The sequence below is a fragment of the Pempheris klunzingeri genome, chromosome 6 (genome assembly GCF_042242105.1).
Source record: "Pempheris klunzingeri isolate RE-2024b chromosome 6, fPemKlu1.hap1, whole genome shotgun sequence".
Classification (NCBI taxonomy): domain Eukaryota; kingdom Metazoa; phylum Chordata; class Actinopteri; order Acropomatiformes; family Pempheridae; genus Pempheris; species Pempheris klunzingeri.
The window spans coordinates 15,197,355-15,473,220 of record NC_092017.1 but is presented as its reverse complement, the minus strand read 5'-3'; the positions used below and the strand labels follow the sequence as shown (position 1 = coordinate 15,473,220).

The following is a 275,866-nucleotide window of genomic DNA, read 5'->3' as shown; positions in this document are numbered from 1 at the left end:
TTGTTTTCTGTTTTTGTGCCTTCTTATTGGGTGCATCAGCTGCTTATATCTGGTATGCTTGGAAGCTGATGGTTTGGGCACTTGGCAGGCTTTGACATTCACACTGTAATCAGCTGTCAGGGGTTTACAGATTTCAAGTCAATCCAAGCAGCAACTTAACACCCTGCAAACGTCAGTTCAGTCTCCCTTCTGTTGCAGAAATGATTCATTTTCTCTTCTGCCATAATGAACCCAAAGCAAAATGAATAAACAGCTTCCCGTGTTGCATAGTTCTTGATGAAATTATGTAAAGAGGCTTCTCCTGCTGTTGCAGAGACCTTCTGTTTGTGTGCATATACAGTATGTGGGTATATGAGGCTGACTGAATCATAAATACTTAGATTGTATTCCGAATAAATCAAGCTGTACGAAAGAAAACGTGAAAATGTTTTTTGTTTTGAGTCTGTGGTTTTACTTAGCATGTTCATGTAAATTCAGTGGGTGTTATCTGTTGTGCCAAGATATGGAATGGTGTGTCCTTCAATAAACCAGTGAAAAAAATGTGAGGAGCGAGCCTCCTGTTGCTTTCAACATTCCTGTGTTGCCGTAACTAAAGCCATCTGTTTTGTAACATGACTCCCTCCTCACCACAGAAAACAGATAGTGAGGGTGGAGTTAACGTATAGACAGTCAGTTATACTCCAAACATGGTGTTTTTGTATAACTGTAAAGATACTGGGGGATATATAGAATAAAAAATAGTAACCACAGGCCACGCAACTGAACAGCTTGATTTATATGTGAAGCATTTAGAGAACAAGGAGAGAGACTTTGAAATTGTTGTTATATATGTTATCTTGGACAAATTATTTGGCTTAAACCATATTTTATTAATGTCAAATGCTCTCTAATGGTTAGTTATATGGTTTAAGAGGATTATCATTCTGCCCTGCAGCCAAGAGTTCAGTCAACTTCATCACATACAAACAAGGTTTTTTTAATCCATCCACTTTTTTTTCCACTGTGGTAAGATATTCCTTCTGACCCCTGCAGATTTCCTCTCTCACAGTGTGTGTGTGTGTGTGTGTGTGTGTGTGTGTGTGTGTGCGCGCCTACTGTTGTGTTAGCTCAGCGTACTGGAAAGGCCTAATCACCCGTTGTCATAGCAATGAACTTGGGTGCTGTTCACCAATTCATCCTCTTTTGTTTGCTGTTTGTTTTGAAGTCCAATCACTTCTCGTGGAATTTGTGGCATCCGCTGTCATTTTGTGAAGGTTTAAAAGCTCTGAAAGCTTTTTTGACAAGCAGTCGAACATTCTCTATTGTTTCGCCCTCCAAAAACAACGTTAAATTATATTAACAGTCCTATGTGTATTTATCAATACTATTGGTTACAAATGTAAGCTTCACTGATAATCCTGTTCCAGTGCTCATGTAAAAACATTTGTATAAAAACCCACAGAGGAAAGAGGAATTAAAACTGTTTGCACATTTTTGTTTCATAATGGAGGTTTGTGAAATTACAAGGGGGTTTTGCAAAAGTAAGAGTCATCTCACATGTTATTTTGTTTCCTGACCCTGTGTAATCTGACTAATGACACTTCCTGTTTTGAAGGCTACTAGCCACTTTCCCAGTGCCTATCATTCATGATTCATTTTGGGAATCCACATTTGTTCCTCATTCCCATCTAAGGAGGTAGTGAAATCCAGATAAGGGAGGTGTTCACAGAAGCAGTTCTCTCAAATGCCACTGGTGACCTGGCACAGACATTGGTTTATTAATGCAAATATTCAGCTGATCACAGGAGAGGGAAAGCAGAAAGCACACTGCAGTGCTGGTTCAGGCTACATAACAGTAAGATATTATTGATTGAAAATTAAAAAACATGGCCAAATCACTAAGCTCCAGGCTCCCTTTACTAAATACTAAATGTGCATGTAGGGAGAAGTAAAGATTAACTGGATAAGTGGATTTTGATATGTGACTGTGTGGCTCATAAACAATCTCCATTATGGTATTGATACCCTAAGTATTCGTTCATTCATTACTTCAATACAACATGTGGTGTTGATCAGATGCAGTCAAAAAACAGATGTAGAAAAATAGCTTCGTAATTACTGTTGGGAGAGGCCCGAATAGCATTATCATGACATAACCTGGTTTCAGTTTTATACACCTCAGCTGCAGGAAATCAAATCTTCTACAGACAAACAAGCGTTTCTTATCACCCAACATGGTCAAAAAAGAAGCCATTTGCAAATAATGTGATTTATTCAGAAATGTATTGACTGATAACTCACAAGTTACAACAGACCATGTTTTTAAGCTGACATCTCTTCATGCAGTTTTAAAGTTACCACTAGAGGGAAACAAAGCACATTATGATTACATTGTTTTTACAGTACACTCTACTGTACGTAGGTTTTGCCGTCATCACGGAAAAGCAGATAAATGCAATAGTGAAAAGTTACTATTAAACATTAGTTTGTATAACATTTAGCATGCAACTTTAAGACAAGGAAATATCAAACACAGAAGTTTTATTTCATATGTTCATTTCAAAACTTTAATTTAGGACTGCAACTAACAATCATTTTCATTACTGATTAATCTGCCAGAAATCTTCCTGATTAACTGATTAATCATTTAGTATACCAAAAAGTAGTGAAAAACACCCATTACAACCTCCCGGAGCTCAACGTGTCGTCTTCAGATTGCTTGATTTGTCTGAGCAACTGATTTGATGACTGATCTGATTTGACTGATCTGATTTACTGTCACATACGATGAAGAAATCAGCAAATCTTTACATTTGAGAAGCTCGTGCCAGCAAACGTCTAGCAATTTTAACTAAACTAACTAAACTACTAAATTAACTGAAATGATTCATCAACTCTCAAAATAGTTGCCGATTAATATTCGTTCGATTGACAACTTGACTTATCATTGCAGATTCACATAAATTATATAAAACTATGATCAATTACTTACACTAGAATATCTCTTTTTTGAAGCTTACTGTATTACATACTGTACTGTATTATATAATATAAAATACTGTATTATCTTATTTTTTCTACCCTAATTTTTTACTTTAGTAAAATACTGCAGTTTTAATTTAAATCCCATATTCCATAAGTCTGACTGTACTAAAGTAACACTTAACAATACATCCCCAGACAGGACAGCTCATCTTGGTCTCTTGTGCGCCAGGCCTGGTAGCATGTTTTGTTACCCTGCAGTATGTGCACACTCAGCCTTAAGCTCATACATGGCCTTGTTAAGGCGGTATATGACATACATGGTAGCAAGAATGAAGAACAAGGCTATGGTCACGAGAAGGATGTGACAAAACATGAGAAGCCCCGCCAAGACCGTATCTGAACGCAGAAACCACACATAGACCCAGCCATTATGAAGGTTGTGGTGCACAAACTCGGGCCCTTGTTCCACCACCAATGTGTCATAGAAAGGAGATGAAATGTAAGAGGACAAGGGAACATAAGCAGTGAGAGGAAAATCCTTGTTAGGCAGGATGTTGGGACTTTCAGAAGAGGATGATTGGATCGTCATATGTAAGGTACATGGTTTTGTAGTCGGAGTGGTTGTTGGGATGGTGACTTGTTGGGTAGCTCCTTGTGTGGTGGTTGATGTTGTTATGGGCGGTGTCGTTGAGGCAACAACTGTTGTTTGTCCACTTGATGAAATGGCGTGGGATAGTTTTGTTGGCTCATTTAAGTCATTCTGTGTAGAATAATAACTTGTGACTGTTGTAGCATTGCAAAAGTTGAACTCCTCATCACGCAGAGAGCCGACAGTGCGGAGCAGCTGGTACATTGGGCTATGACATTGCACACCATTTTTGTCAAGAATCACTCGCTCATTATGTCTTATCCATTTTGCTATGCCTCTGATACTACAGGTGCAGTCCCAAGGGTTGCCACTCAGAGTAAGAGCCCTCAAAACTGTATTTGACAAGAAAGTATCTTCTGGGAGAGTCTTGAGGTGGTTATTCTTCAAATCAATTGCCAAAAGCTGTCCAAGGCCCTGAAAGATGTTTTTCGGTAGGCTCTGCAGCTTATTGTCATTAAGAACCAGCCTTCTTAGTGTGGTTAGATGGGAGAACAGCTGAGGTTGTAGATGATGAAGGTTGTTGAATTTCAACGAGAGGTTTTGAAGGTTGGGAAGGCAGCAGAAGAGGTCTGAAGGCAACTCAGAAAGCCTGTCATTAAAATTAAAGTTAAGAGCCAGGAGTCCAGATATGTTGACGAACAAATTTGCGGGAGCGGTGGTGAGTTTAGTGGCATAAAGAAAAAGATCTTTTATGTAAGGCATGTGGCCCATTAGCTGGTCTGGGAGAGATAACAGCGGGTTGTTGAAAATGGTAAGCTTGCTTAGTTTTGGCATATTGTAGAAGCTCTTTTCTGGAATCGCCTCTAATTGATTGGAGGACATGCCGAGGATCTCCAGGTTCCTCAGTGGCCAGAACACCTGAGGTGGAAGGCTGGTAATCTGGTTGTACTGTAGTTTTAGCTGCTCAAGGTTGATAAGTCCTTCAAAGATACCAGCTTCTAGAAACTCTAGCTCATTGTTATTGATCATGAGCAGACGAAGTTCAGTCAAGCGGTGGAAGATGGTCGGTGGAAGCTTCTTGATAGAGTTCCTGCCAAGGTTCAGAACGTGGAGGTTGGTCAGTCCATGGAAAACACCTGAAGCAGGACTATTAAATTTGTTCCGGCTCAGGTCCAGTTCCTGCAACCCAACAAGGCCTTCAAACATATCCTGAGTTATAGTCTCCAGCTGATTTCCATCTAACTGCAGCTGCTCCAGAGCAGTCAGTGGGGTGAAAACCTCAGCCGGAAGGGTAGAGAGATTATTGAACGACAGCTTGACAGACTTGAGCTGCGGAGCAACGTGGAAGGCCCTGGGATGGATGGTGTGTAGATGGCTGAAAGTCAGACTGAAACGCAACAGAGAGCTCTTGTTTGCCAAGCTCTGCTCATTCATGGCTTCCACGTTTATTTTGTTAAGAAACAGCTTGGATGTGTTGAGTGGCAGCTGCTTTGGTATAACTGTGATGTTGTAGCCAACACACTTGACAGTACCCATGAAATCACACAGGCAGCTGCTGGGGCAGACCTCAGTGTCAGTTGGGTGCGGCAGTGTGAAGAGGATGAGCATCGCCCATAAGGTGCCTGCACAGTTAAAATAAAGACACATTTTAACACATGAGATTAAAACTAAAATTAAATCCTATGTCACATAATATCATCCCAAATGGCAGTGTATAGTAATAATCTTTGAGTGTTTATCCAAAGGGCCAACATTTTTCTTAGCTCAAATAGAAAAAAAGCCAAGTTTAAATGCAAATCTAAAATTCTTGACATAGTTCTCAAAGAAAGAAAAAATAATAAAAAAGACATTTTAAATGCATTTTTGTTCTCCTAATAACAGTACAAAGACCAAACCAGTAATCGAGTAAAAACTAAAACAAGTTGAATATTCTACCAACCTCTGACGAGAGAATCCATTATGGTTTGTTTGACTTTATGACCATGCTGCTGTGCTCTGCGCTCTGGTCTCTCTCTCTCTCTGTCTTGAAGAGCTAAGCACCCTGTCTGTCAAGTTACTCTGCCCTCGGCTCCACAGGAATGCCCACCCAAAAGTTATCCGTCACGTTACACATCTTTCATGCTGCCCAACCATTGACCTCGACCCCATGTTTCACCAAAATATGATGATATTTAACTTATGCAATTACTTGTTTCATTAGGCTTCTTTCAACAGACCCATACCCATTTCTGGACATCTTAAGGCTGGAAATTCTACACAGTTGGATCCATTGTAATTATCATTGTAGGATTATAATGTAGGACAGCAACCTTTCTCTATTAATTGATTAGTTATGCGGTTTATAAATTGTCAGAAACTCGCTAAAAATGTCGGTCAGTGTTCTCCAAAGTCCCAGATCTTCAAATGTATCTTGAAAAGGATTCAAAGTGTTTATTGTCATGTGCACAGTAAGGAAACATGTTTCCATGTGAAATTCTTACATTGCTATCCACAATAAATGGCCAATAATTTAAGTTTAAATAATAGAATATAAACTGTGCAAAAAATGAATAGTGCAACATTAGCTGTCTATGCAATAGACAGCAATAAGCAATAGCGCGAAGATATTCAGTTTACTGTCATAGAGGAGTAAAGAAACTTGAAAATATTCACATTTGAGAAGCTGTAACTAGAGAATTTTGACTTTTTGTTTCCTAAGATATTAAATATTACTCAAACCAGTTAATCAGTTCAATTCAATTCAATTCAATTTTATTTGTATAGCCCAATATCACAACAGAGTGTCTCATAGTGCTTTACAAAGTTCACTGAAATAAACAAGTGTAAGCGAACAAACAATCTAATAAAGAGTCCAGCAGTCGATGAGGCCAATGGATCAGTCCGGTGGATCAGTCCGAGGCATCACCTGCCCTTTATGACCCTCCTTCTTCGGGAAGGAAAAACTCAAAAAACCCAGTGGGAAAAGAGAAACCTCCGGGAGCACCACAATGAAGGAGAGATCCAGCTCCCAAGGACGGACAGGCTGTAGCCTTGGACAGACGCACATCCATTGGCTGGTGGAGAACCACATCAGCGGGGCCAGGACCAGGATCCACAGGAACCAGGGAACCACATCAGCAGAACCAGGACCAGGATCCATAGGAACCAGGGAACCACATCAGCAGAACCAGGACCAGGATCCACAGGAACCAGAGAACCCCATCAGCGGGACCGGGTCCAGGACCCACAGGAACCAGAGAACCACATCAGCAGGGCCAGGACCAGGATCCACAGGATCCACAGGAACCTGAGAGATGAGAAAGCACAGAAACGCTCCGGGGAAGATAACAAGTTAGAGGCAGACATTTGGCTGACATGAGACATAACGATGGAGAGGAAGAGGAGGAGAGAGAATAGAGGAGCTCAGTGCACCATAGGAGTCCCCCGGCAGTCTGAGCCTATAGCAGCATAACTCGGGGCTGGCCTGAGCCAGCCCTTAAATATATGCTTTGTCAAAAAGGAAGGTTTTTAGTCTACTCTTAAATGTAGAGAGGGTGTCTGCCCCCCGAACCCAAACTGGAAGGAGATTCCACAGGAGAGGAGCCTGATAGCTGAAGGCTCTGCCTCCTGAACTACTTTGGGAGACTTTGGGAACCACCAGTAGACCTGCATTCTGGGAGCGCAGTGCTCTAGTGGGGTAGTACGGTACTATAAGCTCTTTAAGATATGATGGGGCCTGACCCTTAAGAGCCTTGTAGGTGAGGAGAAGGATTTTAAACTCTATTCTAGATTTTACTGGAAGCCAATGAAGAGAAGCCAGTACAGGAGAAATGTGGTCTCTTCTTTTAGTTCTTATCAGAACACGAGCAGCAGCGTTCTGGACCAACTGGAGAGTCTTTAACGACTTATTGGGGCAGCCTGATAATAAAGAGTTACAATAGTCCAACCTAGAAGTGACAAATGCATGGACCAATTTTTCTGCATCATCAGTGGATATGATGGGCCTGATTTTGGCAATATTACGTAGATGGAAAAAGGCAGTTCTAGAAATCTGTTTAATGTGGGAGTTAAAGGACAAATCCTGATCAAATAAAACTCCCAGATTCCTCACAGTGGAGCTGGAGGCCAGAGTAATGCCGTCCAGAGCAGTTAAGGTAGTGGAAAAGCTGTCTCTGAGGTGTCTGGGGCCGAGCAAAATAACTTCAGTTTTATCTGAATTTAGCAGCAGAAAGTTGCTGCTCATCCAGGACTTTATGTCCTTAAGGCAGATTTGAAGTTTAATCAACTGATTGGGTTCATCTGGCTTTATTGGTAAATATAATTGTGTATCATCTGCGTAACAGTGGAAATGAATGGAGTGCTTCCTGATAATATTACCAAGAGGAAGCATATATAAGATAAAGAGTATTGGTCCAAGCACTGAGCCTTGTGGAACTCCATGTCTAACCTTAGTGTGGACAGAGGATTCGTTATTAATATGTACAAACTGAAATCGATCTAATAAATAGGACTTAAACCAGCTTAATGCAGTTCCTTTTATACCAATGAACTGTTCCAGCCTCTGTAACAGGATGTGATGGTCGATGGTGTCGAAAGCAGCACTCAGGTCTAACAAGACCAGGACAGAGAGGAGTCCTCTGTCTGATGCCATAAGGAGGTCGTTTGTAACCTTCACCAGTGCTGTCTCTGTGCTGTGGTTCGCTCTAAAACCTGACTGAAAATCCTCAAATAGACTATTAGAGTTTAGAAAATTACACAGCTGATTAGCTACAACTTTCTCCAGGATCTTGGAGAGAAAGGGAAGGTTGGATATAGGTCTATAGTTAGCTAACACATCTGAATCAAGAGTAGGCTTTTCAGGAGAGGTTTAATTACTGCTACTTTAAAGGACTGCGGTACATAGCCTGTTAGTAAAGACTGATTTGTCATATCCAGTAAGGACGTGTTAATTAGGGGCAGGACCTCTTTAAGGAGTCCAGTAGGAATGGGGTCTAGGAGACATGTTGACGATCTAGATGAGGAGATTATTGAGGTCAATTCAGCAAGATCAATTGGAGAAAAACAGTCCAAGTACACATCAGGTCTAACAGCTGTTTCTATGGTTCCTAGGTTTGAGGTTGGACCAGACCCTGTTGAGGGCAGGAGGTGCTGAATTTTGTCCCTAATAGTTAGAATTTTATCATTAAAGAAGCTCATGAAGTCGTTACTGCTGAGCTCTAAGGGAACACAAGGATCAATAGAGTTCTGGCTCCTTGTCAGCCTAGCTATTGTGCTAAAAAGGAATCTAGGGTTGCTTTTATTTTCTTCTATTAATGAGGAGTAGTAGGCGGCTCTGGCATTACAGAGGGCCTTTCTATAGGTTTTAAGACTATCTTACCAGATTAAACGGGATTCTTCCACTTTGGTGGCCCGCCATGTCCTTTCTAGCCTTCGTGAGTGTTGCTTAAGCTCACGTGTCTGGGAGTTATACCAGGGAGCTTGTCTCTTTTCTTTAATTCTCTTCTTTTTTAGAGGGGCAATAGAGTCTAGTGTCATTCGCAGTGAACCTGCAGCACTATCGACCAGATAATCAATTTGGGAGGGGCTAAGATTAGCATAGGGGTCATCCACAGCACAGGGACACACAGGTTGAAATACTGAAGGAATCACCTCCTTAAATTTGGCAACAGCACTATCAGATAAGGATCTAGTGAGGACCTCTCTGTCATATAGAGCATAGTCCTGTAGCAAGAAATCAAATGTTATCAGGTAATGGTCTGATAAAATAGAGTTATGTGGAAAGACTGTTAACTGTTCAATTTCAACACCATAAGCCAAAACAAGGTCAAGAGTGTGGTTAAAACAGTGAGTTGGTTCATTTACACTCTGGGAGAAGCCAATTGAGTCCAGTAGTGAGACAAAAGCAGTGCTAAGACTATCATTATCATTATCCACATGAATATTAAAATCACCTACTATAATCACTTTGTCCACACTGAGGACTAAATCTGATAAGAACTCTGAAAACTCAGTTAAGAATTCAGAGTACGGACCAGGAGGGCGGTACACTGTGACAACCAACACTGGTTTTAGAGTTTTCCAGGTTGGGTGCGAAAAACTAAGAGTAAGACTTTCAAAGGAGTTATAATTGAGTTTGGGTCTAGGTTGGACTATTAAACTAGAGTTAAAGATTGCTGCAACTCCACCTCCACGTCCAGAATCTCTGGGAATATGAGTATTAGTATGACTGGGAGGAGTGGCCTCATTAAGGCTAACATACTCCTCAGGACGTAGCCAGGTTTCAGTCAGACACAATAAATCAATATGATGATCAGATATCAGATCATTTACTAAAACAGCTTTGGATGGCAGAGATCTGATGTTTAAAAGTCCACATTTCACTCTCCTGTCCTGTTTCATTGTGCCAGTGGTATTAACTCTGATTAAGTGTTGATGTTGAACTCCTCTCCTGTTGGACTTAATAGATCTAAATGGTCTGAGTGGTCGGGGGACAGACACAGTCTCTATGGGATGTTGGGTGGGTGACTGTACTAATGGAGGAGCAGAGAAGTGTGTAAGACTGCAGCTCTGCCTCCTGGTCTCGACTCTGGATTGTCAGGTTTTAGGAATTATAAACTTCGCCATATTTCTAGATAAGAGCGCAGCTCCGTCCAAAGTGGGATGGATGCCGTCTCTTCTAATGAGACCAGGTTTTCCCCAGAAAGACTGCCAATTGTCTATGAAGCCCACATTGTTAGCTGGGCACCACCTCGACAGCCAGCGGTTAAATGATGACATGCGGCTGTACATGTCATCACTGGTCAGGTTGGGCAGGGGACCAGAGAAAACTACGGAGTCCGACATTGTTTTGGCAAAGTTGCACACCGACTCCACATTAATTTTAGTGACCTCCGATTGGCGTAATCGGGTGTCATTAACGCCGACATGAATTACAATCTTGTTAAATCTACGTTTAGCCTTCGCCAGCAGTTTTAAATTTGACTCTATGTCGCCCGCTCTGGCCCCCGGGATGCACTTCACTATGTTCGCTGGTGCCGCTAGCTTCACGTTCCTGACTAGTTGGTATACATAGTTTACAACTAATAGGTTAATCGTTGCAGCTCTATTATAAGCCCCGTTTTCATATATTTTTTGTGTTTTTACTTGCTCTCACAACACCGTTGAATCTTTGAATTGGCTTTCACATGGTTTCTTTCCTTATGTGCTAATTTTTTTTTTTTCATGTCTGGCTATGCTGGAAGTTGCAAAGCCTTTTGTATGTGATGTTTGGTTATATAAAAACTGATCTCTACTTGTCATGACGCTGCATGTTTTGTTATTGTATGAGTGACACAGAGAATGCTGGTTCATTTCCTGAGGATTTATCTTGACAGGGTGGTCTGACCCCACTCTGCCCGACTTCCAGGTTGAGGACTGAACTGAAACAGATAACACACATTTCCGTTTTAGTCATAAAGAGTGTTATGTTTCTGATGCTTGTGGTTTGAGTTGGATAAGCTAGCACTTCTTCAGTGTGTCACCTCTGAACATGTAACGTGTGTGTCAGACAAACAGAAAGAAAATGCTCTGCCAGTGTTTATGATTCACTGACGTCTCACTGGTGTTGCAGTTAAGCTGAGTACCAGGCAGTGGTGGTGCACTGCTTAGTTACTCCTAGATCCCAGCAGGTTTTGTTTGTGTAAAATCCTACGGTGAATTTTGACGTTGAGTTTAGTTTACACTCCCTTGAATTTACGGGCAAAATAATCATATATCATCATGTGCAAACAGAAACTGAATAGTTAACCTGGGACTAATACTGACAGAATAAATTGTAATTGATCACTGATTTGTTTTATAAGGTTGTGTTTGTCTTAGTTTCTGAAAAATAGTAAGTAATACCCATTTTGGTGAATTTTACAAGTAAATCATTTTTCATTGCAGCTATGTTTTTTAACATCTTGCTGGCTGTAATCATGCAACATAACAGGAGATACAATAAAATTGCTATGCGTGATGAATTACATTGTATGATTGAAAAATACAATTTTATGTGTGCCCATATGTCCTGAACCACCTCAGAACAGACTTTTGTACTTAACAGTTGGTTCTTCTGTTCTTTCTTTTCAATATTTAACATTTAACATGATAAAAATATTCTGCCTACTTACACAGAAGAATGTGTTATTACCACCACAGTGTAAATACTTACGAAGGGTTAAACCATCATACCCATTTTTGTGTACACGTACATGTTGTGTGCATGGGGCTATTTTTTCCTGCAGGTGCATTAATAATCTCTGAAATCATCACTGTGAAGGACTCACTGGGTCAAAACAAAAGTCAGCTCTTTCTTTGATGCTGCTGTGAAAGCAGCTCAGCGCCACATTCAGTCTGGTTTCCCTGAAACGTCCTGTGTTCATCCTGCTCTATGTGATTCACATCTTTTCACAACAGCTCTCCCATTATTTAGACTAAGCCCGTGACTCGGACTCGTCTCCTTCCTCCAAAATATCGACTCAAATGACCTTCACTGCAAAGCCATCACTGCAGATGTGCAGCATGTGCCACACTCCTCCACTTAGATTCACATTTCCACTGTTAGATATGATAGGTATGAGGGTTTATTGGTATGTTGTTCAGCAATATTGTCCTTTTCAGACCCCTAAAAAGAGTCCTTTCACTGACTTAGTCATCTTTAAATATTTTCTCTTAAGATAAAAAAAAAAACAAACAAAATAAAACAAAAAGCATAGATTCACGTTATAATTTTATTTATTCTGTAAAATGAACAACAGTGCATTTCTAACAGCAGCGACATGCAATGTTTGTTGGCAGTGGTAGAAAAAATGTTATGCCCAACTTTGCCACAAGAGAGCGACATAAACACAAGTAGTGGGCAACTAAAAATCCCTGCTTAAATAATAATATGTCTTTGCAGTCAAGTACATTTTGTCATATCTGACCCTCAAGTATTTCCAGTAAGTAGCTGATTATTTACAGATTAAAGATGTACAGCCCGAGTCCTTAGATCTCTCATCTCTGTTTGTGGAAATGAAACGTTTATTGATGACTTTGACCATGGCACAACTCTATATTACTAAGATAAATACAGTGTGATTATATTACTGGTGTTTAGAGTCTTAAGGCTATGTTGGGCTTTGCAGCAAGATTTCACAGTGCTCCTCCTCCTCTTGCATCCGTGTCAGACACAGTACTTCCAGAAGCAAGCTGCAGATGAAAGGAGAGAGAAAGACATCTTAAATGGAGAATATTTTTACTGTAGAAGTTAAGATTAATTAAAAGTAATCAGTTTGTATGATAAATATTAATCCAGATGAAACTGAGTTTAACTCACGTTCGCCCCTCTTCCTAGTTATGGATTTGCCTTCTGCCAAATTGGCTGTGATCTCCCTCTCCAGCTCCAGGTCGTCCCTGAGAGCCCGCAGCTACAAGCAGAGATCAGACTGATTGAACACACCGAGCCGTCAGCTCAGTATCAATGCACCATCCATTCAGGAGGTAATGGCACAGCATTTCTTCGTAGAATTGAGTCACTTTTTTTTTTTTTTTTTACTTTTTATTTATTTATTTTTTTTGCAATAAACAGCAGCAAAAGCAACAACAACAACAAAAACACAAACAGGTGAGGGCTGGGAAAAAATTAATTACAGTAAGCCAGGGCAAGAGGGTACAGGTACAAAATTTCACATGGACGACCAAAGATATGATTGCTAAGAGTCTATATGGTTACAGCAGTCCCATTTTTCCCAGTATTTATCCCCCTTCTCCTTCTGGAGTCGAAGTGAGAATGTCATCTTTTCCATTGAGCGGATGGAGTTGATTATATTAATAAGAAGGGCAGTGGAGGAGGGTAACGAGTCACATTTTTTTGAGAAATTGAATTCTTTTTTTTTTTTTTTTTTGCAAAGTTGCTCCAAGGTGAATCTGTAAATACCCTTACCTCTTCTAATTCAGCTAGTTTATTGGCCAGCTCAATACCTGCAGAAAGGAAAACCAGTTCAATCAGCAAAGCAAAAATGCATTTGAGTTAATTATATTAGTTTCAGCATTTTATTATCTCTCACCCAGAGGATCATCCTTTTCAACAGGAACTAAGCTCTTGTGTAGTAACAGTGCTAGAATCTTGCTCTGGGGGTCTGTGTCTTCTTTTGGATTAAAAACATGATTTCCTGCATGCGCAAAGCAAATAAAAATCCAACTTTAAGCACCATAAATATCACTAATCAGAAACAGAAAGTGAAGTCACATCCATCCTGTTTTATCTCCCGTTCAACCTGTTGCATTTTGGCAAAATTGACACATTGAAACAGCATTTGCACCAATTTAAGGGGTGCAGCCATTGCATGCAGCATTTTCATTGTATATAGATGTAAAACAATACGATATTTGCACACTTACCAGAGTTAAATATGCTCCTTCCCTCCACATTTAACACTCCCTGCAGCAGTAACAAGCCCAGGAGTCCTAAGCAGTAATTCACAACTGTAACCCTATCCATATTACTTGTTGTATGGTCCCCAACTAGTGCCGCACTATGAGCCCTTCTTCAAGCGAAGCAAGCAATCCACTGCCTTGGGTCCATCCCGTCAATATATTTATCCTTTCAGGGGCCAGGAGGAGGGGCCAGTCAGCCCCTTGCGTACTAAATCAATAGCTAGTCATTGTGGATTTCGTCAATAGGCCACCTTTCCACAGGGACCATAGAGCATCTGAGTGAAATACGGTGATCTGACGTTGTAGGCGAGGCCCGTAACCCTACATCACTCTGACATGGGCAAATCAAACAGAGAGAGGAAGTTATCAATCAGCCTGTTGGTTACAAGAGACCAGAATCAGATATTCCTGGCACTTGCAAGTCTTTTTCTTTTACATTAATTGGTTCTTTAAATAGCTACATGGGAGTTTGTTGGTCCGGGGAGGGTGGGGGTAAATTGACTCAGTGTCTAAGTGCATCATAGCTGGAGAAGAGCCCCTCAATCTTGGCTTCGGGACTGATTTGGAGCTGAAGGAACATCCATCACTGCGGCTAAGCCAGCTACCCAACACCTCCTAAGTCACTGTAGTCTGTTTTGTGCATCAAGGTAATCACATTGCATACCTCTGCCAGAGGAGCAGCCATTGTGCTTGTGCAGTTTTAGGGAAATGAGCTGGCTGGCACTGAGTGACTTTGGCTGGGGGGGGTCTCATAAAACCCCCTGGCTGCTGTGCACCCCTTCAGATCTGACGTAGCAGCCCGTTGATGTGTGGTCTCTTCACATCCAAGAACCTTTCATGAATCAAGCACTTCACTCATTCAGCTTTTGAATACATGGCAGCTCAAAGACTTAAACTAGCAACATGGAACAACTTGAAATTGCCAGGAGTGTGTCTATCGGAGAAGGTATTTTCTTATTGTTTATATCAAGTACACGTCAGCTGCATGCACCAAGGCCTCACTTTTTCTCTAAATGATGCAGCAATGTAGTTTAAGGCTGTTGCAAACTATTGAACCAGTTCTGGGTTTCTAGTGATGTAAGAAACACCTGTGATGTGTGAGCCAAAGCCATGCAATCATCCATCGTATTTCAGTCCACTGCACCACTAATGAAAGAGGTCAGGACCATGCTGACCTCATAATATGCCAGTAAAGGTCGACAGGAAAACTAATTTAGTATGGGCACAGTCCATGAGCGTCTGCTAATGGTTTTACAAATGGGCTGCTAATACCAGCCCAATATAATCGATTTGCTGCATTCAGTGAAGGAAATATAAGAAACAGGTGTGACGCAGGGGTGTGCTAGACACCTGCAGGTTGACATGCTGAACACTGGAGGGCGCAGTCACACTAACACAACTAAACCAGCTGCTGACAGACCACATGACACGTGTGTGTGTGTGCGCGCACTCAGAAAGCTCGTATCACCACACAGTCAATTATACACGTGTGTCCCCTTCATTTAAACAAATGTGCCAGTCAGGCTGCTTTTAAATTTAATTCCGTATATCGTCCGCACGCATCGCATCAGGTCATCAATGATCATCTGGACCAGTGATTTGGCTCATGGAGGTGCGCTCCCTGTCGCTTCGTGTTGACTTGTGTGTGCAGCTGCATGTCTTGTCTGCATGTCTTCAGTCCCTGAACCTTGCAGAGGGAGCTGCGTCAAGTTAACCGGATGGAGCTACAAAAATACCGGAAGTTTGATAATTCAGTCTTCAAAATTAAATCGAAAGTTGAGCGCGTGACTGTCGGTAGGCTTTTATGTATTTATGTATTCATTATGAGTATCCTTGGATTTCAAGGTTCTGTAATACATTTTTTTGCTGCTCTTGTATGGCCTGTGGGTTATTATTGTTTACTTGTTATTTTTTATGTTGGAAATTGTCAGCACACAATAAGTGCGTTGTTTCTGTTTTGTTTTTCACTATTGGCTTTAACAAACAGCAGCATTTGGACATTTTTGTAATCTAGTTGAAAAAATACTCCAAACTCAAGATGCACTTATTAGGTTTTGATTATATCTCACAGCTTTCTTTACCAAACTTCCTCCATATTTATCTCTGTGCACCGTCTCAGTGTTTTGAACTTTCAGGGCTCAGTTGGAAAAATATGATACTATGTACAGTTCACACAATTTTTAATGTCCCGATGAAGCAGATTAGCTGAGTTTTCATGTGTCAAAAAGAAATAATCATACCTAATAATAGCAGCTGCATGTAACAAACCCTTAACGTAGAGACAGGAGAAAGGCTGTGTCGGTCAACAACAGCTTCACATTTACCATATTAGGCCTTTGTGTATTTGTTAAGATTTTTAGATTTAAAAAAAATACAGTAAAAATTCCTTAACTTTCATTGTCGTTAATCTGCTCATGACTGTTTAATGTTAAAAGAGCAATGTTTAAAGCACGTAGTGGTTTTTGAAATCCTTGGGGGCTTTTACGTTCAAAACTCCAGGTCTTTTATTTTGACATGTGTAAGCGGAAGTAGCGTGTGTTGAGTGGGTCTGACTTGGCGGGCTGGCTGCAGGGAGGGTCAGGGAGGGAGGGACGGCAGCTACAGCGGAGGAGCCGCCAGGCAATCACACCAGCGACGTACTGAGGGAGGGTGTCCACCGAAACTAATCAAAAGGGCCGTCCAGCACCTGAAACATCAATCGGCTTTATGAGTAAAGGCGATCAATCAGCCGGCGGTTAACCTTCGGAAGAAACGCGGAAGTGTAACTCAACGTCAACGTTTTTTTTCTTTTATTTATTATCGGTGACAACATGGCTGAATGTAACGTTAGCATCGACAAGGATAAACTACCTGGAGTGAAAGAGGGTAACGTCCATAACATATTTGCCGGCTAAATGTAAAGGATGCTAGCAGTTTAGCATCACACCTATCCAGCTAGCTAGGTGATGCTAGCGAGGCTAATGTTAGCCGAGTGAACGCAGGTGTATGTTTATGGTTGTTGTTGGGATTGTTAGCACAGGTAGCTAGTCGATGCTAGCACGGTAGACCTAAGGCTGGGGTCAGGTAGCCTGCTCTGATAAGACTCCTTAGCCTGAGGACAGGCGTCGTGCCAGCTTTTTTTTTCTTTTCTTTTTTTTTTAACCCAGTCCAAATCTTTTTCCATTCAAGGTTAGAAGGCGAGACATTATTTTAGCAGGGAGAGAAGAGGTTGGCACATTGTGTCCACCCTTTGTGTTTCTGACGGTGTTTGGATTTTGCCGAACTGGTTTGTGGGCAAGTGGACATACTGTATGCTCATAATGGATGTACACAATCTGGCACGATCAGTTACAGCAAATACAGTGATTCAGGGGAGTTGTAGCATTAGTACTGGTCACATGGGGGTGTTTGTTTACCTCTTGTAAGGTATGTTACTCAGCCATCTGTGTTTGTCATGAAAGCAGCATGGATAGTGGACTGAAAGTGTCTGCTGGCTTCTCCCTGTTGAATTTCATATCCAACATATCTGGTTACACTTTGCATATGGCTGTAAAATCACTCATCACTGCTTTGAAACATACCCAGCAAGAAATCCCCAACCACCTCCCCCCTCCACATAACTTTTATACTCGCCCCAAAGTTTGTCTACTTTTTTCACCGATGCGACAGAGGAAAGCAGGTGGAGAGTGAGGCTTTTACACTGAAGCAGGTTTTGGATGGGATGCTGTGCTGGTCAGTGTGAAGCAGCTGCTCGGCAGGATGCTTGTTATTCTGGTCAGAGAGAGAAGGAACGTGCAATCCTGGTACTCAGCTAGTCCGCAGAGGGAAAGGCTGAGAAAGCTGCTGGAGAAGATTCAATTTCATCCCTCATGTGTTAGGAAAATAGTAAACACTGTGAGCTGCACTGTACTGTAACTCACAGAAGAGCTGGGCTTGTATTTTGCCATTTCCCTTTGCGAATGAAGCTCATAGACTTTGCTTTTGTGGTCTTCGTGCATCGTAATCCGTCTGTCACTTGTTCGGCATTGTCGTGAAAACTACACCCAGATAAATAGTGTGTTTTGTTAACTTTTACAAGCTTGTCACACAAACCCAAGATGGTTACAGTGGCTAAAGCGACTAGTGTACAGAGCCATACCAGACAAAGTAAATCTCAGGTTTCCTGGCTAAGAAGATTAAGCATATGGTTGAAAAAATGGTCAGTGTTAATCAAATCCCATACTGCTCTGAGGCTGTGGGGGGGCTTTGAGGAGGTCTCGCCCTCTTCTTTACAGCATCTGTTTAAACCCAGCCATTCACCCAGTCAACCCCCGCCCCCATCAAATGCAATCACACTATCTGGACCACTCACTACTGTTTTGTCCGAGTCCCAGGAGTTTTTGTGCTTATCAATCACTTGTTTTCTCAGAGCTATCTCTACTGCATGCTAACACACAGTCAAAGAGTGTCGCTGGCTATTAATATTTCATATGGATTCCGTCAGGTTTGTGAGAGCAGGTGATCTAGGCTCTGGGAGGAGGAGGAGAACTTTAGATACATGATTAGTGCCAAAGAAGGGATTGATACGATGTATGATATATGATATTCATGAAACAAGAGCAGATGAAATAAGTAGTCAAAGTGTGTGTAGTGGCTTCTTTTGAGTTTAAATCATGGTTTGATTTTATGCTTCTATGGTTGATGTGAAAGTTTTGCAGCTGAAAAAAAGTTTCCTACTGCGGTATCGGTATATATCCCAAACAGAGGATAGTGAAATCTGTGTTGACTGAACTGTAAAAGCAGATGCTGTACGGCTCATACATCACATGCTTTAAGGGCCACATCCATAATAAGCTGAGGCTGTGAGAAAGGTCTTAACTGTCCCCTTAGCTTCTTCTGTTTCCTGCACAGGAAACTGTCAGCATTTGAAGACTGCTGGATCCTGAATACTCTCATTTCAGAACAGTTCAGAGGGATGTGTGGTGATTTCAACCGGGTTTTTATGAGGAAAACTCCCGTCCCACAACAGTTTACACAATTATTTTCAGAATGAATGTTCACAGCATTTTGGCAGAATCTGTGATATTGAAACTTGCCATGGAAAGTCTGCTGGAGTTTTGATTTGTTCTTGTGTTAAGATGGAAAACGAACAGTAAAATATAGATTTTTGTAAACTTTTGCAGACTAAAAATTTTTATCATACTCTATATACATAAAACAGAGATCATGATTTAAGACGTGCGGTTTTAGTCCTTAAGCTTTGAGATGAGAAGAGAACAGGCCAAAGTTGTGGTCAAAGACTCAACTACAGTGAATGTGACTGCTTATTTAAAAGATTCAGATCTTGTGCTGTCATTTTAGTTTAGAGCTCTGATGAGATTATTCAACTCATTCTTTGTAGATAATTCAACATATTCTAACTGCATCGATATTTAGGATATATAATCATATTAAAATACATTTAACTATGTTTATTTCTTCCTGTGCCTTGCTGATGATACAACAAACTGTTTCTCCTAGGGGGAGAGTTTTACTAACGTACTGTACCTGCATGCTTGTCACATTTTGTGAGCCAGATCTAGGATTTAAACTGACAGCTTGTCAGTAATAAACATACCTCTCACTTCTTAAGGCCCTTTGCACGGCTCAATAACTTTGAGGAAAAAGCTCAGTTTTTATTTAGGCTTTTACTGCGTGAGGGCGAATCATGGTTCCTCTTACACTGTTTCACTTCAGTCTGTTCAAACAGAAAATAACCAAACCACAAGCCACTTGTCAGATGGCAAAAATATAGATGTAAAAACATTAAATGTCACATGTTGAAATTGTCATTTGTACTTTGAGTGTTACGTGTTGATGATTTAATTTGCCTCAGTATCGTCCAGTAGTCGAATGAGGCAGATCCATACATCACACAGCATGAGCACACAGCATGTCGCTGTTTTTCATTCATTTTTTAACCATACTTGTCAGCTCATCATATAAAGAGCCACTAAACATAGAGCAAATGGACATGTTTAATCTCAAAGTTCCATTGCTGACACATTAGATCCTCTGCTTGTTTGTTCTGGTGAACGCAGTAAACTTGGCTTCCTGTCCTTGATTGTGGGTTTGTTTTTAAATAAGTTTTCTATTGAAACGTGTGTCAGTAGATGGGCCGGATGTTAAACATCTGAAACCGTGAATGTCAGATTCAGATAAGATCTCACCAGCCACAAGTCTGACTTGGACCAGCTGCGTGACTTATAGTTTGACTATACAGTAGCTGAAACAGATTTCGAACTTTGCTTTTTAACATGAGGCTGACTCTGTGTTCTTTTTCAATTTGAATCTCTTTCTATTTTTTTCCAGTGTGCCGAGACTTTGCTGTGCTGGAGGACCACTGCCTGGCCTACAACCTCCAGGAACAAGAAAGTAAGGAACTACAAGCCATGCTTCTATGTTTTTTGATTTGTTCCTCCCAGCCCACGTGCTTTTACCTTGTGTGACATATTTCTTTTTTTATCAAACAAGGGACGCCCACTTTCCTGCGTTTCTGCTTTTCAGCTTCAGTCAGAGAAAAGCTTGGCTGCCTTTTTGAAGGGTCTGTTCTTTATTACGTTCATACAGACAGGCCCAGACAGTCTGTTCCAACACTTAAGTCATTTATTGTTGTAATGTTTTCTGCATCCGTTACATCACTGAGACTCTTTTTGTCAAGCTGCCCGGCTACATTCATACAGTAGGTCACCCATTGCTTACTTTGCAAAAGAGCAGACTATGAAGGATGTTTTTTACGCTTTGCTTTTCTAGAGTAGAAAAGCAAATGCAGTCTACTATGTTTCTCTTTTCCCATCTGGAAAATTTGAAGTCCAACAGGGTAAACTGCAGCGTCAGTGGCTGCAGCCTGATTAAGCCAACATAAACCCTGCTTCAGCCACGCAGTTCACTGTGTGAATGGTGCAGGATGCCACGACAGTACTGTATCAGGGCAGGGCAGTGGCACACTTTAGTGGACTGGTGCATGTGATTGAGTGGTTCACATTAATTTGCGTATGCTGCAGCACAGAGAAGCCCTGATTCTGGATCTAAAGTTAGCCGACGCGTCAGCTTTGCAAGGGTTTTTATAGGGAGCACACTGTGAGATACTACTGCCTATAAATGAACACTTTGTGTGAGCATTTTTTTTTAGCTGTGTATTTATCCCTGCATGCCTCAGTAGATTAGCTGGTGCTTTTATGTGAGCTCATATGTGTGTAATTAGCTGGCATCTTTTTCATATTTCTTCAGCCGCACATTCAGATGAATTTTTGAAATCTCATGATGATGATGATTACAACCTTTTTAAAGCTCCTTTAGCTTTAGTGTTTCTGCTTGAAATCCTCGCAGGAACTGCTGCCCCTCTCGATAGGATAAGTCATCTCCTGCTGACTTAGTTTGAAAGGACATTTTCTGCCAAGAGGAGCTGACGAACACAGACCCAGACATAACAAGGCCTTCCTTTCATAAGACACAAACAAATATGTGCAGGTGGCCACCACATCTCCTTATATCACTCACTCAATCATAAAGGAATTGCCCCAACCAACAGAAAGGCGGCCCTGCTTTAGATTTTACAGGAAATAAGTTACCGTTTAAATTTCTTTGAGCTTTTGTTTTGAATGGATGTACACATTTAGAGAGTAGACAGTGAACAAGCACATTGGAACAACAACAAACATTGGACAATAGTTTATTTTTCTGTTTCCCTGAATATGCCACTTTATATCACCATAAAAGGGTGAATTATGCAACACGCTCTGCAAGACAGAAGGTCAGATGTCACCCAGCCATACCCTAAATGGAGAATAGGCTCTGTTTTAGCTGTAATTAATTTAGTTTTGGCTGCCCTGTCCTTGTGTTGTCATTAACCCCTTAAAAGCTTTAGTGATCCATAACCAGGGCTCGTCCCCCTTTGTTCCTTTTGTTGCCACGCTAATGAATCAGGTTTGGGCTTGGAAAATGTTTGTTTTACCCTTTGACCCCGCAGGTCACTCAGGACAATGCTGGCTTACGAAGCCCAATAGTCTTCTAAATATGCACTGTCCCTTTTTTGGATTTTGTCAACAGATGGTCGTGCTAAAAGGGGCTTTTTAGCACGCTGGCTTTTAAGTTAAAGTGAAGTTACAGCAGCTGGCTTTTATTTCCATTCAAAATGTTGAGCCTGCAGAACACCGAAGCATCCACATGTCGCATGGAAAAAATTTCTTTATGGATTTGTCAGCACTCAGCGTCTTTGCTACTGGAATGTGTTTTCTCTGTTTCAGTGTGCAGCTCCTCACTGATGTGCCTGAGGCTCAGCTAGTCCAGCTTTCTCACTTTAACTTCCCCTTTTCTGAATGACCTGAGACCTCTCCATGGTTCATTTTGTTGAATGAACAAATGTCGCAAATGTCCGATCATCCTTTTTTTTTTATTTTTTATTTTTTTATTTGGCTGCCTTGAAAGATGAATCAATGGAACATGTGGCAGAGAATAAATGATAGCCTTGTCCTGAGCTGTGACATCACTTTTGCCTTCAAATATTTTTTGTAAGGTGTTATAAACTTGAACAATTGATCAGCGTCATCCAGAAAAATCAATGTCAACCCTTTGACTTTTTATCAAGTTGCCACAGCTGTGACTCACAGTTTCCTCTTTCAATCCCACCAGTCAGAAAACAGAAACTTTATGGAGCCTCTCACCAGTAAATTGCCAAATGTAATTTGGTCCTTTTCACATGAAAGCTGGCAACAGATCGATAGCCAGGTGAAACAGCGCTGAGTGATTGAGTGATGCTCTCCATGCTTACCAAGTGCTCGGTGTGCGTCAGCAAGCAGGATTTATCATCTGTTATGGCCCACAACATGGCATCACACAACCTTGGAATGGCACCTCTGCTGCAAACATTCATTTCTCAGTGACTAAGAGCACGTTCTGTTTATCACCAGAGACTGAGGCGTCTGTGTCCTCGACTTTAATATTGTTCTCTGCAGACCATCTAAACAATACTACTGCTCCTCAGAGAGGAAACCATCAAGAAACTGTGGATTTGTAAATAAACTGCCCAGTGCCCTGCTCTCCGTCATTCATTTAATTCCTCCTCACTAGCACGGTCCAGCCAGCTAACCTACTCTGGTTTGAGTGTACACAGTTTTAAGAGCAGCGCTTACGTGTTTGTGTCTACAGTTGAGAGCCACTTGGCGTCCAACGTCAATAAGAGCCGCTTGGTACAGAAGGACCTGCTGGTGGCCAAGAAGCTGCAGGAGGAGGAGGATCAGAGGGCCAAGGTCCAAGTCCAGAAAAAGCACAGTGACCTGTGGGTGTCTCACACACAAACACACACTCACACTTTCGCCATTTCTACATGTGTATATCAAAGCAAAATTCCAATGGGACAGATGGATAATGTAAGCATACACACAAGTCATCAGGCCTAGAGAAGGTGACCGTATTAATTGACTGCACTTATTTAATACGATACATTTCATGATTAAGAATTGACTTTTTATAGAATCATCATGGTGCATGAGTAACCATTATTTTAAGTGCAGAATCATAAATCTAATGTGTGTCTGAATCAAACGTAAATCTGAATTATAACAGATTAAAAAAGAGCTTGTAACTATAATGTTTTATATAAAGCACCCTGGGTAACTTGTTGGCATTATAGCATGTTAAATTAATCTGTTTCAGATTAGTGTAATGACTCCCAGATCTTATACAGTACCTCCTGTCAGATTTATGCTTCACCAGCGAAGTGACTCCCACCATACATGACTCCAATTGGTTTATCGTGCAGTGTAGTGTTTACCCGTATTGTCATAAATTAGACGGTCATGCCTTGTATTCATTTTGAGAAAAAAACATTCAAATGTTCTTTGACTCAGGTTATGCTAGAGAGCAATGGTTGTTAGTTAGGTCAATAATATCTTTTGTTCTACACTCATTTAGTGATAAAGAACAACTACCATTGTGTGGACAGGACTTGCACCCGTGAAGACTTTGCTGGATCACAGAATATAAATTTGTCAAGCTTTACTGAGAGAGTAGATTATCAAGCCTGTCTTCAGTTTGATAAATGTCATCTTCACTACCAGCAACTGCTACCGGCATCATGAACATGTAGGAAAAGAACACAAGCGCCCATAGTTCTTGTGGACATGTGGTATCTCCTCTGATATATAATTACATTTCTTAAGGGGTTTGGGTCAGCTCCAGCTGCACGTCTGAAACTTTGAAGCTTCCCCACAAAATGGACACTAACATGTTCAGTTGCCTCTACTTCAGTGCGGACAAGGAGCTGCAAAAGAAAGCCCCCCCCCCCTCTCCGCTCCTCAACTTTTAATAAAATAAAAATTGCTGACAAACAGCTCAGCGAGATCACTGCTTGAAACACACACAGATTTAGCAAGCTCCAGTCGCCCCAGAGATTACATCCCCAGGGAGAGGCCAGATGCTCCACCATCGATGCAGGCAGGGCAGTGCCTCTTGTCATGCTGGGAGCCCACACTGTCATCCACACTGCACTTGCCAATGCCACTTCATATACACCCACTCTCAGTCATCTGACTGAACACACACACACAAGGGAATGCAGCATCACTTGTTTCTTAGTACACACCGATGAAGGTGCCACAGTCTGTTCAATTTTTCTTCCTGAATTGTCGGCTGCTCAGGTCAAACATAGGTGCAGACACAGTAGTTAAGCTCTTACAGTTTAAGTAAAGCAAGACACTAATGTACTACGTGTCTACACAGACAAACAGAAAAATTATCTTTGCATACCGGCCCTCCAGGCAGATGGTGTTGTTGTCAGAACCACATCACTTAAAGATGTGAGCGAGCCAAAGTGAGATCAACATCGCAACAGGCGATGATATTCCTGCTCCTGCCTGAAGCACACACAATACGTTAAATATTAACTTCACTGCTGATCATGTAGCGCGTTCACTGCTCTGTGTTTAACACAGTGATTTCAATTGTGAAGCTGTTGGTTAATGATCACAAAATCTGAGAGTGAATTTCAACTTCATGGCAAGTTAGGATAGAACCCGTCCAGGAGACAAAAGTATTAAGAAGAGGAATGCCAACAGAAGCATAATACAGAACAAAGGGACTTTCACTCTACAAAATATGCATGTATAGAAAACATAAGAGGAAGATGGTAAATATAAACCTGCTAAAATCGTATCATCCACAGTCCTACTTGTATGGTTATGAACATTCTTAGTTGCGATTGTTTCACAAAACTGACAGTTGTATGGAGTATGTTGTATGTTAATGGTTTGATGTTCTCCAAACCCCTCCCCATATACACATGAACTTTCGGGGACCTCAGTGAGCGCCAAGACATTGAGATTGCCCAGGAGATTCAGGATCAACTGGTCCGACAGGCAGAACAACAGCGACAGCAGGAAGAGAAGGATGCAGTAAGAAACTCACACACGCAGACATTTCTGCTCATTAAAGCACAATGTTCATTCCATTCACTTGTCAATGACTTGACTAGTATTGATTTACTGTAATGTGGGAGTCATTGCACTTGAGTCATCACCTTGTTTGTGCCTCCGTATTGTAATAATGGAATGACGGCCACAGGGACCTGACCTGTATTTGTTTTTAGTTCCAATTACAATGTTTATGCACATGAGGAGCAAAGATCTATTCTGATGGTACTGCGTCAGGATGTTTTTGTTTTTTTATGGTATTGTTGGGGACAGTTTGATGGATCAGTGTCTGAGTTTTCCCTCCTCAGTGAGATTGGGATTGAAAAGACTCCATCACGTGCTGTCACGCTTTCTATTTTGACAATTCTGGGCATGCTCCAACTTCTCTTAAATTGTCAAACTTTTAAAATATCTCTGATTCCACTGATTATTTCTTGCTGATAACTTGGTCATGGGTCTCCTTGCTCCACATGTCTATGAACAAAAATGCATTACGTGGCCTGAGTAGAGCACAAAAGGAGTTACTTGTTTGAAACATCAGGGAATTATTCATCTCACTACTGCAATCTGATACGTTTGAAACTACACTGACTGGCAGAAAAAAAACTACATCTCAAAACAAAGTGACATATTTGTTACAGATCCGTCCAAACGAGGACTTTTTCATATTCTTGTGGGACAAAATGTTTACTGTGGCCTTGTTTGTTTGTTTGCTTGCTTGTTTGTAGGCTATAGCTCGCAAGCTGCAGGAGAAGGAGATGAAAGAGGAGAAGAGGAGACAGAAGCAGCTGGAAGCAAACTTTGAGGAGGAATACTTTCAGGATCACGGAGGTGGGGAGAGCACCACTTAATATATGTGTGTGTGAGTGTGTAAGAAATGAGAAAAGATATGCGTTCGCTCCTGTGGACTGTGGATTTTTTTGCTCTGGATGTGTGAGTGTTTGGTTTTGATGCTGCCCACAGCTGAAGATCTTTTGCTGAAACACAAAAGATTTTTAGAATGTATATAAAAGCTCATAATTAACCTTGAATGGAGGTTTACATAGTCATTCAGAGAAAACGTCATTTTACTCCCATTCAAGAGCAAACAGCAGTGTAAATGGGTTCAGCGGTGCTCCAGTTTTAAGATGCTTCAGTGAGCTTTGATGTCAAATTTAGCATAAGACGTTAAATACATCTCCCCTTAGCAGTTAATGAATGCATTAAGAAAAATATTTAACTGATATCACATGCACACCTAAAACATATGTCTCTACAAATCTTTATTTGCTTTTACAACACTATCTGTCACGTAGTGGAATCGGTTTCTAATCTTTTCATGCACACATCCCCCTGCTGATTCACCCCACTGAAGGTCTGTTCATTTTCTACTGAAACAAACACTGAATCATTTGAATCTTCCTGTTTCACTTCTTTGTAAAGTATTGCCCTGCGTTAAGAAACCTGTGCGGGAAATTCACCTCCTGATTAGGGTCGATACCACATCCTGTGCCATCTCCTTGTTGAGAAATGAGGATTCAACGCAGATGCTTTATAGTGAACGGTTATCAGACTGCCTGCGTGAGAAATGTTGCTGCTGAAATGTTTCAGCTTTATGGCCGTAGTGTGGCCTGCTCAGGATGCAGTTATAGTTCTTGAGCCATAGGTGCTTGAGGAAAGTATATTTCACACTCCCTCCTGACTCCTAAAAGCTCAGCTCTTTCCCAGCTGCTTTCTCAGCCTGCTGTGTTGTATTTGAGTTTTGTCTTCTACTGAAGCTGACATTTAGCATACACCACCACATTCATGTCATTCCTAGATAGAGGTTTTTTTTTAAATTAGCATCATAACACAAAAACACACTTTCACTTTGTTTTTTCTGTTTCCAGCACCTCTGCAGGATAGATAAATTCCAACTACACCATAATATGTTCCTTCACTATCAGGGCCCTTTTTGTGTTGACCCTTACGGTTATTGTTGTCTGCTTACAAGAGGACGTTTAGGTTATTCCACTCCTTGAAGTTAAACATAAATGGGAGGTAAAACTGGATAGAGGGCCACAGTTGTGACCAGAGAGTAGCTGCTATAGAGAATACAGTGTCTGAGTCTACACTTTGTTGACATTAGCAGGACTCAGCAAGTGTCACCAGCTGACAGCCTACCTGTCCTGTTATGTCTGCATGGAGCACCAGCTGTTCAGGTGCATTGCCTCTCTCTAAAGCTGTCACACATGGCAGGTGGTCGGGACGAAGTTACAGTGCGTCTTTGCTGACTGTGCCATTTTTCTCTGCTGTCTTTTTAACAGTAGAATATTTGTGCCACTGCCAGGTTCACTATGTTTGCAGCGTTGCCTTGCAAGTTGCATAACCACTCACTTGTAATGTCCCTGCTGAGCGTGTGTGTGTACACAACTGGCATTGTGAATGTACACACAGTAGAACAAAGATTCGGCTCCTTTTGTTTACTCTGCATGTGATGCTGTAAGGAAATTGCATCACAGTGAGTAACCAGATACATTTTATGCAGGTTACAGAGGTGACGGTGCAGAAAGGTGTTTAGTTTTGACACACTGAGCAATTTCACCATTTTGTGCCTGTACATGGATATTCTTCCCACCAGAGCGCTGCCTTTAAAATCTCCATTGCACTAATTTTTATATCCTCCTAGACACATTCACACTTCTGTGAAATCATGTTGCTTTTCATCAGGCCATGTAATTGGCTGCTCCTCACAGGAAATGAGGGCTGTGGCTGTGTTTGTCTTAATCCAGTGGATTACAGTCGCACACAAACCAGCGTGGGGGCGCAACCTGACTGTGTCTTACGGGTGCGTGATGGTGGGGGGGAAAAATTGTAGGAAGAGAGAAAGATGGGAAAGTTAAACCAGCTCAGTCACTCTGAACAGGTACAAGTCAGACCGTCTTTGTGCCTGCCTCCATTTTCAGACATTTGAGCGTCAACAAACGTCTGAGACGTTAAGCAGCCAGTTGGATAACTTGAATTCCTTTGAGCTGACTCTCAGTGCACAGAGTACTGGCCTCTGCTGTGTGCTTCCTCAATGTGCCTTTCCACTCATTTGTTTTCATTCAAACTTTTGTCAGTCACAGGCCAACTCCCAGCAGAATGGTTTTCTTAGAGATAAACATGTTGTTCTCACATTCAGTTTCAAGTCAGCCATGCTCTGGTTATATAAAACTGTATCTGCTCTGTTGGACAGAAAGTCAAAACGTAATATGTGGCACACATCATGTCCGCAGAGCAGACATTGATGCAGACATATGATGTGACATAGTGGGGAAAAATGAAGTGTTTGGAGTTTTTCCATTCTTTACGATTATTCTGTGTTGCTATTACCATCTTTATTTAAGCACCATGCACTTGTTGCCACTGTTCTAACGTCTTCTTTTTATTTTTCCACATCAGTAACCACATCTGTGGACATTTTGGGTGCAGCTAATACCTACAGTCTTTGTACTCGGTCTTTTCACATCACTCTCCTCACAGGTGCTGTCTAACGCGTTGCTTACTAACCACCTTAGCTTATATAATTCCTGTCTGTTATTTTTCACGTTTCCATGTTCTCATCAACAATTGTCGTCGTCGTCCTCATCACCATCACCATCATCATCATCATTCTCTCCACGCTGGCCTCCTCCCACCCTCGCTCCTTCATCTCTGCTCTGTTCAGCTGCGAGAAGACCCCTTGACTTGGACAAACGCACCCGTTACAAATCAACTTCCCCAGGCCGATATGATGCTCCAGTGAGCTCATATCATGATAACTCCCCAGATTATAGTTCGACAGAGCCCAAAAGGAGCAGATACCCAAAACAAGACCCAGCAGCACCCCACAGCCGCTCCAAATACCCTGAGCACTACCTAGTGGGAGAAGGAGGGCGCAGCAGGCATGCAGATCCCTACCCAGAGCACTTGTTGCCCTCCAGAGGCAAGCATGGGGACAGGTACCCAGATTATGAGCCCACAGAGACTGGCAGAGCCAGGGGTCCAGGGGGGGGAGACACAGAGAGAGTGGTGAGGAGGAAGGAGAGACCAGCCAGACCACCTCCACCACAGAGTCCCATAGAGAGAGACAAGGCCTGGGACAGAGAAAGGGACAGGCAACGTGACCGAGACAGGGGCAGAGACCTGGAATGGGAGAGACGTATGGGAAAAGACCAGAGGAGAGACAGGGAGCAGGACCTCAGGGGGCAGAGAGCAGGAGGAAAATACAGGGAAAGATCCAGAGACAGAGGACAGAGTGGGGATCGACACAGAGACACAGACAGGCAGAGGCAGAAAGACAAAAACAGACAACAAGCGAGAACCAGGAGTAGGGAGAGAGGACTTGAAGAGGAGCCAGGCTGCAGCAGGGACTGGCCAGGGGGGGGCAGGGCCAATTTGGAGGAGGAAGGGGATGATGAGAGGGAGAGGAGGGCCAGGGGTCGGCAGCGTGTCCACTCCGGCCCCGAAGACATGCTTCCTGAGCTCAGGAGCGACGAAGGGAGAGGGGACACGAGGGAGTTCTTGGACCCCCAGCAGGGGGAGGGTCCTGGCGGTGAATGCAGTCATACTCACCCCAGCGGAGAGACAGGTACCACCCTGAGCCCCCCTCTGGGCTCTGCGGGGGTGTTTGTGTGGTGTGCTGGAATTTCTTTTTTGCTGTGCCGATCTCAGGTGGTGGGTTAACATTGCAATCACTAATGAAGACACTCATTTTTTTCTGCTCTAATGAGGATGATGACAAGTCCATAGTCATTTCTGAGATGATGTGATTCAGAGTTTGATGGTTTGATGGCTTGAGATGGATTTCTGTTGTGCTGTGGGGTGTGCTCATTCTTGCATTGTCTGCTGGGTTGCTGCACTGAGTAAGGAAACAATTTCACTGTGCTGAGAGCGATATGTGTGCTGTGATTTTTGTAGCAGAACTTCATCACTTGATGAGCTAAAATATGGCATTTACAAGGGGCTTCAGGGCTGGTGGTTGTTTTCCCAAAGCTGTTAAAGGCATTAAACAAAACATTGATGAACACTAGCGGAGATGCTCTGCAGCCCTTTTAGGTGCTTTATAGCTTTAATCCAACTACGATTGTATCTATTGAAGTGCTGAAAAAAAATCTGTCGATTACTCGATCAATTTAAAAAATTATTTCAATCATTTTAATCATTTATTTTGTCATTTATCAAGAAAACACAAAAACAAGCAATGTGTAGAGATAGCTCTGGGCTCTGGAACAATGATTTGTAACAATCAAAGTCTTTAAGACTAAACAATTTAAAAAAATTCTAAAAAAGAAATCAACCAATAATTGATGATGAATAATTGTTAGTTGCAGTCCCAATAATATAATATATTATCATATTAGTTAATATAATGTGCTGACATCTGCAGGTCGTATTGTGCACCGTGGGAGTGGAGCAGTAGTAGCAGAAACTGATTACGAACTGAGCGAGGCCACCAAGGGGCTGACTAAGCTTGACCTCCGTGAGCAGGAGCTGAAGGACTTGGAGGTGGCCAAGAGACTGCAAGATGAGGAAATCAAAGTGAGTAGAGAAACTTTTTCATTTGTTAATTTGTGCAAGGTATATACATTTTATAAAAGTTTTTCTGTACAAGTTTATAAGCAAACAACTGAAAAAGACTACAACCAGGGCAATATGTTCTAGATATTTTATAGTACATACGTTTAACAACTCTTTCCCCATTCTGATGAGAGATCCCAAAAATGTCCACCTGTGCATGTTAAATGTGCCGACATAAACACCTGGTCAAATATTCTGTTCGACCAACCTCAAGCACTTAAACTTGTTATTCCTGAAGGCAACAAAGAGTAAGGGCTGAACATTAACACTCAGCTTCTGGATATTGCATGAATGTTTAGTTAAGTCGGAGGGGCACAGTATTGAGTTTATAATAAATTCTGTACCAAAAGTCTAAAAGTAAGTTTATAATAAGTCTGATATCAAAATAATAGGCTCAGTGTAGGTTAGTCAGGGTTGTTCTTTTTTTCTGTAGCTTTCTATAGGAAGAGTTTTCGGGTGTTGGAACATCAAAGGTTTTATGTTAACAAAAATTATGTAAAAGGCAAAATGTGTACTTTTTGGTTTAGATTATTCAAATTATGTGCAAACTCTACTTTTCATTTCTTGTGCATCACAAAGCAGGAGTGAACACTGTAGCACAGGAATACCATAATGTGGTGAAGAGAAGCTATTTAAGTCTGTGCTGTAAATGACTTGTAGCCTAAATGGAAAAGAAAAAAAAATACTTAAAGGCCTCAATCTCGGTCACCTCCTATGTTATATAATGTTGGAACAATGTGTTCCACTCTGTGGAAAAACATGACTTTTTGATTGTTTTCTGGTTTCAGGCAAGCAAGATGCATGTGCGTGCAGCCCAAGTGGCGCAGGATGAGGTGAGTGGACATAAAGTCTGGAAACTTTTCTGATGCTGTCTGTCCTCTTTTTATGTCCTTTCATTTCCTGAACTCAGCCAATTACATCAGTGTTATCGTCATATAACCCGAGTATATGAAGCCACGTCTAAATCAGATTCATTATGGCCCAAAATGATGTAAGAGTATTACTATATGCTACATTATAGTTATTCGGCTGTGAACAGGGTGTTTTTACCATACAGATCTCATATGGATTATGGCAATTAAAATACAGTGAACTGGATACAGCACGTGCGTAGTGACATCAAACACAATAGATGAGTCACATTGAGTGACGTAGGATATGGAGGATCTTCTGCTGTTGTGTTCATCATCCAGTTCATGTGGACGTGTCTGATGTCTCGCCCTGTCAGGAAATCGCCCGACTGATAATGGAGCGAGAGAAAAAGGAGTATAGGAAGAATCGAGAAAGGGAGAATGAGAGAGAGCGGGAGAAAGAGAAGGAAAGAGAGAGGGAGAGGTTGGCCATGGAGAGGATGGCAATGGAAAGGAGGCGGCAAGAGGGAGACTACAGGGTAATTTTCCATAACCACATTCGTTTTGAAACGTGTGCTTTGGGGTGAAATGTTTTTGCTGCCTGTGACTGTATTTCATATGAAAATGTATTTCCACTGTGGTAGAAACATAAGTTTTGTTGGTTTCCAGCCAAATCCAGATGAAGTTGTGCGGCCCAGAACACGAGATGAGTACGAATACCAGAGGCAGAGGAACCACAACAAGCCTGCCAGGTACAAGACTCCTCACTTCTAAAATGTTTCCAGTCTGTCGTGAAGTAGAAGCTCAATCATTTCATTAATTTTCTCTGTTTTTCCTCTCTCTCTCTCTATCTCAGGCCTCCGCAGCCTCGTGCACCCGACTATGAGAATGTGAACTCTGGCTACGGCTACTCGGAGCACCCTGTTCCCCCTCGTGCTCCCACCAGACCTGAGGCTGCTTACAAAGGTACAAAGCCCACGTCAGAGTGACTGTTTACTCAGTCCTAACATACCGTCTCATTAGATTAAGATATAGTTGTGTTTAAATCCACTCTGGTGTTTTTTTTTTTTTCATTAACTGTCCATGGAATTAATCAGTGCACTGATAAATACATTAATTAATTCAAAAGGGGGGGACCAAACCACTAGTGTGCCCTGGGAAGTGATATATTTTATGGAAGCATAAACAGTCCTTGTTTGACATAACCAGTAGTTATTATAATCAGCAGAAATTAATTCCAGATCTCGAAGTGGAGAAAACAAGCTGTGAAAGTGCAGTGCAAAAACACCACAATCCAACGTTAATTTGCAGTGTGACGTATGAAGCTGCTGATGGATCTGTCTGTCTCTCCCATCTTTTCCAGGTGCCTATTACAAGCGGTGACTCAGGCTCTCTGCCATGTCCAGACATGCTGTCAGTCCTCCTTCGTCCTGTTTTTTATTTATCTTTTTGTTTTCAACCATTCACACTGTTGACCAAAAGCCTTGGGACAATCTAGTGAGTTGGCCATGGGATGTTTTTTTTTTTTTTTTTAATACCCTCCAAAGTTTGCCCAGAGTTGAGGAAGTGGGTCAGTGAGTGCTGGAACCACTCTCATCGTTTGCTTTTTTTTAAGTTGTAAATTGTGATTTAATATTATTTCTTTTAACTGACTCGACATCAAGACATGCCAAAATATCAGCCTTGCGACATAAACTCCCCTGATTCTTCGCTGTTGGAACCGGCTCCTCGCCTGCTGTGGTCATCATGTGCTGATGTTCGTCCCATCTGTGGACCATGCCGTCACAAGGGCTCAAGGCCTCTGCTGGATATAACCATGCAATCTCATATGTCCTCATGGCTCTTCATGGGACGTGCCTGTCTGGTCCAACATGGCTGCTACAGTGTCTTAGATACCAACATGGCAGCTGCTTTGTACACCCATGCTGCAGTTCTGTCGTCTTGTCATGCTGTGCAACGAAGCCACGCAGGCCCCATCCATGTGCCACACAGCGTATGACTCTGGAGGGGGATACTTTTCTCTTGCTGTATTCAAACAAAACAAAAAACAAACCTTTATCAAGATGCTGGTAGTTTTGGCTTTGACATGTTTACCACCTTGTTCCAGTGCAGAGGAGGTGGAGCTTTGTGATGATCCATGGACATTTGATAGACCGTGTCTCTTTTTTTTTTTTGGGCTTGTGAGGGGCTCTTTTTAACCCCATCACCCTTAAACTGAAAGTGGATGGATGATATTCTGCGTATGACTCACTGTTTCTATGTGCATGCTTACTGAAAGTGTACAACTGTGTACATGCATTTCAGCTCTATATCAAATTATCCGACTTCCTCTTTATCGTCAAAAAGGGCTAAAGCCACAAAAAGCCAATAATCCTTTGTGAATGAACAAAATACATGATAGCTCATATACTGCTGTACAATATATCACCTTTCTGCACCGTCATATCAGCCTGACATTTATAAACCAAAACTGGCCCATAAAAGAACCAGTACCAAAATGAAATGCATGTACATCGCTTGTCTGTGTCGAACCTAAAATTCATGCTTGTGCTCACGGCACAGACATTGTGTGATTGAATATTTGTTCTTGTTTTATTTCAGTGTAAATATCTGATTTTTTTTTTTTCCCTTTGCACTTGTGCTACCAAATCATGTTCCCCATTGTGGAAAATACAATATTCTCTCCTTAGTCCATTTGTCTTGTGTTCCACTAGTTATCTTCAGAGAGGGAGCCTTACATTTTATTTTTATACAATATTTTGTTGGTCTTTCCTTAGATTGTTCCCTTATTTTCCACCCCCTAAGCTTTCCTGTCGTCACTTCCAGTCCTCTTCTCTTTGTCTCAAACTCAAAGGCAGACATCACTTCCTGTCTGCAGAAAAGGCAAACATTCTCACAATTGAAGTGCATCTGGTTGGAGGGAAGTCAGTCACAGGATCGGCTGGAAATGTTGACATAAAATATATATGACCGCTCAAAGGGACCTATTTTAGAGTTTGTTCTGCTTCAGGATCTATTATTTTCTGTTCATATTGAATAAGGATGATAAGGAAAATGAACATATTCAGGCTATTGAGTTTACTGAAATGTGTGTGATGGCCACAAAGTGATTCAGACATTTGGTGCTGCTTCTAGGTTCTCATGTTGTACTAAATGTTGCTGAAGTTATGAATCGGCTTCCAAAATGATTCCCTCTCTGTTTGGAGAAAATTTGCAGTTCTCTTTACAACTTGTGTGAGATGTTTATATTGCTAAGGACAAACATGCAGATGTCGATGAATTATAATATGTGCTAATTGCTGTTGATAGAATGAGACTTGTGCCATATGTTTGTAATTTTTTCAGGGACTTAAAAATGGGGAAAGCTTAAATTTGTGGTGGTCGTAGCAGAGCCACCACACCCACTAAGGTGGGACTCTTAATTTATTCTTTGGTGAGAGCACCACCTTGTGGACATGTTGACAATTGAAAAAAAGAAAATGTACAAAGTTGATCTGATCAGGATGCGTCTGTATTTGTGGATGTTGTGCATCAGACATAACTTTGGACTGCTGTCTACATCAAACATTGTGTGTGATGTTTTTAATTTTCTTTAATCCAGGGCTTGTATGCAATCTACCAATCATGAATCAACACATAGGTGTTGGCACTTGCTGTAACAGAATTTTTTTTTTTTTTTTAAGTAAAATGAAATTATTTGCTTTTATCTTCTAGCATCTCAAAATATAATAAACTGTATCAGCATTTCATCTGTTTCTGAATGTGACTCAATATTACAGCTCACAGTTAGGCCACTGAAACACATGACACTGATAGGTGCTTTTGAGTGCAACCAGTAAAACAGAGATTCAGGCCACAAATAACCTTTTAAAAATATATGAACGTTTCTTTTAGTCATTTATTAAACACACCAATCACTTTAATTCCCAGAAAGTCAACTAACTACGAAGACAACACATCTCCTCGTCTACCTGCTGTACAGGTTTTACGCTTCCCAAGGAGTGAAACTGCCCACAGCAACCAAGAAAAGACATTTTGTGTTATCTTCAGCTCCACGCTCTCCCTCCAGCCACTGACCTGCTGAGACCTTTTGCCCCAAGAAACTTCACAACAAAAGACATTAACACTTTATATTGTGGCAGTATTTGCTGACACCCCGTTTCATGTTATATCATGTGCCGCTCACCGGTTAGTGTTGATGCAGCTAATGCTTGATACAATATTCACACAAGTTAACTGCACCTCTGCAATACCAAATGAAAGGCAACACAGAAACCTGTTTAAACTATGTGTAGACCTGCAGCTGTTTGCACATACAAATATTAACAAGCTAAAAGATAATTAAGACAACTGGTCCATACACAGTAATAACTACTGTTTAAACATTTATGTCTTATGTTTATTTTTGTGGGAACAAATACACAACCACTGAAATCATAAGCTGATTTACAACATTTGTCGCTAGATGAAAAAAAAAGAAAGTACAAATCCTGTCATCTAGCACTAATTCCTCTTTTCTAAAACTCAGTCATGTGCTCAGTGTGTTTATTGTACAATAATTTCCTTGTGTGAAGTGAGGGCTGTCAATGGCAGGTTGTCTTTTATGGTTTGCATTTTTAATAAATTATGCCACTCAAGGAAAGTACAGAGTTACACCCATCATCTGAGAACGGCTGAGTGGAGCTGGTTCACCAACATACCTGACATACTGATGCTTCGTCTGCATGTGGTAACACCACTGCCATGCCCTCAGTGGGATATGTCACAACCAAACTACTGGAAGCTGCACCTTCATAACCAGTGGCTGCTGCTGCTGCTGAGGGATTTAAAAGTTTTAAAATCAGGCAGGATTCCTGTTTCACTCCTAGTGGCTGGGGATTTTAAAATCATCTCCCAAAGTGCAGCAGTGTCTCAGGCTGTCAAGACATTTTTATAGAGATGGAGTTCAATTTTGAAGCTCAGCTTGAAAACTGCAGTCAGTCTCTTGAGAAAAAGAGGGAAAAAAACCATCCAAAACTCAGCTGTGCTACCTCTGTTTGGTCTTAGATGCACATTACACACACGACCAGAAACAATGACTGAAATTTTTGAGCACACAAATTCCCAGGCAAAGTTTCCAGCTGAGTGGGTAACAGAAAAGCTGTAAAAAATAATCCTGTGAAGAGAAATAAGAGTTGTTGTTTAGGCTTATACATATAAACGTGTCATTTGTACATGTTTGATCATGCTCTACCGACACACTCTGTATCACACCATAATCCCAAAATAATATTTATTCATGTTCAGGCTCTGACTCATTTGATATGTTTTCTTAGTTTATTAATCAGACTCATCACTGTGTGCCACTCTATCATTCAACAGACAGTCAGCTGCAACAGGTGTTAGCTCTGAAAACTGAACAGGGCATGGCGGCCTGCATCATAACTAGCTGCTTCTTAACAGTGCTGCATAACTGCACAGACAAAACAGAATAATCAGCTTTTACAGGTAATTGAACTCACCTGTCCTGGTCGGTGTCATCCAATCATCGTCCAGGTCGCCTGAGAGTGAGGAACGAGCTGCTGTGTGAGTGAGGGAAATGAACAGAGGACTGAATGTTTTTTCGTGTCTCACCTGGCAGGTAAGAAACTGAGTGCAGCTGTCTATCAACTGAAGCACGCCGTGTTGAGACACGAAGACACACCCACTTATTAGAGAGAGAGAGAGAGAGAGAGAAGGTTTCTGTCTGTCCAGGTCTTCATCAAAATGCAAATCCCAATGAGAGAGCAAATGAAAATGTGTGCTCCTGCGTCACTCTTTGATATGACTTTGTAAAGGACAAAGTGCCAGTCCTCTTTAATTTGATGTGTTTTCTGTCTTGGCCCGATGAAGCCTGGGGCGCATCTACAGGAAAAACCGGTAGAGGTGGTCAGGGAACTATTTTGGCAGACTTTAAACTGATCCAACCCTCAACAGAGGAGAGACAAGCTCAGTCTTCTTATATGAGGGAATCATTACAGCCAGGTGGCAGATTAAAATGGGAAACTGAAAAGCACAAAATATACCATCTGATGTGTTGTTTCTTATGTCAGAGTTAAGCCTACAAGTTATTTAAGCAGCACATTTCTAGTTTTGCTTTTTAATCTGAGCACTTCATATACTCATACTGTCTCTATATCAGGCATTAACCTCACACTGACAGGGTTGCATCAGCAGAGTTGCCACACCTTCAGCCACACTATGTTTTCAGAAATCAGCAACAACTGCTTATAACCTATAATGGAAAACTAAGTAAACTAAGATCTACCACCCTGCCTTTACAAAATAGAGCTCATAGACAGAGTCTGCACAGAATACATGTAATACACTTGGTATTAGCTAGCCCTATACTAATAAACTAATGAGACACATGACTCGTATTTTGCTAATTTTTGTGATGTAATGCATCATGATCATCTTGTTTATTCAGTTTTTTATTCACCTTGGCCCAAAACGTCCTATATAAACCTAATCAGGTTCAAACGGACACTCTCTCAGCCCCCCAGGAGTGTCTGTCATATTTTAAAGGTTGAAATGGAGCGGTAGAAGGTGACGGCTCCTGTATGCTGGCATGTGGACAACAGCAAACATTCCCATCGTGAGGTGTAAAAATTAAGCAGGCCGTTTGGCCCGAGGCGCTCAGTGCTGTGCCTGATGCAGGAATGACATCGGACTGGTTTGTAGCACCACTTAGGCCTATCTGTGCAGGGAGTCACCCTTGTTGGCATGCCAAGGCAATCCTCAGGTGCTTTGTTTAAGCTTGCACAAAAGGAAAGACTACTACTGAATTTATTTTAGGATATTGATCTACTGGTACAGTTGCAGTTAAAAGCAAGTGACCATAAATATATGAAATTTGTAACCATTTGTAGCAACGTGTTGATGATTTTGTACTGACTTTTTTTTTACAAGATGAAGCACTAATGTAAGAATGTTACATTGGCCCTTAATTACAGCGTTTCATTTTAATCACAGTAAAGGTGTTGCTGTTTGCTTGGCTGTCAGTCGTCTACCGTCAGTGGTGGAAGAAGCACTCAGATACTTTACTTACGCAAAAGTAACAATATCACAATAAAAAGTCTTACATAAACTATAGCAGCAAAATGTGCTTTAAGTATCAAAAGTAAAAGTACTCATTATGTGAAATAGCTCCTTGTGACACTCACACTGTAATGTTATTAATTAATTAATTAACACCTTTCCCACTGTGACAAGTTAAAATGTCTGCTGTTGGGATGCGGTGGCCTGGAAATGTTTCTGAATGACCTTAAAATAGGCAGTAGAGTACTGGCAGAGCAGCGTTTATGTATTCTACAGGTCTGAAATGACTCTCATTTGTAAGGTTTTGGAAAATGGCATTGGTGCGTACTGAGGACAGCAGCCCCAAACCCTCTTGTGTTTTTCATAATTTCTGAGTAGCTCAGAGATGTGGAGAGAACATGCTGTAAACATGGCTTTCTTGACCCTAAAGGACCCTAAATTTTGTAGAAATACCACTGAGTCTCTTGTATGCAGCTTCCATCCACTAAGGGCAGCAGTGAGGGCAATTCTGCTCCATTTGGGGAGTAGAAGAAGAAAACTGGCTTCAACTTCCCTCTCTGTCAGAATTAATTCTAAATTTTGGTGCTTTCCATTCTTTCTTTCTGCCTTACATTTTGCTGAGAAGATTGTCTCATGGTACGACTTCCAGTTACAAATTTTATGATTGCCTGCCCCGAGTGGCTGAAATCCCCACCGGCAAGCATCAAAAACAAAATAAAAATGTATAAAATGCTAATGACTCACCGACAGAGAAGACTTCAACTAATGACGATGATTAGTCACTGATAGACATTAAATCTCTGGCTAAATTAACAAGGACACAGATATTGCACACAGTAAATATAAATCAAAATTACTTACAGAATGTGAAAAGCTCACTATCACACTTGCCTTCTTGTATTTGGACCCTCCTCACAGCAGACAGTGTCATTTTGCAGGAAAAGCGCGGGCTGAATGTATGAGTAGAAGAAAACCTTTGGCACTGAAACACTTCCTGGATTGTAGCCAACATCATCATCATTACTGGTCACACCTGTGTTTGACTTGTCAAACCGTCCTGAGGTGAGAAAGGCTTCCTGGCCGCCAATCCTCAGTCCTCCCAGAAGCCACCACTGAGTGATGTGGCACTATCACACGTGTGACAGTGAGAATGAGATAATGCGGCTACAGCATTAATAAAAGCACAAGATATAAATTAGATAACAGAACTAAGATTGACAGCTGAAGCCTTTCTGACAGCATTTGTTCGAGTCACTTGGGTCTGAGTGCATTTTGTGCAGGTGACTGGGATCAAAACTGTAATTGAGTCCTACAGAGACTCAGTAATCAGCATCAGTGAAGTTTAACAGGCGTCTCTGCAGAGGTTGTGGTGGTTGTCTTGCTCAGAGGAGCCACTAGATGTCCTCACATACTTTCCAGTGTAAGATGCATCTTCACCAGCGCTTTGCTAGTTGTGAAACTGTGTGAGGGCTTTGTTTACTGCATGTAGTAGGTCACTATTTGAGGAGTTTGTTGACTTACTCATTATGATGTAGCGTTAGTAGGTGTTGGCTGCGGTCCCCTGTGAGGAATCATGTTTATTTTTGTGCAGCCCAACCTGTTGTCAAGTTGTTTAGACATTATAGAAAATCACATGACTTTAACCTACTTTCGATTCCAAACTTCTCTACTCAGCAACTTAACTAGATAAATATTTGGGTGTAATTAACTCTGGTGGCACAATGTTATTCCCAGAACAGAGATTAGACTCCCCGATATTGGCTTCCTCTTTCTGTATGATGATGGAGAGCATTAGGCAGCATTTGCAGGAAGTCATGCTTGACAACTGGCTACAGAAATCTTGGGAGGTCAGCCAATGAGAATCCATTTCCCCTGTGGAAGTAAAAATCCCTATGATGATAAACTATATTTACTGTAAATTAGCCAGGCGGTGATGTGTAGTTTTCCAAGGAATTAAACCTGTCTAGCATAGTATTTCAGTAAACTGGCATTGACTTCACTGTAACTCCCACTAACTCTTGATGTTATATAATTCATTGTAGCCTATCCATATCTTAGCCAGAGTCATTCTCTTGGCATTTATGTGTTCACTAAATTATCCACAAGCACATCACTTGTATCTGAAAGTAGTAAACTGACGTGTAGTGAGTGATGCTCCATTTCCCAGAGGGTCAGCTTAACAAGAGGGATCTCTGAATTGGAGAGTGTCTGTGTTAAGTGTGTGTTTCGTTTGTGATCTTTACTTCCTTGCAAGGCTGAGACACCTCACTGTGTGGGTGACATAATAGACAGCTGGTTTGGTCACTCACTGTCACACACATTACAGAAAATCATCCCTCAATAGATATCGAAATGTTTCACAACTCAGTGCATAAAAAAAACCCTCCTAACACATTTTCCAGCTTAACAATCCTGCTGCCATTTTATCCAAAGTATTTCTAGTAGCCAAACATAGCACTAAAATGTGAAACAAGGCACTGACCAAAAAGCTTTAATGGAAAACAATTAAGAGTTTACAACTGATCTCTAAGGACTTTGGTTTCCTGAGAAAAACAACCTGCGCTTTACCACATTTTCACTTTCATATTTCATGTCCACATTTACACCCAGACGTTTATTTGTCGGAGGAAATAATCTCAGTCTGCAAATTTTTGATAAAGACTGGAAAAACGGCCTTTTTCTCTGATCGGAAGGTCAATTCAGGGAATGTATGTTTTTGTCATTCTCCCTCAGTGACCTAGAGTCAATTTAAGTGTTATAATGTGTTTGTAATGTCATTTTAGCCCTGTGTACTGGCCAGAGTTTGTCCTCTATCCATCTGTGGGGTCAAGCGTAGGTCAAATGAATTTCTCTGCATAACAACACTGAAAGCCTACAGCTAGCAGCTCTGTCAGGCGGTGCTTCAGCCCAGCTGTGCTTTGAGCTAAGTGCTAACATCAGCATGCCAACACACAATCACAATAACTATAGCTGAAAAGTTACAACAATTCATCATGAGGGGGAAATTAACTTCTGGTCCAAATTACATGGCAATCCATCCGGTAGATGTCAAGATATTTTACAAAAGCCAAACATATCAGCCTCATGCTGATGCTAGAGGAAAAACAGAGGATCGTCATTCTCTGGAAACCATAAATGTCTGTACCAAATTTCATGGCAATCCATCCCATACTTATATATCTAACATAGTTTTCAATCTGGAGCAAAGTGGTGGACAGAGATTTTCATCCCTACAAATTCATTTGTCTTTTTCCCAACTTTACATCAGTTAATATGGATTTGTTGTGTTCACAGTAACCAGTTTTTGGACGTGCAGAGGTAAGAATTTGTTGAGAGTTCATTGGTTTTAGATTTGTATCAAACTACTAACATGTTTCCTGATAAGTGGTTAAACAACACCTGCAGTTTCTAAAGTAATCTCTTTACAATACCTGGCGTTTAACTGTTTCATTGAACTCTTACAATCAGATTTGCTATTAAAATTGATTGTGACACTTAAAAGTATCTGAAGTATATAAAAAAGTATCTGAGGTGTACGCCTGTGTATGTCGGTGTCACATTTATTTGCCAATGTCTCTGACTTTATATGACTGTCTGCAGGGAGTGGGTGTATCCGCCTCAGAATCATAGTCATCCCGACCAATTTTCCAACCATTATCTGAGCGGTTACACACAGTGTCCCTCCCCTATTTTGAATGACTCCATAAAAAGGGTCAATTTTAATGTTACAAATATCCATATCCACTCTCTGTGACCTCTTCCCCTTATGAAGACACATGATTTCTGTTGTGACCATGATGGGAAACAGCTTTTTTTGGCAGCTAAAAGGGAAGTGTGAGGACCTAGTTTAATTTTGGCTGCAAATTGCAAAACATATAATGCCAGTGACACAATGGTTAAAGATGATTCACAGCTGCGTCCGCCATGATGATCCAAACTATTGTATTTTTATATTAGCATCAAATAGATTTTGATTTAGTTTGCAGTTGTTTGGGTGACGTCCGTGTCTGTCTATATCGCAGAGCCAAAGTATTCAGAATTTCTTTGACTTATCTGGTGAGACCTGAATTGTTTTCACAAAGTCTGTTATCAGCTGGCCCTGTTTACCAGGATTTCTCACTCCAGCTATGAAGGAGGAAGGGTTTGTGGCAAACATCTGTCTGTAAAAATGACCTGCAACATCAACACATCGACATGCAGTATTAAACACATTCAGCCAAAGATATTAGCTGGCATAAATTAGATGAAATGATTAAAAATGGTATGTACACAAGCACACATTCAGAATAAAAAATGAAGAAGATGCATTGGCCTTCAACATATTTACTCCCTACTGTAAAGTTATGATTCATTAACTTCACTTCACACCTTTACTTGAAAGGTTTCCGAACTTTTTTGTAAACTGTCACGGCTTTTAAATCAGATTTATTTGTCTTTTTAAGATTCATGAATAGAACTGATACACACAGCACCCATCAGCACCTGTTACACATGTCGATCAGCATACACACAGATCATGTTACTGCCATTATTAAACGATTCTCATGAAAGGGTGGTCATCAGTCACTAGGGGAGGTAACTGCTGTCACTGCTGAAACAATGTAGATTTACAAAAACTGTTAATGTGGGAGGGCTGATTGCCGGGAGGAGAGATGACATTTGTTTTCCTCAGGTTCACTCTGGGACTGAACGCCCTGTAAGAGGAAGTCTGTTTCTACACCAACAGAGGCCACGTGGTTTTATAACTGTGCAGTTTTTCATCAATTCACTTGATGGATGGTTTTTGCTGCACAAGAACCAGAAGGATTAGAAAGTCTCAGGGATATTAGCGCACTTTTCCTGATATTGTCATCAGCCATCTGGTTCTCTGTGCAGCCTCCGAACATACAACAGGAATTCCTCAGACGTAAAGTTTGACCCGGGCAGACCTTCAAAGTCATATTAAACAATGGGACAGAAAAACTAAATGCTTGTAGGGGAGGGATACAAAAAGACTTGCTTTAGGCAAATTCAGAGGGGAGCTGTGACTTTAATTGCCGCATGATGTTTTGATGGAGGCTTATTTCAGGAAAGGGTGGACACTGATCCAATCTAACAGGCAAATGCAGAGTGTTTACAAACTGGCATCCCCTTCACCAAATATGGTCAAATAATTTGCTAATTGTCTGGGTAAAATGAAGACCGATCGTTCACATAAACACAGGCTTGCTGCTGTTAATTGTTGAGGGAAGGAATGACAATTGAGCACATGAACCTTTGCTTGTTTGGGTGAAAGACCACTTTTACTAATGTTTTTGTCATTTTGTCCCTTCTGGTTTTTGCTGTTGTTGCTACTGACATGTACATTAAACTCAAATAGACACTTGCTACATCAAGCTCTGTCTTGCGGTGGGTGATTTCACAGAACATACTGCACAAAAGCAGGCTTAAATTTAGCATTATTTAGTGGATGTGACAGATGCTGATAATGTGGCAGATCACCAATGATGTGGTACTATTTTTGGGGAACTGTGAAGGCCCCTGGTGCTCCACTGGACCAACAGATAACCCACTTAGGTCCCAGTTTGGATGCCTGCCATGGAAAAAGGGAGCCAGTGGACACCTTTTTCTTTCAATGCCAGTCCATTACTTACCATGAGCAGCAACAAGTGCATGTTGTTTGAGTTATTGCACTCCTGTGGTATTCGCTTGTGGTATTTGTAATGTTACTTTCTTATTTGAGGCTGTATTAAAAAAAAAAAGTTGAAAGACTGTTGTAGTAAAAGTTATGAGGATTAACATTATGTTACACTGCACATATTGCTGATAGACTGCAATAATACAGAAGGTTTCTGTATCCAAAAGATGGAAGAAAGTCAAAGTGGCTTATGGAAGTGGAAGTGGAAGCTCATAGTCTTATTTAATGTATATGTAATTAAAATCATTTGTGATTTCTGATTTGGATGGATTTTAATCTTAATTATATTGATTGTACACATATGTGTTCATCAATATATTGCTGATTTTTGCTCAGAATTGGTATTACAATACAAACACAACACTGTTGTATATCTGTCGTATGGATGCCATCAAATCCATACAAAAATAAATACTTGAAATACTTGAAATAGTAAAATACTTAGAGGAGAGCAGCGCAATACAGGCTGATAATTTTTCATTCTGACCCATCAGGGGTTGTTTCAGTTTTAATTTTAGACTGGTTTGTTTATACCACACTTTATTAATGGCTCTGATAAGATTCCTTAAGAAAGTCTCTTTCTCTCCATCAGCCGCTGCAGGTGGGGTAGAGACCTCTCGTGCGTCACGCGCCTTTAAATAGAGGTTGCAGTGGAGCGCGCGTATAACGGTCTGAGGAGCAGGACGAGGCATTTTAAAGGAAGATCACTTTCCTCTGATCTTCCTCTGGTCACTTTCCAGCCCAGCTCTCGGACTTTTCTCCTTGTAATCCACTGAGCTCTTGTTGCCTGGACAGGATGGCCAGCTCAGGGCTGCAGCTCCTCGGGTTCTTCCTCTCTCTGGTGGGTCTCGCCGCCACCGTCACCGCCACCGTCATGGTTGAATGGAAGAAGCAGTCCCAGGGCAAGTCTCACCGCATCTATGAGGGCTTGTGGATGAGCTGCAGCGGCAACGAGAGGACAACCTGCGAGATTCACGAGTCCCTCCTGAAGCTGCCGAGTAGGTTTTTATCGCATCTGCATCTCCTCTAGAAAACCAGGCGCTGCTTGCTGAGATACCTTCCACTGACAATAAGTTACTATAATTAGCCAGAAGTGCCTTTGTTGGATAAACTCTTTGGCTTGACCTCATCTGACTTTATGGCATCAGTCTGATGTTCTTAAAGGAAATGTATAGGCTCATATGGGGATTTGATTTTTTTATTCATGCTATTCATTTAAGTGCTGTCAATATTCTCCTATTTTAGAATTGTATTTTTATTTCAGCTTTATTTATTTGTTCATTTTGTTATTTTGCGTTGTCAGAGGTTAAATCTACAGGTTGAACCAGAAAATGACAATTCTCAAACGTTCAGAGACTCAGAGACTGTAATATGTAATCATTTATAGAGAGGGAGAAACAAGCAGAGGTAATGTCCAACAATCACAATCATTGTATCATTGAGAAGCTGCACATGCATGTTTGTACCAACGTTTCCACCTCTGCTCCTCCAGCTGAGGTCCAGGCCACCAGAGCTGTGATGCTGCTCAGCATCTTCCTCTCCGCTGTGGCTCTGCTGGTCTCCACAGTGGGAATGAAGTGCACCCGCTTCATGGACAACAAGCCTGCGAGCAAGGCCACAATAGCCATGATCGGAGGAATCATGTTCATGGTTGCAGGTGTGTTCAGTGGCAGCAGAACCTGACAGGCTTTCACAGGAAGTCAGGCCTGGATAAAATACAATATGCTAAAAATGTTCCCACTCATCATCTCTGGATTGATTTATTTAACGAGGAGGGCAGCATCATATTTAAAACACCTTTTTCAGTCCTGGGCAATATACTTAACAATAACAATGAGTTACAGGCAAATAACATAAGAAAGGGAACACTAAAATACACCAGATGATTTAATGTGATTATAAAATCATGAAGATTTAATCCTAAAAACAGCATAAATTGCATTTTAAAACAACGTGAGAGCTATTTGACAGCAAACAGATAACTAAGAGCAATGATAGCCAGAAGAGAGAGCAGCCAGCTTCCACAGCGATATGAGCAGAAGTATCGCCCACTCATCAATGTTAGTAGAGGGATAAAAGCTCCTCTATCTGGTTCATCTAAAGATGTTACTGAAATCTTTTCATAATTAAATCTCATGGAAAGTAATCTTCGGAAAATGTAGTGGATCATGTTGAGCTGTGGTAGTCATGAAGGCTCCTCATTATTTATTTAACCTCTGTTTATCCTCCATCTGCACTCTCTGCTGAATTATAGTTTTAGAGTTTCAATTAGTTTTTATTTTCATTCCATCTTTAATTTTTTATTTCTTTTTCCAGAATAGTTTCACTTAGTTTCCAGACTGGGTTTGCTTGTTTTAGTTTAGTTTAGATTAATTTCAGTATTAATTTTAGTTTTTTATTATTATCATCATTATAACATGGGGGTATTTTTCAGGGACCAGATTTAAGAAGTTCAGGTATTAGTATTACAAAACAAACACAGCGCTTTGTGAAGGCGGCTGACTCAGTCATGTGGACATGATCCTAATCTTGTCTCAGTAAACAGGTGCATCAACGCTTCCTCAGGCTAGTTATGTTGACAAATTTGACCAAACTGACAAAGACTTAAGGCATTTCCTGTATATTTTTACATTATTTTAGTTTAGTTTTTAAATTTACACAATATTGTTTCAGTTAATTTTCCTTTTCTCTAAAGCCTAGTTTTTATTTTTATTTCAGTTAACTAAAATATTTTTTCCTAACTTTAGGAACTATAATAACCTTGATGCAGTCATTTTTCACCATTAAAATCCCTAAAAGATCAAGCAAAGAGCACAAAAACATTAGTTAAAATTAGTAGATGTAATATCTTAATAATATAAGAGAATTTAAATGAGAGCACTCTTGTGATGATGTTTTTTCTTTGTTCAGGTTTATTGACCCTCATCATAACCTCCTGGTATGTCAAAGTGATTGTTCAGGCCTTCAATGTATCTCATCGCCTGCAAAGGTACACGCTCACACACACACACACACACACACAAACACACACACGTATACACGTACACACGTACATATGTGCTCTGATTCTGTACATGCATGCTTGTCTCTAACTGTATGTTTTTCTCTGCAGCTATGACTTTGGTAAGGCTGTGTTTGTCAGCTGGGCTGGTGGCCTCCTCACTATGGCTGGCGGTGCTTTCCTGAGCTGTCGGAGATGTTCGCGGTCCGAGTCAACCCAGTCCATAAGCTCCAACCACCTCCTCTCCACCACCAACCACCAGTCCAACTACGTCTAGTGGAGGAGAGCAGAGGAGCGGCCCTGACACAGTCAGTCCAGCGGTGAATTCATAAACTGGTGCAGGTCGTGTCTCTACAACAAGGAAATGTTTTGCTGCAGGATTATAAATACCATCTTCTGAACATCAAGCCAGTAACCAGGACCAGGATTACACCCAAAACCAGGATGTGTGGAAAGACACTGAATCACATTTTTAGATTGTTTGCTGTTTTCATCTGTTTTGTTCATTATTTTGTTTGTTACTTTGGTGCCATCAGTCAATTGGCAACTTGTTTTCCACTCAGAGATACACAATTTCTTGAAGTTTCTCTTCACAACTAGCAATGAAGATCGCTTCAATAGTTTCAATAATTTACAATGTCGACATAAATCACAAAATAAATAAATAAATCAACACTCTGTACCAAGACTTCTGTAATTTATGGCATATGGCAATTTACCTATTATTATAGATTTATTTGTGTTTGTCAATTACATGACTAAAGTTTTATATTTTCTTGTTGTATTTTCATGTAATTTGGTTGGTTTTTATTACTACGTGACAGATTTTGTGGCAGTTTGAAAGATAATAGTATGTACATTTTGAAAATAAAAATATATTGTTTTCTTCACTCTGGTTTACGTTGTTTTATTACATACAGAATTAAGCTTAGTGTTTTTTGTGTAACTCAACAAATCCCTTATATAATCATATCATAGTGATACAATCATACCATGTTTGTTTTATAAGAATCTGAATCTGGATTAGTTTATATTCTATGTGATTTATCATTGCTATCTGGTGATATGTTCAACAAATCTTATCAGTGTTGTTATATTACTTTCAGCCATATCAGTTTAGTCAGTTCCTATTTTAAATATTATGTTTCATTCACTTAAGCCTCATTTGCTTTTGATGCTTCCTGAATCTTTGGGCTTCATTCCACCGACGGTTTTGATAAATAATATATCAATAATATTAATGTGTTCTCTGTTATTTTCTACACATGACACTGGAGTCATGTTTTGCTCAAAATTCTTTGCATTTAAGTTACTCCTTAGACTCGAATTTTGACTCCACCACTGTGGAGTCTGTGGTGGAATAAATACATAGTAAAAGTAGTAAAACCACAGTTTAGAAATACTCCATTACAAGTAAAAGTCCTGCATTTAATCAAGTAAAAGAGCATTAGTTTTAGCATCAAAATATATTTAAAGTACTAAAAGTAGTACTAAAGTAGTAAATGCAGGACAGCCCATTTCATAATAATGCTAGATATTATATTAATGGATTATCATCACTGATGCGTTCATGTGCATGTCACAATCTGCCTCTCGGTCCCTCCTCTCCAGCCTCATTTCCACTTTCTCCGCCAGTCCACCAGATGCCCTCAGACTGCTACAGTGAACTTGATTGATTGGAAGGGGAGTAAGAATTTCTGTACAAACCAGGTTGAGTCGGTGTTATCTCTGCCATAGAAAAACAAGAGCATTACACCACATAAGGGAGGGAAAATACTGCTGAAAAATACTAAGTGTATTAAAACCAAACATTTAAGAGAAGTAACACCAGTCCCCAGTAAAATTAATAACTGATACCTTTGACGCTTTCAGGATACAAAAGACTACACAAGAGGAAAAAAGCTCAGTGACTAACACAGCATAAACAGATGACTATAAGCATAAATTAATTACAAATTTTGACACTCATCAGTGGTTTTTGGACCCCAGAACATTGTGACAAAATGACCTCGTTCTTCAGCTAGAGAGACAAGTAGTAGCAGAGCCTGTGCTGTCATCCTCGCCAGCGGATGTAAACTAATGTAGGAACATCTCATGGGACTGACACAGTTGCTGCCCAGTGCAACCACAAAGTTAAACACTAAGTGTTCACATGTGGATAATTCTGGCCCGTCAAGTACAAAATCAATCAAGTCTGGGTAATAATGAAACCTTCTGGACTGAAATAACAGCAGACTGAATAAACATGTGGGGGATCTATATCTTTATCCCGTACTCCTACATGAGCAGACAAATTCACAGGAACATCTGTGACACAATCCAGTACAACAGATCTACAATAAATACCGGGGTGAGCCATTGTGGTTTGCTACCAAAGTGCATTCATAAATGAGAACATTTAGACCCTTTTCCAGGTACAAATTCAGTCTTTCCAGGTGGAGAACACATTTATCCTCACAGTAAAGAGCTTAACACATCTGCAGATGTGAGACTTGAGTTTATTTTTAAAAGGTGGTTTTTAGTTGGTTGTCTATTCAGGATTCCAGTAAAGTGTCATTTAATTGTGTCCCTGCAAGTTTATGTTGTTTATATACAAATAAAAATACTTCATTTTCTGCCCTCTAGTGGTCTATTTCAAATGTAGATGATTTCACATTTAGGTTTTATGAGAAAGCTTGACAATTGATTGATTGATAATTAAAACAATCCCAAAAATCAAATTTCAGTTAGGATAATAAAGGTTTGATGTCAGACTAAACCTGAAGATTAAAACACCTATTTCCACACATTTGTCTGCACTTTCAGCTAAAACAGAAGTTTAAGTACAGAAGTTTAAGTGTGAGGCACTGTTTATTTATCTGAGATTCACACCAGTCTGCAGTCGTCCTGAATAAAGAGAGCTGAGAGAGTTTAAAAGTCCCATATTCTGCTCATTTTAAAATTCAGACTTGTATTTGGAGGTCTTACTTGAACAGATTTACATGGTCTAAAAAAAACACATAATTTTTCTCTTAGCAGACGTGGCTGCTGCAGCTGTTTTCAGCCTCTGTCTGAACAGAACAATCATCTTCTCTCTTGTCTAAACATCTTTGTGTTACTGAAAACTGGTGTTAGTGAGAAAAAACAACAAGATGGATTCAGCAGGTTTTCAGTGGACGGAGACAGTCGGCCTGCTGGAGGAGGAGGAGGAGGAGGTCACATGATCAACAGATCCCCTTATGACATCATAAGAGGAGCCAACTCCTAATGGTGTGGTGTGGTCCGGAGAAAAAGAGAGAGGATGGTTATTCCTCATAGTTTGGTGGTCTGTAGGCACAAGGGGACACATATCTATTTGTAATTAATTAAATAATCAATTAAAAGACATTAAAAAGTGAATTTTGCAAAATATGGGATCTTTAAAACAGCCCAGTAATTAAACTGCTTACAACTGTAAAAGCCAGCAGAGGGAGACAGACTCCTTCAGGTGGATCAAAGTCTGACAGAGTCACACTGAGCCCTCAAACCAAAGAAACTACTAGAGGACAAGACAGCAGGCATTTGTGCATGCATATCTCACCATAACTGATTGCTGGGGAACAGACAGGAATTTGTAAATATTAGAATCATCTAATATCGATTCGACATCTGTATGTATTTAGATTTATGTAACAGAGACAGTGGACGGTAATCAACAAGACGGAAAGATATTATAAACATCCTAAACGAAAAATAAGGTTAATATTGAATTAAGTCATTGATTTTATATATAGGTCTATAGTTATAGACACGTTTTTTTTTTAAGTGAACTGTCAGTTTTGTTATTGGTGCCATTTGCTTAATTTCTTTTCAGGCATGTTTGAGAACTAACCCACACTTTTTATCTTTTCAGGGTTTCTTCAGCTCTGGACATTCAACATTTGTCTCGTGGAGCCACAGCAGTTGTTTATAAGGCAAACCTCAAGGCAAAGGTTAAACTTCCAGTGTTAGGTACAGTGAAATGAAATGAGGAGGTTCTTGTTGTGTCTCTGGTGGTGACCTAGGGGACTACCTGAAGGAGCCCCAGCAGCCTGTAAGGAGCGCGAGCTGTGATTGTGCTCTGCCCATTCATCTCCAAGAGGGGAGGAGTTAGCGGAGCCAGAGGGGGGTCAAAACAAAATGTGTGTCCCCGACTAAAGCAACATGATTTCCGCCCTGGTCCGGTGCCGTCCTGAGTCTCTCTGAGAGGAGCATTTAAATGGACTCTGAAGCGAGTCTGAGCGGATATCTGTGTGACTGACAGTCTGCTCTCCGCCTGCAGCTCCTCACCGTCTGAACCGAAGCAGAGGATGGATGGAAACTTTTCACCGGCTGCTCTCTTGTCAGTAGTCCTGCTAACCTCCGTGTTTTCCTCCTCCACAGCCTTTCTGCAGCCTTACGACCTTTTATATGACAATGCGGTGCTGGCATTTTACAACAACGACTACACCAATGTGGTGCGCTACATGGAGGGCGCGCTCAGCAGCCACAGGGAGGTCCAGCGCACCAGAGTCCGGTGCCGGCTGAGGTGCCAGGACCAGCATCCGTTTGATGGAACCTTCTCCGACCTGCGCTTCTTCGACGTGGTGCTCCGCAGAGCAGCGTGTATGAACACATGCATCGAGGAGACACTTGGCTCGCAGTCTGTGCACAAAGTCAGCGAGGATGTTGTGCAGGACTTCAACAGGAGGATCCCCTACAACTATCTTCAACTGGCTTATCAGAAGGTAGGGGGGAGGGGATCTGCATGTGAAGCAGGGTAAACGGGCTCTTCAGTGAGCTCTGCTGCTCCTCCATTCAGTGTGACCTGCAGGCTTCACCAGCTGCTGCTGCTGCTGCTGCTGCTGCCCGGCAACGTGATGCAGAGTGATGAGAGGAGAGGTCAGAGGACCTCAGAGCTGCTGCACAGCACACATGCACACTTGGCTGGACAGGCCTGTAGAAAACCACCACTGCTGCTGGTGCTGCTGCTGCTGCTGGGGATTCAGCGGTGTTTCCACTTAAGTAGTGCAAGTAGTGTACTCATGCACCACCATCTCACTCCTGAGCATTAAAACCACAATCATGGGACATAGATGTAGTGTTTGATAAAAAATCATGTTGATAGACACCCGAAAAAAAATCTGCAACAATCATTGTGTGAAGATTTCCAACTCCACTGCAGAAATAGAGCTGAATCGATGTTGGTTTTTGTCCCCGTTCTTTATATTACAGGGTTTTAAACAGCAGATTTGAACCAGAATATACTTTTTGCAACAACATGATGTAAATCTAAACAATACATTCTATTAATAGAGTTGAGAGTAATAGTTGTAAACTTAACTAGAATTATGTTGTCTATTATTGTTGTATATTATAATTCATAAAAACATATATAGAACAAAAATATCTAAAAATGTGAGAAAATGATGTGTAAAACAAACATCAAATTGCAGATAAAACATTAATGCACTACACATTGTTAATAACAAGCCAATACAGGCCCATAATATTGGTCTGCTGATAAAATCATTTAGACTAAATAATACCTGAAGCTGTATAACTTTAAAAGTTAATATTATGGAGCCTAAAAGTATTCGGTCCTGACAGCAGCAATATGCAGCAGTGCGAGTTAACATGCACACGTCACAGACTACTATGTTGTTGATACTTGCAGATGGATCACGGCGCAGCAGCCCAGTCGCAGCAGGTTGACTCTACAGATGCACTGTGCACTTGCTTCACTTCTTTGTTTACAACCGCGTTTTGTTTTTAATGGCTCCCCTGCGTGCAGTGTTGTTTCTGAAAAACTGTTTGTGGGTTTTTCTCTTTTGGCGGCTCCAGCTTTTTCTTTCTCTTCCCTGTTTCATCCCACATCCACAGTGGTAACAGAATACTTGTAAGAGGAGAGCGCATAACTCAAGGTCTCCTTAAAAGTGCAGTCAGATAATAGATTCACTGCGCTATTGCGACACTTTGTTATCTTTGTTTTCACTCTATATTCATTCAAATTTCTATAACCGCGTTTCCCATGAGGCCCATGTTTTTGGCTGGGACGATGTTGAGCGCTGGGCGTGGGAACAATCCAAGAGACGGATAAAACAGGAGGGCTGGGAACAAAGTTCTCATTCAGATTCTGTGACTCTGTTTGTCCCCCAGAAGTTAATAAGTTTGATGTGCCACAAACACATGAACAACAACCATTTGATGGATATTTTAATCAAAGCTCCGTATTTAAAAAAAGAATTGGACAACCCCCCTTGTCATGCATTGATCAGCAGTAATACTGCTGTAGGGTTTTGCTTGTATGTTTTGTGAGGAAGAACTGTAACAGGAACATGTCTCTCAACCTCCTTTTATGCTGACTGTTTTTGTTGACTTCCGACAGATAAAAAGAGTAGAACTTGAGCTTTCCAAACTCTTCTTTCGACATGCAGGCACACAATACGATATGTGACTGCAACAATGATACATTGAGTCCTGTAGGGTCTGTCAACGTCACTACTCTTCAGGGGCGGATACTAAGTGCGACTATCATACAGCAGTGACTTCATGTTAGTATCTACAAAGAATTAGATTTGTGGTTGACTCTTCTTTTGACTTTTTACCTTCTCATAAATAATAAGAGAGTGACATTTCAGCCCAGTTGGAGCTCAGTTGGGAAGTTGACACCATCTCCTCACATGAACCTGACTGCAGTCCAGTCTCAGATGCCGGAGTGATGACACACAGCTTCCACTGCTCAGAAGTGGTGGGAAGTTAATCGGCCCTGTCACTGTCGGCGGGCAAATGGTTTCTCCATTTTATTTTTCTGAATCAGCAGAGAGAGACCAAGAGCTGATGTGATACTCTCATAAAAGTGCACACTCCTGTCTAGACACGAGCATAGACACAGCCTTATGCTCAGATCCTCGCCCAGCTGTAAAAATATGACTAATCTTTTATGAAAATGGTTATGATATCTCTGACATCTGTTGGGAGACAAAAGTGGAACATTATGTTTTTTTTTTTCACTCACAACAGAGCAGAAACTGGAGCTCTCATGAATGTTTTAGCAGATCTTTATTTCAGCCTCCTGTGTCTCCTAGTGTGTTGACGTCTTTATGAAGCGAGTACATGGCAGCACATCAAGGCTGAGAGCACTGATGTTGATCTTAGCACAGGTAAGGAGAGGCAGAGCTGGAGCGCTCCTATTGGCCGGCCCGATCAGAGCACATCAGACCAGTCAGTGTGTACATATGCACATTAGTAGCTGAGTCTTCTGTGTGTGTGTGTGTGTGTGTGTGTGTGCGTGCAGGGACCCTCACATGTGTGCTAGTATGGGGGTACGTGGTGGTGTTTGTGAAAATAAATAACATTCCTTCAGTATTTAACATTCCAGCATCACACACCCTCCTCCTGACAGCCTCTGGCATAAAGGCCTGTTAGAAGAGGCTCCACAGTTGCCAACTGTTCTCCTCACTCAGGCTGCTGCGTATGTCCCCAGCTCGCCCATCGCTTAGCCTGGCAAATATTTTATTTTCCTGTTGTGGTCTGTTTGCTTTTCTAAAAAAAGAGAGACACGGCAGCTTTTGCAGGTATTAAAGGGAGACCTCTGTAGCTGCCACTGGGGTGGACACTGATGGCCTCCAGTGCCACTGGCCACAGGTCTCGCTACAGTCGCGATCAAAGGCACCGAACTGCCCTCAGGGACAAGAAGAGATTGTATCTCCATCTAATCTGATCTCACAGGGCTGCTATTCCAAGAGGTGATTGTCAAAGTAGGGGCTCATTATTCTTGGTTTTATTTTCCCAAACAGCCTGTGAATTTATCAGTTTTTATTTTTATATGGAAAAAGTGAGTGAAAATCAGATAAAAAAAATCATGTTATAATCAGGTAGACATTTGGTATTAAGATACTGCACTGTAACATTTATTCTTTATTTTTTTTTATCTAGATGAATTTTCCCCATTTGTTTCATTACACACTACTGCTGCAAGCATTTCTATTGCAAGAGGACTTTTAAAGTACATGGAGACATAAAATTGTAGTGTTTACTGTCAGTTCTACAGTTCTACTATCACATCCGCCAAGGAATCCTCAATCTCATGACCAGCTAGAGGGTCAGCCACTATAAACCCCTGTCGGCATTCAAACTTTATTTCAAACCCCCTGGGATGGCAGTTACTAGTAATTTAGAGGGTTAAGAGGGCGATGCTCCGATATGATCCTGTTGGCGTCCCCATCTTAGCCCACAGCTTAGCTGAGGCCAGACAAGACATTTGGAGCCATCAATGTGAATTTAGCAACAGTGTTAAGAAACAAGCTTTCAAACAAGCTCTGTGTGGAAAAATGTGGAGATTTGAAGCAGCTGCAACATGTAAGCTGGCTGGTTTGACACACACAACTCATTTTTTCATGTTACATCAACACAATAGTGCAGTGGGCAGCTTTGTCATGAGTTAATTAAGTTCATTTGTCTTTGGAATTGGGACACATAACTCAATATTCATCCCATTGTAATTTTTTTGGAGAACTTTCCGGTGTCCCAGCGCGACGTTAAGAGGTGACAGTAGGTCAGAACAGTCTCTGAAGCCCACTGATGTTGTGAACCTCCTCTGGAATTTTTGTCTTTAAAGTCCGACGCACTCATGAGTCCACTATGAGCATGATGATTTGATTACGACACAGCAGGCAGGTTGTGCATGGCTCAAGTACAGTCCCCCCCTCGCCTTAGATGGCCACAAAGCTAAGTGAAACCTGCTGCTTGGGTTGTGGTTAGAGGGTAGGTGTGTGTATGTGTGAAGGGTCACAATGTTTGCAATGCTTTGGTGCATTCTTGCTGTGAATTGTTTTATCTTCCCCTTTTCAGCTTATTGGGAGACATTGACAGAATTAAGCTGCAGCATGGGGAGGTATGTCTGTTTCCAGCTCCCACATCAGCTTGATCCCAACAAGGAATGTTGGACTTAGGGAACATTTGTGTGGAAAACAGATTTTGTGCAGTCAGAGCTCATAGTAGTGTTTGTGCTAGATGTGAATCGCAGATGATGTTATTGTCATCTGCAGCTGATAATAAGAGGATCGAAGGGGCTTAGACGGAGGGAGAGTAAGCTCTGTCTTGGACTGGTTAAAGCAGGCAGTAATGCTGCCATTTGCTTAGAGGCAGTTGTTTGCCGCCAAGTCAGATTTATCTGTTTGATGTATCCGCAAGGTCGTTTTTTGGTTATCCTGTTTGGAAAGTGACTGGGAGCCTGGGAGTGGGATGATAAGTAGTGCAGGAGTAGATTACAGTAGAAACTTAGAAACCTCTAATACACTCTTCACTCTGGTTGCACACATGCTTTAATTAATGAAGGAAATGAAGACTGTGACTCATTGAAAAGGTCCATTTAGCTATACTGTAAAGGAATACTTTAATATTTTGGGGCCTGGAGTTTCCACTAGTTGACCTCATGGTGATGACACTTCACCTTGCCAAGTAATGGTCCAGAGCATAGCTCTTTCAACATATTGACATACTGTTTTCCCCTGTTTAAAGTCTGTGTGCTAAACTAAGCTAACTGGCTGCTATAGATAGCTTCAGATTTTTTGTATTGAACAGATGTGAAGATCTAACGCTCAGCAAGAGAGCAATAAGAGTATTTCCTAGATTATCAATTTATTCCTTTACTGTAGGGTTTGCCTTTAAAAACTTTCTACAAAACAAAGCTAATATCTTACCAGAGGTAGCCACTTGAAACACTGCTACAATTACAAATACTGGAATTAAAGGTCCTTTCTGATTTAAAGTAAAATATAAAGACAACAATTATTTAGATAAGATTCACATATTTTAAAGTTTTTTTGTCATTAAAATTTACAAGGAAATGATCACCCTGTGTTTCAAAGCCTTTAACGATGTTGACAATGGAAAAAGGTGATGGGTAAAGAGGTATGACACTGGATACTGTCTTCAATAAATGTAAATAATCACCTTAGTAATGATCACCTTCTCCTTTGCACACGCCTGCAGTGCCAACATGCTGCCCTCCTGGCTCCTCTAACCTAGCGTGCAGTGCTGTGCTTTGCCCAGACGGCCAGACATTGTGGCACTTTGCTGTGCCAAAGGCCTTCTGCATGACTAGATCTGAGTGGATAACGGACCACAGGAATGTGGGGGCATGCTGTGGCGTAACACACCAATATTGCTCTTGCCCTGATTAACAATTAAATGGCTGCAGGAGAGGAGGCAGGTAATGGATCACCACAGACAGCACTGCAGTGGTTTGTGGGATGAGGCCGCGGCAGGTTGTCAGAGTCAGACTTGGCCCGGAGGTCACTCTGTCAAGCGCTGGCATCCATGATTGTGTAGTTTAGGCCAAACAAAACAGCTGCCCAGCTAGAAGCAGAATCTGACGGCAATCAGGATGATTCAATTTCCAAACAGTCACTCTTGATTAATTGAGATATTTATCACTTTGACTGCATTCTGACCACAGTGTACTCTCAATTTATGGAAGATCACAATATCCCTTGTGACGAAGGGGAGGATTTGGACCAAGATTCACTGTCGGGATCCAACCAGCTGGAGAACAGCATTTAGATATACGTATTCATGTGGATGTCTGCATTTCAGTAACAGAGAGGTTGGCAGCATACACAGTTATTGCTACTGCAGATTCAATGTGTGCATGTGTGTGCTTGTATGTGCGCCCGTAAATTCTGGTTGTGTGTGTGTATTATTCTTTGTGTTTGGTGATTATCAGTCTGGCCAAAGTCTCCCGGGTGTCTGAGTGGAGAAATCAGGGCAAGGATGGAAAAACTAAGACTTTGCCAGGCATCTGTTCAGCTTCACTTGTGACTTAAACTATGTGTTGGCTGCTGCGGGGGTGCAAGCACACAATCCATTTCTATCTGTCGTGTTGTCTTCTACTCAGCAGAAAGAATCATCAAGTTACGAAGAAGCTGAAAATGTTTATTTCACGGTCAAATGTGACACCCACACAGTACACACAAACTGAGTAGAGATCTGTTTGCATGAATTGTCCCCTTCACTGATGAATGTTCTGACTTTCTGAGAAAAATACTTTGGACACTTTTACCATCTTTAGATAAACAGTTTGCTGCACAGATTACATCAGAGAGAAGGAGCCTTTTGTGGATTAATGGGTGATCCTAAAGAGAAAGAGCATACATTGATCTTTGTTGTTTACTCAGTCATACACCCATGGGTGTGTCATGCACCGTAAACATAGCTGTGAAAATAAGGCAGATGGAAAGGGCCAATGTACACTCACTAGCGATGGTAATTTTTCTTTTTCATAAAAAAAGTTTGCTCACATGCAGCCAGTAGCCACTTCATGATCTATTCAGTGTTCTGTGACTAAACATATATTTGGCATTGACAGAGCTGTTGGCGCAGGTTTAAGTCAGCCTTTTATTCCACACAAAGAGTAAAATGGTCCTCAGGTTTTCTGAGGTATCCTGTATCCACCTCACAGCTCGTCCTGCACAATCATGAGCTATAAATTGTGCGAACGTCTCAAGTTGCTTCTGTCCTCGCCAGATCATTTCTCTCTGGGGAGAGCTGTGGGCTTTGGAGAGAAAACCACAAAGAGGGTAGAGGGTACAGGAAGTCAAATCTATTGAGGAAAACACTGGAAAATGCAGTCATTTTCTAAGTCTGTAGTTTCGTTTTGAGGTAATGTGTGGAGGTTTTTATTCTCTTGTCTTTCAGCAACTTAAATATAGACACAGTTCAGTTTGCTAAACATTTAATCTGTGGTGCCCAGTCATGTATTAAAAAAAAGACATTTAAGTCTTTGTGAAGCTTTGTGATATCTGGTGTCATGTGGCTGCTGCGTTGTGGTCGCAGTAGCATTGAGACTCTTCAGAGCCACAGCAGGGTCACATGTCTTCTGTGCCCCTTTTTCCACTGGCTCGATGAAGCACACATTTGCCAAGGCATGGCATGATGTGATCATATGCGTTTCCTCTGCGCCCTCACAGCAGGGCTAACTGATACTGTGCTGATATAACGGGTCAGGACCAAACAGCAACAGCAGTATCTCAGGATGAAGTGCGTTTCTCATGTTCATGTTATTTAGCACCAAGAATGTAGTACAAATGTTAACGTTACTGAATGAATTACATGCAATTTAAAAAGCGGCAGCGCAGAACCTTTGGTGCTTGCATATGGTATGGTTTGCTGAGTTTCATTTATTTATTAGTTTATGATCAGTTTTGTTTTTATCTGGAGTGTCACAAACTTTTCTTTGATGTTTTGTAGGTTTTTCCTCCTCCTCCTACTTTCTGTTAGCTGCAGATGAAAATTTGCCTTTTGGCTAAATCCACTACATATACATTATATTGATATTAATTCATGTGTGTTGCTCCTGATAAATACATGGATAAAGTAAACTACAGCAAAGAAAGTCACATTTATACGACAAAGCAAGATTGTCAAATTGAAATCGTTTGTCCTGCACCAAATCCTCCAGTATTCCTCAGACGTGACAATCTTTCATAATTTGAGCGTAGTTTGTTTGCTTTTTTGACCCCCTCAGCTGTTTCCTGTAAAATTCCAGTAACGGTGTTGATTGTTTATCCAGGCCCACTCCGCTGTCATCAGCCTGCAGGGCGATGGTCCCACGGTGACTCTGCAGTAAACGTGTGCTCATGTGGCACTGTTTGTGTTTGTGCTGTTACTGTATGTGTGTGAGGAACTAAGATGCATAGCTGGATATCAGAATATGTCTCACATCATCATCTTGTGACCAAAGGTTTCCAGACCTTTGCTGTCAGAGCCCTCAGACTAAGGAGCACTCTTTGCACTTATTGAGATCAGACAGGCTACGCCGTTGTCTCTTCTTAAAACTCTCTTTTACAGGCATTTAGAAATTCTTAAATACAAGCTACAGGGTTTTATCATATCATCTTTTAACTTAATGTTGTCTCCCAATGTTTTTTGATCCCTATGTTGCTTTTATGTTTTTCATTTTTATCGGCTGTTCTTTGTTTGTACTGTTTTTATTTGGGCTGTTTTATTTGTTTGGGTGAAGCACTATGTAACCCTTTTCAAATGAAGTTTATTATCACGATCAAAATGCCACAAAGGTCCAGCTCGAGATGTACTTCAGCTGCGTTCGGCCTGTTTTATATTATACATTTTTCTGTGCAGATGTCTTTATTTCACACCATGAAAAGAAAACATTACAGCTCTCTGAGTCCACCCTACACTACACATCACCAAGTTAAGTTTGACAGCTGGCATAGAGAAGGGGACTATTTCCAATGTGCACACCCCCCTCCTCCTCCCTCTGACTTACAACTGCCAAACAATAATTCATCTTAGCAGTGCATAACGCCAGGATTTCCAACTATTATCCCCCGCCGCCCTGTGACCTGCTTATCTTGGTCGTTAGATCTCAGCGTCTCCTCTCCCTAAGAGATTTTCCCCCGCAGGGAAACAGGTACTATTACACCTATTTAGAGGACAGGAGAAAGTAGTTTTCATGATCCCATGCTGACCTGACCCCTGGCCGACACTGACCTTGCAGTGTCTCCACATCTGGTTCAGATCTCTGGGAAATGCAGTTAATAAGAAAGCTAAACAGCGTTAGGCACAAGGAGCCACAAACAAGCCCGTCTACTTTATCAAAGTAGTGTGAAAGGAATACTTACGTCATCTCTAACCAGTCAGAGGTCCTTCTCAGTGGCTCAGGTAATGAGACAATGATGTCATGGCTATTGGCACGCTGCTGGTTGGAATTTTTAGGGAGAGCTGTCTATCTAGAGCTGTCTAGTATGAATTACTTATCTAAACACAGTGGCCTTTATTTCACAGAGCTGCTTTATAGCCTCAATCTGTTTCATGATTGTTGTTTACACAATTGTCCATGCTGCTCAAATTGAACTGAGACAATTATTTAGAGAAGAAAAATTCATCAGTTATAATAAATAAATCCCCCAAATCTCCTAAGAAAACTGAGAGCGTTTTTGGACTCCAAACATATATGGATGGGTCATACCTCATGGCTTCCAGAGATGGTGATTAAACAGGATAAAACAGAGTGTGTGTATGTGTTGATTTTCCCTCATCAGCATCCTGAGCCAAATGTCCTTAAAGAACCTTAGCTCTAAATCCAGGACTTTCCCCGAGCAGCAGGAGTATATCAACTGTCAGAAGTTAAAGTGAGGTTAGTTCTACATCATCTTCCGCTGACTCCTACAGCATGCCGTTAACTGACTTGACTGACTTTTTGCACTATTAATCAGCTCAGACAGAAGAAGTCACTCAGGACTTGACAGTGCTCTGGCTTGGAAATTAAAAGTTCATAACAAATTAATTATGTATCTAATAGAGTTATTATGCTCAAAGCAGAGCTGCACCAAATTAATATCCTGACAAATCAGTAATTGTGATTATTCTAGCAATCGATTGAATTGCCAGTTAAACTTGCTATAACTTGGCCACTTTGTGGAAACAAGCTCTGACATGCTGTCACCTTTTAGGTTGATGTGGTGAACTTGAACTAGTGAACAGTTACTAATTTACATGCATTGCAGTAACAGTCAGAGCCACATTATCATTTATTTGATCAGTGTTTCTGTTAGCATGGAGCATGCAAGTCCAATATTCACTCTTCTTTTAGCTCTGTTTTTGATCTTCATCTACTCCCAAGGGAAATATCTGTCTTTTTAGCTGCTAAAAGCTTCACTATTCACCAGCTAATAACTATCTTTGTCTGTTTGCTGGTAAGTACTGAGCAGGTAGTGTACAGTGGGTTTTTAGAGGCTTTTTTAGCTGAAAACAGCTGCCTGTCGTCGCTGAAAACAATGCTGTGAGAGTGAACCAAAACCGATAATTTGCAGGCTGTAAAACCAAAATAATGACTTTAAAGTCGCTATGTAGCTAAAGGTAGTATTACCTGCTAATACTCAGTAGGGTTGTTGCTACAAGATGCCCCTTTCACATCCAAAAAGTCATGTGATCTTTTGGAAGAAGTTGTAACTTCCATCCTGTCTGGTGATGGGGAAAAAAACTATTTCAGAACAGCTATTATTTAGCCAGGTTCAGAAAGCACAAAAATGCTCTCTGAATTTGTCTTGTCGGCTACATAATCTTTTACAAGACTTACACCCTCCTCTAGGGGCTAAACATTGCTGCACTGCAGCTCGGTCCACACCCAAATCAGAGATGCAAGATTTTTGATCAGGTTTGTTTGTTTTTTTACCTCCGAACATATATAAACTCTCTCTCTTTTTGTCCACTTGAGTTTTCAAAAATCAGATATAACTGTGAGTTTACTCAGTCTGTAAGTATTTCTTGAAGTGTCCTAAGGTGCATCGGTAATTCAGGATGATTTGCTCATAAAGACCTAAGACTATGCGAGACCTGGTTAAATCACTGAAGTCTGCTGTCAGCTAACGCCACACGTCCAAGTTGCAGTTTATTTTACAATAGTCTTTTGCAGTTGGCTCCTGCTTGAGGCTTGTGTTTATGTCCAGCTCTGTTTGCCAATTCAGTAATGAGTCATTAAAGTGGAGATTTAAAAGTTAGAGTTCATGTAAAGCATTCAAAGGACTCTGGTGTCACCGAGTGGGAGAGCCCCCGCAAAGAATGTAAACTTTTTGGCTCCAGTCGTGATTTTGAGAGTAAACAACCTCAGCGCTGCCACTTCAAGACGATGTATTACCTCGTGACCACATGCACTTAATAAAAGGGGAAGGCATAACTCTCCTTGAATGTCTACATGCAGAAGAAATCATTTAACTTGTGGAGACAGAAGAATACAGCAAAATAAACCTTTCGTCCTGCTGTAATCATAAACATTATGGCACAGCCAAGGCCAGAGACCCGTTCAGTTCTTGAGAAAAGGGACTTCACACGCTGGTATCCATGCAGAGGGGATCCAGTGTCATCTTGAATATGTCTGCTTTGTATAATGGTGTGGCATGTTTACAGTTTATTGTTTTGTCCTTGAAGCTCTTATGTTTTGCCGTCTCTGATTCCTGTTTGCTAAAGCCTCGAGTTTTATTGTTATAATTATGTTGAATTTTACTGAAGAGTGAAGAGGCCTCCATAAAGAAAGGAATGGGAAATGTTCTTCACAGTGTTGATTGTGCAAAATATAAACCATTGATGGTTTATATGATTCCTTTGTTTACTGAATCCTTATTTTCATTTTTGGGTTTGGTGACCAGTTGTATGTGAACATGCTGGTGCTTATTGCCTGAATTCCTAGATAAGTATTGACTACATATTTCTTTGTAAATATGCCATTTTTCCATTTATGAGTCCTTTTTCCAGCTAAAGGTAGCCACGATTATTGATTATAGATAGCTTTCCTCTCCCATAATGACTGAGGGTCAGGGAAATCAAGCAGGGGGAATGCTACAAATATTTGGCTGCTATTCAGGAGAAGAAACTATTTTGATTTTAATATAGATGACATCTAAACAGGCCCAGCTGTGTCTTTACTTATGGAGGAAAATTATCTGTCTTTTCTGCCGTGACAGCTCTGCTTTATAGGAATTTAATAGAAATAGGATTATCCTCTTTTATTATTGTCTGGTATGGAAATCTCAACATGGCCGGTAAAATAGGCTTGACAGGCTTCTTAATTTAGCAGCGAAAAGCTTGGGGTGCTTTAGGCCCAGCTCAGAGGTATTTACAGAATGCGAGTCCTCTAGAAGGCCAAGGCCATCATAGCCTGTCCTCACCACTACAGAGAGTTTGAACTCCTGCCATCAGACCGCTGCTGTACGCGCTAGGAGGACAAAGGGACTGTATTATATTGTATTTGGTATTCACAGCCATCAACAATGCTCAGCATGGAATTGGTTATGCACATTACCAGCGGCCCTATCTGTCTCCGTCTTCAGTGTGAAATTTCCACTTGCACGTGTATTTGCGTGATCCCCACTTTTGATCCAGTCTTCTGTACTTTGTCTTATGCTGCCTTACCGTTCTGCGTGGTTCTGTTTGTTTGTTTGGCTGCCGTTCTGCTTGGGATGGTGTTAAACCTGGCAGCGCATTTCTCATCATGGGACAGATTGACCTTATCAGACATGACCTCCACTTTAGAGGCAAAACTGTGTTAATATCTACTAGTTACCAACTTATTTAATGTTTAATATCAACACTACTCTATCAGACAACCAGTTCATGTGAGGTAATGTTTATACTAAGATGTAGGGGTAGTAATACTGTGTTTATTGTTGCTATGTTACGAGCAAAGCTGCTAATCATAGTGAGTAAACAGTTGATACCGAGGTAATTCTATCAACACTGGCCGAGCTGATACTAAAGCACACTGACTCAATAAGAAAACTCCCTCTATTTGACAGACATTATAACTTATCTTGTAAAAACTATTATATCACTGCATTCATAACTGATTTTGAACTTACGTAATTATTATTAACGTAACGTAATTATCTTTATTGGCATTTGGCACAATGCTGCTTGCAAAATCCACTTAAAAGATTGCTCTGTTATGCAGTGTTGTGAAGTGGTGCAGCAGATAGCATTGTAAAGAGGCCATGCGCAACTGAGTGGTTTTGTAATCTTTGACAACAACGCATCTTTTGTACAGTACACACACAGCTCCATAGCTGCATCACATCCCACAACCAAATCAGTTACTGTGTTGAATAAGTCCTGTTGTGACATGTGGATGAGTCCTCGGAGCCCTTAAATCTAACTGTTGTTAGAAACATAAATACCAAAACGGCTTCTGTCATCAGTACAGACACGTATAGCTTTTGGTAACTTCCTGGAAAGACTGTACGGTTTTCTGTGGAAGGGTTACAGAGCTATAAAGCACTGACGTATTGGATATCCACAGCCCTCAGATATTTCCTCTCATGTTGCTTTACAGGGAAACCCTAAGCTCTTGTAAAGAAAGACCCAAATGTTGGCTATAATTTTAATGTTAATTATAAACCCCAAGAATATCTCACATGTTTAGGGAAAATGTTTGCGAGAGTGTGATGTTTTGAGTTATTTGGTGCAGCTGAAATAAACCATGAACTGTAAATTGTAATTACGTAAATTCCTTACTTTAAGTGTGGCTCACTCACACTGAACCACATCTCATTAAGATGTTAAATGCCATCTAAGCACTGAGAATCATGTCCGCCTTTTGTTGCTACCTCCAACCAGAAAAGGCTACTAATTAATTAAACCCGGGGCAGGAGCACACCTTGTGGGCTGGTTTCTAAGCAGCAGCAGGGATACAAACAGAACCAATGAGAGACCCTCTGCTCTGTGGTTTGGTGGCCAATAGCATCTCTTCATCAAAGAAGAATTTTTACATGGTTTTGGGCAGAAAGCTGAATCCTGGAGACTGTGTCATTCTGAGGAAATGAGCGGTTAATTCCCCAAGAGAGTCTGTAATATGGACTCGGATCGGGACTAGAGAGAGGAATATGGCTGTCTGTACAGTAGGGCTATTGTAGCATTATACAGAAATTGCTTCATGACATCATGTAGATGTTGGACAGTAAACAGCTATTCTTTGTTATACACAGTTTGAGTGGGAAAGTCTTGCTATGGGATATTAGAATTCCATAGTGAAGTTTCTGTGAAGTGAGGTCTTATTGGTTTTACCACTAGCAACATGTCACTTTATCTTGACGGCTTTTAATATACATCAGACGTCCACTGGCACTAGTTTGGCCTGCTGTCATGGAAAACAGACACCAAGTCCTCTTCATCGAGGAATCTTTTCAAATAACTGGACTTTTTAAAAGACAGCGTATTTTAATTACTTTTTTTTTTTTTACTGATGATACTCTCCGTATGAAGCAGCCTCTTCGACCTTTCTGCCTCCTCACTCTTTAAGTCATGTGTGGGCCACAGTGGCTCCATCACAGCCAATAATAACACAACCCTTTTTTGCCGGGTGCAGTGTGGTTTTCAGTAACGTGTAGGTATGTTATACATATGGTGAGGCCTCCATGTTTCATGTTTTCCATGGGCTGCTTGCTTCTGCAGTACAGCCCCGCTGTGGTTTATGGCCGAGGTGGTGAGGTTTTAGTGCACCGTCAGCCTGAAGGAGGCTTCAGCTCAGGCTGCATGTGTGGTGTTAGAGCCATAGCTTGGCCTCAGACATTGTGTCACTGCCAGAGCAGGATGAGCTCATGTGATTTAGTGGTGTTACAATAGCATCTAAATGTGGAATGAATGATGCATATGGTGCCATCACAGTTTTCCCAACATAAATTCTGTCTGTGATCAGTGCTCTTCTTATTCATAGAGTAGCGCTCTGGAGCTTCCAGAGTCTGTGTGAGCAGATGCGAGCACAGAACTAATGAGGCACCAACTGCATTAAGATGTTTGGGACTCAGACTCTTAGTGCTGTTCCAGACAAACAAAGTGAAGATGTAAATAGGAACTTAGTGCCAACCAAGAAGTATGTATGGGTAAATAAAAAGACCTTTTATAGCCAGGACAATACTGGATATTTGATCACGATGAAGACACATGCTGAGCCTGACATTTCACAATTGAAAATTAAACTCAGGTGAACAAACTACGTGACAAGAACACTGTTTTTAAATTCCTTAAAGATAAACAGTATCTGTATGAAGTTGATATCAGCCAATATATATATATACACTGCTGCCCATAAAGTTGTTCAATACCCCCAATTTTGTTAAAGCCTGAATACACAGTTTGCAAAGGTTAATTGTGGTTTAAGTTTCACTGTGATATGTTTGGAAGAGTTTGATCAATAAAGTTGAGAAGATATACACTTTATTTATCAAGAATAAATCACAATCATTTCATGAGAAGAGGTAAAAAACATTTTATTCCAACTTTATGGGCAACAGTGTATATCAGTCCAACTAATTTATTTCTCTAGCTCTAAAAGAGATAATTGTTGACATACTGTATATTCAAAGCATTTCCATGAGGTTGGACCATGTTGATTCACTGATATTGAGCTGTCTGTGGTATGAATGTTGTTGTTACTCTGTTTTTGTCACCCTAGTTAAAGTGGTCTGCTGGTGAATCACCAGTGTCAGAGATAAGAGAGAGAGGGATATGACAAATATAGAAATAAATAGAAATATAAGAATATAAGAAAAATATAAAATATATACATGTTTGTATTACCCTGTTTTTAAATCACCTTTGCTTCAACCTCTCATGTCTTTTACCTTAACACGTTTTAAGATTCTTTCATTGTCCACTAAATGTGTACTATTGATAAGATAATGGTGGTGGCTTTCTAGTATTATGCATCACACTGTAACGTAAGATGAAAAGAAAATACAGTCAAAAATAATGTCAGAGGTCTGCTTTCCATTGTCTGTAGGCTACATACAGTTGGTTGTCCTGGTTTGTTTTTGTCAACCTACCACTTACAGCTGTAATGGCTTAGTGTAGAAATTTATACTCAAAACAATCCTTCATCCTCAGTTATCCTGCAGGCTTTAGAAAGACTACAGTAGGTATTATTAAGTGTCTCATTCCAACACTTGCGGCATGCAAATGTGCATGTATCTTTTGTGAGTTGTTCAGTGAAAGTTCAGGCACATGCCTGTCACCCCCTGCTTTGTAATTTAGGGATTGTGTTTTGGGAATTACCCCTCCTCTGTAACCATGCTATTATGATGTTTTTAGTTGCCAACGCATTCGTTCAGTAGCCTCTGTTCCTCCTCGGGCTATCAGAATCATCAAGTGAGCTCCTTTTTCCAATGACGTGATGGTGAAGTATGTGAACTTTGGGTTTTATGCCATTTTTTGCCTGTTTCCAGCTATCACTTCTCCTCACAGTGCAGCACGTAATATAGATCACAGCAGTTCCTGGCATTGCACTCCCCACAATAAAACCCAAACAAAAGAGCTGTCGTTGGAATATTGTGTCTGTGGATTGCAGTCTGCAGCTAATGAAGTTAACGGATACAGCAGTTGCGTGGTTGGATGCCGTGTCACTTCTCCATCCCGGGTGAACGGAGGCAAGAAGACGAGAAAAGGGAAGACATGGCTGGTTTCATTCTCAGGGGCTCCGTATGAGCCAGCTGTGCGTAGGGAGGAAATGAGATCAGTCCCCACTTAGGGAGTCACATTTTTGGAGCCGCCCCCACACATATATCACTGATAATGATGATGCATTTCTTCTGCTCTTTCCAACATTTCCCTATATTTAAATGCATTTGTACAGGAGAAGCCACCTGGGTCAAGTTGTAATGGTGGTGGTGGTCCAGAAAGCTTTTGTTTGGGAGGTTTGGAGGAGTTTTTCCCCAACAGATTGTGGGGGATTTCCTCTCCTCCCCTGGGGACATCCTGTTATCAGAGCAGTGACTCAGTGGAAAGACCTCCTTTCAGTGTCTGGACCTTTTCTTTCCTCTAGATTACTGCAATTGATTGATGCAGGTGATTTTTCTAATCAAAAACTCCACATTAAATACCTTGGTTCTATTTTGCAACTTTGTACTTGATGTAGTAATCAGGTTAGGGAATACAATCATTAAGTCAAATTTACATTCATCAAAGCAGATTTAGTATAAATCAATTCCTCCCTCCTATAACTTTAGCAGCTGTGTGTGGGATGACTCAGGTCTGGACAATAGGAAACACTTCTCAGCAGGGAAATTAATATAACAGCTTAAACTCTAAAATATCTTTTTGAGGAAGGAAAGACTGAGTTTTGAAACCGTTCTCTGTAGTTCAAGAAGGTGTAAAAAATTCAAATTCTGTTCAGACCAAATGATTTTATATAGACATATCAAAGACATAAAAGGTATTTAAGTATGGCCATATGCAGTTTGGACGAGAGTAAATAATTTGGCATTAAAACAATAAAACTGAAACTGAAATCACCAGCTGAACTCTGCAGTAGTTAAAGAATATTTACTGACTGTTAATAAGAAGAGACAGTAAATCAGATGGTGATTACACCGCTCTGACAGAGTGATCTCATGCTGTAACAAACCTGTGCCTTGGGGATTTCTCTTGTGTTGTACCTTTGACTGAAAATACACCTCAGTGAAAAAGGATCTGACCTTTGTTCATTGTTAATGCACGTTTACCCCAAGCGTCTACCCCGGCCCTGATTAATTCGACATTGTGACAACACTTTTGTTAAGCCAGCCCTGTTGTCACACAAGGCTTCTCACAAGAGTATTTGTGCCTGAGGGCCTGAAGTTAGAAAACTGGGTGGGGTGAACTTTGGCCTTCCTGGCCCATACTTGGGTTGACACGTAATTTTCTATTCCTCCCTAGAAAGGCTTTCTTAACGCTATTCCTGCAGAGAAACACCCAAAATCGAAGAGTACATAAATATATGGGAAGCCAAACAATCTAACAGCCCGGACAATGTAGACACTGCATATCCAGTCAAGCTCCAAATCCAGTGGATGACACGTTCCAGTAGATTAAATTTAGTAGCCAGTTTCAGTAGCACTCATTACACACTGGGTGAGACAGCTGAAATGTATATTTATTTTGTTGTCCATTAAACATAACATGATGTTTCCCCAAAATATAATCCTTCATAAAACCAGTGACGTCTTCTTCCAGTCGTCACTCAAAGCTAAGGAGGATTTTACTGATGGACGTGTTGGATTAAAACTTTAGATTTATGTAGTATATATATTTGTTTTTCATAAAAAGGTAAAACCAAGCACTTTTAATGTACTTAGGCTACTGAATTGTTAGCTTCTCATATAAGTAGCCACAATGGGGAATGCTGTCAAAGATAGTCATGAGTGATAGTCATGAAATTTTAAATCATCGTGATATATTACTGACATCACTGGGATTTGGGTATTACAACATCCAATAAAGGCTTAAGACAAAAAATGCACCGAGGCACAAACATCTTGACGCCAACATCAACGTTACGGCTGTTTTCAGCTTGTTTGCCTTGTCCAAAACTCTAGGTTTATGAGTTAACATGTGTTCCTGGGGCTCCTGACTCATAGTTTGAGTCTTGTCCAAGTTTAGTATCAGACATTTTCCTCTCGTCATTTCCTCTCTCACTTGCAGGTCTGACTCAGGATGCTGGGATCAGCATGAGCGTGTGTGAAGAATGTGAGTCTGGAATTCAATAATTAATCCACATCAGGCTTCAAGAGGCACATTTATGCATGAGCTTGAGTATTTGCTGATGTCAAGAAAAGACAGGCTTCAGGGGAATCATTTTTGAAATATTCTGTCAACATGTGCTCCGCTGTGTTCACAGTGGTTGTCATGTTCACTTTAAAGGACTCCTGCTGCAGAAGATCCATTACTCTCTTGGCTAACAATATGACAATGAAAGGGGTCATTTTAAGTGATGACCTTACGGAGAATTATCACCTGAATATGCTGCTTCTCTCGTATTTACAGAGCTTTACAGACAGTTTCAGCTCATTGTTTAGCTGTTTGGCTTCCATTATTATTTTGGCTCACTCTGTCTGCTCTCTTAGCGTTGCTCTCAGCCGCAGAAAAACAGCTAAAATAGAGTGAATATTGGACTTATAGGTGGACACAAACATGACTCCAAATGAATGATAATGTTTTTGCTAACTAGTTCGCCATACCAACCTAAAAGGTGATATGTCAGTGCTCAGAACTTGTTTCTGTAATCTGTTATTACAGGTTTAATGAAGATATATTAGATATACTCCTAAAACACAACATGTTTACACCGGTGGTCATTTGAATGGACACAGCCAAACTGTCACACTGGCAGAAGACCTGATTTTCTAATGACTTTATGACTTTATGTAGAGTTAATGAAATCAAGCTCTGAATGAAAGTGGGTTTTACTAAAGCTAATATATTTTGCTTTTCCTATTCATTCTGAAGTTTATATGGCAGAAACCATAACTTTATCAATGTTCAGTTTAACACAAGAATAATGAACATTGTGCAGCATTTATGAGGATGTTTTACCTCGCAGTTGTTGGTAAAGTTTAAGTGTCACCCACCAAGTAGATAATCTGAACTGGCATCTCTAAGTATCTCAGAGAAAGAATGTTTCTAAACTAAAGCCTGAATAGGCAAATTTTCTTATAGGGAAACTCTGATTTGAGCTTGGATTTCAGTGTGTGTAGCACATGTGGTACTTTTAATGCAGGTATTTATAGAGTTTTTATTGCCTGCCCACTCAGATCAACTGCGTTAGTTGTTATATAGATTATTTCATAATTCCGTCTTCAGGATGGAGGTGTTTGTTAAACTAAGTCAAATGTTAAGGGGGGTCTGTTGACCACAGTCTGCCAACTACACCCAGGATTTCTGGGTGGAAGAGAAGCAGACTTCTTATAATGAACAGATGTCTAATTCCAGACCTCCTGTGTGTCCTTCTTTGCCAAACCACTTCCTCACAGTAGTTCAACAGGGCTGAGTCCAGACCTGAACCTGAGACCTTCTGAGCCTCTCACCTCTGTAGTTACAGGTGACATCCATCCAACAAACGCCTCAAAATACTCACCACAGTTTAACAGCAGCTGAGGTCCAGAAATCGCTCTGTTTACTGTTTTAAGTGGCAGCTGGCATTGTTTCATGCCAGTGTCACGGTCCTGAAAATAAGTTTTTAAGTGGAGCGGAGCGCTGCCAGAGTCTGAATGTTCGAGATTCTTGGAGGAAGCCTGTGTTGTGGTGTTTGGCAGAAAAAACCCAGGACAGTTTGTCTCTGTTTGCTTTTTTGCATTGCTGGGGAGGTAGAGACGTTCCAGGGGAGAAAATGCAAAGCTTTTGAGAGCATCTGTGCCCCTTTACAAGGGTCAGCGCCCTTCATTATTTATTCTCTCTGCTCAATTAGACTGTATGAGTCTGTAAGCTCTCATCCCCAGCAGGAAGATTGGAGCACACATGAGTGGACGTGCGGATACAGACATTCATGCATGAGCACACAGATGCTCAAACAAAACTCAAGACTGTGCACACGGGCAGGGAAGCCGAAACAGGTGGGACACATCAACAAGCAATAACTCCACACATGCATCCTTCTGCCCACACACAACTTTTCCACTTCTTTCCAATCCAAGCTGATCTCACACTGACTTGTGCTTAACCTCAACAGGTAATCCCAGCACATGTTTTTATTTCCCAAAGTGCAGTTTGGAGGAAGGGGCCGCTGTTCAATTGTACAGTAGAAAGTGTGTTGATTTTATTGCCTGTGACCCAGCATGGCCGCAGCAGAAACCGTTGCCAGGTGGGCTGCTGCGCCATGCAGGCCGAGGGATGCCGATGGATATCTCTGTCTCTAAGTGTTTCAGGCTGGCTGGTATGGAGGCATTAGCTGCTGTCAGTCATTCACTGTCAGGGGCAACACATGGAGGAACAACACATACAGAAACATTTATTCCAAATGGAGTCCGCTGCTTTGGTTGTTTGGTTGTTGAGACGGTGTCCGGATGAATTTGTGTGCTACTGCAGTCACTATAGGCAGCCTGTCCATCAGTTAAGTCAGTCAGTGAAGCTGCGTTCAAACTGCAGGCCTTCAGTACTCAAGGCCTTTGAATTTTTTTTTAAACCGCTTATATTTACTCATTGAGATTTACAGTCCATCTACCAGCAGCATGAACCAAAGAAATATAGATTTAAAGAGTAACAATAAAAAGATTGAAGCCATGCAAGCAATTTGGCTCTTGTGAGTTTGGTCAGTCAGTCCAACACTTTGGTCCAGACTGAAATAAACTACTGGATGGATGGCTATGAGATTATATACAAACATTTGTGGTCATCAGAAATTGAATCTTACTGAGTTTGGTGATGGTCTTTTATTATAGTGCCACCATACAGTTGGCATGGGTGGTTTTGAGTGAAATTCCTTAACAACTATTGAAAGGGTTGATTTGGTACAGACCTTCAGGTCCTCAGGATGATTTGTTGTCAGCCTCACTGAACCAATAGCATGACTGGAGACTCTTAATCTTGTAGTTCCTACAGTTATGTAGATATATTTTCTTTTTGATGTGCCTAAAAGTTTTTTTTGAACTGAAGCATTTAGTTAATTACCAGTTGCATAAACTCTTTAATCTTTTGTCCATTGTGTCTCGTTGTGGCTCAGCTAAGCTGCCATGGCTGCCAGTATTATAAACCATTCTTTCTTTTTAATAATGCTGTCTTGGCAGTGCTGACAAACTACAGTTTGAGTGGTCAAAACCCAGTTGCATGAAGGATTTTAAACCACTAGATGTGGGGAAAAAAAACATCTATAGTTATTTGCCATTCATGCTGATTAGGACATTCATATACAGATCTTTGTGATTTGTGTGGGAAACCATCAAAGTCACGGAACTCAACATTTATGGTTTGATCATATCTGAAGTCAGTCAGTCAATCATATGCCTCATTTAAGTAATAGTATTTTAGGGACGTTCAAAGCTCTATCTCCACAGGATATGAGATCTTTTTCAGAGAGATGGAGGTGATTATTTTCATCTCCCACAGCGCTAACCTCTGATAGTGGCCTCGGGTGCTGGTGGAAGTCTGGAGCTGTGGTAAAGTCGATTTTTATTTTTTTTTTAGAAACAGTCACTGACATTTTGTGTTGCCTCTGTGATTTGTAGCCACAAAGAAACTATTGAAACTATAAAAGTCACAATTATTTCTTTAGCTTATAAATTGCATTTATTTTTTCACATTTTCCTCAGCTTGAAAACAACATTCTCTGTGAGTCTCACAGATAAAACTGCAACTTGTTGAGTCTACTTGTATATCTCGTAGATTTTCACATAGACACATAATTTGACACAAGCACAGACACATGAGGATACTTGGATTCTCAGTGTGTGGCCACACAGGATTTGTTACAACAGGAAATAGAATTTAAATGATGTTATCAACAGACCAGCAAATAGTGTAAGATTGTAAACAGACTACCCACATCTGGGCTAGCTCCCTTCTCTGTCCCTCGTTCTCTCTCTGTTTTTTTACCCATCACACCGTGAAGAATTCGGGGCCTGGATTTAGTTCCTGCGGCTTATGCGAGCTCACTTTCCTTAAGTAAGACCAATCTTGGAAGCACAGAGTTTTACTTTAATTTGGTACGGAATAAAAACCAAATGGACAGACTCAGGACTCAACTGGGGTCAATTGGTTTCCATTAGCCTGCACCCACATCGCTAGTGGTCCCAGTACCTCTAACAGCAGAGGCATGCAATGGTTGCCCATGCAACAAAGAACAATGGAGGGCAGCAGTAAAGTGGAAGCAGCTTTTCATAATGAAGGATGGAAATCCTTGCTGGAAACCATATTTAAGTCCTAAAGGGAAAAACACGTGGAGCATATTATTGCCAGATCTGAATTTATGATTGTAAGAGATTAGCATGGCTTTAGTAAGGTATGTCTTAGTAAGGTAAGATTTTGACAGAGGTGTCCTCCGATTCGGTATCGTTTATTCGTAGTAACTTTTACATAAAATGCTGTATGTGCTTGGTCGATGACTTTGACGCTGCAGCAGCAAAGAGCAGCTAGCAGCGTCACTGAAATTACAAGCAGGATCCAACTCCTCACATTTTCATTCATGTTGTACAAAACCACAACCTAGATTATACGGTGCAACCAAGCAGGCCTACCCTGCCCTATTATCAGCACATGGTTTATGAAGCGAGGCCTTACCACTGTCACTACTCACCTCTTAACCACGTTTTGGGCCTGGTGAGGCTTTAGATCCAGATTTCCGGGTGGTGTAGCATAACACCAAATTTTCAAGAGTAAAGGAAAGAAGGAAAGTTCTTGTATTAGTTTTTCCACAGTGGAGATCCAGGCAAGTGTGAGGCTGTAAGACATTTTTTATTGTGTTGCACCAGAAACAGCCTGAAAGTACAATTCGACAAGTGTCAGATGTTCCTAGCATTTGTGTGTGCTTGGCAAATTAGTGAAGATCACATCAATGCTGCCTGATGATAACTTATAAAACAACCAGAGTAAGAGTTCACAGCCATGCTAACAGCTCTGTGAGGCTGTAGTTATGCCCAGGGGTGCTTTGAGGTAAATGCTAACGCTATCATTACAACATGCTCACAGTGACAATGCAATATTTTAATCAGTTGTACTGTTTAACATGTTTACCAATGTAGTTTAGCATGTTCGCATGCTCACACTTGGTAATTAGCACTAAACACAAGTACAGCTGAGACTAATGGGAATGTCATTTGTTTTTGGTCATAAACCAAAGTGTTGGATTGAAATTTTAACTCTAGGATGGTCAGACGGTCACCAAAGATGTTGCGCTTCATCCTGTGGGGGATTGGGTGTACTGGATTTTATAGCATTATCCTCCAGTGGGAAAACTTTTCATCTAAAAAGACGTCAGGATGATTGGCGCAATGATCTGTGAATTGACACATTAGAGTTTCTCTTGTCTGAACCTTCGTCACTGCTTGAGAATGTGAGGCATGCTGGTTCCTGGGAAGTCTCACCACTAAGTCATCAGCCTGGCACCCACACGACCCCTGACCTCAGCCCTGTCCAGCCGCTCACAACCAGTCACATCAAAGGAAAAGGCAGAGGGGGGAGTCCCTGCTTGTGCAACTGTACACAGGAAGAGGAGGACAGGCGCAGACTTGCTTGCTTACACACTCAGTTGCTTACTTCTTTTTCATAACAGTTCATCCCTGAGTCTGTCAAACTGAGAGCAAATGACATTTCTCCTCAAGGCAAACACAGCACAAACTGATCATTTGGATTTTACTGTGGTGGAAAACATCTACTCATAGATAATACACAGAGTTAGGTATACACACATTTGGGCACTCACACACTTTAGTCCCAAAATCCTCTGATCTCATTGGATCTTAAAACAATGTCTGGTAATCAATATCATGTGATCTGAAATGAGTGTGTGTGTTTGCGTGTTTGTGTGTGTGTGTGTGTGTGTGTGTGTGTGTGTGTGTGTGTGTGTGTGTGTGTGTGTGTGTGTGTGTGTGTGTGTGTGTGTGTGTGTGTGTGTGTGTGTTTGAGAGAGTTTATTTGGACTGAATTCCAGTCAGCATGCTGTGTGTCAAGAATGCTAGATTTGTGCAATGTGACAGCAGCAACAGGAACATGTCATGTTTATTGAGGGATTACAAATCACTTTTAGAGGCCTTTGAAGAGATTTACCTCCAGCACCCTGTGGGTGGTTCGTAATTACATCCACCAATTGCGGCAAAAAGCAGGTTACATTATTTGGAAGTCAGATAACTCAAAAAGTAATAATGAATGAATGAATATGAAATCCATTTACAATCTCATTTTGTTTGTTTTCAAGTTAATTTTCCACAACAAACACAGTTTCCTATGTAGCACCTGATAATCTTACCGGGAGATCCTCATTTTTCAAGTCATGCTTAACTTAAACAAACGTGTTTCAAGGTTTCTTCGGAAATCCTCCCTGAAGTCTGTGGAATAGAAGACTCTCCGGTGTTCAGAGTGTTTTTTGTGAAAATCTAAATATTGTGCAAGTTGCCAAATTGACTTCATGTGTTTCTCTCTTATTCTTTCACTCACATTTCACTTTTCTCTCTAGAAGGAAACAGTGCGACTAATTAGCCTCTCTAGCCTCGTGTCCTTGTATGTGGACGCACTCGTATTCAAGAGTTATGGCCACTCGCTCACACACCGGCCTGCAGACATGCCCTCTCACACATGCAAGCAAATTCACAAGTTTCAGTTTTCTCACACATGCGTTCACACACTAACAGCGAGTGTGTGTAAAAAGCTAGATGAAATGAAGCGGTGCGTTGACCCAACTGACATGGCAGCGTGGCCAGTTTTTGAAACGACAACCTGGAGGGAAGTGGTGACGGGCTGAGAAAATGTCTGAAATGAGGTCTTGTCAGCTTTTCCTCCAAACACTTCCATCCACTGCAGATTTATTTGCTTTCTGTTTCATCTCATTATGTGCAGAGTGTATTCCATGTAAAAACGCACTTTTAAAGTGTACATTTGAGTTATTGTTGCTGTCACGCACACACAGTCTGTGCCAAGATCTCCCAGTTGGTGAATGTAAAAGTGTGTGTCTCAGTGTGTGTGTATGTGCACATTTCTTTACAGTTGGACCTTAAATCTTTCCTCAGTTGTTAGTTGGGTTTCCAACTATGTCAAGAATTTCTTCTATCCACAATAATGGTTCCAGTCTGTGAGTGTAGTTTACACCCAACGCTTTGATTTTCGTTCATAAATTCTTCAATGGCCTCACTGAATTTACTGCATAGTAATTTATTCACTATCATAATAGAGAGTATATCACTCTTCTCTCTTGACACCTATTGGTTTTGTTGTTATTTTTGCAGTTTTTCGTTTCTTTATTAAGCAACACAACACAGAAAACCTCTCACCAGTGTCCCAGATTTATGAGCAGCTGGTGGGGGCCCGTTTTAAATAAGCTAGCTAAATGAGTACGATTTTTTTCTGTAATAAAAAAAGCAGCCTAAATTATCCCAGCTGACGGTGGATACCTCCCTCGTCATTGGTTAAAAAGTACAAAGTAGTGCATTATCCTCGTAATGATGGGATAATTGGAGAAAATCTAAACTAAAAATAGCAACAGGTGTCCTTTATTTTGGAAGAGAGGGGGCTGATATGAAGACAAGAAACATCAAATTAAAAGAACTATAAACTTTATTAGCCACAAGTCACACTGCTTATATTTCTGATCTGGAATCTTCCTTTTGCCTCCCACTGAGTGTTTACATGACCAATCTGTGTCTGCATTTCTTGCCTCCCTTTTCAGCCTCCGGACAATTTTGCAGCTGAGCACTAAGCTCCTCTCACCCCCTCCCCCCACCTCAGAGTCTGACTGTTCAACCCCAGAGGGAGTATGTCCTGGATCCGGTTGCATCCTCTCTAGCGGTGGTCTCTTCAGGGAAACTAAACTGTGTTACTCCAGAGGAGGTCGTGAAAAGGAAAAGAAAAGGTGCTTACTGTAAACGCCAAACCATCTTATCAGTCCAGTGTGTGGGAAGATGAGGTTTATTTTATGGGAAAGAGACCTGTTACAGGACAGTTTATCATTATAAACACTTGAGTTGGCTCTCCATGATACTGGAAGGCGGACAGATGCTTCATATAATGGACTACTGGCCTCTGTTTTAGCCCTCGTGCTCTGCTGTGGATCTGGGTAGCTTAGTCTCAGCTCACATACCACTGGCAGCTTTAGAAAAAGACTGAAGGAGGAGCATTCTTCTCTCCTTTAGGTAATCCTTAAATCATGCTCGCTTGACTATTTTTTTTTTTTTTGCTTTCTTGGCCACTTCTTGACCTTCTCCATTCAATTGTCTGAAGTATGCCTGGGGAGGTTTTCTTTTTCCAGGGCCCAGAGGGTGGCGGCTTGATTGATGGGCTGGTTTTGTGATGAGGCGCTGGACAGGACTGCTCCGACGTTCGATTCAGCCTCCAGAAAAGTTCTATCCATTACCTCATCAGAGAGTGAGGCTGAGCCCCGTTTGAAGTTTGAACCAGAAAACACTCCTCCGGGGCACTTGAACCTCTCTTAGTCTAATCTGAGGCTAAGTCTTCTGACAGCCAATGATTAGAGAGTCTTTAGATGATGTTTCTGTGATGGCAGTTGACTCACTCATCGACAACTATGTTGATTAACATTTTTTAGTGACATGGGAAGTTGCTCGTCTGTTTATGTAGATTTGTGTCAAATTGAAAGGACACAGTGAATGTTTTACATGCTAGTGATCTTTGCATCCATCATTGGTTCTCAGATGCATTTCAGTCTGTCAGCACAGCCCCCCCTCGGCTGAAGTTGACTGTTGTGTAATGCCTTTGCCTTTTAAAAGCTGCTCATTGCTACAACACCAGATTGATTTCAGCATGAACAAATATATTTTATATTTCTCTGGGGTATGTGGGGGCCAGACAGGGTGAGAACTGAGTGGCTGAATGAATGCTGGTATTGTCTGCTGGGGCACACATACTCACTGCCTCACACACACACACATACCTACACAGTCCCCCATAGCCTCCTCCTTTGTGCTGTCTTGAAGACCCTGTTGTGCTTGAGCTAAACATTTGTCTGCTTTAGATTTAACACTTAAACACCACAAAATGATCACGTTTTCTTATTTTTTCAGTCCGTCTCTACAGGATTAGTGGAAAAGCTGAATGTGACCACGCTCATGTGAGAGGATGACCTCTGACCCGTGTCCCTGAGTAGCAAGCCTGTAAATGGTTCCTTCAAATACGCTGCTTCTCGTAATGTTGCTGTCAGACGGGAAATCCCCTGATCTCTGGATCTTTATGGGGAACCAGAGTGAAAGGTTCACAGAATTTCAAAATTTTATATCTCCACTGAGATAGTGGTCTCTTCTGAGACAAACATATTCAAGGAATATTATGATGTATCGGGAAATATGCTGATTTGCTAAATTGAATTGTGCTCCTCCAGGCTGCATATAAGCAGATGTAAATGGGTGTCATTCAGACGTGTGTCTTTTTATACATGGATAATTTATATGTCCTCTGGGAAACAGTGTCATTTTGAACAAAACACAGTGTAAAGAAAACATAGAAATCAAGAAATGCATATTAATTTCATTGCTGTGATGGTCTAAACAAATCGCAAAAATGAAACAAACATGGAAGACTAAGGAAATTAGTGGCAACTTTGTTGTGTATAGCACAAGTAAAGCCTTTATAGTCAGCTGGATTGATTGAAATTAAAACGTATCCGACTGAAAAACACGACTGAAACTCCTCATGTAGACCCGATATGATTTTCAGCAAGAAAGCAAATGAGTGTTTTTCCCAAAATGTTGAACTATTCCATTACAACACAGTAGCTTAAGAAGGAAAAGCCTGAGTGCTAATATCTGTGGTATCCCATGTGTGCGCTCCATTTCCAGTCCGTATACACCTTCGATACACACACCCCATCCTCAACCAAAAGCAAATTCAGAGAGACAAAACACAACTGTTAGCCACGTTTCACATTTATGGGACCAGTCAGAGTGTGTTTTTCCAGTCATGAAAAAGGCACTTTTATGTGAATAGAACCTGGTGGAGTGTGAAATCAGCGGATCATAGCGTAAAAATAAGACGTCGGCTAACCAGGCCTGTTTTTAGAAGTCCCTGAGAGAAAAGTGTGTGTGTGCCACTGTATTTTGGGCAGGAGGGAACGTGAGAGTGGTGTTGGAAGGAGGGCATGTAGGCGGCAGGGGAGGAGGAAGACATTATAGGTGATTTTCCACCCCGTCTGCACTACTTGAAACATACACACCTTGTGTTTTTGAGGTTTCCACACAAAGCTGGCCTTGTGTGTCATAATACTACCCAGGAAGCGAGATCAGACATGGGAAAGAGTGTGATGGTTGACTAAGGATACAGTAGCCGATGTGGTGTCGGGTGGCCTCAGGATAGCTTAGAGAAAAAGGTTGTGTAGTCTCTCAGTGTTAACTCCCACAAAGCTCACTGTCACTGGAGATGGAGAGGATAATGGAAGCAGTCATTTCCGTCTGCAGCCAAATGGTGTCAGCCACAGGGCAGACACCACCAGAGATGTACAGCAATCACCTAAATTGAGTTGCCTGATCCAGATTAGCTCATAATGGACATGAACTGTGTTTTGATAACTAATAGATTCCTGATCACGAGCGCCTGTTCCACATTCTGGGTTCCTTATGAGTTCAGACCACTGTGGTCAAGTACGTTCACTCATTTTCCCCACTTAATCAAAGCCAGCAGCTTGAGAGTCCACAGCTTCAGGTCAGGTCTTCTCCTGAGTACAGTGGCATTGTTATTGCTCTACCACTGTTTTCTTTTCATTGTACAGTCTCTGCACTCTGTTTGTCAGGCATTTTAAAGAAAGATGACAGATGGAGGCTGGTGAAGGAAGGAGCGAGGGTCGGCTTTTTCCGGCTCGTCATGCCTCCTGTGTCTTCACGGGGGTAATGAAAGAGGCTCTTTAGCAGCGACAGTGGTGAGGCTTTTTCAGGCATTCCTTTGACATGACCTTATAGGAGGAACACACTCTGGCCCTGGGTGGGGTGAGGACAGGCAGAAAGAGGCCACTGTGCAGAGCTGTCATCAGGAACGGACAGATGAGAGAAAAAGGGTGGTGTGATGGAGAGAGCAAGGAAGGGAGGACATCAAGGTAGACCACTTTTACCCATGACATCACTAAGAGGAAAAGCTTCCCTCATTTTTATTTTTTTTTTCCCCAGCATGTGCTTAATGTGTTAGCCATGATGCATGTAATGTACACCTTGACCGGCTGGATGGTTTCCTGACCAGCATGGCAGAAATATGAGTTACAGTCCAGATCTTGTGTTAAAGTGGTATTTGGTTAAGCAGCAGAGCAAAAACAAACCCTTGTCTGGTTCATTTAGCTGAGATTATCAAGCCACTAATTCACACCTTCAGTGTACAGTAACGACATTATGTGGCCTGTGTGTACAGTAAGCATGTGCTGAGGCAGTTTTTTTGTCCATCAAAGCTACAGAGTTAATGAAATGAAATACTTAAGGGTGGATGATGGAGAGGTTAATTTGTAGAGCTGTAATGTTTTCCTGACCAATTAGCGTCACACATACATCATGAGCACCCTTTGCCTCTGTATATTTTAGTGTTTGGACACATGCACAAGTATGTGGGACCAATAAATTCTTTCATCCTCATCCTGTCAAATTAGGGTGTTAGATAGGGGTACCCCCTATCCAAAAAGACACTGTACGCTATACACGCTGTACACTACAGTAGCGTATCTTCCAGTTTAAATGCTCAAAAGAAGACTTAAGTTATTTTCCAGACTCCCAAGAATTTCTGTTCCACGAATCGTCAATCAAAGTGCTCACTGTTTGCCTTTGAAACAATCCAGAGTGGAAGGAAGTGGGGCGCTCGCCTCATGGGGAGGTAATCAGCCATTTAGACAAACTTTCCTACGAGTGAGTTTCTCGTGCCAGGCATTGGTGCCAATACCCTCCCTCAGTATAGCTGCTGCAGCTCTAACGGCAATAAAAAGCTCTGTTTGATAGAGTCAGCGGGAGTGTGCAGCTTTCCTTGCCAGACAAATGTAGTCCCAATCCTACTCCCATTTGTTAATGATCCTGAAGTATTGTGAAATAGTCTCCTAAACCTTCTTTCCAACCAGATGCTAATATCCAAGTGCCAGCCTCTTAAAGTACCATATGTCATAAATTAAATTGACCTCATCAGTACAAACCATAAAGGCCCCATTGTTGATGTACAAACAGAGAGACTTCTATAAGTAGTTCAGATAGATGTACTTCTATCTAGTAGACCTGGATGTTGACATTTGTTAAATCAATATGAGTGGTGCAACTAATGATTGATTTTCATCACTTGTAACAGTTATTTTCTCAATCAATTGCTTAATTTGGCCTGTAAAACATCAGAAAAGAGTGAAAAATACAAATATCCCAGAACACAAGGTTACATCTTCAAATGTTGTCCAAACTAGGAAAAATAGATACAGGGCTAAGAAAAGCAGTGAATCTTCACATCTGAGAACCTGGAACAATCATATATGTGATATTTTTGCTTGAAAAGTAAAATTAAAAAAAGTTGCTGATGGATTTTCTTTAAATCAGTAATCATTGCAGCTCTAATGAATACCACACCAGAGTTTCAGCATCACTTCTGAAAACGTTTTTGATCTAACATTGACAGATAAGAACTTTTTGTTTCATTTAACAAAAGCCAAACCTCTTAAATTTAAAATGTTGTTGAAAGACAAGCACCTGTCCAAGAATTGGTACAAATAAATTTAATTCATCAACTGTCTGGTAAAAGATTAAGAGGAACACAAATCTGACCAGATATACTAGCTTTCAGTAGCTGGCAGCTGTTGATGGTCTGTGTTGCGGACACATTTCGCTCTGCACCAATAAAGTGTTGAGTATTGATACCCAGCCCTTCTGATAACCTTGCAGCAGAGCAGAAGCAACAACTCCTTACTCAAGTTATTATCTGCCACAATCCTATTGAATCCAGTTATAAATGGACTTCCACCCTTTTCTTTTCTTGTCATAAAGTTCACTTCATGTTGTGTCTAAACTACTGAAATATTTGGCTTCATTATGTCCTCTTCAAACACACCTTCACTCAAAATTTGCAGCTGAGTCAAAGACAGGCGATGTTTAGAGGTTAAATACCCAGTGACAAATATACCCTATGACACAAATATTGGTTTTGTGTCTGTAAACTTTCTATTGGTCAGGTCAGAAAAATGACTAGTGTGTTTACAGCCGAGTAAATATTCTTGCCATTAAAACGCTCTTTGGATAGGTACAAACACATTCAGGCTCCTCCGGCACACGGCTGGAATGTTTAAGGCCCAGCTGTGCAGCAAACCTGTCTGTCCTTCAGTTTATAGGTCTGTAGTTTGAAAAGTATTGGTAAGAAGTCTTGGCAGTTACACATTGTCTGTGTACTTTTCAATACAGATGAGAATTCCCCTCAGTGTGATTGACGGACAAGCTTTATTTTCTTTCCATCCGCCTCCTGAGAAAATTTTTTACAAGCTCTGGTTTAGCTGAAGAAATTTTTTCGTTTGCATTCTAATAGACAGTCACCAGGGACACAAGGCCTTTTGAGGACCAAGCATCATCTCTATCATCGGACTGTTTATGTTTGATATGTAAACACACCTCTTCAACAGCTCTAGCGCTAATGTGACAGTTTCTCTGCAGCAGATTCCTGAGCAGCTGAAGAACGCTGACCTTTCTAAAGCAGACACCACTTCTCTCCTTCACTGTCCTTAAAACCATTATTGGCTGTATAAGGACACCGTTATCACGCTCACAGATGTTTCAGCTGGAATGCATTCAATGTGAAGTGATGTGAGGCCATAGTGTCCTGTAGGTAGCCAGTAATGATTTAACGAACCTTTTCAGGAAGGGCTAGTCAAGATTCAGCAGGCTAGATGATTCTTTAACTGCAGCTGTTTTTGGAGAATAGTGTTGGTGTGGTGCTTCAGGCACCAGTGAGGAGATAAAAAGCGATCGAGGGGTCCAATTTGAGAAATACATCCATGTGTTTTCAGGCTTATCAGATACCAAAATACTGTTTTTATTATTAGCTTAATAGTCATGATAGAGAATATTGAGGTCACAGCACATGTGACATTTTCAGTCGTACCTGGAGGGCATTTATAGTGTTGCACTCAGTTGGTTGTGTAACTGCTTGGGAAGTTTGAACCTTGGTTCCTTTCTCACTTCTGCACAGCAAGCCAGTCACAGCGTGAAGTGGGTGTGAATGGCGGATTATCAGTTTCAGATGGGTGTTGAACTTGTCTGACTCAGCTAGCCCCCAAAACCGACTGTTAAAATGTTTTAGGGGTAGGGGTTTTCAAATGCTATTCAATTGTACGAAAAGCATTTGAGTTGGACTGTTCTGACACCTTTAGACCCGCACCAGGTGGTCTGGAGGACTCTCTCTCTTAAACCCTGAAATCTTCACCGACCTCTACTGATTTATTGCATCCGTTCTCGTGTCCAGTATTAACCTTTACACTACCCTCTGTCTGCTTCACTAGAGTTTGCTAACCTCTTGGGAACTGTAGAAATTCTTTGAAACGGCTTGTCTCTCAAGTATTCAGGGCTGTGGTTGCCAGGTTTGACCACTCATCAACTACTCGTTGCCAGCTCCTCTTTCATGTTTGGGTGGTAGTTCTGCCTCTGACAGGCCATCTGTGTAACTGTGTTCAGGCTCGTGTGTGGAGTTGGGATACGGCCTTTTTGTCACAACATCATCTCTGCATCCATGGCGTCAGCCCAAGCCTATTTACATACCTGTGAATCATGCAAGAGGCCCAGAGGAGAAAGGCATGCAAATGCACGTTTGCCTTGGCACTTTTCAGTGCCCACATCAAGAGCGCTTCTCTCAGAGTGGCAGGGCGGTCCTGCAGCTCGAACACAGGTAGCTCTTTGCCGAGGAGGGCAAACTGAGGGCTCATACTGAGTGGTAGTTATTCACCTCTACAGGTGCTTCTTTGAAATTCATGTGAGAGGAAAAATGTACTCATGTGGTACAAGATGTACACTTCTGAATGTGTTCTAAAGATTTGCTTTTAATGGCAGAGTCTTAGTGCTGCTGTGATTTTAAATCTTGTACAGTTTAATGGCAGAATTAAGTGATAGAGTTCAGATTAAATATTTCTGTTGTGTGTATAGTGCCAGCTCATTAATGTTGTTGAGTGTCTGTATTTGTTGCCTCACAGCAAGAAGGTTTCAGGTTCAAATCCAGGTTTGAACCTGGGGCCTTTCCGTGTTTGCATGTCAAGATCATGACCTTTCTTTTTACTTTTCTACAAGTAATTTGTTGTGCAAGTAAAAAACAACTTCCATTTCAACTTTGTAAACTATTTTTTGTGACATTTTATAACTAGATTGATTTGCTTTTGTTTGCAAACTGTATAAGACAGACTACATTTTGGCCTCTTCAATACAAACTGCCAGTACAGTATGCCATTTCCAATACAGCCATAGTCTTTTGTTGTGTTAAAGCATTGACCTCTTCTGTGACCTCACAGATGATGTCACAGTTGGCCACCATGCTGGATAAGTGATCTCACAGATGATGTCACCAGTTCTCATACAGAAGATTGTAAATAGACCTTGAAAAGATAAAACCCACTGAGTTGGTGTCGACCTGGCTCCCTTAGATGGGATGATGCAGCGGGTGTCCCTCACCAACAGAGGCCTCGAGTTGAGCCACTGAGTTTCTGCAGGGTGTTCCCCCCGCTGTCAGATTCAGTCGGCGTGCAATATCAGGTATAGAGGAAGCCCCAGCTTGACTCGTTTTCGTCGCGCTGCCTCTGTTGGTGTGCCGCCTGCGTCATCCCATCTTCGTATTTACATTTCAAGTATGAATTTTTATCTGGACTCAGGGCTTGGTTTGTGTACCGCCACTTTGAAGCCTTGAGTCCCGCTTCACAGGCGTTGCCATATTGTTTTCTTGGCCCTCGCCATCTTGGTTTTTAAGCACCAGAAGTGACGCTTGTTCCACAAAGAATGGCTTCACTTTACAGTCTCAGAAATTATGTTCACTTCTTTTATACAATTTATGAGCTGCTGCCAGAATCCAGTTAGCTTATTTTAATATAGAGATTAGAGACAGGGGGAAGCAGCTAACCTGGCTCTGTCCAAAGTATGTCCATACCTACCACTGGGTCACAAAGGCCTGGTATTGGTATTTTTTCTGAGGTATATATAATAATAATTTCCTGAAAGTCATTTTACTTTGCTGTGGCAAAGATATTGCAACACAGAGATCACAGATTTGCTCGACTGATCACTGTCAGTACTTGTGGGTGGTCGGGTGGTAAAGTGGATAATCTTGTCGTTATTACAAAACCCTACTCAACACAATGCTTACTTGATTATGTCAGCATCTTAAGGAAACAGGACAGGCAGCTGAATCCATGCAAAATGTGATACAGAATTGTATTACTGTACTCACTGAATCACAGTGTTATTGGATGCAATGAACCTGTTGTCCACTGCACATCTTTTCAAAACAAAGTTGTAAGGGCTCAGGTCACTGTATCACTGCACTCAAAACAGTTGTTCAATCAAGCTCAATATGTGCAACAAAAAGTGCAGGTATCTACGTTACTGTCGTCTTCTTTGAATCTGAAGCGTCTCCTGTTTTTATTTTCGACCCAGTGATATATTTATCCATTTTGCAAACCTGGACTGTCTCTCTCTCTCTCTGTCAAATCACCATAGAAGCGTTTTTTGTTTGGTGTGTCACCTGAAAATGAGTTCGAGTCGTCCGATGTCAAACATTCCGAGAGCTGCATTTTTGTCCCCCCCCTCTGTCATGCCCCCATGCCCCCCTGGGGGGGCGCCCCCCACAGTTTGAGAACCCTTAACTGGTGACTCTAAATTTGTCGTAGGTGTGTATCCATATTGCGTATTCATAGGAAGAGAAGTAGTAATGGCCAAAATGGCTGACTTAAGCCCTTTTAAGAAAGATAACTAAGATACCTGACTTTCTTACCATTTTTTCCTGGACAAACGAGTCACTCTGATTTACCCACGCATGGCTGTTTCCAGGCTTTATTGTTTTCCATTACACTATTCAGTATCATGGCAATCTCACTTCAAGCCCATGATTGATTTCAGTTCTGTCATCCTGAGGGGGTGTTTTGACCTTTCATTCCGCTCAGTTTGATATATGAGCATGTGTTTTCATTTCAGAATCTCCAAGCTTGGACCCTTTTGGGATTTTGACAGTTTGATTCAGTACTCAGACTCCCACGAATCCTCCATGTTGAGCCATAAAGTTGTAGTGACCATCTTGTATGTGTGAGCTCAGGTGCTATTAAATATAGCTGTAAATCAGTTGTCACCCAAGTGCAAATCCTGCACTGAAACTCACAGTAGATCTGGTCTTTTTTTCTTCTCACTTAACTGTTCCAGGTAACTCCAAGATAAAATTTATTTTCTGTCCATTGGACTTATTAATATTTTTGTTATTTTTAAACTATCAGTCTTTATTTTAACACCGTCGCTTTACTGCTGTATCTCTTAAAAAATATTAGCTGAGACTGTAAAAACCACATGAGAAAAGCGGAAAAATACAGTGCGTCTCCCATGTTCAATGCTTCCCCCAGAATTTGGGATGTCTAGTCTCAGGACAATGAATCTGGCAACAGCTGACCACAGCTGTGTTTGTGCTGGGATGGTGTACTGGAGTAATCCCCCCCTTCCTCCTGTTGACCCTCTGGCCTGAGCCAGGTTGTCCCCGAGGGGCTGAGGGCAGCCAGAGGAGGTGCAGGCAGGTGAGGGCAAGTCAGTGACTGCAGACAAACTTCTTCCCTCCTTTATACAACCACAGTTGCTGTGATCTTTGCCGTTTAGTCTGGACAAAACATACAATTAAATGGTCAAATTTGATCAAATATAGCCAAGTAAATAAAGCCAAGTCTACAATACTGTTTTTAAGGAGGATGGTCTCCCTGAATTACTTTGGGGAGACTTTGTCAGGAATGCAGCAGCAGAGGACACATGATAGAGCTGGGTTGTGTGCTTTAGGCTGTGCCACCAGTTAGAGGAAAAATCCACCCTCAGACTCACTTACACTGATTTCATCAGTGTTTAATGCAATCCATGGTTTACTGTGAGCTCAAGTGTTGCAACTGAATCTCTGCTGTACTCAGGTTTCCTCAGTGTACAGCCTGTTTCTACCTTACTGTCTGATTTACATCTACGTATTTTGTAAGAACTCTTATGACAATTACCAGCACATTGGTTTTAACTTGTTCTATTGACTCTTGGCTTTGCATCTAAGTGCAGTTACTTTGTGTGTTTTGTTTCATTTCATTGTTTGGATCGCAGAATTGCAATCATTCTTCATAATTCTGTATTCTTCTGTCTTTATTTGACAAGTAAACATCATGTTTGTTATCTGAACCGTTGGCTCGCTCTTATTTAGTGTAATTAGGTCTTCTTGTGCATTCATGTGTGCTGCATGAAATACTGTATGTAGCCACTGGAGAATGAGTCTATGTGCCACTCACCTGCCTGAGCTCTCCTCCTCCCTTGGTTGGCTGATCAGTTTAGCTCGGTGGCTGCAGCCAGGTGATCTGACCAGGAATGCACTCGACGCCACCTCACTCTTTGGCCTTTCAGGGGCAACCAAGCATGTCCAGCTGGGCTTTTCTCTCCTGCTTCTTCTGCTACCACATGAAAGAGACTCAACTTTGTCTGACAGGGGAGTCATTCTTCATGAAGAAGTGGGTTGTTTTTGGGGAAAAAGAATTTATGCTTCATCTATCAGAGCAGTTCAGTTGACTCTTTGTGATGCATTGTGCAGACTTTGTGGAAATTGTTTGCCTCCCCTACAGAAAACACAAAGTACTTTGTTTTTGTATCCGAGTGGGTCTCTGCACAAACGGCCATTCAACCCTTGAACTGTCTCAAATCTTGGATGAATGTGGGAATTCCCAAGCTTTATCTCACAAATTCACCCCATGAAAACAATACAAAACATACAAAGGTTTTCCTTGTAACAAATGTCCTTCCTGGCAAACATGCACAAGTGCTGAGTGGCAAAACAGACGAGTGAGTGTGTTGAGAAGCGCTGTTGGCCAGTTATGTTTCTGGCAACAGGGCCAGACTGACCTTCTCAACTGTCACGAGAGGCTGTGAAACACTGTTATCTTTACTTTAATTGTTTTATGTTTGCACCTGTTGGCGAGGATTTAAACAAAAGCAGTCACAAGTGTTTGCGATACCATGAGCTAATGTTGCTGCCAGATATATCCGGTCCTTCACAAGCTCTTCCTCCAACCTTGTCTACTTTCACCTCTTTGTATTTGTTTTTTATTTTCTCTGCATCATCATCCCTCTGTTTCCTGCTCAAGTTCTCATCTCTCTCTCTCTCTCTCTCTCTCTCTCTCCTACTTTTTACCCAGTTCAGTCACTGTCAAACACAATTTATATATAATACAACAATATAACTCTGTTTTTAATAGAATATTGATGATTCGCTTCTTGCTTTTGAAAAAGAAACAGAAAGAGCAAACTGACATGCAACAAAGGTCACAGGGCAGCATATAGTATACTGGCTGTGTTGAGTTCATGGACCTGCGCAGTGAACTACACCTTTTAGGGCTGAAAGGTTGTTGTCTTCCTGAGAGAATATACAGTATCTGGAAGAAACCTAAACCATGTTGAGGCTTGACCATGATTAAGATCTTATCTGATAAGGACCAGGCGTCTTCTGATAGTCGAGTTCCTCTAAAATTATGTTTTTATGAGATAAAAGAGCTCTTTAAAGCTACAAGAAACGAGCCTGTACAAGACATCTGGGGTCTTCCTGTCTGAAGGGAGCTTTGTGTTTTTGCTGGGGCAGACTGCAAGTACTGTGTGTAGTTTAATTCCAGAGAGTAGAGAGTGGAGGGTCACATACTTTTGGTGTTAAAGAAAAGCATCTTAACTGATGTACTTTAACGTATAGTGTGATGCAGTGGTCAGACAAATTCCCACATTTTGACAGATAGACATTTGAATGTTTCACTAATGAACTATTGTAAACTATAAATAAACTTATCTCAATTATTCAATGTTCAATGAGAGGATATTCTGCTCTCTTGCTGTTTCACACCATTGTAAACTAAATCTGTAAACTGTGATCAACATGTTCTATTTTCTGACAGTTTATGGACTGAATGAATATTGATTAATTGAGAAAATAATTGGCAGATTAATCTAAAAAATCTTGAATTATAATTCTTGAAAAATGCATTGCAGAAATATACCTTTTTGGTATTGTTTTATTTTAATTAGTGCTTATCATAAGGCTTTGTTGAATGCTCCATTCTGATTGGTCAATTACGGCATTTTATTTCTGCGTAGCAGACCGTAGCCATGGACACAATTCTGACAGTGAAAGCAATAAAACCATTTTTAAATTTGCTGTGCATTTGTTGACTGTCTACTATAGTGTTTTTATTTTAATGTCCTTCTGACCTATTTTGGTTTTGATTTGTGCAAATTAGAAGAAAGAAATATATTTTGAATACATTTCTATACATAACGTTCATCCACTTTGGTGCATGAAACATATTTAAACATATTCTAAAGTCTACAATTTGTACTTTTTCTGTTTGGGTTATTTCATCAATCACAGCTGCCAACATGGAGCCAACAGCTGGTGTTTTTCATTCTTTTCATGTTTAAGTCATTCATACAGGACATGGTCTGCACTGTGTCAATATCACTCTCAAACACACACTGCCTTGCCTCTCAGTGTCTCTGTTATCTAGCGAGCAAATACGTAAACTGTCTCTTTTTTTTGTGTGTTTATTTTAGAAACATTTCTCAGGAAAAGGATGGGATGTCTGCAGAGATTATTTCATTCAAATACTCCCAACATCATTAGGTTCATATGCTTTGAGTCAGAGAGCTCATCCTTCATATTAGCTGTGTTAATGACAGCTCTCTCTAATGACAGGATGTGGATGGGAACAGTGCGTCCCTGTAAATCTGCTCAGTTCTTCTCTGGACTGAACTGGAAGGAGCAGAAATATTATTCATTTCAAGGAGATTCCAATTTAGTTGCCATTAATCAATTTTTAGCAAAGCCTTGAATGCACCCTGGCATTCTTACTTTTACTTTTTTTTTTTTTGTTTTTACTTTTTATTCCAAAAGCTGTGAAAGTGATAATGAACTTTTTTTTTTTTTTTAATGGAGACCTGTCTACATGTTTCTGGTCAAACTTTTAAATGGTTTCACATATTTTAATACTTTTAGATGAAAAAAGATTTAACAGAAAGACACTCTTAATGTTGTGTTTGTGTTGGAGACAGAAGCAAATATCAATCAAACACCTTGCACTTGCACCAATTTCACCTGTTATGGCTCATTTTTAACTACCATCAACCACCACACGGTTTAATTTGTGCCTTGAACGCATATGTTTTTGGTATTATTACTGTAATAACACCTCTGTCCTACTCTGTCTCTGTGATTCTCTCCTTAGTTGAAGCAGCCTGACAAGGCAGCGGCAGCAGCTCACACCTATTTCCAGGCCAATCCAGAACATGTGGAAATGGGTCAGAACCTGGAGCAGTACAAAGACCTGCAGGGTGTTAATGAGGACCACTTTGTGGACCGAGAAGCTCGGCCACACCAGGTGAGCCAGGAAATATTAATATGTGAATTTGGATACAGAGGCAGCCTCACTTATTTCTTACTTTGTTTGTTTTATCCATTCTTCATGCTTTCTACCTACTGATGTGTCTGCCTGAGTGTGTTTCAGATAATCAGTGTGACCTGTTGCGTTTAAGCCATCTTTTTTCAAACCAAAGTCCAAAAATGTCTGGCTATTTTTTTCTACGTGAAGGGCCATTGCAGTTTAAACTCATTTAGGCCCTTTAGTAGTGGTTGCGGTGAAGCCCTGAATGCCGAAGAGTCTTGGATCCTGCTTGGTGCAGTCTTGGTGCACTGCTTCATTTTCATTTTTTCAATCATTCTCACCCCCCCCTCTTTTAGTTCCCTTTCTGCCCATCTGTTCTCGTTTAATCCTCAAGTCAAGATATTACGAGCTCCTACTGGACCGTCTCTATAGACGCATCTTAATCTGTCACTCACTGTGACTTAATTTTGCTTATCATTAGTTCTGTACTGTGGCACTATGTAGATGCAAATGCTTTGCATTTGACTACGTGTCTTTTTTTCACCAGTCTTTAGTCTGTTTTTCAGATTTTCTGTTTTTTGTTTCTGGAAGCAGCTTGTTTGCAATACTCCAGTCCAAACCAAATTTCCCTTGGGGTTCATAAATTAATGTGTAATACATCTGATTTTAAACTACGTTCATAAAAAGAATGACAGTGGGAATTCTTCCTGGCAGCTATTAAGAGCTTACCCACCCACCTCTCCCTCTGCTTATTCCAAACAAATGATCACTGCTGCTGCAAGACACTTGATGAGCACCTGACGGCTTGTAAAAACTTTCATGAACTGGCCTCAGTTTTATCTACAGTTGTGTTTTAACTGTAAACGCGAACAACAAATGTTTGCTCGCATAAAAATGTCAGTACCCCAGCAAATCATAAAGAGATTTAATGAACACCAAAGGTCTTAAGTGCTAACCCCTTCATTCCTGGCTCTCGTCACAGCGCTCCTTCACAGCAGCAGTGAGGTTATATGACAACGGTGACTACGAAGGAGCCATCGCTCTGTTTGAGGAGGCTTTGGTGGAGTACTTCAAAGCAGACGTGGAGTGTCGGGCCCTGTGTCAATGGCCACAGAGGTTTGAAGGCCACGACTACCTCCGCTACCGTTATAGCCTCCATGAAGTCATATCAGGTAAGAGCCAGCATCTGAATAGATTTACATGAACAGAAAAGTTGTTGACATTAATCTATCTTGCATTTATCCTCAAGTAGCATAAAACATGTCTTCCATTTGGATATGTAATGTAAATAACTGTGGCATTGGTCAGAGCCAGGGTAATAAAGATGTGGATTTTGGATATGATCGATGGCGTAATCAGTTTATGTTCTTTTCAATTAAATTATTAACTATTTACAGTGTATGGTTTTGATTAGAGCTAGGACTTTCTTGTTTAGGTTTTGATTTAAATAGTTTGCACCCTCTGTCTGTGTTAGATCCTCAACAACATAAAACCGCATGCATATACAGTGGAGATCGAAAGTTTGGGCACCCCAGGTAAAGATTTTTTATTAATGTGCATAAAGAAGCCAAGGAAAGATGGAAAAATCTCCAAAAGGCATCAAATTACAGATGAGACATTCTTATAATATGTAAAAAAAAGTTAGATTTTATTTCCATCATTTACACTGTCAAAATAACAGAAAACAAAATAATGGCGTCTGCAAAAGTTTGGGCACCCTGCAGAGTAAATACCTTGTACTGCCCCCTTTGGCAAGTATCACAGCTTGTAAATGCTTTTTGTAGCCAGCCAAGAGTCTTTCAATCCTTGTTTGAGGTATCTTCACCCATTCTTCCTTACAAATGTCTTCCAGTTCTTTGAGATTAATTTGAGAGTATGAACATTATTTCAGCATATTGTGATATTTTATTGCTAGTATGATGTCTTATTTGACCACATCCAGCATGTTGCAATGCGTTAAAAGCTTGCTTGCGTGTTTAGACTCTCTGCCTTCTGAGAAATCCTGCCTCGTGTTTTTTGTTGAAATCTAAATGCCACTTTGTGTTCACACACAGCCCTCTGACAGTGGTTTCATGAATCTTGTCTTGAGTTGATTGTTAGTAGTGTCAGAGGTCCAGTACAGCCTGAGATGAAAGGAATGAGACTGTTTATTTGGTGTGGGCAGCATTTTATCAACTTACTGTGACCGGTTCACCAGCGGGTCTGACTGTACTGAGTGGCCCTGAGCCTGAGTTGAGCTTTGTTGTGCTGAGAGAGTCTGGGGAGGCTTAGACGAGGCCAAACAACACCCTTCATGCTCACTAGGTGATCAAATCTCCCTCGGCAGCAGCTTGGCACTGGATTTGAAGTTGGTACTGGGTCAAAGGCACTGGGAACATACAGCAACATGGCTGTTATCAGCCGTCTAGGCTGATAACAGAGATAACAGCTGTTGCTGTATGTTCCTAGAGCTACATCTATAATTGTACTATTGTCCATGAAAACACAATTAAAACCCACGTGAACACACTCTCCCAGAGCGGTACAGCACATTGTGGTCTTCTCCTGGAAACATGGAATTTCCCCTTGGGGATTAATAAAGTATATTGATTGATTGATTGATTGAACACTTAAGCATACAGATATATAGGTGGTGGAATAGTGGTTAGAATAAATGTACTGTAATCACAGCTTCCCTGGTGTGATTCTGTGAAGGAATTTTTTTTCTTTAGACTCCACACAAGGGAGCTGCCACAGGTCGTGTTCAGAGGTCACCTTCACGCCAAATGTGGAATCTAAAGTTGGAAAAGGCTCGTGTCTGACCTTGGAGCACAGTCCAGCTGTCTGGTTGTTTGGGTTGGCTGGCACCATCCGGATAAGGAGTGAATCTCCGTTTTCAGGGTTACCCAGGTCGTACGTGAAAGCAGTGCTGTGCTCCAGACAGGAGAATAGGCTGTCTGCTGTTAGAGAATTCGCTGATCGTGACCTACAGGTTCCACACAACGTGATCCAGGGGTGGTCATGTTTCCATGTTTAGACTATTCACACATATTATTGGTACGTGTATAATGACCTTGTCTGGACATGCAGTAATTCTGGTGCACCCAACAGGGGTTAAAATACTGATCACTGGAAGCAGCCAACAGAACTGATGCGGCACCAGGCAGTGCTCACACTGTGATGATAATTCCTCTGTTTTCCCTGGCTGAGCGGCATCGAAGCCTCCAGACAAGTTTTCTTCATAATATGAGTCAATCAGCTTTCAACGATTTCCATCACAGATTCTGGTTGCAGATCTGTTGCACATCACTCCCCTCTCTCTCTCCCTTCATTTGCAGTCATCTCTCCGCTGTCTGCCCCAAAATACTAATAAAAGAAATATAGACTGCTTGTTGCAGTCAAGCTTCAAATTACTTTATCAATATTTTTTTCATTAGTCGCTCAGCTTTTCTTGGCACTCCACAAGCTGAAATGCAGAAATGTTTATGTCAGTGCTTTGGCTTGAGTTTCTTAGAGATAAAAAGGTGTAAATAAATGTCTAACTCCAAAGGCTCCAGGGCAGATTCATGGGTTCAAATCGGATCATGCCACGTAGCGTAATCTGTGGTTACAAAAAAAAAACAGATAGCAGGTCTGCTTCAGTTCCACAAACATCCATAAGCTTTTCATTGTTGTTAAGCAAAGCAATGGGGTCTTGGATTATTAAAGTAGCTGAAAAATAATTGAGCAGCTCTTTTGAATTTAGTACACATTCAACATTTTAGGGTTTGTGTTTTCACTTTGTAAAGTTACTGAAATGACTTTGATAGGTGAGACCACAGTATGCCATGGTGGAGAAGACTTGTGGGACAAACCACAGCCTCTTGATTGAAGTGACTGTCCAAATCAATATATTGATTTGGGGAATATTGAGCTTGCACTGTATATTTTGGAAAGAACTTGTGTGCTTTTCTGGGCATCCTCTCTTAAAGGAGCATTCTGATTTTTTTTTTTTAATGTTTCTGCTCATTTACTAGAAAATTCAGATGTTATTGTTGAGTGGAATTTCAGTTGTGCTGCTAAACAGCAAACCTTTTCAATGCTACCAAATACTCAGATAATATTTTCATTTGCACAATGTCACTTTTTTCCTATCCTTTGTTTTTCAGTCAGATTTGGGTTTTTTTGGCTTGTTGATGCAAGACTGTTTAGCTGGTTTAAATTCAGGTTTTAGAGCTTCCTACTAGTATCTGAACACACCACCTGGCAACCTTTTAAAAACAGCGCATGCTTTCAGTTTTCTCTGCCTCTGTCTGCTGCTGCTCTCTGTGTCCCAAACAGGACAGAGCAATTCAACGTGTAATACAGCTCAGCCCGGCAGCCACTGGCATTCATCAAACTGGCACTTACACAGTAGCTGCAGGAATATTTTATCACCACGTGTCAGTCACACAGTTTTAATGAGCTTCATAAATACCAAGCACCAAGCCCTTCTGTACTAGGGTTATCATTTTATTTTGTTTACAACATGATTTGTAGCCAATAGGAGCTTGTGGGTTGTAACTTTCTTCCAGCAAATAATCAGGCATGTTTGATGAGGGTTTGTGTATCCACAACAAAATTCTGCTCTACTGTTACACACATACATCAGCTTTTGTTCAGCAGAGCTTTTGTTGACACAGGTCAGGTCTTTCTCTCTGGAAATTAAGGTGAGTTTTGCAGTAGGTGCAGGTGCAGTAGCCGCAGCTCAATTGCTGAGAAGTGTGCTTTGTCTCAAAAATGTACAGCCCGGTTACATAAACACAGAAAAGACAGCTAATTAGCTTTGGCCGGGCTTTGTTTTACATGCAATCAGGGGATTATTTTCCATAGCACCACTATGGAAGAGTCTGTGATTGTGGCGTTTATTTGTGTGAAATTGTATGTATGTATTTTTGAGAGTAATATAATCTGCTGTGGGAGTGTAATAAGAAAAAAAAGATCGACAAACACCAGGAGTCATCACAACCTGAGTCATGAACAACAAAGACGTGGAAGCGCTGTGCTGTTAAAAGGGGAACATTTCTTTGATCTGCTTCACAGCAACAGGGATCAACGTGATGTTGGACAGGTTTCTTTTGATATGATTACAGCTCATCAAGTCGAACTCACTCCAGTGTTTCCTTTTTCCAACACAAATCTGTGTTTGAATGAAAGCTAAAGCAGGCATTCATCACCACTAATGCAGTATAAGAACAACATTACTGTTTTATACACAGCTCTTATTATTTTCAGCGTCACATCATGAAGTGCTCATTCGTTCAGTAGGAATCGATGTACATTGGACAAATCAAACAAATCACTAATTGATGTTTTTTTGATCTAGAATGATGTGTCGTTTCTCACACTAGTATCTCTTTTCCAACGTCGATTTTCACCTTTCGATACAACGTTTGCTTTGATGCTTAATAGGTTTGTCAGTAGTGGAAGGAAATCAGTGTAATGAGTCCACAATGCTGACTAGTAATTAATTGACTTACACACCGGAAAAACAGCTAAAAATAGAGTGGTCCTCTAATCTACAGCTGATATCACACTGATGATCACAGCAGAGTTAAAGGCTGTGGGCATGAGATCATTCTGTAATAGTCACCATTTTGCATCGGTGCATTAAATTTGCAACAGACCACACAGAGTCTTCTAAGTGAGACCCAGTAGTACAGTGATATAACTAGCTGAAAGTGAAGTATAAAGCTGGTGGCCACCGTTTGGCGGGCACCATTTGACTTAACTTAATTTCACAACACTTAGAAAATGACTTCAGATAACAGTTATTATTTATATGAACATATGATAAAATGTTTCAGAACCATATCAATTCAGACCTTTGATTAAGAAATACTAATTATTTTTGGGCATGTTCCTTTGCAGTTTTGAAATATTGAGTTGTGATATTTGAACATTTTTTATATTAGCATCCTACAAATTGACCTTTATAACATTTATTATAGTTATATGCCTCCTTCAGAACATATGTTTGCCATTTGTAATCTGGATTCACTTCTTATTTCCAGGCATAATTTATTGAATATTTTTCCATAATAAGTTTTGTGTTTAGAGTTACACAAGATGTTTTTGTTTAACCCTTGTGTGGTGTTCGGGTCTGTAGGACCCGATTTAATTAGTTTTTATGTTCTTTATTAAAAGAAAAATTATACGATTAATTATTTTTTCAGACTCATCAAAATGAGCCAAGGCCAATGAGTCTGAGTTTGAAAAAAGAATTAATCGTATCATTTTTCTCTTGATAAAAAAATGAAAACGGGTCCCACAGACAGACCCGAACACCATACAAGTGTTAAATTACATTAATTCAGTGTTTTTGAAGGCTTACTGCAGGTGGATGCTGATGATTTTGGACTGAATGTGCCAACTTGCTAATATTCTGTGTATTGACCGTATTCTTCCAGAGGTGAAACAGCATTTAAACTATTGGAAGCTACAGTATATTCAAGATTTTGGGGGGAATTAGCAGGTTTTTAGGGCTGTGTAAATCAGCATTTATTCCAGAGTAATGTTTTGTATAAACGGTATCAGTCAGTGGTGATGGGTACACTGGTATCCAGCCCCTGAACCAACAGTTACATTTTACCAAGTAAGAAGCCAAATGCTACATTTAAGAAATGGTTTCTGAACTATCTGAAACCCTTTTGTTGCAGATCACTTCACTCAGGTGCTGCACTGTGAACATGAGTGTGTCCGAGACCTCGCCACCCGACCAGGCCGCCTCTCACCCATGGAGAACTACCTGCCTCTGCACTACGACTACCTTCAGTTTGCCTACTTCCAGCGTAAGTTGTTCACTCTGTTGGACAGGGAACAACACTTTTTCCAAACATGACATCTAATCTGACAATGCACAGTGTAATTATGAACAAAGGAAGTGGATACACCCATAAGTCACACACACACACACGCATGTACAACAACTCACGGTGACCACAAAGAGCTACAGACAGTCGGTCGAGTCAGTCAGCAGACCGCACCCCTCACATTGTTTCACAAGTGGTCATAACAGTATCTGGTTTGTTTGTCTGTGCAACTATTACATGGGTGTATCCAGTCTGATGTCTCACAGGTGTGTGTGTGTGTGTGTGTGTGTGTGTGTGTGTGTGTGTGTGTGTGTGTGTGTGTGTGTGTGTGTGTGTGAATGGATAGCCTCAAGTCTTCTGTTGTTGATGAAGTAGTGAAAAGCTGTTCTAGACAAGGGTGTTGGCACAACAACAAAGCTTAGCTGGAAAAGAGAGTGTGCTGAATGGTTTCAGATTATACTTAATGACCCATATGCATGTGTCTCTAATAAAGTTTGTGTGTGTGTGTGTGTGTGTCTGTGTGTGTGGACCTCAAAGACTGTTTTTTATCTGTATTGTAAAAGTGGAAGTGGCTCACAGTTCGGTTCGTATCACTGCTTGTGAAATAACTAATCTACTTCCCCTTTTTGCTTTTTTAACTTTGTATCTTCATGATATCAAACCTCATTTATAATATCATCTATGGCTGCTATTTTTCAGCAATCGCCATGCACCATATTTGGATTCTGCCTCTCTATGTAGCATTGTAGCTTTCATTGTTACTGCCTGCTTTGCCCACGCTCATCATGCACATTCATTTACATTGAATGATGCATGCATGTGCTGATTAAATTGCAGAGGTGATGGCGATGGTTCTAATGTAAGCGTAAATGTGGTATTACAATTTTTTCTTTATTAAAACAAGATTTAGTGAATATCTCAGTCCACAGTTTGCTTGGGTTTACAAATAACCTCAATTACTTTTCCTCTGTTGCATTTCTTGGCCAATGAAATCCATTACTAGCAGTAACCACCGGTGTCACCAAATCAGCGGGTACAAAAATCTTGATTATAACATACCTGAAAGGGTTATCTTTAACACTAAAAGAGGTTGAAAGAATGTAAAACATTTAAATCATATAAAATGCTAGCAGGGTGCTCACAGAAAATGTATATTTTAATGATGTTATATTTGTGAAATTTCATATTTTCTGTCTTCCTAAACATTTTAATGGGGCACAAAAAACCTGGTGTACCGCTGCACAGAAGGTTCAAATAAATAAACATTAATTATGTTAAATGTAAATCAGGCTACGGGCTGCTTCTCATTGTTTTACAACTCTGAGCCTAGATCATTTATATCTGTTAGATGTATTTTTTTTGACAACATGTTGCGTGCATGAAATGCAGCAGGATTTTCACCTTTTTTAAGTACCAGCAGTCTTGCTGTCTATTATTGCCTACCACACATCAGTAATATGAGTGCTCTAACACCCCGCAGCGCAGTGGCCTGCTGTGTTTTACACTCCTCAGTGGCTCCACACTGCTGCAGTTGACGTTTGCCATCACTCAGCAGCCTCTCATTGTGCTTTAGCTGCTTAAGTTTCCAAAATAAATCCACAATTACATTTTTCTGTTTGAGTGAGCTCAAATCTCCAGACTCTTATTGACCTGGGAGCACACAGCTGACAGCAACAGATTCGCTGCCTCAGCCTCGGCCAAGACAGGAAGTCTTTGGCTAACCCTGTGCCTTTACAAGCTAGTAAAACATGTGTTTGTGTGTGCTCTTAGCAGCAGTACTGTAGAGCAGAAGGTGTGTATTGGTTGACAGAAGTATGTGTGGATCATTGCAAATGAATGTACATAAAAGTGTAATTGTGTTATATTCCGTGCAGGAAGACAGTGCAGGATGTTCCTGCTGTGCACTTGTCTCACTCACCTCATCACTGATATCCATCTGTAGCAAGTTTTTCCACTATGTCAACCAGAGAGCAGATTTTGCTTCACTTTAGTAATGGTTTTGGACTGTCCGCCATGATAAGTTTCCACATTTCTCTCACACACACACACACACACACACTGCTCAACTGCTGTCTGTCTGTCGCTGCAGTAAACAGGCTGGAGGAGGCGCTCCAGTGTGCTCTGACCTACCTGTTATTCCACGAGGGAGAGGAGTTCATCACGGAAAACGTGGATTACTACAGAGAGGCGCTGGGACACGACGGCAAGCCAAGAGAGGTCAGGATCTGCTGTTATTGCAGGGTGTGGAGGGGATCGATGGTTTGAAGGCTGAGTGAAAGATACAGGACAGATGTTTCTTTGGGCGGATGGATTTAGGAGGCCAATCTCATTGTGAGGATGCTTTATGTTATATTTGGATTAATTAGGAATTAGGAAATTAGGTTTGGAAAGAAAGATTTACAGATCAAAACGAGTAGAGAAAACTTTAAGTATTTAAATTATCTGCTGAATCCAGATTTTAGGGGCCACAATCACTCAGGCTTGTTCTCCTTCAGTTTAGATGGTGAGATAGTTAGAAAAACTTTAAACATTATCATGGGTAGTTTACAGTAAGTTCAACATTATACCATTTTGCCTCTTAGCTAATTAAAAGCAGCTCAAACTTGTCACGTCGTTATTTGACCCATTTTGTGTTTGAAGTCGATCATGAGACTTCTGAACAAGTTGTGGACAATAAAATTAAGTTTCACAAAACTGAGTGGAAAAAAACATTATAATGATATGAGCAGGAGTGTGGGGGAGTGTGTCGGCAGGGAAAGAGACCAGAGAGGAGAAGTGAGGATTTGAAGGAAAAGGGGGAGACAGGAGGCAGCAGGCCGTTTGCTGTATTTCTTGGATGAACTTGCTCCTCGCTGCTTGGCAGCAATTCCCTTATAAAGTTTGCTTTTCACTTGTATATGTTCTCCATCCAGCTGGAAGTATTTGCTACGTCAATGTGTTTACGACAACATGTTTTTTCCTCTGGGGGTGCTCTTGATTATTTCCCTGCCCCCTGGTATTCATAACACTCTGAATAATTAAAGGCTGAATGTCTGCCTGCAAGAGAAAATCAAATTTGTAAAGTCTGGCTACTCATCCTCCACTCCAGCACTGAGAATTTGTCCCTCCTAAACTCTGATTAGCTGCTGGGAAAAGTCAAGCAGCGCCTTGTTTAAGTCCAAATTACACAACCTCTTTTTCCTAGAAAGCCTGGTACTCATTAGAGTGATCGAGGCTCCCAGCAGGACTGTGTGAATGTGTGAGTGTGTGTGGCTGACATTGCATGTGTGTGTGAGAGATAAAGAGACGCTGAGAGCCGACGTGTTGCAGCTCACGCTTATGTTTTTCCACTCATAGCTCACATTTTTCTAGCCCTCAAGTCTTTCCAGTCCCGTCAGTTTACAGTACGGTCGTTGGCCGACAGATCGCCTCTCCTCTGCGCGTCCTTGCTCCCTCCAACCTCGGGGAGCTCATTTACAGAAACCTAGATCTCAGTGCCAGGGCCGACCTGCCTCCCCGCCAAAGAATCCTGCCTTTCAGGAACGTCGGAGGAGGAGGAAAAGTCATGTCAGGGTGCCCACAGAAGTCTCTGGAACAATTTAGGGGCTGTTTGTATTAAGAGCGCTGGAAAAAAGGGCTTCTCTTTTTCTTTTTTTTAACCTCTACAAGAAAAACGCTACTGGATGGTCAAATTTCATAATACTCTTCATCATGGAAACTCCTCCTCCGACCACCTCTTCTCCCCTAGACATAAAATAATACAAAAAACAGGGCTGTATGGAGTCTTACAGCACATTTACACCCAGAAGTACAAACATTGTACATGTACAGACTCTTTCTGTCGACTTGTGTCAGGAAGCACACAGCAAACTAACACACACATACACAACTAGAACTAAGCCAAGAAATCAGCTGATCTTAGCTTACAGCAAATATATCTGTATAGGCTTATATGTCAGCCTGTAAGTTACAAGAAAATAAAGTACAGTAATAATAAAGACTCATTATGTATGAACTACTTTACAAACAGTGTTTCATTACATAGTTTGCGCAGCAGATAGCAATCACAAGTTTGTTTTTCCACTGTAAAATGTCCTGCTCAGTATATATCTCAGTCATTAATAACTTTATACACTTTGTGTCATTGTCACAATCCACCTTAAAGCAGCGCCAAGAGCAGCACCTGTTATTACTGTATTATCTTAGGTACGAGAAAAAGCAGAGGTTTTTTTTTCCTGCTGGCAGGAAACGGTAATAAAACTGTCCCTCTGAGGGGACACAAAGGAACAGAGAGACCGTCACACTTCATTAGTCTTGGCACTGAGGTGAGGAGAGAGGAATTTTATTTTAGACTGTGAGAGAGTCAGAACAAGAGTTCACTGTCACTTTCAGTCTGGAAAAGTCAAAGTCAAAACAATGCAGCGATATGCAGAGTGTGTCAGCTAACAAAAAGGTGAACATTTAAAATAAAGAGGATCAAAAACATTAAGTTTCCATCAAGAAAGATTTAACTGATTCTGTCAGCTAAAACCCTGGTATGAATATGGACCCTTATTAATCTTGTGCGTCTTTGTGTTTGCAGGAGGCTGCGTGGTACCTGAGGAGGCACAAACAGGAACTGGAGCTCCTTCTGATTGGCAGTAAAACCATGGGTGTGGAATTTACTGAAGGGGTGAGTTAATAGAGAACAACTTTATCCCGAATCTTCGTCATTTTTCATGCATAACTACAAACTTGGATCAGGCTGCACGTCGGTAATGACAGACCAGCGCCCTTTAATTTTCAGTTTTGCCCAGAAATGAAAGGAGATTGTGTCATTTAACGGGCAGTTTTCCATAAGCCAGTCCACATGTCTCTGATGCAGAGCAGATCTTCTGCTGGGTGTGTAAACCATAAATGTGCCCCTTCTGGCCGACTCAAAGCAGGGTAACAGGTGTCTCGCACGGCCACCGCGTGCTACTGTCATCTCAGCCAACAGCGACACCTGCTGGTCATGCCAACACATCATTATGTCGCTTTGCTGTGCTGGTTACAGATTTCCTTATGTTTTTCTTGCAGAATTACTGGAGCAGCACAGGTGGAAGAGACGACTCAAGCAGGTAAAGAGATCTGTAAAACTTTGAAAAGTGTAACATCAAGTGCACTCTTGAATATATTACAATACGGTTCGTCCTCTTGTTGCCCGAGACATCCCTCCCTTGCAGTAAAAAGCTGCATATGCAAAATTTGAAGCAGCTATATTGGTATTTTTGTATTAACAATGGATCAAATGACAACGCACAGTGTGAAAAGGTGTGTTGTAGTGACAAACCCACAGAGAACTATCACCCGACTCTGTAGTTTCCCTCAACTCGACAGAGATTTCCAACGTATTTATTATTTCAGCTCATTGTTAAGCTCTACTGCCTGCTACTTTACACCACCCTTCACCCTCACCACTCTCATAGAATAGAGTCAAAAAAGAGCTAAAGGAGAATTGGTATTGGACTTACATGACTAGAAACATGACTTCAAACTAATGATAGTGTTGCTTCGTAAATAGGCTGTTTGCTAACAAGTTCCCTAATTTAACAGTAATTTAACAACACGTAATGATAATATGTCAGTGTTATGTTCACTGCTTGTTTCTGCTGCCACCAGGTGGCCATAAAATGTTATTACATTACAGGTTCAACAACAAATCACATCCTCTACTCTCTGTTCTTCCAGGATTCCCTCTGGCACGGACGGCTGGATGGAGTATGTTCCCATCTCAGAGAAGAAGGACGTCAGTGTCGCTGCGTCTCCGCAACTCAAAGAAGGTAAACCTTCACCAGTGCAGAGTTAAACTGCTGAGAGAAAGTCTTTAGAGTTCAGTTAAATCCTCTGTGACCACCATGCCTGAGATAACATGTTGCATTCTTTAAATAGTGCTCTGTGATCTGTGTAGGTGGCCCCTTGGTGTATGACAGTGTGCAGCTGGTGCAGAACTCTGCAGCCTTGAACGGCACCCAGCGGGTGCTGCTGGATCATGTTATATCTGAGGAGGAGTGCACAGACCTCAGACACCTGGCACATGTAGGAACATTACACAACTTTAATGAGATTAGGATTTTAAATTACAGAACAATAAATCTTGTGTCTTGAGTGTTTGTTCCTGTGCTAACTGCACAGCACATTGTGCGGGCCTGTACTTGAAGCTTAATGGCTTTTTTCTTGTCTTCCAGGCTGTCACTATGGCAGGAGACGGTTACAGAGGCAGGATGTCTCCACACACTCCCAATGAGAAGTTTGAAGGAGCCACTGTACTCAAAACCCTGCAGGTACACTAACCACTTAACATAAACAAATGCCTGGGTTCCACTGCATGGTCTACAAAGATCACAGCCCTCATCTGGCCAAATAGCTGTCAAAGTTGCAAGAAAACAGTTTTTGTCTGAATTACTTAATTAAAACTGAGGAAATTCAAACCAGGGGATCAGGATTACCACATCGGTGTATTTTGTCTTTTACAGTGTTCAATAAAATAAGTCACAGTGGACCATTTTACGTTCACAGTATCTTTCGTGACTTATTGTTTTACTCCACGGTCGCCCTTTTGTTTTTGTGTGTCCCTGCAGTACGGTTATGAGGGCAGAGTGCCAATGAGGAGCGCTCGCCTGTTCTACGACATCAGTGAGCGAACGAGACGGATTATCGAGTCTTACTTCCTGCTCAACTCCACCCTGCACTTCTCCTACACACACCTGGTGTGCCGGACAGCCATCACAGGTGACCTGCACACAGAAACAAACTTCACTTGACACCGACATGTTTTAAAATAGTACGTGAAAGGCTGTATTGATACTGATTTATTTATGCTCCTGTGTGCTGTGTGTCTGTTTACAGGCCAGCAAGATCACAGGAATGACCTGAGCCATCCCATCCATGCTGACAACTGCCTGCTGGACCCCGAAGCCAATGAGTGCTGGAAGGAACCACCAGCATACACATACAGAGACTACAGGTACACCATTAGACCACCACTGTCAGTACTACTAAAAAATAAAGAACCTGCTTTGTTGCAGCCGTATTAAGGAGAAAAAAAGACGAATATGGCCACTGTCACTTCTCCCACTTTAATCCCGAGTCTCTTATTTACTTTCTTGTATTTTTCAGTGCACTGTTATATCTAAATGGAGATTTTCATGGAGGAGAGTTCATATTCACAGAAATGGATGCCAAAACAGTCACGGTAAGATGTTAGATTCACTTCAAAGTGACTTTACTGCCTGGCACTGCTCAGTGTTGGTCTTACTAATGTGAACAGACGATGGTCATTTTTATCTCATCTTTGTTCCTGCTCCGTCTCTTCCACCCTCTCCAGGCGTCAGTGAAGCCAAAGTGTGGCAGGATGGTGGGTTTCTCGTCCGGAGGCGAGAATCCACACGGTGTGAAGGCCGTCACCAGCGGGCAGAGGTGTGCCGTCGCTCTGTGGTTCACCCTGGACCCGCTCTTCAGAGAGCTGGTAAACTAAAGTTTCACTGAAACGACTTTGGCAAACACAGGATGAGTCAGGTTCATCCTGATTTTGGTTCAAGTTGTAAAAATATAAGCATTGTGTTAAATTGGACATTTTGTGCTATTTATTTATTCAATTTCAAATGTGCTCCTAAACACTTTATTCTTTGATAGGAAATAACATGTAATTATGACTTGAGTCAGTGAACACTGCTTTTTTATTTTTCCCTTTTGATGAAGTCTCTCCCTTCTGCTTTGGCTGAGTTTTAATAAAATTATTGCTTAGCCTTCAATATGAACTTTCCTTTGTTTTTTATTTTCTTTCTAAATTTAATTTTAGATTTCACCATTCTGACCTTCCTGGGTTTTATTTTTCATTCCTTTTTTTTTTTTCTTTCTCTCTCCAGGAGAGACTGCAGGCAGATGAGGTGATCCAGGCGCTGGACACACAGGCTGTGTGGGGTCAAGGCCTCAACATCAACCCTAAAGATGAACTGTAGAGGCAGAAAAACAGCTGCACCTCTCCCCAACCCCCAGATCCTTATATATGTTAACTATTTATTGAATTGACCTTTGGATCAGAACATTTCTATTTTTGTACTGTTTGAAGTGCAAGATTAATAATATTGTCTTTTTTGTGTGTGTGTCGTCAGTCATGTTTTTTTTTTTTTTTTTCCATGTTTCTCTACACACCAGTACTTGAGTTTACTTTGGTTCTTTGTCTTTCCTTCCAGTGACAGCCTCTAGTAGAGAAAAAAATCCAATTCATGTGTTGTGTTGAGTTGGCAAAGTAGACTGTTTCATGTAAGACTGCTCGTACCTGTAATCTCACTGAACTGTGAAGAAGCCAAAGAGAAGAACGATGGTTGATTTTTTTTTTTTTTTTTTTTAAGTTTTGAATTGTGCTTGTTGTTCTGGACATCACATTAAATGGGTTTTATTCAAAAAAACACTATGTACAGACATTAAAAAATACCTTAATTTCAGTGGTCAATAGTCCAAAATAATAGTCAATATTCACAAATGATACTGTTACATATGCTATTACTAACATTATGTTATTCAAATGTTTTTTTTTTTTTTTTATTTCTGTGCCAGTAAGAATTATTTTCACTGTAGGCAGTGCACTGTTTTTATAATTTGAGATTTAGTACTTTTAGAAAGAATTTAAGAAAGAGATATGTTCTAATATGCTGAATATTTAATGGTCATGCACTCTGTCCCTCTGAAGTCTGAAACTGAAAATGTTTCCTGTCACTACTTTTTCCCACTTTACCTCTCGTTGTTGGCGTGATAAATCACTCCGCTCTTTTCTGGGCACACAGAGCAGAATACTGGTTTACATGTTCGCTGACAAGAGAACATGGTGTTTATGGTTTACTTGTATTTATGTGTTTTTAATAATTGACAGCTGCTGTTGTAACTGTCAGCATTTAATATAAGGAGCTTTTATTCACAAAAGATGTCAATCATTCCTGTTTCAAGGAATACATATTTGTTTGGTCTTTTATGTCTTTATATTTGTGTTGAAGATACAGTTGATAGGCCGAGTCGTGCACTGTAAATCCAATGGAAAGAAATTTTTTTTTCTACATACATTCAACCTGCTAACCAGAAACTTAATCCCATCGTTTAATGTGGTTGGCCACTTTTGTCTCACTGATATTTAATTCTGAAATGCTGTAGCACACAAAAAAGTATGTGTACATGCCTATAAATTAAAAAATATACTATTCCATATCTATATTTGTTTTTGTTTTATTTATTCATGTCATATTGTTCAACATCATCCATTCTTTTGTATCAAATAAGAATGCCTCTTATGAGGAAACCGAAAAACTGCTTGTGTTTTGTCTGTTTAATGTCTCTCAAACATTCAGCCATACTCACCAATAGCATTTTTTTTCTTACAGATTTAATTTTCATTCCTTTACAGCTTCATCTGTCCAAGTGCTAAAAATGAACATATCCTCTCTGACAAAAGGCGTATAGTAAACAGTTCACCTGTTATATTTAGGCTGCAGAGCACTGCAGTTGAGGAGGAACTCCATTTTAAGTAAAGTGCATCTGACACTACACAAAGTAAATACAGTAATAAAAAAACAATCATCAAACCTTAAGTTAATTTTGAGGAATTGCCCAGGTATGTTCGCACTGAGTAAGAGGTCACCACGGTTAGCTTTTTTCGAACACCGAAATAGAAATAGAAATAATGAAATAAAAAGAAAAACCTTAGAAAGGAGTGAACGCAAAATAAACTGTGTCTCATGTTCCACACCAAGTCTCGTGTTGTCCTGTCTATGGTTAAATCACTGCATGAGGCGGCGTGAGGTGATGGCCTGTTGGATTCGTCGGGCTCAGAAGCGATAGGCCAGCTGCTCTGTAAATCTGAATGGCTTGCTCTCATTGACAGAGCACATCAGGTCCCTCATGCGTCTCGCACGTCGCTCCTCCAACACCAGCCTGCGGGAGCGCTCTCGAGCCGCCTGCTGCTCTGCTCGCTTCTCCTCCTGTTTACGCTTCAGCCACCTGTGGATGAGAGGAGGAGAGGATGGAGAACACATGGAGCAAATTTAACATTGGCACACTGAGAGAATTGTCAAAAAGAATCCTATTGCTATTGCTATATCACCAAGAACCCATATTATACTGATAAGAATGACATTATCAGTTAAAATGGCACTCTTCTATTCTCTTCTAATAATTCATATGTCATTTAAAATTAAATTATGCATTGCTTTGTAATCACCCAGGGCCTGCTGCTTCAGGCCTTGAAATGAACAAAAAGGTAAAAGTGGACTCACAGTTTGAAGGCACGTTCACACTCCTCGCGGCTGCGCAGGAAGTAACCACTGTCTTCCTCGAGCCTCTTCAGCTCCACCAGCTGTCTCTCTTTCTGCTGCTGCTCATGCTTCCTCTGAAGCCACAGCCTGAAGGACTCCTCCGGGTCGTTGGAGTCTTTCTGCATCAGGACGCAGACAGACATCCAGTAATTAAGTGGAAACGTTTGGCAAACGTTTCATTAGAGCAATGTCTTTGAATTGCCCACATAGTTCTGCCTTAATATAATCTGTATCTGTATATATTGTTATATTTGATAATTGATAAGTCTATAATTATCGTTATATTTTCATGCAGGACTTTTTATTGGTATTGTTAGTTGGTGTTTTAAAAGAACAAATAAGTCTTAGATATTGGTTAATACTGGATAGAGTCTGATTAGTCACTAAAAACAGTTGTAATGATAAAATAAAAACATAAATATGAAAGCAGAATTTCTATTTTAGCCTACCTAAAGTCTCACTATGAGTGCACATGTATTATCCTGTTCGTCCATGCTTGGTGAGGTTGGTGTGCCCCCCTGTGGTCGTACCTTGCAGTTTATCCTCTCCATCTCCTGCGCTCGGTGGATCCTTTTCTCCTCCTGAAGCTGCTCCCTCTTCCTCACCATCCAGGCCCTAAACGCCTGCTCGTTCTCCTGCCTCTTCTGCTCTTCTTCCTCATGTTTCCTCTGCTCTGCCTGAAATGGGAAACCAGACTGATTAACAGTGATTTATGTAATTAGCAAGCCTTTAAGTGGAAATATAAATATGAAGCACAAACTTAGTTTATGTTCTTTCTTTCCCACCTCTTTGGACAGCTTCTCCTTCCTCTCCTGGATCCTCTGCAGCAGCTCTTTCTGCTGGGTGGACAGGATGTAAGTGGCCTGGCAGGGCATCTCTGTGGCCGACTGCACCCGCCGCTTGCTGCCATTCGTCTGGCTGCCTCTCTGGCTGTGGCTGGCTGAGCTGGGCCTGCCCCTGGGCTGGGCTGGAGGTCTGGGGGATCGTAGGTGATCCGCCTGTTGATGGAAGGGGGAAGAGCCGGCACGAGGACGAGGAGATGTGGAGGACCTGTGGATCTTACTGGAGCTCACGGTGTGCTCCTGAGGACGTGGGGAGGAGCGTGAGCGGTCACCGCAGTTGTTTGCTAAAGGAGGGAGAAGCCCCTGACTCTCCACCTCTTTCAGGCTGACCAGGTCAAACTTACCGTCCTTTTCTACAAGCACCCTGCCCTCCTTTAGCCCCTGCCCTCCCTCACTGCTCATCTCAACCTGGCCAGATCCTCCAGATCTTAAACTCCCGTCCCGGGGGGAAAGTTTTAGATCAGAAAGCTTCCCTGACACTTCAGTCTCTGCCCCTGAATCCTTGGCTCTATCCTTGTTGCTCTTTCCCCCCTCCATTTCACCACTGTTGCCATTTTTAACAAAGTGCAGTGGAGGCACCACCAGATCCACCAGCTTCTCTTTAAAATGCAACCGCCTGCGCCTTGACATATCCGGAGCTTCCTGGTCCTGCAGCTCCCGATTAGCCTGCTGGATCTTCTCCAGAATGTACTTCTTCTCCTCGTCCGTCTGGTCATCCATCCCAGGAGGAGGTGGGACTAAAGTTGTTGACTTAGTTGGGCTGTCTCTGTCTGAATCATACTCTAACGGCTCCATAGGTGAAGGCCACCTCTCTTCATCTTCCACCAGCTCCTCTGTTTTGTTGCCTCTGTTCTCCTCCTTGCGGCTTTTTGGCTTTCTTTTCATCCGTTGCTGCTTCTCATCCTCCTCCAGTTCTTTGTCGATATCTGCTTCTATGTCCTCATAGTCAGGATCCTGTGGGGGTGGAAAAGATGGCACTCTGCATTCATTAATTAGCTCTGAATGCAAATGAATAAGCCACATCAACACTCAGCACGTAACAGATGTGCCAGTGTGATAGCAGACATGTTCAAGTGTGTTCATCAATATTGCATCCATCAGTGGCACGGTGAAAGTATGTCACTGTATGTCAATAGAGTGGGTTTCACGTGCAAACAGGGAGGAGTGCCAGCGCAGGTAACTCAACACTACTCACTGCCACACTTTCACAGAGCAGGGTCAGGGACCCGTGCAGCACCCAGTCTGCAATAAGTAGAGCAACACTCCAAACTCACTTTCACACAGCATAACAAAGAAGAATGGCGATAGAAAAATACATTTGAAAGAGAAGAATTAATGAGCCTGTCCAATGGTCTTATATAAGCTGCACTTATGCACCTACCTGGTCTATATTTCGGCCTTCTTCACTGATCAGCCAGTCCAGATCCTTTTCAAAGTCATCCTCATATTCCTCCTGGGACTTTACACAGCCCACCTCACTCATAATCTTCACTGGAAGAAGATCAGGGACAAATTTCAGATATGATATTTGCAACACTAGCAGCACAGCCAAAGGAAAGTGATATCAGTCAGCCAGTCCTGAACAAGATACCTCAGTTATCTCAGCATCTACGGACCAGATAACCAAGATATTTGTTCTGGGCATTTATGGTACCCAAAGGATGATTTTTTTAGGACGATTCCTGATGATGTAGAATTCAAGTTTAGGCCAATTACCATCATTATTACAACCCACACAACGTCTCTTGTAAACTGACTTGAATATTTATTGTATTCAAATGTTTCTGATGTCCCCCAGAGATGTCCTCTTATACCAAACTCAAGACTTAACTCATTTTTAGCTCCCCTACAGGATAAAGCTCTTTTTGTCAGTATGGGGGTTAAATAATGACTGTAGTCCCTGTATGTCACTATTGGGCTGAAACCCTTTTTTAAACTTACTTTTTATATCAAAAGATAATGACGATAGGCCGAGACATGGGTTACCTCCACATGTGTTGCTTTACATCTCTGAGCAAATATACAGCTGTGTGAAAGCGCTAATCTCTGCCTATTGAAGACACATACAATTGTGAATATAGTCATATAGAAAAGGTTTTTTAAATTCTGAAAATTCTCTTTGTCCGTTTTTAAAATGGTTATACTTTGAATTTCAATATAACAAATATCCTACTATCAGACACATGGCAGCCACATAAAAGTAGATAGAATAAGAAAATACAACGCAATTTAACACAAATATGAAACATGAATGCGTTGAATTAAATTGGATTATAAAATTGCCACTTTATGACATGAAGCTAGGTGATTGTCAGCAGAGGTTAGAGGTTACATGAGTGGCCGTGCAAGACGTCCTGTGACCTGGGTGACTGAGGATGTAAACAGACATACGGTGCATCGTCCAGCCTACAGCAGAGTACAGTTCAGATCAGGATCTGATCAGGTTTCATCTATTTGTATAACCATCATCATCTCATCACCATAAGTCCTGTGGATATATGTTGCTGCACAGGACTGTACTGCACTTGTGTGACAAATGATCACCACCTGCTGGACAGAAATCAGTTGTACAGGGTTGCAATTAAACTCATTTTTCTAAAAAAAAATTTTTCACACAATTGTAGCCTGTCTGCTGACATGTAGGTTGTGTTTTCACTGCTGCTGTGGTTCTGTTTTGACTCAGAACCAGTTTCACTGACTACAGCACGCATACAGACAGAGTTCAATATATAGACTCTAATCCAGGTTATTTTTATAGCTCTGCAAGGTATAAAAATAAACAGGACAGAGACAGAATTAAGAGGTGAGCCGTGGGGCGTTTGCTAATTTAGGAAACATAACATTACTCAAAGCGTTTAGCTAAATTGGAATAAACAGCCGTAAAATTGTGGTAATATGATTGTTTGTAAACTCACCACCTGCAGGTTCCTGCGTAGTATTCCTGTCGAGCTAAAAGCGATGAAAAAACACATGCAATCGGGCTGATTTGTGACAATCAGTCCATCTAACTGGCCCACATAGTGCCTGACAGTCTGCGGAGCAACACCTGTGCACATAATCTGCTTCTGGTCCCTCTGCAGCACTAAAGGGTTTAATAGAGCCGTCACCATAGAGACATACAACACGCTTTACTACCGGCGCATGCGCACACAGGGCACATGCACAGTCAGCTCTCAGGTCATAAAATCTCCATGTACGCAGTGTAAACAAGGTCAAGATCAAGATTGCTCTCCTCAGAAAAAACAAACAAACAATCGTGATCTTGTTGGAAATCTAGAAAAAAAAACTACTTTCACTGAGAAAAAACTATTGGTGCTTGTATTTGAGTTTGTTTGGGAGTATGACGCACTAAATCACAATAATATAACAATAAAGTGAGTCTTTCATTATTGCCTCTGCTGTAGAAAGATAATGATAGAAAATTAAAAATTAGGCAACAGTTAACAACAGTAAAGAGAGAAAATAATATTAAGAAGGCTGAAATAAGCCAAAAACAGAGTTAACAAAGGAGGCCACACAATTTACAAAAGGTTTGAATTCATAAATAAACGTGTGTCTAAACAAGTTATCACAAAAGGGGTCCCTACAAGGTCACTGAGTGTCCAGCTCACTGTTGGAATGAAAATGAAAATTTGACAGTGGCAACAGTCATTTCATGTCAATAGTCCATCGACCAAAAATACACCATAAAGTGTACAAATTAAATATTTAACAATATCTAGACTAACTTGGTGATCTTGGGATTCTAAGATTCTTTTATGAACAAAATATGCTTCACATCTAAACAAAAAATATTGCAATCTTTTGAAGATGTCAATTATGTGGCACACAATACGAAGTACTTGAACTTCTCTTTACTTCAAAGCACAAAATACGGAGCTATGAAGAATTAATGAACGCAACATGTTTTATAAAGCGCACTGCACTCTGGGTGTTGATGTTTCTTGTAGGCGTTAACAGCTTAGAGGAGTTAGGCATTGCGAATGACAAAGAACGACATTTCCCATGATGCCTCTGTCCCTAGTGAGGAACTGCATACCCTCTACTTCACGTACGGCGTGCGTACGACTGATAGCATAACTTCTGATAATGTTTTGAGTAAGTAGCCCCAGAGTAACCGCCACGTACTGAGGAAGAGCGCGTATTTCTCCCACAAATGGCCACATTTGTATTTTTCTCTGTAAACAAAACAGCTCGGACTACAGCTAGACGATGTTTGGGTTCACGTTTATTAAATGGGCTCACTAGAGCAGGAGAGTCGCGTTCGCCGCTGTCCTCCACTAACAGCCCAGCTTTGACTTTGCTTCCGGGACCGAGATGGTTTTCCAGGGGCTCCAGCGTACGGTTCATGTCCCATGGGACCGCAGGCAGAGCCGCAGCCGGGCGAACCAGAAGGGGAGTCCTGGCGCTCAGTGGAGCCGCTGCAGTGACAGCAGCAGCGGCGGTAGCGGGGTTAATAGCCAACGCGAACCACTTCCAGCGTGCTGAAATGGCAACGAGAGTATCCCAAGCCGTCGAGGAGAAGGAGCTGGAGGGGGACATCTTGGAGAGATGCCGAGACTTCATGTCTCCTCCGGTGACCGACATCGGTGTGCTGCAGGAGAAGAAGGGGGAGATGCGTACGAGGATGGAGATGTTGATCATGGAGACGCAGGCCGAGTTCTGCAAAGCCCTGCAGGAGGTGGATGGTGGGACGTTCAAGGTGGACCGGTGGCAGAGGAAGGAAGGTGAGGGAGGGCTGGGGGCTCTCCTGATATGGTGATGTCACTAAAACTGAACGCTGCATTTATTTGTGCTGAAAGCAGCATGGTCCCGGATGCATGAAGAAACACAGCCATAAACTGGCAAGAAGCCTAACCTGTCAAGTCAGTCTGTTTCATTTTACTTTACTGTGTGTGTGTGTGTGTGTGTGTGTGTGTGTGTGTCTGTCTGTCTCTCAGGTGGCGGAGGAATCAGCTGTGTCATGCAAGATGGAAAGGTGTTTGAGAAGGCAGGGGTCAATGTGTCAGTGGTGTTTGGACACCTGACCGAGGAGGCCGCCAAGCAGATGAGGAGCAGAGGGAAAGTCCTCAAAGGGAAAGATGGTAATTTCTGTGTAGTTGTTTTTTTTTTCCACATGAGGCTTTCAGAGTGATACCTTATGGATAAAGTTTCATGCAATGCTCTTTTCTCCCAGGTAAGCTGCCATTTTGTGCCATGGGTGTGAGCTCTGTTATCCACCCCAAGAACCCGCACATCCCCACAGTGCACTTTAACTACAGATACTTTGAGATCGAAGAGGAAGGTGGTGAGTGAGAAACTGTCACCCCCTTGACATCATCAGTTGTGTCTTGGTGTCAGTGACACTATTGAGTACATGAATGAATGATAACCCTTGTTGTGTCCTTCCTTGTCCTTGTCCTTGTCTGTGTGTGTGTGTGTGTGTGTTCCAGGCTCTAAGCAGTGGTGGTTTGGTGGCGGCACAGATCTGACCCCAATTTACATTAATGAAGAAGATGCTTTTCTCTTCCACAACACCCTGAAGGAGGCCTGTGACAAGCACCACCCGCAGTACTACCCTGACTTTAAGAAATGGTAAACTCAAAATCAGTCAAGCGCTTGTAAAAGTTCCCGTACTGCCTGTGTATGTGTGTGTACTGCAGCACATATGCATCTGATTTCTGCGTATTATTGTGTGGATTGCAGTGGGTGTATCCTCACTGTAAGATGATGATAAGAGGAAGTCTCTGCCTTAAATTTTCAGTTGCAAAGAAGCCGTTGAGCCATAGCGTTGGCCAGAGAATGACTGCTGGGGAAACGAAAGGGATGGGTGTGGTTTATCTGATGTGGCTTGTAATAAGTATATTTTCTCAGCTTAATTTGAAGTTGAATTTCAAAGGCATTTTGGGAAATACTTTTGCTCTTGTGTTGAGAGTTACATGAGAAGATTGATGCCACTTGCACGTCTTTCCGTTAAATATGAAGCTGCAGGCTGCAGCTGGTTAGCCTGAGATGAGGGATGTAGAGGGGCTGGTACCTACACACAGAGACAGGCCAGCTGTTTCCCTCTGATTTCAGTCGTTATGCTAAGTTAAGCTAACAAACTTCTGCTTTTAGCTTCACATTTAACATGCAGGCATTCATGTCCATTTTAACTCTAATTTAAATACACTTAAAAAGTATAGTTGCACTTTCACCCGACTGTTTTTTTCTATCTTCCCTTTGTGATAACTGGATTTTTCTATGATTGCCTTTAAATTATTTGTTTGTCTAACTCAGATCTTGTGAAGATTTTCAAGTCCAACCCTGGTAAAAATAAAGGAAAAAAGAAAAATGTAAACACCTATTGGTTGATGCACTTGCATCCACTTAGTTTTTGCTGCTTTTGTTTTAATTAAGTAGCTCACATACCTGCGCAGTTTGTTCTCTCCACTGTTTCACCAATTAGATCTGTAGCCTGACATGTAAACTGAAAGATTGTCCGATCCAATTATTCTGGCGTCTAGGTGTGACAGATACTTCTACATCCGGCACAGAGGAGAGACTCGGGGTATAGGAGGAATCTTCTTCGATGACCTGGACACCCCGAGTCAGGAGGAGGCATTTAGCTTCGTCAAAAGCTGTGCCCGCACCGTGGTGCCCTGTTACCTCCCCATCGTGTACAAACGTCTCAACGCATCCTTTACTGATGAAGAGAAGGACTGGCAGCAGGTCCGACGAGGAAGGTGAGTAATGTGTACATTTTACAGAGGACACTGTGAAAATTTCCATAATCATAAAGGCCAAATTTGACTTCTCCATACATACCATTACTGCTTAAAAAGTAATTAATCAACTGTACTGTAAATAAACACCTTAAACTTGCATAGGATAGCTGATCCATCACAGATAACAATTAGTTTCCTTTTATTCTGTATTATTTAACATTAAACAAAGACTTTGACACCCATTAATGAGATGAAAAATGATTTACGGTTAAGTCGTCTCCATGCACAGCCCGAGTGGTCCAGAGCCGGAGTAGATCCTGGCAGAGCTCTCTGCCTCAGCGGGGAGTTTTGAGTCTTTTAGTGAGAGACGGAGAATGAGCCAAAGAGCTACTTTATGAATGGAAAGAAGTGCAATAGAAAGTCAGACAGGGATTGGAGGGGTGAGATAAAGTGGGAGAAAAGAGGAGAAAGAAGAGCCGCGGTTCAGCCTCATCAATGAACTTCAGTAAACTTTCACTTCCACTCCCATTGCTTTAAAGCTGTGCGGTTATGCAGCTGATGGTACAGATTGATTTGAAATGATTTGTATTTGTCAGTCCAGTAAGCAAAGAAGGACAAAGGATGATGTGAATTCGGTTAAATTTTTGGCATTTAAAAGGCTTGTGCACTGCTGCCAAGATGGTTACATCAGAGCTGCTTAACAGCAATGAAGGCATCAGCATGGAAGACTAAAAATTATAATGCAAAAATAGCTTTTTCTAAAAAATAAAGATCACTAAATGGTCACTATTCTGGATTACCTACAAATCTTCAGATATTCTCATTTTGGATTGGATTAAGGCACCATAGATCTTAACAGTGTCCTAGTAATGCATCATAAATCACATGTCTACAGTAAGTTTTCTGTGTTTATGTTGTAGATACGTGGAGTTCAACCTGGTGTATGACAGGGGAGTGAAGTTTGGCTTGGCCACGCCTGGCTCCAGGATCGAGAGCATTCTCATGTCCCTCCCCCTCACTGCCAGGTACGACAACACTGGTTGGAAGCGTTGTTAGATCTGCAGGCTTGCAGTGACAGTAATGAGGTGTCTGTGCTGCCTGGTAACGAACTAACCCTTCATCCTCAGGTGGGAGTACATGCACGAGCCTGCCAAAGGTACCAGGGAGGCTGACGTGCTGGAGGTGTTAAGAAACCCAAAGGAGTGGGTGTGACCCCAGTGTTCCCATGCTACGTCAATATGGACAAAACATCCAGGAAGCCGTCTTTGTTGTATTTTATAGTGGTGTGACCTGTTTGAGCAGATCAGCAGCAGTTCACACTGTGTTTACCAAAATAGTGCGATAATAATATGATGCTGCATTGCACTCGTTGAAGACTTAAAAAAAAAAAAAAAAAAAAAAAATCTACGTTGGTACTTTTCTCTTTCGCTTTTTCAAATCGGCCTTGTTAGCACACAGAGACGTTGTTTTTTATCTTCATGACTGAACACGGTGTCATTGCTCACTGCCTGCCAAACTAAAGGGAGACCAAATCATGTAACTGCACAGGTGGCCATTGTAGCTGCTTTTAGGTCATCTCACGTTGGTGATGTGCTCTTTTTTTAAGTGCTTGTGTCAAACACTAGCTGTTTTTTTTCTGTGCCTGGTCTAAATGTGGCTCGCTCTACTTGAAGCTGTCAGCGCTCTACTCTCAACTACACTTCTTAAGACAAAGCACTGGAAGGGAAAATGAGCCTGTGTATGTGTGTGTTTGTGTGTGTGTGCCACAACTGGAATGAAATGATTATAAATGTGGCTGTATTTCAGTGCATCTGCTCACAACAGTGGGTTATTTTTGACAAAGCTAAATAATGAAAATAGACTGGTCCCCCATGAGCCCCATTTACTTTGTGGTTAATGAGTCACTTACTGCTTTGTTTGGACAGCAGTAAGCAATAGTTGGATTTTGGATCATGTTCCACACAAAAGATGGACGTGAATCACAGGCCAGGTGGCTCATTGAAGGAGGAGGAAGATTGTCTGTTTTTAATTTAATTATATTATAATAAATTGTTCCATTACCTTTTGATCCTAATATTGCACATAAATCTTTGATTTTTGAATCTTTCTCCACTGAATGACATTTTTGTTCTATTTGTTCATGCACTTGATCATTTCTGATTTTATAAATGTACCTGTAATTCAACTTTTAGTGGGAGACAAAACAAAGCTCAGCAATGTATCATGCATTTTTAAAATAATAGATTCCCGGGTGACCCAGCAGAGTAGAGGAGTAGAGAGATTTCAAGTTAAAACGCTCACAAAACAGCATTTGTACTTTCCAGATCACATTCACAAGACACTTAATGAAATTAAGGACACATGTTGCATATTTTTTGTGTTTTATTACAAATTAATTCAAGCTTCTGCACATATCAAGGATTTAAAACAAGTTCCCTTGCATTTAATGTTATATAACATTTTGTTTGTTTGATAAGGCATTGTAAAAAAAGGGCTCTGCAAGTAACGGTACAACAAAGGACCTAACCAAAATGGCTACCCCCACCAGCACAACTCGGTTGCGGGTCATAGCAAGTGCTGAGGTTCACAGGTCAACTCACAAAAAAGTATAAGTATAATAATCAGTGCTGAAAGACTGTGAGGAGTACACAGCAAACGTTTGACATTTTTCAGTATCCGTGAACATTAGACATATATTTGGTTTTTGTAGTGTATGCAGCAACATTGCATATAGAGTATGAGCACTTTTTTTTTTTCCAGAGGATTACAGTGACATTGTTATGGCCAAGAGTGACACTGAAGACGTCAAACCACACTGTCCTAATTTCCATCAAAAAGCTCATTTTGAGCTCAAACACAAAGTGCCTTCATTTATTCACGACTTCACTGTATAATTGTTACACTAGTATCGATGCATTCACCACATTCCTATGCAGTAGAAAATCTCACTGTAACTTACTTTCACACATACGGACTTTACATATTTATATACACAGGTACATCACACATGCTAAACATGAACTCTGCCAGAGCGACGTTAAATACAGACTCTTTCCCCTCTAATAACTTTTCCCAAAGCTTCTGTTTCTATTGCTTTCTGTCCCACATTCCTGTGCAAGTCAACTTACATTTACGGTGTAGCTGCAAACCTATTTGAAGAATCCTCAGTGTACTTTTAGTGAAAGTGGCACAGCAGAAGACCCTAGTCATATCCACAACATGGTTACATTTGCTTTAGGGGAAAGGTTAGGGAAAGACTTTCACAGTTAAAGCGGGCTCTGAGCAACGGCCCAGAGGTGGACATGGGCCAGCGAGCACTGACCCGTCAACAAACAGTGCACAGCCAGATCCAACCTCAGGTGTGCAGACCAAGCTGCATGCATTACCAAAATATATGCACATGTTACACACATACACAAAACACATTTCAGCACCCACCCCCCTTTATAACGGATGGCATTGTTTTGAAATTGAAACTCCAAAATATTCATAAATGTATACTGAAGTTGGACCGATGCATTCATTTGGCAACTTGACTATTTAGACCTGCATTAAGTGATATGTTTGATTTCAACAATGAATCAAATTACTGATTGTAATGTGAAAGGCTCACTAGTAGTGTCAAACACACTGAGAATTAACAGTTCTTTACAGTTTTGACTGATTGTTTTGGTTCTGTAGCCTGATTGTTAAGTAAATTCCTGTGTTTTAAAGCTCCCTTTAAACCCCCAAATAAAACTGTGGGCTGGTGAAAAAACTGAGCTAAAAGACTCTAACCAGAGCAAACAAGTTCACACTGGACTCAGGTGAGCGGGTCGCAAACAGTTGGATGGTCATGTTGCTCTGTAACTGCTGGTTCTGTGAGTAGATAATTGTCTGCTTACAGGTTATAAGAAATTACAAACTTGATTTTGAGTTTTGTGACTGATTGTGTCCACCCCCTGGTGGACAAAAACTGCTGAATGCAACTTTAATTTATTTGGGTTTCACTGGAATGGTCTAAATGAAGAATTTTCACATCAATGCGATATATAAAAGTAATAAAGAAAATACTTTTTTTGACAACAAAAAGGTCAAATTTAAAGTCTTTGAAAATAGGTGCAAAATATTCACTATTGGCCAGTTAAGTCTTAAAAATTGGCACTAACCTTCAATAGAGCGTCGGTCCAACCCCCATATACACTTTTTGAATAGCTGTCCATCATTATAGCAACCACAAACCTTTTTTTTCCATTAAGCCACATGCATCATTTGTTATGCCTGCCGAGTTAAATGATTTGCTACAGTGTGATAGCACAGATGCAAATCAACAGAGGTTTTGGTTGGTTGTGGTATTGCAATATCATTTGCTTCCTCCTGCTATCACTTCACCTCACTGATGAAAGGTTAGTGCAAATTTCAACAGATTGCATTAGTCCACTGACCGACTATTAATAGTGTTTCTGTATGTGTTGAATGTGGAAGGCTGGTGACACCACAATAGTGGCACTGCTAAATGAGAAGATGGCCTTAGTGTAGGTTAGGGTTTTTGTTGGGGTGGTAGTGAGTGATAGGTTTACTTCCCATGGCCACCGGTGACACTTGTAGAGCTGGTGTTGACTATGTCCTCATACTGCGGGGGTGGCTCCGTCTCTATTTGGACGTCTGCATGGCCCACAGCCTCCTCGTAAGATGGTGGTGGGTCTCCGGCGCTTCCTCTCCCTGATGTGAGCTCTGAGCCTGGGTACGCTGGGCTGCTGTGGACACTGAGTTCTGATTGGTCACCGTGGTGGTAATCCCTCCCCCAATGGTCCATAGAGACCACTGACAAGACGTGGTCGTGATGCGAGTGTCCCAGGCTGGGGCTGCGCTGTGACCGCTTACGGGAGTGGTAGCGCCACACGGTGATGGCGATGGCGGCAAAGATGAGCACGACCAGCAGTAATGGCACGATCAAGTAGAGAGAGTGGACTCCGCCAACCACCGTCTCCAGCCCTCCAGATGGACTGCTCTCCTGCACATATTCCTCCCAGAACCGTCTCTGCAGCCAATCAGAAGACAGACAGACGTGTTGTCAAAATCAATACGAGATCAAAAGTATTTTCCTCAAGATGAGACCCCGCTACATTCATGCAGGCTACAGTGTAAACACGGCGGAACAAAATTGTTCTCAAATGTGTCACAGGACACACAGTGTACATTGTACAAATACTTTTATCTGGATTACTGCAACACAAAAGGTCTACTGCAACAACACACCGAACAAAAAGCGACCACATGATTGTGCACGTCCGTCAGCGTGAGTTTGCTCTCTGTCCTCTCACAATAGTTTTACAAATACACCTCCCTCTCGCATGGACTCGGCGGTTCTTCCTGCTGATAATCATCACTTCCTGAAAAAACACCCACATTCCATGACTTGCCACTCTTGGCGTAGGATTTCATTACTGGACACTTGAGCCCTACCAAAGAGTACTTTAAACGGATATGTTGGATTTTTTTTTTTTTTTTACACAGGCCAGCTGGTGTGAGTTACTCTGCTGTAGTAATATTGATTTGTGGATTTGAACTCCAGCTGGGTGTCCTGTGTTCAGAGATTTCCAACCAGCCAGACAGATGACAAAATAAAGCATCAGTTACAAGAATTAGGCATCACAACGATAATTATCCACAGGGAAGTACCAAAACTGAATTGTGTGTTTTTGCTTATGGGGTTGTTGGGTGTTGTGTTATATTTCATTTAATGACCCCATGACCTGTGGTAAATGTTTGTGTGAACAGTCACATGTTGGCTGGGAAATCTCTGACTGCAGGACTCCGTGCTGGAGCTAATATCCCTGTGTAGACATTACAACTGGGTGAGTGACTCAAACTACCTAATGCTGTCCCTTTATGTGGTTTATGCAGGAGGCCACCTGTGGGCATAAGCAATCTGTGGCAGGGCTTTTCATGTGTTCTACTTTTATATTCCTGTGTGTATTTAGCCTTGAGAAAAAGGAGGAATTGTGCTTCTGACGTGACTTTGTTCTTTCATCCCCTCACCGTCTTCTCGTCGTTCTCGAAAGCCTCGCGGGCCTCCTCGTAGGTGCAGATCTCCTCGCGGCACTCACGCTGGATATTACCCTGCTTCATCTCCTCCAGCAAGAAGTTGGCCCTGCGCAGCCGGTGCAGCACTGAGTGGGCCGCGTCCGCCGGCAGGAACACTGAGATGGAGGGGAGGAGTGGACGGGGGAGACAAACGCAAGATTGAGAGATGTGTGAGAAAAGAAAAAAAAAACATAAATCAAGATAACAAGAATAGACAAGAAAATGAGAGAAAGTGAGTAAAGTAGGGGTTAGTCAGTGAGTGAAACAGCATGGGGGCGGAAGCAAAATTGGGGGAAATTTGAGCAAAGAGAGGGTGTTGAAAGAGAGAGGAATGAGGCAGATGGAGGAAAAGAGGATAGAGATGCAGAGAAAAAAAAAGGGAGAGGGAGAGAAGTGGGGAGTGAAACAAAGGCAGTAGAGCCGAGCTGAGCGCTGCCCAGTGCCCACATTTCTGCATAAAAACAAAAGCTCCTTTGATTTAGGCATCCATCCCTGGGCCACATAAGAGAAACTGGAGGAATTAACTTAGTGAGACAGTGGCCGTCTGTTTCACAAATCCAGGAGAAGAACATAAACTCTGGACCAGAAACTGCGCACAAGATGTCACAACATGCCCTGGGAATGTCTGATGTGCTACTGAATTAACAAGTAATGGCGTCCGTGTGACTCATAAATTAAGGGATGTGATCAGCACAAGGCTTGAAAAGGGGGGAAAAAAGACAAAGACTAAAAACAGGAAATTCGCCTGGGAAAGAATGGGAATTGTGTGCTGAAGACAACAGTAAAATAAAAAAAAACCTGGAGAGTAACATTCCATTGACTAACAAACAATATTGAAAATCAACACTGTAGGGGGAAAAAAACAGTTTAAGAGCTGATGAAGATCATGTGAACGTCTCTGCCTGTAGGCTAAAGACATAAGCAGTCAACTTACCACTCCCCATGATCCCTGCAAGTCTGTTTGGGCTGATTAATCTGTAGAAAACCAAACACACATAAACATACAGCTTTGAACATGCTGAACCTCAGACAATAATTAACCAAAACTCCTTCTCAGAAACTGCAGATATCATATTGTTTCTTTCTTACAATAAACAGTTATTTACTAAATTCTTTGGGTAGGGCACGGACACATTAATGGCTTATGACAGACTGAAAAGAAGGTAACAACTATGATCATCTAAAACAGAGCAGGGTATTTCTATATATCTCACTTAAGGGAAATTCCTTTTAAAAAGTTGATTCTAGAGGGAAACTATAAGTCAGTCAAGACAAAACAATAGCACAGCCGTATGAAAACATCACATCCGTTTAGCACAATGCTCCTGCACGCTTTGGGACAAATTAAAACCTCACTTTTCCAACAGGATGAACGGATAGGACTATTGTTTCAAGTGTTTAAGGGCACTGTGAAACATCCTTGACCAATGTGACAGTGACCAATGGCGGCTGCTGCCCAGTGTTACACATGGATGTGTCACCGGGACTCCTGCTCCCAGCTGCCCGAAATAGACCACCAGCAGCGGAAACATCACAAACGAAGCGCCGCCGCCCCGTTACACAAATTACCAGAGAGCGTAGACAGAGACTGGAAGCTACAGCGGTGTTTGTTAAGCTTCACCGCGGCCGCAAAATGTCCATTCGTGTCCGTGTGTGTGGCGGTGAGCTGGTAAGCGCACAGCGTATTGACAAGCGGGGATGATTTGTAGGATCGGTGCGCCTTCCTTCCTTCGCTCGGATGCGATTTAACGAGCGAAACATGACTCAAACAGGCGGATATTCACACAGGTAGGTCGACAGAAGCTCCTCCGCTGAACACTACAGGCTTTTAGCTCCGTCTGTTGGAGCAGGGGTAAACTTTATCACTTCGACTCACCTCTTTTCGTCCCCAAAATGCGCATAAGCGGTGCCTCGTCCTCCCTGCTGCTGGCCAGAGTGTTGCTATGCACGGTGCGCACGCGCACAGCTCTGTTTGCGTCCAGCCTCACTTCCGCTGAATTAAAGGGACAGTCCACAGATTAATACAGACCACACTGACAGCAGCCAGTACAACTAACAGAAAAAGTTTATAAAAGCAAATAAAAATAACTTTATGCAACAACGGAGGCTACCGAATTCAGTCATTTCTAGTAATAATGCCCTAGCATAAGATGTGAACGCATAAATATTATTGAATCCAACATAATTGAAATTGAGAGGTTAAAAATGTGAATGAAATGGAAAGAGTTCATCCTTTGCAAGTGTCATTGAGATCACCAGAAGTTTTTCTTTAGTAGTCCGTAGGTCTCTTAAACTATGCACTTAATATCAGTCGTTAAATGTGTCAAAATATCTCATAGGCTTGAAATAAAAATAGATGAAGTGAAAGAGATTCTAAAAATCTCATCAGATTGCAGTTTATTTTTCTGGATGTGGCTGATGTTTCCACCAGTTTTTATGTTCTTTGGTTTAAATTGAAATCCAGATAAACACAAGGGCTGAGAGGAGAAAATGTGGGAGAAAGAAAAAGCATGAATCAACATTAGACATTAGAGTGGATAATTAATCAATCAAACTCAGTTATGTTTTCTTTTCCTGTTTTTACCCATGAAAATAAGTTGTTGAAACTTAAGTTGTTTTTTTAGTTTTCTTTAATGCACTGAATTAATTTGTCATTCTAATTTCTACTAATTGATTTCCTATGGAATATGAGCACAACAAATAAGATACATATTGTAGATTTGATGAAATTGTATTGTATTAGATATTACTAAACAATATACATATTAATATTCACCTCACATTTCTCCTCACCAGCTTTAATTTAATTGTGTATTTAGCAAAACTAATCAGTTGTGGCGCTTCATCAGCCGATGGCAGAGGAAGAGACAACAGTTGTGAATTTGTTTTCACACCTCTGGACTTTTGCTTAATGCTCTTTGCCAGCTGATCTAAACATTTCAGTCAGAGGAGCAACACTTTGTACCTCACACATAAGATCGACTGTGTGTACTCTGCAGCAGTAATGTTACATTAACACTGAGGTTTTGTTGCTAGATCAGGACTGTGTGTGTGTGTGTGTCCCAGCTGATTACTATCTCTAATCATCAGAAATGATGTTGAAAGACTTCGCCGCCAGGAACAGTTGACCTACACTCCTGTAACTCAAACACACACACACACACACACACACACACACACACACACACACATATACACATACATAGTCACATCTATGGAAGCGTGAAAGAGTGTTTTTACCCTTCATAATATAAACCTGACCACATAAAAAGGTAGGCTAGATCCATTCACAAGATAACCACTAGTTTCTTTACTTTTATGTTTTCTTACTTTTCTTCTTCTTTACTTACTTCTAGTTACCCTTTTCTTCAACTTAGAGTAAATTAACAAGGTGTCTAACACAGATATTGCATTCCCATCTAAATGTCACAATGAAGTTAAATTGTTTCAAAGACATATGTACGTATTATGAATATAGTGCACTGTATCTGTACGTGCGTGTGTGTTTTAATCAATATGAATTCATTCTGAGATTTTTCCCTAAGGACAAAGGATTAACTAAGTTCAATTATAACAAAAAATGAGCAGTGTAAGCTTCCCTCAGCACAGTGTGTGTGTGTGTGTGTGTGTGTGTGTGTGTGTGTGTGTGTGTGTGTGTGTGTGTGTGTGTGAGGGACAGCAAATTGGGTGTTGAGCAAATTGTTACCCGAGGAGATACTATAGAGGAGAGAAGAGAAGTAGGCTAAAGTGTGTCACAAGAGAAAAGCAGGGACGTATTAAAAGGTGCACCCATTAAAACAAATGTTAACGATGTTAACAAATGTTAAGTTAAATTAGGAAAAAGATTGAATTACTTCTCTGAAACTGATTTTTATTTTTGCCTCATGATGGCTGTATTTTAACAATATGCCACATTAATTTGACATTTTTCCACTACAGCACAGCAGCAGAATCTGTAAAAGCATTTGCAGTTGCATTAGCACCATTTTAGGCACCACGATATCCACTGACAGAGAATCATTCTGCACACTAAACCTTGAAATCATCATGCAGGTTTTGTTTAGGCTGTGCTGTGAGAGAGGATGCGAATTGGTTATTTTTAACTTCTTTATGATACATACAAAAAAAATGCACCTTTAGATCTATGCAAGTCATTTTGGTGACAGTATGGTGGTGAAGTGTTATAATTTGTGTCTAATTCATTCATTAGTGGCATCTTCATTTCCTTGAATGCCATTTGAAAATCAGTGATATCAGGTTATATAATATTATGATAATTGCATTTTTAGAAGTGAAAGACAGGGGAAATGATTTATCTATTTCTTTCATGGTTAACATATGAGTGGCTGTTGTGAACTTTATATACAATGGGTTGAAGTACATGGCTTCCATAAACCGGTTTGAGAGAAGATATACATACAAAAAATATAATGTGGTCTATTTAGCCTTGCTATAAAACATCTGCGGTATCCACTTCCTTAGCACTCTGTGACTGGTTGTCACAATTAAAACACACCACTATCATCCTACATCAGTCAGTATGAGGACTGACAGGGAGAAAGAGAGAGAGAGAGAGAGAGAGAGAGAGAGAGAGAGAGAGGGAGGGAGGTGCAGTGTAAGTGGGAGTGGGTCTCGGCACTAGGACCCAGCAGGTGCAGCACCGTGTTATTTCAGTGCTGTGAGCGCGGTCCCGTCCGCAGAGCGCTGGGTCCTCAGCAGCGCCAGCAGCGTCCTCTGCACCCGGGACGCGGAGAGAGCGGCGGCTCCGCATCCTGCAACCCATCGCACGGCCACGGACACGGGGGGAGACAACCGCATCTTAAACCCGAATGATTCTCTGGATTTGAGGAACTGCGCAGGCCCCGCCAGGAAAACACACACATGCTCTTCGTCTTTTTTCCTGTCTTTTAATGAGTGAGATACTTTAGACATGGCTTCATCCGTAAGCGGCACAGAGGAGGTCCGGGTGTCGGCGTTGACGCCCCTGAAGTTGGTGGGACTGGTGTGCGTCTTCCTCGCCCTGTGCCTGGACGTCGGGGCCGTGTTCAGCCCGGCGTGGGTCACGGCGGATGACCAGTACTACCTGTCCATGTGGGTGTCGTGCTGGAAGCCCGTCAGCTCCGCGGAGTGGTCCTGCAACAGCACGCTGAGCACCGGTGAGACAGGCGCTCATGTGCCCACACACACTGACCTGCACTGGGGCTGATGGGGTGATGCGCCACCATGTTGTTTTGGAAGTTTTAAACCAGTTGGGTGTTGTAGTTTTAGGCACATTTCACCCTTGAAATGGCAGATTTTGGGGTGCAGACAGACGCCCGCATTCATATTCAAATGAAAGTCAGACACACAGCGCTCAGGGATAACAAAGGATCCCTGCAGGCTGTGCACTGCTGAACCAATCTGTTCTGTGGGTGAGAATTATAAAACATCACCCAAGAGTGCTAAATGTTAATTACTTTATAATTAGCTATTGCCTGGTTAATTTAAACCACAGAAACTTTTCTGCATGAAATAAGATGAGTGAAGAGGCACATTGTGCTTTCCAAGTGGGAAATAATCCACTATAGAGAAGAAAAAGTTTATCTTTGAGTCTCAAAGTGTGGTGAATAATACACCTTCGGTTTTTTCTATGCGGGCTTGTTAACTTTGTTTCAGAACCATTTGCCCAGTGCACTGCTGAATGATGTGGGAATTTAGCACGGCCAGGAGCGGTCCAGCTGGGGTTTCACTTTGCCTTTTGTTGCTCACAAAATGAGCCTTTGTGTGGGTTTCTTCATCGGCCAAGGAGCAAGGGCAACTCAGAGCAGAGAACTCCCCAGAGATCCAGATGCCTGGAGATTAGTAACCCGGGAAACAAGTGAAGCACTCCAGAAATGCTGTTTTTCTGTATTAAAGAAACTTCTTCATGGAGTGACCACAAAGGTTTTTTCTGGAAACATTTCATATTTCCATCACAGCCGGCCATTCAGCGATAGATATGAAGAAAATGGTTGATAAAGGGACACTGTCACTATATTAGCACCATAAGCAAAAATCAACCACGGCCTCAGGAAAGTGTTTATTTATACCCTCTTGTATCAAACCTAAAATCTATAAAATCTAATCTAATCCAAAACAACAGCCATATGATTAGATATTATAATCATTTTTTATTCAGACACTGGCACGTTTTAGGCTATTGTTTGTGCTGCTTGTGTATTAGGTTACACTGGACTGACAAAATTTCAGACACACAGTACAATCCAATCCAGTGCAAACACCACAAAGCAAAGCACAAGAATGATAAGAAAAACGAAAAGTTCAAAGTTCCCTAAAAGTGGTATCTACTTTTTTTGTGCTTTTTTGCACATGTTTTCTCGTGTCTGAGCCGTAACCTACTACAGCCTGATGTACTTAAAATAGAGTTGATTTATCTCAGGATAATAGGTATAGGTTTATCACACTACAGTCCTGACTGCAGCTTCACTGTGTGTGTGTGTGTGTGTGTGTGTGTCTGTGTGCGCGCTGCTATAAATACACACACACACACACACACACACACACATATATATATATATATACATATATATATATTTCACATTTTGCTGTCCCTGACCTCTTCCTCTGTGCTGAGTGGTGAGCTGTGTTTTTGTTAGTCTGACAAAATGTTTTCTTTCTGTCTGAGAGAAGAGTAACTGTGGGTCACGCTGGCCCCGATCCTCCTCTGTCAGCGCAGACAAAGTGCACTTTGGTGCCATATAAAGACATGCAGTCTCCGTGTCAGCTCTCAGCCCTTAGCTCTCAGCGGCAGCATACCACAGTTAATGCACACAGCAAACTGCCCATTTCCTCAGGCTTGTGCTTGGCTTGGCTTATTGATTTGAATCCCAGTAATCAGTTTCTGCCCCCCTCGTCAGCCCCCCAATATTTCCTCGGTGTCATGCTCTGGGCATTAAATAAATCCTGTTAGCCCGAAACACCAGCTGGCTGCTCAGATGTTTTGAGTTTGATCTGCAAGGCATGAATGTGTATGTGTGTCTGTCCAGGAAACCACAATAATATACAGTTTGAATGAGAAACTAGACATGAGATATTGCCTTGTTACATGCTCATGAAGTGATCAAAATATACAGACACAAACAAAACAAACAATAACTCTTCCTCTCATTCAGTTTCTCTCTCACACACACACACACACACACACGCACTCTTAGGCGGTGGGGGTCGAAGGTCAAGTATAAAAGAAGCAGACTTGACACAGAGCTAGGAATGTGGAGCGGTCGTGTAAAAGCAGCATGTGTGGATTCCAGGTCGGTGCGAGATGAGGGGACGAATGTGGAGCCAGTGTGTGAGCGAGTCCAGCTCAGTCAGATGCAGTGATGGCGAAGCGTATTAATAATGTAACACATTATCGATCAGGTATTTGGGCGATTGCCCTCTCTATTGAGGGAGGTCACAGCACAGTGTTGGATACAGAGAGCTTGTAAAGGTCAGGGGCTTGCTTGTGGACACTGCGGTCTTGAGCCAGGGTCCTCTGGTTGAAGATCATCCTGTTTCTTAAACTTCTCCATCCTGCCGCCCCTGGGAGAGTGAGACTGAGAGTGTGTGACAGCAAGAGAGATACTCGAGGCTCTTCTGTGACACAGATCTTCCACCATTGTCTCAGACAAAGAAACAGGATTGGGGCCCCAAAGGATTTTTTTCGATCAACACTTCAGCAGTCCCTAACATGCTCATATGGGACTATAATTAATGCTCAGATTGTATCTCGTGTACTGTATCTCCTTTTCCATCTGTCATCATGCGGGGCTCAGATTAATAGTTTGGCGCTTCCTGCTCGTCAAAGCCTTTAAGCGCTCCCACTCTGGCTGTGTTTCTTGCACAGCGTACAGGGTCTGTTCCAAATATGAAATGAGGTGACTCTCTGCATCCTGCTGTTTCGTGGGTGCACTGATAAGGCTTTCAGTTGCAGCCTCGCTGGGATGAAGGCACCAGGCTGACCTAGAGAAGATATCTCACCATCAATGGGCTTTGACAACTGCAGGTCAAGTCACTGTGGCCCTTTGCTGAGGGGCAGCCAGCGAGGCGGTGGCGGAGAAAGTCAAGGGGTTTGTCTTAAAGGGGGCCTCATGTTGTGCAAGCTGGAGTCTGGAGGGAACGGGTGCTCTGCTTTTTGTGGGCTCTTTCCAACATCCTGTGGTGACAGGGCCCATTTTTAAACTCTAAATCCTGAACCATATTTGCTCAAAAGCAGTTGATGTTTGTTTACATTTGAGCTGCTTGGCCCCTTGAATAATGTTTCCCTCCAACAAGAGTGGGAACTGTATTTTAAGCAGCTTATGTTCCGTCACTTTCTCTCCGTTGGTGAATGTTTTAATGATTTTCTGCCTCAATAGAGAGGAAATATTCTGGGCAATGTTTAATCTTTTTTTATTTCCTGGGCTCTATAATAGACAATATCATGTATACTTACTAAAAATAAGACAAAACATATTCTACACTAAGTTTTCAATGTGAACCCCCCCACACACTATAATATTGAATCACTTACGCAGAGCTCAGTCCCCTTTATGCTTTGATGTCATTTGTTTTGCTTCACCCAATCTGTACTTTAAATGATTTCCTCTTGTGTAATCAAATGCTTCATCATAATATCCTCTGCCTGTTTACATATAGACCTCCTGTTTCCGTGCGTACACAGTAAAGCTACGAAAAATACCCTTAATCTCTAAACAATAACATAGTATGTCCCCATAACAATCCCCAGTTAACGCCCCGTGGCTAATTAAGTCTCTTAAAAAAAAAAACATTTTTCTCAAAAGCACTCTTCTGCTGAACTGTTTTTTTGGGCAAAGCAAATAAAAATCTCGACCACACTGTTCCCCCTTTTGACAAACACATAAGCTTCCCGTTTAGAGTCCACTTTGGCTTTCCAACAAGCACAAGGGAAGCGAGTTTGAGACGGCCGTTGTTTCCAGTTGAGTGTTTTTGGAGTAAATCTGAGTAAAATGCTGAGAATGCTGCTGAGCTGGCATCAGCCATGAGCGAGGGATACTCATTATCTGAGTCACCTCACAGAATCACTTTGCCTTTCTGCTGCATTGGGATCCATTACTGCACCGCTGAAATCTGCGTGTAGCCAGGCGTGTGTGCATGTGTTTGTTTCTTGTCAGCCAGAAATTGCTGCGCTCGGTCTAAGGGTTATTCACCGCATGGTTCACATTCTTCTTCTGCTACTGGCCACTGACCCCAGTGGCTCAAATCGAAACATCAGCTACTCAGTACACACACAGTGTTCTCAGCCTCTGAACCACAAAAAGTTTGTTTACACTGGTGTAATTCACCACTAACTTTAGCGTGTGGGATCATTTTTTTTTGTGCATGGCAGTGTTACAGTGGCTCACCAATATGGCCTGTGACCTATTCTGCTGCCTCCCTCTTCTCCTGTCCTCCCCAACTCATCTATCGAGCCACTTTCCTCCCTCCTGTCAACAACACAGACACGGCTCTCCAGAGTAAGCTCGTTTTAGCTACCTATGTCACTCTCTATCACAGTGTGATTTCATGCCTTTCCTCCCCCACCCGCTCCCTCCTCTCTGTCCCCGTGTGTGTGTGTGTGTTTGTCTCAGACTGGCACATCGCCACACTGGCCCTGCTGTTAGGGGGGGTGGCCCTCACCCTGCTCTCCTTCCTCGTGGCGCTGATCTCCCTGTGCCTCAGCTCCAGGAGTCGCTGCTACAAGCCTGTGGCTGTCATGCTGTTCTCTGCAGGTACGGAAAGAGATTGTGTCTCTAGAAATGAACTATAAGGGAGAGCGGGAGGACAGTCCAAAAATACATGACCATGACTGTTAAGCTTCCAAAAGAAATGGAAAGGGTAGGTTGGCTGTCAGGGGAAAGACCCAAGTTCATTATTTCAAGTTTGAACACCCAATTTGAGTGGCGATCAGATTGTACTGTATCCAGTTCCAGTTTTGTTTCAGTCTTTTGCTTATTTTGACATTTGTACCTTCTGTCTCCCGTTTCCTTCTGCAGTGGTGCTCCAGGTTTGCAGCTTGGTCCTGTTCCCCATCAAGTTCATAGAGACGGTCACTCTGAGGGTGTACCACGAGTTTAACTGGGGCTACGGCCTGGCCTGGGGATCCACCATCTTCTCTTTTGGAGGAGCCATCCTCTATTGCCTGAACCCCAAGAACTATGAAGATTACTACTAAAAACAGTGAGATGAGAAGAGAAATCGAGACTCTGTTTCACCCAGTGTCCTCCCAGTAATAGGAACTTTGTGTTACACAGTGCACAACCACAGACTAGAAAAATAGGTAAAAACAAATGCTTATTGTTAGTTTGAGGACTGGAAATGAGCTCTTCCATTTAATACAGTGAACTTATTGTCTCAAAGACTACCCTCACTCATTGGACTGAAGCCCTGTGCTCTCTTAGCTGTTTTGGCAGCAAACCTTGCTGTGAAAAAGAAATCCAAACAAGCTAGTTTCACTTCGGGGAGAATGTCACCACTGAGATTAGTCCGTGTCCCCTTTAAATGGAAACGCAGTAGGTCTTAAGATTTGGGCAGAAAATCTGGAGGGAACAGATGGATTCACTGACCCCATACAGGGCGAATTGGTGGACTAATTAACCAGTCAGAGCACAGAAGGCAAAGAGTGATGTAAATTCAGGCCAATCAGGGAAGTAACGGATCCAGGACAGGAAAACATCCCATTGAAATGATATCCTGAGGAAGACAAAGTGAGGAAGAGCCTAAGGAAATGCGACATGCTACATTTCCCCAAAGATACATTACACCTGGAACTTGGCCGGGCCATCTTCCTCCAGCAGAGCGTAATAGACCGATGAAAGTGTGTCATGAAGCTTTAAAGGTTCAGATATTCCCAATAAACAGAAGCTCTCTAAGACAGTAAAACATTCCACGACCACCTTCTAAATGATATCATACTGGTGAGAGGAACATTTACTGGTAAATGAATAGCACAGAGTCGCTTGTAAACAGTGGTTAAACCTTCAGCTGCTACTGTAAACATGCAGCATAACCCGACTTCTACCTTTTTCTTTTTGATAAAGCTGTTGTATTATATGTAAGTATGTGCAGTAAGTATGACGTAATTTTCACTTCAAGACCAGTGGGAAGGAAGATGGCAAATGACCACGTCTGCTGAGTGTGTGCGCATGACTGCATGATCATACCACCCAGCATGCGCTTACACACCTCCCCATGTGATGCCTCCTTATCTTCTCGCCCTGTAGGAAATGGGAATGCCCTCAGTAGAGTAAGCACCATAAAGAATACACCAGTAGCTACACTATTTAGGCAGAGGCTGTAGTACAAAATCATTGTAGTTATTGAGAAAGTCAGTATACTTAATTTTTGCATCTAAGTGAAGGTACTTGCAATGTGCTGTGTATGAGTAGTGTTATGAGGACTATGGGATCAATCAAGAAGAAAATGGGAAGATTCAATCCGTTAAGACAGTGCAGTCACTAGAGGTGTGGGGGAGGAAGACCTGCACTGATCTGTTCTGGTAATAATTGTCATCTCCCTCTTTCAACATTAGTGAAAGTGAGTGAGTGTGTGCGCACCACAACTATTTGCTGATGTGGTTCTGATTCCCACTGGTTTGATTACTAACATAATAAATATGTATTAGGTCAAAGACGGTGTGTGTGGTTCATTTTTTGGGGGGGGGGGGGGGGGCATCTGTAAATTATGACAAACTATGCAGACATGCCAGCTGTGCGTGGTCAAGTCACATAGAATCAGCTCCTTTATTAAGTACAGCAAGTTGAGGCATTTGCACAGGAAATCGACATCTTTAGAACACATAATACAGGGTGGCATAATATGCATAAAAGTACCAGGAATATACTCCTATGCAAGTGTCTTTAGTGTTCTTCTTTCAGTGAAATGAGCTCTAATACAGAGCCAGATACAGTGTACAGTCTACATTTCGCATTAGTCAGAGCGTATATACCATTGCTTTCATTGTTCCACTGTCAGAGAGGGAGCTACAGGTCCTGGATTAAAGTGGAAGTGCCTCCATTTTGAGTTCAGGAATGGGCGAGGTTGTGTAAACAGGGCAGTCACTGATTCTGCATGGAATGTTCTCTAGGTAAACCGTAGCTCCTCCTCCTCGTTTCTTGGTCGTTATGACCTCTCTGAAGCCCTGTCCCACCCACTGCCAGAGTCTGAGTTTGTCACTCCCTCGTTCATACATCTGACATGAGAAGAGTCTCCCACGGTCCTAAAAAAAAGAATTGCCATCCGCCAATGGAAACAAGGGTCAAAGTGCACAGGAGTAGTAGACGGGAGCAGGACAGAGTGGACAGAGAGGGCTAGTGGCTCTTCCTCAGCAGGTGACGGGAGTTTATATATTCACTGACAGGGGAAAACCTCTAGACGGATTCTGTAGATTTTGGAGAGGTGGGGCTTATACTATCCAAGGATTGGCGGGGGATGGGGCAGGGGTGGGCAATACAGCACAGCACTAAGCTCAGGTGTAGCGTGGCATCTCGCACTGTTCACAACGATTGAGTGCAGGATGGTTGAGGAAGGTGCAGCTTTCACAGTTCCACTGGGCGCCTTCGAAGTCCTCATCCGTCTGGGGCCCCGGCACTGGTTTGGAGCTCTGCTCCCCTTCTGACAAAGAGAAAGAAAGCAGTACATGATAAAGGCTGTTTATTCATGTAATAGAGTTTATAATGCTGCAATAATCAACTGTGTCATCAACTCAAGAATGAGGTTAACCAAGGCTGCCACATGTGTGAGGCTCATAATTATACATCAGCCATTCAGTACCAATGTTGATAGACATGGGCATTCACAAAATAACAAGGCAAGACAAATATAAATTAGATCAGAACAGTGAGTTCAATGTTTTTACACTGAAACTCACATCTGTGTCCTCTGCAACAGTATTAACAAGATTCATTGATACATTTTTCTTCTCTTCTTTACACAACCTTACGCAAATGTCTCACAACTCACTTTTATGTTCTGAAAACTGCATTGGACAATTCTCACCTTTCTTCCCGGGTTTGGGCGGCACCACTGGACCAGACTGAATGTTGTCATAAAAGTTGTTCTTTGCTTTAGGGTCAAACTTCCCTGTAGAGGAAAGCAGGGTCAGATATTTGTTTAGAAGTGGTCATCCCAACCAGAGGTCCTATCCAGCTAGTCTCTTTAAGCCTCTGGACTGACTGCCGTGTTGAGACCGACAACGGCAGCCTCCGCATTCGTTGCAACACGGACGACCAGTAAACCGAATGCTGGATCAACAGGCAAAAAAGATGAACCTGGCTCATTTTTTTGGCAGCAGTGTAATGAAACATGACTCTGGCTAGACCAGAGTTATAAAACCCTGTCTGATAACATTATAAACCACTGTGCAGTGGCATCCAAAAAGCCTTAAAATTCTTGGATCTGTTACTCAAAGTGATAATGTTGGACTGTATTTAATCATCTCACTGGCAACCAGTGCAGCATGCGCCAACCAACGCAGTCCCTTGCATTTTATTAATGCAGTGCTTAATTTGGTCAGAACAGCTACGAGTACAATCACAGACACTACAGTCAATAATTCAAACACTATTTATACTTTTACAGGATTTTGCCAGGAGATTGTGATTTACTTAAACTGCAACATGAAATAAGTAAGCTCACTCTTTCTTGACTGTTTAGCTAACAGGATGTTTTTTCCACATCAGAGAAGGGATTTTATTGTCTGCTTAGCGTAGGCTATGCATAGTTTTATCAGGATTAAAAAGAAATATGTGTCAAACTGCTACAGGCTTACAGTCAGATGTTAACTTGTTTTACTGATTTCTTTTTGCAACTGGGTGAAATTTTCTCCAAGTTCTCAAGCTCAATAAGCTGCTTTGTGAGTGAATGAAAGCTGAGTTCCAGGAGGCACATAAAGATCACTCACACATTTAGCATTTACGTTGGCTATTTGGCATACAAAGACTACAACTGACACAAATTTTCAGAGGCCTATAACAAAATCCATTTGACTTTTCTCTACTATCAATCAATTAATCAATCAATCTTTATATAGCGCCAATTCATGACAGCGTTATCTCAAGACGCTTTACATAAAGAGCAGGTCTAGACCAAGCTCTTTAATTAAGAGAGAGACACGAAACGATTCAGGAATTCAAAATTAAGGATTCAAGAATCCCCACATGAGCATCATATATTATATCATATATTATATTAACTACAACTCCAAATTTAATGTTGGCCATTCAAAAAAAAAAAAATACTGGTCATATCCTCAATTTTGAATAACACCTAAAGCAAACAAGCTGTGAAAGTGAAAAGAATATTCAATCTAAATAACAGTAAAAGTATACACAACTATTCAATATTTGTATACACAACTATTCAATTAATACCCTCATTTTAAAAATGCATTTTATTTGCTGCCAGCAAAGATATGAACATTTACATTTTAACATTGAATTACAATGTACAAGCAAGCAAAAGTTAAAACTCAGAAAACCAGAAAATCCAATCATTTGGCAGCAGCTTTTGTGCTGCAGATTTTTTCATTAACGGAGCAAGCCATCCTCAAAAAGTGTGAGGAGGGCACTGGAGAGGGAAGCCAGCGTTCAATAGCTCAGAGGAGAGACGTACATATAACTACTTCTGTCCAGGGGCTTCACCGTTCGCAGAGCGGCAATGTGAAAGCCAGTCTTAAAAACAACTAGCATACATGATACATCTCGGCCAGTATTTGCCAAAAGGCATTTGACCGAAACAAAGCAGAGGAATTCTACAGGAATTTTCCAGGAGGGCCACGGCCCAAACGTTCAGTAGCACTGGGCTAATTGCAAATTACTTGGACACACACTTAGACACAACTCCTGGTATATACATATAAATCACTGCAATGAAGCTCCACAAACTACGACTGGCAGCATTTTGAGGCAATGCTGTCATCACCAAACATTGTGCACAGGCCGAATGAGGGTCGACCTTTGATCAGACCCGGGTCCTGTCACGGACCAGCCGGTCATATTAGAACGCTACATCTGTATGCAGCGTGATGGAGCCTCATCTATCACTTTGGACCCATCTCTGTCTGCTTCTGGGCTTGGCTCTCTCAAGATCAATGCTTTCAAATAAATCAGAGACACACTTCAAAAGTTCATGTGTGGGATGGTGCATTTAAGTGTGAGCATGTGGCTTGTGTGTGCGTGTGTGTGTGTGTGTGTGTGTGTGTGTGTGTGTGTGTGTGTGTACCTCTAGATTGCAGTAGATCTGTCTCCTTCAGGGTACAGTCGATATCAATCTGAAGCTGTCTGTTCAGACTCCGCAATCGGGTCATCTCTTCAGGCTGCAGCCGGTGCAAACACACAGCCCAGATAGATTAGACCAAAATAGACAACCAAATATTCCCCATACCTCCTTCCAAACTTCTTATCACAAATAAGACGCTGGTTTATTAAACACTTTGTCTAATATAGTAATGCAATTTCTCTCATTATCATTGCCGCATTTTAGCTGCACTGGCACAACTAAGATGAGCTTGATTGTTTTTTTGATCATTTTTAATCCTTTCAATATTTTAAACAGCACGAGTCCAATGCCTCATTCAAACCCATAATGTAAGTTACATGTAGTTACTATGCCTTACTAAGCCTCAATGGCTATGGAATAAAGATAATCTAAAATATTTTCAATCCTGAACTTCATCATTAATATTTTCAAGGCAAATAGTTGTACATCACCTTTTGTAATCATGTGAAAAGGGATAGAAATATTTGTGGTGACATAAGATTGTGAAGTGTAACATAAGCGTGAGTCCAAGTGCATCCTTACTCTGGGTATAAGACTGGTGGAGTTGACTCGTCGGAAGCGTCTTTGCAGGGCATCATATTCCATGTTGTTGACGTCAGCCTTCAACTGCTCTAGTTTCTGCTTCTCCAGCAACAGTTCCTTCAGTAGGCGCTCCATCCTGGCCCGCTGGTGGAGCAGGAGAGCTGGAGGGAAACACACCAAACACAAAATACTTGAAATAAAAGACAAAAAAATAATAAAAATGCTCTGCTACTATTGCATACCAATTTGCAACCCCAACACTGACAAAAAAGTGAAAAGGCAGCATCACAGGCAAATTATGAAATGAAGACCAACTTGCATCATGTCTGCTTTCAAATAAGTCTGACCATCACTACTTTAACCATATGTAGCACATGACAACTACAAAAGAGGGCAAACAGACACATAGCAGTTGCACACACTACATAATTTATGTGGTTGGGGGAAAGTCTCAAATATGATAGCAAAACATGCCAACAAAACAGCATGCAAGAATGAATGTCACCTTTTCAAAAAAAAGAAATCCAAATTTTTAAAAAGCTAACAAAGTTGGCTTGTGAGTCCATGTGGCAAGCACACAAAAATGCAGTAAGTGACTGAATAAGAAGTTGGATCTCATCTGAAATCTGTGACACTGTGAGATCTTAAAAATAAATAAATAAATAAATATGTGTGTGTGTGTGTGTGTTTAGGAAGTCAAATGTCTTCTGAGATGAGGTCACCTATTCTCAGGCTAAATGCTGGCGACAGAAAGTGACACACATGCAGAGAAATAGATAGAAAAAACAAGAATCCTTTACCTTGTGTGTAGGCATAGTCATCAGAGCCTGAGCTTGAACGTCGGGGCATTTGATGAAACTGACTGGCAATGTTCCCTGGTAGAGCGGAGATGGGCAGGATAGGTGCAGGAGCAGCATTGTGCTCCCCTTGGTCTACTATGTTGAGAAGAGACTCTGCTTCGGCCACAGGAGGTGAGCTGGGTGGCCTCTGGGCCTGTCCTCCTGGAGACACTTTGATTTTGAAGGTGTAGGCTGACTGGCCCGGTTGAGGAGATGAGGCAGGCCGAGGCCTTGCAGGGCCCTGATGCTGCAGGTACATTCCAGGGTGAAAAGATGGCGGGCCAGGAGGTCCACTCATAGTGATGCCCCTCGAAGGGGAGCTGGGCGAGGGGCTGGTGGCCATGTAAAGCGCTCCTTGGGGATGGGCCGTGTGCACAGGTGAGTTGCTGCGGGGTCGTGGACCCTCCAGGGTAATCTCTATCTGGTTCTTTAGGGAGCTTTTTGGGTGGTAGGGCCTGTAAACTGCTGGCTGTTGCTGTTGCTGGTGATGGTAGGGCATGCTGGGAAGGGTTGGTGAGCTAATAGGGAGGAAGACATACTGCTGGTGCTGGGGTTGCGGCTGGGGCTGTGGTTGGGGCTGTGGCTGGACCTGATGCTGCGGGGAGCTGTAAGGCGAGCCATATGTGGGAGTACTGTAGGGAGACTGCTGATGCTGATACACAGGTGCCCCTGAGGAGGACCAGGGCACTGGCTGTGGGCTCTGGGAGGGTGAGGGTCGAATATACAAGGTGGTGTTAGAGCTGTTAGCATAGTGCCCAGGAATCTGCAAAGCCTGAGGGACATTGGGTATACTTTGTGAAAGTGTGACTGTTATAGGGTTCATAGTGTAACGTGGGACAGGGCAGTATGTGGGAGACATGCCCTGCATTGTCGGTGGAGGGGTGGGAGTGCTAGCCGACCGGCTCTGATCGTTCATAAAAAAAGGATTGTACCCTGGGGAGGGGGCAATGGTGGCGGGGGCTGACAGCGGCTCAGGGTAGCTGGGCCGCTGGGGTTCGATATGACTGTCACTGGTGCTGTGCACTAAGGAGCGCCCGACACCTGCTGCTCCTCCATTTGCCTTGCTTGGATCTGAGCCTGGGTAGCCCAAGCTAATGTGCAGCATGTGGTTTCGGCTCAGTCGCCCCTCTTCTGGACTGTGATGGAACTCTCCATACAAGTATCTGTTACTTTCCTTACCCAGCAGGTGGCAGCAGAGATCCAGGTTATTGTTGTTCTAGGACAGCAAGAGAGAACAGTCTCAGTTATGCAGCGTGGACTTGTGGGGGTGCTCATCTTGCTGCCTTCCAGTCCAGTATACATCATAAGGAATAATACTAGAGATAGGTAATCAGGTAGCACAAATGCAGGAAGACATACTGAAATAAAACAACCTTCAGCCAGAGTGAATACCACACAGTCAACAATTCTCCGAACAGCTCGAATATGAAGGAATGTGTGTGTACCTGCAGAAGGCACTGTGACACTACCCCTTCTGGGATCTCTGGGAAACGCTGCTTGAGGTCCTGCAGGATATGGTAGTCGAGCTGAGAGCCTCCCTGCGCCATCCTCAGCCAACACAGAGAGTCAACAAGCTCAAAGCTGCAAATGCTGAAACAACCGGTCCCTTTTCATCCCCTGAAGATGCAGAGATGACAGACAAAACTGAAGACAAAGCTGAAATGTCATAGGAAAGTTCGCTATAATCCTACTAGCACTGCTGGCCTGCCAAATATTTAATCACACACCCAGTGTGTCAGCAGTAATTACAGCGACCATATCAATTAAATAGTCTCTATGATGCATGCCAACCAGCGTTTCAAAAAGAGTTAAATTTCTCCATTAAGAGGGGTGAAACAGCGGAATATAACACACGAACACAACGACAACACGACAGCGTCGTTGGCATTCATTCACATTAGCACTAGAGTGCTAGTAAGGTGCCTGTCAGTCTGTTGTTGTTTGTTTAGCCATACTGTTGCACCAAGCAACGACGACATACCATCGCTAGCTAGCAGGCTAGCTATCAGCATCAGTTAGCCTCTGTGCATCACTCAAACAGCCGGTGTGCTGTGTGGTTACGCCGAAAAACAAAGCTGCCACTCCCGGAAGATTGTCCGATGTTATCCGCAACTAAATCAGCACCACAATCCCCTAAACAAGTCACCTGTTCAAATAAGCTTAACTCAATTCGTCAACTGCCTGCCAGCTAACTTTGCTAATGCTAACCTTAGCTTGGTCCTGGTCAGCTGTCACAAGCCTGAGTGTTGATGGATTAGCTAGCTAACCATGCTAAAGTCAGCGAGCGTTAGCCACCAGCAGCTTTATAAAACTTACCATATGTTAGGAATATCCCTCATGCCTCGGACCATAGCTGAGTCCCGACCGGAGCTGTGATATTTCTGAAACGGTGCGCCAAGCTTTGTCAATTTGTTGTTTGGGCAAAATAACTTGTAGTTTCGCATTCCAGCGTCAGGCCCCCGCCGCTGAACTGCATACGAACAGGCTGTCTATCGCGATAATGTCAGATTTTCCCGGACCAGGAAGTTGTTCAAATCGGCTGGATCTACACTGTCAATAGTGCGCATGTCTGCTTGCCGTGCCCCCCTGGTGCTCATGCGGCAGAACTCCATTCAGTTTTTACTCATTTCTACTCAGTAGCCACTAATTTCCCTTCAAACAGAAGCTTAATCCCTATAAAAATATAGCGATTCTACAAACTGGAAGTCTTGGATCTATTCAGTTTATATCAGTTCCCTACCAATAAATATTATTAATAAATATACTTATACGTTATATTCAAATATATACTTAAATATTAATATAAAGGTATCAAGATTATTATTATTACTTTTTTTTTAATTACTGTTATTAGCTTTTACTGTTATTACATCAAACATCATAAATGTAAAACTGTTTTAACACTAGTTATTGCCTGTTTTATTACCGTGCTACTTTTACATTCAAAACAACAATAATGAAAATAATGAAATATAAGTTTATTGTATAATAATCATTGTTGTGTAATTTATAATTTCAGAGAGATCTGGCATAAATGGCAGCATACCATACAACAATAACAGAATTCAAACATCATGAATGAGCTAAAAGACAACTGCCACATTTATATATATGCATATAATATCCAGTTAGATGCAAAAACAGAAATGAGTTTCCAAAACAATCTAAAATAGTGTAAAAATCAATAAATTTGGAAGCAAACACACTGAACAAAAATGCTCTTTGCTCCTCCCTTTAAAACTGACTGGCTGAAATTCTGCAATAATAATCAGCTCTGAGGTGTTTCGTCTGTGCTTTATTCAATGAAGGAAGTCAAATATTGTGTTGAGTGTGTAAATGCATGGAATGAGCTCTCTCCCATCCACCTACTGCTGTGTGTTTCTCCAACAATATCATATGTCACATTTCACATGTTTGTGTGAGTCGAGCATAAGCAACAGAGGAGATCAGCCATCTGATCTAAATTTATTTGGGATGACTTGATAATTGGTTCAGCCACGCTCACATGAACTGACGACTAAGTGTATAGAAGTATATAATGTTGAAAGCATATTGATAAGAGATTTACTGTCTCACAGATTTGGGGTTATTAGCAAAGGGATCAAAAGGACAGATAATTCAATACTTACAAACCTAAACAGCAAAGGCAGGATTTGTGTCAGGGGTGTTTGTCTGTTTTTTCACTAGAGGGCAGTGAGAGATCTATGACTTCTGCACAAGCACACTTCAGAGACAATAACAGGAAGGAACTTGAATTGGTCTCTATAAAGGAAAATTTGCATCATGGCTTTATAACAGGTGAGGAAGCACAACACATGCGTCCTCCCTCAGAATTTCTACAAATGAAGGCAAAAACAATACAATGAGTCTATAATATATGTGAGGCCAGAGTATGTGACCAACACAATTATATAGGGATCTTAGGGATAAGTGGTTGGTGTTGTAACGGGATTGTGGTCAGTCACAGTCATGCCAATCCTTGTTACTTTATAGAGATTACATTACAGGTTTTTGTATACTGTACAGATTTGGACAATTTCATATCACACCTAACCTCTAGTAATAGTATACTGTAGCAAAATCACATTGATCCATTTTTTGTACGTTTCTAAAATGTTCCTTTGAAAAGGGTATTATTTTAATCTCAGTTTAAAAGGCTCACTGTGAGCCTTTAAAGCAGCCTGGTAAGAGAGCGGCCTGCGCTGTTCATAGGCGTCACCTGTTCTGCAATGGGGTTGCTTTTTCTCCTAATAACAACTAAGCACCCAGCAGTCACAGCTGGGAAATTCTGACATGTTTTCATTGCTTGTGCTGTTCACAAGAGAAGCAGCTAAAAGGCAAATCTCACAGAAGTAAATGCTGTTATTCAATAACAGCACAAAATGTCTGGTTTTTAGCTTGGAAGGGCCTGACCAGTGATTTCAATGGACAAAAGAGAGGCCTGTTGTCCAGGAGTCCCTTGATAACACAAAGCAGACAACAAGTCATGGAACACTGAATCTGACAATGAGCGGACTACATAAGGCCATGAACGAGTGCCTGGGGAATATACTGTATGCTTGACATGAATGAGAAGGAATTTTTATTGCAGTGGCATGAGGATGTTTTGGTGGACAGAAAGCTGTAGTGCCTCATCAGCTAGGCGCAGATTATCAGTCATTATTATTTCACCTGATATTTTAATGTTTGTGACACAGTGGTTCAGTTGACAGGAGGAAAGAAAGCCTGAAATCTTGGCAGATTTTCTGACAATTTGTGCAGTGTGATCAGTGTGTATAAGTGAGTAAAAGTAATAAGCAGGTGGTGGTCTGATGCTTATTGTGGACAGCTGGCACTGGTGTGTCCATCCACCAGCATACAGTCTTCTTGACCTGCTGAGCCAGTCTACTGGGGCTTCAGCAGGGGGCGTGGGCTCTACCACCACAAAAATATTCATAGGGGTGTCGGCGCTGAGCAGCAGCAGCTGAGACTAAGGCCCAGTCTGACTCAGGTTTGCTGTCCTTACAGTGCTGATGGGTCGCCACAACTGTGGTGCTATTTAAAGCCGTCCCCTTGTTGTCCCTGATGCCCTGCAGGGCTCAGAACAAAGGCGGATGGAGCCCCTTTGCTCCGACAGTTCACAGAACAGACCCCCACCAAATTTATTACTTAACCTGAGCAGGAAGTGAATAAAGAGCTTCTCCAAAACACTGCCAAGTCTGTGAAGTTAGGGTTAGGGTTGGTAAGTCTTCTTTTGTGAAACTTAATTTCCTGTAATGTTCAAATTTAACTTCAAAAGGGCCAGATTTATGTTTGCTCACAAATGTATCAACCAATAAAACAAAACATCTGTGTCAAACACGTCACATAGAGGGAGAAACAACAAGGGACAATAGCGTCAAGTTGTTGAACGTCATTTGTTGAATTGTATGCACCAGTAAATTTATTTTCTTCCAAGCAGGGACCATCCAATAGTCTTTGAGTGCATTAATCAAAAGAATCCACGATTTTTCTTCCATTTTTTTCTCTATCAATGGTGATCTGGCTCTCAGATTTCACCTCTGAGTACAGTGTTGGCTGAAACTTTGCACTCTTGTTGGAGGCTTCCCAAAGCCTCGCCATCTCTAACTGGACACAGTGAGTGATTGCTGAAATTATGTAACATTCGCTGTGTATCCTCACATTTACCTTTAACCTGTGAAATAGTGGTTTCACATTATCATTTTCAAGTAATTCCTGTAATACAGTGCGCCAAACAGGATTCTCTGTGTTCTGAAAAAGTTTTGATTATTCAGGCAGTGCTGATCTATAAAAGCTTTTGTGTACTGCCTCTCAAAAATCTCTGTGACATTCCTAGAATACTTGGATGGGGACTTTACTCGGTGGGTTTTCTGCCTGAGGCCTGTTTGGTCAGTGAGTCAGCAGCTGTGCTTGGAGCCATTAGGGCAGACCAAATGTGTCTGCCCTATGGTTTCTATTTACATCCACCCTCAGTGAGAGAGAGAGCGAGCCACTTTCTCATCTTAGTTTAAAGTGTTATGCTTAGTTTAGAGCATCGGGTAGTGTATCAGAACTCTGTGGTTTAGGTTTATACTGTACATCTCCTAAAATGTGTGTCATTTAGGAATTTGTTGTTTCTCACTCGATGTGATGGTGTTGAAACACTGTTTTTATGTAGCTCTTGGTTCGATGATATCAGTCCCAACTGCCACTGCATAGCAACACGACAGCAATATCTAGGCTAGACGGGAAAAACAAAGGGCAAGCTGGTGTCTCTCTCAACTGATAAGTCGGGAATCCTGCCTCTGACAGGCCGACAAGCAGATATTGATAATGGGATACTGTCTGCTTTTAGGTTGTAACAGACCTGACCAGAAGTTTGTAGTTTGTACCAGACGATTCAGGTATTCTTATCTTGGCAGTCCATTCCTGGTAAAGATGATGTGCAAGATGATGGATCACGGATCAATCGGATCATTAATCAGACAAAAAGTATAGCTGGGCCAGTGATGCAAACATAGGGAAATAGCTTATGCATCTTGAAAGGTGAGTGTAAAGGATGAGAGGACAGCAAATAAACATGTATTAGGATGCATACTTCACCTGTTTCTGCATAAAACTACTGTCCTAAATTAGAGGATACACATTAATTGGTCTTCTAACAACTAAAAAAAACATATTATCTTATAGGCATTTCACAGTGATAATGTATTATAACCTAGACTTAATAATCCACACACAATTCAACAGACTCTGCATCATGGCTGTTATGGAGATATTAAACTGACATCAAAGAACATAAAAATATCACTCAGGTCATTCTAACCTCATTAGTAAATAACCTGATGATAAATCACTAGAAATCAACCGTTAAACACAATTAAAAGAAAACCCATTAGTTTATTCTTAAAGACATTGTAAAAGACATTTATCAACAGTATTTATGTTGCTGCGCCTGCAAATGATCAGGATGAAACCTGTGGGTGCGTGTGCGCGCGCGCACGAGGCGACAGCTGAACCTGCGGCAGGCGCGCGCGGCATGTGGTATCCGGTAGAAAGTAACGGTACTTTTATGGAAACGGCGACCAGCAGCCAGTCGAGTTTGGTTCACCGAGTGGTCGCATGTCCCGCTGGGCCTGCGTTTCTCTCCCACTGGTTTATACCCAAAGGATTTTTTTTTTTAATTTAATCTAAATCAGGAGGACGACAGCAAGCTTCAGAGGTAAACTCCTGTTTTTTTAAAAAATAGATTATGTCGTAAAAGGAGGTCTTAAAACCATAGAGTTGTCTGTTTATGTTGCAAGGTCAAAGCTATTTCAGTTTAATCAGAAGTTGCCTTAAGCAGATCATACATCTTAATTTAGGCAGAAATCAGGTATCTGAAACTGTAGATCTTTCTTTTCCCCATTGTGTTACAGTTACAAACTGCAGGTACAATTCATGTCCGCAACATGTGGTCAGACATGCAAGAGAGACAAGAGAAGCACAATAATTCAGGTTTAGTGTAACAGTTAGGATGATAAATTAACACACATCTGTCTTTATATGTGTCAGACTCTTTTTCTGTGACAAACACTGCCATGATATCTCCTGCCAGCTGAGTACAGAAATAGGACATCACAACCCAAACCTAATTTTTTTTAATTTAAAACCTTAATTTTAGAGTTTAAGATTTATGTTTAATTACTAACCTTCAGGGGTCACTTATTATGTTGCTGTTTATTCTGAGTCAGAATATTGTCTTTATCAGTGTACAACAGAAGAAACAGGCTGCAGTTTAAAAATTTGAAAGGTTGCTCTGTCATTCTCCTGATGCCCACCTCCTTGTTATCAGGGGTCAAAATGATCATAATTAATAAGAAACCTTTCAAAATTAATATTTAGCAGCACAACAAGCAATATGAAATTAGATATGTTTTCAATATCACACCCATAGGCCCACTTAAAATATGAATATTTATATTATTATTCTGACTCCAAAAACTCGACGACTCCCTTTTGCAAATTGTTTGTGTAGCTGAAGATTCCTTTCAAATGTGCCACAGTGGAGAACAGAGGTGATTAGAGTTTCTAAGGGGTCGACCAGGTTGGACTAAGTGCTGACTGATTATATTGATTAGAAATGTGAATCACTTTGTGATCACTTTGTATGGGATGATTTCTATTCAAAATATCAGCTCAACTGTGGAACACAATCCTACCTTTGCATTTCCATTTAACAGCGTTATTGTCACACTCCTGATCAGCAGCATCATGCCACATGGTGTGATGTTCATACTTATAAATATAATAAATATAAAAGGTAGATATTTAAAAGGCATCTGGGGACAGTGATAAACAGCAGCAGTTTTAGTGTTGGGTGACTAACAGTCCAAACAGCTCTCATTCATCCAGTTGTCTAGCTCTTAGTCTGGCCATTTTGTCAAGGGTCTGTCGGGCGACATGTGGGTGCCAACTTGAGCTCTGTCCAACTGAACTGCCTATCACTCATCAGAAATAGCCATGATCACATGTCCTGGGCCCACAAGTGGGATATAAATAGTTTCTCATCATACTGGGAAGTGGAGCAGTTTTCTTTGCCTCTAAGTTTGTAGAAGTGGAAGTGCCTGTTGCACCATGAACCCCACCAACAGACTAGGAAAAGTCATATTACAGAATCCTAATTTATCTGGGAAAAGTAGAGGATCTGGCCTTTCTAATGGCTGTAAACTGGTTGCTTAAAATAAAATCTAAAACAATTATAGAATTATGGTTAGAGCAAATACAATTATACAAGTTAACTGGAAAATGCAGGGATCACTAAAAGACTTTCAAAGTGTCAGGTTTGCTAAAAGAAGTAAATCTCGACTGCCATCTTGATCGCAGGACACTGACTATCAACACATTCATATGACAGCCAATGAATGAATGTGTCTGTTACATTCTGCACATTGTCGAATTTACTACCAATCAATCAGTGAAAGTCAATGAAAACGTGATTGTTTATGTCTGTTGCATGCTTAACTTCTGTGATGTGTGGAGCAGATTGGCATTTGATCACTTGTATTCACTGCAAGAAGACAGTTAACATTTGAACAATTCATCCTTTGCTTTGCAGGTAACATTTTAATAGAGCCTGTCTGTCAACTTGTCATTGTGGTACAAACATGACTGAGGTGGCGCAGGTTGCGGCTGTTGTCGCTCACGACATGCACGATGTCACAAACGAAGAGGAACACAACATGAGCGATTCAGAAAATAAGGAAAATTATGTGACCCCGGAGGAAGATGAAGATGATGTGGTCGTTGATAAAGACAAAGCGGACGAGGAGGAGAGTGAGGAGACGTCACACGTGGAAGACAAAAAGCCCTGCCAGGCGAATGACGAAGCGAGTGATGAAAATGACAAGACACGCATGAACGGCGTGGAACACACAGTAGAGGACAAAGCTGATGAGAAAAATAAAAGATCAGAAGATGTTAATGGTGTAGCACAGGACACGCAGAAGGAGGAGGAAGATACACAACCTGCCACAAATGAAGACCAGAATATTTCTGATTTTACACTTAGGAAAGAGGTGAGTGACATATTTAAGATAACAACTGTTTTTTTGGAGATGATGTGACTCTTGTACATATGAATGCTGCCCCTAACAGAAACTATTTACCCATGCTGCACAAATAATGTCATCTTATCTTCCCTCCAACTACAGAGACTCCTCAGATCCAGAAAGCCGGTGGCCAGAAGCTACGTGCCAAAGCAGAGCAAAGAGAAGGGCGATGTGACGGGCAAGTTTGAGACCATGCAGAAGGCCCGGGAGGAGCGCAGCAGGCAGAGGAACAAGGATGAGCAGCAGAAGAGGAAGGATCAATATGTCAAGGAGAGAGAGTGGAGTCGCAGGAAGCAGCAGGTCAAAGACAGATAACCCCACTAACCTCTGACCGTGACCTGCATGGCATGATGAGGCATGACGGGGTGACAAGGCTGCCAGTTTGAGTGAGAGTTCACTGTCTTCTATACACCACACTGTATTCTAGAAAATTAACCAATTAACAATCATCTTTTCATGTAATATTCAACTTTTTGTTTGTGCTTGACTTCAAAAGATGATATTAATGTAAGAATATTGCAATTTTAACCTTATTAATGTGCCAAAGGGACACTTAAGGACTGAACCTCGCTGGATCGTTCATAATTCTAAAAGCATGTTGTGCTGTTGTTCAGCTCATCGAACAATATATATTTTTTAATTGTTATACAGATCTCAAATTTTACACATACCAAATATACTTGGCAGAATTGCAGAAAAAATTATGTAAATTAGTTTTTATCCTTTAGGTTTTAAACTGTACATTATTTTAAATCAGTGGAGTACTCCTAATCATCAACAATTTGACAAATATTATCTGGTTCCAACTTCTCAAATTCTTCATTGTAGACTGAATAGCTTTGGGTTTTGGACTCATGGTTTGACAAAACAAAGTGAAGGCATCACTTCAGGCTCTTGATCAACTAATTGTAAAACAGCAGATAGATAAATCAATAATGAAAATAACCATTACTTAGCAGCTAGTCGACATCAATTTTTTTTTAATTCTATTTCATGGTAAACCAGGAAAATTACTATTGGATTTTATTATATTACCAGAGGAAAACATATAAACGTGTATGATTTTGACATATAGTGAGGAGGAAATAATTCAGTGACTGAGAAGCTATATATGTGAAATTTAAAGAAGAATAACAACAGAGATCAAGGATTCAAAGTTAAGACAGCTTTTCTTAGAGATCAACTGTGGAGACATAAGTGCAGTGATACGGTCTTGTGAGTGGATTATCAGTGATACTCAGGCAGACAACCTTTCTTGGCATGGCTGTGCCATAGCTGGACAGGCTTGGACACCTACGCTCATCTCCTGTCTGTGTGACAACACCACGGCCCAATCAGAGGCCCACCTGCAGGTCACATGACCCAGCTATTAGCAGGGATTAGGCCCTTGTTCTTGCTGGGACCAGCATGGCTCCCGAGTGGCAAAGGAGATGATCCCAGCTAAACCGTAACCTCACCACCACTCTCCATCTGATCCGCCACAGATAAAAGAACTACTTGCTTCCAGTGATGAGGAAGAAGAGGTGAAACCAGGAAAGGTAGAAAAATCCTACGTCCCCAAAATCACAGGTAAGACACACAAAGGGTAAAGATGGATACTCAGTATGGGATTGGGGAGGAAGAGAAGGCTGAAGGCCTGTGTTGTGCTCCGTGAAATCCTCAGGTAGCGTGAAGGGGAAGTTTGCAGAAATGGAAAAACAAAGACAAGAGGAAGAAAGGAAAAGGATGGAAGGCGAGAGGAGGAAGAGGGAAACCCAGGACTACATGGAAAAGGCCAAAATAAAGAAAGAACTGGCTCAGAAAGCAGCGGAGGTAAGTAAAGCTTGCATGAATTCTTGGGAGAGAGACAGCATGTGTAGATGCTGCAGTGCTGCTTTTCTTGTGAGAATGGCGTACTTCTATAATGATTCAGGTAATCCTCAGCCGCCACCTGGATGAGTTATTTAAAGTGGCATTTGAGATCCAAATCCAAACAGTTGGCAGAGCCTGGAAATAGGTCTGAAACCACCAGAAGCGATGTTACATGACACAACATGTGAACTGAACAGGCTGCCTTTATTTTACCTCGCTGCATAAAAAATGTGAATCGAACTAATATTTCCAATCAGTTCAGTACAGGTAGAACAACTTAAATGGAGTTTTAAGGCCTATTATACCTTCAGTGTAGGTCCTGGCAACGGTTGCATAAGACTTCTTGGATAGGCAATTACAGGCAATTAGCTGCTACTTCTTTGACCTAATTCCGCTCTAGCACAGTGAGAAGAGTCAATGACGTTAACAACGCTGTATATGTTTCACAGATACAGATACAAACATCTTTAACAGGACTCTGTTTTAACAGTGGTGACTTTATTCAGCTTTTTATTTTGAATATGTCTTTAAAATTCATTAAATGTAGTTTATGGGGCGAAGTTCAGGGTTATTAGAAACTTTGTGGGAAAAACATTAAGAAAATAAATTGACGACAATATCAAGGCTGGCTTTACAGTTTTTTGACCCAATATCTGTCACCAGAAGTTGGCATTTCTCCACTAGAATTGTATTCCTGGTTGGAAGGAGAGGGCTTAGGAGATAAAACTGTAACACTTTCTTTCATAGGTCTATTCTTGTAATGTCCTTGTTGGACAAATTATATAGTAATTATAGGACACTGGAGAAGACTAAGTTGTGAGACACCTGTTTAGCTCGGTCACTCCTCTTGAGATTCAAAGCAATTGTTGATTTTCAGAGAATAATAAACCTCAGGAAGTATAAATGACAAAAAGCTATTTGGGGCTATTCTATTTAAAATCCTGGCTACAGCCTTGGTAAAGATGCTGACAAAATCATGAATGCCAAGCGAACACATCACGATTCCTCACTAACATCTACAATTACATTAACTAAGTGTTTTATTGTATATTTACTTTATACCTATTGAATAAATGTACAACCCTTTTAGTATTTGCTTTGTTGCCCAAATATGAAAAAAACTGAATTATGCTTTAGATCTTTTATCAGAAACTGAGTAATGTCGCACATTTCAAATGATTCCATTCAAATGTAAAGAAGCACCGACTTGACGATCTAGAAACAACTGGAAAAGCACACTTCCAGCGCTACCAGGTGTAGACAGCATATGACTGGCAACTGTTTCCTTCACCTCCCAGTGACTAAATTAGCTCTAGACCTCCTTACTGTGACTGAATTAGACTCTGCTATCTTAGACTGACACCCCATACTCTGACCTACTGCAAATGGTGACATTAGGCCAATGGAGTTGCCCCCTACCCACCCATATGTTCTTATCCCCAGTCCGTGTGTGTGTGTGTGTGTATACTGTAAGTCATGTGTTCCTACTTAAGTAAAAGTACAGACATGAGCAAAATTTACTCAAAGTACCAAAAGTGCTCATTCTGTAGATTCATTTTGCTGATTTGCCTCCAATCTTTGCTTTTTTGTGAAATATTGGATGCTTTCATTGTGAGCAGATATCTAAAGGAAACCATCTGAGAAGTTTAGAGGTGAAATGTCTCTGATAAGACTGCTAACAACAAGTGGCCCCAGTCAGACGCTGCTTTAAAAGACATTGCCTAAAAGACTGGGAACCACTGGTGTAATATTCAATACACTGACTTCTTATCAGCTAATCTTATGAACTCATAACTGTACTACAGTACTACTTTGTTACTTTCCACCACTGTCCTCTTGCACATGATTTGCCAATATGGTCTGCTTTTCTTCAAACATTTAATTTTAATGCATTCATTAGTTTTTGCAATACCTTGGATAATTTCCCTTTATCAAACACCTTTTAGGAAGGAGATGACACAATCCTGATACGGGTGGTTCCAGCGAAGTCGTCACAAAATCCAGGCAAAATCAAGATGAACTTTGAAGACATGGAGAGGAATCGAGAGGAGGAACTGAGGAAGAAGTCAGAACACGAGAAGAAGAAACGATACGATGAAAACAAACGCTCCTTCAGGGATGCAAAGCGACGCTCGACTGTTGAGCAGGTGATAATATGAAGCTTGTTTTGGGCTTTTTGCAACCACCTTAATGGTTGTGAGTCACAGTCAAGCAATGTCTCCTTCATACTCACACTCATTTCAATATAGGATGAAGATGAGAAGCCTTCAGAGAAGGTGCAGGTGACTCCTGGAAAGCTGAAGCTGACATTTGAGGAGCTGGAAAGGGAAAGGCAGGAAAACAGAAAGAAGCTGGCTGAGGAGGAGGCCAAACGCCGCCTGCTGGAGGAGAAGAAAGCTTTTGAGGAGGCCAGGCTGGGAATGGTAAAGAAAACTTTAAAACATAACATTAATTTCAATGGAGGGTTGCAAATTTTATAAATGACAATTTTTTTGCAATACACTATATCAACACAGTTTAGTACATGTGAGATATTTTACTGTCCCTTTTTTCCTTGTATTCTGACTCTGGCAGCAATATCAGACAAGCCTAAATGCTTTTCACATTGCTTTAGTCTTCAGATTCTATTTACGCCAAATATGCATTTGTTGTGTAATGATTTTTTGATGTCTAAACTGTTGTTGAGTTGTCTTAATCAGTGCTTATGATTCCTTTGCGTGTTGTCAGGGAGAAGATGAGGAGGACACGCAGGTAGCGCAGGAAGACAAGGAGGAGTTCCGACCTAGAAAACTGAGGCTGAGCTTTGAAGAGCTGGAAAGGCAGAGGGTAGAGGAAGAGCGCAAGAAAGCAGAGGAGGAGGCCAAGAGACGAATGGAGGAGGAGAGAAGAGCTTTTGCTGAAGCCAGAAAGAGCATGGTCAATATGCTTCCCAAAAATAGATACAAAATTCAGTTCTCTTGTAATGTAAACATCTACTGGTAATATTATTCTGCTGTATATATCTTATATCTGATACGTCCTTGAAGGAATGGTTAGACATCTATTTATGCTTATTGGCTTTCTGGTGAAGAGTTAGAGGAGAAGATTGATGTCAGAAGGCTAATAAGTGTACTTTCCAAAATGTCAAACTTTTCCTTCAAGGTAGTTTTCAACTGAAAACCTCAGGGCAAACTTTTCCCTGCAAATAAGAGGAGCCTCATTTTGAAAGGTTACATGAAACTGACAAAACATGTTTACACCATCAGCCACTCCTTATCTACAGCACTCAAAGCTTAGCCTGCTGTGTTCTTTCTCAGCTTGTAGATGAGGATGATGAGGTGCTGATGGCATTACTCAACCTGGAGGGCAGTAAGCCCGGGAAGATATGCGCCAGCTTTGAGGAGCTGGAACGCCAGAGAAGGGAGGAGGAGCAGAAGAAGGCGGAGGAGGAGGCCAAGAGGAGACTGGAGGAGGAGAAGAGGCTCTTTGCTGAGGCCCGCAAGAGCATGGTAAGTTCACATGACTCAGTGACTGGAGGTTATACTCTGCATGTATGTTGCTGGTCATTAACATGTCAGAATACAGTAGTTGTTGTTACTACGGCTTTAACTCAATTTGCTGCAGCTGAGCTGCTCAGCTTTCCCTTTTAAAGGTTGCCTAAACACACACGCAAACAGCTCATACATACACTTTATGCATTTTTTATCAATACGCAAGAGTTAATAACAAAATTAGTGAAATGCATTATATATAAACATGAAGCCTAAAGCAATTTTGTCCCACATCAATCTAACATCAATTTTGATTCTTCACACTGACTCTGTCTGAATACTATGTATAATTGGATTCTAATTGGATGAAGATTACACGTTTCTTTATGTATTGTAAATCATTCTGATGGGCTCAAATGGTACACCTACATTGCTTGTTTCCTTGTCCAAATTATTTCTTTAAGAGCCCTGGCCTGGATCAGGAAAACTCTGCATATGGAGATGAAACAGTAAGATATTCTCAGTTACAAAAGTATATAGTTCACAGAAAAAACAAAAGGAAACAACAGTTGTTCATACAGTGTGCTATTACGGATTCATTCACTGTAAGTACAATAGCACATAGGTGCTTTTTTTAATGCATGTTGTGTTTATGTGCAACAATAAGAATGGCTCCTGCTGAATGCTTTTGTGACATTATGTAATGTTGGGTAAGTAGTTGGACTTAAATTGTTTTGTTGATTGCATACTGACGCCAACACTGAGTTAGGTTGTCAGACCACATGGCCATAATACAGAGCTCTCTGCTCTTGTGTGCATTTACATATGTAGGTACTAGATGAGGGTGAAGGGATGGTGAGAAGTGAATCTCAGGAAGCGCTGCACCCTAGAAAACTGGAGATCAACTTTGAAGAGCTCCTGAAAGAGAAAGAGGAGGCTGAGAGGAGACGCAAGGCAGAGGAGCGCAAAAAGAAAATGGAGCAGGAGAAGCAGGAATTTGAACAACTCCGACAAGAGATGGGCGAGGTCAGTGTGGAACAGATGAACATTTATGTGACCCATGTGCATCACATATGTTAAACTATCCCTCTCTGCCAAATATGCCTGACAATACAGGCATGACTTCCTATAAACTCAGCTATGACAAATCTCATTGCAATTTTTTTCCAATCCACATTGCTGAAACTTTATTTAACATAGGGAGTTTTCTCAGCTATGCAAAAATAAATTGGCCTCCTATCTCACAGGATGAAGTGAATGAAAGCTCAGACGTTTTAAGCAAAGAGTATGAAGAACTGACCAAGCTCAAGAGGACTGGCTCCATCCAGGCCAAGAACCTCAAGTCCAAATTTGAGAAGATCAAGCAGCTGACTGACGAGGAAATTCAGAAAAAGATTGAGATGGAGAGAGCACGGAGGAAGGCCGTTGATGATGAAATTAAAGAGAGAGAAGCTGAGAGGTTCCAGGAGGTAAGATTATTCAGACGTGAATTTTACAACAAAACATCAATAATTCAAGATGACACAAACAAAATTTGTAAATTTGATTTGTTAAAAAGATCAATAAATGTTGTGAATTATCAACAAAGGATTATCCCTGTGTCACATGTTATATTTACTGCACTTTTCAGGAGGACGAGGAAGGAGAAGCAACAGTGAGGGCTGAGGAGTCACCATTCAAGCAGAAGGTGGATATGCGAGCCCGATTTCAACAAATGGCCAAAGCCAGAGAGGAGGAGGAGAGGAGGAGGATAGAGGAGCAGAAGCTGCAGAGGATGCAGTTTGAGCAGCAAGAGATTGATGCCGCCCTCCAAAAAGTAAATCTTCCGTATTCATGACCATATATGTAGAATCATTCCTTATGCATGACAGCTTAGCAGGAGTTTGGTTTGAGGTTGCTTTGACCCTGGCAACGGTTTGTGATATTTTTGTCTTCTGTTTGCAGAAGAAGGAGGATGATGTGGATGATGAGGGTAGCATCATCAATGGGTCTGCAGCTTATGAAGATGAGGAAGATCATGCCAGGTCGGGGGCTCCGTGGTTTAAGAAGCCCCTTAAAAATCAATCAGTGGTGGACTCGGAGCCAGTGCGGTTCACCGTTAAGATCACCGGGGAGCCCAAGCCGGAGGTGACATGGTGGTTTGAGGGAGAGATGCTCCAGGACTGTGAGGACTATCAGTATATAGAGCGAGGAGAGACGTACTGCCTCTACCTGCCAGAGACCTTCCCAGAAGACGAGGGAGAGTACATGTGCAAGGCTGTGAACAGCAGAGGCACAGCAGCAAGTACCTGCATCCTCACAATAGAAAGTAAGGCCACCTTGGTGTGACTGCATGCCCGCATGATACCTCCGATGTGGATTTCAACCTCTTTCTATGAAGTGGATCGCATGCTCCTCTTCCTCATGAGCTCAGGCTTAGTGGCAGATGTGGATAACTGCTCTTCTGTTTCTTTCTTGCAGCTTATGACTACTGATGCCCTTCCATGTTCTGGAAACTTTCCCTGTTGTCTCTCACTCTTTTTGTAAAACTTCGCCCCTCATGGTACGGTGAAACAGCAGAGGGAAGAAAACAGCAGTATGCTTGGCATTCCTAAGGGAGGGATACACAACACACACACACACACACACACACACACAAAGCAAGATGTTGTTTACGTATTACTCAATTGTAAAACTGCACTCCCTGTTAGGGTAGGATAATACTTGTGCCAAAAACAGACACGATTCTTAATTGTTCTTGTTGGAAACAACCTTCGCTGCAAGGCCCTCATTACATTTTGGAAACCAGCAATTTTCAAGTATCATAGTACTGTGTTGTAAATATCACACTGTAAGGTCCATACGTGGGAAACACTTTGCTTGAGGCACTGAAATGTAAAAAGCAAGATGTCCTTGTGTGCTAATTTTAAAGAACAAGATACAGGAATATCAGTAACACATCTTACAAGCTTGCTTGGGGATTCTACAACTACTCAACAGCGTCATCCGTATTAATTAGCATGTATTCTGATACTTTGGTGGTATTATATCAAGGGGTAACATGTACATCATAACTTAATTGGAAATTCACAGTGAAGGGTCTGTTGACAAAACAATTTGAAATCGTGTGTACACCATTTTCAGTGAAACTGTAAACCCAAATGCAGCATCTAAAAAAAGTTTAATATGTTGACTTTTCATGTATCAACCCCCCCTTTTCTTTTTGAGTTAAATGTATTACTCTTAATGCAGTTGTCATAATTCAGTTGTGCTGGACATTAGGTCACCGTTTTGTGGTTTGATAATGAAAAGAAACATAGGCTAGCCTGAATATTTGTCATATATTATAAATTAAAATGTTTTAATAAAATTAACAAAAATAACAGAATTCTTGTGGTGTCTTTTATTGTCGCACAGGGAAGACTTAAACTACTTCTACCTAGTGCCTGATCTACATTTACAAACCCAAATGTTGTTAAACCAGAGACTAACGGTGGGAAACAAGCCCCAGAGTATGGGGAGAAATTGCACAAATTAGTATAGTGGGCAATTGCTGTGGGGGTCCAGATCCCAAGGAGCCCCAGGCTCACTGCATATCAACTGGTTTTGGTAATTTGATCAACTTCAAAATTGTTAGGGAATCTGCACATCTAAAGTACAATATCAATTAAGCAGTAGCTGCATTTTTAGCAAATTTTTGCATATTTTCTCTATAGTGTGCATACGATACATTTTCTTGATAAAATGGTATTTGATCAAATACCACAAAGTAACACAAATGTAGTATTATCCCTTCATAGGAGTATTGGTTGCTCTGAATCGAATGACAACTTGAAGTGCACGGTTGGGAGCTGGGTGGTGGACATACAGTCCATGCTGGTGGATCAGTAGGGGCCTAACAGCAAACTCTCTGCCTGGGCCCCACAAGAGGCCATGTCAGCCATGCTCCTCATAGGTTGCTTCAATTAAAGCGTGATCTGTCATAAATTACACAAAAACAGCAATTTTTGTAGGTAAAATTCACAATCGAACAGTAAATGTAAAGATTGTAACACTTTCAGCAAAGATTAACATGAAATCGTTTTGAAAAAATACATTTATTTTCTACTTTTCTATCCTGTTAATAATCTTGCTTCCACTTACATTTATCTTGTGGCCATTTTTTTGTATCCAGACGGTCATTCATAAGCTGTAATGCCTATGCAATGTCATTTTGTCTTTATACATTCATGGTAATGCTCCCTCTGTAGGTTGTGAGACACTGAATGAACTGTTACGTAGCGACGTAAATTTGCGTCAGGTGAGTAGAGATCAGATCAGCAATATGTCACCCAGAGTAGTTTTCATCACCACGCAAATCCCTTGTTCCGCATATCCGGTAACAGCGTCCACACTTAAACAAGCCAATTTTAATTAATAACTCTGTGCCAAAGAGATGTTGCGGAGTTGGTTGCACCAGGATTTAACCCCACATTGCTGATCTCTGATTTGTTCCCACACCATGTCCTGAAAAAGATCTTGATCGAAGGGTTTTATGACTCCAGCTACATGCTAACGTTATATGGCTCACCTGCAAGAGTGTGAAAAGACTCACCTGTGCTTCTTCATCCTGTTCCAGCTTTGCTCATTTAAGGGGCGTAAAGCCAAACCAATTTTACTTGGATGAGTTTAATATTAACAGCTATGTACAGTGACAGAGACCCTGTGAGCGCTCATCCTCTTTAGCAAGGTAGCTAATACTAATTGTATAAAAATTCATAGCCTGTTGGAGTGGATCAAATTAACCTTTTCCGTATATCTTGCGCTTTCCGGGTCAATCAGAGAGGGTGTATATTTGCCAGACACGGTGTCTTCAAGTCATTTCTAAAGTAATTTCACTCAGCTGGTTTCCTATTGAGGTTGTTTTGTACCTCTACTTTACATCAAAGTCTCCGGTGAGTGTCATGTGTTTCCCTCAGAAAGGGGCGGGGACGTGTCGGAGGTTGAAGTTCCCGGATGCGCCGCTCTGCTCTATTCCCATTAATAATAGTAGGCCGCCATGTTTGTGTCCCCCATCCATCTACTACGTAATAGCGCGAGAGCGGAGCGACTGGCATCGCCATGGAAACGCACATTGTGAAGCAACGACTCCGACAGACCATGGACGTATTATAGCTCCGTATTACAGCCAGAGCATCCATATGACAGACGTGCAGTGTCACCAGTATCCAACACGTAAAGAAGGTCTCTGACGAGCCCACCGTGCACATTTATGCACTATGAGGCGCAGCACAGCCACAGCCTTGTGATGCTTCGCTGGACGGTTAGCTGAAGGCTATCGACAGTACAGCGTCGTCTTGTTTATCTATGTCAGAGGAAGGCCAGCGCCATGGCTGTGTCAGTCGAGGAAGTTTCTTCATCCCTTGTGAGGGAATATCTCAGTAGAAAGGTGAGTTAGCCCACGGTAGGTGTTGGACGCGGCCAGTGCTGGGCTCGTGCAACCCGTCAACAGAGCTAGCTTGCTAGCGTTAGCCTGTAGAGTTTGGCTTATTCAGCTGCTGCGTCAAAATGTGTGATTCGTTTGATTTTGTGCCACTAGCTTAGACATCCAACTCTGACTGTTGTTGCAGCAACTGACCCAATTTGTGACCTTTTGTAAAATAGTAATGATGGTCACATTGTCACAGCTGCTGCTATTTTTGTTAACAGCCACAAAAAAGCGTAACCATGTTTAAAACTTCTGCAGCGTCAACGTTGCAACAATTCCCAGTTTGACGGGTCACTGTGTAACACTGTGTTGCTGCGCAGGGTCTGAGGAGGACTATTGCCTGTATGGATGAGGAGCATCCTCGCACAGAGGCCAGTATCAACAACAGATCACACTTGAGGCAGATCCTCAACATCGAGGGTCTCTATAGAAAGAATAAAGTAAGTATTGCAGCTGGAGTTTGGCTGCTGTTAAGTGGATAATCTAAAAAAGTCTGTAGCTGACTTCTGTGTCATTGCAGGTTCAGAACTCTCCCCTGAAATCATTACTGGAGATTATTGTAAAGCATCACATCAAGGGCCTGAAGAATGACAAGTTCACCAGCAGTGAAAGTGATCCCCTACAGTCTGCTCCAACAATCACCTCAATGTCGAATTCTCCTGCAGTAACACCAACAGTGATGAATGACACAAAGACAGAGGATAGCACAGCAGCATTTGTTATTAGCAAACACTTCAAATCAAGGTATTTCACAAGTGATGTTTTTGATACATTATTTTATGTTGTCTCGACTTTTTCAAAAGTAGTTCCATGTGGTTTATCTCTCTCATAGGTCTGATATAGAGGAAATCTCCCCCTTTCCGCCAACATGTACATCGTTGTTGCCTGAGACAGACAGACTGTCCAGTCATAATCAAACAGGTTTCTGGACTTATGATTCAGAAGACCAAAAAGGCCAGCCACTGGTGGCTTCCCTTCAAGACAAGGAGAGCCTTACACGAAGAGAATCAGAAAAAAAACCTTCCATCACTGAGAGCACCCAAAGAAGCAGAGCTAATCGAATTAGACGTGGCATGATGGCTGGACCAATAGCTAGCACGCCTCAGGTACTAACCCTCTGATGCACTTCTTAACAACTAATTTATCCCATTTTCATCATATTACTGATATTCACTATACCCTGTATACTCACAATACTGATGTTTTTTTCCTTTAGGAATCGAACAAAAAAAGGCCGAACCGCAGGCAAGAAGTTCCCCAGCTGCTGCTCAGAAAAGAAGAAGAAAACAGGCAGCCTGGGGATAAACTTTTTGTGACTGGCCTCCATCAAAAAAGCTTAGATAGCTGCCTAACTGACATCAGATCAGCTGACTTCGTAGGAGGACAACGGCAGTTGCGGAGTGCACCAGAGAGAGTGCAGAGGGAAAACAGTTTTGAAAAAGTGGGACAAGACATGCAAAAGACTAAAAAGTAAAAAGCTAATACAGTTATAGGAATGACAATTTAACAGTTTTATGCTGCTGTTTTGTATGTAATGTACATACAATGTACACTGTGTCTGTTTCTCAGAGCAAAGTCTGTGACCCAGCCAACTTTGGCTGATTTGGATGTGTCTGAGATGGTTTTAGGTAAGTACTTTGTGTGTGTATATATATACACACAGTATATATTGGCTTTTTTGTATCTGTTAAACCTGATGGTGTGTTAATCAATTTCTAGATGACATTGATGATGATGAGGATCTGCAAGAACTCCCCAAAGTGTCCTTTCAGAGACCCATCGCAGAGCAGAGCTATGCTAGTCGCCCTATGGACCAACGCACTGCTATGGTTGGTCATTTTTGACAGTGTTTGTGTAGAAATGCTGGAGACGATTTCTGTGGTTGTCTTTGATTTCCTGTTTGTTTTCTACTTTTGGTTTTCTCTAGGAATTGAAAGCGGTTCTGCTTGGTAACGGCCTGAATTATTTCAGTGTTGAATGGAGGAATCAGGGTTTCACATTCTCAGATACACATGACCTGAGATATGGAATTGTGCAGAAAAAGGTGATCTTAACTGTGCTATCCTTCTAAAATTTTGAATTTATTAAACTAATTTTCATATTTATTTATCCGTGATATAATGGACTTCACGTGTTTATTGTCTAGGGTGGTCCTTGTGGAGTTCTGGCATCCATCCAAGCCTTTGTTCTAAAGAAGCTTCTATTTGAAAACATGAAAAGCAGCAATACATGCCTTCAGTACGTTATTGTTCAATTCAGAGCTCTGACATATAATATTAACCTCTGTGTGCCCCACTGTAATCACGAACATGAAGCATGTCTTTATGTGCTATTAATGCACATAAAGACATGCTTTGTAGCCACTGTTAAGTATTGACCTCTGCTATGGGATATTAACTGTATTATTACCAACCTGCTTTTCACTCAAATGCCACTTTGTTCTCAGGAGATTAAGACCTTCCAACACCACCAGGAGAGAGTGTCTTGTTTTAGCTGCAGCTGAAATCCTGTGGAAGGCTGGGGAGGAAAAACAGGCCACAATTGCAATGTAAGATCCTCCTTTTATCCACTTAATCCTCTACATCAAGACATTTACTAATGCACAGAACCTCATTATCGGTACTTAACAAGGCTGAATGCATGTGAATACCTGGCTTAGATCAGGGTGGTTCAATATGTCAATGTCATATGAACAGCATATGCCATGGAAGCTTTACAGCCAACAGGTACTGCTCTCAGTACCCTAAGATGCATTGCTCTCTGAAATGCCCGATAAATCTGCTGTTTCAGGTGCAGCATTGATTTAAACAGTTTTTTTTTTACCTCTCTTTTGTAAAACAGAAATTCAGGGAGAAATCATTTCACCCCGACTGGACACTACAAATCTGAAGGAGTGCTTGAAAAGGTATAGAGATGCCCGTGCTTACACACCGGCTGAATTTTTTGTAGTAAAATTACACTCAAGACGACCAGTTTGAATTCAGTTGGATTTAGCAGCAAATAGATGGAGTTTCATATTTAAAATAGTAGTATTTTAATGAGCCATTTTCATAGGGTCTAAAATGCAAAAATCTGCTAAATTAATTTGCAGATTGTACATCTTTTGTATTTGGAATGAATTGAGCCAATAGTCCAGTAAACATGATGTGGTAGTGTCACTACTATCAATTTATAAAATGTACTTCATGCACTGAGTGCACTGTTGATACCTAGCGTAGAAGAAGGCAGTGATTTGCACTACTGTGGAAGTTTTAGAACTACATTTTGTTTTAGATCACCTGTTTCACTGTGGACAGCATCAGGGACCTGCAGCTGCTTCTGGAGCAGCATATTGAACAAGTGAGAGACTCTATAATCATCTTCCTCAGTTTAAGTTTGTCAGTCAAATGCACAACAGATTGCAGCCTAATGCTCTAATTTGTTTCCACAGTTTGAGACTGGGGTGTTAGGATGCATATTGCTGACCATATCTGCTGTTCTCTCTCGATCCATTGAAAAGTACGTCATGCCTTTCCTAGTTCTATGACCTTAACAAGATGTACACCATAAATACCTTTATTATCTAGACGATTAACCACCGTTATAATTTTTTTCCTTCATTCTTTCCTAAGAGTAAGAGAGGATATGGACGTGCCCACCACCACGCTCATCGGAGCTCATGGCTACTGCACTCAGGTTTGACATAAAACTAAAGCAACTTGATGTTGTGTGTGTTTGTGATTCAGATTCACAAATTGTAATGAATAATGAAGGAACAGCAATTGGTCTTTTTGACATCGGTTTAGGGATATAAGTTTCATAATGGTCATACAGTGGCAAGAAAAAGAATGTGAACCTTTTGGAATTTCATGGTTTTCTGCACTAATTTGTCATAAAATGTGATCTGATCTTCATCAGTCAAGTCAAGGGTATTGACAAATATAATGTGCCTAAAATAACACAAAAAAAATTCTGATCTCTCAACCATTCACGAAAAAAAAAGCTCATGTCTTTATTGAACACACTCATTCAACATTCAAAATGGTAGTGGAAAAAGTAAGTGAACCCTTAGAATTAATAACTGGTTGACCCCCCCTTTGCAGCAATAACCTCAACCAGGCGCTTCCTGTAGCTGTGGATCAGACCTGCACATCGTTCAGGAGGGATTTTAGCCCATTCTTCCTGGCAGAACTGCTTTAGCTCTGTCATATTCTGTGGACGTCTCATGTGTATGGCTCTCTTTCTCATTCCATAGCATCTCTATTGGGTTGAGGTCTGGGCTCTGACTTGGCCACTCCAAAAGGCAGATTTAGTTTTTCTGAAGCCATTCTGTTGTGGACTTGCTCCAGTATTTTGAGTCATTGTCCTGTTGCATCACCCAACTTCTACAGAGTTTCAGCTGACGTACAGACATTCTCACATTATCCTGAAGAATTTTTTGATACACTTGGGAATTCATCTTCCCCTCAATGATTGCAAGCTGGCCAGGTCCTGAGGCAGCAAAGCAGACCCAAATCATCATGTTTCCTCCACCATACTTTAAGGTTGGGATGATGTTTTCATGATGATATGCAGTGCCCTTTTTACGCCAGATGTAGTGCTGTGTTTTCTTTCCAAATAGTTCAATCTTAGTTTCATTAGTCCACAAAACATTTTTCCAATACCGCTGTGGAGTATCAATGTGCTCTTTTGCAAACTTCAGGTGTGCAGCAATGTTCTTTTTAGTAAGCAGCGGCTTCCTTTGTGGTGTCCTGCCATAGAAACCCTGCTTGTTCAATGTTTTACGTACTGTAGACTCATGAAGACAGATGTTAGCCAGTTCCAATGACGCCTTCAAATCTTTGGCTGTCACTCTGGGTTGTTTCTTTACCTCATTGATGAGTCTTCGTTGTGCTCTTGGGGTCATTTTGACTGGGCACCCACTTCTTGGTAGAGTAGCCACAGTCCCAAAGTGTCTCCATTTGTAGACTGTACACTGGTGAATTTCTAAAGTCTTTGAAATCACTTTGTAACCCTTTCCAACTTTATATAAATCAACAACTCTTGATCATAGATCCTCTGAAAGCTCTTTTTGGCGAGGCGTGGCTCACATAAGCGTATTCTTCTTGTGGAGCAAACTCAAAAAGTTTGAATGGTTTTTATCAGTCAAAGTAGCTCTAGTCCACACCTCCAAACTCATTTTGTTAACAAGACTCCAGATATGCTAACACCTGACTCCAATTAGCTTTTTTGAGGTTATTAACTTAAGGGTTCACATACTTTTTCCACTAGCACTGAGGTTTTTATGGTTGTTCTTAATAAAGACATGAAAGATCAGAATTTTTTTTGTGTTATTATTTTAGGCACATTATATTTGTCAATACCCTTGACTTAGATGACGATCAGATCACATTTTATGACAAATTAATGCAGAAAACCATGAAATTCTAAAAGGTTCACATACTTTTTCTTGCCACTGTAAGTACACAGCTTTCAAAGTTAATGTTTAAGGTAGTATTGAAATTAGTGAACAGGCAACTCTCTAATCAACAGCTGAAACATCAAAATCATACCCTCTAATCAAACCCAATCTAGTCAAACAACAATGCTGTGAACAAGCAACATTACATTGTGTGTTGATGGAAAAACTAAGGGATCCGAGTTTAACATGCAAAACGCTACACAAAATATACTCTAGTTACTAAGATTTCTTCTTTGTATTTGTGTTCATCAGGAGCTGGTCAACCTGTTGCTCTGCGGCAGAGCAGTTTCTAATGTCTTTAACAATGACATGGAGTTGGACTCAGGCAATGGCAACATGACTCTCCTCAAGGGAATCAAAGGCCAGTGTGACATTGGCCTGCTGTCCTTGTTTGAACATTATAACATCTGTAAGGTGAGTGACATCTGGTCACCGCGGCACTATCAGACAAGATACTAGTACAAGACCTCAGAGGCGATTCCTTAATGAAATCATGGATACAATGTTCTTAAGACTATAATGGGGATAGTCAACAACACAATCACTGCTTGAAAACATTTTCTTCGAAGTAGTTCACATATACGAGAAAAGGATAACTGAATAAAATGTGAAGCAACAGGTTCTCCGGTTATCTCAAGCAGGAGCACAAAACGATTTAAAATGAAAAGGTGAAGAAAAATGTAATGAGAAGGTCAATAATCAAATCATGGATGTGAGTATGTTTTTATGAGGAACGTGGCATGTTTAAGGTGATGCAAGACTCTTGTTCCCAGAAAACAGTGATGGGGAAAACAGTGATCTTATACAAACCTCAGGTGATGTTGATGAGAGCGGGAATATGCTGTCGTTTTTCTTCCATGTTCATAATACAATTATCAGCAAAGACATTGAAAAAAGAAACATGAAATGTCTTACACATCTTCATGTTTTTCTGCACACCGTTCACACACACAGCAAATACTAAAACACATACAAAATGTATCATTCCCATCAAAATCCTGAGTTTTACTTCTCTCCCTCCTTGGTAGCATGAATCAGATGTTAATGGCAGGTCAAGATTGTGTGCAAGGCATTTTTAATATGTCAAAAGTAATAAAATGAGTTTCATTTAGCAGGTTCAGTTTCAGTTCCTGGAATTTAACAAACTACTTTGCTCTGTTGTGTTCTACTTTCTTCCATCGAAGGTAGGAGCTTACCTGAAGACTCCCTGTTACCCCATCTGGGTGGTGTGCAGTGAAAGCCACTTCAGTGTGCTGTTTGGCCTGCAGAGGGAGCTGTTGACCAATCAGGACAAAGGTCTGGAGTTTGACCTCTACTATTATGATGGACTGGCTAATCAACAGGAGGAGATCCGCCTCACTGTCTGTATGTAGAATCACTTTCTCAGTGCGCTTTCTGTTTTGATTGTTGTCTGATATTATCCTCTCAAACTAGTGAATGTCCACTCAGAAAAATGTACATTAGGGTGTGTTTTCTGTCTTTATAATACAATCTTGTTTTCATGACAGTTCTCACTTCTCCTGTTGATACTTTTGTAGTGTTTTGGTTTATTTTGCTTATCGTAACTATGCCTCAACTGAAAATGCTGATTTAACGTTTGTATTTTCAGCCTTTGGCAAACTGGCCCCAAGCTGTCAAGATGTCGACCCTGATCTCATTCCTCCCCTGGAGCACTGTATCCGAACAAGGTAAGGCTCTTTTGGCACTTCAAACACATGCAAGCATGCTGTTAATCAAGAGCTGTTAAAATCATACATAATCAAAACACAGCTATTAGTTCTGAAGTATCATGAATTATGGACCTGGGTCAGCTCTAAATGCCTTACGCGTTTTTCTTTTTTCAGGTGGAAAGATGCTTTTGTCAATTGGAACGACACAGAACCTATTCTCTGATTATTCACATGAGTATCATGAGACACCAATATCACCAATACAGGTATTTTCACAGATATATATCAATGTATTTTAGCATTTAGCTTTCATGACATGGTGGCCTGGATGCCATAAATGCTTTTGCCTACAAAATGATATTTTAAATAATGCAATTACTTTGTTTTTCTGAAAGGTTTAATTTGGAGCCACTCATCTTCCACAGCCACATACAATTTCCCGACAGCAGGTGCCGCTTGAACGTGGTAGGCCGCTCTCAGACTTTCTCACCGGGGCATCGAAAATAAAGGGATGAAAAAAATGTAATTTCATATTCAATCAAAGTGAGTCCCTATGCAGCATCACTCAAATTCATTAGTCAGACTGGCTATTAGTTGTTCTTGTGCCCACAAAATAATTAAAAAGTGCGAACAAATTGTGTCTTAGTGCAGTAAAAAAAAGGCCTTAACATTTTTTTTTCACTGTGGCCACTCTGGGGCTCTGTAGTCAAGCAATAAGCATAAGGTAACTTTTTTCTAAAATGTAAAAGTTTGAAGGGAAACTTCATTACTGCTAAATACAGTATTGACCACAGTGGCCTTTTACTCTTACGTGTACTTTTTACACATAGATGTAACAGATTGTTGTCCATATTTTACACTTAATTGTTACCATTTCCCTGCTTTTTAGAAATGAAATGAAAGTGATATTTCAATCAAGAAATCTGTTAAAGACGGACTAAAAATGTAAGATAAGTGGGTCACGTTATGTCTTAACTGATGTTTCTTTCTGTTTAATCTTCTTTTGTTGTTTGGTTTTAAGACCAAAAATCAATTTGTCTTTTATTACATGTGCACACTAAATGAGATAATCTGTTTGGTGGTACAGTGTTTTGTTTTTTTTATTGCTATAATTACAATTTTGCTTTGTTGTAAAGAGATTAGATTAAATAAATACAGACTGGAGCGTGTGTCCCAGAGAATGAATATTAAACTACATAGCTTATAATTGCCTTGATGAATTTTCACTTTTGACAGACCTCTCATCTGGAACAGAAAATAAAATCATTCAATACCTCAGCTGTCTCCGCATAGTGATGCTTGTTTTGTGTCACTCTGTTCTGGTCTCTGGTCCATAAACACCCTTCTGTTGTGAAGCAGAAACATTTTTGTGTAGCTGCTATTTACAGCCACACAAGTACAAAAAAACATATAAAAACAATAGTTATAAGGTATATTGTGCTTGGTGGTGCAGATGTACAATTCACTTTCACAAAGAATACTTTATTTACTGCTCTGTGCTTTTGAGGCATTTATTTTTGACTACTTTGATAAATGAACATTTACGTAATCCTTACACATTTTTCCAAATAAAGAAAACAAACTGAAAGCCAGTTGTGAATTAACTCTTAACTGTGTCGCATGTCAGGGTGAAAGAACAGATTCAGCTGAAAGATGCCTTGCAGTTAATCAGTGCAGTCAGTAGTATTAGCCATGGCAGGCGTCAGAGCACACACAGTGTGGGGGGCATGCTGAGGGGGTGGCAGGGAGACCCATGCCAACACCTCCAGCACATGGGATCAAAGACACAGCAGCTGGCACACAGCACCTCACTTCCCTTCAGACTGTCTTGTGCAACGTGGACCAGAGTTCATAAAACATCCTGAAGATGCAGTGTGGAGGTCAAAACGTATCCATAGCATCTTGGCAACAACACACAGTGAAACAATAGAACCTGCTTTTTTTAATTAAGTCTCTCACTCATCACCATGATATTTCCATCTTGGTGCAATAGAAATGCTGAAGAAGAGCTCACTGTAATGATGACAAGTCATTCATCTTTCAACTGTCAAATTGCTAATGGAGTCTGTATTGTGTGAATGTATATTATTGGTGACTCATGTAGGGATTTATGTGTTCTACAAAAGACACAGGAAGAGCCATGAATTAATCATGAGACATGGAGTGAATCAATGAGCCCTCTACAACAATTTTACAGCCATCAAGGCAATGGCAATCACTATAAATAAGACAGCTTGCTTGAATGAGGCCTTGGGGTGTAAGAAATTGGATTAAAGTGCTTACTTTTGCCACAAAATTCTTCTGTGGATGGGGGGAGTTCGATATACGTCATAAGGAGCCATGTTTAGGTTTTAGGTTATATGCTAGTCATAATCTTCCCTGAATTGTTGTTGCATGAAAGATTTTATTGCCAAAGGGCTAATCAAATTACAAATGTGTGTATGATTTCAAAGTCAATTAAAGACAGGAATCAGGGCAATCCATTTACTTGTTGAGCTGCTATTCTATCAGCTCAGAGCTGGGATCTGCTTAAAAGGTCCAAAGTCTGCTGCAAGATTGGTGGTGCTGTCAGTCTGAATCACAGCCCCCTCAGACAAAATAAAGGATAAAAAAAAATCTGATCTGTACCTCGTCCTCTTATCCCTTATCTGCCTAAAAGAACCCAACAGTGCAGTTTATGGTGACTTGCTCATAGATAAAACATTATGGTGTTTTTTTTTTCTGTTGCTGAGCTTTGGTGCAGCCTGTCAGGAAGGAAATGGCCCGGCTTTGGTCTCTATTTACCATTTATCGCACCAGCATTCCTCAGAGGTATCAGAGGAGGGATTTGGTGCTTGTGTGTAATTGCGTTAGAGCCCTCCCACATGCTGTCCCCAGTGCATCTTCTGTCTCCTCTCCTAATCTGCGCTGTTTGTCTCCAGATAAGTGATATCCTCCTCAGATTAGGATCCAGTGTCCCTGCCTTGCCCACCCGGAGGGAAAGGGATCTCCAGTGCATCCCCAAGAGGTGCGAGCGTTATTTTTAGCTGCCTAATCCTTTTATAGCTTGGGCAGAAAACATCAGCCCTTTCCATTAATTGTCCGAGGTAATCATGAGACAATATGCCAAAAACAAAGTGCTTGGTTTTACAGTTTTGACAATATGCAGGAATCTGAGGGAGCATAAATTTCTAAGCTGGACTCTTGTGTTCCTGAGGAAGCTGAGTGATTTGTGGGAGAGAGGCAGTCGACCATTTTATGGCCCTTCAGAACAAGACCATCTCGTATCAAGTTCGGAACATGTTGCCTTGATTAAGATCACAGTCGCACTGACAGAATCTGTACATCTAAAGAAAACATGTTCTTTAGGTGCAATTTAAAGTTACAAACTTTTGACCTTACGGCTTCTGCGAATGATTTTTTAATGATCCCACAACAAGCCAAAATTTGTTGAATAATGCATGATCCAATGTAACAAACCGTTCCTGCTGAGTCTGTAGAGACATGCTGGCGTGAGAACTGAGCTGTTGTAATCTTTGGCTTAGCGTATGTTTCTTCAGAACCTTGTCTATCAGCATCCCTATGTGTGTGTGTGTGTGCGCCTCAATATTTATTTCACTATCCAAATAAAAACAGCAGCCAATCACTGTGGCTATTCCCAAGGCGCACAACTCAGTACAAGACGATACAACACGACAAGGAGAAGAATGCTGGATGCTGCTTATTTTGTTAGGACTTTATAGCACGCTGTTACAGTAAGGGCAGATAATTGAAACTCTGTGTAAAAATACAAAATGATCAAGACAAGCTTCTTCAAACGGCAGCTGCATGGCCTTTAGCTACCATTGGATATTAGTCATTGTGAGGGAAAGATAGATTTGATTGTTTTAATCTCTTTAAATTCGCATACACATTGCTTGTTGTTTCCTGTATAAGAAGAAACAAGCAGATCTTCAGAGAGAAAACACACACTCATCTTGTCTGGCAGGGAGGTAAGTCATGTTGGACATTGTGTTTGATGTGTATCATATTTCAGCTATTAAACTCAAACGTAACAAGTGGGCTAAGGCCCGAGGTTTCTGATGCCAGGCACACTTCACACATTCATTAAATTACAATGAACAGGAACAAGTCAACTTTAAAGAGTAATGCTACCCAAGCTTCGTGTATCACTTGCCATTGCAGATTATCAAGCCTTCAAAAAAAGGGCAAACAGCTGCTCTCTAGAAGGGAATGACACTGGGGTTATCTGTTTACATTGAAATATAACTGTGCAGAAAACAAAAAGCATCTTAAATACCTTGCACATGTGAGTACTTAAGGAGTTTGCTAAGCTTTTGCTGGTCTTATCCAAAGTATATTTGGTTTTGTTGAGCTTGAATTGCTCAACATCCCGCTGAGGCCAAGAGTCCAAGATATCTGACAGCTATGATTGAATGCGTGATTGCCAGAGACAAACACGAAAACCTGCCAAAAATTTTGCAACGAACTTCAGTTACAGGAGGGAATTCAGTAATGGTAACACCTGCTCAGGGGAGCAGGGTCAGAGGAGACCGCCTTAGTAAGGTGCTGAAATATGAACTGGAAACGCTCCGTGCCAGAAAGAGAAGAAAAAAGTATTCCCACTGCAGCAAGTTGGTCATGAAATCCAGTTGTGTTGAGAACTTTTTACAAATTGAAATGGCACTAAACAAAGGCCAAGACAATAGAGACTGGGGTTAATGTTGTGTCGTCATTAAATGCTTCAATAATAAGTATTCAACTCCCCTGAGCTCTATTTGCAGTCACACCCATCGCACTGCCTGCTTCCACAGGGCTGATCCAACTCTGAAACCTCCTAATAATTTCCCTCATCTCCAATAATAGCAAAACATGCTGTGCTTCAATATTCTTTATTGTTCAATACTGCAGTGCATTATCACCACTGCTGTCATTCCATATGTTCTCACTTCCAGCAATCACTCAAGTGCCAAATAAAAAGTAATGAAGACAATGACAGATCATGACAAATCTTTCAGAGGTGGAACAGAGGAATTCATATATGGGGAGAAAAAAACAAAAGCTTCCTCTCCGTCAGCCTTTATGACCAAAATAATCAGGTTTTGAATGATTGTGAAATTATTATATACATACCCTCTCAATAAATAGGTGTATTTAATATTAAATTAATGTTTCCTTACAAATATATGGTACATACAGGTACACTGAAATAAAAAGCAAACCCATTCAAAAACAACCGACAATGTCCATCAGCATTTTCAGTAATGACAACAAGAACAGCAAAAATAGAAACACTTTAAACACAACAATGGTCGTATGACTGCTGTGGATTTGAAGGCACTTCCTTGGCAACACATTGACACTCTTCCATTATTTTGGGACCTGAAATGAAATAAAGAGACATAACTTGATTAGAGTTAAACAACTTCAGTTTCCGCCTGCTTTAAAGGTGTATTTTAAAGAAAAAGTTTTCCGTCCGGTATCAGCAAAGGCACATCTTGACATCTTGGCCTTTCTGAGGAAGTCGTGTTGTCAGTTTCTAAAGAAGGTCATTACTTGCCCGCAATTACTAGTATTCCTCGATGTTATGTCTAAGCTCATTCAGAAATTATTAGGATGACTAAATAATGAATCACTTAACACATGCCTTCAGAAGCCCCTGGATTGTTATATACATTTGGCAGATTTCTCAGAACAGTGCAGACAGGATCTTATTATCTGATTCACTTGAGAAACTGAATACCTGAGAATGTGTCAGCCTCTTCATCTTTATAATCACCAGAATTCCTATACCAAGAAAAACTCAAATGAACTGAAATGGCCACTTGTGTAGTTTAACTGTCTCACAGCAATCACTCGTCAACTAGGCCTAATTGCGTTTGACGGAAGCACATCCTTTTACCCATGCTGGATTTAGGGCTAGACGGCAGTGAACGCATAAGTTCTGCTGTCAGCGACGACCGCCTTAACAAAGTGATGGCTATGACTACGTCCAAAATGACTCCACTGACAATAGTCCTGTCTTTGTCTTGAGAGTCTTGCTGTTTAGGTTTAGTGTGTTTAAGGTCAGCGAAGGAAGCTTGCAGCAATAACAACTGATTCAACAACTGATCTGTTCCTGTTCATCTAGTTCCATTGCCCTCAGACTGTGCTTACTTATTATAAAAGGCTTTGCTTTAAATCCACCTATGATATGTATAATGTTCATAAACATCTGTGTTGCTTAAGGGCCAAGAACAAAACAATCAGCTTTTCATGTCAGTTGAGTTCATGTCTCGTAAAAAGACAGTCTTAACGAAATTCAGTTGCACTGGAAAACTCATTTCAAGTTGAGACTTAATCACCCAGCAAACCCAGTGCCAGGACAGCTATACTATTCTGAAATTTAACAGACAAGAAAAACACAGCTTAATCCAATTAGAATAATAACTAGCTGCAGCCCTTGACCATCACCATCACCATGTGAACGATTCAGTGGAAGAGGATCAGCAATATTTAACTGATCATACCAGGCATTCAGTATTGTACTTAACATGTAACATAAACAATAAACAAATGCATAAATAATACGATATACGCAGTTATCAGTATCACTTAAGTTATTCCCAAATTCTTTTATGTTCCCATTTGTTGTTCTTACAGACAGATGCAGGAGACACCGGGTCTACAATTCCCAACCACATCAAGTGCTGGATTAAATATTGTAATGTACTCTCCTATTTGTGATGAAATAAAATGTGCACAACTCACGTCAACCAGAACTACCCATAAATAAAGGTTAAATTAAGATTAAATACACCAGAGCCCCTTTCTGACATGGAAGTGTTTCAACTTGTCAAACACCAAGAAATACTCTGTTCTTAGAGCATACAAATGTTGAACAGATGCACTACAGATATGTTTCTGATTATGTGAGAATAATTCTTCTTTAGTTTCACATCAGACACACGAATCTCTCTGAGCAACAAAGAAGTGCCTCCCCATTGTGCAGAGAGAATATAATATAAATGTATACACTCGAGATAATTATGTGTCCGTCTTAATTAAACAGAGAGAGAGAGAGAAAAAAACACTTCTACTCACACGCAGTAGGTCTGTCTACGGCTGCATGCAGAGTGGACTCATTGCTAATCGTGTTAGCAATCTTGCGCATCTTTTGTAATCTGAAAAAAACAAGACATTGGGAAAAGGTCATGAATATGTTTTCATCACATCACCCTTGTAATTCAAGCCCCAACATATAATTTGCCTCTCTAAATAGCTGGATTCTTGCAAATAAGAACCAAATGTTTTGCTGCCAAAGTCTGCGATAAACTGTGATACAGGTCAAGTATTTTCAAGTGTGTTCTCAATGTCCAAGTATTTTCACAATACTTATGTATTGCTGGTCCTTTAAAGGGGACGTATTATGCAGTATGCACTTTTTAATGTCTTTTCAACTTAAATATTTGTCTACAGTGTGCCTAGAGACCCTCTCTCTTTTTCTCCTGCTCCATCTTTCTGTAATTGTGTGTGAAAACACCACATATAGATTTGGCCCCACTTGTGAGGTCACACACAGGGGCCTGTTGAACATGTGACCTTCCTCAGTTCCTTCAGCAGGCTGACTGTGTCTGAACCTGATTTCACTTTCTCACTCGCCATTGTACCTCACCAACACTAACTTTAACTTGGATGCCAAAGGTACAAGCAAAGCACAGAAATTGTTTCGCTGTTGGCTGCAAAAACAAAAGTCTTAATGTCCTCCCACCATCTGAGGAAGTGAAGACCCAGCGGTTTCACTTTAATTTGGATGGAAATGTGATGGAAATATCCCAACAACTGCAACAACAAGTGCTTTCTTTACGATGGACAGTAATCATACAGGCTCAAGGATGGATTGAACTTGACTTCAGACTTGAAAGCTGTAAGCTTTGCCGTGTTATGCATTGTTTTGCTGTTTATTATGTTAGCATGTTGCTCAGCTAATGTGGCTCCCCTTTGGAAACACCAGCAGAGCTAATGTGGGAGGTGGTGGGTGGTGCCTGCTTCAGCTTGTCAGAGCTGACCAATAAGACAGGAGCTAAAACGGAGCATTCAGAAATGTTTTTTATCATTACAGCAATTAGAATATTCTAGTTGTTGTTGTTGTCCTTTTCCTGGCTGCTCCCTTCCGGGGTCGCCACAGCGGATGATCCGCTTGTAGATTTTGGCGTTGGTTTTTTACACCGGATGCCCTTCCTGACGCAACCCTCACCCATTTTTGGTAGCCAGGACTGGGAGGGAGTCGAACCCGGGTTCCCCAGGCCGATGGCATGCGCAATTATCCACTGCGCTACCGGCCGGATGATTAGAATATTCTAGTAGGAGCCCAAAATAAAAGTATGAGCATAATATGTCTCCTTTAACCATATGATGTACTGAATAGTTACATTATGTAATAGCGTCAAAGTGAGAGAGAAAAAACACACTGTAAAAGGCAGTACTGACGTCACAGGTGTTCATTATGCTAATTCCTGACTGAACACTAAAAGTTGCAGCATTCCTTTAACAGAGCAGCTCTGCATCTGAAGTACACAATCATTCATGTTTTCTAATATCATCGTCAGTAAAATTAGCATGAGAAATGAACCATAAATGTTGCAGTCAACAATACTCTGCGTCATCCCAATCAAACAGACCGAGAAATGAATCCTGATTGTGACCCAGTCGCCATCTGTATTTGTTCGCCATGTCTCCCTGTCTGGCTTAAACTAAACTACCTACTGTATATCACAACAGGACATTTATTCAGTGCTTAAAGTCTGACATGATGATGACATGACTGCATCACTGAGGCAAAAGACAGGACAAAAAGAGGGGGCTGTTTCTCTTATTCACTCTGTCTGCAATAAAGGCAAGTCTAGCTAAACAAATATCCATCCGTGACATGGGAGCATCATATGCAGTGGCTCGAAGGACCAATCTAAGGGGTCATGAGCTGATTAGGTTGCAAAATAAACATGTTCTGCTGCACAAATTATGTTTGTTTTTTCTAATCTTTGCGTTTATATTACTAAGTACTGGATAGTTTTACATCTTCATGATTATGCCATGTACTCCAAGGCCAGGGGGTCTGAAATAAACACAATTTTAAAGGGTCATATGCCAAATAACACAGTGCTATATACATCATTTTTTCATAGATCCATCCTTGTCAAATCCTGCACAACATTGGAACCATCAGTGATAACATTCAGTAGGACCTCTACTCGTTCTAGTATAGAACACTAATCTGTAGTACTTTTTCATGATTGAAGGGTACCATGATAGCCTCTAACAACCTGATTTTAAATGTTAGGTATTTCTCTATTCCTTTAAAAAATTCTCATAACCACTAGTGATCATGATTACAGTGATCAACTGATTATATGGATCAAAAAGCCTGGGACAGAAGTAGTTTGCTTGCAGTGTTCATGTTGGGTCTTTTCGACAAAATATAGAAAAAATAATAAACAAATAAAAAATGTATCTATGTATTTTTTTAACTTTACTCCCATGCTGCTTTGCTTTTTGGCAACCCGTCAGCCTTGACTAATTATTTGAAGCTGGCTCTGCAGTAATTTTCTGTTTGTAATTTTCTCTCAATAAAACAGTATTCTCCTCAACGCTTATGCCAAAGTGCCAAACACCAGCCAACAAGGTCCAACAGTGAAGCTACCTTGTGTCGTCAACTCAAACAACAAGAAAAAGTCTTGGCTGCTAGCGATGGGGAAAGCACCTGTGTTTGAAACTGCCACCGTCAGGTGGTTTGATACTGCCCAGGCATATAATGAATGATGTAGAAAACAGCAAGCTGTATTCATGCAAATAATATACCAATGTTAGAAAACCTCGATTCATTATCATAATCATCTGCTTGTAGTGGTTACTCAGATCGGACAGACGTGCTGAGCGAAGAATGAAGTCACACACCCTCTGTGTGTGCTGTAGCCTGAGCTTCTCTGTTCTGTGTTTTGGCTACAGGGACGGCCAACCTGCATGTTGGTACATTTGTATTGGTCTGAGGTGCTGGTGCCATAGAGCAACATCTAGTGGTTCTGAATCCGAAAGTAGAACCTTAAAGTATCCGTGAGTAAATGTACAAGAATCAGCGTTAAAGTTTGAAAACAAACAATCCTTACTTATTATCTCTTTGCTCTTATCACTCGCTCTTAGCACTCAGCTAATCTGTTCAATCTACGTTGCTGTGGTTTGCTCAGATTTGATTGACAGAGGCAAACTGCCCACTGACTGTCATCAGATTTTGATTCAATAATTGCTAAATCCTGCTGACGTGTGGAATTATGTTACAAACTTTTTCCAGCTTAGCCCCATCAACTAAAAACCATCAAGAAAAGCATAAAGAATAAGAAGAAAAAACAGCAAAAACAGAAACCTCTCAAATGAAATAACCAAAAGTGTCCCAACCTCTGCACCTTTTAGTTCTTTACAGCACAACACTTGTGATAATAATGAGCAGCACAACAGACATTGAGCATATTGTATGAAGAGAGGAAAAAGGCATACATACATGCTGGTCTTGAGCAATCCCTTGTGTTGTGATAAAGTCTATGAAAGTGTGTTCTGCACTCCGACGAGAACTTGACTGGTCCTGCTTAATGGAGAAGGTCTTATCAGGCAAAACGAAAAAGATTTTAGGGGCTTCATTATTTCCTCTTTATCCATTTTGCTAGCATAACCATGCCTAAGCCCGCAGTGAATTTGTGAATATACAGCAGAAGAAAAAGACAAATCACAAAGTGAAAGTGAACAGCACAGTATCACAGACATGGTTAGGGAGTCAGGGGTCAACTGGACTGGGTGAACAGAGGAATTGAGTCTTAAATCATAATCACCGCTAAGCGTTTCTGCAACGACATTTAAAGATTTTCAAACCAATAATGAAGTCTACTCATAGGTCCTGAGACAAATAATCAGCTTAACCTTGGAGTGCCTTCAACTTAATTCTGTAGGCTTCAGACCGTGTACTATTTCTCTGGACTATTGCCCTTCAGCTAAGCCAGGAAACCCTCTTCTCACTCACAGCCAGTGTTCATGAAGCTTTCTGTGACTAAAGCATAATGCATGTTGGCTGACAAGAATGAAACGATTTTCTCATAAGGGGCAAAACTAAGAATTTCCAGCCAAAAGTTGCGCGGGAAAAGTGCCAACTATGTTCTAAAAAGATGTTTGCCAGATAAAATAGTTTTGCAGTGTCTAATGGAAAGGACAGCAGAGAAATGCAGAGAAACTTTGGATTTGTCTTTAATGGCATTTTTCTTACCTGTGAAATGCTGAATGAATTTGCCTTTCATGTTTACATCTCTAGGAACAATTTCTGAAAAAGAAAGTCACTGTTAGCTTATCAGTCAAGTCATTTTATACATTCCATACAGCTGAGCAACCTGCATCTATCATTTTGAAGCAGATTTCTCAATTTTTTTAATTATTTTACCGCACTCATCTTAAATAAACATCATCTCTAACTACAGCAGTCTATAGTAGGTTAACCTTATTCACTGTGAACCCTGTTCATCATGTATTTCTGTGATGGCTCTATACCTTTACATTATTCTCTATGGAGATCTGGTATCAGTGGGGCATTTCACAAGGTCCAGACGGGAGTAAGAGCATCAAAGACCTCCCTTTCTCACTCAATCACCATGCAGGCAACACATGTGGGTGTCTGATAACACATTGGCCACACTAACAGGCTAAAGAGATTATTGTATTGGAGTTTAATGCTCATCCGAATAAGTCCGTGCTAGTAGTTACTGGGCTGACATTACATTGGCCCCCAGACCCGGCAACCTGTGATGCTGTAAATGCAGGAGGAGGATGACAGATTACAATCAACTATTCCAAATAACTACTCCAAAATGAGTTGTGGAAATGTAAGAACCAACTGCGCCATCAAGCCAAAACCCATATGTGAAGAGTGAAAATGGCAGCCTAGATTACACAAAGTCAGATAATGTGGATTGACTAGTTAAGGCCTGTGTACTGTATTCACGGGATTCATAAACGCTTGTCAACACGATTATAACACTAAAGTCTGCAGCTGCCGGTCTAAAGCTTATTTCTCGTGCCATACATATGAAAAGAGAAACCGTAACTGTAATAAATCCCATTGTGAAACAAATCTGTTCCCTTGTATCACGTCAGTCTTACCATAGCTGTCATTTCGATGACACAGCCATGGCTTTTGAGAGGGACAAAGAGACAACTATAAAGGTGAACACATCGTGGGTTTACAGATATTTCTCCTTCCAAAACATCTATCCTTGCGTGACCATGGATCTTTGGTAGTGTCACACGCACCAGTTGCTAATATGCTGCTTTTAATATCCTCAAAAGATAAATTCCATCCAGTCAGTGGTCTGAGAAAGGTACTTTTCCAATTGCATAAGCTGGGGCTGAGACTTTAAGCTTTACGATGCCTGTGCAACATCTCTAAAACATGATTTAATTGATAGTGATGGTGGGGAGAATCTGAAATTGCAGATAAACAACACACTATGTTCACTCTGCACCTTATCAACGCCCACTGCACATACCAATGAAGCACTGTCCTCAACTACACAACAAGTTAACTCTATCTGTTGCAACAATAAGAACAGTTAGCGTACGTTAAGGCTTCTCCTTTATCACAGCCTGACTTGGCAAACCATCTGTCATGGATCTTAGTAATAATTGAAGAGATATCAAAGATTTAATTAAATGGCTTAAATCCAGTCTGGACATAATGCTGGATTTAAGCCAATAAAGGCGGATCTGCATCGAGCACATCCGCACTTGTCACAGATACATCCATCCATTTACTTAGGATGAAATGAACAAGGATAAATTTTAATGAAATTAATATTGAAGGGTTTGTTTGTTTGAGAAAAATCCACAAGCTCAAATCAGTAACACAGCCTGGACTGTTCTTTACAGATAAATTATGTGCTGTCTTGATATACTCTCGTCATTCCACAATTACAGAGTGCAACAATGAGTTTGATGCAGCAATTTAAACTACATTAATGTGACACAGCACAGCCAGCCCTGCTCTGTCTGACACGTCTTGCGGAGATGCTCTCGATGGCTTTCTGGCACGTCATACTGTGGTTGTCTGCTTGTGGGGTGTTCATCATTCATGTTTGTGATTCCATAATGAATCAAGCTGAATGAATCATTCACAAGTTTGGCATGACGATGCTCCTCCTACATGAATTCATAGTACCTATCCACGTCTCCCGTCCATCAATCAATCACAGTTTGCATGAGGGAGCGTTGCGTCCGAGACATGTGGTGAAAAGGTGTCTGACATAACCCTTTTGTCCTACACAGATGAAGCATACTTACATTACATGGATTATACCACCACTTTTAACTCGAGTTGCAGATTTGAGGACAGACAGATCTGGGCATTGCACCCTGTTTTTTTTTTTGTTTTGTTTTTTTAACAAAAATGAGCAGGCAAACCCAATTTTCTTGTCTACATATACTGAATTAACGTGCATACACCAAGTTCCATTCAGCCAAACTAAACAAGGCTGAAAATATGTGTACAGCGCAGACCAGGCCACTGACAGCTGTCTCCCACGGTAAAATGGGGATTATGCTTTCATCATCATGACCTAAAAATAAATCTTATCAGCTTACCTATGAGTCTACTGTTATCCAGCCTAGGAACATAGAAAGGCTTTTCACGGGAGGAGAACTTCATGTCTTGAGCTGAAGTGAAGAGTCCACTGCTACAGCGCCTGGAGACAGCTTTGTCTCGTTGCTGGCTGTCTCTGACAACCTGTAAGATTAGATCCAACAGGGTCCTTCTTTCTTTCTGCTTGACATCCTTGCTGTCCATACACTGGCCCGAGGTGATGAGCAGAAAGAAGATAGTCAGCAGTATGTGCCAATTCCTCTCCACCTGCATGACTTCACTGTCTGAAAACATAAGCAAATAAGTTTTGTCACACAGGAGTTACATGACTCTGTGCACTTTGCATCATGCTTAACCCCCTGCAGATGTATCAGCATTGCTTGTTAGTTAAGACAAGCATGCCAGAGGAAACAAATATAGCCTCCAAAAGTGGAATTAATCGACACTAATTGTCTGGTGCAATCCACATTTCTTCTAGTCGAAAACCAGGGTAAAACAAAAGCAGTCTATCTAACTTTAGACTTACTAGTTTAGGAGTTAAAGATGCTTATGTCCTGGAGAGTGGGCACAGTTGTCTTCAGCGAATTCTTCCAGGCGTTGTCTGTGGTCCCGACAGGAGAGAGAGAGAACAGCCAGCAGAATGTGCTCACCACCGTCTTTCTTGAAATCATGCGTCCCTATTTATACGAGGAGCCACCTTCTTGAAGGTAATACAATCGATTTCGAGTGGGTGGTAAAGCAATGTTGGCATCTTTGGTGCGATTTCTTCCAGTGGCATTCGCTCACTTTGGCATGCGCCCCTCCTTTACGCACCAAAACATCACTAGTTGTAGGACTATTCAGCTCCAAATAAAAATGACTCTTTGCAGACAGAGCTATGGTTTAACATCCAAACAAGAGCCACACTGCGATATTCATTGAAAAAAAAACCCGGCTAAGACTGTGCCGCGGCAGCGCGCAAGAAAGTAGTTTTCCAAATGGACCAACTTGTTGGATGTTGGATGCAGAGAAGAGAAGAATCTGTGGGCCTGTAAGCTTCAAGCTGACCTGTCAGCGTCTCGTTGTTTTTGTTCGCCGATGTCCAAGTCTTGTGACCGCCTAAGCGCTGCAGAGAATGCGCCTCCAGGAGCAGCCATCCGGCTGTTTTCCCCCCTTAAATAGAAATCTCTAACTGTGATAGAGCTTTCAAGAATTAGGAAATTGCGTGGTACGTTTAAAAATACATTTTAAACTGAGTCCAAAAAGTTGACTGCTGGCTCAGCTCTTTGAATAAGCCCCCGCCAACCCCTTTAAAGACGAACAGTAGTCCCAGCCTAATGTACATGAGTGTAACAATTAACGAATGCATGCATACAGTCACACTGCTTGAGATTTTCACCTGTCATTCATATGGGGTTTTTTAAAAATATTTTTTTTCCCCACTTTTTTATACATGTTTTACAACTTCCTTTATATCTGCCAAGATGTTATTGTAATTCTGCACTGGCAGCTATACAGCGCATTTGCACTTTGTATGTTTTTGACATAAACCGCATCTTTACGGACAGACTTTGAAGTGTCTGTGAGCCAGAAGGAAGGACGTCTCCTAGTGGTCCCACACTTGTTTCTCAAAGACTTAATGTGTTTCAAAGAACTTGCACGGCAATTATTATAATTATAATTATTATAATTATTATTGGTGGTGTTGCAGGGATGTATAAGCATATAAGACGTTACATAGTCACGTGGTCCGGTTCCATGTGGTGAGTTACTTCCGGAATGACCGTTACTATGGAGACGTGCCAAGCACTATATGTCAACTAAAGAAAACTGACCTCATGTTATAACATTAGTTTGGTTTTAGACGCTGTAACTTTATTTTAAGAAACAGCGAACCTCTTTCTTCTCTCTTGGGGCAAAGACATGTCGCAGAGGTAAACTTCCCAGCAGCCACCGCCGTCATTGCTTTACAGTCAGCGGATACTGTCGTTAAACGTTTGCATGTCAAATATACCTTTAGCTAGCTCTAGCTAAGTTGGTTCAGTGCAAACCTTAGCAATGTTGAAGCATCAAGTTGTAGCATCATGCTGTGTATAAAACATGAAAGTATAATCAATTTTTACAGTACTTGGCTTAGTATTCACTTCAAAATACATCTGAAAGCCTTACTTAAAGCCTTACTTTCCCAGCCTTGGTCCTGGGGTTACATAGCAATCCCTGCATGCTGTTCATCAAGCCCCTTCAGAAGCTTGATAACGACCCATTCATCCGAAATTGGTGTGTTGGAAGAGGGAAACTGCTAAAACATGCAGGGGAGTGTACACCCAGGTCCAAGATTGGGAAACACTGTCTTACAGTAATGACGTTTGACTGTGCAGTCTAGAAATGTTATATTGGTTTATAAAATAAGGCATTTGAAAGTGTTTTTCCACAGCTGGTTAATTGCAGCAGTAACAATATGACAACACTGATGAATTATACTATACTTCAGTGTTTACATTGGCTCCTCATAAAAGAGACGCTTGCTGGTTAAATAAGAGAGCTATTATACGGACTGCTGAACATGTGCTTTAATTTCCTCACCCTTTGTAACTTATTACCTTTGATGAACCACCACAAAACCACAGAGACACATGGGAACAGTTAAAACATGCAGGTGTCGACTGCACAAACTTCACAAAAGTATTTCTTCTTGACTATTACTCACCTACCATTAATGAAGGTATGGTAAGGTCTGGCTCTCAGCTCATCATTCTTTTAACTGTTCCAGGACATACAACCAGCTGTGGGTAGACGCCCACTTAGAGTTGAGCCGTTTGCTTACTGAGGAACTGCCTGCAGAGCCCCCTCACCCCGAAAAGGACAGGGTAGTGTTCTTCCAGCGCCTGGCCATGCTTTATGTACGCTACATCCAAGTCTTCAGACAGTTGGAGGTGGTCTATGACCAGGTGGTCCACCCTCAGAAGAGACGACTTATTCGGGCGGTTCTTGATGGTGTGGTGGGGAGGGTGCTGGAGCTGAAGAATGAAATGGTGGAAAAAGAGTTTTCAGAGTACCATTACATGGATGATGTACTTCATGATTTGAAGCTTATACCAGTGAGTTTCATTTTTCAGAGCAAGTACAATGAAATTGGATTGTTGAAATTAACTGGACAAAATTATACTGACTTATTCACGAAAGGTATTGGCTTTATCAAGGAAGACCATTTAATAATGACATACAGTAACTCTCTTTTTTGTTCTAACTCTAGGCAGACCTTGAGATCCCTATCCCTCGCTATTTCATCAGTGATCGCAGCAAAGAACTTCAAGAGCGAAAGACGATGCTGACAGATATTCTTAAAATGGTGGAGGTTACTGAAAGCCCAGAAGTGAGTTGAGAAGTAGCCACACCTTGGTTAAAATCTTTTTGTACAGGACTAGAAAGTTTGTGAATTTCATTTTGTCGCAAACAAAAAATAATTTGGTTAAAAGTTTAACACATATTGACGGGAAAACAAAAAATGTAGTTTTGATTAATTGCTATATTCAATGAGCTGATCAACAAGCAGATTAAATATTTTCTGTCTACCCTACAGCCTCTAATGGCCAAGGACATGAGTCAAGAGGAGGCCATTAGGATCATCCAAGTGGTGGAGAGGGCCCGTCAAGGACGCCTTAGGGCAAAGTTGAATGAAGAGAGCAGAAAAATGAACAGGATGTACAGGACAAGGGACCCTGGTACAGCTGGCATTGAGATGGCTGCAGTTTGCATTCAGAAGGTCCTCGTTTATCAACATAATCCTGCATGCCTCTTTCCCTGCCTTTGGCTTGTGTCATGCTGAAAAAATTGGCTGAATGTGATTTGCAGTTGTGGAGGGGCTACATACAGAGGAAGAGGGCAAAGATTGCTCGGGAAGAAGAAATGATTTTTCTGGGAATGGTGAGTAAAATGGGCGTCCAGTTTTGTAAAAATATATCTACAACTCTTTAAAAAAATAACCAGTATTTCTAATGAAACCAATCTAAAAGACGAATGATTTGCATTCTTGAAGACCTTATGCCATCTGTATCAAGGAAGAGATATTTCTTTCAAGAAGTAAGTAAATGAAGTACAGGTTAAACAATTTAAGTATGTTTGGTAACTCCCATGTTAGGCTATGGACCCAAAATACCAGGTGCCATGCTCTGCAGAAATCACTGCCCGGGCCAGTGAGGGTTGCACACAGCTTAAACAGGAGGAGCATGAAGAAGACTATCAGAAGTCTGTAGTGGCTGTCACAAACCAACTACGAGATGTGGAGGGTCATGACATGAGCAAGACCATGAAAGACCAAATCCGACAGTGGTTCATTGAATGCCGGTAAGTGAGGTGGCACAGGGGGACTTGTTGGGAATCTTATTTCAGCATTCCCACATTCAATGTTTTTTTTTGTTTTTTTTTTATAGTGATGCTACAGGATCATTTCCAGATTACCCAGATGAAGAGGATGGAGGCTCAGCTCTCATTTTTGTTGAAAAGGACCCTCAGCAAGTAAAATACACCCTCAGTCAAAAGTACAATTTACTGCATATTTTCTACATACATTTGTAGATGGGCAATGGTGTTTGGTATTTTTTTAGTTGATGGAAGAAATTGCTGCAAAGGAAGAGGAGGATTCTAACAACAAACCAAAAGGGAAGGAGGAGAAGAAGCAAAAGGGGAACAAAGACAAGGGGAAGAATATGGAGGACGTAAGGGCCCACAGTTGTATTAAATCAAGTTTAATTGATTTTGCTATAGCATTCTGTAAATCTTGGTGATATCAGCCCATTTAAAACAGATGAGAGTATGAAATAAGCAAAACCTTACTTATTCAAAGCAATCCGTGTCAGCTGTTTCACTCAGGAAAAATGCTGCATATTCACCAAACAATGTAACTTCATTCTGAACCATAGGAAGAGGAGGCAGGTTTAAAGATGCTACCTTCTGCTTTTCTGTCTGACTTGGAAGTGGGAAACAAAACTTTTGAAGGTATGTTTAAATTTAAGAAAAGTTCAAGAAATCCACTGGTTCACAGTTTATTTCAAGTTCAGCCCCTCAAATGCTAAAAATAAGGATCATTATGATAAGTTCATATTCAAAACTAGTTTGAGAGTATGTTATTTAATTGGGAGCCTACAAAAAGGGAATGGCTATGTAACATTACTGTACACTAAGGTGTATAATAATGTAGCTGATGCTCAGTCACATAAATAAAGCCTGAACTAAATGTTTATCACTTGCAGATTTTTGGAAAACCCGTAATGAGTCCAGAAACTTCAACCAGAGACACGAGGTGGAACTGATCAAGGAAGAAAAGAGGAAAGTCATTGAGGCAGAGATTCGAGTACAGGTGATGCTGACGAGAGAATACAAAACAATTTAAAGCATTACATACTCTAAACAGCAAGTATTAGGAATTTAACAACCAAACATGAAATAGGGGCACAGATTCTGTATTTTTACCAGTTCAGCTTCTCAGTCACTGGTGCTTAAAACAGCACCACCTGTTGTTGGAGTCATTGGTCTGCTATGCTTGTATCAGGTAGATGAGCAGATGAGACAAGAGCTGGCTGAATGGAAGCTGGCTGTGGATAAAGACAAAGGTGGCAAAACCAAAGGAAATGCCAAGGTAATAAGTGACAGACAAATAACAATCTGCATTTTATATTTGTCCGGGATGTTTGATCCCAGTTCACACTGATTAATTTGAGCTGTGTCCTGATCACATTTATTTTACTCCACAGAAAAAGAAAGGATCTAAGAGTGGGAAGAGGAAAAAGAAGGAGAAAGATCTGACATCGGATAGGTGAGGTCACACTGAGGACGCACTTATGAAATTTAGGATTTCCGTTACAGAATTGAGTTGAAATTAATTAGTCAATGCAAAAGCTGGAGAAAACAATACAATTTTTTATTAACATCTACCAGGACTCTTGAGTCCCTGTGTCGGGAGCTGGTGGAACAGGGCTTGTTGAAACAGGCAAATGATGTGAGGCTGCAGGATTACTTAGGTAAGACATTTATATTTCTTGTGTAAACTGATGTGCCATCTTTCAAAACTCTTTCTGTGTTCTTATGATCATAACTGTATTGGTTTTTAAAATCTGATTGAAATCAATGTATAGACACAGTCACTCAAGGTAACTGGAAACTGCTTAGTGGTGATGTGCTGCCCTCTTCTGGTTTGTGATTATTAAAACAGCATGACCACAATGAACACTACCTAACTGGCAAATTAATCTTTGTGGAAAGGCAAAAGTCCTTTCTTGCCATTTTCCCAGTGACTCACTATTAGTTTAATAGTTGTTCCCTCCTGTTCTTAGGTGACTATAGCTACCTTGGGACCACGCTGAGGCAAAATGACATTGAGCCCATGCCATCATTGTCAGATGTACGGCAGGTTTTATCTCTGTATGCGATTTTACCATTAGGTACGTCAGTCATTCAGTTCATATTTGAAATAACTATAACTGGAAATATTGTGGTTTAGATAATTGATGTGTTGTTGCCTACAGGCTCTCAGGTGGTACATGAGAAGGCCCCTCTGATAAAGGCCATCCTACTGACAGGGCCGGCAGGTGTAGGTAAGAAGATGCTGGTGCATTCAATCTGCCAGGAGACAGGTGCCAACCTGTTTGATCTGTCTCCTATGAACACGGCAGGAAAGTACCCAGGCAAGAGTGGCCTCGCCATGATGCTTCACATGGTGTTTAAGGTAACACATTGATATTTGATAGAATGTAATGCCATTGCAATTTAAGTTTGTAATCATAGCAGTTATCTTACAGTTCTTTTAATAAATGCTGTCAAACCAAATGAGCATTTTTTTGTTTGAAGTCATAATACTCGCCTACAAAATGTAACCGCAAAACGTAACCTACATGTGCAACGCTTAACCTCATTAGAGACGCATGACTGACTAAGTAGTCAGCACTGACCAAGTACTGTAAGTCAAATACCGTAGAAATGCAGCGAATATTGTCTCAGCATGGTTTGTGGTATGTGGGGCAGTATGTAGTCACGTCATACTCAGCACTACAATGTTAGTTAAGTTTACTATTTCATGGTGAACTTGGTGGAAGATGAGGAATTTTACAGTGCTGCCTTTCACTGGTATTTACGTGTCCTCGAAGGATAGAGGGTGTCATATACTGTACAGACTCTAAATGCCCCTGAGGCAGATTGGAAACTGTGGTTTTGGGTTATATGAATAAAACTAACTTGACTTGACTCAGCCAGAAAGAAAAAAATGCAGTTCTTCATAATCTTCTTCGCACAGGTTGCAAGATTGCTGCAGCCGTCTGTAATATGGATTGAAGATGCTGAAAAAATGTTCTACAAGAAAGTTCCTAAGGAAGAGAAAGAGGTATTTCTGCGAAAGGCAAAAGCTGAGCAGCATAATAATGTTTTGTTTGATAATGTTTCAGTTATCGATTTGCATGGTAATTGAAACCCTTTTATATGTGTACACAGTTGGATCCCAAACGCTTGAAGAAAGACTTGCCCAAGTCTCTCAAGTTGATCAAAGGGGAGGATCGTGTTCTGATCATAGGGACAACTAAAGACCCACTAAGTGCTGATATCAAGTCACTGTGTAAAATGTACAGCAAAATCATCCTTATCCCAAGACCTGACTACGGCTCAAGATACAGTAAGAAGAGACACAATTTTAGTTTTAATGTTATATTATATCAATCTTTGGTTGTTGGTATAAAAAAATCCCCTTTGTCTCTGTTTGCCCTCAGTCTTGTGGAAGCAACTGATCACAAAGCAGGGGGGTGAGGTAACCAAGACCCTGGACCTCAGCTCTCTTGCAAAGATTTCTGATGGCTACACGCCAGGTCACATGGTCCAGGTGATCCAGAGCGTTGTTACCAAACGTCGCATCCTACAGCAGGCGAACAGGTCGCTGACTGCTTCTGAGTTTGTTGCTCCATTAGCCAAGATCGACCCTGTGTTTCAGGAAGAAGAAGAGGCCCTGAAAGTACGGTCAATATGTCGTATTTGGTTTCCATTGCATTTTCATGATCGTAACTGCTTTGTTTTTTATAACTTGACCATATTTGTTTATCTTAAACTTCTATTGCTGATCTGTTGTTGTTGTTTTTCTTCTCTTGCATGTCATCAGAACTGGTATGCGAAGACTCCCCTGGGAAAGAAGAGGATTAAAGCTGCCACAGGAAAGGAAGAAGAAGAGGCACTAGTTAAAGGCAAAGATGCAAAGAAGAAAGGGAAAAAATAAGTTTGCCAACATGTTTTTGTCACAACTGTATGTAGTTAAATTGAATTTATTGTAGCTTGTATGTGAATTGTCTTCTGATGACTGTAAATAAAGTAAGTGAATAAAATAGTTTTTTGTTTTGCTGTTAGTTCATTGGGGCTGTAGGGTACGTATTTTAGGATGCAACAGAAATGGGAATATCATTTAATATCATGGTGAAAGCGTCTTATACTCGTAAAACGTATGTAAAGGAGACAAAATGCCACAGGTCCCACATTTCAGATAGATCTTGGTACCGCCAGTAGGGGGGTGCTAACTCCTGTCTTGTGACCATCACATCAACTTCTAACTAGGACACGATTATCTTCGCTAATCAAACCTCATCATTGTTTTCCATTTCCATGTTTGCTTTATGCTTTCTTTAAACCTTGCAATGCCTACTTCCTTGTGTGATTACGTTTGGAGGTGATTCACTGGATTCACTGGACTTTAAAATATTTACCTCATCCAACCAAACTACTCAATATGAACATGATCTGTAATACATTCAGTGACCTGGCTTGGGTGGACAGACTCCTATGGCTATAGTTATCAGACCAAGGCCAAGTTGTAATTAGATGTGCCAAGACTGTCTTTATTATTTCCATCAGTCAAGGGCATCTAAAGTTGTTCTACTGCAGTGGTTGTCAAACTTTCTCTGTCAGGCCCTCCTTTGAATGAAGAAAAATTTCCAAGTAAAAAACAACTTCCAATTCAACTTTGTAAACTATTTTTTGTGACATTTTGTCACTAGATTGCTCCATCAGACTGTGATTTTTCAAAAATAGATAAAAATAAAATGTGCAATCACCTTTTTACAACAATAACAATAAGTTCGATTTGTGCAAAGAAAAGACAACAAATACAGATTTTTGGCAACAACAATTAACAACAATTAAAGCGTTTTCCACTGCACATCTTTTCAAAACTACAACAATAAAGTCCAACCTGTGCAAAAGAACAAGTGCAGGTACTTGCCAAGAAATATTTAGTCTCTTCATTTGTGAGGGTTCAAGTCACTGAATCACAGTGTTATTGGATGCAACGAACTTGTTGTCCACTGCAGATCTTTTCAAAACAATAACAAATCAAAGTAAATGTGTGCTAAAAACACAAAAACAAGTTGTGAGCGCTCAGGTCACTGTATCACTGCACTCAAAATAATAACAAAGAAGGTTCAATACGTGCAACAAAAAAGTGCAGGAATCTACGTTACCATCGTCCAACTTTGTCTGAAGCGTCTCCTGTGTTTTGTTTGTTTGAGGACCGGAACTTTGAAGCCTTGAATCCCGCTTTACAGGCGTCGCCATATCGTGGAAGTACGGTGGCCGGGAGGTGCAAAACAAAACGATGGACGGCGGTCAACGGTCTTTAGCCCGTTTTGTGGCGAACATATGAGCCGATTAACGCGGTACATTCCCTTTCCGGTTGAAAAAGTTACTTGTAAATTTGTCTCGGCGTTTGTAAAAGTGTTTCACGTCTTGTAAATTTGTTTTCTCAAATGTAAATTTGTCTCAGGACTTGTAAATGTGTTATGGCAATGTAATTTTGTTTTCTGATTTGTAAAAATGTTTTCTAAAATGTAAATTTGTCTCCAGCTTTGTAAAAGTGTTTCTTGTATTGTAAAATTGTTTTGCACCTCCCGGCCACTGTATGGAAGGAAACAACTTACACATGGTACGTTCAGTACAGCCACAGGCTGCATGCAGTAAACTGCAAGCTAATGTTGGCTAGCTCTCTAACCTCTATGGGAAATTCCACTAGTAAGCTAATAGGCTAGCGGCCAAGAAAGCAGCCGGACGAAAGTCGGAACAAGCACTTAAATTCGGCCTTGTAAATCTAATATAAGTGAATGTTCAGCAGCTGAATTGCATATTTCTCGCCTGAAATTCCCTCATTAACAGCTTTTGGTGGACTGCTCAGGAGAAATAAGTCAAAATTTACATAGCTTTCTGAAACGCCTCTGTTCATACAACGGTAAACGCATTGCATTGTGGGACACAGTAGGTGAAGTAGACTGGTCCCATGCATGCTGCAGATTTTGCTTTTGTTTGCAAACTGTATAAGACAGACTACATTTTGGCCTATTCAATACAAACTGCCAGTACAGTATACCATTTCCAATACAGCCATAGTCTTTTGTTGTGTTAAAGCATTGACCTCTTCTGTGACTTCACAGATGATGTCACAGTTTGTTGGATTAGTGACCTCACAGATGATGTCACCAATTCTCATACGGAAGATTGTAAATAGACTTTGAAAAGATAAAACCCACTGAGTTGGTGTCAACCTGGCTCCCTTAGATGGGGTGATGCAGCGGGTGTCCCTCACCAACAGAGGCCTCGAGTTGAGCCGCTGAGTTTCTGCAGGGTGTTCCCCCCGCTGTCAGATTCAGTCGGCGTGCAATATCAGGTATAGAGGAAGCCCCAGCTTGACTCGTTTTCGTTGCGCTGCCTCTGTTGGTGTGCGTCATCCCATCTTCGTATTTACATTTCAAATATGAATTTATATCTGGACTCAGGGCTTGGTTTGTGTACCGCCACTTTGAAGCCTTGAGTCCCGCTTTACAGGCGTTGCCATATTATTTTCTTGGCCCTCGCCATCTTGGTTTTTAAGCACCAGAAGTGACGCTTGTTCCACAAAGAATGGCTTCACTTTACAGTCTCAGAAGTTATGTCCACTTCCTCATGAGCTGCCGCCAGAATCCAGTTAGCTTATTTTAATATAGAGATTAGAGACAGGGGGAAACAGCTAACCTGGCTCTGTCCAAAGTATGTCCATACCTACCACTGGGTCACATAGGCCCGGTATTGGTATTTTTTCTGAGGTATATATGATAATAATTTCCTGAAAATCATTTTACTTTGCTGTGGCAAAGATATTGTAACACAGAGATCACAGATTTGCTCGACTGAGCACCGTCAGTACTTGTGGGTGGTTGGGTGGTAAAGTCGATAATCTTGTTACTACAAAACCCTACTCAACACAATGCTTACTTGATTATGTCAACATCTTAAGGAAACAGGACAGGCAGCTGAATCCATGCAAAATGTGATACAGAATTTTACTACAGGCCATGGCTGCCTGGTTATGACATACGATCACGAATTCTACATTTGGGATGTTACTAACAGAAATAACATTATGTTGTTAAACACACAACACCTTGATCAAATGGCTGTTTAGGTCACCTGGTCTGCGCTGGTGATCAGATGACAACTGTAGGCACATGTTTGTGATTGAATATATGTGTTGAGCATTTCTATATTCCTCTTTTATGACCGCTGTCAGGTGTAGAGAGTCTGGACCAGAGGAAATGTGACACACAAGAGGGGGGCTGTTTCCAAACAAGGATCCAGAGGCTTAGGTGGAGTGTTCAGCTGTTTTGTCGAGTTCTAAATTCACTCAACACATCCTCACATTGCCTTGGTTCCTTTAACTTTACTCTATTTTTAGCCTATGTGCACCATCGATAGGGTGCTACACACATAAAAGCCCACATTTCAAGGTCTGTCGGCTGTCCTCACAGCAGGGCATCATTTGGAGCCTTTTCCTAGACACCTTTAAAACAATATAACATGTTCCGTTGGGGACAAAAAAGCAAAGTCTTTATCCTATCCCACTCAAATGTCCAAGAAAACTATTGAAAGCGTTATCGATAATCAACGGGCTACTGGAGATCTGTAAAGTGAGAATGGTTTGCTTCTGAGGGCCACCATTCCCTTCTCGGTGACGACAAGTTGTTTTTTGTGCCCCAGCAGGATTGCAGAGATTATCCTGTCAAGTTTCACTGGACTTAAGAGTGCTCAGCAGCACATGGAGCTGTCTATCAAACTGAGGCGAACACAATGCTGGGTAGTGCTGGCTTTGTTCTGTCTATCTGTCTGGATGAGGGAACCCCACAAATTTCAACGTTGCTGTTGTAATGCAAACAAAGCCCAACAGGAGCTTGTGTAGGAGGAGCAAGAGGAAGGCGCACCGTCATTTCCCTGCTGTGCAGAATTGATATGTACATATTATCACTGCAGTGTTACCTTTAATGTTTTCTGTGTTTTTTAGTCTGATGTCCTCCAGAAAGCTCAGCCTTCATGGGTAGCCACCCTATCACTTACTCTGATGTCAGCAAATGACCTCACATGGGAACACCGACGGGGTGTTATTGAGAGAGGATATGTGTGTCACAATATTGTTTAATGTCTCGTGACCTTTTAACTGCGGCAGTGGTGGAAACTCCCTGTGAAGATCCATAGACTTTGATCTCTCTAACCTCAGGTTCAGCACACTGACAGCTATGGGTCAGAGCACATGACTTCACTACATAGATAGATGGTTAGACTGACACTATATTCATCCCCTGAGGAAAATTCAGGTATCCAGTAGCTCACACAGTCAATTGACGAACAATAAAAGTCACAAAAGTCAGTGAGAGTCAGCCAGTGCACTACATCAGCCTTATAATGCACCAAATGCTCCATTTCTGTCTTGCACTGGTCATTTTGGAGAGGGAGATCTTTGATCTCTGTGCAGGCAACCTGATCGTGGATCTTACTGTGTGTAAAACAACATATTCATTTACAGACAGCACACACCATGTACTCACCTACATCATCATGCACCATGAGGCAACTCAGCTCTCACTTACTGAGATGCTTTAAAGTAATTTACAGCGAGCTTGCCTCTCACTCATTCATGCACACAGAAAACCATCAAACACACTAAGCCTATTGTATACATTTTGATTGTTTTTCATAGTTCCACTGATGCTGGACATGAGTTGTCTCACACCATTAAAGCCAAAGCTATCTTTGCCCTCATACTGACAGAAGGCTATTTTGGAAGTTAGTATGTGGGGAGAGATATGTCAGCTGTTCAGCACTATGCTCCATCAAAGCAAGAAAAAAGAGAAAGCGCTATAGGCTGTCTGCTTTGGGGACTGGGACGCAGCTTGTAAACCTGGGCATGCTCTCCTTTGGCTAAACGTTTGTTGTTAATCTTAAAGGCTTTGTGAGAAACAAGACAGGGCTCGGACAGATGTGTTGCCATGGAGGATGTTTTATTCAGCTCTTTTTTCAGGTGAAGGTGTTTTGTTTTTTGCCATCATTGCGACAAGAGGGCATGCAAGGATTTATTCTTTCTAGAAAAACACCCGAATTGAAGGTGGGTGCATTGCTGCATGTGATCTGATACATTCTTGTGTTTTTTGTGATAGTTTTTCTTGTCATTATTTCTTTGCATACCTTGATGGAACTGAAGAAAATCACTATTGAATGCGGTGTTGAATTGAATATGATTAATCATGTACTGCACAGTTATATTAAGATAAGTTTCAAGGTTTTTTTTTCATTTATGTATGTTTTTCATTGGATTTATTCATTTCACATGCCAACTTGGAGATGCTCTCATTGGACTCATCGTAATTTATTAGATCCCAGAGGAAATCTAGATAATGGCTCAGTGTAGTTGTGTGACGCATTATGAAAGGTCAATCTAACTAGTAGGTCATAATTTTCCTCTTGGAGTATTTCAAAAAACTTAATTTTATGTCAACCTCCAAAAAGAGTTTCATGATCTCAAATATCGTATCAATCAGAAGTGAACTGGCAGTTCCTATTTGGCCTCTCGTTTGTTTTTTTTTTAAAGCTTCCCCTTCTTCTCAGTTTAGTGCATGCAGTCTGAGGGAGGCGGCATCACAGCTGAGTCTATAATGGTGGTGCTGAGCTCAGCCAAGTGAGGTGACAGAGATTACTCTGCTCTTTATTACTGAGGAGGACTGGAATGCCGCCACACGGATCAACCACATGGGAGTGATGCCATGTGTATCCAATGCAATAGAATACGATGTTGCCATGCTGGAAGTGGTGGTTTACAACATCATTAGCATGAGAGGAATTTGTTTTATATGTTTATATGTAGTTTTGTCCAAAACCAACAGCAGCTACCATTTTTACCTGAGAGAAGCTGAATGGCAGATACTGTGAACAAGGAGTGCATGTCTCGGTAGAAGCTGGTGGTTTTATGGCTGAATGTCTTTTATGAAAATTATAAAACAGATTATTAGTTATTTTCTGAGCTGGTCCATAACCTGATATATATTTCACTATCATGTTGTAGTTGTAGCCCCTCTGTGATAGTTGTTGTAAAAAGCATACAAGATTGCCCAGTCACACTGAGAGAAGAGCAGGAGGGATGGGAGACAATAAACCTGGAGGAATAGTAGCTGCTGCAAGTAAGTTTTCACACATAGTTGTAAATTTCAGCGTGGTTTATGCAAAGCACATGAGCTTGTAAATCTGTAATGCTCTGCCTGTGTGTGTGCCAGAGAACCGTCTGCACGTGGTGAAGGGCTTGGAGGATGTGGAGGTGTCTGAGTGTGAAAGCTGCTCCTTTGAGGTGACACTCAACCTGGCCTATATCAAGGGTATATGGGCCAGAGATGGGATGCAGCTTAAGTCCAAGCCCAACTGCCGCATCAGCACGCATGGAAAGAAACACTCCCTCATACTGAACAGGGTGGCTTTGGGAGATGCAGGACTGTTCTCTTTTCAGGCCAACGACATTCAGACCTCAGGCAGACTGAGTGTCAGAGGTAAGGTGGTACAATAGACTGATGCTACCATGGCCACTGTACTTAAGTCTGCATCTGTTTGGGACCATCAGAAAGGACATGTTAGGTCTAATCCAGGTGAAAGCCAAGACCTGACCAAGACCAGAACATTCAAATGATGGGATAAAGTAATTAAAATGTGACTGCACTCTTGTCTTACTACACCAGGTAACAGACTAATTCACTTGATGGAGAAAATGAATAAAATAAATTATGTTTCTTTTTCCAAAAAGATTTTCTAATTCATACAATTATGAGTAAATAAGTAATAAGATGTTTTTTAAAATAAAGAGAAAGGACTAATATACATTATACAGTCTTACTCTAAGCAATAGAAAAACAAATAACACTTAAATGTTTTTTAGTCATGTTAGGACTGTAGGATGGTTACGTAGGTTTCTCAGTTAGTCAATCAACCCACCACCACCATTACAGACTACATTTTGTCCCGGCATTCATGGTCCCTGCAGGATGAATCCTTGTGACTTTTATGATCCTCCGACTTTCCCTCCAGCCTCACCAGCTGGTTGACATTTTTGGTTTGTATAGAAATATCTCATTGGACGGATTCCTTGAAAAGAAATTTTGGTCCCCAGAGAATGTCCCGTAATAACTTTAATCCCCTGACCTTTCACCTAGAGCAATCATCAGGTCAAAATTTTAATTTGATCCATATATTGGCTCATGAACCTGCAAAAACTAATGACATTTCCAACAGGCTCAGCTGTAATGTTAGCATGCTAATACACTAAACTAAGAAAGTAAACATGGTAAATGTTATACCTTTATGCTTATATGCTAATATGTTGTCAACATCCAGATATTAGCATTATCATTGCACAGTAAGCATGTTATCATTCTGATGTAAGCATTTTGCTCAAAGCACTGCTGTACCAAAGTACAGTCTTACAGATCTGTTAGCATGTAGACTGTAAAGTCTTTTTAGCACTTTCAGTAGTCTTAAATACCTCCATTAGCGCCACATTACCTTTATGAATGAACAAACAATACTCAAACATTTGTCAAAGTGTTGTCAAAAAGTCATTACAGAGCTATCAAAGAGCAATCTGACAAGCAGATTCCATAAAATTCAGTTTGGATGCTTTAGCTGAGTTTAAAGTCATAGTTTGGTTATCGTCTGACAGCGAGGGACATCTACATAGACAAGGAGCTGGAGGATGTTGACACGGTGGAGCGTCAACCTGTTAACTTCCTCTGTGAAGTCAACCAGATGGATGTGGATGGTCGATGGTACAGAGATGACTGCCGAATTCGACCTGGGGACAACATCAAGATCAGACACCAGGGTAAGAGACGAACCACACAGTTTTTTTTACAGCTAAAGCTTAAGGGTCCTTAATGCTTGCTTCATTGTAGACTTAACTTTGCCAAGATGTTTTATTTGAGTGGTCATAGTGGTTGCACTGGGCTGTTCCTAGGTATAAAAACTTAGAAAAGAAAATATTAAACCTGCTTAAATTCAGTACATTTTGCTTTGATCTGATTGCAGGTAAAACCCACACCCTGCTCTTCAACTCAGTCAGGCCAGAACATGCTGGAGAGATCAGATTCACTGCAGAGCGTGTCTCATCCTATGCAACTCTCACTGTAAAAGGTGAGCCACCAGACTGTTTATGCCACCATTTAACATGAATTTATGGAGGAAATATGTCTGACTCCATTTGGTCACATAAGGTTTACAGCCTGCTCCTCCCTTCTTCAGAGCTCCCAGTCCAAATAGTACGTCCTCTGAGGGTCAAGGTAGCCATGTATCACCACCGGGGTCTGCTTGAGTGCCAGGTGTCACGGCCTAATGCGCAGGTCAAGTGGTACAAGAACAGGAAGGAGCTCCTTCCCAGTAAGAAGTACCAACTAATCAGCCAAGACATCTACAGGCAGCTGACCATTGACGACGTCTGCTCTTCAGATGAGGACACATACACCTGTGATGCAGGAGATGACAAAACCTCTTGTCAGCTTCTGGTGGAGGGTGAGATGGCTGCTGGCACTGTAATCATATCAGTCACCATGTTTTGCATTCTTGTACCCACACACACTGCATCATGAATAATGTTTATGTGCACATGTGTTTCAAACTATAAAATCAAGAGTGTCTTTTTGTGATGTTATAAGCCAGGACTGTCAGTGGTGGTAATCTGTTTCATGGCTGTACATGCAGAGCAGGCTATCACTGTAGTGCGGGGGATGAAGTCAGTGGAGGTGATGGAGCCAAAGCCAGCGCTGTTCCAAGTGGAGACCAGCCTGAAATCAGGAAGGCCCCCACGGTGGACCCTGAACGGTGAGGTGCTGGAGCCCTGCGCAGAAGTGAACATCAACAGGGAGGGCACCCTCCACAGCCTCTGTTTCACCTCCACAGAAAGCTCCATGTCTGGCCCCGTTCTCTTTGTAACTGGCAAGAGTCGCTCCACTGCTCAGCTTACCGTCAATGGTGAGTCGCCTAAACCTCGTCTGAGTGTGGAGGAGAGCAATTTTAAAGTCAGCAGAAACTAAATGCAATGCAGTTTGGACTTTGTTATTGTGGTAGAATTTTACTTTAAGTGTCCCTATTTAAGATATATGAGCAGTATACACACACTTCATAAATGGTTTATAACACACTACAATGTAGTTGCATGTAGCTATAAGCTATAATGTGCAATTTTTATCAACAACTACAACTAAGCATATTTTATGTTATTACAACTCAGTTTTATCATATTGTCATTCATTATCTGTTTAAACATCTGTCCAGATAGAGACATAGATTTTTAGGGGTATCTCATTAAGCGGCTTTACATCTCTCTCCCTAGAACGACCTCTTCAGGTCGCCCACCACTTGGACGACATTGAGGCGAAGGAGAACAGCTCTGTGACTCTGAGCTGTGAGTTCACCCCCTCTCCCAGGGTGGTGCGGTGGTTTAAAGGTCGTACGGCTCTGAAGACCTCAAACAAGTACAGCATGAAGACAGGAGGGAAGCGTGCAGAGCTGACCATTCATGGTTTGGTAGGGATGGATGCAGGACAGTATCGCTGCATGGCTGGGGGTTCACAGAGCACAGCACATGTTAAGGTCAAAGGTAGGTTAAACATGGTTTGGGGGAAATTGTATATTCACTATTTTTATTAATGATAATAATAAAGAATTTCCCCTTTTCATTGTAGTCAAAACGCTAAAGTTGGTTAAACACCTCGAGCCAGTGGAAATTGAGGAGGATGGCATTGCCACATTCTCATGTGAGCTCAACTATGTGGTTGCCAATGTGGAGTGGATCTTCAACAATGTTCGCCTCTATTCCACCGCCATCAACAGGATCCAGCACATGGGAACTATGCACAGCCTCACAATCAAGAAGCTGCGGCCACAGGAGAGCAGGGTCATCTTCAAAGCAGGCCTTCTCTCTGAAACAACCATCTTAAAGGTCAAAGGTCAGCTAGGGGAATGACTGAAGTGTATGATTAGGAGTTTTTCTGATAATAAAACGTGTTCATTTCTGAGAAACATGCACACATAAATGATGTTCTCTACTCCAGAGCGCCCGGCCGTGTTCCTGAGGTCACTGGAGGATGCAGTAGGAGAAGAACAGGGCCAAGTCTGCCTTCAGTGTGAAATATCGAAAGAGACAGTGACTCCTGTTTGGAGGAAAGATGGTATAGTTCTCACCGCTGATGATAAACATGAGCTACTCCAGTTTGGGAAGTCCATGGCACTGATCGTCCATTCCCTGAGCAAGGACGATGCTGGGGAGTACACCTGTGATCTGGGCACTAGCCAGACCAAGGCTAAAGTTACTGTGCATGGTGAGTAGAAAGAAAAAAAGTTGTTGGCTATTTGAGAAGATCTCCACGCCTTCAAAATCAAGTGTGTCTACGTTTTGATAACAGTGCCACCAAATTATTGATAATAGGAGAATAGGGATTAATAATAATAGAAATTAATAGGACCCTTGATGCATTTTCAACAGTTGGATGTCATTCCATCACAAAGATGTTTAATAACTTTATGTGGAGTTAATTGTTTGTATCACTGTATTGTAGTGTTAGGTCTGGTGCACAGATGGTACAGTTTGATGTAAATTTGTTATTTATTATTTATTATATTTATCTACAGACTTGCACATCACCATTGTTCAGCGTATAAAGACAACATCTGTCTTGGAAGGCGAAAGCTGCACTTTTGATTGTCACGTCTCCCATGATCTCGATGATGAGCCATTCTGGAGCATCAATGGCCAGTTGGTGGTGACCAATAGCCGTATCCAGGTTATCAACAATGGCCGCAAGTATAAGCTGACCATTAGAGATGCTATACTGACTGACGCTGGAGATGTGGTCTTCTCGATTAAAGACCTCAGCTGTAGGACCATGCTCTTTGTTAAAGGTGAGTACCTGACTGTCTCAGATACAGTGATCAGCGCAGTTTTACCTGTGTTTGTGTATGTTGGGATACATACACAAACAGAAAAGGCCTAAACGTGAGTGACGGTTTTCCCCTCCTTTAGAGAAGCCAGTGCACATCTTCAGGGACCTGATGAATGTTAAGGCAGTGCCAGGCGAGGACGCAGAGCTGAGCTGTGAGATCACCAAACCAGAGGTCACCCTCCGTTGGCTGAAAAATGGCCATTTGATCAGGCAGAGCCCTAAGTATGAGATGAGTGTGGAAAAGAACCTGGCGCGATTGATAATCAAGAATACCACCATCAGAGACTCTGGAGAGTACTGTTGTGAGGCTGAAGGCGTTGTCTCGCGTGCTAAGCTGGAGATCAGAGGTGAGGGCTTGATGATGACTATTAACAATACAGTGCAGGGTTCTTTACTGTGGAGTTGTGCAAATCAGTTTTGTTCCCCTGTCTTGCAATGTGGTTCGACAACAACAGCATTAATTAACTTCATTGTTCATTTCAGAACTCCAGCACACATTTGCGAGGGAGTTAAGGGATACGCAAGCGGAGGAAAAGGGTAAAGTGACCCTGGAGTGTGAGACCAGGCGGCCTGCCAAGCGGGTGACCTGGTTGAAGGGCATGGTGGAGCTGAGGTCTGGTAGGAAGTATGTCATCAGACAGAAGGGTACGGTGCTATCCCTGACTATCACCTCTCTGGAGACGTCGGACGCAGATATTTACATATGTGATGTTGGTACTATGCAGAGTCGGGCACAGCTGACTGTGCAAGGTGAGACCATAGTGAAGGGAGCAAAAGGCATTGCATCACTTATACTCAAACAATAGGCTTGTCACTGTCCATTAAAACCTTGATTTCCAGGGCCCCAACCATTGAATTGATATGTAATAGTTACTAACAGAATTACAATATGTTATTAAACAGATACTGCATGTCAGTAGAATAGTTGTTGGGCCAAGATCATTTAGTGTAATGCTCAGTAGAAGCCTACTGTATATGAAGTTTATGGGATTTTTGAATTTTTCTTGTTATTGTCGTTGTTGAATGTTCCTATCAGGTCAAAAGGTGTTGATCCTGGATGAATTAGAGGATGTTGAGTGTCTAGAAGGCGACACGGTCACATTCAGGTGTCGAATTTGTCCCAGTGACTATACTGGAGTCAAGTGGTATCTGGACGAGACTCTGCTGTACACCAATGAGCTCAATGAGATCCAGATGGTGCCTGGAGGCTACCACACCCTCACATTTAGGCAGCTTGCCCGCAAAGACACTGGAACTATCTCATTTGCAGCAGGGGGCAAACGATCGTACGCCTCATTGTTGGTTAGAGGTGAGGCTTTAATCTGCGTTTTATTGTTTTTTCATGTCAAATTTCATTTGGGATTGATTTAGTTTCATCTTTTCATGTTACCAGAGAAACGTCCCAATGAAAAAAGGTTTCCACACACTTAAATCTATGCAGTAAATCACTTTAATAGCTAAGTGTTTGGTCTATCAGACCTTCAGAGCATACATGAAACAACAATGGACAGGCAGATAGAAATAACCTATCCCTTTCCAACTATTGACAGCATGCAGAACTGACTATTGGGTAAGCCTTATTTCAAAGCTCTGGGATGAGCACTGCTGACAAGAAGGGATTTATTCCTATCTGTCTCTTTTTGATAGAGGGCAGTGATGAGGCTGCCATTGCATATTTCAATCCACATACTCCAGAAAGACACACATTTCTGATCATGTTCAAGAGGAAACTGAAGGTCAGGATTTATACTATTGTGGAGATTAACAAAATAATTCAACTCATTGCTTGGCCATTTAAGGATTTTGTTAATGTTGGAGACATAACTACTTCCCATTTATAGATTAGCATATTCCAGAGCAAAAGTGGAACTCATCAATGTACCTTTGCATTGAAGATAGAAATCTCTGATGAATGAGAAATAGTTCAAGACTAAGGCAGCCACCTCTCAAATAAATGGAGCGGGTGGAAGTGCTTCCTCGGTGTGGTCTGTTAATGCTGTTAATAATCTGATAACACTTGAGGGCCTCCAGAAATATATTATAGGTATATATATAAATATATATTAGGTACCTCTTTTAGTGTTGATATTTTGGATATTGTGGAATCCTTCATATATGAGGGAAGCTTCTGAACATATGGCTTGACGAAACGATCAGCATAGTTAGATAATGTTTCTAATAGACAGTCTTTGCTGGCTACAATAGGTCGGCCTTTTGTGGATTTTGAGCAGCATATAGAATACAGCAGCTACAGGGTGTTTGCAATTCAGAAAATCATATTCATTCCTAGAGATCTAGTTCAGCTCAAGAGTTAAGGCTGTGACATCTGAGATCTTTTTTTGGAAATCAAAGGTGAGGTTAGTCTTCATTTTTCTGTAGAAATGTCTTTAGGCCTCCTCTTTGCGGTCTGACATGTCCTGAATGACTATAGCACCCCCCCTTGTCAGCAGGCTTGATGATGATCTGAATCTTTACAGAGTTCTTGTATGGCCAAATATTCATCTTGGCTGAGTTTAGAGAGGAACGGAGGTAGTTTGTCCTTTAGTAAGTCAAAGATTTCTTGCTCAGCTATTCTGCAAAAATTTTGAATAGATGGATTTGAAGTATAAGGCATTAAAGTGCTGGGCTTAAATGCAGGTTTATCAGACCTTTGAATATCAAAGTTTGCCAAACATATGTTTTAGTTTGACCTTTCTAAAGAAACAGAATAAATCTGTCTTCAAAAAGTTTGTTTTACATGTAGGGACAAAGCTTAGGCCTTTGGTGATGACAGAAAGTTGATGGGAAGTGAGTACTTTATCTGAGAGGTAATTCTGGACTGCTGGCAGATGAAGGGCTTGTTCCTGGAATCCAGATTTCTTCTTATCCCTCCTTGTTTTCTTCCATGCCGTTGGGAGTCGTTAGGGAAATCACTGTCAGCTGTGGTGGTGTCTGAATGGTTTGACAGGTGGCTTTTGCTGGATGGATGTTGCGAATCTTCTTCTTTGATCCACTGGCCTTTTTCACTTGTAGTAGTTCGATAGTGGTGTTCATAACATTAACAATGGCTCTGCCCCACTAAGCTGTGACAGTGAGCCAGCATGCACAAGACCAGCACCCTAAAACTAAATGGAATTCAGCCATCACTCATTTGATCATCTACACCAGTGATTTTCCTACTGTGACAAAGCAAAATGTCCTCTGTGAAGAAGGCCCATTTATTATTATATTTGTATTGTATTTTTGTTGCCATCAGGCCATCTTCATATGACTTGAGTGTTTGTTTAATAGAGTCAGTGACGTAATTGAAATCATTTCAAAGCTTCTCTCTCATAAGTGCTTCATGATTTGCAATATCTTTTTGTGCGTCCTCTTTTGTCGTGAGATGTCTTCAATGATCAGAAGCATGTGTTCCATGGAACATTTATTCAATATTTCGCAACACATCTTAGCAAAGTCCTCATTTTGTTTTCCAGTGGTAGGGGCTTTTTGGATGTGGAGTTCCTGTGGGAGGGGTTTGTTGCGCCAGTAATCACGTTTAGATGTGTCTCTTTCTTTTTGAGCTGGATAAGCTCCCTCTTCATCTCTTTAAGTGGAAGATGATTGATTTGGCTTCATCTTTTCATGTTACCAGAGAGGCGTCCCACCATCACTAAAGCAATGGAAGACTGCGAGGCTATTGAAGGAGGCGGTTTAGTTTTGTCTTGTGTGACCTCCAAGCCATGTCACATCCTGTGGTACAAAGATGGCTGCCTGATGTGGAACTCCTCAAGATATTTTGCCAGTCGTTCTGGCTGTGAGGCTCGGCTGTCGATTCGGGAGGTCTGCAGCAGCGATGCTGGAGTGTATGAGTGCAGCGCTGGATCTGTTATATCCAGGGCTGTTGTAACTGTCAAAGGTATGAATAGCATTTTACTGGACTGTTATTGCAGGACCGTTATTGCTTACTTTTGCCTGTCAGAAGCATGTGACTGATTATATAGGATTACACAGGTAAAGTGTGTAAAAACATTAGCTTCCTTGCTTATTGTTGAAAATGTTTCCTCTGTGTTGTCTTTTTTTAGCCATCCCAGCAGAATTCACTCAGCTTCTAATGACTGTGGAAGCCAAAGAGGGGGAGACCGTGACCCTGACCTGTGAATACTCTCTGCCTGTGGTCCAGTTCCACTGGAGGAAAGGATTTGAGAGTATTAGGGCTGGAGACAAGTATGTGATGAAACAAAGGAAGACAATCATTTCCCTAACCATCAAAGCCGTGAAGCCTGAGGACTCAGGAGACTATACCTGTCAGTGTAGAGATCACCACACTACAGCAAGCCTCCGAGTACATGGTATGTCATTAAGCTTTCCTTACTTTCATGTGCATTTTACCATACCTAATTATATGAAATACTTAACATTAAGTAATTTTTCTCTTCTGTTATCTTACCAGATTTTAGGAGTTTATGGTTTTAACAAACCACACTTCCACAGGAGTGTATCTGAAAGTCAATCCAGCATTTTCTGTGACTGTGATGTCCCAGTTAGCCACTTATCACTATATTTTGGATGCCCGATTTTCTTCTCAGTTCTGTATATATCATGACACAGCCGTGTTATGTAACTGTATGTATTCAAAAATATCACCTCTTGTTTTCCAGCTATTCCCATTACATTCATACAACATTTGAAGAACATGCAAGCAGAGGAGGGAAACAATATCCTATTGCGCTGTGAGCTGTCTAAATCTGGAATTCCAGTACGATGGACAAAAGATCATGAGCTGTTGAAGAATGGGGTGAAGTATCAGATAAGGAAAAGGGAGACCACCCTGGAGCTTCTGATATGGAAGTCTGTGCCTGAGGACGGTGGGATCTACACCTGTGAATGTGCTGATCAGATGACATCTGCCAATGTCAAAATCACTGGTAGGACATCATTTACCAGTAGGCTGATGGCTTTTAGTGATAGGCTTTTTTGACCGCTAAAGTTTATAATGATAAATATTTTATCATCAATAATTATTTATCTCAATTTACGGTCACCTCCAGCTCTCCCAGTCACCTTCAAGCAGAAGCTGAGGAATGTGGTGATGGAGGAGGGCAATACTGCCACGTTACGCTGTGAGCTGTCCAAACCTGGTCACACTGTGGAGTGGAGGAAGAATGGGAACGAACTCATCAGGAACGGAGAGAAATATCACATGCGACAGAGAGACATGCTGATTGAACTGAGGATCTTTGATGTAACACCTGAGGACAGCAACATCTACACATGCATCTGTGGAAACATAGAGACCACCGCGACTCTGACTGTTAATGGTAAGTGTTTAATATTACCAGCGTTTCATTGTGTTCTCATATTTATTCTGTTTCAGTTGTAGGGGCATATTCATAAAAGACAGAATCAGATCAGAACACGATGTGATGAAGCAGTAAGATGCTAAATTTCTGCGTTGCTTTCACTGGTACAAAGCATATTGTTACACAAATATGGGCTACTTGCTGTTCTTTGATTTCATTATTTTATTTCAAGGGCTACGATTATTCATTCGTTTGTCACGAACTGTGCTGTATCTTTGTCTTTCAGCTCTTCCCATTACCTTCAAGCAAAAGCTGAGGAACCTCCAGGTCGAGGAAGGACACAACATCACACTGTATTGTGAGATCTCTAAAGCTGGTGTTCCAGTGGAGTGGAGGCTTGGAGGAGAGCTGTTGGAGAACAGAGAGAAGTACCAGATGAAGCAGAGGGACTCTGCACTGGAGCTGATCATCAGAGATGCTGATCCAGAGGACAGCGGGGTCTACACCTGTGTGTGTAGAGAGCAGAGGACAAAGGCCACCGTTAAAGTTATTGGTATGCTCAATGTGTGAGATTTGTGGAAAGAACTAAACTCTTATATACTCTTCTTCCTTTATTAATTGTCCATTGACCCTTTTTAAGAAATCCATTGAGCTGCCTGAATAGCTCTTCTTTAATGTTCTTACCTGTGTTTTGCTTTGCATGCATAAACAGTATCTTTGGTTCAACAGCTGTTCCTGCCACATTTAAAGTTAGCCTGAAGAGCCAGGAGGCTGAAGAAGGGAACAGTGTGACATTACGCTGTGAGCTGTCAAAGAAGGGAGTCCCTGTGCAGTGGCAGAGAGGGGGCCAGGTGCTGTCGGAGGAGGTGTTTCGAGGAAAGTACCAGATGAAGCTGGAAGAAAAGACAGCTCAGATGACCATTCTCAACATTGAACCAGGCGATGCAGGGAAGTACAGCTGCATCACAGGAGATGAGAAAACCACAGCTGAAGTCAAAGTGAAACGTAAGTTTGAGGAGTGTAAAAACCAATGGGAACACATTAGTCTTTGGAATTTCATACCTGTCGCCCATATCAGCTTTGTGGTACATTTAAAATAATGGTTATATGGATATAACCATGTCATTTTGATGATGATGATAAAAGCTCTTGTTATCGGTGCCGCCCTTGGAGAGTTCATGACTCAGCTGTCTCAGATAATCTCTTATGTACCTGTGACTTAAGTACAGACACCAAATTAGATACAAATGTACAAATGTTAATGTCCATTTTATATAGTGCAAAATCCCATTCCTGTGATACCAAAGTGGGAGATTTTTATGGCTTTAAAGAGAATTGAAACAGAAAAATGCCTGCTCCTTGGATTGCAACACAATCTAGGAGTGAGGGGTCAACTCAAGTCAAACCAATGCAATCAATGAATGCAGGATTTTCTAATATACCCACAACAGCACTTCCTGTGACATTCAAACGAGAGCTCAAGGCCCTGGTGGTGAAGGAGGGCGACAATGGAGTTTTCAGCTGTGAGCTCTCCAAACCTGAAGCTCCTGTGGAGTGGAAGAAAGGAAGGGTGATCCTGAATCCTGGGGAGAAATATGAGATGAAGCAGGATGGACGTCTCACTAAACTGGTCATCAACAACGTAGAGGAGAGCGATGCAGGAAAATACATCTGCAAAACTAAAGACAGCCAATCAACGGCTGAGCTCACTGTCAAAGGTAAGAGAAACTTAGTTGAAATCCACACACATATCTGTTTCTTGTTCTGTTAAACACATTTCTTCTTCCTTTTTCACATTTTCCTAATGTATTCAACAGAATCACCTGAGCGCAGATGTCAAAGAGGTCAGCTCAAATGTAGCACATCAAAGAACAAAATAATCCCAGTGGGAATTAGCACTGTGTGCGCTCCATTATCTAGTTTCATTGAAGCTCATTGTAGAAATGACTGTTTCATATCATGTCACCTGTTTATTGTCCTGCTCATGGCTAAATGTTACAGTACCGTGTATTGTACATTACCTCTCATGAGCTGGGTGAAATGATGCTGTAGACATCTCATCATATAGGATGTGACATGGGGATAGAAAATGTAACTCACCCACTTTATCCATTATACCCATATCATAATGTAGTATCAAATAATCCATTCCACTGTTCAGTTTAAACTGAATGGGTAGATAGAAAAAAATGATCATGGGCATGAAAGATTTTCTTGTGAGTATACCTTTGTTGGCTACAATGGCAAGCACCTCGCATGATAGCCGGTTGCCATCAGTGTTTGTGTGAATGGATGAATGAGTGGCAAATTTTGCTTTGGACAAAAGCACTACATAAATGCGGCCGTTCGACATTTATATACGATTTTCTCTTATTGACAGGTTTACCGCCCAGTTTTAAGCTGCCACTAGTCAACCAGGAGGTGACGGAGGGTAACAGTGGGGTTTTGCGCTGTGAGCTGAACAAACCTGCTCCTTCGGTGGAGTGGAGGAGAGGAGGGGAGCTGCTGAAAAATGGAGACAAATACCAGATGAGGAAGAAGGACCTGCTGGTGGAGATGAAGATTGCGGACCTTAGTATGGATGATAGTGGAGATTATACCTGCATATGTGGAGAACAGAGGACAACAGCTACAATCAGTGTGAACGGTGAGTACCGCCTACACTACAGTAAGTTACATTGTTTTGCTTGAGTGCTTTTGAGTGTACTCAAAGATCTCATGAATTCACAGTATATCAAAAGATAAAATATAAACTTGATAAATTCAGCTGACTTTAAGAGTAAAGTGTAAAACAACACAGAACTAAATGAAAAGATGGAATATATTAGTTCATTAGGGTGATTTAATTACAGAGTAAAGTGCTACCATTGATGGAGTAGCTTCCAAAAATCTTGGACACTAAGATAAGTTATCTGAAAGTAGTAATCCAGAAGATCCACTGTTTTTATTTGGGTGACGTCTCTGCCATTCTACTTGGCAAAGCATTAAAACGGTGTGGCTTGTATCGTCCCCTTTTGATTGTTTTCAATTATTTTCATATTGCTCCTGTGGTCTGCTCTAGAACGGCCCGTCAAATTCCTCCAAGAGCTGAAGAATATTCAGGTGCAGGAGGGTAATGGAGTCACACTCTGCTGTGAGCTCTCTAAACCAGGCACTTCTGTGCAGTGGAAGAAGGGAGATGACGTGTTGACCAATGGAGAGAAATACCAGATGAGGCAGACTGGCTCCATCCTGGAGCTCCTCATCAGAAAAAGCCAGCCTGAGGACAGTGGCACATACAGCTGTGCTTGTGATGACATAAGAACATCTGCCACCATCATCATCACTGGTGACAGCCATTACTCATTATGTAACAGAAAACATAATTATGCTCTGATAATATGCACATCTTAATCTGTATTTTGTGATCTCCCTTTCATGCCTCAGCAATCCCAGTAACTTTCAAGCAAAAGTTGAAGAACCAGGAAGCTGTGGAGGAGGGCAGTGTGACACTGCGCTGTGAACTCTCCAAGCAAGGAGTCCCAGTAGAGTGGAGGAAAGATGCTCAACTTCTGAAGGAGGGAGAAAAATATCAGATGAAGCAAGAGGGCAGGATGTCTGAGATGCTGATCAGAAATTTAACTCTCTCCGATGCTGCAGAGTACAGCTGTTTTGTTGGTACTGTTGTTACTTCAGCTGACATCAGAATAAGAGGTATGCTTCACTAAATCCACATGGAAACACTGTTCAGCTGGGGATATGTTTCTTAACCAGAGTGAAGCAGAACTGTATCTGCCACGAAGTAAATGCTGTAGATGTCATGAGAAATCTAGCAAGAAACAACCCAGACTTGTGTGCAAAAATGAGAGTGAGAGTGAACTATTTCTAGTTTCTAATTTTGCTTAATTTGTCGTTATTTTTCTCAGCACTTCCTGTAACATTTAAACAAGAGGTAGAGAATTTGGAGGTGAAGGAAGGGGACAGTGGAGTTTTCTGCTGTGAGCTGTCTAAACCTGGAGGTCCAGTGGACTGGAGGAAAGGCAGAGTCATCCTCAAACCTGGATACAAGTACGAGATGAAACAAGAGGGACGTCTCACTAAACTGATTATCAACAACATAGAGGAGAGTGATGCTGGGAAATACACCTGCAAGACTAAAGACAGCCAATCAACTGCTGAGCTCACCGTCAAAGGTGAGATAGAGATTCCACACTGAAAACATGGGAGAGAATATCTGAATTGTTTCATAATATGGACATTCAGAACACAGGCTTTGTCAAAAATTTGGAAAAACTCAAATCCCCATTTGATAGAGCTAAAAATGAAATTACTTACTAAAATGTAATAAAATAAAATAATAGAAAATCAATGATAATGTGATACAATTATAAATTACTATCAAAAAATCTTAATTAAATAATTGCTGCTAATTAACTGAGCATTTTCATAAAGAATAACCATTCCACTCCTTGGTTCTTCTCCTTGCAGCTCCTCCCATCACATTCAAGACAAAGTTAAGGAACCAGCAGGTGGAGGAGGAGAACAGCCTGACGTTGAGCTGCGAGCTGTCTAAGCCCGGTCTTACTGTGGAGTGGAGGAAAGGAGAAGAGCTGCTGAAGAATAATTTCAAGTACCAGATTAAAAACCGAAACAGCATCATGGAGCTGACGATCAAAAACACGCAGCTGGAGGACAGCGGACTTTACAGCTGCATCTATGGTGACGCCAAGACCACAGCCAACATCACCATTACACGTAAGGAAAGACTGTAAATGCATTCTCAAACTTCTCACAAGAAAAACTGACATTTGACATAAATTATGTTTAATTATGCAGATTTGAAAAGAAAGACATCATCAGCATAATGTTGTACTACTCTAACCAAACTGTGGAAATGTTTTTGGTCATGCATATTTTATAAATTCCTTCTTTTGTTATGTAATTTCTTATGTCTTCAGTCTTTTCATTGCTCAAAAGTGGTTTTGTCTTCTCTCAAAACCGAACTGTAGTATTCTGGGCTCACAACAGTCAGGTCATAAGCAGATTAACAAAAAAAAGAACACAACATTAACTTGATTTTTCTGCAGCAATCCCCCTGACCTTTAAAATGGGTCTGAAGAACCAGGAGGCCCCAGAGGGAGGCAACGTGTCCCTTCACTGTGAACTGTCCAGGGCCGGGGTGCCTGTGCAGTGGTGGAAGGCGGAGGACCAGCTCTATCACGGGGGAAGATATCAGATGTCGCTGAGAGGGAAGATAGCTGAGATGCACATCAGAAGCATCCAGCCCGAGGATGTTGGGGAGTACAGCTGCATTTTTGGAGAGCAGAAGACAACGGCTGAAGTGAACGTCAGAGGTATTTTACATGCTGCTTTGTTGTGTTTCTTACACCAAGTAGCAACTAAAATGTGAACTCTTGTGAAGCCTGTGACATAGTTCATTCTAATGACTGCTATATTCACGCATGGCTTGTGTAATTCACTGCAGAATATATCAAGTGCACCCTTTGCAATAAGGAGGTCTATTTAAGATCACCATGGTCTGCTCTTTTGCTTATGCCTATGCTGCTACCGTTTGTATATGGCATTATTGCATAATCATCATAGTACTGTATATCATATCATATAGTACTTTATACACCCTAGAATCTACTTGTAGGCTCTGATTCAGTAAGACTCATTCACCATTATTCTTTGTGCTGAGCTTTGTTGTACGTTTGTAGGGAGTCTTAGGAACACAACTCCACGTTTAATATGAACCCTGTTTTCTCATAATAGTAAACCTGTTTCATCCTCAATAATTACGTGATCCTGATTTTGTTATGGTAACTACATCAATATTTGTTAGTTTACGTATAAATTAAGATTTTGTAACACGCTGTCTTTTGTCCCTCCTTTACCAGCGGCAGCATCGGTGTTCTTTGAGAAGGAACTGGAGACCCAAGCGGTGATGGAAGGGAAATCTGTGCTGCTGTCTTGTGCAGTCTCCAGTGCTAATGTCCCTGTCACTTGGAAGAAGGACAACGTTGTGGTGGAAGAAGGAGGGCGATACATTTTAAAGCAGACAGGCCCCACACACACTCTCAAGATCGCGAAACTGTGTCTGGAAGACGCTGGAGAGTACTGCTGTATCACCAGAGGGAAGAAGACCACTGCCAAGCTGATTGTGAGGGGTAGGTGAATCCTTAAGTAAAACTCTATTCCTTAATTAGTATTTTATTTTCTTACTCATTTACAGTACAAGAAAAGTGGTATGAAAAAAACCGAGAGGCCATTCTGACCTAAGTTTTTGTAAATATATCACACTCCGTCTCTAAAAAGCCAGCTGTATCTAGTTTCCTCTTCCTCCACAGAGCGTGTGCGGATTGTTGCAGAGCTGCAGGACATAACGGTGGCAGCAGGAGAGGATGCAGTGTTTGTGTGTGAGCTGAGCCATACAGATGTGAGTGAGGGTGTCTGGTGGCTTGGCTCCAATCCTCTGCAGAAGAACGAGATGAACCAGATGACATGCCAGGGTCGCCAGCACCGATTGGTCCTGACCATGACAACACCTGAGGAGACCGGCACTGTGGCGTTTGTGGTTGGGGAGGAGAGGACCTCTGCTTGTCTGCTAGTTGTTCCTAAGCCCAAAGGTGAGCGGAAACATAAGGGTTAGAGGATTTAGTAACATTTAGTAATCAGTAATTTCAGCTAAATTGATTTCTTCTGAAGCACATACTCAAAAATGGTATATGATTTCAAATTCTAGTTTTATTTGAGGAGAAGCCTAAAGATGTTGTGATCATGGAAGGAGAGATGGCTACTCTGTCCTGCACAATCACTGATTTTACCTCCCCAATTACCTGGAGGCGCAACCACATCCCACTCCGAAATGGTGATAAATATGAACTTCGTAAGGAGGGAAAAGTAAATGTATTGCTTATCCATGATGTGGATCCCCTGGATACTGGTGTATACTCCTGTGATACAGGAGATGCGCAGAGCAGTGCCAAACTTATTGTAACAGGTAAAAATGGAAATATTTCCTTTAGATAGTAGATGGATGCAAACTGTTTTATCTGCTTTCTTTAAGAAGTAATTTGTCAAATTATACTATGAAATGTTCTTATTGTGTCAAATTTCTGCGGTGCTGCTCTTTCTCTTCTATTTTGCCAGAGCTCCCTCCATTCTTCCAAGAAGAATTGCAGAGCGTGGAAGCCGAGGAGGGAGGTACAGTCTCCCTTTACTGTGAGCTGTCGAAACTTGGAGTGCCAATTCAATGGAAGAAGAATAGATTGCCACTAAGAGCCAGCAGAAACTGTGAGATGAGGCAGGATGGCTGCCTCCTGCAGCTCCACATCAAGGAGCTCAAACTTGAGGACAGTGGCAGCTACTCATGTGAAGCAGGAAATGCAGAGACCACTGCAACTGTGACAGTGACAGGTGTGTGGATACAACAGCAATTGTGTTTCTTCTATCTGTGTTTATCCACACAACAAAATTCATTGTGCAGTAAATTTTACTACATTAGCATACTCACTGTCACAGAAAAGTGACGTATTCGACAGTTAAGATACTTATTGTGATTGTGTGATCTTTCGGGTAAATATTGTATTTTCCAACATAGAAATTTCCACCCAAATGTAACTTAATTATTTCATTTTGCTGTCAGTGTGAATACAGTCTAGAAAGTACTTTCCTGGGATTATTTTAACATCTGGCTTTAAAATGCAAATACCGTGTGTACTATTGTGCTAGAGTAGAGAATGGCTACTATTGTGTCTTCTTGTGGTTTCACTCATTGTACCTCATATGACAAAGATGTATAATATTGTCCCTTCAAACTCCTCTTGCAGAACTTCCTCCATACTTCAAGAAAGAATTAAGAAGTGTTGAGGCTGAGGAAGGAGGCTCAACCTCCCTGCACTGTGAGCTGTCTAAACCCGGAGTGTCGGTGCAATGGAAGAAGAACAGGTTGCCACTGAGAGCCAGCAGGAAGTACGAGATTAAACAAAATGGCTGCCACCTGCAGCTGCACATCAGTGAGCTCAGACCTGAGGACAGTGACAGGTACACGTGTCAAGCAGGAAGTGCAGAGACCACTGCGACTGTGTCAGTGAAAGGTGTGTGCATCTAGAGATTTGCATTGCAGATTTCACAAAGTCATCAAGCTCTAAATAATGTCCACAAGATCGAAATAATAGAAACTTGAGCCAAATAGTTTTCTTATGATTTTTTTTTGATAATCTGAACCTCCTGAAATTCAGTATGATTTAATATGACATGGGGCAAATACCACTAAGCTTTCTCATAAGTAGGCTTACCTGCTAATGTGTGAAACATTTCTTCTGTTATACTGCAAACATTTTACTCCATTAGTCTCCAACCCTTATGTCTTTCCCAGAGCTCCCGCCATTATTCAAAAAAGAATTGCAGAATGTGAAGGCTGAGGAGGGCGGTTCAGCCTCTCTGTGTTGTGAACTGTCCAAGCCTGGAGTGTCAGTGCAGTGGAAGAAGAACAGGTTGCCACTGAGAGCTAGCAGGAAGTACGAAATGAAACAAGATGGCTGCGTCCTCCAGCTTCAAATCAAAGAGCTTAAACCTGAGGACAGTGGCAGCTACACGTGTCAAGCAGGAAGTGCAGAGACCACTGCGACTGTGTCAGTGAAAGGTGTGACCATTTGGAAATGGAAAATGGAAAATTTCATCAAGCTCTAAATAATGGAAAACCATCTTCAAAGAATTACTTGCTGAGTCTCAATATTTCACGATGGAGCAAACATCACTCATCAGTCACAAATATTTTCCAGATCTTATTTAGCTATAACTTGATAATGTCTTAAATGGTGTTTTATCTTATATTTAAGTTACTAAGTCGCTATGTTACTTTCAACACATTTTGTACTTTAGAGAGCTCCTGCCTTTTTTCCAAAGAAGAACTGCAGAATGTGAAGATGGAAGAGGGCGGTACAGCCTACCTGAGCTGTGAGCTCTCTAAGCCTGGAGTGTATAATGTATGAAGATGTATCATTATGTATTTCCAATCTGTACCCTTTTCCCAGAGCTCCCACCATTCTTCAAGGAGGAGTTAAAATGCGTGGAGGCCGAGGAGGGAGGTAGAGCCTCCCTGTGCTGTGAACTGTCTAAACCTGGGGTGTCAGTGCAGTGGAAGAAGAACAAGCTTCCGCTGAGAGCCGACAGAAAGTACGAGATGAAGCAGGATGGCTGCCTCCACCAGCTCCATATCAAGGAGCTCAAACCTGAGGACAGTGGAAGCTACACATGTCAAGTAGGAAGTGCAGAGACCACTGCAACTGTGACTGTAAGAGGTGTGTGCATTTGGATATGTGAATGGTGCTTTACTATTTCAGCATATTCTTATTCCACGGACAAATAAGTCATAGAAGTGTCAGTTTGATACTTTTGTCTAATTGTCTGAGCTTTCTGGGATTCATTGTAATTTCCAAAATAGCAGTTCCCGCCCATCTACCATGTAAATACATATAGGTAGTTCAGGCAAAAACAGTTTATTTTCCAGTTTGGTCCACATTTGTTAGACATTTGTCCCAAGCACCTTTTTCCATTATGACAAAGACATTCTGATGACATTTTTCCTCCTCTTTATAACGATGTTTCTCAGAGCTCCCTCCATTGTTCAAGAAAGACTTACAAAGTGTTGAGGCTGAGGAGGGAGCTACTGCCTCCCTGTACTGTGAACTGTCTAAACCTGGAGTGTCTGTACAATGGAAGAAGAACAAGCTGCCACTGAGAGCTAACAGGAAGTATGAGATGAAGCAGGATGGCTGCCTCCTCCAGCTGAATATTAAGGAGCTTAAACCTGAAGACGGTGGCAGCTACACATGTCAAGCAGAAAGTGCAGAGACCACTGCAACTCTGACAGTAAAGGGTGTGTGTGTTTGGAAATTTGCACAGCAATGAAAATTCTGTCTTAGCTCTGTATGCAAACTTGTAAAGTACTTTGCCATGATTATCTAAAACTTCTAGTACATATTCAGTTGTTCATCCATCTTAAGTTGACTGAAAAGTCTTGTATGTTTTAAAAATACAATCTCCCTCCTCTGGTTAACTCATCTTCCCACTACACAGAAGATATATGATTGTGTATTTCCAATATGCATCCTTTTCCCAGAGCTCCCACCATTCTTCAAGGAGGAATTAAAATGCGTGGAGGCCGAGGAGGGAGGTACGGCCTCATTGTGCTGTGAGCTGTCTAAGCCTGGAGTGTCGGTGCAATGGAAGAAGAACAAGCTTCCACTGAGAGCCAGCAGGAAGTACGAGATGAAGCAGGATGGCTGTGGCCTCCAGCTCCACATCAAGGAGCTCAAACCTGAGGACAGTGGCAGCTACACATGTCTAGCAGGAGGTGCAGAGACCACTGCAACTGTGTCAGTGAAAGGTGTGTGCACGCAAGTGTTGTGGTGCATGCATGAAAAATTTGACTACAGCATTTCTCAAATTGCCAATGACAGGTGTTTTACTGTACTATATTTAAATGTGATTGTGTGAACTGTCTGGAACTCATTGATTTTTACAAGCATAATCAGCATGTAAACTAAATTAAGCCATGAAAATTATGGTGCCTTATCTGGCATTGTCTCCAATAATATTTTGATCTGCTCTGTCCCACCTATGTAGAGCTCACTCCATTCTTCAACAAAGAATTAGAAAGTGTAGAGGCTGAGGAGGGAGGTACAGCCTCCCTGTGCTGTGAGTTGTCCAAGCCTGGAGTGTCAGTGCAGTGGAAGAAGAACAGGTTGCCACTGAGAGCTAGCAGGAAGTACGAAATGAAACAAGATGGCTGCGTCCTCCAGCTGCACATGAAAGAGCTCAAACCTGAGGACAGTGGCAGCTACACGTGTCAAGCAGGAAGTGCAGAGACCACTGCGACTGTTGCAGTGAACGGTGTGTACACCTTGATACCTAATTGGCAAAGTTACAGGAAGTTTTCTCATTCTTTTTCTGTTCAACCTCCACCATGCATCAGTTGTCAACAAAATATTTTTCATTCTCTTGTCTAGCACTACAACCGACTCCGCCAAAGGTAGAGCCTCCCACGATACTGCCGCGGGCAAAGGGCTCTGTATCCAAACCAGCTCCTACTCCAGAGAATGAGAAGCCTGGCCCTCTCGAGGCCAAACCTGTTCCCCCTGAGCCCAAAAGGAGAACTAATAGGAGAGCATCTATCATAGATACAGAAAAAGATGTGGATCTAAAACAGTCAATACCGAAAGAGAATAATGAAGACCAAAAGGGCATCCAACCTACAAGGGCTATGGAGAAAGATGTTGATGTTGCTCAGAATGTAACACAACTTGAGAGCCATAAAGAGAAAGACAGTGAGGTTTACAAGAAAGTTGATAAGACAATGAGACCACTGAAGAACGACAATGGGGTTGACAGGAAGATGGAAGAGACAACAAAGCCTTTGGAAACAGAGAAAGTCGGTCTTGTGGAGATGAGACAGCCAGGAAGGAATTTAGAGAAACAGGTCAGTCAGTTAGGAGACACTGTGTTTGAAGAAAAGAAACAGCCATCAGTATGTCAGGAAAGGGAAAATAAAGCTGAGTGGAGATCAAAACAACCTGGAAAGTCTTCAGAGGAAACCAGTGAAATTGAGAGGAAGCCAAATCTTCCAGGAACAGTCCTGTGGAAAAACAATGAAAATGAAAAACAGCCTGTGAAACCAATAGAAGAGTTAAATGGGAAAGAGACAATAAAGGAGCAAAGGGAGAAGACTACAGTAAAAGAGGATGAAATAGACAAAACACAAGAGGAACCTTTCAAACCACCAGTAAGATCTAAAGGGAAGGTATCAGGGGGAAATGAACCACTTAAATATGTTCCAAAGGAAACTGAGGAGATCATTGTCGAGCCAGGAAAGCCTGCTGTAAATTATTCTGAAGAAGACCAAAAACATACAGACCTTGTGAAACGTCAAGTGTCCACAGAGGCAGAGAGAGAGAAAAAGCCACTGAAACTAGTATTGGGCAAACAGACAGTAGAGCAACAAGAAAAGACTTTGGAAAAAGAGGCTGCATTTGCAGCTCCAAAGCCACCTGTTAGGAGCAAAAGCAAAGCAAAGGGGGGAATGGAAAAACAATTATCAAGGGACACAGAGACAGATCAAGATGATCAACAGATACCAAGAGCTGTGGTGAAAACAACGGATGATCAACCAATTAGACAGTCAGTAGGGTCTTTGAAAAAAGAGGAAGAAGACAAACAAAGATTTGAGAGAAAACAATCAGCAGCAGCAGACACTGAGATAGCTGAGAAAATGAAGAAACCCGTGAAAGCTCCAGAGGATGCAAACACCAAACAGCCGATCGAACAACCAGTAAAACCCATGAGAAAAGCCCCTGAAGTCGACCAGGACGTGAAAGTGGCAGTCGAGCCAATGAGAAGGGAGGAAGAGCAACAAACAACTAAGATGGCAGAACACATTCCTCTCCTCTACATTTCTGAAGATGAAACTTTCTCAGAGGCGTTCACTGAGATACCAGCGACCCTCAGCAGTGTCCAACCTTCTGGCTCTTTAGTGGAGGGATCGAGCCAGCCCTGTACTCTTCCTCCAATGAATGTACCCCAGAGGGCGCAACCGCCAAAGGATGCTACACCAGAGATTGACATCAACATTGAGGATGAACCACAATTACAAGAGGCAGCGGTCAAGATCCAGGCTGCCTTCAAAGGCTACAAAATACGCAAAGACATGCGGCCTGTCTTTAAAGAGGTGTTTAAGAACCAGAGTGCAGATCTTCATGGTACAGTCACTCTAGAGTGTGTTGTAGAAGGAAAACCCAGCACAGTGCGCTGGCTGAAAAATGGGCAACAAATCACCAGTGACCACCGAATACGTATTGAGACCACAGAGGATGGCGTATGCACAGTGGTTATCAAAAACCTGACCACCAATGACAGTGGAATCTACACATGTGAGGTGGTGAATAAGTTCGGTGTGACCTCCTATAATGGAAACATAACAGTAGTACAGCCTCAGAAGCCCACTCCGACAGTCCAGAAGCCTGTTCACCCACCCCTCGCTGCCATAACTCCTCTACAACTTGCACCGCCAAAGCCCAAGGCTGAGGCCAAAACAGAGAATCTGTCTCCACCAGACATACCCACCTCAGCCACAGATGCTTCGACGTATGTAGAAAGTGTGAGTGTCTCTCTGTGGGAAGCCTACAACCTGACAGAGCAGGACACTCAGATGAGGATCAAAGAAAGGAGAGGATCGTCACTTGTTGCTGCCAGCTCCAGTGAGTAACTTGTTTATTCTCTACCTGTAGTCACAAATGTATGGTTTTTCTTGGCCATAAATTTATAGTATGGCATGAATGACTTTCTGCTTTCAACAGTGTCGAGTCCCTCTGACTATGACACAGCTCCAGATGTAATAGAACCTGCTGAGACTGAACCAGCCGTACCAAGGTCAGAGGGCAGAGAGAAGATTATTTTGTTGTCTCAGTTCTGTTCCTATTCTTTTATCATTGTGCTCATGAAAATATCTTTGATATCTAAATATTTCTGAATACTGTCACAGGGAAGTGACAAAAGCAGCGGAACAAGTGCCTCCAAAAGATGATGAAGTGCAGATAGCTCCTCCGCAACCTCCTAAGAAACTACTGAAGGTCAAAGGTCAGCAATGCTGATTACTTTCATTGCTGTTTTCATTTTTGTCACCTCCACTGGTTCTTATTAAGTTTCCTATCAGGTATATCTTAGCTATCTTCCTCTCTGATTTGTAGGGGCTTATGAAGGTAGACTGAGGACACCGTCTCCTAAGCACCACCGTGCACACACGCCTTTAACTGCTACTGTCTCTGGATCGGAGTCAGAGGGAGAAGAGGACAGACGAGAGGTACTTTTACAGATTTTGTTCCTACTTGGATGTTCGTATTTGTGCTCAGTAAGCATTGATGCAGTTGTGATTTAATTCAGTAGCAATCTGAAAAAGTAATATTGCCCATTTGATTGTATAATCCTCAAAGTATGTATCTGCTTTTTTCACCCCAGACATTTGAAATGTATGTGGCTCGAGCTGATTGCAGTCCTGACAGCGGAAATAAGGACAGTTTCGTTGTGAAGGAGGGCCAGTTTGTAGAGGTCTTGGATTCTGTTCACCCTGACAGATGGCTGGTGAAGACAAAACCCACCAAAAACAACCCTGCTCGACAGGGATGGGTGTGTCCCGCCTACCTGGAGAAGAAGAGGAAGGTAGGATGTATAAAGAGATCCAGATGTCATCTCCAATGCTGAGTTAACATTTTATATTCTGAAACATGAATCATATGCTGTAAGTTTTCAATGGTGTGCTGTCAATGGAAGACATTCATTTCATTTAGTCATGAGAAAAAAAATAGAGAAAAGGCTTTTAATAATAGATTCGTAACGTCCTTTTGAACAGGAGACTTTCCCACAATTGAGAGCACCTCAAGAGGATCTTGATGCCATTGGGTCAACGGGAGAAGAGTACAGGAGAGCTCTGAGGTTTGTTATTCTGCCAATATATACTGACAAGTTAAATAAATTGGGCGGAATGTCGCTGGGCACTTTTATTTGAATTCATATTGTTTTTGGATACATGTGGTTTCTTATGTTTCTTGCATCTTAAGAACATGGCTACTGTGATGATGGAGAATTTCTATGTTCTGAGGACAAATGTCAGGCGTGAACAGTAAAGCCAAATACTGCTGCATCACATCCACTCTGCAATAAATTCCCTTTATCTTTAGCCAACTGATCCAAGGCCTGGTTGATGGAGAGGAGGAGTTTGTAAAGGAGATGAAGATGTTCACCTCTCACCAGCTAAATTATCTGGACTCCAGCCACCTCATACCCATTAATATCCTCAACCAGAAGGAGATCATTTTCAGGAATATAAAGGACATTGTGTTCCTGCATGAGAGGTAATACGCCCACGCAAACAAGAAATTCATTGTGCTTGTGCTGTATTATACATGACTACTATAATGCTCATTTGAATGTGTTCATACAACATGCAAATAGATAATAAAATAATATCTCTTCTTAGGTCCCTCCTTCCCGGTCTGAGAGAGTGTGTCACAGACGACGATGTGGCCATGCACCTGATCAAGCACACTGAGCACTTTGAGAAGTACCTTCACTACATGGTGGGACAAGCACAGGCAGAGGCCTGCGTCACCGACAAGGCTATCCAACACTATTTCAAAGTATTCATAAAATCTGTTTGGACTTTAACATTGAACATGAACAGTGTGGATACTAAGCAGCTGAATAGCAACATGATGACACTGATCAAATATTCTTTATTTCTTTATTTTCTTGCTCATTACACTTACAGGAGTTAACAGAATCTGGTAAACTTGAGGCACCCGTCATGGATGTCCTTACCTTCCTCCAGCGACCCGTGGAGAGGATTCAAACCTACCAGGCTTTACTGAAGGTCAGCATTATCAATGTCAGAGTCATAGTGGTAATGCCTGATATATATTATGCACAGACTAGTACATTTTGTTCTCTTCATCACACAGGAATATCATAGAGAAAGTGTGATGATTGTATACTGGCTATTCATTTCAACTTAACACTTATTGTGTGTTTGCTGCATGTCTGGGATGTAAATGAAACATTTATTTGCAGGAGTTAATCAAGAACAAAGCCAAAGGTGGCCAGAGCTGCTGTCTTTTGGAGGATGCCTTCTCCATGGTGTCCTGTCTACCCTGGAGGTCTGACAACCTGCACCAGGTGTCCCTCATCGAGAACTACCCAGCTCCTCTAACCACCCTGGGCGAGCCAGTGCGACAGGTAACTCCACATGACTGACATGTTTTTAAGTCCAGGTTAGGCTCTGGGTTCAATATGGTTATAAATACCTGAACACTATTATGAGGAGGTTTTATCAAAAAGAAATAGTGCTGCTGAGAAGTCTGATTTGAGCTGAAATCAGTCAGATTTAGTTTACTTAGTTTAAGTTTACTAGAAAAACTGATCAGTTTGTTTTTCTTAAACTGCAAAACCTTCTGTTTCTGTTACAAAGCTGCAGATAATATTTTTGTTCCACAATATGCCTAAATGATATATTTAGGTGAAAATACCTAGAATACTTGAGGGGTTATAAACCTTAAATGTGCGCTCAGATAAAAATATATGGTCCTCACTTGGCATCTTCCCCTCAGGGAGTCTTCACGGTGTGGGAGGAATCTCCAGAGATTAAGACGGCCTCTAGAGGGCATCAGAGACAAGTCTTTCTCTTCAAGGAATGCATTGTATTGTGTAAACTGAAGAGAGACACCAGTATGAACAGTGACACCTACACCTTCAAGAACAAAATGAAAGTAAGATCTGTTCTCCCCTTTGTCTCTTATTCTACTCTCCTACTTACAAAATTTAGCCACATGTGAGGACAATTCCTGTACTTCAGTGTACTCTCAAAGCTTTTCCCAACTCATGGCCTCACCTTGCCTCTCATTTGTCTTTCTCATTCTTACTTTTTCAACCTACCCAGCTGAATGATGTGGAGATAAAGGAGGCCGTGGGTGGAGATGAAAAGTCTTGGGGGTTGTGGCATGAGCACAGGGGCTCATTACGCAGGTACACACTGCAGGGGCGCTCCTCCTTGGTTAAACTCTCCTGGCTTAAGGACCTTAAGGAGCTACAGCAACGTTCCAGCCTGCCCACTAACAGTACGTGCTTGTTTGGGATGGGAAAAAAAGTCCAGACAACATTTAACAACAAATCATAAGACAATCATTTTGTCTGTGCTTTATTCTTAAAGTGGTAATGACAGATAAAGCATTACAGCATTGACTTCTGATATTCTGAACCTTCTAGCTGTTGTGACAGGTGGACTAAATGGTTTAGTTTCTCTGTCTCTTGTCCTGCGTTTTTTTCATGAAATGCTTGATCAGTGATTTCTGTATTTGTATTTGTGTCAATCAACAGGCCCACCAATGTTTGAGTCACTGGTGTCTGACTGCACAGCAAAGATGGGACAGACAATCAAAATGACCTGTAAGGTCACAGGATCACCCAAACCAGTGGTCAGCTGGCTGAAAGGTCAGAAACAGAGAAAGAGGTTATTGAAATATATACATACTGCACATACTTTACCATACTACATTTTCTTCACCTTGATTCATCCAAGGAGGATTTCCTGAGCAGCACCATATTTTTCACACATGTAGTGTGTGGTTCGGTTACAATGATGGTTTCACATTAAAAGTCTGATGTCCATCCCTTAGACGGCCTTCCTTTAGAGGATGACCCACGACATATCATCATAGCAGACCGGTCAGGCACCTGCAGCCTCATCTTAGACAGCCTCACCGTAGAGGACTCTGGACAGTATACTTGCTATGCTGCCAGCTCCATGGGCAGTGCTGGTACTCTGGCTAAGGTTGTCGTGCAGGGTGAGTGTACGGCTGCATCTAAACCAGTGCAATGTTGTGTTTGTCCAGATTGACTTATCATTGTTGTAAATAAATGCACACGAGGAGCACAGAACAAGTCTACCATTACTGCTGTTTCATCATATTAGTACTATGACTACAATTGCAAGGACCAATACTACAAACACTCCTAGAACTCCTACAGTACTGCAACTACTACTATCACTAGTGCAATAGTGACGCTACTACTACCACAAATACAGTTACAGCTTTACAACTACTATTGCCAATACTTGTCCTATTAGTTCTGCAACTTCTGTTGCTAAACTTTTACTACTACTCACTAGTACCATTGTGATGACAGCTGTCATACTAGTATTGTTGTTACTACAACTATGACTGCTGCTGTGGTAGGTATGGAGTAATACTAGTGTTGCTTCTTTCTAGTTCTAATTATTCTGCTATCAATACCTCCACTTCAGTTACTTTAATTGCTACTACTGTTATAACTGCTGTTACATTTGCGACTACTTGTATCTACTTGTGCTACTACATCTAATACTGCTGTATCTATTGATCTTACTAATATTGCTATGATAAATAGTATTACTATAAATGTCACTATCAGTCTATTTCTAATTAAAGGGGCACAGATGACACTGTAATGTATTTCTTCTTCTCTCCAGCGCCACCCAGATTTGTGTGCCGGCTGGAGAGTGCTTGTCTAATAGAGGGAGAGGATATACAATTCACCTGCTCCACACTTACTTCTCCTTTACCACGAATCAGGTACGACAGCACAGAGCAAATGTAAACACAGTTGTTTCTATTTTTTGGTAATCGTGTGTGTCACACACACATCCATCTTTGTGTTTGGCAGGTGGTTGAAAGATGGAAGAGAGTTGACTGACCAGCAAAAATACTCCATCCTAAATGATGCTCGGAGTGGGATCTTGTGTCTGACAGTCATCAGAGCAACAGAGGCAGATATCGGACAGTATGAGTGTGAGGTATAAAACTCATATCCGTAAAGTGTACGCCGTATCAACATCAGTATCACTGACGTCAAAGATCTAATTTGAGATTGATTACACCAAATGTTTTGTTTTGTTTAGCTATTGAATGAGTTTGGCTGCGTCAAGTGCAAAGCAGGTCTGTGCCCTGCTTATGTGCCACCGATTGATATCGAGAATGACCAACCACAAGACTTAACTCCTAAAGGTAGGACAACCAGACCCCTGAAGGTAAATATCTTCCACAAGGTCGTTCAGCTGTGTTTGAGAAGGGTTGAAGCACATGCCATTGTCCAGATTCACTTCAGTTGACCTCGCTCCTGATCTGATCCTGCTACGATCACATCATGTGACATCTTTTCACTTTCCAACAAACTGCAACAGTTTGCATCAGTTTCCACTTTCAACCACTACCATTCATCCATTCTATCCAGTGGATGCCTTTTAGAGATTTTACTCACATTTTCCTTTTTACCCATTTCACACACAGTCACGTCATAAGTGGTTCCGACTACCATACCATAGCTGTCACTAGATCCTCAGGGATTATGGCATGGAGTGACATTTATTAACCGTCCAAGTGGTTTTTCATGTCCATTTTACCTTTATCTAATGTTGCCATTTCAGTTGAGTGATGACTAATACATACTCCAAAAGTGCATACTGTTTGAGTCTGAATGCAAATATCAGTGGCTAACCCCTCACCCAGATTGCTACAATGACCTTATCGACCACATTAAACCCATATCTAAACATGACCATCATGACCATCTCTGACCTAACACCTAAATATAACTATAATTCATCCTTTTGCTCATTGGTCTTGAATGTGTTTCACTGTTCACTTCAACTGTTTGTGAGTCCCAAACACTGTAATTCACAGAAGGGTCACATAGTCACAGTCACAAGAGAAAACCCCCCCTTAAAACTTAGTGCCTAACAATAAGTATCTCTAACAACCCTCTATTGTCATAACCCAGCAGGATCTAATGGCTACCATTCAACATAGACACCATACCGCATTTCCCAGCATCCTCACCCATAAAAAGACATTGATACATTTATTGTATGGAATGTTTTTATGTTTGTCATCATGTTTTCACTTTCCACAGAGAGACATGGGTTGGATAATTTTCCTCCATTAAACTGACATTAGGATACAAAAATCAGCCGAACCTTGAGGTGCCATAAATTAACAGAAGTAATTCAAATACAGAGATGGCAGTGCAGCTAGCACTGTCCTATATTATGTAGTGATTTTCCAACTGTGCTAGAATCTATTAGTTTGTCACTGTTACTATCACATAGTATCAGTAATGTCAGCAGCAACATATAGTAGAGTATAATTCATTAAAAGTATTAGAAGTTGATGAGTTGAGTTTGACATACAATTCTTTACATGGACTATAAAGTTGTCTCATTCACACATAGTTTTTCTGGATTGCTGACACCGGTTCACCATGTTATTACCTACCTACCATTGTCCATTACCTACATGTTTTCTCCATCTTCCCTCTACTAGTCCTAAAGCAGGAGGTCCCTCACATGGATCGTTCCATGTAAGTCATCATTGTCATTGTAACAAATAACCAGTCAACATTCCCCTTTTTCCTCTTGCCAACGCATGCCCAGCTAACTCTTCACTCCTACGAACACAAGATGGTCATGTGCTGGGCAGGTGTCCCCTTTACCTCCATGCAGGAGTGGGCATGCGCCCATGTCCTGTTGATGTGTTTGGTTAGAGGAGTTAAACACTCAACCACTGAGGTAAGAAATGCATTATTGCTGCTCCTGGTGTGTAAGGTAATGTACTTTTTCACTTTTCCTTTTCCAGTGATTCAGTACAGTCAGAGCAGCATGATAATGCCTCAAAATATATATTTATTTTAAGAGTTTGACCCATAGATTCCTGCTGAGTGGCATTTTTTGGTTGTATAGATGCAGACTCTGAGGGCTGGTCCACTGCCTTTGTGAAGAAATGGTTACAGACAGATTTCAGCCCCACCTCTATTGCTAAAATGCTGTTCCCTCCTGGACACCCTGAACAGTAAGTTAAGTACCACCAACATTGCTGTTTTGACCTTCCTTTCTTTTCTTAAAAGTAAATAACGCATCAACCTGGTAAATTTCATCTGTGGCTGATAAAAGATTTATTAGCTAGTTTCACAATGATTAGATTAAAATTGGCTGGTAAAACAGTACAAATGTATATTTTAGAATCCGTGAAGTAGTTTTGTGAAGCGATTTCCTGGAGTGATAAGTAGTATTTATCATCTTTGTCTCCAGAGTTGAATATGTTTCTGAAGAGGTTGTTCCTGCCTCGACATCCATGGATCAGGCAGCACAGCAGCCTCTGTGTTACCTAGAGGACGAGGAGGAAGAGATCTACATCTCAGAGTCAATGCAGGAAATTACAGGTGGTATTCTTGTCTCTTAAACATAAGCCTATGACTTCTATTATAGCAGTGTGTGATTACTAACTGATCTAATCTTCTGTTCAGCTCCTCCCTCCATCCAGGTACCTGCTGAGGACCTGTGTGTAGAGCCAGGCCAAGCAGCTACATTTACAGCTATCATCACAGGAAGACCTACACCTAAGATACAGTGGTACAAGGTAGGGGCACTGTAGACCAGTGGTGCTCACCTGAGTGGTTAGTTTAAATATATATAAACTACTTATATACTATTTTTGTTTACCTATATTTAACCTAGGAAGCATGCCAAAGTGGGTACCATAAATGTCACAGATAAAAATACATAAAATCTTTTGCATGTGAGATTTCATGCTTTGCTTTAAGGGGTTTGACCACAATTTGTAGACCGGATCCCTACTAAGACTTTACTCTTTCTTCTGTGATTGGAGGATGAGGAGGAGCTTGCAGCCAATGAGAATGTGGAGATAGTTCAGCATGGTGCCCGCTGCTCAGTAACCATAGTGTGCCCTGAGGGTGAGGACAGTGGCATGTACACCTGCTTCGCCTACAACGACTCAGGCCACGCCTCATGTCAGGCTGAGCTGATAGTGGAGGAAGGTGAGACAACAACAATGTTGCTATGCATCATTATTTTAAATGTACAGATTTATTATTTGGATCTAACTGCAAAACCTTGCCAAAGGCTATTGGTCAGTGCTGCTTAGGCATAAAGCAAATTATATTGTTGTAAGGAGGGTAAGAAATATATTGTGACTGGTGCCAGTCCAAGTGGTGGACCTGCTTTATTCACAGGTTTGTTTTCTTTGCAGGTCCACTGGAGCGTCAGGAGAGAGAGGTGGAGCTGGGGAGGAGACGGAGGTTATTCTCTGTCTATGATGTCCACGAGGAAATAGGAAGGTGAACCTGTAATTTATATTGATGGAGTCGAACCTGCCCGTGAGTCCTTTTAAGACAAGATAGTATGATCAATGTCATCTCTCTGACTCAGGGGAACCTTCGGGGTAGTGAAGCGAGTAGTCCACAGAAGGACAGGTGAAGTGTTCGCTGCCAAGTGTCTGCCTCTGCGGAGCAGCACTCGGACCAGAGCCTTCCAGGAGAGGGACCTGCTCTCCCGTCTGGCTCACCCCAGAGTGGCCTGTCTGCTGGACTTCTTTTGCACCAGACGTACTCTTGTGCTGATCACAGAAATGTATCCTCCCTGTTTAATGTTACTGTATGATTAATCCCTTTCCCTCACTTTGGGTTTAGTTTGTTGAGTTTGATTTGTAGTTAAGAGTTCTTTAACACCATTTGTAGCTGCTGTTCTCATGGACTTTTGGACCATTTATTTCTGAGAGGATCAGTCTCAGAGAGAGAGGTACAAGCTTACATTTATTCCTTACAAAATAATTTTTTCTTGCAAATATTATGTACGGCTTTCACCAAATATTCTGCATTTTATTTCAGGTTCAGTCATATATTCAGCAAATCCTTGAAGGAGTGGGTCACATTCACAGCATGAACATTTTGCATCTGGACATTAAAGTGAGATTTCTGGTGCCAGTCAACGTTACATTATAGACATTATATATTATTTTTTGATACAGCTTTTAACCTAATTTTTATGTGTACTCCCCTCAGCCTGATAATATCCTAATGGTGTATCCACCCAGAGATGAGATCAAGATCTGTGACTTTGGCTTCTGCCAAGAAATTGACACATCCAGACATCAATACAGCATGATTGGTACCCCAGAGTTTGTGGCCCCTGAGATTATTCACCAAGAACCAGTAACCGTGGCCACGGATATTTGGTGAGTTTACCCACTAATCTGACCAACTGAGACTTGCATCAGATAGTATTTGTGTTGTGTTGTGTGTGTGTGTGTACATTTCCAGCTGAAAACCTGCCTGTCTAGTATTACAAGGATATTTAAACAAAAGCTAAAAATGATTTGCAATAAACCCTCTACAATTGTAAATTACAGAACAAAATAAGACAATACTACATTAATATCTCTCATTCTCTCTGTCAGGTCTGTAGGTGTTATAGCCTATATATGGTATGTACCACTGCAGCTTTGATATTATTCTCAAAATCTTCAATATACAATATATGAAAAGCTCTGCATATGACTCCTGAGTTTTTATCTTCATCCTGACAGTCTGGTGTGCCGATGCCCCTTTGTGGGTGAGACAGACCGTGCTACACTGCTGATGGTGGGGGAGGGGACTTTGAACTGGGACGCCCCTGATGTCACATACAGGAGCCCGGAGGCCCAGAACTTCCTCCACATGCTCCTTCAGCCAGATCCAGAGTAGGGAACTTGCTTTAAAGATATTTTCTAAACCTTGTGCAAATCCTGTTGTCCTGTTTCATGTGACAACTGAATATTAGAGTCTTTTGCATCAGTGATGCTGTTTTTGATTACATAACGTCATTGACAACAATAAATCAAATGAAACCCAGCAATGCAAAACAAAATGCATGCATGTATTCCTGTTAAAGCTGCATTTAGGTAATTTTGAGCCCTCATTAATTAAAAATGAGATTCTATTACAGGTTTCAGGTGCAGGGTAGCACATGTCTGACTACTTCCAATTTTTGTCTATCCAGGAAGCGACCATCTGCCTTCGAGTGCTTGAGCCACGAATGGCTCCAGGTGAGGTGTTTTCATCAAACGTTACTGCATTCAAAAACATACGACTGTATCTTAGTTACACAACTAAATACACAAATCTTTGAAAATGTGGTCAGGATGAACATGCAGGAGAAGATACTGATGAAATCAACACAAAGAGTTTGAAAGTCTTCATCTCCAAAAGGAAATGGCAGGTGAGTTACCTCTCTTGCACTGTCATGCACATCCTTCTCGGGAAAAAGGAAGTACTAAATGGTTTCATGTAATGTTGGTGATGTTGAATCAAAATCTGTCTTCATCGTTATCTTTCCCATCTATCCTGCCAGCGTTCTTTGACTTGCATTGGGTCAGTTCTCACATTGAGGCCCATTCCTGAGCTGCTGGATGCTCCTCTCAGAGAGACTGCCGTGACAGTGCCCCGCGAGCCCCAGGAACACAGCAGTACCTCTCTGAGCAGCGGCTCCTCGTCTGAGTATGATGAAGCTGACTCCTGGGACTTTTTCCAGCACTGCAGCCCAGCAGAGGAGGAGGAAGAAACCGAGGAAGACTACGATCCTTTAATAGAGAGAGCGCAGATACCCGAGCCTTTTGCCAAACTGCACCTATATACAGAGGAGGAAGAGGAACTGACCTTAGGGGAGGAAGAAGATGGGGAGATGGTAGGAAGCCAGAGTGTACTCGAGCGGAGTATGAGCAGGCAGTCAGTTGCATCATCAGATTTATCGTGCCAACAGACTCCTCAGAGGGAGCGTAGGTTCAGCAAGGACAGTAGTCCATCTCTCTACTTATCTGATGGGGATGAGGGTTCAGGAAGTGATGGAGGTCGTATCCCTCGTGGCAGCGTCATCCGAAGCACTTTCTACAGCACATCTCATCAGCTTTCACCCATGTCTGCCAGACACATGACATTACGGGACAAATTCCAGGTCAAAAAGCAGGAGAGAGGTCGCAAACCACTCAGGAGGAGCTTCTCAGGACGTCTCAATGAGCCTCTTATTGAGTATGTGGAGGATGAGACAGAGACCAATCGTGGCCAGCGACGGGCATCTGTCCAGCCTACAATGCAGAAGTCCTGTTCCTTTGACAGCGGTGTTGGCCTCGCCCACACCAACGTACCCCCTCACAGGAGGAGCAGGTCTCTTGATGAGTATTCTCGGCGATCTCCCAGCTCCTCCAATCGCACAAAACCGGGTGAAGAAGAAGGCTCTCAAAGTCTGAAGGAGGATTTCACAGATGATGAAGTGGCGAGAAATTTGTTGGCCATCCCCAGCCCTCGGCGACCCACAAGAAGAAGAGGCTCTGTTGCTCCGATACAAGGGGCTTGCATGCCGAGTGGACCGTCTGTTTCCCCAAGCTTCCTTGCTGGAGACAGAATCAGGAGGCTGGATCAGGAGCAGACAGAGGGTGATGCCTTTGCCGGCTCCCAGGGATCCCTGGCTGAGTCGTCAACTTTGGAGCATGGCGGCTCTGAGTCTTCAAGTAGACTCGGCTCCTATGAGGAGCTGAGTCATGGTCATCTCAGAGGAAGGTACAGATCAGGAGAGAGTGATGGGAATGATTATCAGGGGGAGCCTCTTCTTTCACCATCCACATGCTCATTCCAAGAGGTTAAACCCAGAAGCTCGTGTCCTCAGGCTCCACCACGTAACCGCACCCGCTCCAACCCCAACCTGTCTACAAACAGCAGAGGTCACCCGGAGACCCTGCTAACAGTGAGCCCCAGTCCCAGCCTCTCTTCTCTCCAGGCTCCAGAGAGGCCTCCCAGGGCCAAGGACAAGAAGGAAGGTGGTGGCCTCCAGAGGCATGCATCTGCTCCAGCCCTCGAAGCCCGGCCACCTACTGGAAAGTCTCCAAAGCTGGGATTGCTACGGATCTTCCGCAGGCAGTCCTGGACCGGCCATTCATACTCCCAGCTGGAGGACACAGAGTTAGGACCCACGTTAGGAGAGATCATGAAGCCAGATACTCCCACTATGTCTCTGAGGAAGAAAATGAGAGCTTCGGCCTCCAGCCTTACCAAGCTGTTTTCCAGGTCTTCTAGTAAGGAGGATGTGAGTAAAGGTGAGCTATTGCAAATTATACTAGTTTTATTTTATCATTAAACAGAATATTATGTTAAGAAGCATCCACATTGAGAAAAAAGCTAAAAATATGTTATGTACATATTATGATAAGAGTATTATTCTCTATTTTAATTTACCCGAGATATCCTCAGTCGCAGTTATGTTATATCGTACATCTATACTATAATCATGTTATCCAATGAAATGTTTTTTGTTTTTCCTTTTTCTTTTGTTTGTCTTTTATAACAGGGCCAATAGTAAAAGAATCAGCTCCAATCCCACCTGAAAGGCAGCGTGGCACTGCTCTTCAGAGTCCAAAAAAGAGGACCTCCAAACTCTTGCCCTCTTTAAAAATACCTGCATTCAAAAAGACAAAAGGTAGTGAATAAGCTACAGTCTGTGTATGAATTTCCAATCTGAAATGGCCTGAAGTCCTATAAGCCTGGTTGTGTATGTTTATTCTATTCCTTCATTTCCAGATCTTCCAGCCCGTCCCAACAAGGCTGAAGTTTTCCAGTTAGATGGAGGTGGAGTCCTGCTGGTTTGGAGACCGGTCCAGTCTAGTGACCCCGTCACCTACTGTGTGCAGTACTGTACAGACGGTGAGTTCACAGATATGATACATCAGCGCTGAAGTTCAATTGGTAGTTTGTGTTAAAAGGAACCCTAATGAACCTGATTAGTTGTTAATGTTAGACAAATTTGATAATTCCCATAAATTAAATATAAATTGTAGTGTATCAGTGATGCTTGAATCTACTGCAAGAGTAAAACCTGTGCGTTGTGTGCCTCCTCAGGTGGGGAATGGACAGTCCTGTCAGAGGAGGTGACAGATAGCTGCTATGTGGTGAAGGACTTACCCAAAGGAGCTTCTTATGTGTTCAGGACGGGCTGCATCACCAAGACAGGAGCAGGACCTTTCAGTGAAGCTTCATCACCTGTTGTCATGGCTACTCATCCTGAAGGCAAGAAAAACACTCTCAAACATGTGTGATCTTATTTACTCTAACATTTAAAAAAAAAATTTAATCTGACATATGGTTTTGTAGATGTGGCAGGAATTTGTCTCACTAATTTGTAGCTACTTAATGGAGGGTTACAGTGTTTTCCGTCCATATTTACTCTGTTGTACAGAGACTCACATTCCTCTCATCCAGACTGAGTCACTGGGGTCAAAGGTCACCAGGTCAGAACAACAGACAGCACACAAGAACTACAGTTTCCTCTCAGAGATCAACAGGTGGGATTTTTAAGCAAAAGCTGTAATCTGTAACTTCTTTTTCATTAGTAATAATATGTTTTTTTATTGTAGATTTTACTTTTGTTTGTTTGCCCTTGATGATGTTTTTAATGTCTCTATTTGGTACATAATACAGCCTTTCTCTGTCCCCTTTTTTGTTTTTAACCCTCTTAGGGGGCGTTTCAGTGTAGTAACCCTGTGCAGGGATGTTGAGACCAGCCAAGTGTTTGCTGCCAAAATCACCCCTTACCAGGCAGAGCAGAGACAGCTGGTGCTGAGGGAATATCAGCTGCTGAGGAGGCTTCATCACCCTCAGCTGGTACAGCTGCATGCTGCCTACATCACCACCCGCTACATGGTGTTAGTGGAGGAGCTCTGTCCCGGCAAGGAGTTGCTCTACAGTCTGGCAATGAGGTAAAGAAAAGCTTGAGAAACAAAAAGTTTGTTTATGGCTTTATTCACAGAGAGACAATATACATAATTAAAGGATTATTGTTTTATGCATGTGTTTATTCTTTTTTGCCTCATTACTGGATGTCAGTGTGAATAGGTAGATTTGTCTGCCTGTCATACACTTAGCTGGCCATCTTACCATAAAATCTGACAATATATCAATGGTTTTAGGGAGATGATTTCCTAATGATTGGTCTAATGCCAACATCAGGTCATCAAGGGACTTTGCTCATTATAGCGGAGAGTGTCTGTATTACTTCTTTTTTCAACTCCTTCATTTGTTTTTAAAGGGTCTGCAAGAGAACAACCCAGGAAGTGATCGCGATACAATAACAAAATAAGATTCTAGTTAGTCTAAGAAGACAGGAAAAGAAAACAAAAATAGCAACACAATGTCAAATTAGAAATGCTGCTCTAATCGGGCCCTCTTTCAAACTATACATCATGCTGGTGTAACCCTGGATGATTTAATGTCATCTAATTGACTATTTTAATGGAATTTAAATATCTTATTTGAGTGATTTTGAGATAATCTGCACAATCAAGGTGAAACTGAACACTGATTGCAGATGACTGTGATGAGCCAAATGAACTCTTATTGTAACAAATCAATTTGTTTTTTAAATGTATTATCTATTTGTGTCAGACCTGTGTCAGACCTGTGTTTATGGCACTACATACTGTAGTTAAAAGAAAGTTTCCTTTTTTGCGCCCTCTCAGAGAACTGTACGCAGAGACTCATGTTGCAGAGCTGCTGGTTCAGATCCTGAGCGCGGTCGACTACCTTCACAGCCGGCGAATCATCCACCTGGACCTGAAGTCTGACAACATGCTGGTGGATGATTGTAACCACCTGAAGATAGTTGACTTGGGCTCTGCTCAGACCTTCACACCCGGTCAGCCTCTCAACATCGAGCATATCCAGGGCCTGTCGGAGAACAAAGGTACTGATGAATTTCTTGTCTAATTTCAAATGGAAAACTAAATGATTTTCATGCTTGCGTTGCTGTAGATTCTTCTAATGTACTAAACCTGTGACTGTCATGGCCTTCAACAGACTGCCGCAGCAAAGGTACACATTCTTACAGGGAGGACGGATTGATGGATGGAAATAATTCAGCCTAACTCCATCCACCTCTGCTGATCCTTGCTACCATAGCCTAACAAACCCAAGTCCATTTTCTTGTCATTTTTTCAATCTGTGTCCTTTAATCATTATTATTATAATAATTTCCCTAATTTCATACAAGTAAGCATGTGAGTGAAAGCGGCACTGGCAGTAACAGCACAACTCGTTATGAACCATGTCCTGTGTCTGTCTTTTATTATCAGTTTATATTGTCCTTCCTAAAGCTCCGGAAATCCTGGAAGGTCAGGGTGTCGGGCCTGAAACTGATGTTTGGGCTATTGGAGTCCTGTCGTTCATCATGTAAGTATTCAACCGTATTTGTTGGCTTAAAATCATATTATCTTAAGTTTTAAAAAATGATGTATTTATACATGTGGCTAGATATCACATTTTCTAAAGGATAGCAGGTATCACTGGATGTTAAATAAACAATTCTAAAAATCAAATCATCCCATCTTCTTTCTTTAGATAGGCTTGGGTTTTTATTATGTAAACTTTGATGATGTAGGCTGATTAGTTCAGTTCACGCAAGTAGTAGAAGTCTGAATGTGACTTCTGTAAGTCTGAGACACTGAACAATGAACTACTTAAGTAATATATTCTATTATTCTGTATTTTTGTTCAATGTATGTATTTTTTTTTCACTAGGTTGAGTGCCGACAGTCCGTTTCACTCAGAACTCAGCTGGGAGCAAGACAGAAACATCAAGAAAGGGAAGATCCACTTTGGATGCTGTTACCCTGGTCTGTCAGAGGGAGCCTTAAACTTCATGAAGAGCAGCTTGAATAACAAATCCTGGTGAGCGTCTCCTTTATCTAGATATAAAGAACATGCGAGCTGTATCTAAGTTATCATTCTTCTTACCTGAACCCATCTGAAGATTATTTGTGTGAAAAGTATAAGTGAATTAACATAAATGTGTGTATTCTAATATGATGATAAACTTTGTAGGGGGCGACCCACTGCAGCCGAGTGTCTCCAGAACCCATGGCTGCGTGCCCATCGCATCCCACACAAAGGGGTGCGACACTCCAAAGTGTGTTTCTCCACAGACAAGCTTAAAGATTACCTTAAGCAGAAGGAGGAGAAACGAGACCAGGTCCGCACCAAGCTTCAGGGTCCCTTCTTCCAGTAAGGCAACACTGTAGGGGTTTCCTTTTCTTTCTCCAGCTATTCGTCCTTGAAACATGCAGCCTTGTAACCAGCACATTTCATTTCACATGAATTGTTTCTTGTGTGGCTCTTTTCTTGCTTGCTGGATTCTAAAATCATTTTGGCATCCTCTGATTTTGAAAATGTGATGCGTCTTAATTTTCACGAGTTTCATAGTGTACTTACCCATTAGCTTGCATATGTAAGGGTGCTGCGTTTTTTTCGTGCTTTGGTTTATGTGGAAATCAAGGAGAAAGTTTAATCAAAGCAACGAGTGCACACAGGTGGACGAGTTGTACAATTTTGATTTTATGACACAAGAAACTGCTGCTTTGCTCCTGAGTGTTGGACGCAGGTTCACAGATGTTTGACCTTAAAGTGCAAAATGTGCTGTTGTTCTTTGTTCGCAAAGCAGATATTTCTCTTGAGTGCTGTATTTTATTTAAGAATGTACACACCATGCCTTAATGTTACAATGTTTGAATGGGAAATCGATTACATTTTGAGGTTTTATTGAGTGCTTCTAAGTTTCACAATACTTAAATACTGGGTCATCCACCTGAATGAGTTAAGGAATGAAAGATTAATTAAATCGTGCAAAAGTGGTCAGCCATTGTCCTCACATTCTTTATTCAGTGTCATTTGTATACAAACACACAAACATACATGCAACTGTTGTTAATGCATTACATGCAGCGATTTTATACACAGACTTGCTTCATGTAACCTTGAGATAATATCCAGCATGAGAATGATAATTTAAATAGCATAATATTAGTTATCAATATAAATCACCAACATTTTCAATACTACGATTAACTATGACAGAATTTATTTGTTCTCTATTAGAATTCAACGAAACGATTACTTTCCGAACAATTTCAAGAAAGTACTTTGCAGTGTATGTGCGTACTACAGGTAGGTACTGACTGGTGGGACTGGTGTTTACTCCACAGTTGCAGACAAGCCAGCGCCAAACTTTGGGTTACAAAGACCAAATGTAGCACTGGATTTGGCAGTTGTACCAGTTGTTTGAGCCCGTCGGCAGAAATGTATGGGTTAGGGTTTTACACTTAGATAACAACCATTCCTTTTTCTAAATCTAACACACAAACCCTCAACTTTCAGTCAAGAACAAAAATCTTTCAATTCAGGGTTTTTCATCTGAGCACCACTGAGCATGAAACTGACCTGAACACAGAGAGTAAAAGAAAAACTTTTCTCCAGATGAGTTTATTTCAGGTGTGTTCTCAGTCAGTGAAGATGGAGGCCAGAGTCACACACGTTTGTTCTTCTGTCCGGCAGCAGAAAGACTGACTGGGTTACTGTTCCCCTCTTAGGATTTGGCCTCCTGAACTTTTTGGATTTCCTGTGTAAAGAGACACGAAGTGTGCTTTTACATTTTATGCATTAAACAAGTGGTTTTGTTCAGAGTATCATGAGTGGAAAGGGTTCTGTGCAACAGCAAGCAGACGATAGTATCAAAGTATATTGAATGGTTTTACTCACTTCACTGAGGACATCTTTCAGCTCCTCGTAGGCCCTCTCTAAATCATCATTGATGATAACGACATCAAACACTCCGGGCTCCTTACCTAGAAAAAAAAGACTTGAATCAGCTTCAATGCTTGTCTTCATGTCAGCACCATGTCCAAAGAGAACTGCCGAGGAACTTACTGAGCTCCATGTCGATGCGTGCTGCCTCCAGGCGTTTCTGTAAACTCTCCTCTGTTTCTGTCTGCCTGTCCCTCAGACGTTTCTCCTGAGACAGACAATGGAAATCCATTTATTTTAATATGGCATTAAAAGAAAAACCTCAAATACATTTTATAAATTAGCATATTTGTTACTCTTTAACAGCCTACTTTGCACAAGAAAGAACAGACCTTAATTACTACAATAAAGTGCATTGAAATAATAATAATAATAATATAGTGCATTAGTGCGATAAATAAAGTTGCTGTTTACCAGGATCTCCATGGAGGGAGGCTGGATGGAGATGTAGATGGGGTTCAGGTCAGTTTCTTTAATTCTCTTCACCCCCTGGATGTCCACATCTAAGATGCAGATCAGGTTCTTGGCCTGCACATCTTCTATGGCAGCTTTACTAGAGTATCAATGCATCGTTACATTATAAAAATATATGAAACCAGAGGCTTTTAAACAGCCAGAACGATATTTCAGAATGTGCACTTTAGGCTTGTCAATGTTCAAGTGGGTATTGTGAGTGTAATCGTGTAATTTTGTGCCTCTCGCACTACGGTAGTGACTTAGGTAAGAGGATCGCTGCATTGATCCAAGCTGCTTACACTCAGTGCTGCAGTGAGTGTGTTATCTTCAGAATAAGAGGAAGAGATTAAACTTGACACAAGAGGTGCTGAGCTGCAGTGCTGCTCTTTTTTGACGTAATGGGGTTAAAGCTCCATCTGTGGCCAGACTATTGTATATCCTGTTGATCCCTGTTGCTAAACCTGAGGGCATTCTCCTATAGAAGGCAACAGTCTTCATTTCTGTTGAATTAAGTTTAGTGAATACCAGTTTTAATGTTAACAGTTTATTGCATTTGTACTAATATTAGCTCAGCCTCTCTTTTATTCTGTGTGTAGAGAAGCTTCTAAAACAGCATTTACACTAAAACAAAATACTGAAATTATACAGATGATGTTTTTCTGACAGGTGAGCTGTGCATTCCCATTAAAATGGTTATTGAAATGGGGATGCTGTTGGTCTTAAAAATGAACAATTCTTAAAAAGAAAAGCAATTGAACAATCATGTAAATAGTGTTGTTAAATCTAAATAAAAAAAATGTTAAATGAGCAACTAAGCATCTAAATCAAAGACTTTCTCTAAGTTTGCTTTTGATTATGTGGTGAAAAATGTTATAATTCATGCAGAGACGCAAATATTTACCTTGTTCCATATATGTTGCCTGAAAACTCTGCATTTTCAATGAAGTCTCCTTTGTCAATTCCCTCCTGGATGGCCTCTCTGGTTGTGAAGTGGTAGTCTGTAAGATGCAACGTTAATTAACATTAATTAATCTCGATCTGTCATGAAAACATACACAGTGGAAAGAAATTAATTACGACGTGATGCAAATGAAATGAACAGTTTGGTGAAAGATGACCCTGGACATCACAGTAGTCGCAGGCAAAATTAAAGAAAATCTATAAATCTATCTAATTATTACATGTGATTTCCTGGATAATGACATATTTTTCTCTGCTGATAGTATGCGTTCAAGTGTTTGACGTTCTCCTTCGAGCTAAATTTGTGGCTGTGTGTTGAAATTGTAAACCACAGATATGTATATCATTCTTTAAGCGAAAAACCATGCTAGAAACAAGACGAGAAATATGTTTTTTGTCAGAAACATTCTAAAGATGCCATTAGTATCACTGTTACAGAGCACATTATATTATCCATACTGGATCCAAAGGCCTAAATCTTCACAAAATCAAAACCTCTATGGATCTAAAACAGCAGTTTCAGAAACAAACATGTTACGACTACCACCACCACTAATGGGGACTGTAATAGCACACAATCATTAGCACGAAAAACGCTGGATAGAAAAGGAAGGAGCTGTGCTGTAAACACAAAGATAGAAGGCCTGAAAACAATTATTTTTTAACAGCACTGAGGAAAACTGCAGGACACGGAATATTTCTATGTAAGATCAAAACCTCATTTTGGCCCAAAGTGAGCAAAATCCACCGTTTTCATGTTTTATATGAATAAAAATCAGTGTTCAGTATTTTCAGTAAAATAAAACATGAACAGCATGTGGGCCACTTACAAAAGAAGTGCTGTCAGAGTATTTTACACATTGACACAGTTTTAACACATTAAAGGGAAGTGACAGCAGTGTTTGAAAAGCTCAGATGGATTCTGTACAAAAATATTCACTCTATGGATCTTTCATCTGCGATGCTAATGGTTGGTTTCAAATCAACACCTTATCAGCCAGAGTGGGAAATCAGACGGTGTTTTTGGACATAAAACCTCACGGGACAGGAAAAGGGAATCACTACAGAGGCATCACAGGGGGCTATTTTCAAAAGCTTTTTACTCCAAAGTGTGGACTGTCTGATCCTGATTCCTTAGATCGTTGAACGTTTTGCTTTTTCTCTATTTGTTTGTCTCATGAATCCAATGACAATGTGCCAGGATGATGAAAGTAACCCCCATCCCTCTGCCTGAAAAACTGATCAGGAATCACACTGAGGTCACCTTTATCTGCTGTTTGTGATTCGTTTGCACACGAAAATGGGGTTTCTAAGTCTTCTGAGGAAAAGACGTCTGCTACGGGCAGTAAAGTAGCCCCCAGAAGCATGGGGAGCTTGTTCAGCCCTATGGAGAAAACAAAAAAGGCAAGAGAGCTATACAAGGGGACAAAACCATTTGTGCAGTTCACTTGGGAGTAAGAAGTGTTGGGGATATTATTTTAGACCGGGCAAGTGGGGCAGGCTGGGAAATGTGGTACAGAAACAAAAAATGAAAAGGTGTAAAATACATATACTTTACTCTACAACTTCAAATCCAAGTCCATGGTGCAACCATGCTGAATCACAGAGCATGACGGTCCTACTACACTGTGAGGGTGCTTAAACTATCCAACACCCACTTGTGTAGATACTAAAAAGTGCCACCAATAAGTTTGAGCCAGAGCTGCTGTACCTTTGCCATCTTCCTCTCCTGGCCGAGGGTTTCTTGTTGTGTCTGTGAAGAGATGATTTTAAAGCTCATTTAAAAACCAGAAATAAGGTAATGAATCATGTCTCTTTTGATAGATATTAAACTGAAATGTTGAGTTGCTGCAAAAACCTCAGTCTCAGCTTTAAATGATTTAATGATGTAGCAACAACAATAATCTGTTGGTCAGTGCAGAATCAGACCACTAAGCTGAGACACTCCAGCCTCACTTCCTCCTCAGGGGGGGAGGGGGGTGTTTGGAAGCCAATAACCAGTTGCCACACAAACTTACGTGACACGCTGAATCCGAAGACGTCCTCGTGATCGTTCATCAGCCTCTTCATCAGGGTGCTCTTCCCTGCTCCGGAGGGGCCGCTCAGCACCACAGGCCTCGGTCCTGACATTGTTCTGAGACAGACAGGGGGAAGACAGAGTGTTTGAAGGACTGAATGTGCTCAGGTTTGTGTCACAAGCCGATCCTGTCAGATCTCTTGTGCCAGCATTGAAAGTGTGATAACCACGTCTGGAATAGGATACAGGGAATCATAGTATGAATCATTTTAATCAGAATCAAAGATTTTTTGACCTTTCGAATACGTTTACATTACTACTGCAGTGCTGGTAAAGCCCAGCGACTATCCTGTTAACTGTCTAATGTCAGGTAAGGCTAATCCTTTGATCCAAGCTTCTTTTAACCACTACACTGTCAGGACACAGCCAACCCGCACATGCAGTAGAAGGTTAAAAACCACCTTTGCTCTTATGCTATTGTGGTTTTAATCTCCACTAATCATTAATTGACAGAAAATTATCATTCCTATTTCCTTAATTAAAATATTGAAACACGTCCATGTCCTAATTGCTGACTCGTTAGACAGCCAAAGGGCCTGAGGTTAATGTTAAGAATGCCTGTTAATGAAGTCATGGCAGGTCAGTCAGTAGGATTAATTGGATCTGGGCCAGGTGGCACAAAGGGTTCAGGACAGGTGAGCCGTTTAGAGAATGATGTTTCAGGGACATTTTTGAATCCACTCAATTAAAATCCCCATTAATATAATTACTTAATAATACAGTCAAAGTTTGTAACAGTCAAGCATCTCTCCCTTCATTACTCCAGTGTTACAAATTATTCACTGACCTCACCTGCAATTTTAAATGAGAAAAGTTATAGAGATCAGTAAGAAACTATTACATTTTGCCTCCTTATTAACAGGTAACAAGATAATTGGTATTACACAAAGGAAAAAAAAACTAAAACTAGGCTATTCACCATTCAGCCAGAGTGCAGAGTATATTGAAATATCTAAGCAGCAAACAAATACTGTACAAACACATGTGCAATATAACAGGCTGTAGTACAGTGAAATATGATTATACTGCACCTTTCCCTTTAACTTTAGTTGAGGTTTGAACTCAAATTCACATTAACCACTTTAATAACTGATGATGTGTTTATTGTTTGTCTGCTTTGTTTAATGTTTTAGGATTATGTGGTTAAATGATGTAATTCAATGAAAAAATAGATAATTTCCAGGTTTTAGCAAGTCAAAAGTTGCACCTTACCTTCTCTCACAGCGCCTGAACACAGTCTGTGTCGTAGAGCCGTTCAGTAGCAGATGTGTCTTCAGCCAGGCCTCTTAATGGGCTGTGTGCAGTGAGTGTGTCTGTGTGTGTGTGTTTGTGTGTGTGTGTGCGTGTGTGTGTGTGTTTGTCAGACTGCTTCACTGAAGCAGCTCACTGTCAATCCGAATTACCACCACCTCCCGTCAGCTGGATGACCAATCACACGTTCATGCTGGCTTGTTTTTATCCACACTGACCACACAGGTCACAAGACCTGCGTGGTCAAAGGAGGTTTTCATAAACAAATGATCATGTCACTGTTAAAATCCAGTACAATGTACGGCAGCAGAAGCTTTGTGTACACGTTTGTGATGTTTATGCTGCTGTGAATCCAGAAACTTGTTGCTTAAGCATCAGATTTTGGATTTTGCCTTTAAAAGGAAAAGACAATAAAACGATAAAGTGACGGATTTTGAGATTTTTAAATGATTGATTTTTTTATGGTTTAGTTGGAAGAAGAGCTTTTTTACTTTATTTATCCAGGATAGTTTCACTTAGAGCGTCACTCTTCTTCAGGAATATCCTGTTCACATGTGCATATGCTCTGCTCTCTAGCCTTTCCCTCCACAATTGGTATTCTTTTAAGAAAAGTGGAAAATAAATCAGCCAACAGTTCCTTACTGACTGCTGTTTGACTCCAGATTAAATTATGCAGCTATTATCTGTAATGGATGCTATGCGGTGTGATTGAACCTTGTCGAGTGTGGACGGACCTGAGTGGGCCTCTGTCCTCCATACAGTAAAAGCTCAGAATAGCAGGGTTTAGTGGTTTAGTGTCCCTCGACTCCAGATGAGCTGCGATGGGCTCTGCCTGGCTAATCCTGCACCGACCCACTTCTTAAAGGGCGTATACAGCACATAGTCACAACAGGTCTAGACGACGGGAGATGCTGTTGTCCATTCACGCCTAAAGTCCACACATTCAACAAGTGAATATTCACCAATTTATTGGACACACGTTTTATTGTAGTAACACTGATAAAATTAGATTTAATGATCCTATACAAAGAAACACATCATTGACAAAGACAAATGGAGCCTGAATGTGATGAGATTACTGTAAATGTTTCCAACCTACAAGAGCTAAACAAATAATAAATGATCCAAGCAAAGACAAACTCTGTACAGTAAATACAGTCGGGTTGTTCTGCTAGTCAATGTCATATACACACACCAATCCAAACGTACACAAAACTATGTACATGTGCTTTGCATGAGATTCAACTAATTTTTTCACTCAGAAAACAGAAAAAAGAATTACAAAATCGATAAATATTGTCCCAAAGTGTTTTTGTTTTTCAGTGCCTGAGCCTCTCAGTTGGGTTTTAGATGAATCTTTTGATCTGGTTGGTGTTGCAGCAGGAACATATTGGATATTGTACAGTTATGTAACTGAAGGTCAAAAGTCACACTTGCTGTTCTTCAACTTGCCAGGGGTTAGTGGGTGTTAGGAGTACACTGACGAACAGGTAGGGCCAGGAAGGTGTGAGTAGGAGGAGGAAGAAGAGGAGGAGGAGGAGGAGGAGGAAAAGGAAGAGGAGGGTGGGAGTCTATGACAGGCCAGCTGCCCACAAGTCCACCCCTGATTGGTTTAAAACAGAAGAAGCCCCTCCCCTCAGTCTGTGAGTGGCAGCTTCACAGGAAGACCCGCCTCAGGTCTCCAGGTGAGGTGATGGTGTTGCACTGAGGACACAACTTCTTTGCTCCCTGAAGAATGAGAATAAAGAGAAAAAATGTGGCTTTTATCAAACAATCTGTCGTCACTTCATTTTCATGTTTACATGAATCGACACAACTCTGATGTCTTACCAGCGTTCGGAGCCAACACTCCTCACAGTGAACATGCCAGCACTGGATGGAAGTGAGAGGGGTTGTGTATGTGTCCTGCAGACAGAAAATACAGATACACATGATTCTTCCCCTGTAGTACAAAAAGCTGCCACTAGATGTCCATGTGAAACTACAACAGGAACATTAAAAGATGCTTCCTGTTAAAATGAACTTTTAGTGAAACCCCTAAAAAAAACCAGAAAAGTGTAGCAGGCATGTTTGGTGATTTTATAACACTGTACTGTTTATGTTTTAATAAACGATAATATATATATTGGCCAGGGACTACGCTTCAGTCCTAAACTAACAAAATAATGACGCAAAGCAGACAAAAGCAGCAAAGTCGCACATCTGAGAATCTGTGGTATTTCTGCTTATAAAATGACTTAAATGATTAATTGATGGTTAAAGTATTGTTGATTTATTATGAGTAGATCAAAAATTATTTGATTAATTGACTACTCATTACAGCACTGGAGTGAAATAGCTCTGAAAAAATCCAACCAGTGTCAGATCAAGGTTTCAAGATCAAGATTTGTTTTACATATAAATATAATAATAACATTACCATATACAGAATTGACAATATAACATACGTTATAGTTTCCTGTAAGCTAATAACACTGACAGCATGGCAATATAAGTTTAATATTTTTTTTCAAGATTTTTAAAAAGCAAAAAAGCAACAAACGCAAATCTGTATCTACGGTCAAAATATCATCATCACCATATTTATATTCTGCTTAAAGAAGATGACCAATAATGTTGGCATATTAACACAGGTCCCTACAGGAATATCAGCAGTTTCTGCATTACTGCGCTGTTATCTCTATTTTGTGTGTCTGCTCAGACGATTTAATTTTCCGTCGTACTCACCATGCAGATGAGGCATTTAAATCTGTCTCCTTTAGACAACTGTTTCTCCAAATCCCGTATCCGAGCTTTAAGTGCATCCAGAGTTGTCAGCGTGGAATCCTCTGAGAGACTACACACACACACACACACACACACACACGCACACACACACACACACACACAGATGGACGGTAACAGGAGGGGAGATGGGAGGGAACGTGGGTTAGGCAGACACTGGAGAGTCATTTATAAATCGAAGACAGATTAAATTATTTGCTGGCCAACATGGACACTGAGCATGAAATTTATCAGCAATCACATTGGCTGCATTTGCTGTCTCATTTATCGTAGGGGGGTGGGGGGGTGTCAGGGTCCTCACAGAGATAGACATACACAATTACAGGATAGACTGTATGTGCAAACATACTGTACGGCGAGGAGGCGGGCTACAATATATTAAGTGTGATGAAATGTGTGGACATGCACGCGTCGCCTGCTATGACCTTGATTGATGATATCATCACATTGATGCAGTATTTTGTATCGTGCTGAGGGGAGCGGGGCAGGTAGCTGCCAAAGTGCACTTTACAGTAAGGCATGGCCACATGTCCTCAGCTCTGATTGGCTGATTCACGCCTGGTAAAGTTTCCCTGCCCTACATCAAGCCTATTAACATCTTAAACAGTATGTGTTAACGATCTTTTTAAGCCAAAGGAATGAATTATGTGCAGGACTATCAGGAGTTAGTGCAACAACTTTAATCATTAGAAGCAGTAGTAGTAGTAGTTTATTGTTTCATCATATTATTACTATTTACCAACTAATTACTTACTATTTTGTTTCTTAAAAAAGTCTAAAACCTGAAAATAATGAGTCACTAAATGATTATATCTGTTATAAAACTTTAAATAAAATCGCCAATCACAACTGGAAGTGTTATATTACTTACACTGACATATCCTTTAGATTATTAGCAGTGAAGATGTCTCTGGCACAGAGAAATGTGACACACACACACACATTTTCTTTCTTCTGTTTTCTGTAAATTACACAAACTTACTTCTCTATGTCTGTGTTTTTGCAGGTTTTGGGGAGACCAGCTATGCTGCCGTCCACCTTCTCTCCACTGCTGGTAGATGGACTCCCTGAGTGAACCGACAACAAAAAAGAATGTTCTTATACAATTTTCTTTACGTCATTGTTTGATCAATTCAGTTGCAACGGTTTGTTTAACTTACCATCATCTGACCATTTAGAAAATTCTAGGTTTACTCTGGAGTCGGCCAACGTACTGCTGCTGCTGACAAAAGATAACAATACAGACATTTAAAAGAAAAAATGAAAGACTGAAAGTAAGAGGAAGAGATTGCATGATCCTTTTTTTATCTAGTGAGTGAGACGCCGCAGTGCAGCTGGGATACATACTTGACTGTCGTCTCCTTGGAGCTTTCTCCTGAGCACGGGATTACATCTGTCTCTGTGTATCTGAGGACGGTGGTCAGGGAACAGAACAACACAAGGCTGACAACAAGTTAGACACATGTCTAACGTTTGTAGGAAAATTGAAAAGTAGACTTTAATTAGTCACATTTCCTCCAAGTAAAGGTCTTCCGAGTTAAAGCTAACTTTTCAAGCTTTATTTAATTGCACTCAACATGATTGATTGAAACATGTTAATAGGTAGATTCTTCTCACTCCTCCTTAAATACACAGTAAACTTTAGTGTTGTTGTTACGTTAAAGGATACTGCGCTCTGCCGTACTCCAGAGTATCATCTCCGTCCACGTCCAGGTCTGCATCGCTGTCTCGACACTCCTTAGACGTTGTGCTCACCAGCACTGCACCTGAGGAGACCATTTCAGAAGAACAGTGGAAAACATTTTGAGTTTGTGTTCCTGTTTGAACGACTGAGGTAGGAATTTTGCTTGAAAAAGGACAGAGCAAAGAAAAGGGCTGTTCTTCTTTCTAAGGTCTCAGTGAGGTGAATTTTAGCGTCACAAAATGTTATGCTGCCCGTCTTTCAACCCTCTGCTTGTTTCTGTCAGTCAGTGAGTAACAAGTTTGCCGGGTCAGGGGGAACCGTTACTTTTAAGCTAACCTTCAAGGCATCCTGCTCCGCTGTAATCTGGACTGAAAAGTTCAGTGGTTTTTCAACTGCCACTCAGTCACATTATTCACCCTCCACTGAACAAGATCATACACACGGGTACCTCGGTGGCGCACACACACACACACACTCATCACACACACAGATTTATGCTTACCTTTAAACCCTCCAACTATAGATGCCATCTGTATCCTTCTCCTCTCATTCCAATCGTCCTCCAACGGAGTCAAGTCCGCTGAACCCTCCTAAAACACACACACACATGCATATAAAACACACAATTTCTCTGTCTCGGGGAATATGTCCACATTCCTCCCATAGCCTTGAGCTACGTATCTGCCTCTGTATTTTCATAGCTGTGAACCAACGCTGGCAGTGTTTTCACATGAATACACAGCGAGCTGACAGTGATCCTGATGCTACGTGAACAAAAGCAGTCAACAGTGTCGAGGGGAGGGGGCTTTAATACATACACATATATAATCATGTCCGATCACAATAAAAATGTCAAGTAAACATCATGTGTCTTCTTTGGAGAAAAAACACACCTGTCCCTCTTCTGGCTTCCTCCGCTTCAGCTTCCCGATCCTGACTGGGAGCAGACAGCAGATAGAGACGGATGAGACGGGGATACAGATACTTTAAAAACAGGCCACAGTGACTTTAGTTGGTCCCTTTCTCTTGCACTCTTTTACTTTTTAACTTTTAACATACAACCTTAAGGAACCTGTTCCCTGTTTTTACATGCACACTGTGGCTTAGAATCCATTTTCCATGTGATAGAAATGTGTATTTCTCCCACAAAAACAAAACATGATGGAGGTTCCGTTTGTGACGGAAGTCACACAAAAAAAAAGAAAAATTATTTGGGGTTGGAGAGGGAGTCAGAAAAGGGGGAGATTGTTGTCATTTTTCCTTTGGCTGAAGCCAGGGTTGTCTGATTTTTGGGGGAAGGGTGTAGTTAATAGTTACACACATTTTACATCAAAATTACAAATTCCCCTTGTGCCGTAAAAGTTCTGCCTCTGTTTTAAGGCTTAATTAATGTGTATACTGGTGGTGTACATTAGAAATTCAATTAAGACATTAAGGTTTAAATAGGTGCACACTATAAAACAAGTTACACCAATCTACTGTAACATTGTTGTATTATTATTTTGATCTGTTTCTGGGACGGGGTTGCTGGTTTTATGTACATTAAGAGGAGGGTTCAAATAAAACTTTAATAATCAATTTTTATGAAGTGAAACATAAAGTTCAGCTCACCACTTCAATATCTGTTGTACAGCGTCTGAGCTTTGCAAATCATGTCCAAATCATGTAAAACATTTTGTTTAATTCAATGCAACATTTTTTTTTTTTTTACTTATGTGATGAACATGAAAATGATTTATTAATTGATAATTTGTTTTAATACCACTGTGTAATCTTCTTTTCAGAGCTTGAGCTCATTGAGCCCATTACTTTTGGCATTTAAGTTTAATTTTTTTATATGTACAACACTAATTCCCAGGTGCCAGAGGGTATGTAAAATGTATATTTGACTTGATGAAAATAAACAGATTACATGGCTAAAAGTAATGGATAAGTGTTTCAAACTTTAGGCTTCTGCCACCCCAACTGGTAATAGCATGAATATATGTCTCATATACAAACAATATTATCCACTTCTATGTAATTAGTTGTGTAAAATAACATCCAGTTTCAAAGCAGTTTAAATGAGCACATTTGGAACATGACAGGTGGAGCTGATGAAAGAACCAACATTCAGAGAGACCAACTTTTTTTGTTGTTTGTTCAAAACTTGCAACAACAACTTACACACAAGTTGAACACATTCACACACAGAACACACGGTTACACATAAGAGCCAGGAAGCACAGATGTGGGCTCTTTATGTACAACAACTGCAGTGGATGCAAAACGTTCCTCCCATCCCAACCCTGTCATCCCATCCTCCTCCCCCCACCCTCCTCTCTGATATAAAAGTTAACATGGCAGAACACCAACTGCACCTCCTCTCCCAGTGTGACCTGACTGACTGCAGATTGCATAAGGGGACATTAAGTTTTAAGGCCCTCTAATTCCCTCTGGATGACAGTGGCCCCCAAAGGAGGGGGGGTCACACAGAGAGCTGGTGGCCGTGACCCGAGTGCCGCCATCCCAGTGAACATAATGAGGGTTAAAGAGACGGTCATAGATGAGGAAGAGCCTATCAAACAGAGAGAGGAGAGCGAAAGAGAGAGAGAGAGGTTGATTAATCAACAGAGGAGCCCCCTCCTCTTCCTCCTCCTCCTCCTCCTCCTCCTCCCTTCTTCTTTTTCCTCCCTGACATGTATTTAGAAGCTCATTATGCTGCCCTGTTATAAGGCCCAATAAAGGCTAACAGACCTCGACAGCACTGGCAGTTTGAAGAGTCAGCTAAGAGCCGGAGCATCTCAGCGGTAATAATAACAGCAGTAAGATGTCAGCTACAGCTTTAAGGAAACTCAGTAGGTCTGCATGTCTGCACTATAACATCACTTTTAAAATGGTTAGATGATTACAGAACAATATGAAGAGACAGTGGAAATGGTTGTTGTTTTATTACAGCTGGTTTATTCGTAACGCTTTATGAATTCCTTTGTAAAGGGTTTAGAGGTTTAAAGTAATGGCTTTATTGATGGTTTCTAAATCATTTACTACTCATTTACTCTGCTTCATTGATTAGTTTTAAGCCATTAATAAGAACAAGTGGTGAAAAGTTAATAAGTAATACTCAACAGCGGCTGATTACAGTTCAACTTTATGATGAAAAAAGTGCTTCTTGGTGTGTCTTACCAGCTTGTGTGCAGTCTAGGTGGGCTCCTGCGCTGTGGGGGCGTAATGGGGCAGATTTGACGTAGCACCTGCACCAGCAGAGGTCATCGACTGTTAACATATCAAGAGGTCAAAGTTGAAAGGTTAATAGCTCCTCTGCTCGTGTGGGCGCTAGGCCGGTGGAGATGTGGTGGGAAAAAAGGTGATATCTGAATGACTGGTGAGGGAGGGGGGTTGGGCGAAGCACATAACTAGTCGCATCAGCGTGAACAAAAGAAACTAGAATGAAACTAGAAACTCTGACTCCTTATTTTCCATGAATTCAAAAGCCATTTAAGGCTTTTCTCAAGCTTTCTCTGAACGACAAACTGAGTCGGCATCAATGAAACACAACAGTTAGTCAATTCTGCATGCATCAACGTACCATTCAGTCTTGTGTGTCTGTTGGCCCGCACACGGAGAAACGTCTGCATCAAACACAAAGGGCAACATTAGGATGAGTATTATATTAAAACAATATCTTTCTTTTACAGATCTACTGAGATAAAGGCACAGCAGCACAGTAGAGAACAGTAAGGTCTTAACACACTGGATGTCTTAATTTCTTGTGCTTGTCATGGACAACATGTGTTACCATAATCGCCTTTTATTAGAGAGCAAAAATGGTAAAAACCATCTTTTTATGCTTTTCCTCCAAAGTTATTGCACTTAAAGGACTAGTTTGCATTATTTGAAGTGTTGTGGTCCATAGTCAGTGTATTACCTACAGTAGATGGCACCATCCCAGTTTGGAGAGGCAGGCAGGAGTCTTGGCATGGAAGCTAAGCAATATATCATTGTGAACGGGGCAGCAGAAAAACATATTTTAGCCACCTAAAAAAAGACCCACGCAAAAGAAAAACACTAACCATGTAAAATACCAAAGTCATGCAATAACACAAGCCCCGTATTCTGCTGGGTAAAATCACAGCTATCGTCAATGGAGTCTGGTGGTTTTGAGAGGTAGAACGGCTTCAGTACAGAAAGCACTGTTATTGATTTTTTTTAAGTGGGTCTTTGTTTGGCTAGAATAAATTTTTTCTGCTTACATTGTCCACAACAGTGCATTGCTTTGCGTCTGTGCCAGGACTCCTGTCTGCTCCTTCAAACTAGGGGTCTGCCAACCGCCATCTACTGTAGGTAATCCACTGACTATGGAAAAGTACCTCATACACTTTAAAAAAATGTAACTATTCCTTTAATATCTACTTAATTTTAAATGTTTTATGAGTGAGATTTCTCCTCACCACGTTTTTGAAGCCCTTTGAAACAAATGTTTTTGAGCTATAGAAATAAAATTGACTTGATTGGACTCCCGATGAGCCTATTACTTTTAAGTGAGGTGTTGAGTTGTCTTGAGCAAAGCATTTGATCAACTCCAGACCATAAAACAGGTGAGTCACTGGCACACCAGGAGTAAAAAAACAAGGTATTTATGATGTTGCTAATTACTAGCTGTCCACTGATCTTTCAGTGCACTAATCAAAAGTATCAGTTCATAGATTTGGAAGTAACAGATAGAAAATGCAGTATGAGCCTGACAAATAACATAAATAACTCTAGTGTCCAAAATTACTCTTTACTGTGTATGTATGTACTTCTGCTCATTTTACTCCACCCTTACAGTTTAACAAATGCATCACTGTTTCTTTTTTTTTATGTTTGTGTATCTTTTCGTTTCTGGACATCCTTAGGAGAACCACAGTGCATTTATCCTAAATCTGAGCCATGGTGGAAATGCACACACGTGTTTCTCCGTAAATCTGAAAGTCCTGATGGTGGTTTTGTTATTTTTGTTATTTCTTAACCTCACCTGGTAGCGGTCAGAGTGGGCATCCTCAGATGGTCGAGGGGGCGAGGTGGGAGAACCTCCTTCACGCTTGATATGAAGAGAGAGTGAGAGAGACTAGACAGAAGGAACAGAAAAAAAGAGAGTCAAAGACAGGATGAAAGCTGTTTTATTCTGTTGAAACTCATGAGTGATATCAGTGCTTTACCTTCGGTGTCCGTATGAGGTGGTCGTGCTGCACCGGAGTGGCACTGCAGAGAGAAGAAGCAAAAAATACAAAAGCTCATATGTTAAACAAGCTTGGAAATAGTGCACACGCACACGCACACGCACACGCACACGCACACACACACACACACACACACACACATAAACTTCACTATGTTCCTATAAAATACGCAAACACAATATTGTCTTCTTGTAAATTACCTCTGCTTTTATCTTGTCTGAATTTGTATCCGAGTTCGTGTATAACCTCATTTTACACTTTATGTCTATCACACAGATACTGTATACACACACACACACACACACACACACAATGTCCCCGTGGGCCAAGTTCAATTTGAAACCATTACTGTCCACGGAGCGGTCGTTAAGCAGATTTGGAGTGTAATGTCTTTATTGGAGGAATCATTCTTCTGGTCTAAGCAGCAGGTAATGTGTGTGTCTGCATGTGTGTGTGTGTGTTTGCACCTCTGGTCCTCATGTGTATGCTTTAGACTGTGAGCGTGCGTGTGTGTGGGGCTCAAAGCGGCCATTAGCAGGACATTATCCTCCCGCTGTATGATTTGTCGCCTCAAGGCCGGAGGCTGCAATATGAAATATGTAGGGAACAATGAGGCAGCTTGTAAACACTGCACGCGGGTGCCAGAGAAGACGGGAGATACCACCTGGGGAAACCAAAGGTGGGGAGGATCCCTCTAGATACAAAATCTGTCAACATTAATTATCACCGGAAGAGAATAGAAAGTCTGGGTCGCAAAACAGGAAGAAAATGACAAATAGATGAATGGAAGAAGAAAGAAAATGTTGGATGTGAAGACGTGATTCTCATTGATAAAACCACCAAATTAAAGACAGTGAAGAAGAAGAAATTAAATCAGTCAATGGTCAGATGATGATACCTGATTTGTAGCTGGGTGAGTTTGGTCAGCTCCTGCTCCATGTGTTCCTGCAGCTCTCCTGGTCGCAGAACAGCCTGGCAGACTGGACACACTGGAGTCTGAGTGTCATAGAGACCCTTCACTTTGCCTGGATGATGGGAGAGTACGAGAGTTAAGAGATGATCATGTTGGCTATATATATAATATAACTATTTACTATGGAGAGCTAATGAGTGACGTTTTCTTTTCTAACATTTCTGTGTTAAATTTGGGGGCATTTTACCTTTATTATGTGGCAGTAAGTGGGAAATAAGGTGAGAAAGAGAGAAAGGATGACAGTCAACAAAAGCCCCAAGCTGGACATTAAATGGGGATGTTGGGATTACATGGTCAGCATCTTAAACCCCTTGACCACCATAACACCTCTGCTCATTAAATCCTAACTCAGAGGATTTTTTTGTAGTTGAGAACAGCCTTCACTATGTGTGTTTGTGTGTGTGTGTGTGTTCAGTGGACCTATCTGTACTATTGACAGACAGTGACAGTGAGAGTAAAATAAGGTTATATACACACACACATAAACACAGAGACACACTGCTGTGGCCCCCTGCTGTCAGTGTGTTGACATCATAGGCTGTCAATAGGAACATTACCCAGGAGGGCCACTCGGCCCATTGGGCCCCACTGATGGATTACTGCCATAAGCAGCCAGCTGGGAGCCAGAGGAGCTCGACTATATCAAGATTTTACCTAGTAGATGAGGTGATTTACTCCTGAAAGCCATCAATCACATGGAGAGAGCTAGTAGGCAAGATGCACCTAATTTTCCATCTCTGCACAGTCAAGAGAAAACAAATTACAGGGCTGGAAAAAACAATTCACCGCTTTTAAACATGGAACCTTACAAACAGATGAGTGTTTCTGAGCATTTCGGATTCTTCAATGTGGACTGTAGTGTGCTGATCTTCCTTGAGGACCCTATTATCCAAACACTGGACTAACACTTTTCCCCAGCTCCACTCCAAATGACCAGCGACATGACAAGCTCTGATGCCGATGTCTGTCGGCAAGTGCCGTCCCCTGACATCAGTTGAGCTATGAGCCCCCATAATGAGGAACCAAATAGGACAAAATGGCCTCTAAATAAAACATGGGGTGGAAAATAGAAAGCGGAGTCGGGTGTCCTTGGGAGACTGACAGCTCTCCTGGTTTCACCCCCCTCTCTCTCACCTTTTTTGCATCCCCTCGCGGAAGCCTAAATGACTTTTCCCGACACGCATCGAACGTTCCTGGGCTTTCTGCGCTCTGCCGCCCGGAACATGCAGGCATCAGTAAACAATGAAATCTCTGGGCTGAAATTGAATTTATAACCACATTACCTGCACAGATAACGTCTCTGAATGGCGCCGCGATAAGAGCAATGGGATTTGATTTTCAGGTGTTTTATTGGTCCACTTTTTGGATAAGCCCCCCCCACCTCTGACTACAGCCTCTCCCCCACCCCTCACCTCTGCTCCACACGAACATCAGATTTAATGGTGTGGGAGTGGGCTTGTTTGAATGTATGGATAAGTGTGTGTGTGTGTGTGTGTGTGTGTGTGTATACAAGCTTTTGCTGAGGCCTAAATCTGTACTTGTGCTGCACTTTCATAAGTGACAGTTGTCGGTTCGTGACCACCTTTTTACACGTCTCCATCCCCCCGCTGCCCTGCGCCCCCACCCACATAAACCCTGTCAGTATCAGTCAGCCTCAGCCCCTCTTCAGCCTGGGGGGTCTCAGACACACAACAGGGGGCTGTAAAACCTGCCTGTGGGGCTTGTTAACTGTTCCCTCACTACGGCAACTGGCTCGGATGGATTGGCCTTCTCTCGTCGGGCTGTGCTGAGTTTGACTGGCCCTTTTCCTAATGGATTCACTGTCTCTGTGTCTCTGATTGTTTCCTTTTTCTGTCTTTGTGTCTCGCCAGTTCAGGACCTCCTTTCCTGGATGTCTAGAATTAGTCCAGCTGCCATGTGCTCTCTTCACTTAGTGATCCCACTTGGGAAGATGTTTCTTTGGCTACACTTAAGTCTTGTTCCAAAGAAACAAAATGTGTGGATCAGAATGGCACGATTTGATTGTTATTCCTGTTAAGTGGTCACTTTCAAATTGGTTCAACTCTTTTCACAATGAGTTTGCTTTCATGTACAACTAGAAAACCTAAATCATTAGATTGTCATGGAAAATAAATCAATGTATACAGCATTTTCTCAGGAAGGAATCACACAGATGAGCAAACACAGACATGCCTGAATACAATCCCTATGTTATCTCCTCATGGATTTGAAGTGAACACAGCCCTGAGGCAAATAACCCATCAAAACACTGCGATATGCCTCTGCCCCATCCCCACTATCAAGAGCATCACGAGATAGTAAAGTTCATGCTTTGAAACAAAACAAGATATCGCCATCCCCTTTGTCTCCCTGTATGATTGACAGTCAAATTCAGTTTCTGTTGCTCTGCGTCAAGACGTGGACTGCGACTGTCCCACGTTCAGTGCTTACTGCTCACTGAAACAGAGAGATCAGAATCCCGCCGACAAATCCTCAAAGCATCAAGTCCCCCTGAGGGCCTGGGTAATGGCCAATGCCAGCGCCCATATGACGGCTGCCAGTTCTGCTGATGCAGACGGAGCAGAGATGCCTAACATGACCTTTTGTGAATGCCACATCACATCAGGCCTGGATGTCACCCGCTGACATTATGCTGGGGCATGAAAAGGCTGTTCTGCAGGGGAGACATGGTGACGAACGTCCCCCCGGTGACAAACCTGTAGACGTGGTATAATTGTGATTGACGTGAGGAGGATTGGACGGCTTTGAATGGCAGGGGACGTACGAGTGAGCATACAGGCGAGGATGTGGAACATGTTTTGCGTCAGCTAGGTCTGGATTTTTCTCTGTGTTCATTGGCGATAAAGTGCTGAGACAACTCACTCCAACTGGCATCATTATCCCAATCATCAAACAATTCTCTAAGCACATCAGAAACCCCTCTATAAAGTCATAACAAGCACAGACTCTATATAACCAGTAGGCATGTAGAGATTGGTGGGGGGAGTAAAGTTAACGCTTGGCGGCTAACACTGCAGTGGTGGGTTGTGTAGGCAGGTCCTTGGCACACTTTCAGAGGAGATGGAGGGCTATAAAAGCCATTGGCTTGCCACACCTGTACCCCACCCTATCCCGCGGCCTGCTTCCTATTTAAAAGCATCACATGCAGGATATTAGTCAGGGTTTTTTGCCGCCTGTGAGGTAGAACTAACCTCTGAAGCAGAGGGGGGAGAGGGGAAAGTATGCAGGCCGCCGTTTGTTTTTTATTGGGGAAATAATGGCCTATTGAGAGGTTGGGTATTTAATGAGCAACATAATAGGCCCTGTAGTAACACATCTGCTATGAGCAGAGTCATTTCCTCAGCTTTCAAAGGCTGCTGCTCCAGCCTTTGAAACAGCAAGTCCAGTTGCCTTTGACTTAATACTTATAGATATCTGCTTTTTATTAATTGCAGAATTACTACAGCAGTAATACATAAAAGACAAATGTGCTGCTGGGCTCCATGTTCAATCCTAACCTCGTTCAACGGCTGATGAAGGTACACTTCCTCTCCTGGCTTGACCTCAAATCTCTCACTGTCCGATCTAATTCCAGCATCCTTCAAAAATAGCCCTCCTACTCTGCAATCAATTGTGTTTAATGTATTAAAGACACTCACCACAACCACCGCAACCTTTGGCCCTTGCACAAATCAATGCCTCGTTAGACCACTAATAATCATTCATTGACTAATAAGATCTGTATCAACCTCTTGTAGAACATTGATTGGCCTTTGGCCTCTGTAGTGCTCTTTGCATTACATGGACAACGGGAGATGGCAGCTGTAAGTCCTGGGGAGTCAGATGATGAAAAAGCTCCTGGTGGGAATGGACAGAAATCCTAAACCCCAAATAGACTCATTCAGAAGCACCGCAGGCCAAAGCCCTTTTCTTCTACCCTACAGATCAATGGACATAACCTCACTGACCACGGGTCAATCACTGCACAAACCCCCAATTTCACTCCCTCTCCCCTGCGTCCTCTGTCTCTCTCATCTTCTCCATTAGTAACTACAATTGTTCCATCAGGTGCGGGCGTGGCTCAGCATGTGTGTGTCCAATCATCTCATTGATGGAGAGTGGACTGGGTAGCTGTGCGACTGTGTCCCTGTGACCATATTTCCCTTCTCAGGACCTGAGGGCAGAGATCGAACCCTGCCTCCGCTTCGGTCCAACCAATCAATCTGGCCCTCATTGAGATGCATGGCTCAATGATCTTTGATAGTGACTTACAGATTGGAGAGAGGGAGTGGAAGACAGGGGGAAAGTTAGGACTGTCCTTGGATGTTTGTGGTACTATGAGGCTACTTAAAAACCTCATCACGGGAAAATATCTGCAGATCTATTTGAAGAGGTTTCTTCTGAAATACCTGCCATTTGAGAAACATTGTGATTCCTGTGGGGGCAGAGCTTATAAATGCCAATTAGTTCTCTTTTTTTTTTGCAATATTAATATTAACAGTCCTACTTCACTTGGTTCCATGAGTGAGACCCAACCCAGGATCTGAGTTGGATCCATATTGCAATCGGTGTAACTGGGTCAGGGCAGTTTTGGAATCTGTGTTTCGATAAATCTACTCCCTGAACCAAGCGAACTTGCTTTACATGATGTGTCATGATCATCACAGGTGAAACATTTGTCCTTTGGGGCGAGATGGTGAATGTGAACTTTGGAAGAATGGGAGAAATGGCTGACATGAAAAAGTATGAGGAGGTAAAACCAAATCTCTCTTTTGAATATAGTTGCTCTCTCTCTCTCTATTTGGGATTTAAATTCTAACTATCTTTTTGAATTGGTTCTGGCTGTTCTGTGTCTTTTTGATAAATAGGTTTTGGGTGCAGTTTTTCAGTTTTGTTTTGAATCAGGTCCAAATTGTGGACCAGTGTACCAGTGGGAACCTTTGCTTTCTGCTTCTCTCTCTCATTTACTGTCATATATCCACCATCAGAATGTCTAATAAAGGCCTATAACATTAACAAAGGGATCAATGAACCCCAGCATTTATGATCCTCCAAACGCTGAGATGTAATGGAGCTCATACTCTGGGCAGCAAATGCCAGAACCAGACTCTGACATGTGTTTGCTGATAGCTGTCTGTCAAAGTCAGAGCAGTCATGTTGGATCAAGAAGCTGCTGACAGGGGACAGCGATAGAGCTGTTCACCGGTGGCCTGTCACTCATTCTGATGCCATCAACCTGCACTCACGAGACAGGCTGAAATGGAGAGATCCAACTCTGTCACACTATATGACACTCTCAGGACTTGAACCTTTCTTAATACACTTCAGGCAATCAATTTCCATATTCGATTCAAAGTTTAACTTCAGTTAATTTCCTCAGTTACACATCCGAGTGCTTGAACTTTGCTACTGCTTTTTTGGAGATTTTCCCATTTTCTTTTTTATTTATCATGCAGTTTTCTATGGTTTTAGAAAACCTACCTTGAGTTTGTAAACACCTACAATACCAAAAGGTAACGATCAAGCTGAAAAACACAAAGCTGCTTCTGTTGGCTCCTGACACAAAACACTGAAACGTCAGTTTTTTTTTGACTGCCTTCCTCTGAAAGTAAGTAACTAATGAAAATGTGTAAACCTGCTGTGAGGTATTTACATTTTATGTACCGGTGTGATTGCAGCAATATATTTTCTTTTCCTTTTTTGTATGTGAGTGTGGGTTCAAGCAAATGTATCAGGTCATTCATTCAAACCTATACATTATTCCTGTAATGACTGCCTCAACCACTTTTAGTGTGTGTGGGGATTTCCCTTCCTTTTGGGGACAAAATGTGATCGTCCTTAATGCAAATCATTACATTTTATGGTGGAGACTAGGTTTAAGGTTAGGGTAGGGTTGTATTTAGGAAAGCAGTGGTAATGGTTAAGGTTAGGGTAAGTCTGGATGGATGTAAGTCAGTGTGATGTCCTCTGAAATTATGGAATACACGACCGCGTATGTGTTTGTTTGTTTGTGTGTGTGAGAGAGAGAATGAGAGAGAGAGAGACGTCAAGTAGCTAATAAACAGATCACAATCCCTCATTAGAGGATTAGATTGGCTTCAAAAATACACATCACAATTACCCGCACCACTGATTAATACACATTAATACTCTCTCTCTCTGTCTCTCTCTGTGGCCCTGTCTGCCTCTCTCTCTCTCTTTCTCTTATTATTCCATCGTTTCCTCATCTCCTCTCTCTCATTTTCTTTTCCCCTCTCACTCTTTCTCTCAATTAGTGGTTAATAAGGAGAAAATGAGACGATTACTCTGTTGCTTACATCAAGTACTCAACTTTTCTAAATAGTTTTGGAGAAACAGCGTGTCAGTGTGTGTGGAACTAACCGAAGACTCACTGACTGAGTTCAATTATAACAGCACGCACCAGTGGCACTATACTAACGACAATGACTACAACAACTATACATGCTATAAAAGGGTGTTCTGACTGTATATTGGATTAGTTGGGACGATTCTCCTATGGCAAAGCCCAGTGAAGAGACCTCTATTCTTGTATACTGCTACACTGCAGATCACGCCTGAAATTGTGGCATCAGGTAGGTGACTGTGGTGCCAACTCTGACACATTTAGCATTGTAGGCACTAAGGCTCTGTCTCACACTCCTGTACCCCCAAAACAAACATCACGCCACAGTTTTGGCTATTTTTAAACAGCACTCGGAACACATCCACTAGCGGTCAATGATTTTTTTTTTTTAGCCATGAGAAACAGTGGATTTACTGCATTTTTACTGCTGCGATCAGGTGCACATTCTGAAAATTCAGATGAGGTTCCCAGATGGTGTCGAGAGCTTTAAGGTACAGTTATTAGCATAGTTACAGCATGTAACAAAAAAGGTACTTGGCTAAACTATTCTGAACATAAGTCCTGTCATTAGGACTCCAGATGAGTTTGCTGGAAAAATAACAGAGAAAAAAAGAAAGACTTAAAAAAAGAGGAATGAAACATTTTTATATATTACAACACCAGAACTAACTTCAGTAAAACTTTGGCTACATGACTTGTCCTTCAAAGACTTCTCTCTAAAGTAGAAAGTTGAGGATTTGGGGAAAATTTGTTCCACTTCATTGCTTTTTGGAAGAAGTCCAAATCAATCCAGATGATAACTAGATAAGTCTTTAACAGAGAGCTATTAGATGATCAGTCTAGAACGACACCTTTTCTCAAAAGTAATTCAATTCATGTACTTTTATCTTAATTTGTTTCGTCATCTTTACGATGTTAAGTGTGTGTACTTGTGGATTAACTGTGTTCTGAGGTCTGTTGTAGTGGGTTTATTTCATGGAGAACTGGAGCACACAACTGTACCGAACACTAACACAGCTCCAACTAAAATCCATAAATGACAAAAAAGAACGAATAAGAAAGAAGAGGAAGGAAAGACAGATATCCATAAGAGCAGCACAGAGAAACCTGTTCTGTTGCTGTTTTGATTCTGACAGATTGACAACAAGCTCAGCATTGTACCGTTTTCAGATAACTTGAAGGTTTTCAGCATTAACATTTTATTATGGCAGTGCTTGTCTGTGTTTTGCCAGAAATCCATGAGAAAAACACACCACCACACCAGCAATGCCCGAAAATTGGGGCAGCTGACACACACACACAAGTACACGCACTGTCCTGTTCTACAAAAGAAAACACACCCAGCTGCTTTCCCCTCGCACACCTGTCCCTCATACACTTTGTGCAGCACAGGTGAGCAGCGGGAGCCATTAGGTAGCATTAGGGAGCGCTTTGCAGGGAGATTGAGAGATCCTACAAAACAAACAAAACCTAAATTCTTGTGTTCTCCCAGGCAATATGTGACCAATAAAAGACCCGAATTGGGCCTCGATCACAGTGTGAGCAGGTCAACATTCAAAAATTGTTGAAATGTTTGGACACCATCCCACAGCGTCCCTCCCTTCATCAGCACAGATAAGCCATCTGTCCCTCCCACTTCTCCTCCAGATAACATCTGATACTGTCAGAAACAGTGTTGACTGCTGCTGGTACGAGAGGACCACAAGCACCTGGTGCTCTGTGATACACCTGTGTTTGGGTTAGTCACACTTCCTAAAGGATGTTATTGTGTCTGCCTGGATGAGCAAACAATTACGGCAGATGACTATGGTTTTATCTTCAAACAGAGGAAAGACACAGATGATTGAGCAGCTTATCTTCTCTCGCACACAAAGGTAAAGAGGAATCAGGGACATTTGAAGCACTCGAGGATTACCTCATATCAAAATATGAAGAAATCATAGGGATATATCTAGATATCTTTATCTATATCTGAATTTTTCATATTAGCCAAAGTAAATGTTCATCCATTTTTCTAAACAAGGCTCAGATTTACATCTTAAGGACAAGTTTATATTGTATATGACTCACATAAAAGTACAAAAATTGTATGAAACTTTTTTGTGGGGGTCTGGGGGTCACTTTCATCATGTTACAATGAATTACGGGAGCTTCAATACAACCAAATGCAACAACAGCACAACCTGAGCCTCCCAAAATAACCATACAGAAAGAGTAAATACCAATCTCAACAAAAAGTAAGCATTATAAATTTAACAAAGCAAAAAGCCGTTGAATTGGATTAAATTAGATTGTGCAAGTGTTCATTATATAACGTCTTCGCCTTCATGTGATTAAATACTTTTAATTCTGCATTCAAAATCTGCAAAGATTTGGAAGTAAGTTCCTCAAATGCTGAAATCTACTGTGTGGTTTAATTGAAGCTTTACACTGCAGACAAAGGTGAGCAGTGCTCTCGCTTTTATAGCGTGATATAGTTGCTGATGTTGTTTTCTTTTGGTGACATTTTGGCACAGCATCTCTACATGCTGTGTTTGGTATCCCAGCACCAGACTGACTCTCCCAACCCTGACGCCTTGTTGAGAGAAAGATATATTAAGCTTTGATACAACACTTTGAGTGGACAGATGACCCTCCACATCAGACCAGAAATCACTGCGGCTGATAGTTTTATTGTGTGTGTGTGTGTGTGTGTGTGTGTGTGTGAAATTAGACTAAGTAGAAACACTGTAATGGATTGTGCGTGAGAGAAAGAGGGTAGAAATGTGTGTGTCTGTGTGAAGGCTCACGTATATATGATTTACACTGTGTAGCCCTGGTGAGCGCAGCGCAGTGTGAGCCCACGTCAATACGCCCCTCCAATCTCCCGTGTCAGCAAACACAGGAGAACAAAGAGGCCTGTGGCAGCGCCAGCGGGTATAGATCTTCTCCCCTGTGTTCTCGCTCAGCGGGGTCACACAGGAGCCGCTCACAGTTCAATCTCCTCTACTTGACTGATCAGGAGCTTTGAGCCGCTGCTAATAAGACTGGACCCTCTCCAGTCTGCAGGACCCTGATCCAGCCCACCCAGAGTAAAACCACATAGAGTCCAGGAGTCAACTCACACACAAGCAGCTGTTTCAAACAGTAATTCCAGATAAAACTAAATAAAAACAATTATTGGTTATAGGCAATATTGGTTAAGGCTCCTTATAGACAATGGTTACTTGGAGACAGTGTCAGTACAGGGAGACTCAATGTGTGTGATATGGATTAAAATATGAGTTTCAAAGGATAAAGAGCACAACAAAGTGTTTATCTTCAAAATGAAAACAGTTAAATCACAAAATTCACTGATTCAATATCTATAATTTAGATCATTTTAACAGGTACTGTGTGTTTGTAAAGTATATTTTCAAAACTCACATTATGAAAAGAAAGTCTAAATATGATCCATGAATAATTTTTATGTAGTTTTAATTTTACTTAACTGAATGTAACACTTGTGTCCTTCATAGAGTTACTAAATCTGTGCCTAGTTAAAACAGGTCAAAGTGCAATGGAAACTTATTTGATGAACCCACTGGACACTTTTTCAACCTGCTCTAATCTGGATTATTATGGTGGTTATTTTAAAGTGTTCCATGCGCTAAAGCTGCTGTGTGACTTTTCTTATGTGAAACTCAGCTACAGTTGCAAAGACACTTGATGTGCTATAATGGTGTAATTTGCATTTAAACAATCCACAGCATGTATGCCATAATCATTCAGTGATTGATTTGTAATTGCACTAATAGGGTCACGGCCGAGACAATAGGATGTGTAAAGCAGAGTCTCTGCTCTTACTCAGCCTCACAGACTCACAGCGGGCCTGCTGAGCGCTGCCTGTGTGGTCTGTGGGGACAATTAGCACAATCTCCATACTAATGGCAGCCTGTAATGGATACTGCTGAGCCTGCCAGCAACTGTATATGTGTGTGTGTGTGTGCGTGTGTGTGTGTGTTTGCATATGCATGCATGTGTGTGACGGAATGTTTGCATACGCGCATATTCTTCAGTGTGACTGCCTTCCTGTGTGTAGTTGAGCGTCTGCCTGCCCTCTGGTGTGTGTGTGTTTGTGTTAAATGCCCACTGAGTTCCTGTGTTTATGTATTTGTGTGTGTGTGACTGCCTTACCAGTGTGTGTGTGTGTGTGTGTGTAAGAAACCAGTGGCCTGTATTTTACTGAGGTAAACCCCCACCCCTCCATCCCCTTTGCTTGCGGCTCTAACCCTGATCCACGGCCACTCATTAGCACCATAATAAAGAGTTGAGACGACACATAAAAGGTTATATACTGCTGGACTGCTGTTTTCCTATCAATTATCAGGCATGTGATTTATGACCCAGACCCAACGCTATTCTCTGAGGAGAATTGGGGGAGTGTTTACACCCCTGCACAGCGGGGTGAAGGGTCAATTCTGGCAAACTTTGACCTTTAAGACAGGGCTGCACCGGCACTGATGGGAGTTCCCGAACAGCTAAGCAGCACTTGAAGTGACTAAATCGATCGGTGGATTTTTAGGATGCATGTGTAAGTAATCTGCACTGTTGCACCTGAACTGTCACATGTACACAGTTATATAACCCAGCAAATGGTAACTTTCTGTTAGACGTGACATTTATGTGTCCATGGCATGTGCACTACTTTCTGCATTGTACTGCATTTTACAGATGCTAAATGTAACATTCTGCCACATCTGTTAGTGATGTCGCAAAATGACAATTCTTAATTTACTGCTCACTAGAGCAGTATCTATTGGGAGTAGAATGAATAAATGAGGGATTGGTATAGCCTGAGTCTACTCTAATATTTTTGTCGCAATTTTGTAGCACCCCGCCTTCAAAAAAATTATAGAAATGCACATTTGATAACCTACATCGGCTGCCAATCCTGCTTATGAAGCCACCGAAAGATGTCGTGTCTTCATGTATTCGGGAGGTAAAGCTATCACGCTTGGCATGTCTTTGACATATTGGCTTTTGTCAAGCTCCTCCACAGCTGGAAGACTTGCAACGAGCACAAGTGACATGCTGTAATAAGCTTTATGTGTGACACAAGGAAAACGCACATATACAACACACACACACAGTTTATATTATATATACACTACAGAGCAGTGCCTGTTCAAATCGTGCCTGTTCGGAACGAGACAATTGCTTGGCCTCCGATTCTGCTGCTTGCAGAAACCCTTCCAAATAATCCAAATAAACTTTTATGCCTGGCCTTTTTAAATACCATGTGTTTGCGAACATCTAGCTGTTTGGGACCAGGCTTCTCAAAAGCCTTCATTCTGAAAGTTACATCGCTGGTGCTTGAAATGTTTGAGTGTCTACAATCTCTAGTCTCTCTGATCTCTCTTTCTTCATCTATTTTGAATGCACTGTAGTGAGTGACAGAGAGTGAGCAATACTCTGCATGTAGTTCAGCAGTATAACAGTTAATAGGGGTCCCCTCTCAATACAATACATAGTGTGTACGTCTGAATATGTCCCATAGGTCTCACAAGCTCACACTCAAACTTCACTGCCTTGGTTCCTCAGCAACACACTGAAGTCAATCGGATGAATGTTGTTGAGAAAACCGAAGGACAGACAGACAGACAGACAGACAGAGATTTCTTTCGTTTCAGTCAGACGTGTAGGTCTCTGGCTTTCATGCAGGAACGGTGTGGTCTTGCTGTCTGTCCACGCTGCTCCTCAGCAGCATGTGTTTAACCCCAGCATTTGGCCTTCCTGCCCTCTCTATCTGCCTGACTGATTTGTTAGGCTCCGGGGACAGGACGGAGGATGTGAGTTTGTGCGTGTGTTTGTGCGTGCCACTTCTTACGAACATACGATTAAATCTGCAGAAATACCCCCTCTGCCTTCACCCCGAGCCTTTCCCATGCGCGCACACACACACACGCACACACACACACACACACACACGCACACACTCACACACACACACACGCAAACCAGGTCTTTGATGTGAGATCAGAGGCAGTCATGATAGAAGTCGATCAGGTGCGTAGAGAAAGAAGCAGAAAGAGGGAAAAAGAGAGAGATGAAGAGGCAAAGATGTCCTCCGTTAAAACGAGGCTGTTGTTTTAACAACCCCTGGGCTCTGGTCTCATTATGACCCTCTGTCTGTCTCTCTTTCTCCGTCTCTCTCTCTCTCCCCCTCTCTGTCTATATCACTCCCTCTGTCTCTTTACACAGAAGCTGTTGGTGTGGGCCGATCACAGCAGGTGATGGAGGCAGATGCAGCGGCTACAAGACGTGTTATGACTCATGTTTTCGGCAGAAAATTCTGTGGACTGTCTAGCAGGTGTTGACGGACACCACAAAAAGACCCCACGCACACACAGATATACACACACAGATTTCCCCATGCTACTGTAAAGGCCTACTGCCAGACTTATAGAAATCCTGTCTGTCTCCAACAAGCCATGTGGTCCGACAGTCTGACACTATGAAACTTCTGAAGATACACTGGCCTGCATGGAGGCAGTAACACACACAGGTACACACACTGCATTCACAAATACACAATCACATATAAGACCAACAAAGACAACATGTAGATCTAAATACTTCCATGTTCCCTCTCTCCAGCCCTTATAAGATGAAGGAGAGGGGGTAAAAAGCCAAGAAGAGTTTCCCCTCCTGCCAGGATGAAAGCCTCTTTTACTTGGGAGAACATTAGGAGAACAAACTACCATCACAACAGGAGGGGGAACAGTCAACCGCAGCGTGCTCTCACATCAAACACAACCACCATTAATATTGAAATGCTTCCTCCCTGAGTGTTTGAAATCAAGAGAACTGCCAGTGTGGTCAGTAAGAGAGCGGGTTGCAGATGTCACTTATTTTGGGATGACGTAGCTTTAAAAAAGAGAATGAACAACACTGTGGCTGCAGTATGTGTTACTGAATCCAAGCTTTGTAGAAACCAAGGAGTTCTTATCTCGACTTTCACATTTCTTTTATGAGTTTATCAAATGGTTTCTCAAAGGACGTATTAATGCTTATTGGTCCTAAACTTGATTTAAGATGAAAAACACTCAGATCAACTCTCTTTACATAACAATATGTTGTGTTGTTGCGATTTCATTATGATTTTTGTCTGAATTCATTCTGGGTCACAATGGATGCTTGTTCATCTCATATTTGTCCTTCTTTATTTCTATTTGTCAACATTCCCAGTTGTGTTGTTCATGCGTACACCTGCTGATTACTACTTTACTTCCGTTTTCTTACTTAAGTTTGTTCGTGACAGGCCACGCCAACATAAAATAAAAAACCCAAACACTGGCATATGGTGAATGTGACTGTTGATGCATAGAGTGCATGCAAGTCCACCTGATAAGGAGTGTACACCCTGGGAATAATAGCGGACAGCGGATACTATATGTGTATGCATGAGCATTGAGTGGTTGCTATTGATCTCCTGTGGTCTGCCGGTGGGATGTAAACACTGTGTCTTTCAACAGGAAGCTCCACTCAATACGAGCAGCCGTCAACGACTGCTACACAGAAAACACAGCGCACAGACACCCTCCTTGTTATCAAATCAGCACACACAGTATATGGCCCCGTGTGTGTGTGTCTGTGAGTGTATGTCTGTGTGTGGAAGGGAGGGAGATGTCAATATACCATACAAACTTATATGCACAAATAAGAGCATGAAAAATACACACTAACATGCACTACTGAATGACCACAAGCTCCTATGCGGGTTAATTCTGCAATTTGTGACTTGAATAACAAGTATATTATTTTAAAACAGTTAAGGCTGTCTAAAAACAACCTTTTTACTTAATTATTGAAAACTTCACCAGGTAGAAGTAATGCAGCATATTAAATGTCACATCCATCTAAACATGTACATGCAGACATACACCCACCTTCAAACACACACGAAGCGTGTAAGCTCAAAAGACAATCCATGTGCCAAATCTAAGATGAATCTATGCAATATTGATTCTGGCATCGCACTGGCCCGATAACAACCCATGAATAACCGACGGTGGAGGACACTTAGTGCAACTGATGGAGAATCACCAATGTGTGTTATACTTTAATGTTTCCCCTCTATTAACTTTCTACAGGATTTCTTTCCACACAGGTGCAGATTTGGTGAGTCCCTCACTGTCTTCACATTCCAGTAACAGAAGTCTTCAGCGGTCCGTGCCTGACTCAGAGACCTGATTTTGTCTTGGTGAAGACTTTTGTCCATGTTAAATGCCTGGATTTAAGCTTTCATATCTCACCTTACCAACGATGGCACACACAGACTCACTCATGCAATACGCAAATAAATTATATTATTCACAATCACTGTGCATGTACAGCATATTGTACAGTCGACAACGATGTTGTTTAGAAAAGCAATATTTCGAAATTTAATGTCGCTGACACACCAAGTTAACATCAAAGAATACACACTGACAAAGGCAGACTGACTTTGTTTCACCCAATATCACCTACAGTTAAAACTGGCCACTAACATGGCTGGCAGGAAATGATTAATTAGTCGACTGAATCTGACCTTTACACCACAGAGTGACAAATATGAGCAACGGTACTGTAATAGACTTGAATGTGAATCTGTTCCTAAATGTCTGATAAAAAGCTGCTACTGACACCATAAAGTTTTGTTTGCTTTGCTTTGCTGCTGTAAGCAAGGGGGCTGCTTCACCCTTTTCCTGTTAATTTTGACGTGTCTCACTAATAAAAATAAGCGGCATATTTGCGGTGACCCATGCAAGCTGAACTGCAATTTGAGAGTGACAAACATTTGTGAAACAGGACTCTGGCACCTTTTGCGATCTACATGTAAGCAGCAGTGCTCACAGATCGCTTTGGTGAAACTGGCTCCAGGTGAACAAGTCACTTGCTTCATATGAGAAGAGAAAATGGGAGGTGAGACAAAAACAAGCTGTGCTAAATAGGTGAACTCACTGACTCAGTAGGATATACAGTCAGTTGGACAACAGCTGACTTTTCTGTTTGGTGGCGTTCATAGACCCATTTGTCAACTCCACAGGTGACGGTTTTCACTTTTCTGACAGCCACATTCACTTACAAGTATCACATCACAGGGGTTTTCAAACATCTGGCTCCTGTTATCCCAGCTCCCACTCTTTGCCACCACAGTAAGATACAGACGCACACACACACACATACACACACTACACACCACAGCGTCTAGCCGTGATGTGTTTTGTCACTCCATTCCTCCTGTTTCCCAACTCGTGTTTCTGGTAAAGGGCCATTTTAGTTCCAGCTCAGGCTTGCAGCGGAAAGCATCTCCCTGAGGAAAATAAGCATGACTCGCTCCAGTGAAGACATCTGCCCTTTGAAAACGAGCGTGGCTGTTTGAACAGCTGTCAGAGCACACCGTGCGTCTCAGACCTTCCCTGATAAAACAGAGGCAAGTCTGGGAGGGAAAATCGACAGAAGAAAGACACTATATGGACAGAAGGAGACGTCCACTGGCAGTGTTACGCAAGGCAGATTGGAAGATGTGCCTTCCCTGCATGTTGTATTAGACTGATGAGAAGCTAAGAGAGGGACTACAGTGCTTGGTCACCTGTGCTGAGACCTGGAGACTATGTGGCATGTCCTTAAAAAACAAATGCAATGTGTTTTTTCCAAAAGAAATAAAAAATATTTTATTCAGTGGAAAGGTGGCACAAGCACCTTTATTTCACCTCAGGTTCAAAACTACTTCAACAAAGTGCAAGCATATTTATTTAAATTACACTTTTGGGAATATTTGTCCTGCATGTGATCCATCCTAAAGCCATCTTTGCCTAAGGACAGTGTCAGGAGTAGTCCTAAAGCCTAACATGGATGTCTTAGAGGGAGACTGGAGCACTTTGAGAAAATCCATATAGACACGGAGAGAACATGCAAAACTAACACAGAAAGTCATTTCAGTAATGAAGAAAACTTACAAAGTATAAAAGTAGGTTTTTATGGTTTAGTTTGTACTTCGCCGAGTATTTGCACTGCCATCGCTGCAGCAGTATGCGAGCAGTAGAGACACTCTCCCAGCCCAAGAAGATTTCAAGCTTAACACTTAAGACTTTTGGTCCTGAAGTGACTGTCTCTTACCCAGTCAAGAGGAACAAGTGTATGTCAGACTTTGAAAAGTGCTGGGAGCTCAATTGCATTAAAGCTCTTAGTTTGCCTGAGCTCCAATCTAATTGGATAAAGCTGGAAAAGCAGCTTCCAATGTGCATGAATCCTTTTTTTTTTTTCCAAAACTCATTTTTTGGAGGAGAGATGCTCCCCATGTTCAATTCCACCCCATCTTTTGTCCTTGTCACCATTCCCCAAATGAGATTCCCAAAATCAGGAGGTGAGGGGAGCACGCATGCTCGAGTGCACAGAGCAAACATTGTCAGACAGACACACCTCTCACACCAGCATGCTGGCTGGCATCTCTTTCCTTTCCCGTCCTTATTAAAATTCCATATTGAGATTCCTTCCTGCCACTCCGCCTCCCTGGCCCTGTCACTCAGCCACCAACCAGCGACAAAATCAGCAAGTTTCAACAAAGACACACACATATGCATAGAGACACACACGGCACACAATCCAAACTTTTCTTAAGACAACTCGTCCCTGCTCCCGCCTTATATGTGTGGGATGAAAGTTTCCTTTAGGTGATATGTATGAGAGCGTGTATCAGAGTCTCTCCCTCCTGCCTTCGCCCCTCTCCATCTCTGCCCCCCCTTCTCATTGTCATTATTTTCGATGGTGTCCCCCTCTGATCTGCCGAGCCTTTGGGTGCTCTCTCTCCTCTCTCTCTGTCTTTCTCTGGTCCCTTTCATCTGTCAGGCGCTCCCCTTGGCGACCGCCACTGAGGGGGTTTGATTTCCCATCATGCCTAGCATTGCCTCCCTGACTTCGGTTCCCTCTCTCCCCACCCCCTCTCCCTCTGAGGCGAGTGTTGTGCCCCCGCGTTGTTGGGCAATTATCCCCGGGAGTAATGAGGAGCGTCTCTCCCTCCGCGGCGCACTGACTGACACCTCTCCCACTCATTTGTCAACAAATCAGACGGCTGGTGTGGGCGGCCATATTGAGCTGAGGGTTGTCGTTGGGAAGCTCAGGCTGAGGCGCATAGCCGCGTCTCTCTCTCTCTCCCTCTCTCTTTTTTCTATCCTCCTCCATCCCTTCCTCTCTATCTCTGCCACCTCGTTATCTCTGACAGGGTGTCATTCGTTCCAACTCTCACTCCTCCTATGTCAACCCTCCGCACGCTCCGATGTATTTGTGTTCCTCAGCCACCAAGAAAAGTCTGACTTCCAATAGGCCTAATGGTCATATGTGGCTAATGATCACTAAGCTGAACAAGTGACACTATTCAATTTATTTGTGTCAAAGTCAGTCACAGCCAGTCGCTGTAAACACTTTGTCCAACTAAACGACAAAGACTAGAGTGCAAAAGGGAAAATATTTTCAGATGCATCTTCACTCACAAAGGCTCGTTTCAATTTGTCACCATTAGTCGATGCAGCTGTAGGTGATATGTAAACGTTGTCTGCCGTGTCACGTGAAGACGCATAAGGTCTTTGATGTGCCAATTAGAATCATTGTATTTCACTGCATGCTTTAAAGATATGAGATGAGTGACTTTTGTGTCAGCTTCAGATGTGAGCGGGGTGGGTGGTGGGAGCCGTGCATGTTTACACACAGAAACGTGCATCACATGTGTGTTTCTGTGTGTCGAGTGTGTACTCACTGTGCTCTTTGCGCTCCTCTGGGCTCGATGTAGCCTCTCCATCAGACAGCAGGCCTGACATGGAGAACAGCTTCCTCCCCGAGTCCTCTCCAGCTTTGAGGGAGCCTCCCGGGGAGCCGAAGTCAAACTCTTTCCCCTCCACCTCTGGGAAGCAACTTTTCAGTCTCTTGGCAGGGGTGAAAGCCGAATGGTAAACTGCAGACTCCCTCTCCTCCTGCGGTGAGGAAAACGGCCGGAAGGCGCCCACCCCGCTGTGGTTGAGCATACTCAGGGTGGAGCAGTCCAGGTTTGGTGGAGTGAACTGGGGGTGCAGGTGGAGCAGGGAGGCTGGGAAGTCTCTGGAGGGAAAGGTGCCTGACATGGGGCCTTGGCGCTGATACATGGAGGTGAAGGTGTAAGAGGCAGAGGGGAACGGGAGGTGGAGGTCTTTCTCCACCGAGGCAGGGACACCAAAGGGCCTGGGTGCCTGGCAGGGGACAGAGGCGTCTCGTCCAGCCTCAGCGGTGGAGGCAAGGACCATGAGAGCAGGGGAGGCCAGTGGAGCCGGCAGGTAGGAGGGGCTGTCCATCTTGAAGGGGCGGTGGAGGTCCATTCACCTCCGAGTTGATGGTCCTGAGGAGAGAGAGCAAATAAGCACAGTCAGAGGCGAGAGTTGAGGTGGAAATTAGAAATTGTTTCAAAAGATGCTCTATTTCAGGTCCTTTTTTCTTTCGTGTGTTATACAAAAAGTTCACAAAAAATGATTTGCTTTACACTATTACCGAGTTGCAGTAAATAATTTGAGCTGCCTTATTTAGAAATATTGAGTTTTATGTAGGCTGACATAAATAATTCACTTTGTTAAGTTTACAGGGATTTTTTTTATGAGCCAAATGCTAAAATCTTCATCTCTTTATTTGGAGAAACACACCAGGTTACAACTCTAGAAGCATTTTTACAATTACAGCTTTGGACTAGTTTCAATAGAAAAGGGTTGGAGGAGGCCTACTGTGCCTGTAAATAATTACGACGGAATAAATTGCCAATAAAACACACACGTAGCCGAAGCCTGCAAAAGATACATTTAACAGTGAGGTATAAGTAATTAGATTTGGGGAAATCCTCCAATCCAACATGTTCGGAAAAACAGAACAATTCCTCGTTTTGTCCTCTGTAATGAATTAATTGTTTCAGTAAATCTATTAATTGTGAATAATGTTCATTGTGTCCAATAAAATGAAATCTGTAAATGAAAGCTTTTCAGGGTAGAATTGGCATCAAAACAAAAGTTTCTCAACAATTCGGTCCTAAAATATGAAACAACTATCCGCACAAAAACATCAGCTCATTAACTGATTTTAATTAATTCAGGCGTCTGTTTACAGAATAATAAGCAACAACTGAAATAAGAATATATTTGAATCGGGAAAAAACTGCTTCATCTAATCAGCCGTTTACGTCTTTCTTAAACTGGGATTAAATTAACAGAAAAGACTGGGGTTCATTTTTTGGAAAAGGCCGAAATAAAGTTTGGGCCCAATGATTCAACCTTTTTGAACTGCATCAGTCTCTTTTTTCTCCAGTTTATGAAACAAAAACATCTGTTATTGAAATCAACCAGGATGAGAATGAAAGTTTGGCACCACAGTGACAGACTTAATCCAATTTAAAAACACTTAACCTGAACAAAATAGGGGAGGAACAACTGCAGTGAAGTGACAGTCCAGCGATGGCATGACTTTTACCTCAATCTAAGATCGCAAAGGTCCTGATTTGACATTGTTACACACCAAGATTTAAAATGTTCTCGAAGTATTTTCCGTCGCTTGAAACCCGTGGACAGTTTTCCAGCGAGAGCGCACTAGTCTCCTCACTCCAGGAAAAAAAAACAAAAAAAAACCTCCCACAAAGCCGACAGAACACATGGCAATCAAATAACCAATTAAACCAATTAAAACAAATGAGGCTGTAATCACTTGTGTTGTCGCGCAGCACTTACCTAGTAGTCAAAGCGGGATTTATTTCTCCGTCAACCAACTTATAATTTCAAGGACGCGGCACTTTCTCCAGAGCGCGCAGGAAAGGAGAGAAAAGAAGAAGGAAAACGCGCAGCTGCGGGCAGCGTCGGCTTCTCCGGTCCTCCGGCAGATGTTGCGAGTGTTGAGCGGTGAGTTGACGCTGAAATGTGTGTAGTTTGAAGAGGTTTGGTCTCTGCGTTTCTGGGCAGGATCAGGGCATCAGTGAGTGGACTGGCTGCGGGTCGGTCTGACTCTGTTGGTCTCTCCTTCAAGCGCTCCGTGTGACACCCACCCACCCTTTCCCTGCCCTCTTTCTCTGTAGCCCCCAACTCCCCCCACCCCCACCCCTCCCATGCTCTCTCTCCCCCCCTTGAGACGCCGTGCCTCCGATGGACACATTCAATTTCTTGCCCTCGCTAGACGTGTTACAGTGAAATTGAGTCAAAAGAAAAATACACTATTCAGTTTTCAGGGAGAAAAAAAACACAAGGCAAGTTCATGCCATACAGGTGCCACACCACATAACTATTCTTATTATGATCATTATGACATTAGTCTATAATGATATCATATAACCTCTACAAAATGACACCTTGAAATTTGGAGGATCACATCCACCACATTATTAGAAAGGAGATTCCTGCACTATTTGAAGACTTTTCACAATAAAAAGCTTAAATTCAGTGCACAAGTTAACCTCGCTCCACTCTTCACTTTCACTCTGTGTGTGTGTGTGTGTGTGTGTGTTGGTGTTTCTGCTTTGTTAATGTGAATGGCAGGTGATGGAGCCATCATCTCCTCTGTGGCCAGTTTAGCCTGTACAGTCTCTAGCCTGTGTGATTGACACTTGGGAACATTCCCTTTTGATGAGACACAATGCAAAGCAATGGTATTATTTGTCACAGATAATCCGCTTTCAACTCCAACACATTACACACAGCGTAATATCTACATTATTCATATCTGATTTCCAGCACATTGTCAGAAAGCACAGCTCAGAGCTCCACAAATCAGCCCAAATCACTCTTAATTTGTTTTTATCGGTATTGGTATTGCTTAAAGACTTTTTGAAATAATGTAATTGAAATAATTCCTTATTCCCCCGAGCCAATCCAGAGGCTTTACACTGCTAATCTAATGTGACACGCAATTTCCGTCTCTCAGACGATTGCTTCCCCTCAGGTCCCTGTCTTTAATGAACAGCCATTTGGCTGTGAGCCTGAGTACGTGCATGTGTGTGTGAGTGTGTGTGTAATCAGAGAGCAAGAAAGAGTCCAGAGATAGGAAATGTGTGAATTGGGAATATCAGAGCCAAGGAGAAGACACAAGGAAGAGGCTTGTGGGGAAATCGGTGGCTTCATCATGCTAACTCAGCCTGAAAACACACTGGATAATTGGGATATAAAAATAAATATTGACTCTCTTGTCTACATTACCTAAGACTGAAGAGAGCCAGATTCAGCCTGGACAGTTCATCTGCCCCAAACATCCAGAGAGGGATCCCTGGGATGGAGCTTTCCGAGTGTGCAGCTTCCTCTCACACCTAAAGACAGCCGCTCGGTGAGGCGGTGGAGGGCCAGACAGCAGATGCAGACGTTTAAATGGACACATAAACCAGAGTCCAGACTGACTCTGTAACAGTCTTGCCCTCAAACCAATATGGGAGCGTGTAACACATGTCTTCCTTGTGACAAGGCAAGGTCATTACTCCACTTAGAGAGCACCTCTCCCTCACACATTGTTTTGGGGTTAAGCAACCGCATGCCACCACACTCACTGTCAAACAGACAAACTCCTGGTCCAAGCAGTGACAACACTGAACTAAAATGAGGCTGGATTCCCAAATCACATCTGCTCAGGGCAAGGATAACCTTTGCTTCTTTACAAATTAACCATCAATGGCAATCCAGGCAACTAGTATTCTATTATTTTACCGAGAAATGCCAAAAATATCCTAATTTGTCAGCTCATCAGTGAACACACTCACTACAAGAGGCTCCATTGACATTATGATTATTATTTCTACCCTGCTCCTCCAATTTGCCCCGTGTGCTAGTTGCTGTGGGTGGTGTATAGTTGATGATGGGTGTGTGTCCTGCAGGCCCAGTGAAGTGTTAATGATGTCCCCGCTGCCTCAGCCAGGTTATGGCACAGGGGCCGTTAGCCGCCCTGGGTAAACTGCATGGCTCCCAGAATAAATTGCCACCCGGAGCCACGCAGGCTGGTCAGCCAGCCAATTACAGGCCTGCCCGCTCAGCTGAGGATGATGGGATACGATGTTAATTGTATGTCTTCATTTTCTGGCAGGAGGTGATTCACCCGGCTGTCTTCTTGACTGCCATACACACAAGCATGCACACACAGAGAATAACATCTTAATGCACGTCGTTTATGCTTTGATTTGCTCTCCTCTCGTGTCTTTGTTTGTTCTGTTAATCTGCATGGCCACATTCCTCTGTCCTATCTCACAGATTTTTTTTTACCTGACATCACATCGGGTTTTGACTCCTTTTCAAGCCATTTTAATAACATTTAAATTTTACAGCTTAATTTCTGTGGTCCTCGGTGTGATTCCCAACAAGTAGGAGATGAGTCGAAGGAAATTAAATCAACATGATGAGAGTTCTCCACTTCTTTTATTACGATGCCAGGGGTCATCAGCACAGTCTTTTAACTTTCACAACGCCTAATTGGAGTGGTGAACAGTAAATAGTCATGTCTTTATTTTTTCACTCTCCTCCATTCCCAGTTCTTGTCTTTGCGGCGGAGAGTAAATTAAGTTACTGCTGTAATCATTTCCACAGACCAATTAGTGATAATTACCTTTTGCTGTGAGACTCACAATCTCCAATTACAGCAGATTGCCTTCAAAATTCATATGATTTCCCCTAATCAAAAGCAAAAGAGTATGAAAATGAAAAAAAAACAACATAATTTGTTTTTTAAAGTGATTGGACCTGCTGGAAATGCTGAAGACAGATGCGCTACATTCAAAATTTCAGCACTTGTAACAACAAGTGTACAGGACAACAGAGAGCCTCACAGGAGGATCGTCGCAGTGGCAGGAGCAGTGGTGGAGATGAAGAGTGCTCAGTTCTCTGGAGTCAGTTGGGTAGTGGTTGTGCGGTGGAGTGCTACACTCTCCTCAGTATATCAACATAGAGACTGTCTGGTAGCAGTGCTATGGAGAGAGAGGTTAGCTACTATATTAACATAGGGAGAGACAGCGCCAGAGCAGAGCAGTCTGCCAAAGACTGAGCAGTGGAAGTGAGACAGAGAGAGAGGCCATCGACCAGACAGCTACAAGATGGAGTGGAAGGGAACGTGTGAGAGATGAGCTGTCGAACATGTGACAATGTGTGTGTGTGTGTGTGTGTGTGTGTGTGAGAGAGGGATAGTAGAAATGTGTGTGTGTGTGTGTGTGTGTGTGTGTGTGTGTGCTAGTGTGTGTGACAGCTCCCCAAAGCAGCCAGTGAGCGTGAATGTGAGGAGGAATACAGAGAGGTGCATTATGGTCTCAATCATTGATCGCTTCCTCCCAAGGGGGTTGGTGACACACACACACACACACACACACACACACTAGTATCCTGTATGTTTACACATTCACAGCACACCCGTGTTGTCAGGCCGATACTGTTTGCATGTACTCGACTTTGTCTCTACACTGCTGAAGTTAAATTCCCTGAACTGAATAGTGTTTTATCAACAGAAAACTATGGAGTCAAGGGGTTGTAACGAAGGAAGATATTCAGAGGGGATCGAGAATAAGCAATGCATGCTGTGTGACTTCAGGGAACATACTGTCCAATTATATCATAACTTGAAGGATATATCATTCTGACTGTCAACAATTCCCGTAAAAAGACTAGAACCATCAGTATGTCAGTCTCCGTGCCCTGTCTGTGTCACACAGCCCCATTTCTTCATACTGAAGACTTAAGTCTTTAAAGCAGGGTCACAAACATAAAGTTTAAAAACTTGCCTTAAAGACCCACTGAAAGTGTAGCATTACAAAATGTACCTCTATTCATTTTCTATGGGATGCAAGTGAATAAAACAGAGGGCATTGTGGGATTCTAGGCGACTCAGGATTGGCCGATGGCATGAAAAAAGGGAGACGTCAAAAAATCTTTGAATTCACATAAAAGAGGACGACATTTACATTGAGGCTCCGCAGTGATTCGCGTTGACATGAACTCGGCGATGAGCTAAATGTGGTGGAGGTGATGTTATGTGATTTGTTCCCTTCCACTACACAAACAGGACTGAACAGTGCATTTGTTGGGGCATGTTTTCAGCTGACAATTTATCAGGGACGGATTCAAAATTAACTGCAGTGTCCATGTTGCAATGAAGGAGCATGACACCCCGGGGCAA

At 41.6% G+C, this 275,866-nt stretch overlaps 17 protein-coding genes across 19 annotated transcripts; 9 read left to right on the top strand and 8 right to left on the bottom strand.

Annotated features, from left to right (window-relative positions):
* Positions 1-3,211: 3,211 nt before the first annotated feature.
* Positions 3,212-5,161, bottom strand: LOC139202652 (platelet glycoprotein V). Its single transcript, XM_070832195.1, has one exon. It carries the CDS (start codon positions 5,159-5,161, stop codon positions 3,212-3,214), a length of 1,950 nt encoding a protein of 649 aa, XP_070688296.1.
* Positions 5,162-12,639: 7,478 nt separating this feature from the next.
* uts2d (urotensin 2 domain containing) lies at positions 12,640-14,033 on the bottom strand. The gene is made up of 5 exons (XM_070832953.1): positions 13,934-14,033; positions 13,600-13,704; positions 13,476-13,513; positions 12,870-12,960; positions 12,640-12,742 (listed from the first exon to the last, which is right to left on the bottom strand). Exons 1-5 carry the CDS (start codon positions 14,031-14,033, stop codon positions 12,717-12,719), a joined length of 360 nt encoding a protein of 119 aa, XP_070689054.1. The 3' UTR covers positions 12,640-12,716.
* A 2,578-nt stretch (positions 14,034-16,611) lies between these two features.
* ccdc50a (coiled-coil domain containing 50a) lies at positions 16,612-35,533 on the top strand. The gene is made up of 12 exons (XM_070832106.1): positions 16,612-16,834; positions 20,279-20,341; positions 23,114-23,243; positions 25,266-25,356; positions 26,103-26,205; positions 30,743-30,894; positions 31,722-31,766; positions 32,162-32,323; positions 32,454-32,536; positions 32,641-32,750; positions 33,148-33,719; positions 33,755-35,533. Exons 1-11 carry the CDS (start codon positions 16,780-16,782, stop codon positions 33,165-33,167), a joined length of 1,014 nt encoding a protein of 337 aa, XP_070688207.1. The 5' UTR covers positions 16,612-16,779; the 3' UTR covers positions 33,168-33,719; positions 33,755-35,533.
* A 9,783-nt stretch (positions 35,534-45,316) lies between these two features.
* Positions 45,317-48,166, top strand: LOC139202582 (claudin-19). Its single transcript, XM_070832108.1, has 4 exons — positions 45,317-45,518; positions 46,013-46,177; positions 47,431-47,509; positions 47,633-48,166. The coding sequence occupies exons 1-4, from the start codon at positions 45,317-45,319 to the stop codon at positions 47,796-47,798; spliced, it is 612 nt and encodes a 203-aa protein (XP_070688209.1). The 3' UTR covers positions 47,799-48,166.
* Positions 48,167-51,700: 3,534 nt separating this feature from the next.
* p3h2 (prolyl 3-hydroxylase 2) lies at positions 51,701-108,009 on the top strand. The gene is made up of 15 exons (XM_070832842.1): positions 51,701-52,245; positions 91,857-92,009; positions 92,995-93,184; positions 98,669-98,800; positions 100,911-101,038; positions 103,383-103,472; positions 103,859-103,899; positions 104,510-104,601; positions 104,730-104,857; positions 105,007-105,102; positions 105,400-105,550; positions 105,668-105,785; positions 105,938-106,013; positions 106,146-106,286; positions 106,687-108,009. The coding sequence occupies exons 1-15, from the start codon at positions 51,829-51,831 to the stop codon at positions 106,777-106,779; spliced, it is 2,046 nt and encodes a 681-aa protein (XP_070688943.1). The 5' UTR covers positions 51,701-51,828; the 3' UTR covers positions 106,780-108,009.
* Positions 108,010-108,636: 627 nt separating this feature from the next.
* ccdc181 (coiled-coil domain containing 181) lies at positions 108,637-111,477 on the bottom strand. The gene is made up of 5 exons (XM_070832894.1): positions 111,346-111,477; positions 109,908-110,918; positions 109,653-109,799; positions 109,084-109,241; positions 108,637-108,808 (listed from the first exon to the last, which is right to left on the bottom strand). Exons 1-5 carry the CDS (start codon positions 111,445-111,447, stop codon positions 108,637-108,639), a joined length of 1,590 nt encoding a protein of 529 aa, XP_070688995.1. The 5' UTR covers positions 111,448-111,477.
* Positions 111,478-114,033: 2,556 nt separating this feature from the next.
* Positions 114,034-118,752, top strand: cpox (coproporphyrinogen oxidase). Its single transcript, XM_070831877.1, has 7 exons — positions 114,034-114,691; positions 114,905-115,048; positions 115,141-115,251; positions 115,397-115,538; positions 116,450-116,668; positions 117,571-117,675; positions 117,778-118,752. The coding sequence occupies exons 1-7, from the start codon at positions 114,121-114,123 to the stop codon at positions 117,860-117,862; spliced, it is 1,377 nt and encodes a 458-aa protein (XP_070687978.1). The 5' UTR covers positions 114,034-114,120; the 3' UTR covers positions 117,863-118,752.
* Positions 118,753-119,018: 266 nt separating this feature from the next.
* On the bottom strand, positions 119,019-124,667 carry prrg1 (proline rich Gla (G-carboxyglutamic acid) 1). The gene is made up of 4 exons (XM_070831878.1): positions 124,593-124,667; positions 123,651-123,691; positions 122,672-122,832; positions 119,019-121,670 (listed from the first exon to the last, which is right to left on the bottom strand). The coding sequence occupies exons 2-4, from the start codon at positions 123,658-123,660 to the stop codon at positions 121,206-121,208; spliced, it is 636 nt and encodes a 211-aa protein (XP_070687979.1). The 5' UTR covers positions 123,661-123,691; positions 124,593-124,667; the 3' UTR covers positions 119,019-121,205.
* A 2,929-nt stretch (positions 124,668-127,596) lies between these two features.
* tmem47 (transmembrane protein 47) lies at positions 127,597-134,354 on the top strand. The gene is made up of 3 exons (XM_070832331.1): positions 127,597-127,872; positions 132,325-132,465; positions 132,730-134,354. The coding sequence occupies exons 1-3, from the start codon at positions 127,647-127,649 to the stop codon at positions 132,906-132,908; spliced, it is 546 nt and encodes a 181-aa protein (XP_070688432.1). The 5' UTR covers positions 127,597-127,646; the 3' UTR covers positions 132,909-134,354.
* A 107-nt stretch (positions 134,355-134,461) lies between these two features.
* On the bottom strand, positions 134,462-141,854 carry tab3 (TGF-beta activated kinase 1 (MAP3K7) binding protein 3). The gene is made up of 7 exons (XM_070831902.1): positions 141,688-141,854; positions 140,817-140,988; positions 139,333-140,587; positions 138,533-138,693; positions 137,954-138,047; positions 135,731-135,814; positions 134,462-135,346 (listed from the first exon to the last, which is right to left on the bottom strand). Exons 2-7 carry the CDS (start codon positions 140,916-140,918, stop codon positions 135,201-135,203), a joined length of 1,842 nt encoding a protein of 613 aa, XP_070688003.1. The 5' UTR covers positions 140,919-140,988; positions 141,688-141,854; the 3' UTR covers positions 134,462-135,200.
* A 4,600-nt stretch (positions 141,855-146,454) lies between these two features.
* On the top strand, positions 146,455-157,571 carry nexn (nexilin (F actin binding protein)). 2 transcript variants are annotated; one of them, XM_070831901.1, is made up of 14 exons: positions 146,455-146,572; positions 148,448-148,907; positions 149,043-149,240; positions 150,425-150,509; positions 150,604-150,752; positions 152,738-152,938; positions 153,041-153,214; positions 153,519-153,707; positions 154,088-154,279; positions 155,093-155,287; positions 155,509-155,730; positions 155,892-156,077; positions 156,206-156,569; positions 156,722-157,571. In XM_070831901.1, exons 2-14 carry the CDS (start codon positions 148,497-148,499, stop codon positions 156,733-156,735), a joined length of 2,580 nt encoding a protein of 859 aa, XP_070688002.1. In that variant the 5' UTR covers positions 146,455-146,572; positions 148,448-148,496; the 3' UTR covers positions 156,736-157,571. The 2 variants fall into 2 exon arrangements, with proteins under 2 accessions (XP_070688002.1, XP_070688001.1); XM_070831900.1 differs by lacking the exon at positions 156,722-157,571 and having other exon boundaries at positions 156,206-156,589.
* Positions 157,572-159,412: 1,841 nt separating this feature from the next.
* mindy4 (MINDY lysine 48 deubiquitinase 4) lies at positions 159,413-167,069 on the top strand. The gene is made up of 18 exons (XM_070832627.1): positions 159,413-159,668; positions 160,028-160,147; positions 160,228-160,451; positions 160,540-160,813; positions 160,924-161,177; positions 161,277-161,335; positions 161,427-161,536; positions 161,635-161,751; positions 161,854-161,945; positions 162,154-162,255; positions 162,549-162,612; positions 162,981-163,046; positions 163,138-163,205; positions 163,319-163,382; positions 165,400-165,561; positions 166,332-166,512; positions 166,757-166,835; positions 166,992-167,069. Exons 1-18 carry the CDS (start codon positions 159,609-159,611, stop codon positions 167,038-167,040), a joined length of 2,145 nt encoding a protein of 714 aa, XP_070688728.1. The 5' UTR covers positions 159,413-159,608; the 3' UTR covers positions 167,041-167,069.
* A 4,615-nt stretch (positions 167,070-171,684) lies between these two features.
* alkal1 (ALK and LTK ligand 1) lies at positions 171,685-181,319 on the bottom strand. Of its 2 annotated transcripts, none has more exons than XM_070832780.1 (6): positions 180,968-181,319; positions 180,444-180,725; positions 178,081-178,134; positions 177,328-177,411; positions 173,880-173,959; positions 171,685-172,178 (listed from the first exon to the last, which is right to left on the bottom strand). In XM_070832780.1, the coding sequence occupies exons 2-5, from the start codon at positions 180,712-180,714 to the stop codon at positions 173,895-173,897; spliced, it is 474 nt and encodes a 157-aa protein (XP_070688881.1). In that variant the 5' UTR covers positions 180,715-180,725; positions 180,968-181,319; the 3' UTR covers positions 171,685-172,178; positions 173,880-173,894. The 2 variants fall into 2 exon arrangements, with proteins under 2 accessions (XP_070688881.1, XP_070688882.1); XM_070832781.1 differs by having other exon boundaries at positions 177,328-177,408.
* Positions 181,320-182,343: 1,024 nt separating this feature from the next.
* On the top strand, positions 182,344-188,708 carry LOC139202971 (dynein regulatory complex protein 11). The gene is made up of 19 exons (XM_070832595.1): positions 182,344-182,354; positions 183,191-183,518; positions 183,674-183,793; positions 184,001-184,183; positions 184,273-184,344; positions 184,559-184,764; positions 184,851-184,935; positions 185,025-185,135; positions 185,340-185,415; positions 185,670-185,776; positions 185,969-186,055; positions 186,171-186,232; positions 186,355-186,437; positions 186,750-186,857; positions 186,942-187,141; positions 187,706-187,792; positions 187,900-188,077; positions 188,172-188,410; positions 188,555-188,708. Exons 1-19 carry the CDS (start codon positions 182,344-182,346, stop codon positions 188,666-188,668), a joined length of 2,457 nt encoding a protein of 818 aa, XP_070688696.1. The 3' UTR covers positions 188,669-188,708.
* Positions 188,709-194,872: 6,164 nt separating this feature from the next.
* On the top strand, positions 194,873-235,019 carry obscna (obscurin, cytoskeletal calmodulin and titin-interacting RhoGEF a). The gene is given in 78 exon segments (XM_070832194.1): positions 194,873-194,912; positions 195,006-195,272; positions 196,436-196,597; positions 196,801-196,905; positions 197,014-197,280; positions 197,470-197,739; positions 198,101-198,367; positions 198,453-198,716; positions 198,822-199,088; positions 199,399-199,668; positions 199,790-200,056; positions 200,193-200,459; positions 200,746-201,018; positions 203,323-203,586; positions 203,753-204,019; positions 204,329-204,595; positions 204,719-204,988; positions 205,257-205,523; positions 205,700-205,975; positions 206,422-206,688; positions 207,351-207,617; positions 208,032-208,298; positions 208,397-208,663; positions 208,876-209,142; positions 209,438-209,704; positions 210,037-210,303; positions 210,850-211,119; positions 211,282-211,578; positions 211,695-211,952; positions 212,102-212,368; positions 212,782-213,048; positions 213,330-213,596; positions 213,836-213,934; positions 213,937-214,254; positions 214,566-214,832; positions 215,076-215,342; positions 215,582-215,848; positions 215,965-218,208; positions 218,308-218,380; positions 218,493-218,587; positions 218,698-218,810; positions 218,966-219,166; positions 219,357-219,439; positions 219,685-219,858; positions 219,984-220,143; positions 220,275-220,376; positions 220,574-220,738; positions 221,110-221,268; positions 221,439-221,616; positions 221,876-221,989; positions 222,175-222,342; positions 223,008-223,110; positions 223,202-223,331; positions 223,437-223,542; positions 225,273-225,381; positions 225,621-225,751; positions 225,836-225,948; positions 226,198-226,366; positions 226,579-226,666; positions 226,758-226,958; positions 227,066-227,126; positions 227,216-227,293; positions 227,390-227,562; positions 227,785-227,811; positions 227,914-228,066; positions 228,366-228,411; positions 228,507-228,584; positions 228,717-230,451; positions 230,703-230,831; positions 230,933-231,055; positions 231,251-231,418; positions 231,588-231,693; positions 231,868-232,107; positions 232,867-233,090; positions 233,204-233,218; positions 233,479-233,575; positions 233,924-234,073; positions 234,227-235,019. Coding segments are annotated over 78 exon segments (18,276 nt in total). The 3' UTR covers positions 234,411-235,019.
* A 744-nt stretch (positions 235,020-235,763) lies between these two features.
* guk1b (guanylate kinase 1b) lies at positions 235,764-239,527 on the bottom strand. The gene is made up of 8 exons (XM_070831868.1): positions 239,416-239,527; positions 239,109-239,150; positions 238,662-238,781; positions 237,339-237,435; positions 236,396-236,534; positions 236,105-236,189; positions 235,937-236,022; positions 235,764-235,796 (listed from the first exon to the last, which is right to left on the bottom strand). The coding sequence occupies exons 1-8, from the start codon at positions 239,525-239,527 to the stop codon at positions 235,764-235,766; spliced, it is 714 nt and encodes a 237-aa protein (XP_070687969.1).
* A 2,854-nt stretch (positions 239,528-242,381) lies between these two features.
* On the bottom strand, positions 242,382-270,081 carry rnf220b (ring finger protein 220b). The gene is made up of 15 exons (XM_070832778.1): positions 269,490-270,081; positions 251,293-251,419; positions 250,374-250,416; positions 250,190-250,282; positions 248,762-248,804; positions 248,359-248,448; positions 246,087-246,130; positions 245,696-245,783; positions 245,179-245,275; positions 244,857-244,916; positions 244,670-244,731; positions 244,492-244,576; positions 243,453-243,561; positions 242,556-242,630; positions 242,382-242,453 (listed from the first exon to the last, which is right to left on the bottom strand). Exons 1-15 carry the CDS (start codon positions 270,079-270,081, stop codon positions 242,382-242,384), a joined length of 1,680 nt encoding a protein of 559 aa, XP_070688879.1.
* Positions 270,082-275,866: the final 5,785 nt, after the last annotated feature.

Excerpts from the sequence above, each read along its gene's own strand:
- prrg1 (XM_070831878.1), bottom strand. Across the intron at positions 121,671-122,671 it reads TCGAGAACGACGAGAAGACG|AGACGGTTCTGGGAGGAATA; the intron begins GTGAGGGGATGA and ends GATTGGCTGCAG.
- guk1b (XM_070831868.1), bottom strand. The coding sequence starts at position 239,527 with ATGTCAGGACCGAGGCCTGTGGTGCTGAGCGGCCCCTCCGGAGCAGGG. Across the intron at positions 239,151-239,415 it reads CTTCGGATTCAGCGTGTCAC|ACACAACAAGAAACCCTCGG; the intron begins GTAAGTTTGTGT and ends ATCTCTTCACAG. Across the intron at positions 235,797-235,936 it reads TGAAAGATGTCCTCAGTGAA|GAAATCCAAAAAGTTCAGGA; the intron begins GTGAGTAAAACC and ends CTCTTTACACAG.
- LOC139202582 (XM_070832108.1), top strand. The coding sequence starts at position 45,317 with ATGGCCAGCTCAGGGCTGCAGCTCCTCGGGTTCTTCCTCTCTCTGGTG. Across the intron at positions 46,178-47,430 it reads AATCATGTTCATGGTTGCAG|GTTTATTGACCCTCATCATA; the intron begins GTGTGTTCAGTG and ends TTCTTTGTTCAG. Across the intron at positions 47,510-47,632 it reads GTATCTCATCGCCTGCAAAG|CTATGACTTTGGTAAGGCTG; the intron begins GTACACGCTCAC and ends TTTTCTCTGCAG.
- LOC139202652 (XM_070832195.1), bottom strand. The coding sequence starts at position 5,161 with ATGCTCATCCTCTTCACACTGCCGCACCCAACTGACACTGAGGTCTGC.
- tmem47 (XM_070832331.1), top strand. The coding sequence starts at position 127,647 with ATGGCTTCATCCGTAAGCGGCACAGAGGAGGTCCGGGTGTCGGCGTTG. Across the intron at positions 127,873-132,324 it reads CAACAGCACGCTGAGCACCG|ACTGGCACATCGCCACACTG; the intron begins GTGAGACAGGCG and ends TGTTTGTCTCAG. Across the intron at positions 132,466-132,729 it reads TGTCATGCTGTTCTCTGCAG|TGGTGCTCCAGGTTTGCAGC; the intron begins GTACGGAAAGAG and ends TTCCTTCTGCAG.
- ccdc181 (XM_070832894.1), bottom strand. The coding sequence starts at position 111,447 with ATGAGTGAGGTGGGCTGTGTAAAGTCCCAGGAGGAATATGAGGATGAC. Across the intron at positions 110,919-111,345 it reads AAGGCCGAAATATAGACCAG|GATCCTGACTATGAGGACAT; the intron begins GTAGGTGCATAA and ends CCACCCCCACAG. Across the intron at positions 109,800-109,907 it reads AGGAGAAGCTGTCCAAAGAG|GCAGAGCAGAGGAAACATGA; the intron begins GTGGGAAAGAAA and ends TTCCCATTTCAG.
- nexn (XM_070831900.1), top strand. The coding sequence starts at position 148,497 with ATGACTGAGGTGGCGCAGGTTGCGGCTGTTGTCGCTCACGACATGCAC. Across the intron at positions 152,939-153,040 it reads GACGCTCGACTGTTGAGCAG|GATGAAGATGAGAAGCCTTC; the intron begins GTGATAATATGA and ends ATTTCAATATAG. Across the intron at positions 155,288-155,508 it reads TCCGACAAGAGATGGGCGAG|GATGAAGTGAATGAAAGCTC; the intron begins GTCAGTGTGGAA and ends CCTATCTCACAG.
- mindy4 (XM_070832627.1), top strand. The coding sequence starts at position 159,609 with ATGGCTGTGTCAGTCGAGGAAGTTTCTTCATCCCTTGTGAGGGAATAT. Across the intron at positions 161,946-162,153 it reads AGCAGCAATACATGCCTTCA|GAGATTAAGACCTTCCAACA; the intron begins GTACGTTATTGT and ends CTTTGTTCTCAG. Across the intron at positions 162,613-162,980 it reads CTGAAGGAGTGCTTGAAAAG|ATCACCTGTTTCACTGTGGA; the intron begins GTATAGAGATGC and ends ATTTTGTTTTAG.
- tab3 (XM_070831902.1), bottom strand. The coding sequence starts at position 140,918 with ATGGCGCAGGGAGGCTCTCAGCTCGACTACCATATCCTGCAGGACCTC. Across the intron at positions 135,815-137,953 it reads AGATCTACTGCAATCTAGAG|GGAAGTTTGACCCTAAAGCA; the intron begins GTACACACACAC and ends TTTCCTCTACAG. Across the intron at positions 135,347-135,730 it reads GCCCAAACCCGGGAAGAAAG|AAGGGGAGCAGAGCTCCAAA; the intron begins GTGAGAATTGTC and ends TCTCTTTGTCAG.
- uts2d (XM_070832953.1), bottom strand. The coding sequence starts at position 14,033 with ATGGATAGGGTTACAGTTGTGAATTACTGCTTAGGACTCCTGGGCTTG. Across the intron at positions 13,514-13,599 it reads TGAAAAGGATGATCCTCTGG|GTATTGAGCTGGCCAATAAA; the intron begins GTGAGAGATAAT and ends TCCTTTCTGCAG. Across the intron at positions 12,961-13,475 it reads AACTAGCTGAATTAGAAGAG|CTGCGGGCTCTCAGGGACGA; the intron begins GTAAGGGTATTT and ends CTCTGCTTGTAG.
- p3h2 (XM_070832842.1), top strand. The coding sequence starts at position 51,829 with ATGGATGGAAACTTTTCACCGGCTGCTCTCTTGTCAGTAGTCCTGCTA. Across the intron at positions 93,185-98,668 it reads CCTCCATGAAGTCATATCAG|ATCACTTCACTCAGGTGCTG; the intron begins GTAAGAGCCAGC and ends CTTTTGTTGCAG. Across the intron at positions 106,014-106,145 it reads TGGATGCCAAAACAGTCACG|GCGTCAGTGAAGCCAAAGTG; the intron begins GTAAGATGTTAG and ends CACCCTCTCCAG.
- cpox (XM_070831877.1), top strand. The coding sequence starts at position 114,121 with ATGGCCACATTTGTATTTTTCTCTGTAAACAAAACAGCTCGGACTACA. Across the intron at positions 114,692-114,904 it reads CCGGTGGCAGAGGAAGGAAG|GTGGCGGAGGAATCAGCTGT; the intron begins GTGAGGGAGGGC and ends TCTGTCTCTCAG. Across the intron at positions 115,049-115,140 it reads AGTCCTCAAAGGGAAAGATG|GTAAGCTGCCATTTTGTGCC; the intron begins GTAATTTCTGTG and ends CTTTTCTCCCAG.
- LOC139202971 (XM_070832595.1), top strand. Across the intron at positions 183,519-183,673 it reads ATGATTTGAAGCTTATACCA|GCAGACCTTGAGATCCCTAT; the intron begins GTGAGTTTCATT and ends TTCTAACTCTAG. Across the intron at positions 188,411-188,554 it reads AAGAAGAAGAGGCCCTGAAA|AACTGGTATGCGAAGACTCC; the intron begins GTACGGTCAATA and ends GCATGTCATCAG.
- rnf220b (XM_070832778.1), bottom strand. The coding sequence starts at position 270,081 with ATGGACCTCCACCGCCCCTTCAAGATGGACAGCCCCTCCTACCTGCCG. Across the intron at positions 244,577-244,669 it reads TTCTAAATGGTCAGATGATG|GGAGTCCATCTACCAGCAGT; the intron begins GTAAGTTAAACA and ends CGGTTCACTCAG. Across the intron at positions 243,562-244,491 it reads AAAAACACAGACATAGAGAA|TCTCTCAGAGGATTCCACGC; the intron begins GTAAGTTTGTGT and ends GTGTGTGTGTAG.
- ccdc50a (XM_070832106.1), top strand. The coding sequence starts at position 16,780 with ATGGCTGAATGTAACGTTAGCATCGACAAGGATAAACTACCTGGAGTG. Across the intron at positions 32,537-32,640 it reads AACCACAACAAGCCTGCCAG|GCCTCCGCAGCCTCGTGCAC; the intron begins GTACAAGACTCC and ends TCTCTATCTCAG. Across the intron at positions 32,751-33,147 it reads ACCTGAGGCTGCTTACAAAG|GTGCCTATTACAAGCGGTGA; the intron begins GTACAAAGCCCA and ends CATCTTTTCCAG.
- alkal1 (XM_070832780.1), bottom strand. The coding sequence starts at position 180,714 with ATGCAGGTGGAGAGGAATTGGCACATACTGCTGACTATCTTCTTTCTG. Across the intron at positions 178,135-180,443 it reads GGATAACAGTAGACTCATAG|AAATTGTTCCTAGAGATGTA; the intron begins GTAAGCTGATAA and ends TTTCTTTTTCAG. Across the intron at positions 177,412-178,080 it reads ATTCATTCAGCATTTCACAG|CAGGACCAGTCAAGTTCTCG; the intron begins GTAAGAAAAATG and ends TTCTCCATTAAG.